General features: G+C 34.2%; 4 protein-coding genes and 3 long non-coding RNA genes across 76 annotated transcripts; 5 read left to right on the top strand and 2 right to left on the bottom strand.

Annotated features, from left to right (window-relative positions):
* The first annotated feature begins 65,587 nt into the window (after positions 1-65,587).
* LOC143242998 (dynein axonemal heavy chain 12-like) lies at positions 65,588-180,722 on the top strand. Of its 12 annotated transcripts, none has more exons than XR_013023586.1 (5): positions 65,588-66,005; positions 90,226-90,289; positions 98,483-98,624; positions 125,018-125,119; positions 126,742-126,879. XR_013023586.1 is itself a non-coding variant. In XM_076486610.1 (4 exons), exons 1-3 carry the CDS (start codon positions 116,369-116,371, stop codon positions 180,467-180,469), a joined length of 252 nt encoding a protein of 83 aa, XP_076342725.1. In that variant the 5' UTR covers positions 116,347-116,368; the 3' UTR covers positions 180,470-180,484; positions 180,670-180,722. The 12 variants fall into 12 exon arrangements, 4 of the variants coding, with proteins under 4 accessions (XP_076342726.1, XP_076342725.1, XP_076342727.1 ...); XR_013023585.1 differs by having other exon boundaries at positions 98,483-98,638; XR_013023588.1 differs by lacking the exon at positions 125,018-125,119 and having other exon boundaries at positions 126,742-126,825.
* On the bottom strand, positions 123,524-194,204 carry LOC143242999 (uncharacterized). 28 transcript variants are annotated; one of them, XR_013023608.1, is made up of 9 exons: positions 175,775-176,265; positions 170,606-170,679; positions 164,897-164,953; positions 160,999-161,157; positions 150,783-150,882; positions 149,728-149,814; positions 148,520-148,651; positions 124,416-127,095; positions 123,524-124,305 (listed from the first exon to the last, which is right to left on the bottom strand). It is a non-coding gene; the product is annotated as an uncharacterized LOC143242999 (long non-coding RNA). The 28 variants fall into 28 exon arrangements; XR_013023593.1 differs by lacking the exon at positions 123,524-124,305 and adding exons at positions 136,541-141,532; positions 166,305-166,370 and having other exon boundaries at positions 124,515-127,095; positions 148,520-149,814; positions 175,775-176,260; XR_013023594.1 differs by lacking the exon at positions 123,524-124,305 and adding exons at positions 136,541-136,634; positions 166,305-166,370 and having other exon boundaries at positions 124,515-127,095; positions 148,520-149,814; positions 175,775-176,260.
* LOC143243001 (uncharacterized) lies at positions 163,800-164,936 on the top strand. Its single transcript, XR_013023645.1, has 2 exons — positions 163,800-164,381; positions 164,687-164,936. It is a non-coding gene; the product is annotated as an uncharacterized LOC143243001 (long non-coding RNA).
* LOC143242996 (uncharacterized) lies at positions 181,826-185,742 on the top strand. Its single transcript, XM_076486604.1, has 3 exons — positions 181,826-181,898; positions 182,337-182,550; positions 185,157-185,742. The coding sequence occupies exons 1-3, from the start codon at positions 181,831-181,833 to the stop codon at positions 185,472-185,474; spliced, it is 600 nt and encodes a 199-aa protein (XP_076342719.1). The 5' UTR covers positions 181,826-181,830; the 3' UTR covers positions 185,475-185,742.
* Positions 194,205-217,144: 22,940 nt separating the features above from the next.
* LOC143242997 (uncharacterized) lies at positions 217,145-259,477 on the bottom strand. Of its 31 annotated transcripts, none has more exons than XR_013023555.1 (7): positions 258,980-259,249; positions 245,342-245,431; positions 238,178-238,296; positions 230,162-230,227; positions 229,038-229,115; positions 223,983-224,141; positions 217,145-221,179 (listed from the first exon to the last, which is right to left on the bottom strand). It is a non-coding gene; the product is annotated as an uncharacterized LOC143242997 (long non-coding RNA). The 31 variants fall into 31 exon arrangements; XR_013023556.1 differs by having other exon boundaries at positions 217,145-221,175; XR_013023569.1 differs by lacking the exons at positions 217,145-221,179; positions 230,162-230,227 and adding exons at positions 232,750-232,842; positions 240,720-240,819 and having other exon boundaries at positions 222,481-224,141; positions 258,105-259,477.
* Positions 259,478-261,825: 2,348 nt separating this feature from the next.
* Positions 261,826-272,065, top strand: LOC143242631 (uncharacterized). Of its 2 annotated transcripts, XR_013023025.1 has the most exons (3): positions 261,826-262,091; positions 265,177-265,829; positions 270,437-272,065. XR_013023025.1 is itself a non-coding variant. In XM_076486108.1 (2 exons), the coding sequence occupies exons 1-2, from the start codon at positions 269,585-269,587 to the stop codon at positions 270,581-270,583; spliced, it is 510 nt and encodes a 169-aa protein (XP_076342223.1). In that variant the 3' UTR covers positions 270,584-272,065. The 2 variants fall into 2 exon arrangements, 1 of the variants encoding a protein (XP_076342223.1); XM_076486108.1 differs by lacking the exons at positions 261,826-262,091; positions 265,177-265,829 and adding an exon at positions 269,585-269,947.
* Positions 272,066-280,561: 8,496 nt separating this feature from the next.
* Positions 280,562-282,955, top strand: LOC143242248 (uncharacterized). Its single transcript, XM_076485619.1, has 2 exons — positions 280,562-280,951; positions 282,552-282,955. The coding sequence occupies exons 1-2, from the start codon at positions 280,562-280,564 to the stop codon at positions 282,921-282,923; spliced, it is 762 nt and encodes a 253-aa protein (XP_076341734.1). The 3' UTR covers positions 282,924-282,955.
* The last annotated feature ends 5,403 nt before the right edge of the window (positions 282,956-288,358 follow it).

The following is a 288,358-nucleotide window of genomic DNA, read 5'->3' as shown; positions in this document are numbered from 1 at the left end:
AATCCTAACTTGAGAATTAAGTTATATATTATTTCTCTAAACGTACTTAACTGTTGCAAAAACGTGCTTATGTATCAGACTTAAATTAACAAAAACGATACATGAAATTCTCAATATAAACGGACTGTTTGAAATCCATTTTTAAAATTGAAAAAAAAATTGCGACCTATAAGAAAATACGAATATTATAACTGTGTATGTCACTTTGTCCAATAGATGTGGTTCGTTCTAGGGTTCACATATGTTCTGAGAGAAAGAAATCACAAATACACAGCGATTCTTAACAAACTTGCACATATTGTTCGAATTACCATTCTCCACTTTGCACATTTAATATAAAATTGTCATCATACGAAACGTCACACCAGTGCTTATACTGTTCACGAATCGTTTTTACGATATCGGCGAAACATCAAAACCTTCTAGTCTAATAATAATTAAGTACGGGCATTCTACATTAATTTGGTCTCCATGAGGAAAGGTACTATTGGTCCCAATGGACGTCTACTCATGAACAGATTGCTCTAATGCCTTTTTAGATTTCCCTTGCACTAAATTCGTCAGCGTATAAAATTGCTCTTTATCTCTAATATCAATACTTGTGACGTGTTCGAAACAGCAAGGAAGAAAAATATAACATTTTGGGGTAACTTTATTTTTTTCCAACTTCCTAGAATTTTTCCCTTTAGCTTTAGGAACGGATAAAGATATATTGAGAGGTTCCGACGTCAGTAGGTCGACTTGTTCGTGAAACTGGCTGGCAGCTGTTTTGTTTTCGAAACTGAAACCACCCATTTGGCTGTGATCGGTGGAAAGGAACATGGTGTGAAAAGTATTATCTTGGGCCTCGTAGTTCGTCAAATTGTCAATGACATCATGCCAAAGAATGAAACCTGTGCTTTTTTCGGCGAGGACCAGTTTCAGTTTTCGTTCAGTTCGTGCTCTCGTTTCTCCTTTACCAAACAGCAGGACAGGGATACCTGTCAGGGCTAACTGCCATTCTTCCTCTGGCTTTCTCAATACAGATTGGCCAGACACTGGCACACAAACACAAGTGTTTTGTGGCTACGAAAAAACGTTTCGACTTGGGCTATGTCCTGTTCGGTCAATTCGCTGCATAAGTTATTTAATTCATCTTCTAAATCCCGTCGAAAATCCGCATCGTTGAAAGAACCACAACTGATACCTTTGTCTGTGTCCTCTACATTAATTCGGCCCAAAGTACCATATTTTTCTGTCAGTTTTTGTCCGGCTACCTTTTCTTTGGAAGATGGTTCGTGTGAAGCTTCTGAGTAGATGATATTATCTGAATAGTTCGTATCTGGAATACTGAAAGTTCTATTTTCTGAACATGACTTCACAAAATCATCTTTTCACAAGAAGTATGTTGAATATTTGACATATGATCAGAAATTTCCATGTTTATGCCATTATTTGAAATCGTTTTTCCTTTATGAATATTTAATGATTTAATTCTTTCTGTTGGTCCAAACTATGAAGGTGGAGATCCTTCTATAAAACTCAAATATTTTACACAAAACCTTGAAAGACATTGAGTGTATACCTCAATATCTGTATAATACTTCGTGTGGTAGATTTCTTCAGGAACTTGTGACATTACCACCAAATAATACAAGATTGTTTTTCTCCCTGTAAATAATAAAAAACGCAACAGTTAATACATTTTATTTTTATTTTTACTAGATACACAAATTATTTATATACATTCGCATGAACGAGGTTTATGTGAACTTGTATGAAGCAACACTCTAGTAAAGTTAATTTTAAACCGAAATTTCTTTTGTACCAACAATCTGAACAATATTATAAAATTTATTTCATTTCTGAATTATTTCATGTTATATCTCTGAAATCATTATCGACATTAAAAACTACGGAATTTTAACACTAACTTTCCGAAAAATAGGCTACTCTAATGTCTGTAATAAAATGGAGTATTTACGATTGAAATTAATACAATGTTACAATACTTTACACAGATACCGAAACATATGTGAAATCTCTTTTTATGGCTAGTCCTGTTTTTAATAACTATTTATTGTCCGTGATAAGGAAAAATCCACTTGAAGTAAAAATGTATTATCAAGATGGCTGGTACGAGTATTGAAACTTTAAGTAAAGTAAAGTGAAGAACAACATTTCGACATTCTTATGTCATTTTCATGTCAACAAAGAGAAGTTGCAATGATTTTAATGTTGTATTCTTTTTATTGTAAATAAATATTTATACAAAAATGACGTTTTTTAGATTATTTAAAGGTGGGGTAATATTACAGGTATTATTATCGAACTGATAACTCATTTTCAAAGTTATAACTGCAATGAAAGACTGTTCTACAACTTACACTCAGAGTTATAACTGCAAACAAAGGCCTATTCTAAAATATTCTAATAATTAGCTCTCCAAAGTGGTATCTAATGGTCAGTGATACCGTGAAATATATTCTGAAGTTATTGTAGGTTTTTCTAGTTATGGCAAAAGATAAATATTATGAAGGCAAGAACCCTCTGTGATTCCCCCAGTAGCACAGTGGAATGTCGGCGGGCTTATACCACAAGAAACCAGGCTTTGATACCCATGGTGGGCAGAACACAGATAACCCTTTGTGAATTTTTGTTTAATTTGTTTAATTGTTTAATAACAAACAACAATGGCAACCCTTTGTAATAACCCAACATTTATTTTCGAATTGATGAACTGGAAATTCTAGGATAAGCAGGAATCCGTTTTCAGAAATACAGTATTAACCTAGTACGCTACTAATAACTTATTGCGTTATTGAACTGCTCCGAAAAATTAAAGGTTACTAAAATAAATTAAAACGAATCCTAAATATCCACAACACTTGGAACACTTTTAGGTAGGGATAATCTACTGGTCTATTTATTAGCTATATTTTTATGTATAGGCAATACCAAGCATACAACCAGATTCAACTTTATTACTCAGCACGTTATCTACTAGCCTACCCTCAAATAGATATTCTTTTAGACACGATTAGAGTAAATCCATCTATGAGACTTTGGACATGACCAAATACGTCAGTCGAAAGGGTTTGACCTTCTGAGTTCAAAACTGCAATTAAATCTCAAATACATCAAGAAATGACGAAGCTGTGAGCTAAACGTTTGTGCTCTTAAAAAACAACAACTCAGAGGTGTACTATGAACCGCTATGCCGCGGCTAAAAATAACAGTAAGAGCCAGTTAGTATTGACCCTACAATACTGATAAACAGTATGTTTTCAAGGCGATATCGGTACAAAGATATCAGAAAATAGTATTACGATTTTAAACAAAAGGTTAAAGAGCAAAGGAAAATAAATCTTAATTATCTGTATCCACATAATTATTCCTGTTATCGCTGATTAAACACGAAAAATAATTCACGTTAACTACTGGTCTTGGAGAAAAGTTTGGAACGAATATTCGAATCTTGCACGACAGCGATATACGTGTGAGACAGGTTTCAAACGTTCAACGAGTTTTTTTTAACGTTATTAGAGCCAAATCAACTTTAGGGTTAACACTTATCTTCCAGTTCACGTCGTATTACCTTATAAGACTGAAACAACTTTTCCAATCCAAGCATGTACTTCCAAATATTTGTTTAATGTTCTTGTTCAGTTACTTACTCGTCGTTTCGCCAGCCCTTCTTTTTTTCACAGGTACAACTTAAATACTGAAGGGCTATTCAATTTACAGCTCTCAGCCAAGTTTACAAAATTATCTCGAAGATATGTATTACATTACATGAATAGTTAGTTGCACGAGGTGAAGGCTTATATCAACATCAGTCTTCAAGTTCTTACACTGTCCACTAGAATGGGGTGCTCTCGCTAACACAGAAGTAATCTTACAGGCTCGTCAAGATAAAATCGGAGTTCGATAAGCGGTGGGCACAGTCAAATATAGTCCGTTATGTAGCTTTGCATTTAACAAGAGACAAGTGAGCACAACCGTTAGTCCAACTAATTTTATCATATTGAGCAATTATATATTTCTGTCTAAAACCTGAGAGTAAAATCAGTTACTTTTTTATGTTTATTATAGTGTCGTTAAAGAAACCGTTTGTACAACGATGAACTGACGAGCAAACGAAATTCACCTACGGCATTCATATAACCGCTATCGACCTGGAAATACCGGCTTTGAAGACCCACGGGGCTGCGGAAGTATTTTGGATTTCTTTTAAAGGGCCCTTCATGCAAAGCATCAAGTTTGATAGTGTAACAAGCTTTCTTTGGTTGCTTTGCCAGTTTCAGCCCTTAAAGATGCCATCTTTAAAACTTTACTGACAGGAGCTAAGTTACGATTTTTAACCCAAGATAACAAAAAGTAGTACCTGAAAAGTACAGTCAAGACATAATCGCTGCCCATGTTTACTTTGTACAACCTCTCGACTGGCCTGAACGAGACCGAAACACTTAGAGACCAAAGTACGACAAAATAAAAAGAAATTCAACGAATGAAGACATGCTTGATTGATTTTAATCCATAAATTTTAAACGATTATGTTATAACTTTTTTTACGGTTTGTTTTACGTAATCAATGCCAGGGTAAAATATTTCTTCCAATCTCAAAAATCCTGACTACTGTTAACACGCTACTAATAACCTACAATGTAAAATAAGACTTGTAACCATATAATAACAAAGTAATATTTGATTGGTGTTACATGTAAACAGCTATACTGGAGAAACTTGTTACTAAAGGAATTTGAACTTAAAACAAATAAAAAAGTCTCATAAAAGTAAAAACTATTATGAAATATATGTCGCCAGGAGACGGCAGTCAAACTGGTCTAGTTTTGTCTCAGTAATTTAGGTAATAGAAATATGTCGTGCACACTTGTACAAACAGACGCTATTGAAAACTATCTAAACAATTTGACACGTGAAGACTGCTTTTATGAAAGTTTTTTTTAAAATCCGACAAGTACAAGCGATTTTTCTCCCATCAAGACTTAACCCAAGGGCATAGGGGTCAGTGAAATCTCATAGTCAAAAGGCGACGGAGTCTCAGCTCAGTAAGGGTCAAAGCTGTGTAGGGAACAGCCACTAAGAGAAATAATTTTGTTTGTTTCGGATATTTACAAGGGCTATCTGGGTTAGTAGTCCCTAATTTTAAAGTGGCTACAACAGCGCTGACATCCAGCCCTTGAGCCACTCTAATAATGTCATTTCAATGTCGATCTTTTGACACAGAGCCAAAGTGCGAGGCGTCATTTTAAGGCAACGTGTAAGACCTCCGATTCACAGTCCAGAACGCTGACCACTGTCCAGTCAGTCACGTGATAAATTACTTTTGTTTTTTTTCACATATTACGTCTAAAGATTTAATTGCTTGCTTGTTTGGAATTAAACACAAAGCTACACAATGGGTATCGAAACCCGGTTTGTAGCAGTGCAAGTCCGCAAACATACCTGTGTGGCACTGGGAGGGACGTGTAAAGAGAAACAAAACTAAGACACTTAGAACGTTTTCAGCAAAAGCTCGTTTCTCAAACACAGCAAAAGTAACCAACTTAAGTAGAATTATCTTTTATTGATTTGAATGCTGCAAGTGATAACAATTCTGATAGCACATATAAGGTAAAATTCGAATTTTAAAACCTTCGACAGCATACAAATAGCCCTTCACGAAACATCGCGTTTAACAACAAACAAACAACTTACTCCATTCACTTTATAAAAGATCCACAGTGGGACAGAGATAAGTGAATCGACTTTCAACACGGTGGATACCCCGCTGAATATGCTCTACAATAAACATATAAATCATAATAAACAAACACTTCATAATATCAAGATATAAAACACTCGTTAATAAGTGGCCTTAACGTTCAGCTTTAACTTTTAGGTAGAAAAATGGAAAATTTCAACGAAATATTAGTTTTATTTTCTTTTTTCAATTTCGCGCACATTTACATGAGGGCTAACTGTACTAGTCGTCCCAAATTTACCAATGTAAGAATAGAATGAAGACAGCTTGTTATCACCACTGACCGCCAACTCTTGGGCTACTCTTTTACCAACGAATAGTGGGTTTGACCAGGACACTATAATGCCCCTACGGCTGAAAGGGCGAGCATGTTTGGCGAGACGGAAATTCGAACCCGCGACCCTCGCATTACGAGTCAAGCGCCTTAACCACCTGGCCATGCAGCGCCAGAAGAATAGTAAACTTCAATGAAATATTGGTTTTGTTTGGTTTTGAATTTCATGCACAGCTACACGAGGGCTATTTGTTCTAGCCGTCCCTAAATTAGCAGTGTAAAACTAAAAAAGACAGCCCTCCACCAACTCTTGGGACAGTCTCATTCACCCTAACAGATACGGAACTGATGCTGTGTTCGACAGAATCTTCTATTACTGTCTCGTGTTCTCAACATTTTACTCCTACAGAGAAAAACAATCTTCGAAAAACGACGACCACGAGACGTTTTCAGAATTATCATCGACCCTTTTTTAAAATAGTCCATGATTCATTATGTATACTAATAATTTGTAATGTGAGTACATGATTACCACATGCTATTTATAAAATTATTGTACCTTTTAAAAGTAATGGATTAATATGTTTCTAGTCTTATATTTTTGTGAGGTGATAAAACTGTATACTTTCCTTGTAAGTTTATTATACAGCAGTTAGAAAATTGTGCACAATTACTATTTAATTATATGAATTCTACTCTAAAATACTGATAAAAGTAAGTGGTGTATTATATTTACACAAGTAAGCACCATTTCTCCAAGTAATATGGGCCTGGCATGGCTTAGTGCGTTAAGGCGTGCGCTTCGTAATCTGAGGGTCGCGGGTTCTCACCCGAGTCGCGCCAAAACATACTCGCCCTCCCAACCGTGGGGGCGTTATAATGTTACGGTTAATCCCACTATTCGTTGGTAAAAAAGTAACCCAAGAGTTGGCGGTGGGTGGTGATGACTAGCTGCCTTCCCTCTAGTCTTACACTACTAAATTAGGGACGGCTAGCACAGATAACCGTCGAGTAGCTTTGTGCAAAATTCCAAAACAAACAAACAAATCCAAGTTATACTAATAACCGTTTTGGAAGTGTGGGTAGCTGTTATATTCACGATGTCCTCATGATATGATGTTAGTTATTTATATGTAATACAACAGTTCTGCTAAGATTATATACAGAAATTAATCCATTTTAGTAAATGTATGGTTTTAATCCTTACAATATTAATAACACTATGGATTATTTTGATCTATAATGTGATCACACTTTGAAAGTTCCTTGGAAATAATATATTTCTACACTGTTATTTTAACTCTTCATAATTTGTCGAATATCCCCTTTAAATCAAAATGTACAGTTATTCAGTTACACATTTTTAACACTGAGTTATGCAACTATTTTTGCTGGGACTGAAATAATTACAACTGAATACAAACCTTTATTGATGTTAGCTGTTTTTGGATGAATCAAATTACCAACTTGTAACACTACATTTTTCTTCTTTCCTTAGCAGGTCATAAAAGTATTAGATGTTTTTAATGTTCAAAATTACTAAATTTTATAATTTTAATCATATTTTCGATACTTCAGGAACACCATTCTAAACTGATTAACTTGCATATTTATTTTCAATCTGCATCACGTAATCTATAATATTATTGTGTTAGTTATAATTTTTTGTACTAAAGATGTACTTATAATGATTACTTATCTCCTTTTACACAGGCATAGAATAACCAGGCAGTTAAGACCCTCAACTCGTAATTTGAAAGTTGCTAGTTCCAATTCCCATCACACTAAACATGTTCACCCTTTGGCCGTAGGGGACTTCTAATGTTACGGTCAATCCCAACATTCATTGGTAGAGAAGTAGCCCAAGAGTTGGCAGTGAGTGGTGATGACTAGCTGTCTTCCCTCTTGTCTTACACTGCTAAATTAAGGATGGCTAGTGGAGATAGACCTTATGTAGCTTTCACGAAATTAAAAAATAAAAAAAACAATCCTTTTACATCAACAGATATTCTCATTCAATGCTGCCATCTTTTTGTAAATCTTGTTTTCAAGCATGTCATGAGTTTCTGCCTCCTCTTGATTGCAAATTATTCATTAAAATTATCATGTAACAACCCTTCATCAGTAATAAAGCAAGGTATTCTCATTATGCTTATGACTTCCTCTGTTCAATTCTACCAGATATCACTTTGAGTTCTCTTAAAATTTGGAAGCATCAGGTTTTAATGAAGAGGTAAGATGGGAAATGTGAAATGAGGTAAGAACCTTCCATAAATACATTTACAGTTTGGGAGAATTACAACTTCCAATACAGTGCATTAAGTCATATCAACAGATAACAAGAATCTTACACTGAATAGGTGGAAGAAACAGTTTGAGGGAAGGAAAGAAGCATCCTCCAAAGTCATCCAGAGGACACACCTGAAAATAAGAAAGTCAAATTTGGAGAACTGGTGTGAGAAACTGTACGAACCAGGTGTACATTTTACCCATATAAGGAAGGTGTGGTACTCATGGGAAAAATGGAATGTAATAAGGGCTATCAATCTTCAGTAGAAGAAAAGTGAGGGCATAAGACACAGTGGAGAGTCTGAAGGAACAACAACACATGAAACAGTGCAATGGATGACCACAAAGAACTATTTTCAAATGCAGACCATAATGATTCACTCAATACAAGGTATGGTAGGGATGATGAGTTATTCTATTCTACCTTAACCATATATGTTGTGGTTTAGAATAATGGCTACTTTAATAATACTTTTACAGTTGACTAGATGCCCCCATTAGTTCTGTCAAGGCAATATAAAATAAACTTTAAACAGATTTATCACAGATTCATAGTATGAAAAATAAACTTTGGAAGTACTGATGAGATTAGTTATTGTAGTTTACAAAAATAGAGGCATTCGTGTAATCCACACCCTGCATACTGACAGACTTGATGATTTATTGAGATGGAAGATTAGTGTGAGAAAATATTACATTATAAAGAACATGGACTTTACCAAACACAAGTTCTAACTTTTTGATAATCTATAATCAGTTCACATGCTTACCACTTTGCAAAATAAAATTGACAAATGGAATGAAAATTAAAACAGACTCAAAAGGAAAAATTATTATTAAAATATGCACTGCAGACTCAACAGATACCTAGATAAAAATGTTGCACTTTACAGGTCACAATTCTTTCAAAACAGAAACTAATTAATATGATTTATGTTCTCCTTGAAGCTGGCCAATCAACTTAGATGGCAATAATCCAGAAGAATATATTATTTTTGTGTCATTATTAATACAAATTCACACTCAAGTTGATACTGGGTGAACTATCCCATGAAGCAGCAGTTACCATCTGTGATGACTCATGTTAGGTACAGCAACACCTAGAAATCAACTAGCACAAGCCCTAGTAAGAAGTTCTGAGCTAGAATCATAAAAATAACTCAGAATTTTATGTTTCATATTTATCAAGCTGAGGTACCTGCCCTTTATTTGTGCATGAACTTAAACAAAATCTGGAGGTGGAAGATATGATAAATGAGAAAAATCCTGATTTTCATACAATTCATTTACTACACTGTATAATGGTCATTACGACCCTGTAGAAAAAGGTAGTATCAATTGTAATGTCAGTAGGGGTGCATTCTGTTACCTGCTTTCAACACCCAGCTCATAACATCTTTCTACAGTGTTTTACATGATTATTTAATAGAAAACCAATGGCTACAGAAGTGTCTTACAGACAGGTCAAAGTAAGAAATTACAACTCAAACAACAGCTTTCATACCAGCCTTATGGTGGCTGTTGAAATAGAAACTTCATCTCAGTTTATGCATTATTGTAACAAATTGGTCATTTTTATTCATTTAGTTCCTCCAAAGAGAGCCCAGCACAGTCTCTGAGATGTATATATTAAATGTTTGTCTGCACACTGTATGCATGCATATTAGAGAAAATTATAAACGTGTTTACTTTTTAGTTTAAGATCAAGACAACATCTTCAAATATAATTAATGTTAACTTTATTAAAGTGTTAAATAACAGCAATAATGGGGGTGGAGGAGTTACGAACCCTCCATTAACATGCCCCCTTTTCCAAATTATCTTCACATTTACTCTCATGAAGAAGGATAGTCATCTATTGAAAGCACTGCTGTTTTTGGTCTTCTTTAAAAAACATTTCACACAGTTTGGTTAAGATTGGTCCAGTGAAGATAATGTAACAAGAGAAAGACAGATATTTGTGTTTTATATATATATACACGATATAGCAATGAGGTTTATGGTATCAGTATACCAACTAATTCTACTTTCAACAAATCAAGACAAAATTTAGCTATTTTCCTTCTTTTTTCAGACATAAATACAAGTTTCATTTCCAGAACACTGAGAACAGTTGTTATTCTACTTTCCAGGTGGGTGTCAATAGTACTTCAAGTCCACTGCCATGTTTGTTGATTTATGAAAGAAAAGTAAAATTAAATATAATACAGCTTTATTATTGTCTGGTTACTCTGGTTGTTATCATCTATAATTTGATTAAACAACCTTTAATTACTTTTCATGAAGATAGGCAAAACAGCATGTATGCTAAAATACGTAAACAAAACTTTCCCAACAAGAGGCTCCTGAGTAAGTGAAGTTTCACTTTACTGAATCAGGAAAATAATTTTAAAAAATTCTTGCAAGGTTTTTTTAACAGATGCCTAGAAATATCCACTTATCAACACTTGTTTCCAGTTCAGCATGTGAATGCTTTACTTGTGCATCAAATGCATTGATAAATATGTTTGTCTTTAAAAGTATTAAAGCTTATAAAGCAGTTAAATGTTTCTATTTGCAATAAATTCATTTTAAAACATTTTATCAATCAGATTTGTTTTGGAAATAATAAACATAAACACGACTTTCTTCTTTTCAAACAGAATAAGAACATGTAATTATTAGATTCATTATGTTTGACAATCAAACACATTCATCACTACCAGATATGTGAAGAGAGAAAAGAATATTGTTTTTCACCTGCTCTGGATCCCTCAGACCCATGGGGTCTCACATGGTCACCACTTCACACATGCCAAAACAGCTATTGACCTGTGGTGAACTGGTGCTTTACTTCTACCACCTATTTTTCAGTATAATTAATTCTATTAATAAATAATTGAAAACATTACTATTTATTTTTTACCCATCTGTAAAACACAGTTAATTTTTTTGCCACATAGAAAAACTTTTAACACATTTTAAACAGTTTTGGTGATTATAAAATGCAGTTTTTCCAAATGGTGAAAATGTAAACACATTTTAAACAGTTTTGGTGACTATGAAATACATTTGGACACTGGTGTATTAGACCTAAAAGCACACCCACTCCCACAGCTTTTAAAGAACCACAATTATTCCAATGTTCTGATTTCATTCCAGTTAGAAACTTACTTTTAAATAGTATATATAATCATTTAAATTGGTGTGTTGGACTAAGGATTCTTTTACAATGGGTGTTTGCCACATTTTGGAGATAAATTCAAAATAAATGAACAGCATGCATTCCACTTATTTTAAAATATGTTCAAAACAAGTGAAACATGACAAATTCTTCACACTACATGTATCACAACTGGATCTAAATACTGTATGGTTCTCTTCTTCACAAAATTCATTTTAGCCAAATTCAATTGGTTTAAAATGCAGTTGACAAGCCAAACTATTTTCTCTATTTTAAATGATTCATTTCACATTTTCTAACTTCTCTCTGACTGAAACTCTCTTTTCCTTGGTTTTACTTTTGGCTCACTTCCTACTCTGTGGTCTTTTATATGGTTGTTGACACTTTTTATTTCTTGCATTGAGGCATTCTAGAAATCTCTGTAGCCTTAATATCAATTACACAACTTTCAATAACCTTCTGCTTTCAACTTTCTTACTGTGAAATAAAACAGTCATGAAATATTAACTCACAAAATAAATTACCACCACCTACATTAAACAGTGTATTCTATCTTATAACACTGAACTTATATTTTTAGTCACTACACTACTTGCCATTGATTGAAAACACTAAAAGTTTGTTGTAATGCAGTTTTGAAGAGGAGGAAAAGAGAAAGTGGACCAGTTTGAACAATTCTTGAATTTCAAAAGATAACTTAATTTTAGTGAAAATACTTGATCAAAAACTTTGAATTTTTTGTATACAAAATACTAGTAATATTTACAGAAAGCTAGTCAGATTTTGTGAAGATACACATATCATTTTAAAAGTTACAGTGTGGAAACTGATGATTATGAACAAAGTCACACAGAGTGAGTCTGTAATGAAAGGGCTCATTTCTTTTGTTCCTATCCCCTCTAACATGACATTTTAAGAAGAGAAATGTAGTTCCTCTATCCAGTAAGTATTTATTGCACTGGCTACTGAACCTTACCCTTACAAGAAGCCAACAGTTGTTAACATGGCCAAGCGCGTTAAAGCGTGCGACTCGTAATCTGAGGGTCGCGGGTTCGCATCCCCGTCGTACTAAACATGCTCGCCCTTTCAGCCGTGGGGGCTTTATAATGTTACGGTCAATCCCACTGTTCGTTGGTAACAGAGTAGCCCAAGAGTTGGCGGTGGGTGGTGATGACTTGCTGCCTTCACTCTAATCTTACACTGCTAAATTAGGGACGGCTAGCACAGATAACCCTCGAGTAACTTTGTGCGAAATTCAAAAACAACAACAACAACAATTGTTAGCCTACTGCACAACCCCCAACCGGGAGGACAATTTCTCGGCCCACTGAGTGGAATCGAATCCCTGATGTTAGCGATGTAAATCCGGAGACATACCGCTGGACTAGCGGGGAGGTGTCTATATATGTATATATACACATTAATTCCACCTGACAGGTGATATAATTAGTCTCATAACTTAATAATTTGTTATACCATTTAATGTGAAGTCAGGAGTTAATTCTTGCTTGATGTGTTCATGGAACTAAAAGAATTCTTCTTGACTACCAGAAACCTACTTGAAATAAAAAGTATTTCAGAACGGCCGGCAACGGTCAGTTGCAAACTCTCTATTTGTTAACCTGAAGATGACCAAGGAAGGTCGAAACGTTGTTTTTTGCTGTATTAATAATAAAGTGTTAACGCCCATACCAGTACGTTTTGAGAAACACAACTAAAAGAATGTTCAGTGGAAGCTGTACAGCTTCATTAAAATTTTAAATTTTGTAAATAGGAAATGTTGTTCGTAATCACTTATTGTAATTTTAAAGTGTTAGAAGGCAGTGACTAATGTCAGTCGATAGCACTTTCAAACACACTTTTCTGGTCGTTTCATACTATCCAACACTGCTCAGCAGTGATGACAGACACTGATACATCAAAACAATTTTAATTTCTGAAAACCTGCACCTTATTCAGGGATCTTTTATTTTTCCGTTGAGTGGTGCATCAGTGTTACAACTGTTCATACTAAAACAGGTTAATTAAAAAATACTCCCACGAATCACTTGATTTGTTTTGAATTTCGCGCAAAGCTACTCGAGGGCTACCTGTGCTAGCCGTCACTAATTTAGCAGTATAAGACTAGAGGGAAGGCAGCTAGTCATCATCACCCACCGCCAACTCTTGGGCTACCATTTTACCAACGAATAGTGGGATTAACCATAACATTATAACGCTTCCACGGCTCAAAGGGCGAGCATGTTTGGTGAGACTCACTTGTTCAGCTGTCACGTGAGGTTGTACTCATTATACATAAGGAGTGTTATACGTATAACGCTTGATCTGTGTTATGACTTCACTGCCATATCTCTGCTGTTACGATAATTTTAATGAAAGAAACATTGTACAGCCAGTGTGGTTTGTGAAAAATTGCGTAGTGAACAAATGATGACTGGAAATGTATGATACAAAATAATTATGTTTTGTGTAATTGTTATTTCTAACTGTCGTGTATCAAATAATATAGATCTTTTAAAAATGTTAAGACATGTTTTGATTGAGGTTTTGTAGAAATCTTATAGATTTTGTTAAGATTCAATTGAGCCTTTTCAATTCAATTTTGAGTTTATTTTGGTGAGTTTGTGCTTTTAATAATGACATTGATTTATCATTTATCTTACAGCGGTATGTCTGCGGACCTGAACGTTTAAAACCGGGTTTCGATACCCATGATTGGCACAGCATAGATAGTCTCTTGTGTAGCTTTGTGCTTAATTCTGAACAAATTAAATTAGCTTACAAGTGTTACGAATTATTATTTAAAAAGAGTTTCCAAATTACTTGAAACTTAAATTTAGTTGTTAATTAACTATTAATATGCATGAAATTTATATTTGCTAACAAGATTGATATTCACAATTTCCTCTTTTAACACAAATATATTTTATTATATAAACATAAAAATAATACAATTTATAATAACAGTTATTACTAATAATTATTACAAATGACGGCTAAAAAAGAACAGTTTTACAGACAGTATTGAGTCTTATATCCGGTCTGGAGCCGAATATTCTATCGACGATACCCGACGAGCAAATTAATTCTGAGTAAATATTGTCACACATCTTGCTTAAGTTAGCTAGTTTGGTTGGCGTCTATACTAATGACGCCTTTCTTAGATAGCTTCACAATCATACGAGTTAACTTCTTTCGGCGAGGGAGACATTTAATGTCCTCGTAAATAATAACGTCCGAAGTATCTCACTGAAGTTGAACGGTTGATAATTTTCGAAATCTATAATGTTTCTGGTCAAATTCTGTAGTTTTCCGATTAAATATAGACGTTAATCACAGTTATGGCTTCATACACCTATAGCACACTGACTGTAGCTGTCCAATAATAATATTTTCTCTTGACTCTTGGTTGGCTGCTTTTATACAAATCACGCGAGTTTTCCGAAAGTCTACTTGACAACAATGATCCACCTGTTAATTGTGATGAATATACGTCACACACAAAAGACTGGTTTGGTTTGTTTTGAATTTCGCGCAAAGCTACACGACGGGTATCTGGGCTAGCCGTCCCTAATTTAGCAGTGTAAAACAAGAGGGAAGGCAGCTAGTCATTACTACCCACCGCCAACTCTTGGGCTACCCTTTTCCAACAAATAGTGGGATTGACCGTCACATTATAATGCCCCCACGGCTGAAAGGGCGAGCATGTTTGATGTGACAAGAATTCGAACTCGCGACCCTCGGATTACGAGTCGAGTTCCTTTACCACCTGGCCATGCCGGGCCTATAAAAGAAAACGATACAGAAACATGCTTAGGCATTAAAATAAATGTACAATGCTAAAGCCGTTACATATCCCTTTCACATTCCTTTAAAGCAAACATTATTCCACTTAAAAATGCAAATTATTTTTCATTCCACAGAAGACGTGGCATTTGTATGTCAGGTTGCATATTGGAAAGTCCAACGTTCGAGAACACACAATGTTGTCATACATGATTTATACTTTCAGCAGTGAATATTTTACAAAAGCAGTAGTTCAGTGTCGGTACATTCCGTTAAAGGTATGCAGTGGGTGCTGCTGAATGATTCACTCTCCCACCCACATCTAACCACCAGTTGTAAATTAGGAACGATTGCTTCCGAACCTGGAGATTTCTAATATAGTCCTTTAACTAATGTATTGCTTGAAGTGTCGAACAGGTTAAAATATCAAACTTCAAATATTTTAAATATTTTTTTAGAAAAGAAAAGAGTTAATGAAAGCTGTTGGGACAAAATAATTAATATACATATCTTTATCTGATGCATTTATTGAAAGACACAAAATTGTATTAGCATGTGAAAGCGCGTATCAAAATACTTCAGAAGCAAATCTTACTTTAATAGTTCCGTTTTAAGTTTACTTATTGGTTAAGTATTATTTTATTACATGTAACTGGTTTTACGGTAACGAAGATTATTATTTAAAACAGATACAAAGTTTTGGTCATTAGTGTGATCACACTATATACACATCGGGTTCGGTCCAACATGGCCAGGTGGTTAAGACGCTTGACTCGTAATCTGAAAATCGCGGGTTTGAATCCCCGTCGCACCAAACATACTCGCCCTTTCAGCCGTGGGGGTGTTATACTACGACGGTCAATTCCACTATTCGTTGGTAAAAGAGAAGCCCAAGAGTTGGCGGTGGGTGATGATGACTAACTGATCTTCCTCCAGTCTTACACTGCTAAATTAAGGACGGCTAGCGCATACATCCCTTGTGTAGCTTTGCGCAAAATAAAAAAAAACCCACAAGAAAACAAACACATCGGGTATCGTAGAATTACCACCAGCAGGGCGTAGATCTGGGGAATAGGGGATACATCCCCCCTTCATTTTAGGTAGGGGACGGTGCATACAATCATCTCTCCCTACAGTTTGGTCAGTTGAATTGTTTTATTGCATCACAGGCTCACAAATTTGTGTTTGTTCTTGTGATTCTCGTGTTCTTGCCAATCGAATTACATAATTGGGCTTAGATGTAGGCTTTTTCAGTAACCTAAATGTACATCTTTAATATAGGCATGGCCGAGCGCGTTAAGGCATGCGACTCGTAATCTGAGGGTCGCGGGTTCGCGTCCGCGTCGCGCTAAACATGCTCGCCCTCCCAGCTGTGGGGTGTTATAATGTCACGATCAATCCCACTATTCGTTTGTAAAAAGTGTAGCCCAAGAGTTGGCGGTGGGTGGTGATGACTAACTGCCTTCCCTCTAGTCTTACACTCCTAAATTACGGACGGCTAGGTGCAATGGGCTAACAACCTACTCACTTAAAAACCTGTTACGGAAACCGCAGTGATTGCGGCCCTATGTTCCTTAAGGAATTGAGTGGCAGATGATGATGATGAATATAGGCATGTTTCTAAACTTTTCGATCTCAGCGATAGTTCGTAAGTATCAGTCAGTAAGCCCAAGTATACATGCAAGGCTTGCAAGCACTATCACAGAATCTACCTACGTCTTGTACGTGGTGTAAGATTAAGTAAACTTTTCATCACAACAGATTGAACAGAGCATGAAATTCGAAAATATCACTCCCAAGCATAAACTCCTGTTATTTAGATCTGGTAGGCAATTTGTAGCTTGTAGCTGCATCAATCTCATGTGTATATTGTGCGGTTTTCCTAAGCCATTTGTTCTTATGAATGTCCAGCCAGTTTTATTGTCGAACATCTTACTCTCCTTAGCTGCCGAAGTCGCTGACCATAGTGTACGTTTAGTGTACAGTTAACGACAGGTTCGGGCTGCTTGGATCCAGACGCGCCCTACATCACCTCCCCCCTACGCTCCCTTTAGTCTGAGCCTCGATTTTACAACAGGGCTCATTAGATCTGTGTTTGTGGCCCTCATTAATCCATGAAATTTCAGATTATCACTGCCCTCTAATAAAGTGCTTGTGCTTTACGATAATACGCTTTTATTTAATAGACGTGCTTATAGACATTATATCACAACGTGTTTGCCTTTAGATGAGCTTTTAACAGGAATATAATATATTTGTGATTGTTTAAGTATTTTCGAGAAACTTGCAATTACTTGTGTTGTAACTATCACACATTATTGTCCAGCGATGCCCAGGTGGTCAGTCGGCTCGGTAGCCCACCTAAGTGGTTGCAAAATCATCCTCCCCATCGGGTGTATAAAATCTACGCCCCAGTTACAAATAGACTTATTTTCTTCGCTGAGACTAATAATCTCCTGGCAAATATTCAGAAAGCCTCCCGACGTCAAACTGCTAATCACCTCGTTTGAGTTACTGAATCTCCATTTCAAACTTTTAACCGGAATCAGGTAGCCGTATTCCTTGATGTCAGGCAAGCTTTTGATTCGGTGTGGCATAACGCTCTCCTCTATAAGCTTTTCTCCATGAACAGTCCGTATACCTTTACCCGTTGGATAGGTAGCTTTCGCCAGAGTTAAAGTTAACAATGAACTCTCTCACTCGTTTCCCATATTAGCGGGAGTCCCAAGACTCCATGCTCAGCCCTTGCTATACATTCTCTGTGAATGGCATTCCTTTCCATGCCATTACTCACACTCATGATTCACAATACGCCGATAGCATAGCTGTTTGGAGTACGTCTACTAACCCGCTAATCGTGTACAGACTACCATCACGCAATGGTGCGACAACTGGCAGGAAGCACTTAATTCTCACAAATCTCAAGCCATTTTATTTTATAGATGCTTTAAAAGTAAAAGAAAAGAATGTCCAAGGTACAACTTAAAATCCATAATACTGTGATCCTCTTCTCAAAATCTGTTAAATTTCTAGGTGTCCATTTTAATTCTAAACTTACTGGCCAACCCATATTAACATAATTGCATCACGTTTCAGTCAACGCATCTCCTTCCTTTGAAGGATTAGCGGTATAAACAAAGGATGTACCCCTCAAACTATGATATTCTTATATATTAGACCCCTCGGTCGAGTACAGTTGCATGCTACTCTGTAACATGCCCGACTCTCTCACCAAAAAAATTACAAACATTACAATACACGGCTACTAGGACTGCCTTCCGTTTGCCATGCTACACTCCCCATTGTTACCTCGATAAAATACACAACATATCACCTATTAAAACACGTTTACTTCAACGAGTCACTAAATTTTACAACGAAGCAGTAAACCATAACTCGCTTACAACCCAGTTTACCGATCTATCAGCTACCCCTCCTCTTGGCAAACACACATTTCACCCAATAATACTCTCAACTTTATTTACTAATGTCTTTTATCTCAATTTAGTTATGATTATCTTGTCCAATTATCTTTTTTTCTTTACAGGTCAAGCACTAACCAGATATATTTTTCGGCAGAATCAAGAACTCCCAACTTTAGTTTAGACCTTCCCATCCACATATATTTTGGCATCTGGTTTGTGAAAGTGGGTTTCTCTCGTGGCACTCCGTTTTCCTTCCACAGCTAAATTATCAGGTATTAGAATTAACCGATCCCTGCCCTCGTATTTCTTTGTTTTTTTTCATGGAGTCAATGTTTAACCTCTCGCAAAACACCAATGGACCTTTGCCACCAGTTGACTGCATAATCTAGTTAACTTTAAATGTTGTAGGTATAGATATTAATCACCAGCCCAACTAAATCTAACTTCGCGTGAAGGTCGAAGAGGTCTCTTTTGAGCGCCCTCGATTGCTTTGCATCTCTTCTTGAGATGCAAAGTGTGAAATGAAATACCCGCCAAGAATTTTATTTTTCATTTTAATGTTTTTTGGTTGTTTTTTTTCAAAATTTACTGCTTCTAGGTTAAGTTCTCTCCGAGATATAGTTGATTAATAAGTAATGAATCAAAAACTTATGCGATATAACTTCTTTCATAATTGCTTATAAAATTTAATGCTTTTCGAGCATGTAACATTAATCGTATGATTTTTATTAGAAGACTGGTAAGAGATTTCGATGACTTAACATCAAAATATTGACATGAGCATTTAACTTTGACCTGTCGTTTGTACTAAATAACAAAAGGATGGGAGTACTTAAGGAAACTGAGATTACATCATGTCTCTGGAAGATAACTTAAGTAAAGGAGTTAAAATTGGTGTCCTCATTTGTCTTGAAAGTGCTCATGGTGTGTTTTGTGTGATTTTGTGGAAGATTCAAGTCAATTTATAAGGTATTTATCGACCTATAAAATGGGTCAGGATTACCATGAGCCATTATTTTCAGCTATCCGTGTCAAAGGTGGCTTCAATAACAACCCCACTGATCAACAATTCATAGCGACACAGAAAAGGCTATTTTCATATCACAGTAGAGTGGGAGACCTGGGCAATTATACCCTCAACAACAAAAACATTTGTACTGTGTTAATTGATGTTGATGTTGTAGCTGATGCTCCCACTGTCACTGCATGTTCAGATATTTCAGTCATCAAAAATATGACCTACTTTATTAAAGTCAGTCATAAATGGGCATGATTATGCTGAAGTACCAAATTTAATAAACTGTATTTTTACGAGGACACATCAATGTTCTATAATGGAGAGTATAAAGTTTGAATGGTTAACAAAAAAAAAAAAAAAAACAACAAGAAAGCTTGTGTTGTGGTGTACACATTGTCCAATAAAGGAAGAAAAGCTTTTGTACCTAAAAACGACAGAGAGGCTTGAAAAAGGTATCTTCAAGTGTTGTAAAAATATGTAAGGAAACTGAAGAATGTGTTCATCATTTATTAAAGTCTGCATGTGATAACCTTCCATAACCAAATTGTATTTTGTCTCTGATTTCTTCTGATGTACTCTCCAATCTTTCAAATGTGAATCTGTTTCTAACACTTAATGATTGCATGTTTGATACTGTTGTTATCAACAACCATTCACATCTCTGATAAAAGTTATTTCTCAATTCTTTGTTAAGATAATACTATACTATCCATGGAAACAGTTCAATGATAAACTAATAGGACGAAACATAATTTGAGAATTGTCAGAATTTATTCTTTTAAGCACCAGTAACAATACTTTTAATCCTGAGACACAAACTGTAAGAGTGTGCATAAATAAAAGTCATTTTTAGACCCACACTTTACAGTTGTAGTAATAAACTACCAGATGCAACACAGTGTGTGTGCTTCAATTTTGCAATTGAATAATCATCCGATAAAATCTGTTTAAACTTTCAAACTGCTGCCACATTGAGACAGATCATAAACTAAAAATACTCAGCAACAATTTGTAGTTTTACAGCCAGATAATGGAAAGTGTCTACGTTCCTTTTTCCTCTACCCACAGCTTCTAAGTCACTTTCATTACTTGACAGAGGGTCTGGTTACATTCTTCACGAAGAACTTTATATGCACGTGTCAGTAAAGGAAAAGTATTTGACCTAATTTTATGCCCTCTTGTTAATGTACATATACCCTTGTTCGACCCGTAAGACTCGCTGATTGTTATTAGATTTTCCAGGCTTCAGATACTCAGATGTCATTTTAATATTACGTCACTGTAAACCTTCTCTTTCCCCATATCATAACAGTTTACTTTACAACTCTTTCTATTAGAATTTGAGTCCGGGCTAGTAGATCTCTGGATTTTGGAGCTATCGAATCTACTTCGATTCCGCGCGATACTGTAAAATATTCCCTGCACTATAATATATTGGTGCGTTATAAGAGTGACAGTGCATCCCTTAGCGGGCTTTGCATCGCCTGGTGGTTAGTGCCCAAGACTCGCAATCTGCTGGTCACATGATCGAAACCCGTACTCGAACGTAGTCATCCTTTCAGCCTTCGAAGCGTTGTATGTGACGATCAATCTCGCTTTTTGTTGGTAAAGAGCAGCCCAAGAGTAGACGGTAGGTGGTGTTGAGTTAATTGTTACCTTCTAGACTATCACTTCAATATTAGGGACGGCTAGGCTTGGTGGTTTTCTTAAAATATAAATACTTTAACAGGAAACAGAACCGTTTACACGTTTTATTCATTTATTCCAAAATTAGAATCAAACGGTATTCTAACCCACGCCTCTGGAGAATCGGAGGTTCCAATCTTGACAGGTTCAGTTTTACATCTGGTTATTTCGGTTCTGAATAAACTAATGTTTAAAATAAGCAGTTAATCATAAATACAAACTTTAAGCGTGTTTTCAGTTTGTCTTTTATCGTCAATTAAACTTTTAAACGTCCATACGTTATGTTGTCTGTCAGAACCAAAAGGAAACAGCTGTTTCACTGTTGACTTAACAGTAATCCTCTCAACCTGTCTTTACTGTATTAAGATGTAATTAACTCTGTCACATATCTGTAAACCTAACCACATATTATTCTCTGTATGTGGTGTAAAACAAACCGAGGGAAGTATTCAGCCAGAAAACTTAAACAGAAAACAAAGTTCGAGCAGAGTCTGTCTTCACCCAACTGATTAATTTGTCGGTTACGACTATCAAAGGTTGTACGTCACAACCAGTTTATCAATGTTCAGAATCAGAAAACATCCAAGTGTGTCTTGCACGTTCATACAGCATGAAGTGTATGTGTGTGTTTCTGGTTCTATCCTTGGCTCATAATTCAATTAGTTTTAAGCCTAACGCAAACATACGGTGCCCAAGCCTTAAGTCGTTCATTATTTTTTGTAATTCAAAGATTTTATTGTTACGGGGTCGCTGTAACCAATTGACTTCTTTCAGATTTGTTCCAGCATGGCAAGGTGAGATAAGGCGTTCGATTCGTAATCCGAGGGTCGCGGGTTCGAATCCCGGTCGCACCAAACATCTTAATGCTCGCCCTTTCAGCAGTGGGGCGTCATAATGTGACGGCCAATCCCACTTTTCGTTTCGAACGTTGTTCCAATTCTAACACAGTTGTTCCTACTCATTGCACTTCTCCCTTCGTAACTCGAAAAGAAAAGAAAAACATTTATTTAAGGTGTTACACGGATACTGCCATAGCTTGTCTCTATAATATTAAATAGAACATAATACAACATTCACACTTTACTGTAACTTTACCTTCTGTGGATCGTTAAAATGTAACACAGAGAAGCCCAACACCAAGAGACTGAAATGGGCGAGTACACTTATAGATTATATTAACAGTACCTTGATGACAGGTGTATAATAACAGGAAAACTGTTGAATAAGCCAAGAAAACGCATTGATAAAAGAAGAAAGACTGGTATATAAAGACACAAAGACTAATAGGTAAAGACAGACAGGCGGATAGATAAAGACAGGAAAACAACCTAATAAAGATAGGAAGATGGAAAGGTAAAGACAGCTGAACTTTTAACACATTGAAGCACCTCTTATTGTTATTGTTGATCGGTTGTGACTAATGAACAATGATTTTATTTATTTTCGTCTTAAAATGAAAATATATAAAATAACTAAAAGGTTATGAATAAATCTGAGGAATGTGAAATATTAAAAACAGAGCACTTTGCAACAGATGAGATCAAAAACAAAATGTTAGAATACCAAAAGAAATGAATACAAAGTTAGAGACTTGGAACTGATTAAATATCCAACTAATAAATAAATTCACTAATGGAAGAAAGCATGAAAATATTGATGTTGAATGTGAAATTCCCTGTGGGAACACGAATCTTAATGACCAGGTGAGAAACGCCATAGAATGCAGCCGTCTTTATCTTTGGCTCACAAATCACGAGAAAGGAAAGACAAATAATCGTCAACACCCTCCGCAATAAAGATGTTGTTTAACATCATATCGAACAATCTAATCGACGATCATACTTATAAAGCACTCTCAGCTGTAAAAAAAAAGGAACGTCTTTAGTATCATGGTCGCTCGAACTTTCGACTTTTCAATTGCTTGACCCTCAAATATGGAGGAGAAAATCAAACTGAATGTTGTAGGCCAGGAGTCACCAAACTACGGCCCTCGAGGTAATTTTGACCGGCCCGCCAGCAGCTAGCCGCTTGAAAATAAAATGTCCGACTGTCATAACAAACTAAATCACACCGATGGTCGCTTCAAGCTGACAAACACAAGACGTTATCATAAAAGAAACAAGGCTGTCACGCGCATTTTTTAACCAATAGGAAAATTCTTCTTTCGTCATTGCTGCCCGTTTATTCATATCGGGGCACGTATCTATAAAAGCATTTGGTTTCGAAAACAAGTACAGACTTAACCCTCGTCCTATCGACTCGTCTTGTAAATTCAGCGGGCTTGGGTTACCGCTTCAGCAAGCTCATTTCTCTTAGTAGTCGGGTTATGAGCTTTTCGTAACTCGTTCTTAGGTAAGTGTCGTGGCAAACGTACGTTTCAATATATTTTGTTTGTGCGTTCTTGGACCAGTACAATGCTTTTCTCACAGCGTTCTGTGTTTTTCATTTTCAGATCCTGTTTTTAATCACCCATCGTTATGGCTGCTTTTAAAAGAAGAAAATTGGACTCTGAGTGTCGTGAAGAATGGGGAGAAAAGCACTTCTTTGTGGAAACAAGAAAACAGAAAGCTACTTGTGTGATATGCACAGAAAGTGTTGCCATTTTAAAAGAGTATAGTCTTCGGCGTCACTATGAAACAAAACATCGATCGACATATTTGAAATTTTCAGGAAAGTTCCGTTCTGAGAAATTTGAATCCATGATACGTGTTTTTGAATCTCAAAAGAATCTCTTCACGAGAAAGTTTGCTGAAAATGAATCTGTCACTCGTACAAGTTACAAAATAGTGCATAGGATGGCAGAGCCAGGAAAACCTTTTATTGACGGCAACTTCATCAAAGAGTGTGCGATGGAAGCAGCAAATGAACTGTGTCCTGAAAAAGACAATTTCTCTGAAAGTATCAGACTTTCAGCAACTTCAGTTGTACGGAGAGCAGAAGAACTTGGAGAAAACATCGCATTACAGATACGCCAAAAAAGCCAGAAACTCCCTATGGTATTCTCTGGCACTGGATGAATCAACTGATCTCTCGAGTACGTCACAACTTCTCGTGTTCATTCGTGGAGTTAATTTGGACTATCAGATCACGGAAGAGTTGGCATCAGTTTGCAGCATGCACGGAAGAACAACTGGAGAAGACATTTTCATGGAAGTGCATAAAACTTTGCAAGACTATAACCTTCAGTGGAATCAGGTTAGAGGTGTTACAGTTGATGGAGGAAGAAACATGGCTGGAGTAAAGACGGGTCTGATCAGCAAACAGTTGGAAGATCTTCAACTCTGAAGCGCTCTGTTCATACACTGCATCATACACGAGCAAGCACTCTGTAGAAAAGACTTAGATATTTCTTGCGTACTGAAACAAGTCATTTCTGCTGTGAATTTCATTCGGGGTCATGCACTTAATCATCGCCAGTTCAAGGTGTTTCTTGAAGAAATTGATTCGGATTTCTGTGACTTGCCTTATCACACGGCGGTGAGGTGGCTCAGCTGCGGTAACGTCTTGTCTCGTTTTATAAGCTGAGAAGAGAAATAGATATAATTTTTATCGAGAAATATAGAGCCGATCCACTTCTGTCGGATCCAACCTGGTTGTCAAAGTTGTCAATTTTGATTGACATCACATGAATGAATTGAACTTGAAACTTCAGGGGAGAATAACTTTGCCTGTGTTCTCTATAGAATCATTAAAGGATTTTGGAGAAAGCTGTCATTGTTTGAAGCACATTTGGAAGGAGGAACCTCTCTCATTTTTAGTGTTTCAATGAGTTTCATGCTGGAATCACAGAAGATGTCAACCTGGAGTTTCAGAAAAGATTATTGGTGATTTAAATAAGCATTTTAGAGATTTTTTGGATCTCGACAGAATCGAAAGTGACGTTCTCCTTTTCAAAATTCTTTTGATTGTGTCATTGATGACGTGCCAATGGAACTTCAGCTGGAGGTCATCGATTTGCAAGGAAATGACTTGTTGAAAGCAAAACACAGAGAGGAGCAACTTATTGCATTTTACAGCTGCATACCTGATGATGATTTTCAAAGCTGAAGCAGTACGAATCTGGTATGGCATGAATGTGCGGAACAACTTATGTCTGTGAATAAGCATTTTCAAAATGAAGTATGTGATGTCGGTACGTCGATCAAGGTTGACTGATGAACATTTGAAAGCAATTCTAATGATTGAATGCAGCAATTCAGAACCGAACATTGAAGATATTTTAAAAGCCAAACGCCAATTTCATAAATCTCACTAACTTTTGCAGCTTAGTGAAATTTAGATGTGTACTCACTATGTGCGATATGACAATTGCTTTTGCTAATGTCACCTTCTTTGATAACCTTTTGGTAAATAAAAATGTTGGTTGTATTTCTGTTTGTTTCTAGCTCAGGGTCACCAAACTTTTTTCACAGGGCAAGATTACTTAGGGAATTAGAAGCACGGGCCGCATGATCATTATATTCAATACTCACAAGCTAGAGCGAAAGCTCTCTGTAAAAAACTTAACACTAAGTTTATGATACCACATTAGCTACGTAGGAGTAGCAGGCAATACACACATATAATGAAAATCAAACAGAAATACAACCAACATTTTGACTCGAACAAAATAATTATGACACACCTACACTCCCGGCAACAGGCCTAGTTACAAGGCAATAAAATGTTAAACGAAAGAGGTCGGAGAAGGCGTAGCTACACATTAATCAAAATATGTTGTTTTAAAACGAAATATTACATTTTCTCTTCTCTTTTAATCTTCGGTAAAACGTTCCTGATTTCCTTATGTAAAAACAGAGTTATACGGCAGTGATTACAATTTTAAAATTTATTGTAGAAATATTTGTATACACAAACTGAGAGTACGCATACAATATTCACGTGCTTGAGTAAAACGTATATTTACAATAATACACATTACAACTTGTTTGCTCACGTTTGTTGTAAAAGTTTCTCATCAAAACGCCCTGTTAAAATCACCAGTAATTGTTCTGAAAGACACTACAATATGATTGTTTCTGCTATAACACAGGTTGAGCTCTGAAAGACACTCTTTTGTTGATATTATTTGTTGGAGTGTATTAAGAATAATTATACTGTTCTAGAGGTTAAACATTGTTGAGTGTTTGTTCATTTTGAATTTCGCGCAAAGCTACTCGAGGGCCCCTAATTTAGCAGTGTAAGACTAAAGGGAAGGCAGCTAGTCATCACCACCCACCGCCAACTCTTGAGCTACTCTTTTACCAACAAATACTGACCGTAACATTTTAAAGCCCCACGGCTGAAAGGGTGGGCATGTTTGGCGCGACGGGGATGCGAAACCGCGACCCTCAGATTACAAGTCGCACGCCTTAACACGCTTGTTGAGTGTTACTAGAGTTAATTCAAGGGAGTGACATTGGTTATAAACCTGTGGGGTGGAGATCATAATTATTGCTATAGTCTTCAACAAAGAACTTGTCCCAACCGAATGTTAGTCTGGGTTTTCTACACAATATCTTTTATGATCACGTTAAACTTTAACTTCTCATACAGAAATGAAACGGTGGCGCGAAGCGAAATCGTTGAGACAGTTTTAACTTTGACACAATCTCTAATAGGAAATCTTTACTGTGACGCCACCTTTCTCGAATGTCATGTTGACCTGAAATAGTTTTATCTTTGACCCAATCTCTAATAGGTAATCTGTATTACCTCACCATCTTTTTGGAATGTAGTGTTGACCTAAAACAGTTTGATCTTTGACCCAATTTCTGATAGAAAATCTTTATTGTGGCGCCACTTTCTTGAATGTAATGTTGTCCACATTAACTCCCTCATAGAAATAAAGTACTCTGATTCTTATATTAGATTTCGCGATCGTGCCAAATGGTCAAGACGCGGTTAGATTTTAAGATAGAAATGTTTCTCAAGTTCGTCAAAACAAACAAACAAACCAAAACGAATTATAGAAATAGCCGACTTTTCCCAGTGTTGTCAAAAAAACATACACCTAAATTTCTTTAAGCTTTCGTAATTTCATAAAATGTGAAATAAAATGCATGTCCGAGGTTGTGTCGTGCGTGTACAACCACTGTTATTGATATTAAAACTCTCTTCTGAGCTATCGTGGTTTCTCGGTAGACAATCAATGCACTTTTTCGGTTTCGATCATTTTCTTCTTGACGAATAACTTTCTCCTGTACGTAACTAAACATCCTTTCTTGTCCTTTAGGAGCAAGAACTGTGAATAACGTCATCCGTGACCGAAGCAATTTTCAATATAATTTCACATTCTAAATATTGCTCTTTTAAACAGTAGCGTGAGACGTGTGAAACACACATGTTGCATATAAACCATTAAAGATTTTATCAGTTTCCGGTGTCAAAACGTACTCTACCGTCTTGTATAAGAATACTGTGCCAGTGTATATGAGATTGGTGATTTAAGTTTTATCGTATAAATAACACAAATGACATCAGAACACAAAGTTTTGATATACATTGTTTATTTACAATATTTTAATGCAATATAAATGTAAACAAAACACACCGTATCTAAAGAAGAATTCTCTTCCAACATTTGTCTTTTACTCAAGTACATTTTTCCTCTTATGTGGCTCGCTCGTTCTCTCTGGGCAGGACGTGATTTAGCACTTAGCGTGTTGGATTGTGGATCCGTGGTTCGCATCCCATTGCAGAAACAAATGGCGCAAGCACTTTGTGGTTTTCAGTATACCGTAAGAGTGATGGTCAAATGATGTAATCATAATAGTCCAAGAGTTGGTAGTCATGTGATTTGATTATAATAGTCTAAAAGCTGACGGTCAAGTATCATCACCATCATTAGTCTCAGAGCTCATCATCATCATTTGATTATCATCATCATTAATATCATCATCATCATCATTATTGTCATCATTGTCATCATCATTAGTATCATCATTAATATCATCATTATCATTTGTATCATCATCATTATTAACTTTAGTATCATCATCATTATTGTCATTTATATCATCATTAGTATCATCATTAATATCATCATTATCATCATCATCATCATCATTATTAACTTTTGTATCATCATCATCATTATTGGTGTCATGATCATTATCATCAATAGTATCATCATCATTATTATCATCATGATCATCATCATCATTATCATCATCATTATCATCAGTTATCATCATCATCATCATCAATACTATCATCATCATCATCATTATTGGTATCATCATCATTATCATCAATGGTATCATCATATTATCATCAATAGTATCATCATTATCATCATTATCATCGTGGTATCATCATTATCATCATGGTATCATCATTATTGGTATAATCATCATCATCATTGGTATCGTTATCATCATTATCATCAATGGTATCATTATCATCAATAGTATCATCATCATTATCATTATTGGTATCGTCATCATCATTATCATCAATGGTATCATCATCATTCATCATCAATAGTATCATCACCATCATCATTATTGGTATCATCATCATTATCATCAGTGGTATCATCATATTATCATCAATAGTATCATCATTATCATCATTAGTATCGTTATCATCATTATCATCAGTGGTATCATCATCATCATCATCATCATCATCATCATTATTGGTATCATCATCATTATCATCAGTGGTATCATCATCATTATCATCAATAGTATCATCATTATCATCATTAGTATCGTTATCATCATTATCATCAGTGGTATCATCATCATCATAGTATCATCATCATCATTATCATCATCATAGTATCATCATCATCATCATCATTAGTATCATCATCATCATTATCATCATCATCATCATCATTAGTATCATCATGATCATCATCATTAGTATCATCATCATCATTATCATCATCATCATATCATCATTAGTATCATCATGATCATCATCATCATTATCATCATCATCATTATCATCATCATAAGTGTCATCATCATCATCATCATCAGTAGTATCATCATCATCATCATCATCATCATCAGTATCATCATTCATATCATAATCATCATCATCATTATCACCAGTGGTATCATCATCATTAGTGTCGTTATCATCATTATCATCAGTGGTATCATCATCATCATCATCAATAGTATCATCATCATTATCATCAGTGGTATCATCATCATCATCATCAATAGTATCATCATCATTATCATCAGTGGTATCATCATCATCATCATTGGTATCAATGTATCATTCTCATCAATAGTATCATCATCATTATCATCATTAGTATCGTCATCATCATCATCATCAGTGGTATCATCATCATCATCATCATTAGTATCATCATCATTATCATCATCATCATCATTAGTATCGTCATCATCATTAGTATCATCATCATCATCATTGGTATCATCATATTTATCATCATTAGTCTCATCATCATCATCATTAGTATCATCATCATTATCATCATTAGTTTCATCATTATCATCATCATCATTAGTCTTATCATCATCATCATTGGTATCATCATATTTATCATCATTAGTCTCATCATCATCATCATTAGTATCATCATATTTATCATCATTAGTCTCATCATCATCATCATCATTGGTATCATCATCATTAGTCTCATCATCATCATCATTAGTATCATCATATTTATCATCATTAGTCTCATCATCATCATCATCATTGGTATCATCATCATTATTCTCATCATCATCATCATTAGTATCATCATCATCATCACTGCTTATTCCCCGATGCTAGAGACATTTACAACAGTGCTTAACCACTCGTTGCTTGGAACATTTCCAACACTGCTTATACCTCGTTGCTGGGGTCCTTTCCAACACTTCTTACCCAAATGTTGCTAGGGAGATTTCCAATACTGCTTACCCCCCGTTTCAAGGGACATTTGCAAAATTGCTTACCCCGTTGCTAGGGACATTTCCGACACTGATTATCCCCCCCGTTGCTAGGGACATTTCCCCACTGCTTACCCCGTTGCTAGGGACATTTCCGACACTGCTTACCCCCTGTTGGTGGGATTTTTCCGACACTGCTTACCCCCCTTTGCTAGGAACATTTCCGACACTGATTACTCACCGTTGCTAGGGATATTTCCCCACTCCTTAACCCCGTTGCTAGGGACATTTCTAACACTGCTTACCCCTTGTTGCTTGGGACATTTCCCCACTGCTAAACCCACCGTTGCTAGGGACATTTCTCTTAGAGCTTAACCCCGTTGTTAGGGACATCCATTACTTACCCCCGTTTTCAGGGAATTTCCCTCACTGCTTACCTCACTGTTGCTTGGGACATTTATCCCGCTGATACCCGCCCGTTGCTTGGGCCATTTGACACACAGCTTACTCCCGAGACTAGAGACATTTCCACCACAACTTACCCCATTGCTAGGGGCATTTCCCCACTGCTTATCTACTTGTTGCTTGGGACATTTCCCCACTGCTTACCCCCGTTACTAGGGACTTTTCCGACACTGCTTACCACCCATTGCTATTTTATGGGTGTGTTAGAGAATAGATCACCATACCATATGATTTTATCCTACTGTCTAACTCTCTACCTATTAATGGGTATGTTAAAGTATAGATTACCATGCCATAATATTTTTATCCCAATGATTAAGATAAGATTGAGAGAAAAAAAGAATTTAAGTATTCCAAAAGAAAGTTTTACCACAATACCAGTGTTATTTTACCAAAAGCTCACCATCACTAGAAAAAATAGTGTAATAGGAGAGAAAGGAAAATCTCTTTTCTATATAAGGAAGTCATGAAATAACTGCGTAAAAGATGCTACACCTATGATAAAGCGTTTTTAGAAATTTTCCTATAGTGTACCATCTTCGTTACTATCTTTATTGACACAAGTTTTACTATCTGGTTTATCTTACGGCATTGAGATCTTTAACAGAATAATAACCATAAAGAGTTCAGGAATTTGACCATCCTACTAAAAGAGATCTATAGTGAAGGGATTTTAACGTTTTGTCAACATGACGAGGGGCGTAATTATCATTTTGATGTGAGACCTTCTCATCACATGGAACATTACACCGTATTATCATGCTGCTCTACCGTTTGTCAATATGTAATTGTGGATTATCGTTACAAATGTCCCGTATTACTCTCCACAGTTCAGCTAAGCCTTTTAATTAACTTTCTCAGTTTTTATATAAGCCTATTCAGCGTAAAACATGTTAATTGTGAAATCAAACCATTGTTGTAAATATTCCATTGATCCATTTTTCTCTATCCCATCAAACAAAATGTCTTTCATCCTTACCAGATAATTCGATATAGAATGCACCTGCTAAAAGTACACGTTTCTAGCTTTGGTCATCTCGTTGTGTGTGTTTCATTGTCCACTTAAAACCTTTCATCCTGTCACCTGTTGTCAGTGGTAGTTTTGTAGTGGCTATACACCCATTTCGATTACTTCGTACTAAATGTGTATCTTACTGTTGTCAATATTACCTTCATCCTTGTATTTCAGTGTGGATTAAACTGTCAACAGTTCCACGAAAAGCTTGCTATTTCTCTGTGCCAACCACATTGTAATTATCCTGTTAAAGACCGCCCTTCAGTTTCTGTTAAAGTTTGATCTCTACTCTCTACTGGTTCGTTATCAAGTGAAACTATCTTTCCTTCTATTTTATAACACACTACAATTGTAATTTGCTTTTTTTGTGAGATTATACAGGGTGTTCGGAAAGTCACTGTGTAGTTTTGAAAACAGCGATAACAGCATTCATTCAGTCTATTTCAAGCCAGCAACTGATAGCGGTGTTTAGAAACAAAATAAGAAGGATCCAAGCCTGTACTGATGCCAACGGGGTCAATTTCAACATTTTTTGCAATTATCATTCATATTTACCTCCTATTCGATATTGAAACATGTCTGTTAATAAATATATAAGTGCACAGTGACTTTCCGAACACCCTGTATTTCTAATAAATATTGTTTTGGGTGTTATCGTTCTTTCTGTTTTGTCTCAGATATTTCTATAAATCTCTAAATTTTATGTAAATTTGTAACTCCCGAGTAAGCCCAGCATGGCCAGGCGGTTAAGGCACTCGACTCGCAATCTGAAGATCGTGGGTTCGAATCCCCACCACACCAAACATGCTCGCCCTTTCAGTCGTGGGGACGTTATAATGTGACGAACAATCACACTATTCGTTAATAAAAGAGTAGCCCAAGAGTTGGCGGTGGTTAGTGGTGACTAGCTGCCTTCCCTCTATTTTTTGCACTGCTAAATTAGGGATGGCTAGTGCAGATTCGATTCCCCTCGATGGACTCAACAGATAGTCCGATGTAGCTTTGTTATGAGAAAACACTAACACAAAAGTGTTAAGACAAGAAAATATTTTGTCATTATTTCCATTTTGTGGGGCTAATTCTTCCATGTCACCACGTAAGAAAACTCAAATATTTTATACCTTAAACAACATGGTAATACTTTACTGTTGACAACCGATGAATCAGTATGAGAATACTTGTCATTCTTTAGAATTTCCATAAACTTGTACCAAGGACATATCATAAGGGTTTTGCTTGAATGAACATAGTGATTAAATTTAAAATCTGAAATAACTGTCATGGTGCCCGATGCAGTGTGTTAACTATATAGAAAGAAGCTAGTAAGGAACTAACATATGGTACCGGTGTATGTTAGAAATAAATTTCATAAAACTTCACACATAAACCTTCACACAGAGAGTGTTTAACACATTATATTAAGTTTTATTTTCATTGCCCAAAAAGCTAAGAGAATTGTCACTAGAGCAGAGAGTTCATACAAAAACTTTACGTTGTGCTGATTGGACTCTATAGCAAATTGCTTCAGAATTGAAATGTTCTCCTAGAACTGTCAAGTGCACCCTAGATCATGAGACTGAGACAGGTAAATTAGAAAATAGGAAAGGAAGAGGAACACCTAAACTCAGTTATACTGATGTTAAGTATCTTTGTTTATGCAGCTTTCAGGACAGAAAGAAGACTACACGAGATAAACAGCCATGAACCTAATGACAGAAAAGTGTCCTGATATACAGTGTCAAGAAGACTCAATGAGAATGAAATATTTGGTTGTGAAGCAGTTAGAAAACCTTTACTTATAACCTCAATCATCATGAAAAGACAGAAATCTGCTTAAAAATACAAAAGCTGGACGGCTAATGATTGGTAAATGGCTTTATGAGTGGATAAGTCCAATTTTGAAATATTTGGTTCAAAATGTAGGTCGTACGTCCGACGGAGGAAAGGTGAAAGATACTTACCTCAGTACATAGCACCAACCATGAAATATAGGTGGAGTCAGTATAATGGTATGGAGGTGTTTTTCTGTAAATGCTACAGGAGATATTTGCAAAATAAATGGAATAATGAACCAGTACAGATACCATCAGATACTGATCCGCCATGGTAAATCCAGTGGTTGGTGTATAATTGGTTAAGAATTCCACTATCTAGAAAATAACTACCCTCTTTCAAACATTAAGAAAGAAACTGCTAAAGTTATTTTAATGATACAATGGACCCCATAGAGCCCCGATCTCAACCAGCTTAAGTAGATCTGGAACATGATGGATCAAAAACTTGACATGTCAAAATTACTTCTAAAGAAACTTTATGGAAGTGATTTACAGACATTTCAAGTAAATTCCCAAAAAACACTTTTATTAGATGTGTTGCAACAATGGTTGAAAAACTGTCTGCAGTTATTAAACCAAAAGGGGGACACAAAATATAAGCTGTTTACTGAACTCAACACTTCCATTGAGTTTCTGTTGTACTATGTTTACTGAACTCAACACTTCCATTGAGTTTCTGTTAAACTATGTTTACTGAACTCAACACTTCCACTGAGTTTCTGTTAAACTATGTTTACTGAACTCAACACTTCCATTGAGTTTCTGTTGTATTATATTAACTAAACTCAACACTTCCACTGAGTTTCTGTTAAACTATGTTTACTGAACTCAACACTTCCACTGAGTTTCTGTTAAACTATGTTTACTGAACTCAACACTTCCACTGAGTTTCTGTTGTATTATGTTTACTGAACTCAACACTTCCACTGAGTTTCTGTTAAACTATGTTTACTGAACTCAACACTTCCACTGAGTTTCTCTTAAACTATGTTTACTGAACTCAACACTTCCACTGAGTTTCTGTTAAACTATGTTTACTGAACTCAACACTTCCACTGAGTTTCTGTTAAACTATGTTTACTGAACTCAACACTTCCACTGAGTTTCTGTTAAACTATGTTTACTGAACTCAACACTTCCACTGAGTTTCTGTTAAACTATGTTTACTGAACTCAACACTTCCACTGAGTTTCTGTTAAACTATGTTTACTGAACTCAACACTTCCACTGAGTTTCTCTTAAACTATGTTTACTGAACTCAACACTTCCACTGAGTTTCTGTTAAACTATGTTCACTGAACTCAACACTTCCACTGAGTTTCTATTGTACTATGTTTACTGAACTCAACACTTCCACTGAGTTTCTGTTAAACTATGTTTACTGAACTCAACACTTCCACTGAGTTTCTGTTAAACTATGTTTACTGAACTCAACACTTCCACTGAGTTTCTGTTAAACTATGTTTACTGAACTCAACACTTCCACTGAGTTTCTGTTAAACTATGTTTACTGAACTCAACACTTCCACTGAGTTTCTGTTGTACTATGTTTACTGAACTCAACACTTCCACTGAGTTTCTGTTGTATTATGTTTACTGAACTCAACACTTCCACTGAGTTTCTGTTAAACTATGTTTACTGAACTCAACACTTCCACTGAGTTTCTGTTAAACTATGTTTACTGAACTCAACACTTCCACTGAGTTTCTGTTAAACTATGTTTACTGAACTCAACACTTCCACTGAGTTTCTGTTAAACTATGTTTACTGAACTCAACACTTTCACTGAGTTTCTGTTATGTTCATTAAACTCAACACTTCCACTGAGTTTCTGTTAAACTATGTTCACTGAACTCAACACTTCTACTGAGTTTCTATTGTACTATGTTTACCGAACTCAACACCTCCACTGAGTTTCTGTTAAACTATGTTTACTGAACTCAACACTTCCACTGAGTTTCTGTTAAACTATGTTTACTGAACTCAACACTTCCACTGAGTTTCTGTTAAACTATGTTTACTGAACTCAACACTTCCACTGAGTTTCTGTTAAACTATGTTTACCGAACTCAACACTTCCACTGAGTTTCTGTTAAACTATGTTTACTGAACTCAACACTTCCACTGAGTTTCTGTTAAACTATGTTTACTGAACTCAACACTTCCACTGAGTTTCTGTTGTACTATGTTTACTGAACTCAACACTTCCACTGAGTTTCTGTTAAACTATGTTTACTGAACTCAACACTTCCACTGAGTTTCTGTTAAACTATGTTTACTGAACTCAACACTTCCACTGAGTTTCTGTTAAACTATGTTTACTGAACTCAACACTTCCACTGAGTTTCTGTTAAACTATGTTTACTGAACTCAACACTTCCACTGAGTTTCTGTTAAACTATGTTTACTGAACTCAACACTTCCACTGAGTTTCTGTTGTATTATGTTTACTGAACTCAACACTTCCACTGAGTTTCTGTTGTATTATGTTTACTGAACTCAACACTTCCACTGAGTTTCTGTTAAACTATGTTCACTGAACTCAACACTTCCACTGAGTTTCTGTTGTAACTATGTTTACCGAACTCAACACTTCCACTGAGTTTCTGTTAAACTTATGTTCATTGAACTCAACACTTCCACTGAGTTTCTGTTAAACTATGTTTACTGAACTCAACACTTCCACTGAGTTTCTGTTAAACTATGTTTACTGAACTCAACACTTCCACTGAGTTTCTGTTGTATTATGTTTACTGAGCTCAACACTTCCACTGAGTTTCTGTTAAACTATGTTTACTGAACTCAACACTTCCACTGAGTTTCTGTTAAAATATGTTCATTGAACTCAACACTTCCACTGAGTTTCTGTTGAACTATGTTCACTGAACTCAACACTTCCACTGAGTTTCTGTTAAACTATGTTTACTGAACTCAACACTTCCACTGAGTTTCTGTTAAACTATGTTTACTGAACTCAACACTTCCACTGAGTTTCTGTTAAACTATGTTTACTGAACTCAACACTTCCACTGAGTTTCTGTTAAACTATGTTTACTGAACTCAACACTTCCACTGAGTTTCTGTTGTATTATGTTTACTGAACTCAACACTTCCACTGAGTTTCTGTTAAACTATGTTTATTAAACTCAACACTTCCACTGAGTTTCTGTTAAACTATGTTCATTGAACTCAACACTTCCACTGAGTTTCTGTTAAACTATGTTTACTGAACTCAACACTTCCACTGAGTTTCTGTTGTATTATGTTTACTGAACTCAACACTTCCACTGAGTTTCTGTTAAACTATGTTTACTGAACTCAACACTTCCACTGAGTTTCTGTTAAAATATGTTCATTGAACTCAACACTTCCACTGAGTTTCTGTTAAACTATGTTCACTGAACTCAACACTTCCACTGAGTTTCTGTTAAACTATGTTTACTGAACTCAACACTTCCACTGAGTTTCTGTTAAACTATGTTTACTGAACTCAACACTTCCACTGAGTTTCTGTTAAACTATGTTTACTGAACTCAACACTTCCACTGAGTTTCTGTTAAACTATGTTTACCGAACTCAACACTTCCACTGAGTTTCTGTTGTATTATGTTTACTGAACTCAACACTTCCACTGAGTTTCTGTTAAACTATGTTTACTGAACTCAACACTTCCACTGAGTTTCTGTTAAACTATGTTCATTGAACTCAACACTTCCACTGAGTTTCTGTTAAACTATGTTTACTGAACTCAACACTTCCACTGAGTTTCTGTTGTATTATGTTTACTGAACTCAACACTTCCACTGAGTTTCTGTTGTATTATGTTTACTGAACTCAACACTTCCACTGAGTTTCTGTTGTATTATGTTTACTGAACTCAACACTTCCACTGAGTTTCTGTTGTATTATGTTTACTGAACTCAACACTTTCACTGAGTTTCTGTTATGTTCATTAAACTCAACACTTCCACTGAGTTTCTGTTAAACTATGTTCACTGAACTCAACACTTCTACTGAGTTTCTATTGTACTATGTTTATTGAACTCAACACTTCCACTGAATTTCTGTTAAACTATGTTTACTGAACTCAACACTTCCACTGAGTTTCTGTTAAACTATGTTTACTGAACTCAACACTTCCACTGAATTTCTGTTAAACTGTGTTTACTGAACTCAACACTTCCACTGAGTTTCTGTTAAACTATGTTTACTGAACTCAACACTTCCACTGAGTTTCTGTTAAACTATGTTTACTGAACTCAACACTTCCACTGAGTTTCCGTTAAACAATATTTACTGAACTCAACACTTCCACTGAGTTTCTGTTAAACTATGTTTACCGAACTCAACACTTCCACTGAGTTTCTATTAAACTATGTTTACTGAACTCAACACTTCCACTGAGTTTCTGTTAAACTATGTTTACTGATACAACACTTCCACTGAGTTTCTGTTAAACTATGTTTACTGAACTCAACACTTCCACTGAGTTTCTGTTAAACTATGTTTACTGAACTCAACACTTCCACTGAGTTTCTGTTAAACTATGTTTACTCAACACTTCCACTGAGTTTCTGTTGTACTCTCAACACTTCCACTCCACTGAGTTTCTGTTAAACTATGTTCATTATGTTTACTATGACTGAACTCAACACTTCCACTGAGTTTCTGTTGTATTATGTTTACTGAACTCAACACTTCCACTGAGTTTCTGTTAAACTATGTTCACTGAACTCAACACTTCTACTGAGTTTCTATTGTACTATGTTTACCGAACTCAACACTTCCACTGAGTTTCTGTTAAATTATGTTCACTGAACTCAACACTTCCACTGAGTTTCTGTTAAACTATGTTTACTGAACTCAACACTTCCACTGAGTTTCTGTTAAACTATGTTTACTGAACTCAACACTTCCACTGAGTTTCTGTTGTATTATGTTTACTGAACTCAACACTTCCGCTGAGTTTCTATTAAACTATGTTTACTGAACTCAACACTTCCACTGAGTTTCTGTTAAACTATGTTTACCGAACTCAACACTTCCACTGAGTTTCTGTTAAACTATGTTTACTGAACTCAACACTTCCACTGAGTTTCTGTTAAACTATGTTTACTGAACTCAACACTTCCACTGAGTTTCTGTTAAACTATGTTTACTGAACTCAACACTTCCACTGAGTTTCTGTTGTATTATGTTTACTGAGCTCAACACTGCCCCAAGTTGTGTCGGAACATCTGTGAGTTTCTGTTGTATTATGTTTACTGAGCTCAACACTTCCACTGAGTTTCTGTTAAACTATGTTCACTGAACTCAACACTTCTACTGAGTTTCTATTGTACTATGTTTACTGAGCTCAACACTGCCCCTGAGTTTCTGTTGTATTATGTTTACTGAGCTCAACACTTCCACTGAGTTTCTGTGTTGCAAGGGACATTTCCCACACTGCTTACCTTCGTTGCTAGAGACATTTCCCCACTACTAACCCCTCGTTGCAATGGACATTTCTCCTCCTGCTTATCACCCGTTGCTAGGGATATTTCCGAAACAATTTACACCCGTTGCTAGGGACATTTCACACTCTTCTTATCCTCCGTTGTTATGAGCATTTCCCACGCTGCTTACCCTCGTTGATTGGGAGATTTCCACTACTGCTTACAACCCCATTGCTAAAGACATTTCCCACACTGCATACCCACCGTTGCTAGGGACTTTTCCCCACTGCTTCCCCAAAATTACGACGGAATTTTCCCCACTGCTTAACCCCTGTTGTTAGGGACATTTCCACCACTGCTTACACCCCGTTGCTATGGAAATTTTCCCCACTGCTGATCCCCGTTGTTAGGGACGTTTCCCACACTGCTTACTCACTATTGCCATAGAAATTTCCCTCACTGCGTACCCACCATTACTAGGAAAATTTCCTTATTGAATACCCCCTTGCTGCGGAAATTTTCCCCACTGCTTACCCCCGTTACCAATGTCATTTCGGACACTCCTTTCTCGCCATTGCTAGGGACATTTCTTCCACTGCTTACCCCAGTTGCTAAAGACATTTCCCCACTGTTTAACTCCGTTTCTAGGGACATTTCTTACTGAATATACCCGGTTGCTAGGGAAATTGCCCCACTGCTTACTCCCGTTGCTTAGGACATTTCCTCATCTGTTTACCTTCGTTGCTAGGGACATTTCTCCACGGAATACACCTCTTTTGTAGGGACATTTCACCATTTGCTTACCCCCCGTTGCAAGGGACCTTTTCTCCACTGATTACCCCTGTTGCTAGGGGCATTTCCCCACTGCTTACCCCGTTGTTTGGGATATTTACCCTACTTTTAACACTGTTTCTAGAGACCTTTTCCCCACTGATTACCCCTATTGCTAAGGACATTTTCCCTACTGCTTACCCACGTTGCTACGGCTATTACTTTTGCTATGGCTATAAAGCTTAACCTGTTGACTGCCAAGTATTTCAGCTGCTACTAAGTAAGTGAAATTCATGTATGGTGCTGGCATCTAGTGTTAAAGTTAGGCATTATTGAGAAAGAATTAACTCGTCCGTGGCACCGTGTTACCGATCGGCTTGAACGAGTTATCTCGTCTACGGCACTGAACAGATTAAAGCTTGTTTTTCTCTCCTAGAAATACACATATGTTAATGTGAATCACTGTCTTTGTGGGCGCTACTTATGACAATACTGTAATTAGCTACCTTTGAATAAGATATTAACTTCAATGTTTTCGTCTTGCCACAAAAGCAACATTCTCTAAAAGAAATGTATATATATATATTAAAGTACTTATATTTCTGCTAAGTGACAGAACGTTATCTGTGGACTTACAACCGTGGTGAGCAGAGCACAAAAGCCTCATTGTGTAGCTTTCTGCTTAACTTGAAACAGCTTTAACTCCACTGAATTATATGTAAAAACGAACAAGTATGATAACAAATAGATAAATTTATTAAGCAGAAGGCTTAAGAGATGTTTAAGATCATAAAACGTATCCTAAGATTACTAGCAGTATAGAGAGCTTAAGTGTTCTGCTTGAAAGCTATATATATGTGTATAAATACTGCAGTAATACAATGGTGTACCTGTAGTGCTTAAAGTACAACCCTGCTTTATACCAAGTTGAAACTCTTAAGCGACTGGTTTTACCAAGTTATTTTTACTGAAGTGATTCGATCCTTGCACGAGTGATTTAGAGAGAGAGCACAGCGTGATACACATTTCTCACGCAAGTTTTAATATCGTGCACTGTTTTAAAATGATACACTTAAGGATATGAACATCAACCTAAAACATGTTTCAGAAAACTATAAGAGCCCCTCCAGTGGTTCAGCGGCATGTCTGTGACTTACAATGCGAAAAACCGGGTTTCGATACCCGTGGTGGGCAGACCACAGATAGCCCCTTGTGTAGCTTAGTGCTTAATTCAAAACAACAACAATCTAATATTCGGCCTGGCATGGCCAAGCGTATTAAGGCGTTTGACTGGTAACTCGCGGGTTCGAATCCCGGTCGCATCAAACAGGCGTGGAGGCGTTGTAATGATACGGTCGATCCCACTATTCGTTGGTAAAAGTGCAGCCCAAGAGTTGGCGGTGGGTGGTGATGACTAGCTGCCTTCCCTCTAGTCTTACACTGCTAAATTAGGGACGGCTAGCGCAGATAACCCTCGATTAGCTCTGCGCGAAATTAAAAAAAACAAACAAAACTATAAGACGTTCTGTAAAAATAAGATATATTTTTTTTTATAAACAGAAATCAATAGTTGTTTATTCCGTTTATAAAGAAATAAAAATAGATATATCCAAAACAACCGAAAGGTGGAAAATACTCTAACTTCAAATCAGTATCTTCAACTACCTTTGTTTTATCATTTAATGCCCCCCTCAGTAGCATAGCGATATGCCAGCGGACTAAAACTGAAAGAAACCAGATTTAGAAACTCGTGGTGAGCAGAGCAGAGATAGCCCTCTGTGTAGCCTGGTGATTAACAAGAAACAAACAGTTATTAAAGTCTGTAAAAAAGGTGTATTTGTTTCTGTGTTTTCCTACTTGGGGTTATTTGCTGTGTCTACCAAGGGGACTCGAACCCCTAATTTTAGTATTGTGATAAAAAAACTTACCACTTTCTTACCGAGAGACATGTTAGAAAGGTATGAAAGTGTGAATATTACAATATTCTATTATATTAGTTTAGTTATGTTCGAGGAAAACTACTTTTCTTCTTTAAAATAATAATGACATACAAGGTAAGAGAGTACCCATGCACAAAGTATATACTTATGTAATAACATCAGGATATTAATTCACTTAATCGTATCGTAAAGCCTGTCTAAGTTATTTTGATGAAGTGGAATTGACAAATGCTTCAGTCTTCAACTTCGTACTTTCAAACATTAAATTTTAGAAATCAGAGAAATAGAATGACTTGGTTCTAATCTAATATTAAACTAAACAGACCATAAAAAACACATGTGCTACACTTTTGAAAGGTACGTCAGGATAATACGAAAAGGAGCGCACCTAATTTTAAATTATAATTACAAAATAATCAACGTTATTGATGTAGTTTTAAGTACATCTCGAACTGTAAGATACAGGCATGGTTTTTCCTTGCCTTTCTATTTCAATTTCACCATAAAATGAAAGAGAATGTTGATGCGTGGTTCTATTTCTAGACAGTTTTCATAACGTTTAATCTTAACTCTTGTATAACGTGAGTCAGAAAACTGAATTTAAAAGTATCGAAAACTAGAGTGAAAATATTTATAAATAGGAAATCATCCCAATGAAGACTCGTTTTAGTTCATTTAACCAATTTACTAAATGTTATAACTACGTGTCTTACCCATATGTCTCAACTGTATGTCTTAACTACAGATCTTAACTACATGTCTCAACTATATGTCTCAAATACATGCCTCAACTATGTGTCTCAACTGCATGTCTTAACTATATGTCTTAACTACAGATCTTAACTACATGTTTCAAATACATGCCTCAACTATGTGTCTCAACTGCATGTCTTAACTAGATGTCTTAACTGCAGACCTTAACTATATGTCTTAACTACAGACCTTAACTACATGTCTCAACTAAATGTCTTAAATACATGCCTCAACTATATGTCTCAACTGCGTTTCCTAACTATGTTTTAACTACATTCCTTAACTATATGTCTCAACTACATGTCTAAACTATACGTTTCAACTATATGTCTTAAATACATATCTTAATTATGTCTTAAGTATATGTCTTAACTACCTGTCTTAACTATGTCTTAAGTATACGTCTTACCTACATATCTTAACTTATGTCTCAACCACATATCTTAAGTACATGTCTGAACCATATGTCTTAACTACATGTATTAACTATATCTTAAATATATGTCTTAAACACATATCTGAACATTTCTCAGCTACATGTCTTAACTACATGTTTTAGCAATGTGTCTTAACTACATGTCTTAACTATATATTTTGATTTTCAAACTTTATATCACAAAAAACTTAAAACATTACACATCTCGACTGAATCTACTTTTCCACAACAAATCGGTCCATGGACATCTATTTCTCGTGGTGTTCTTGCCTCCAGTTTAGAAATCCCTGCTACACAGAAAATATAAATTAATTCATTTAACGCATAACACCTAAACACGTTTCTGCCAGTTCCCACCTTGTCACAGTAAGTTTTTTTAATCGGGAAACAAACCCAAACTAATCATTCAACACAGAGTAACAATGTATTACATTATCAGGCGTCTAGACGTTAAGTTCTGCGGTATCGTGCGTCCAAATTCTATTGTTCTGCATTACCAGGGGTCCAAAAGGTAATATTCTCAATGCTATGTATCATTTTCATGTTTCATTTACAATTATATTCGTCTTGTATGAAGCCTTAATACATAATGGAATCACACTTCATAAAAAACATAGCATATGATTCATCATAACAATATTTCTACTTGTCTTCAAGTGTATATATCTACTCGAAACGTTCATTATTGTTTTCTAAGCTCTAACTATACACACGCAGAAATCATATTTTGGAAAGACGCGAAACAATAGAGTTGGAATAGCAACTGTAGAAAGTGCGTACATTTCAGCAATTTGGTTACTATAAAGAGATTGCAAATTCACATATGTATGTATACACATATATCAACTTTAAACCGAATAAAATCTGGTGTCTGCTACTTTTTTACACGAATACAATTCTTGTAATAAACGCACAAATTCAACCTTATTTCTGCAGGTTGAGGGCATAGCATTTCAAACCTATTTCGCTCAACAATCTGTATTTATCACATTTTCTACAAGTTTCTGAGTATTGTAGTTTTATAAGTTGCTGCAAACACTGTTCACTGCACTTTTCTACAAACTTTCGTTGTTATGCGATAAATGACTAATCTTAATTGTTAGATAATAAATTTATAAATCGATTAATTCTTCTGAAATAAAATTTGCCGAAAATAGTACCTAAAATCAGCGGTACAAAACAATTACGTTATGATGTATTATTTAATTCTAATACCAAATGTACTTGCCAGGTGTGTCCGAAAGTAATATATTTCAACAGTAAATAAAACCTTTATTAATAGTAACAGATATTTTCAATTTCCACTTTAAAAGTTCATATGTCTTACTCTATTGTAGCCTAAAGAGTGCATAATTCTTCTCGTGATTCATGGCATGCGCACGTTTTACTGACGCCACGACTGTACAAATTGCAACATTAAGCGACCCTCATGTGATGTCATTTCAGTATCTACTGGCTGACTGACAGATAACATACTACCGTATAATGGTACGAGTGGTTAACACAAGTGACCTCTCTAGTGGGCTTGAGAGTTGCCAGATACATAATAAGATGACAGATAAATCGCAGACAAACTGCAAGCAAAAATACTATTAAATATTAACAGCTCTTTACACTAAGCGCTATGCAGTAAAGCAAACATTCGAGCTGTTAAATTTTTATACAAAAGGAATGAAATTCTGGACTGTTATTATAAGAATATATTTTTGTGTCAGCTTTCATGTCTTTCTATTACACTAATATTTTACTAGAGAGAGAGCGGTAAACCTGCATTTTATTTTAAGATATTTAATATATTTAAACAACAATTAGAAATAGAAGAATTAAAATAATTGTATTGTTTTATTGTTGTTTTCAGTTAAAGCCTATTGTTTCAGTTAAAAATAATTCAAAACATAATGACAATATATGTTAATTACCAACAAATCAATTAAATCTCGTTTAGCGAACTTGTGGGATATGACAGCTCCTGTAATAGCTTGTTTGTTTGTTTTGAATTTCGCGCAAAGCTACTCGAGGGCTATCTGCGTTAGCCGTCCCTAATTTAGCAATGTAAGACTAGAGGGAAGACAGCTAGTCATCACCACCCACCACCAACTCTTGGGCTACTCTATTACCAACGAATAATGGGATTGACCGTCACATTATAACGCCCCCAAGGGTGAAAGGGCGAGCATGATTGATGCAACGGGGATTCGAACTCGCGACCCTCAGATTACGAGTCGAACGCCTTAACCCACCTGGTCATGCTTTTGACTCTAGAGATTGTTAAAATCGAACCTCGAAATAATTTATTATTGTATATTCGTAACGCTTCCTCACTCTTGTTTATCACAAATCACAAAAATATTCGAATCAGTATTGAATCCAACAATTCCGAATGTAATTTCTTATAGGTGGCGAAAATGAAATTATTTTACAATAATATTTACCCAGGAAGCCAACAATTCATTAAATTTAAATATCCTATTTAACAACAGGAGAACTACAAAGTAACATAAAATATAAAGTAATTAACCATGATATCATAAACATCACCAATTTCATCTGCTGGTATCGCTTTATCAAGTATACATATAATCCTTGAAGGCTTAATACATGGTTATTAGTTTTGTCAGTTTTAAGAACCTTTCACTGAAGTAAAATAAGAAAGTTCTACGCGATCAGTTTTAATCTCCTGAAAAACTAATTTCGTATCAGATTACAACAAAAAACGAAATATCTTATTTTTTTTTTCTGAAAAGCCGTCCAAGCTGTCTAAACTTGGTTTTCATTTTGAGAATGTTGAACTCAAAGAATGTTTTCATTTAGTAGATTCGTAAATTTTTTCTTGGTGTGTTTAACTGGCACGGCGTGGTGGATACAACGCCATCTGTCTGGGTTCGATAACTGTGTCACCGCCTCCTGGCGGTGAACGATGTTAAGTCACTGCTTTACCTCTATTTTATAACATAACAATTAGGGACAAATAATGTACAGGGACCTGAAAGTATCTTACTATTTATACTCTTTGAATAATTTATTAATAATGTATGTTAATTAAAACGTGTTACTACAAATAATTAATACCCAGAATCTATGTGATAATTTACAAATCACAGCCTTTACATTCTTTGTTTCAAAAAATGTTCACTGGGACACAACAGCAAAATTGGACAAACACTACAGATCTGTTAAAGCGTTACGTCCTAAGTTTTCAATCAGTACCACTGATGTCAGTAGGAAGTTCTTTATTGGGTTCGTAAAAAAGTGTCATTCTTAAAAAACATGCTACTTGAAGAATGTCATTACCGCTAATGTCTATTCAGCTTGAAAATAGGAACATAGTACAAATACCTGTTAATGTCATGTAGCAGCACCTTGTGGAAACAATAGTACAAATACCTATTAATGTCATGTAGCAGCTCCTTGAGGGAACAATAGTATAAATACCTATTAATGTGATGTTCCTTGTGGGAACAATAATACAAATACCTATTAATGTCATGTACCTTGTAGGAACATAGTACAAATACCTGTTAAAGTCATATAGCAGCACCTGTGGGAATATAGTACAAATACCTGTTAATGTCATATAGCAGCACCTGTGAGAATGTAGTACAAATACCTATTAATGTGATGTAGCAGCTCCTTGTGGGAAACGTAGTGCAAAAAATCATGTTAATGTCATGCACCTTGTGGGAACATAGTACAAATACCTATTAATGTCATGTAGCAGCACCTGTGGGAATGTAGTAAAAATACCTATTAATGTAATGTAGCAGCTCCTTGTGTGGAACAACAGTACAAATACCTGTTAATGTCATATAGCGGCACCTGTGGGAATATAGTACAAATACCTATTAATGTCATGTAGCAGTACCTTGTGGGAACAATAGTATAAATACCTATTAATGTAATGCAGCAGCACCTTGTGGGAACAATAGTACAAATACCTGTTAATGTCATATAGCAGCACCTGTGGGAATGTAGTACAAATATCTATTAATGTCATGTAGCAGCTCCTTGTGGAAACAATAGTACAAATACTGTTAATGTCATGCACCTTGTGGGAACGTAGTACAAATATCTGTTAATGTCATGCAGCAGCACCTTGTGGCAGCGGTTGTATCGATATTTGTTAAAGTCATGTTGTAGCCTCTTGCAGGAACAGTAGTAGAAATACTTGTTAATGTCATGTAGTAGCACCATCTAGGTGCAGAAGTACAAAGGGTTTGTAATTTCATCCCAAATACCAGGTAATACCTACAATCATCGATAGAAAACAAATTAAGCTATGATGTATTACTTAATTTTAACACAAAATGTACTTGCCCAGTGTATCCGAAAGTGTTCTATTTCAATAGTAAATAAAATCTTTATTAATAGTAACAGATATTTTAAATTCCCCCCTTGAGAAGTTCATATGTTCTACTATATTGTAACCTAAAGAGTACTTAATTCTTCTCGTGATTCATGGCATGCGCACGTTTTACTGACGCCACAACTGTACAAATTGCGACGTTAAGCGACCCTTAACTCATACATAGAATCATTCTGTTTTTCGTACATCTTGCTACTCAACCAGTTTGTGCTACCTACAACTATATTTTGTGGGTATCAGTTTGGAATAGCATTCTAGCGAGTGTATTATAATTTAGGGCAAGTGCCTACCATACAGCAAAAGTAAGATGCATTATTTTACCTATAATGCCTTTATTTTAGAAGGGGAAGATTTATATTATCTTATAATTTTAAAAACAATGTAATAATTGATACATATTTATTAACTTTAATTACGTGTTATCTTCTTAAACATTTTTCTGCAAAGTTGAACGATGTTTTAAGTATAAATGACGCCTACTATTGTTTTGATCTGTGTGGTATTCGTGGTAAGTATTCTCTGTTAGCTAAGGGTGAAATAGTTACAAAACAAGCTGTATATGTATCATTAAATTTAACAATCTATATGAGCCCATACGACAACAAATGAGAGATTCAATTGCGAATAAAAACGCAAAATGTCTGCGTTTCTGCATATTAAAATATATTAATTTGGAAAAAAACAACATATTCACTCGATGTTATCTTCCTTGCGTTCGATTGAACATACAGCGGGTTTACTAGAGTCAGTTGCGTAGTACACTGCGCAAAACTCAGATCTTACAGATGACAGAAGACAGGAATGACGTGAATACATAATCTCTTTGCCCTGTACTTTTAGGGTTAAGCTCATATAGACTTTCTATTAAATAGTATGTTAATTACATATCGTGTACGTGTAGCTGGTATTAGGGATATCATGTAGGAACAAAGAAAAGCATTGAAATTAAGTTTGCCACATACAAATATCTTTGTGTCCACAATGTTCTTTATATAGGGTACCATACGAAATCAAGTTATATAGTTTTTCCTACATACGATGTATTAAGGTACATTTTTCGAGGATGTTACCATTAAATTAAGGTATAGAGCACAAATGTTTACCATAATATTTGACTACCTGTTTATTGTAAAAAGTAGCCCAAAAGTTGGCGGTGGGTGGTGATGACTAGCTGCCTTCCCTCTGGTCTTACACTGCTAAATTAGGGACGGCTCGCGCAGATAGGCCTCGTGTAGCTTTGCGCGAAATTCCAAAACAAACAAACAGTTTACATTCATGAACTAATTCACTTAATAATTACACGAACCAATAACAGAAATAATAACAATATCGTGAATATGTATTAAAGAAAAATAATTAATTTAAAAGTAAATTATTATAATACTTAGAACAATTTTAGGACTAGGCATAAAATAGCAGACAAGATCTACAAAACTGTAATGAGATATATTTAATTGCTACTGCCATATTTAGTACTGTAGTTCTCCAGACTGTTATCCATAATGAAATTTAAACGTTCGAGTAATTACTGTTAATTGGAATTTAAAATACTAACCAATTATGTATAAATCAATTACAATAGAAAGCTCTGTTATTTGTAGCATGCGCTCGTAGGATATCAAAGTGTTTCTACAGTATTTGAATGATATAAGTTGCTGTAAATTCTTCTGTAATAAATCACTCAATTGTGTTTCGGCATCTAAGTGTTTTGGTATTTCAGGTCCGATTTGTATGATGGTAATTTTGTATTATCGCTCAAGCATTAATTCTCATATTGGTTTAATAATCCGTCTTTATTAACTGAAGCCTAAACTTGAGTGTGAATATATTTTCTCTTTCCGAAATGAACAGACTTCACATGGCCTGCGGTTAAAACGGTCGACTCACAATCTGCGAGTCGCGGGTTTCAATTCCCGTCCCACAAAACATGGTCGCCCTTTCAGCCGTTAGGGCGTTATAATCTCCTTTCAATCTCACTTTTAGTTTGTAAACAAGTATCCCAAGAGTAGGGGCCCGGCATGGCCAGGTGGTTAAGGCACTCGACTCGTAATCTCAAGGTCGCGGGTTCGAATCCCGTCACACCAAACATGCTCGCCCTTTCAGCCATGAGGACGTTATAGTGTGACGGTAAATCCCACTATTCGTGGATAAAGAGTGACCCAAGAGTTGGCGGTGGGTGGTGATAACTATCTCCATTCTCTGTAGTCTAATACTGCTAAATTGGGGACAGATAGCGCAGATAGCTCTCTTGTATCTTTGCGCCAAATCAAAGGCAAACAATCAAAACTAAAATTAGTTTACCGAGAACAGAACTACTTTGTTTAGCTAAACAACATGACGAACGATCTTACAAGTGAGACTCTATAAGGCGATAGAGGAATGTCTCTAACCCTAATTCTCAAGGCTTAGAATTCCAATCTCCTACTGGAAAAGCGACACCAAATTCTACGTGTAATATTTTATTTTTTGGATCTAATTATAAATAACATGCATCTCGGTGTCTACTTATTGTTGAAATACGTTCATATTACGAAAATATTCACCTCACACCTGTAGCAAACTAGGGTACGTTTAGCTCATCGTTTTCCATATTTCATATTAAATTATTGGATATGAACTAATTTCGTTTCGAATGTCAGCTGTTTAATAACTCGCTTTAATTACCAGATACCGAAATATTTGTTGTTGTTTTTTATAATGAAGTATGTTTAGTTAGAGCGTTATTACATAATAAACTGTTATTTTGCTTCGAAAGATAAACATTATTAATCACGATTTGTTTGTTTGTTTTGGAATTTCGCACAAAGCTACTCGAGGGCTATCTGTGCTAGCCGTCCCTAATTTAGCAGTGTAAGACCAGAGGGAAGGCAGCTAGTCATCACCACCCACCGCCAACTCTTGGGCTACTCTTTTACCAACGAAAAGTGGGATTGACCGTCACATTATAACGCCCCCACGGCTGGGAGGGCGAGCATGTTTGGCGCGACTCGGGCGCGAACCCGTGACCCTCAAATTACGAAGCGCACGCCTTAACGCGCTAGGCCATGCCAGGCCCTATTAATCACGAATTAATAACTTTTATTTAAGAATCTATTTTATCATTATTAAATAATAGAAATAAAGCGTCGTTGCTATGACGTAATAAAATATTAAATATAATATTATCAAACAAAAAATGGAATAAGTTAACTTCCTTCCGTCACTGACCACAACTAGAAGGTCAAACTGTGGTCACTGGATAGATGAAAATCTTCAGCACATGTTGTATAATTTTTCGTACAGAATTATTACAAATAAACAAATAGTTGTAAGTCTATCAGAATACACTGAAAAGCATAATTTTACGTTTGTATAATAACTGTAGAACATAAAATATTTTACTGTATTTATAAAAGAATAAACGATACGTTCGTGCATTGGAGTGAAAGTGTAATATCTTAATACAATAAACTAATACGCTATTAACACTCCTACGAAAAGTGGGGCCTAATAGGCCCCAGAGCAACTTGAAAGGTTATAAACATTAGGCTAATAATTTTGTATTTAAATGAAACTGCCATTAACTGACCCTATCCCTTTATATTTTAAGGAGCAATAATATTTTGACTTTTCAGACATTTGCGAAATAATATTTAAAAAAAAATTTAAAACATCCACTGAGGGTATTTTGGGGCCTATTAGGCCCCAGATCAAAAAAAACATAAAAATGACTTTATTTATTTCCTGAATAATTCTAGAACAGGCCTGGGCAACCGAAAAAGCAAATTATAGTAAAATATATTAATTTTACAACTTCTTTTCAAAGATCGAAATTTAGGATAATAACTCTACTCCAACAATTAGTTTAGACGGTCCTGATTATTGCCTAGTTTGCCCAAAGTTTAGAAACTTTACAGAAGTATTTAGAATAATCTAGAATATATTCTTGAAGCTTCTAGAATATTCTAGAAGAATCCACAAATCCTATATATATAGGAGCTGAAATCTTCAAACCGTGTCAAAAATGATATCTCTTGATGAAGCTGTACATTTACTGACAAAACCATCCGACGATGAAAGTGAACATGATAATGTCGAAGACTACTCTGAAAGTTGTGATGATGATCCTTCTGAAACCGAAAATGATGAACAAATCGCGCCGTACCCTTCTGAAAGTGAAGAAAGTAATCAAGAAGATCTTACTACGATGCCAGTGAACGAACTTTTGTCCAAAGATAAGTATTTTAGTTATTCAACAACACCTTCAAGGATCAACAGGAGAATCGCAGCTCTCAATATATTCAATGGGAACCCAGGCATTACAAGGCAAGCTGCTCCAAGAGTCTCTACACCATTCAAAACATTCAAAATTTTCATTTCTGATAATATGATGGAACAGATCATTCACTCAACAAACACCGTCATGAAAGAACCACTTTGTGAAGAAGACCTCTGGAAATGGATCGCAGCTAATCTTTTCCTTGGAATAAGCAAATCCAAAAATGCATCGATAGACGAAATGTTTTCAACCGAATTCAGTTTGCCATTTTTGCGAAAACTTATTACACAAGGCAAATTCAAAAAAATGTGCTCAAAAATCAGATTTGACATCCACTCTCAAAGAAATAGAGAAATCAAAGATGCCGCCATCTCTGGAGTCTGGAATTTTTTCATTGAAAATTGCAAAAACAGTTACAACCCAAGCGAATACCTGACAGTGGATGAACAACTATGTAACTTCAAAGGAAGAGTTGGCTTCAGAACATACATTCCGACAAAGCCAGGCAAATACGGAATAAAGATTTGGTGCCTAACAGACGCAAAGACAAGTTACCTCCTCAACGCTCAAATTTATACTGGAAAGGTTGGAAACACGACAGAAACAAATCAAGGAGAAAGAATAGTCAGAGAACTGAGTCAGCCATTTCTTGGAAAAGGAAGGACAATAACGACAGATAATTTCTTCACAACAATGACACTTGCCAAGTACCTACGAACAAAAACAACAGGACTTGTTGGAACCATACGGAAATCAAGAACCTTCCTGCCTCCTGAAATAAATACAAAATCTAGAGAGTTATCACCAAAGTTTTTCTACCATGACGACATCACTCTTCTCAGGCACTCAGACAAACCAGGAAAATATGTGCTACTACTGAGTTCTCAGCATCAGTCTGGTGAAATAGAAGAGAATGGAAAGCCCGAAATCGTCAATCTTTACAATGCAATGAACGCAGGTGTCGAAACTCTCGATCAACTGGTGAGATATTATACAACAAAGAGGCGATCAAAGCGCTGGTCAGTCTGCATATTCTATAACATTCTAGATCTTGCTGCGTACAATGCTTTCGTTCTATACTCGACAAAACATCCAGAATTTCTTCGTCAACATAAATCAAGAGCCAGAAGAGAATTTATACGGCAATTGGTGCTTGAAATCAAAGAAATTTACTGCAAAGATAATGACAAAACAACCTCATGTGAACCGCCTGCAAAGAGGGCAAAAAAAGGACGATGCCATTTGTGCGGCAGATCAAAAGATAGACAGTCGAAAATTGTTTGCTCAAATTGTAAAAAAAATATTTGTCAGAGCCATTCTAAAGTTGTTTGTAATGAATGTTGCTAAATCACTGTGTTTCTATTGAAAAATATATGTGGCCTAATAGGCCCCAAAATCACTTTAGTGGATGTAAATATTTTTTCGTAGGAGTATTAACCAGTAGAACGTAACTTATTGAAGGTAGCTTTGAGAGATGGTAAATAAACTTGTATAATTTTGTGTATACTGTTTCGCTTGTTAACTGAGTTTTCTTAGATTCACCGACACAAACGATTTCACTGTCACTTTCTTAACTGTACAATTAAAACTTACCCAAAGTAATATTTTGTATACATACGTATATATCTAAACACACAAAATACACCAAAGTATTAGTTTTAATATACATTTACTACACAATAACAATATTTATAACTCTTAACACATTTGTATGTGTAAATAACTGTATGTGTTATGTCTTTATGTTGACGTTTGTATAGAGTTTTTAATATATTTTATCTGACTTTTGAAATTATTAATATATTTTCCTTTCATGGTTGTATGTCAGTAACCTTACAAGAATGTTTTATTTTAAGTGGTTGTTCTGTTTCATGCTACGTTTTGTTCGTAGGAAGTTATTAACTTACGTCTTTGGGTTTGCCTTTTGATATTATGTGTTAGTGTAATTAGATTTTATGTATAATTTGTTTTAATTCTTTGAAAAAAAACGTGTGTGTTTTCACATGTATCTTCTAATTTACAATAATTACTTTAGTGTTATCAATGTTAGCATATAAATGTTAGTTAACGGTGAAGGCAAGTTATCCTGATTTCTACAACGACAGTTTAGATGTTGTAATTGGTTTCAAACTGATACAACAATGAATGATCATAAAGGCTTGAAATTAAAGGAGTGGAAAAACGTGTGGTATTCAATCATGTTACGTGTTTTCTACCACGTTACGTTAGATTTTTTAAAAGATGAAGAGATTATATTAAGTTTTATAAACAGAAACTTTGTACGATTTCACTCATCATTTAACACATTGTCTTGTACGGGTTTTGTTTGTATATGTGCTAGCGCAGATAGCCATCGAGTAGCTTTGTGCGAAATTCAAAATAAAAAAAATCAAGCTATTAAATAATTTTAAAAGAAGACAAATATGAGTTTCATGTATAAGATAGAATACTACAAATACTATATATTTATGTTAGTTTTAACCATTAAGAATATATTTTTAACAAAATTGGATAACACATTACTTGTAACTACAAACAGATCAGACTATGCTGATTATGTAACTAACATGCTTATAGAAAGACCGATTTTATTGATTCATTTCATAATAAAATATAAATGATGTGATAATAACATGAATATATTTGTCTGTTAATTTTTTTATTTGTGCATATTAATTAAAATGTTGTAGTTATAAGTTGACTATTCAATTTTGTATTTATTTTTCATAGTACCTTACACATTCATAACGGAACAGATTCTTTTAATATACAAATACGAAAACGCAAAATCCATCTACATGTTGAACATGTTTCTTTATTGGACAGTTAGCTATTTTGTAGAAAATGTAATATTTCAGATGGTTTGAAAACGAAAGAGAGGTACGAAATGATGAATCTTGCTCGATTAACAGAATCTCTGTAACTTTGCGTTTTCTTATAGCAAAGCCACATTTGGCCATCTGCTGAGCCCACTGAAGGGAATCGACTTCTTTGTTTGTTTTGAATTTCGCACAAAGCTACTCGAGGGCTATCTGTGCTAGCCGTCCCTAATTTAGCAGTGTAAGACTAGAGGAAACGCAGCTAGTCATCACCACCCACCGCCAACTCTTGGGCTACTCTTTTACCAACGAATAGTGGGATTGACCGTTACATTATAACGCCCCCACGGCTGAAAGGGCGAGCATGTTTGGCGCGACACGGATGCAAACCCGCGACCCTCAGACTACGAGTCGCACGCCTTACGCGCTTGGCCAAACCGGGCCGAGGGGAATCGAACCCTGATTTTAGCGTTGCAAATCCGTAGACGTACCGCTGTACTAGCGGGGCCGAATCTCTGTAACCAATCGTGTGCCAAACCTGGCAGAGTGTGTAGCTATGTTACTAAGTGTTTTGATTTTATTTTATAAATCTTGTTATGTTAAAAGAACAAATACATGTTTTAAAACGTTCAAGTGTCAGCCTGCTCTATATTTGAAATGTTTTTATTTCTGAAATTATTATCAATTTTTAATAAACAAATGAAAAAAAAAACGTCAGATACTTGTCACACTTTGAAACATTAATGTAAAATATTTGTCAAGGGAACCACTAAATTATCTTCCACCTACCTACCTACTGAACTGGTTCAGTCAAGTAGAATGGCACGTGTACTTTATTCTGGGAACGGTTCATGAACTTTATAAGCGTGTATTTTAGTAACAGATATTTGCTACTGATAGACAAGGTGATACCTCAATGATACAGCACCTCTTATTTAGTAATAAGAATGACTGTCGGCATGTGAGTAGTAACTGAATCCTGAGAAGAATATCATTGTTAATTTTCTTACACAATACTCTGTTTACCCAGTTGGAAGAAAAATAATTAACTGACTGGTTACAAAAACTGGTTAACCTCGGATACCCAGTAAAGAAAACACAAAATAAGCTTGTTTTTCCCTTTGATTGTGTAAATCATTATTTTATAAATTATATCCAATATTTCCTCATTTCAAAATCAGATAAATGTAAGAAAAATCATGATTACTAAGTAATACACTTTCCCTCGATACCTCCTGTTATTCTACGACTCTTACCTCATTATTCCTGCGAAACATTTTCACCTGGGGGTACCACATACTGTTGAACAACAGCAGCATAAATACAGGTATTATAATCAATATTTTAAGGAATATCGAAGTTCGTATTATTCCCGACAAGATAATGAAGCAAGAACTTTTGGTACCAGCTGCCACTAAATAAACACGTGTGGCGGAATACGCTCTTTTTTTCTAGTGGCAGACGACAACCAAAGTGAAACAGTAAGTTCTGAGGACAGTAAGGCCAACCACGAGAAACTAGTTGACTCTCATGATACATTTAACCACCACCTTATTAACATGTTGGCTGCCGAGTATTTCAGCTGCTACAATACAACTCTAATGCTTCTTCATTTTGTAACATTTTTCGTGACGCCATTTTGGATTGAAAGTGAAACAATTTGTAAGTAGGTCAAATGCATATATGGTGCTGACATCTACCGTTGAAGTTAGGTATTATTGAGAACTCTAATGGCTATATCATGCTTAAGAGCTAAGTGTGGCCATTGAATCAGTATGTATACGATAACCTTGCAGTTGATCATTCAGTGTTAAAAATAAAACAACAGAGATAAACGTTATGAAATAGAAGTTTTAGTTAATTAACTTTATAAACAAAAAATGCAAATTTTATTTCAATGCGATCCGAGTTCAACCTTAAACGTACAATAATTGCAATAATGATAACATTATAAGAAGGTTTTAAAGAACGCAAGAAGACATAAAATAACAGATTAAAAGCTTTAACAAAGGTAATTACTTTCAACTGTCTCGTAAAAAACACATTTATACTGGTACTGTTTATATATAAATAAAATTGTTTACTTGCTGAAGCAAAATGAAAACAGCAAGGTCACCTGAAGCCTAAAACAATTTCGTTCAATAATTTTCATTTGAAAGAAACTAAACTAAACATACAACACACACACATCGACATCTCAAGACTTAAAGTGTTTCGAACATAGTCTGTTAAATTGGTGTAACCTTCAGTGTTTTAGCCAACACTGCAGAGTATTTTTCATCCTTAGGTTATCTTAGACAAAGAAAACACTAGTTAAAATGGAACTCGGAATGTTTACAAAATTATAAAAAAGCCAATTAAAATCCCCAGAGACCCGGAAATGCTAGGCTTGAGTCCACTTTCATCAAACGTCCTGTCTTTACAGCCGTGAGGTTTTATAATGTGACAGGAAATCCCACTACCTAATGATGATGCATTTTGTATGTCCATGCAGAATATGGACGAACTTTCATCAGTCTGAGGGTTGCTAGTTCGAATCATCTTCCTACTAAACATGTTCGTACTTTTAACCGTGAGGGCGTTATTACATGACGATGAATCCCACTGTTCGTTGGTGGCCCAATAGTTAGCAGAGATTGTTGATGACTAGCTGGACGGTTAGAATGACTAATACCATTTCTACTGCTCTAAGTCCTGTTACAAATCATGACTTTCACAGAATCTGGTGTTACTGGTGGAATGTTGTAGCAACAATGGGATTAAATATCAGTAACAACAGTGCTTTAAGGTATTGTATAATTATACAAGTCTATTTGAAGGTATTCTGTGTAAAGTGACACACACAAGATTAAAAATACACAAATGCTATAACACAAATTATTGGACAGGCTTTGTTAGTGTATTTCAAAACCTGCTAACAGTGGAGGTTTTAAATGTTTTATCTTTTCTAGGCCAAAGAAGTTTCACTGAGCTGTTCTTCTCTCAAAATAAATTCTTAATCAAAGTCCACGAAGATTCATAAAAAACGTACTTTATTGTGATATGTTTACTTCAATAATCATATAGTATGATTTAGTATCTCTGTCACTTATATAAAATGATATTGTTAATCGTATTATATTGCTGATCGTATTATATTGTTCCATTAAATACTTCCATTTGGCTTCAACTTGACTGTCCTTCATTAACATATTTCCTTTAATACTTTGTTTTGTTGACTGCAGTAGTCAATACTTCCTGCTTTAAACCAAAATGTTCATGGCTACAGCTGTCAAACATTTATCACTGATCTAGAACCTCTTACGTCATTGTGACGTCTCCATAATCTTTGTCTTCCTAGGTAATATGATTTCAGCTAATAACGTCAATGGTCGAAATAAACGTTTTTCTACTAAGTGCAGCTCGTTCTAAATAAATGATTACTTATTTTATTTATTTACGTATTTTTCCAATGCAATGAAACTAAAAATAATATTCAACAAACATGGATCTGATCCATCAAAATACGATGTCGTTGTTTAACTCCCTTTAAGCCTAACAAAGTTTAGCCGGTGTCTTGTCGAATAAGTGTATGTCTGTATCATTCAAAGAGATGCGTTTTAAAACGAAACAGTAATATGGTTTCAAATACTTATATGACCCATGGGTCGGTTATGAGTCTTCTGAAGTTTTCAATTGTCCCCATTGTTCATTCTTTGCTAATCACTTTATAGAGAAACCCTGTCTTACAGCTGAATCCACTCCATTCACTTTAAATTAACATTAAAAGATTATAAAGTGCTGAAGTTTATAATACTATCTATAGCTACTTACTGATGGACTAATAACATGGAAAAACATTAGTTCATCAAAATTTATATTATGTTAAGAACCGTGGAAGAGAAATATGTACAGCCTGGAAACTATGGAAAGCTGTTGTGTGTACTAACAGTATAATTCAGACTGGCTGGACTATATATCACTTGATGACACCTCAGTTTATCCAAAATGAAGTTTGTCATATCCTAAAATGACCTCACAATGAGGACAATTGACTCTGTATAAGAAGCCCAAATAAAGAAAAACTAAATGGATTAACTGCTCAAAAGGCATTACTGAATATCCAACATATTATTATGACTAGATTAATAATTAAACTACTCAGAAAGGCATTCTTGAATATCCAACATATTATTCTAACAAGATTAATAATTAAACTACTCAGAAGGGCATTCTTGAATATTCAACATATTATTATCACTAGATTAAGTAATGTTAAGGAAGGGCGGGTACTGTCCTCATGTGATTAAAAAAATCAGGGAATGTTAACAGTCAGGATGTTTATAGGGTAAACATTGAGAATCACTCTGAGCAATTTTCTTGCATTCCACATCTTTCTTGTGACACTTGGTGACATTCCACATCTTTCTTGAGACACTTGGTGACATTTCACATGTTTCTAGAGACACTTGGTGGCATTTCACATGTTTCTTGAGACACTTGGTGACATTCTACATCTTTCTTGAGACACTTGGTGACATTTCACATGTTTCTTGAGACACTTGGTGGCATTTCACATGTTTCTTGAGACACTTGGTGGCATTTCACATGTTTCTTGAGACACTTGGTGACATTCTACATCTTTCTTGAGACACTTGGTGACATTTCACATGTTTCTTGAGACACTTGGTGGCATTTCACATGTTTCTTGAGACACTTGGTGACATTCTACATCTTTCTTGAGACACTTGGTGACATTCCACATATTTATTGAGACACTTAGTGACTTAAACCGAGGTGAAAATTCAAGAGAAGAGAAAAAAGCATAATTTCAACATTCACATGAAGAATGTTTGTTTGAAGTTGAGCTCAAAGCTTCACAATGGGCTATAAGTAATCTGCCCATGTCGGGTACCGAAACCTGGTTTCTACTTTTGTAAATCCGTTGTGTCACTGGGGACTATATAAACAGGCTACTTCTGCGAGAAAAACTTGTGAGCACAGCAGTTGGCAAAAAAAAATAAGTCAGCTCCAAGAAGCTCCACACAACTTAATACGTTTGGAGTATTAAATCCTCTGGTTGTAAATGGGTAGATGACAAAATATAAACTTTTATTGCAAAACCTCATCGTGGAATTGTATCAGTTTTTATGAAAGGTGCATATTTGTATTTTTTTGATAACATTTCTAAAATTGGCTGTCAAAGTATCTTATTTTGATCTACTGACCTGCAACCTGACCATACATGCTAAGCTGTGGGTTGTTACTCTTATAACGCACCCGAAGCTTCAAGAACGAGGAATATTTTGTGCTATCTCATCGAACTCGAATCGCCAACTCTAAAATCCAGGGTTCAAACCTCAAAGCTCTTACACATTGAAAAAAGTTTGTATTGTGTATGTCAATCGTATATAAATGTATCAGCTTTAAGTACGTTTCTTTGCTATGCGCAACAAATAGGCACGCCAAGATTCTATAGGTATATAAAATTATAGCATACCATGAAAAATATGGCGACATATTCCGAGCACGAATGTGAAACAATGGTTGTACATGTATGTATGATAATATTCGAATAACGTTTTACCCTTACAATATTCGTATGAAATGACAAGTTTACTTTATGTCCCAAGTTTAGTTTTAGCAATTGTTTTAAACCTCGGTTTTATTCGGTCTGTCTTTTACTTTTCAGAGATTTTTAAGTCTAAGATGTCCTTTTATATTAGTTTTTATTTGTAGAACTGATTCGTAAAGATATCTATTCACGTCTATCTTAATACTTCCTAAATAAATACCTAAACAAAAGAAATAATTTTTAACTTATTTGTTAAATAATAAATTGGCAAATTTCTAAGAGTGTTCAGAGAGGGTTAGTTTTATGTTTACTCGAAAGTTAAAAGTATATGTTTTTTTCAACGTCTATGTTTCCCGTTATTCAACGATTGTATTTGTCGTTTTGCTTTCGGCTGCTCGTCAAAAACGTTTATGCGAAGTTCACAGCATGTTTTTTAGCGAAGTTCACATAATGTTCTTTTGGTGGAGAAACTATTTCCAACGTCTTTTTCTTATGTGTTCTTGTCCTGTTCAGTAACGAATATAAATGTAATCCGTTAATTTGTTCAAGATCTTTACGTATTAGACAAAGCAAGTGTAAAGTCACGTGCGGTTCAAATATATTTGGACGTTTGAAATTTCTGGCTAACTGGTTAAAAGCTCATTATTTGCTAATCTCAGGTTGTCATGACTTTCTACAGTTCTCCTTCACGAGCCACGAATGGATTCGTCAAATACTGTACTAAGAAGTGCCTGGAATCGTTATCTGCCTTTTACAGTGTCTTAGTTAAATTACAACACAAGTTGTAACAATCACAATATTTATTCATAAACAGAGTTAAGCTAACACTTGAACAAGTGTATTGGGTTAGTCTAAAGGAATTCCGACAAACCTGGGAAAAAAAAATTATAGTACAGTAGTACCTCGGTTCTCGAACGACTCCTTTCTCGAACAATTCGGTTTTCGAACATACTGTTTTAGAAAAAATGTCTTAGTTGTCGAATATAAACTCGGTTCCCGAACCTAGCTGTCGTGGCCTGAACCCCCAAAATAATGACTGATGACCCGAACGACCTTTCAACCATTTTCGTCCTACACTAAGCTTGCCCAAAACATTTTACCCACACCAGTCACTCAGTCCACACCCCAATAAAATCTGCTGGTGAAGTCTACAGTCTGCACCATACTGAAAAATAAAGAGTTCATCAAAGGAGCTGATATTGCAAAAGTAGTGACAGTGCTTACGAAACAAAGATCACAAACAGTGGAAGAGGTAGAAAAACTGTTATTGATTTGGGTAAACGAAAAACAGTTATCTGGTGATAGCATTTCTGAGACCATCATTTGTGAGAAAGCAAAGCAGTTACATGCTGACCTCCTGAAAAACACCGCTGGAACGAGTACTGATACAAGCGATGCCTTTAAGGCTAGTGGGGATGGTTTGAAAAGTTAGGAAGAGAAGTGGCATACACAGTGTGGTGAGACATGGGGAGGGTGCCAGGCAGAAACAAACCTTATAAGACAAGTTTTAGTGAGAAATAGGTCCAGTGAGTCTCAAAGAAGGTTGTCGCGGTACAAAGCAACAGAAAAGAGAAATAACTCCAGAAGTATAGTTACCTGACGTTTTTACCTTCCAAACAATAATAACCCTCTTACTCTCCACGTTTCTCACCACCTTTCACTTACGCCATCATCTCTCCTCAGCACAGGTAAAGTGTAGTTTAATTTTCATTTATTGTTTTTTGTATTGTGTTTATACTTTTGTGGTTGACATGTATTATTATTCAGGTATAAATAGGCAATTTGGAGGTCTGTCACAGATTAATTTAATTTATAGTATTTCTTATGGGAAAAATTGATCTGTTTTCGAACAGCCTTCTGGAACGGATTAATTTCGAGAACCGAGGTACCACGATATATATAAATTTCTCCTTCCCCAGACTGTTGGTGAAGCTTTAATATAAAGAGAAAAATCAACTATTTGGTCATGCGGGCGTAATCAGAGTGTTGAGCATCCCGGTCGCGCCAAACATCCTCGCCCTTTCAACCGTGGAGGCGTTATAATGTCACGGTCAATCCCACTATTCGTTGGTAAAAGAGTAGCCCAAGAGTTGGCGGTGGGTGGTGATGACTAGCTGCCTTCCCTCTAGTCTTACACTGCTAAATTAGGGACGTCTAGCGCAGATAGTCCTCGAGTATCTTTGCGCGAAATTCAGAACAAATAAATTAAAGAATCTTGTGACCCAGAAGTTAACGAATGTCTTAGGATGATGATGTATTCATTTTCTTCTCGCATTTACAAATATTACAAGTCGCTAACTTCATGATGGTTCACGCGCATGCTTCAGACTGTCCTTTTATTTTTGAAATTTTAATAACATGTAAATTAGATATTATGGAGTATAGAATGAAAATGTATCACTGTCTAACCCACTGTTCGACTGAAAGAAAAAAAAACACTTCTTGGAATAACTGTTTCTTTTGTACGTAATAGTATTAGGCCTCTCTTTTAAGAGTTTTCTAGACTCCTAAAAGATTCCGATGCTGTTTGGTATGGACGTTTATATTTTCGTCTGTGGGAAAAATCCTAATAGAGTTGGGTATACTGGATGGCTATCCCTTGGTTTGGTCCGACAGGTGCTGACCCCTAGCGTGAAAACTGACTGCCTCATTGGAGGAACACGGCTACTTAACTCACCTAGCCACCTGTCAGTATAATGTTCTTATGCCTTTTCAAGGTACATAAATGGCATTTTGTCTTGCAATATTTTCTTTCCTTCTGAATGTCTCTGAAGGCCTTCCATGGTTACCAACTTCATTTCAGTATTTCATGACAGATCAACATCCTATTATGACTGTTGTATCAGATTAGACATATCACATTTTCAGCTTTCCTAGTTACGTTTACACTGACAAAATCTGTAACAGTGGCTTTACAACTAATTTCCTTTATCTTCTGCTATAAACCATCTGACTTTTACGCAGTCCTTGACGGATTAAGTCAGTAGTAGATATTATGTTGGTTGCACTGTCTATCTGTCGTTCATGGATTTCAGAAGTCCAGAGAAGAGCTAATTTTATGGCTTCTATGTCTTTCCTTTGGCTGCTGGTTCTACAGGCAACCAGCTTTCTCACTGGAACCACATGTAGTTGAGATAACAACTGTCGTAATTTTTACATATGTGCTGATCGGTTTTCTTCTGCTGCACTCGATCTCTTTGGTTTTTATTCTTTCAGCTGATGTCTACAGATCGTAATGATGTCAGGTGTTTATTTCACGTCCAGTCTCTCTGAGCTGATTTACACAGATCCTAATGACGTCAGAAGTTTATTCTGCATCCAGTCTTTTAGCTAACTTTTACAGATCCTAATGACACCTGATTTCTACTGATCCTAATGATGTCAGATGTTTATTATACATCCGGTCTCCTTCAGCTGATGTCCACAAATCCTAATGATGTTTATTCCACGTATGGATGACGTTTGAGATCTTTATTTGATCAGTAATCTCGGTGATTAGTTTAGATCTTGTGAAATCATGACGGTCTCCTCATGCGACCTTTGGGCAGCCTCCTTATTGGTTGATGTCTATGTAGCTTCTGTGACACCTGAATATCCAAACAGAAAAGAGTGGTCACTTAATAACAAAATGCACAGTACTTACAGTTGAAGGCCCGGATGTAGAATAATGTTTATAAGAAATGTTGATGTCAAGTTGAGGCTTCATAGAAGCGATAGGGTCTTAAAGGGTTTGGTTCTAAACAGATAACGAGTGAGTGTTGTTATTTAATAGGGTGAAGAAGGGTAATAGGGGGAGATTTTCTTTACCTGATGTCATAATCAACAAAACGTTAAGGTTAAGCAATGTCAAAGTAAAACACAAAAGACGCTTAAAGGTCACCCACTGACCCACAATCATTTCAAATAATCGAAATAACATATCGATATTTCTGGAGGCTAACAACACTATAAACTAAGTTTCGATACCCGTGATGGGTAGAGCACAGATAGCCCATTGTGTAGCTTTGTTTTTTACTTCCAAACAAACAATCAAATATATTATTATTAATCTATTATCATATTAATTTGAGAAGTTTCAAGCAACACTTTGGTTCATTAACTCTTCGTTTATAGATTTATTTATTAAGAAGAGAAAATTGAGCAAAATTCTATAGGGATGTCCTGACTCCATTTATTTGAATACCAAAGACGTTTTATTACCTCTATCTTTACGATTTAACTCTATCTCAGGGACTCAGAATCTTCTGTAAACGAATGTATATAAATCTAGCTAAGTACACATAAACGCTCTACGGTTGGTAGCAAATATATTTTAACATGCAAAGCTAGAAAATGTCGAGCGTAGCTCCTTCAAATATGGTTTTATATAGAGATAGTTATGAACCCCCTGATGAACAATTCTTATTTGGATACAAATTGTTGTAAATAGTTACGAAAATTTCATTAAATATCCTGTCTATATCTGCTCTCTCAATAAGCGATTAAAACGTGTTTAGTGCATTTCATGCGTTTAAGAGAACATCGAAGTCTTGTCAAAGCTGAGAAAAATGTAATTTATGGTTGATGTGCAATATACTAATATACAGTTATTCATAACCTTTATACACGGTAAGTAAAGTTTACTGGATAGTGTGTTTCGCGTAGCGTGCCACTGTTTCTTTGTCCAAACCTATTAAACAAAAGTGTATTTTCTGCAAACATAATTGGATGTTTTCGACCTCTAATCGATAAGCATCGGAAATGAGACAACTGTCTAACAAATTTGTGTTCCCTGTATCTCCTGTCACGTACAACTCAGATTTCCATTCTTATTTCAACGACATAATGTGACACTTTAAAATCGGGCCTTTCGTCAACAGACCATTTGACGTACTTTAGGGAACATCTATATACATTTCCTTGGCTATGACTTGTTTAATTTCAAATGGTTAAATTTCGATTTTAATTATACACATGGGATTAAAAAATGATTTCTTTCAATAGCAATCAAATTCTGAAACCTAATCAGACGTTTCGATATTATTGCTTGTTGCAATAATAGAACAGTTTATTTGCAACGCTACTGTCATCAATAAACAGTGGAGAAGTTGATGTAAAACCGTATTTCTTTTTAATAATTGACAGTATAGCCGCAGTAACACTTGATTTGAAGTTATAGATACGGGCCCAGCATGGCCAACCGTGTTAAGGCGTTCGACTCGTAAGCCGAGGATTTCGGGTTCGAATCCCCATCGCGCCAAAAATGCTAGCCCTTTCAGCCGTGGGGGTAGTTATAATGTTACGGTCAATCCCACTATTCGTTGGTAAAAAAGTAGCCCAAGAATTTGCGGTGGGTGGTGATGACTAGCTGCCTTTTCTCTTCTCTTACACTGTTAAATTAGAGACGGCTATCACAGATAGCCCTCGAGTAGCTTTGTGCGAAATTCAAAAACAAACAAAACAAAAAACAAACCACATGAAACGGTATGGTTGTGAACCAATTTGTAGTTGTCAGTTACAACTTTCAGCAGTGTTGATATGTTTTTGCGAAAGGTCCATACTTAACTGAACACAACTATCTATGTAGAATTATTACAAGAAATGATAACATATATAAAACAAAACACATAGGAAAATATCATAAGAAATTTGACGAGAACGTGGATTATGGATTTTCTCACTTATTTTATGCAATAATGTACAGTTTTTTTATAAAATTAGTTTTAGGCTTATTTTTAAAAGGTATTGATAACTTCTTCAACGGTATAAAACCTGACCCTACAGTTATGTGTTGTTCTGACTTTCAGTTCCCAGAACTGAGATCTACGCATTAGTCGGACATCCGGGAAAGTTACCTTGTAATATTACGCCGGAATCGGACACGGACGTGGTTTCGCTTATTCTTTGGTACAACAACAAATCGCCTTCTCCAATATATAGCCTAGACGCCAGAAGCGGGAGCGTACATTATGGTAGACATTGGAGGTGTGACGACTTAGTGTCGAGAGCGTATTTCGAGATGAACTTTGACCCGCCTATCTTAAACTGGATCCAGTGATAGAGGAAGACGAAGGGATATTTATGTGTCGTGTGGACTTCTACAAAGCAAGAACACGGAATCACGAAGTCGGAGTGAACTTAGTAGGTGGGTTTTAGATTTAAAAATATAATTATATAAATGAAAAATAAGTTTGACACATTTACGCATGAATAACAAAATAAATATCTGATGTCACATATTCTGGACAAAGGTAATTAAGACTCGCATACTTTGATATTAACAATTGATGCTACTGTTACAAAAGTACCAATGCAGTAATTTTAAATGTGAAAAGCGCTATGACTTTAGGGCCCCGGCATGGCCAGGTGGGTTAAGGCGTTCGACTCGTAATCCGAGGGTTGTGGGTTCAAATTCCGGTCGCATCAAACATGCTCGCCCTTTCTGCCGTGGGGGCGTTAAAATGTGACGGTTCATCTCACTATTCGTTAGTAAAAGAGTAGCCCAAGGGTTTGCAGTGGGTGGTGAATACTAGTTGCCTTCCCTCTATTCTTACACTGCTAAAGTAGAGACGGCTAGCACAGATAGCCCTCGAGTATCTTTGTGCGAAGTTCAAAATCAAAACATAACAAAGAGAGTGTGTCACATATTAACTGCGACACGTTAAGTCGTTGTTAAGGCCCACCGCTAGTACAGCGGTAAGTCTACGGATTTACAACGCTAAAATTAGGGTTTCGATTCCCCTCGGTGGGCTCAGCAGATATCACGGTGTGGCTTTGCTAGAAGAAAACACACACACACTCGTTGTTTAGTGCAAAGCTACATCACTGGCTGCCTGGACTGTACCCACCACAAGTATACAAATTTCTCCACTAGGAGGCGTATTAAACATTTTTCATTATTCTTAATGTTAATGTCATTATCAAAATATTTGAATTCCTTTTGTTTAGTTTGATTTTAATTAATAAATATATAAAAACACGAACATCCGTTTTTTTTTAATTTAAATTACATATATGCGTAATATTTTGACAAGTTATATTTCACAACGTTTCCCATAAAATTGGTGATTATACTGTATGTTTGCATCTTTTTTTCTTCTTTCCTGGCCCTGCATGGCCAAGTGTGTTAAGGCGTTCGACTCGTAATCCGAGGGTCACGGGTTCGAATCCCTGTCGCATCAAACACGCTTGCCGTTTCAGCCGTGGGGGCGTTATCATATGACCGTCAATCCCACTATTCGTTGGTAAAAGAGTAGCCCCAGGAGTTGGCGGTGGGTGGTGATGACTAATGATGTCTTACACTGCTAAATTAGGGACGGCTAGCGCAGATAGCCCTCGAGCAGCTTTGCGCGAAATTCAGAATAAACAAACAAACAAATCCTTCTTTTCTTTCTAATTCATAATAAACTTTGCAATGAAATTGTGATATAAAATTCATATATAAATTAGTTTCTATATTTAATATTCAGTAAGTCCAAAAATTTCAAAGTTATTTGCGCCGTGTTTACCACAGGGAAAAAAATCGTGATTTTAGCTTTATAAGACTCAAACTTAGCACTAAACCACTGGTAAGGGCATGAAATGGACATCATTAGTGTCACGTCAATAGACAATGCGTGACATTAATACATATTACCTATCGGGAAATATTCTTTGATGTTTTGCTTAAAAGTCTACCTGATCTCTCTTCGTGAAGAGGTCAAAGGTCGCAAACTTGATAACTTGTAATTTGCTGTATGAAGAAAGTTAACTGTTTTCGTTTTCTTGGCGACTGCGTAGGGTTTACGTGTCGTAAAACGTATCACTTTCTTAGAATCCAAAGACATGTCCAAGTGATATCTTGTTTTAGAAGATATGTATGGATCCCTGTTTATCGCAAATAAATATGTTTACCTTTTAAACTTTTGGGACAGTTATTGATGCTAGTGGTAACAAATTACAACTGGAATACACAATTTCATTATACCTCCATTTTCTGTTGGTTCAACTGTTACTACAACAAACTTATTTTAATGTGTAAAAAATATCAGTTATGAAATATGTCATAAAAGTTATAATAAATCTTCATTTATGTGATCCCCCAGTGGCACAGCGATATGTCTGCCCACTTCCACCACTAGAAATCGGGTTTCGATACCCTTGGTGGGCATAGCACAGATGGTCCATTGTGTAACTTTGTGCTTAATTCTAAAACAAACTGCTCGGCATAGCCAGGTGGTTAAGACACTCGACTCGCAATCCGATGGTCGCAGGCTCGAATCCCCGTCACACTAAACATGCTTGCATTTTCAGCTGTAGGGGCGTTATAATGTCTCACTCAATCCCACTATTCCTTGGTAAAAGAGTAGCCCAAGTGTTGGCGGTGGGTAGTGATGACTAACTGCATTCCCTCTAGTCTTACACTGCTAAATTAGGGACGGCTATCAGAGATAGCCCTCGAGTAGGTTTGTGCAAAATTAAAACAAAAAACAATAAATTACCAACATGGCAAATTCGTAGTAGTTACAATGTTGTACTCATTTTTATTTACAGTTTTGATGCGTTTCGAAATTATAACCCACGTCATTTACAATAAAATTTATTATTTCTTATATGGACTCCCAAACGTCTTCTTCCAGTTTGCGAAATGTTAGCTTGTGTTGGAAAGCCATAAAACGTTATATCAAATAAGTCGAGATTCATGATACCACTTGGGGCATCCATTAAAATGGACACAAGGTAGTGTATCAAGCTAAAATAATAAACAGAAAATCAAAGAACACATCTTTTTTTTTTCAGTATAAAAAGCAGTGAAATGGTCAGATGCAGAAAGAAATGTCAGCTCGGATTTGGGAGCTTATAAGAAAATAATATCCATATATGTCATATATATCAGGTTTTGGATATTTTATGTAAAACAATAAGTATGTTTTTAAATTTCACAAAGCTACTCGAGAGCCATCTGTGCTACATGTTTCTAATTTAGCAGTGTAAGACTAGAGGGAAGGCAGCTAGTCATCAGCACCCACCGCCAACTCTTGGGCTTCTCTTTACCAGCGAATAGTGGGATTGACCATCACATTATAACGCCCCCACGGCTAGGAGGGCGAGCATGTATGGCGCGACCGGGATGCGAACCCGCGACCCTCAGATTACGAGTCGCACACCAGTCGTTATTTAAACACAGTATATAGAATTAAACAGTTTTGTTACAAAGTAACGAAGACTCGTTTCAGCAGAAGAAGACAAAAGTCAGAAGAATTATAATATTACGCCTTATGCGGTATCCCACCATTCTTAGATTACTTATTGAAACATATTCCAAGGAAGATAAGTCTTGGGACTTTAAAGTTTTATACAAAACAACCAACATCACACGTGGGCTGGTTCCTCACGTGCAGAACTGTGAAACACAAGATTCAGGCACTTAACCCTCTGATTATGCTTGAAGATTTAGCTATAAGTGTGTCATGAAAGTCACAGTTAACCCTTCGCCTGATTCAAAACTGAATAAAACACTTGAGGTATTGGGTACTGCTGATTGTCTGACGTCACTGTAGTCAGTAGTTTAAAATAAGGAATGGCTAGGACTCAGACCTAGGTCTCTGTCCTAGTGTTTAGCTTAAGAGTTAGATAGGTTTCAGGTTAACAATTAAAAATATACTAAAAACGTTACGTACTTAAGTTTGTAACGTTCTGACATTTATAGCTTGAAACATACTGTTTTATATCGCACTTTAATATTCGTTTATGGAAACGCAGGGAACCGAGAAACTGGTAAGTAAAAAAGAACACTGGACGAGATGTCTGCCACTTAATTAAAGTTTTAGGTAATGTTTCGTTCCGATACAATTTATCAAAACAAAAAACAAAAAAACAATAGCTTTTTCCTAACACAGTAAATACACTTAAAAATTTAAATAAAACTCAATCGTAGAGTTTCTGCAACATCTCTCTGAAAAACCTCGAATTTTAACAAATACCAAACCAAAATAAACTGGAGTGTATTAGATTTAATTAAAAAATAACAACATTGTAATCGTAGATGCTTCATTACTAACAACGCCATTCTGGTTGAATGCGTACAATTTTGTTTGTTTGTGTGTTTTTTGAATTTCGCACAAAGCTACTCGAGGGCTATATGTGCTAGCCATCCCTAATTTAGCAGTGTAAGACTAGAGGGAAGGCAGCTAGTCATCACCACCCAGCGCCAACTCTTGGGCTAATCTTTTACCAACGAATAGTGGAATTGGCCGTCACATTATAACGCTCTCACCGCTGAAAGGGCAAGCTTGTTTGGTGCGACGGGGATTCGAACCCGCGACCCTCGGATTACGAGTCGGACGTCTTTACACACGCGGCCATGTTAGGCCTCGCGTACAATTTTAATTGATTGAAACATCATTTCAAACGTTTATTGTTTATCAACTTACCATCAAGGGGAAATAGTAATTATTTAAAAACTATTCTTTGCAACAGAACTCATTGTTGGTTTATTAAAGACCTCCAAAACTGTTTTAAACACGTAACATTAATACATAATTACACTAAAATGCATCAGCTCTTCACCAAATCATTTCACTTGTCGGTAACTAAGACGTTATACTTTCTGAGAATAAGTCTTTTGTTTTATCGAAATACTCCAGTAGTTTCAAACAGCGACACAACAGAAATGTTATACATACACTTTACAACGATTATCGCAAGTGTAATAGAATCATACATATAAATAAATTCATATGATTACTTCTGAGAAGGCATGGCCAAGCGTGTTAAGGCGTGCGACTCCTAATCTGAGGGTCGCGGGTTCGAATCCCGCTCGCATCAAAGAGGCTCGCCCTTTCAGCCGTGGGGGCGTTATAATACTACGGTCAATCCCACTATTCGTTGGAAAAAGAGTAGCCCAAGAGTTGGCTAAATTAGGGACAGCTAGCACAGATAGCCCTCGAGTAGTTTTGTGCGAAATTCAAAAAACAAACTTCTGAGAAAAAAAACAGTTGGGTTGTTATCAATGCATTGCTAAAATTCGGGTTTCGATACCCGTGTTGGGCAAAGCACAGATAGCCCATTGTGTAGCTTTGCGTTTAATTCCCAACAAACAAACAAAACAATCAATACATTGGCAAACAACAAATATCTGAAAAAGGATTAGCCGTTATTTATGACTAAGCTATCTCATCTGCACTTCAGACGCATAACCAAATAATATTATAAACTTAGCTAATGTTTGGAATTAAGTCTTGCAAAATCGAGATAACTCTATATTTAAGTTTAAATACCAGCTACGTAAGACGAGATTACGTAAATATAGATTAAAAACTACTAGTAAGAATGAATCCTTTTTGCAAATGTATGATGTAAATTCACCCCTTTGTTGTTCACGGTTTTATGTGGATTCAGAAGTTACATTAACAAATATTATTAGGAAACACTTCTCCCTTTGCTTACCCCCGTTGCTAGTGACATTTATCTTACTGTTTAACTCCATTGCTAGGGACATTTCCTACACTGAATATACCCCGTTACTAAGGACATTTCCCCACTGCTTACCCCAGTTGCCAAGGACATTAAATCCACTGCTTACGCGTTGCTAGGGACATTTCCCACACTGCTTACACCCGTTGCTTGGGACATTTCCCCCACTACTTAACCCCGTTGCTAAGAACATTTGTTGTTGTTTTTAATTAAGCACAAAGCTACACAATGGGCTATCTGTGCTCTCCCCACCACCGATATCGAAACCCGGATTTTAGCGTGTAAGTCCGCAGACATACCGCTGAGCCACTGGAGGGCGCTAAAGACATTTATCCTACTGTTTACCTCCTTTGCTAGGGTCATTTCCCCACTGAATACGCTCCGTTGCTAGGGTCATTTTACCTAATGTTTACCCCGTATCTAAAGATATTTACCCCACTTTTAACCCTGTTGCTAGGGTCCTTTTCCTTACTTATTAACTACGTCGCTAGGGACATTTCTCCTAATTCTTACCCACGTTGCTACGGATATTTTCCTACTGCTTTCCCCACGTTGCTTGGGACGTTTCCCTTACTGCTTACCACCTGTTGCTAAAATAATATTTCCCCACTGTTTAACGCCGTTGCTAGGGACATTTCGCACTGAATACACCCCATTACTAAAGACATTTCCCCCACTGCTCACCTTACCCCCGTTGCTAAGTACATTTCCCCCATTGCCTACCCACGCTGCTAGGGACATTTCGGACACTGCTTACCCCCGTTGCTAAAGACTTTTTCCTCACTGCTTAACTTTGTTGCAAGGGACATTTCCCCTACTGTTTACCTCCGTTGTTAAGGACATTTTCCCTACTGAATACACCTTGTTGCTCGGGACATTTCCCCCAATGCTTAACACCGTTGCAAGGGACATTTCCCTTAATGTTTATCTCCGTTGCTAGGGACATTCCCCAACTGAAAACACCCCGTTGTTATGGGCATTTCCCTCACTGCTTACCCCGTTGCTAGGGACATTTCCCCCACTGCTTACCCCTGTTGCTGGGGTCATTTCCCCACTGCTAAACACCACTGCTAGGGATATTTCGGACATTGCTTGACCCAGTTTCTAGGGACATTTTAGGCACTGCTTATCCCCCGTTATTATGCATATTTCCCTTACGCCTACTTTCGTGGCTAGAAACACTTTGCACACTGCTTACCCCTGTTGTTAGTAGTATTTCTGACACTGCTTACTTCGCGTTGAGAGAAACATTTCCCCCACTCTAACCACCCGTTGCGAGATAAACTTCCCCCTTTGCTTACGTTCGTTGCTAGGGACATTTACCTTACTGTTTACCTCCGTTGTTAGGGACATTTCCTCACTGAATACACCTCGTTGATAGGGACATTTCCCCCACTGCTTAACACCGTTGCAAGGGACATTTCCCCCACTCTAACCACCCATTTCAAGGTACACCTCCCCCTTTCTAACGTTTGTTGCTAGGGACAATAACCTTACTGTTTACCTCCGTTGTTAGGGACATTTTCTCACTGAATACACCTCGTTGATAGGGACATTTCCCCCACTGCTTAACACCGTTGCAAGGGACATTTCTTCTACTGTTTACCTCCGTTGTTAGGGACATTTCCTTCACTGAATACACTCCGTTGCTAGGAACATTTCCCCCACTGCTTATCCCACGTTGCTAAAGAAATTTACACCACTACTTACCACGTTGCTAGAAAAATTTTACACTGCTTACCCCGTTGCTAGGGACATTTACACCACTACTTACCACGTTGCTAGAAAAAAATTTACACTGCTTACCCCGTTGCTAGGGACATTTCCCCCACTGCTTACTCCTGTTGCTAGGGTCATTTCCCTACTGAATACACCACGTTGCAAGGGACATTTCCACTTTTGCTTAATCCAGTTTCTAGTTATATTTACCCCACTTTTTAACCCCGTTGCTAGGGACCTTTTCACCCACTTATTACCTCCGTTTTTCGGGACATTTCCCCCACTGTTTACCGCCGTTGCTAAGAACATTTTATCACTGATAAACACCGATGCTAAGATATTTCGGACACTGCTTACCTCCGTAGCCAGTGACACTTCCGACACTGCTTACCATTTGTTGCTAGGGGCATTCCCCCACTTCCTACTCCTGTTGTTAGGAGCATTTTGGACAATCCTTATCCCCTTTGCTAGGGACGTTTCCAATACTACTTTCCCCCGTTGGTAAGGACATTTCTCGACTGCTTTACCCCGTTGCTAAGGACATTTCCCAAATTGCTTACCCCCGCTGCCAAGGACACTTTCGACACTGCTTACCCCCGATGCTACGGACATTTTAACCATTGTTTATTTCTGGTTCTAGTTACATTTTCCCCAATGCGTTCCCCAGTTGCTAGGGGCATTTCACCCAATGCTTACCTCTGTTCCTAGGGACATTTCTTTTTCTAATTTCCCACATTGCGAGGGATATTATCACCACTGTTAACCCCTGTTGCTAAGGACATTTCCCCTCTGCTTACATCCGTTGCAAGGGACATTTCCTTACTGGTTACTACCCGTTGCTAGGGACATTTCCCCACTGTTTACCCCCGTTGCTAGAAACATTTCCCCCACTGTTTATCTCCGGTTCTAGGGTCATTTTCCCCACTTCATTTCCCCTGTTGCTTGGGACATTTCCATCACTTCTTAACCCACGTTGCTAGGGGCATTTTACTCAATGCTTACCCCTGTTCCTAGGGACATTTGCCCCTCTTCTTACACCCATTGCTAGGGACATTTCCTCTTCTACTCACTACCCGTTTCTATGGACACATCCCCCATGACTTACCCCAGTTGCTAGGGACATTTACATCACTGTTTACCTCCGTTGCTAGAGACATTTCTAACACGAAATACACCCCGTTGCTAAGGACATTTCCCTCACTTCTTACCTCAGTTGCCAAGGACATTAAACCTACTGCTTACCCCGTTGCTGGGGACATTTCGGACACTGCTTACACCCATTTTAGGGACATTTCTGACACTGCTTAAAACAGTTGCTAGGATCATTTAAGACACTGCTTCCCCCGCTGCTAGGGACATTTCCCCCACTGTTTATTCCCGGATCTAGGGACATTTCCCCCAATGCTTTCCCCAGTTGCTAGGGACATTCAACCAATGCTTACCCCTTCTCCTAGGGACATTTCTTCTATTGGTTTCCCCAGTTGCTAGGGACGTTTCCCCCACTGCTTATCTTCTTTGCTGGGGACATTCCCCTTCTGCTAACACCCTGTCTAGGACATTTCCCTCACTGCTAACCACCCGTTTCTAGGGACACTTTTCTACACTGATTACATCCCATTGCTAAGGACATTTCCCCACTGCTTCTTTTTTTGCCAAGGACATTAAACACACTGCTTACCCCGTTCCTAGGGACATTTCGAACACTGCTTACTCCCGTTGCTAGAGACATTTCAGACACTTCTTGCTCCCATTGCTAGGGACATTTCCCCCACTGCTTACTCCAAGTTGCTTGGGACATTTCACCCAAAGCTTATCCGTGTTGCTAGGGACATTTCCACCACTGTTTACCACCGTTGCCAAAACATTTTACCACTGATAAACACCGATGCTAAAGACATTTCGGACTCTGCTTACCCCGTCACTTGTGATATTTCCGACACTGCTTACCACCCGTTTCTCGAGACATTCCCTTACTGCCTACCCCTTTTGCTAGGGGCATTGCCGTTACTGCTAAGCCCAATTATTAGGGACATTTCCCATTACTGCTTAACCTTGTTGCTTGGGACATTTCGCACTGAATACACCCCGTTGCTAGGGAAATTTCCCCACTGCTTAACCCCGTGGCTTATGACATTTCACCCACTGCTTAACCCCTGTTCCTAGGGTTATTTCCCAACTGCTCACTCTGTTGCCAGGGTCATTTCCCACACTTTTTACCCTGTTGCTAACGACATTTAACCATTGATTATCACTGTTGCTAGGGACATTACAGACACTGCTTACCCCGTTGCTAGGAACATTTACCCCACTTCTTACTCCTTGTTGCTATGGTCACATCCACCATTACTTCCCCACGTTATTTGTGACATTTCCCCCACTGCTCACGACCCGTTGTTTGGGTACTTCCCCTACTGCTTACCCCCTTTTCAAGGAATATTTCCTCCACTGTTTAACACCGATTTTTGGGACTTTTCCTTTACTGTTTACCCCCTTTCTAAGGACATTTCTCCACTGCTTAACATCGTTGCTAGAAACATTTCAGACACTGCTTACTCCCGTTTCTAGGGACAATTCCCCATTGCTTATCCCAGTGACCAAGGACATTGAACCCACTGCTTACCACGTTGCTATGGACATTTCCGACACTTCTTACCACCGTTGGTAAAACAATTCACTTAGTGCTTACCACTGTTGCTACGGACATATCCCCAATTGTTTACCCCAATTGCTAGAGACATTTCTTACTAATTACTCCCTGTTTCTAGGGACATTTCCACCAGTGCTAACTCCTGTTGATAAAACATTTTGCACTGTTTACCAAACGTTGCTAGAAAATTTTTCCCTTACTGTTTACCCTCGTTGCTAAGAACATTTTTATCTGAAAACAACTCGTTGCTAGGAAATTTCCCCAACTACTTATCCGTTGCTAAGGATACTTCCTACAATTCTTAACCCCGTTGCTAGGGACATTTTCCCCTGTTTATCTAGGGTTCTAGGGACATTTCCCCATTGATTACCCCCGTTGCAAGGGTCATTTCCCCACTGCTTACCCCACGTTGCTAGGGGCATTTCTTCTAGTGGTTTTCCCCGTTGCTAGAGACATTTCCCTAATTCTTACCCCACGTTGCTAGGGTATTTCACCCAATGCTTACCCCTTTTCCTAGGGACATTTCCCTTTCTTCTTACACCCGTTGCTAGAGAGATTTCTCCTACTGCTAACCACCCGTTTCTAGGAACACTTCCCCCATTCCTTACCCCTGTTGCTAGGGACATTTCCCCACTATTAACCCCGCTGCTAGGGACATTTCCGACACTGCAAACCCCATTTCTAATGACATTTCCCCACTGTTTATTCCCGGATCTAGGGACATTTCCCCCAATGCTCTCCCTCAGTTGCTAGGGGCATTTACACCAATGCTTACCCCTTTTCCTAGAAACATTTCTTCATCTGGTTTCCCCAGTTGCTAGGGACATTTCCCCCACTGCTTACCTTCTTTGCTAGGGACATTTCCAACTTTGATTACATCCCATTGCTAAGGACATTTCCCCACTGCTTCCTTCTTTTACCAAGGACATCAAACCCATTGCAAGGGCCATTTTTGGCACTGCTTAACACAGTTGCTGAGAACATTTCGGACACTGCTTAACCCCGTTGACAGGGAAATTTTTAACACTGTTTACCCCGATGCTTGGAACATTCTTCCTATTGCTTACCCCCATTGCTAGGGACATTTCCCCCACTGAATACACCCCGTTGCTAAAGACATTTCCACCACTGCTTACCCCAGTTTCCAAGGACATTAAACTCACTTCTTACCCCTGTTGCTAGGAACATTGCCCCTACTTTTTGACCCCATTGCTGGGACATTTCCCCCACTTTATACTCCAAGTTGCTTGGGACATTTCCCCCACCGTTTACCGCCGTTCCTAAAAACTTTTCCCCACTGCCTTCTCCTGTTGCTAGGGGCATTTCGGATACTGCTTATTTTCGTTGCTAGAAACATTTCCGACACTGCTAACCCTTATTGCTGGGGCATTTCCTTACTGCTTAACCTTGTTGCTAGGGACATTTCTGCACTGAATACACCCGTTGCTAGGAAAATTGCCCCACTGCTTACCCTTGTTCCTAACTACATTTCGGACTCTGCTTACCCCCGATGCTAGTGATATTTCCGACACTGCTTATCACCCGTTGCTCGGGACATTCTCTCACTGCCTACTAATTTTGCTAGGGGCATTTCCTCATGTTTACCTTCGTTGCTAGGGACATTTCCCCATGGAATACACCTCTTTTCTTGGGACATTTCACCATCTGCTTACCCCGTTGCAAGAGACCTTTTCCCCACTGATTACCCCTGTTGTTAGTGGCATTTTCCCCACTGCTTACCCCCGTTGTTTGGGATATTTACCCCACTTTTAACACTGTTCTTAGTGACCTTTTCCCCACTGATTACCCCCATTGCTAAGGACATTTTCCCCACTGCTTGCCGACGTTGCTACGGATATTTCCCTTACTGCTTAACCCACGTAACTAAGTACCTTTCAATTACTGCTTACCACCTGTTTCCAGGGACATTTCCCAATTGTTTAACTCCGTTGCTAGGGACATTTAGCACCGAATACCCCCCATTGTTGGGGAAATTTCTCCCACTGCTTACCCCAGTTGCTAAGGACATTTTCCCCACTGCTTACCCTTTGTTCCTAGGGTCATTTCCCAACTGCTCACCCCTGTTGCTAGAGTCATTTCCCACACTGTTTGCTCTGTTGCTAACGATATTTAACCATTGATTATAACCGTTGCTAGGGACAATTCAGACACTGCTTACCCCTGTTGTTAGGGACATTTTCTTCACTACTTACTGCCCGTTGTCTGGGAAATTTTTCCCACTGAATGCTCACCGTTGCTTGGGAAATTTCCCCCACTTCTTACCCTCTTTTACAAGGGTATTTTCCCTCACTGCTTACCTTCCGTTACTAGAAACATTTCCTTTACTGCTCATCCCCTGTTGCTGGTGACATTTCCAACACCACTTATTCGCGTTGCTAGGGACATTTTCCTCTCTGCTTATTCCCCATTGCTAGGAACATTTCCCCCAAAAGGTACCATCGTTGCAAGGGACATATCCCCTACTCCTTACCCCCATTGTTAGGAACACTTCTCCCACTCCTTACCCCGGTTTCTAGGGACATTTTCCCCACTGCTAATCCCTTGTTGCTATAGACATTTCCCCCACTTCTTTCCCCTGTTGCTAGGGTCATTTCCTCCACTGTTTACCCCATTGCTAAGGACATTTTCCCATTGCTTATCACCGTTGCTTATGACATTTCAGACACTGCTTGCCCTATTGCTAGGAATATTTCCTTTACTCTTTAACCCCGTTTCTAGGGAAATTTCTCTCTCTGCTTACATCCGTTTCTAGAGACATTTCCTACTCTTCTAACCATTCGTTTCTTTAGACACTTCCCCCATTGCTTAACCCCGTTGCTAGGGATATTTCCCCCACTGCTTAACCCCGTTGCTAAGGATATTTCCCCCACTGCTTACCCCTGTTGCTAGGGTCATTTCCCCAACTGTTTAACCCGTACCTAAGGACATATCCCCATTGCTTATCCCCGTTGCTAGGGACATTTACTTTACTGCTTAACCCGTTACTAGGAATGTTTACCCAACTTTTTAACCCCATTGCTCGGGACCTTCTCCCCACTGATTACTTCCGTTGCTAGGGACATTTCCCCACAGTTAATCCACGTTGCTACGGATATCTTTTCTACTGCTTTTCCCACGTTGCTAGGGACATTTCCCTTACTGCTTACAACCATTTGCTAGGGACATTTTTCCACTTTATACCACACGATGCTAAGGCCCTTTCCACCACTGTTTACCCCGTTGCTAAGGACATTTCTATCTGAAATCAACTCATTGCCAGGGACCTTTTCCCCACTGCTTTCCCACATTTCTACGGATATTTCTTTTACTGCTTTCCCCACGTTTTTAGCGATCTTTCCCTTACTGATTACCACCCGTTGCTAGGGACATTTCGAACTGAATACACACCATTGCTAAGGAAATTTCCCCCACTCCTTACCCTCGGGTTCCAGGGTCATTTCCCCCACTGCTTACCCTCGTTGCTAGAGGCATTTACCCCACTTCTTATCCCCGTGCATAGGGTCATTTCCCCAATTGCTTACCCACGTTGCCAGTGACACTTACCCCACTACTTACCACCCGTTGTTTGGGATATTTTCCACACTTCTTTCTCCCCGTTTCAAGGGACATTTTTTCCACTGTTTTCTACCCTTGCTTGGGACATTTCCCCTACTGTTTACCCCCTTTGCTAAGGACATTTCTTCACTGCTTAACATCGTTGCTAGGAACGTTTCGGACACTGCTTACCACCGTTGCTAGGAACATTTTCCAACTGCTTACCCAAGTTGCCAAGGATATTGAACCCCCTGTTACCCCGTTGCTTGGGACATTTCCACTTTTGCTTAATCCAGTTTCTAGTTATATTTACCCCACTTTTTAACCCCGTTTATAGGGACCTTTTCACCCACTTATTACCTCCATTTCTCGTGACATTTCCCCCACTGTATACCGCCGTTGCTAAGGACATTTTATCACTGATAAACACCGATGCTAAAGATATTTCGGACACTGCTTACCACCCGTATTTAGGGACATTCCCCCACTTCCTACCCTTGTTGCTGTAGGAATTTCGGACACTGCTTACCCCTGTTTCTAGGGACATTTCCCCCACTGCTTACACCTGTTGTTTGTAACATTTCGGACACTGCTTACCCACCTTTTAAAGAGACATTTACGACACTGCTTACCCCCATTGCTAGGGACATTAACCCAATGCCTATATGTGTTGCTAGGGACATTTCGGACACTATTTACTCCTGTTGCTAGGGACATTTCCCCCTCTTCTTACACCCGTTGCTATGGACATTTCCCAATGCTTACTTTCCATTGCAAGGGACATTTTCCAGTTCATACTACCGTTGCTAGGGTCATTTCTCCCACTGTTTACTCCCCGTAGCTAGGGACATTTGCATTTGAAAACAACTCGTTGCTAAGGACATTTGCCCCACTTCTTACCCCGATCTAGGAACATTTCTCCCACTGTTTATCCCTGGTTCTAGGGACATTTTCCCCACTGCTTCGCCCCGTTGCTAGGGACATTTCCCTCACTGCTTACCCCACATTGCAAGTGGCATTTTACCCAATGTTTATCCCTTTTTCTAGGGATATTTCCCCTACTGGTTTCTCCATTGCTAGGAACATTTCCCCCTCTGCTTACACCCGTTGCTAGGGATATTTACCTCACTGCTAACCACCTGTTTCAGGGACACTTCCCCAATTGCTTTCCCACGTTGCTAGTGACACTTACCCCACTGTTTACCTTCGTTGTTTGGGACATTTCCTACACTGAATACACCCTGTTGCTAAGGACATTTCCCCCACTGCTTACCCCAGTTGCTAGTGACATTTCCGACACTGCTTACCATCCGTTTTTAGGGACATTCCCCCACTTCCTACCCTTGTTGCTACAGGACTTTCGGACACTGCTTACACCTGTTGTTTGTAACATTTCGAACACTGCTTACCCACCTTTTAAAGGGACATTTACGACACTGCTTAATCCCATTGCTAGGAACATTTCCCCTACTGCTTAACCCCGTTGCTAAGGACATTTCCCCTACTGTTTAACTCCGTTGCTAGGGACATTTCCCCACTGAATACAACCCGTTGCTGAGGACATTTCCACCACTTCTTAACCGCGTTGCTAAGGACATTTCCCATACTGGTTACCTCCGTTGATAGGGACAATTTCCCACTGAATACAACCCGTTGCTAGAGATATTTCCCCTACTGCTTACCCCGTTGCTCGAGACCTTTTCTTACTGATTTCTCCCGTTTCTAGGGACTTTTTTCCCACTGCTTTGCTACGTTGCTTCAGATATTTCCCCTACTGCTTTCCCCACGTTGCTGGGATCATTTCTTTTACTTCTTACTACCAGTTGCGAGGGACATTTCCCCCCTGCCTACCCCGCTGCTATGAACATTTCGAACACTGCTTACCCCCATTGGTAGGGACATTCTTTTTCTGCTCACCCTCTTTGCTAAAGACTTTTCCCCCACTGCTTAAACCTGTTGCTATGGTCATTTCCCCCACTGTTTACCCCATTGCTAAAAACATTTCCCCTTTGCTTTTCACCATTAGTAAGGACATTTCAGACACTGCTTACCCCGTTGCTAGGAATATTTCCCCCACTGCTTACACCCGTTGCTAGGGACATTTCCCCCACTGCTTATACCCGGTTCTAGGTACATTTTCTCCACTGCTTTCCCCCCGTTGCTAGGGACTTCCCTCACTGTTTACCGCACGTTTCAAGGGGCATTTAACCCAATGCCTACCCTTGTGTCTAGGGACATTTCTCCGATTGATTTCTCCCATTGCTTGAGACATTTCCCCGACTGAATATCCCCCGTTGCTAGGATTATTTCCACACTGCTAATGACATTAACCCACTGCTTAACACAGTTGCTAGGGATATTTCGGACACTGCTTACTAACGTTGCTAGGGACATTTCCCCACTGTTTACCCCAATGCTAGGGACATTTCGAACACTGCTTACTCCCGTTGCTACGGACATTTCCGACACTGCTTAACACCATTACTAGGAACATTTCTGACACTGCCTACCCCCATTACTAGGGACATTCTTCCCACTGCTTACCCCATTTCTAGAAACATTTTCCCCACTGAATACACCCCGTTCCTAAAAACATTTCCACAACTTCTTACCCCAGTTGCCAAGGGCATTAAACTCACTGTTTACCCCATTGCTAAGGACATTTCCCTATTGCTTATCACCCATTGCTAATGACATTTCAGACACTGCTTGCCCTGTTGTTAGAAATATTTCCTTTACTCTTTACCCCCGTTTTTAGGGACATTTCTCTCTCTGCTTACATCCGTTTCAAGAGACATTTCCCACTCTTCTAACCATTCGTTTCTTTAGACACTTCCTCCATTGCTTAACCCCGTTGCTAGGGATATTTCCCCCACTGCTTAACTCCGTTGCTAAGGATATTTCCCCCACTGCTTACCTTGTTGCTAGGGTTATTTCCCCAACTGTTTAACCCGTACCTAAGGACATATCCCCATTGCTTATCACCGTTGCTAGGGACATTTCCTTTAGTGCTTAACCCGTTACTAGGGTTTTACCCCACTTTTTAACCCGTAGCTCGGGACCTTCTCCGCACTGATTACTTCCGTTGCTAGGGACATTTCCCACAGCTTATCCACGTTGCTATGGATATTTTTCTACTGCTTTCCCCACGTTGCTAGGGACATTTCCTTTACTGCTTACAACCATTTGCTATCGACATTTTTCCACTTTATACCACACGATGCTAAGGACCTTTCCACCACTGTTTACCCCGTTGCTAAGGACATTTCTATCTGAAAACAACTCATTGCCAGGGACCTTTTCCCCACTGCTTTCCCACGTTGCTACGGATATTTCTTTTACTGCTTTCCCCACGTTTTTAGAGATCTTTCCCTTACTGATTACCCCCCGTTGCTAGAAACATTTCGAACTGAGTACACACTGTTGCTAAGGAAATTTCCCCCACTGCTTACCCCCTTTGCTAAGGATATTTCCCGCACTGCTTATCACCATTGCTATGGACATTTCGGACACTGCTTACCCTCGTTGCTAGGGACATTTACTCGACTTCTTATCCCCGTGCATAGGGTCATTTACCCAATTGCTTACCCACGCTGCTAGTGACACTTACCCCACTGTTTACCTCCGTTGCTTGGGACATTTCCTACACTGAATACACCCCGTTGCTAAGGACATTTCCCCCACTGCTTACCCCAGTTGCTAGTGACATTTCCGACACTGCTTACCACTCGTTTTTAGAGACATTCCCCACTTCCTACCCTTGTTGCTATGGGACTTTCGGGCACTGCTTACCCTGTTTCTATGGACATTTCCCCACTGCTTACACACGTTGTTTGTAACATTTCGGACACTGCTTACCCACCTTTTAAAAGACATTTACGACACTGCTTATCCCCATTGCTAGGGAAATTTCCCCACTGCTTAACCCCATTGCTAAGGACATTTTCCTACTGTTTACCTCCGTCGCTAGGGACATTTCCCCACTGAATACAACCCGTTGCTGGGACATTTCCACCACTTCTTAACCCGTTGCTCGGGACCTTTTCTTACTGATTTTTCCCGTTTCTAGGGTCCTTTTTCCCACTGCTTTCCTACGTTGCTTCAGATATTTCCCCTATTGCTTTCCCCACGTTGCTGGGATCATTTCCCTTACTTCTTACCACCCGTTGCTAGGGACATTTCCCCACTGTTTAACTCCGTTGCTAAAAACATTTCCCTTACTGCTTACCCCTGCTACTAGGGGCATTTCCCTCACTGTCTACCCCGCTGCTCTGAACATTTCGAACACTGCTAGACCCCGTTGGTAGGGACATTCTTTCTCTGCTCACCCTCTTTGCTAAAGACTTTTCCCCCACTGCTTAAACCTGAAACTATGGTCATTTCCCCCACTGTTTACCCCGTTACTAGACATTTCCCCATTGCTTTTCACAATTGGTAGGGACATTTCAGACACTGCTTACCCCATTGCTAGGAATATTTCCCCTACTGTTTACCCCCGTTGCTAGGGACATTTCTCCCTATGCTTACACCCGTTTCTAGAGACATTTCCCACTCTGCTAACCATTCGTTTCTATAGACACTTCCCCATTGCTTAACCCGGTTGTAAAGACATTTACCTCACTGTTTACCTCCGTTTCTAGGTATTTTTTCTCCTCCTTTTACGTCCGTTGTTAGAGACATTTCCCCCACTGAATACACCCCATTGCTAGAGACATTTCCCATACTGCTTAACCCGTTGCAAAGATAGTTCTTCTACGGTTTACCTCTGTTGTTAGAGACATTTCCACCACTGAATATACCCCTTTCATAGGGCATTTCCCTCACTGCTTATCCCCGTTGCTAGGGACATTTCCCCACTGCTTAACCCTTATTTTAGGGTCATTTCTCCACTGCTTACATTTGTTGCTAAGGACATTAACCCACTGCTTAAAACCGTTGCTCGGGACATTTCCCCCACTGTTTACCGCCGTTGCTAAGGGCATTTACCCACTGATAAAAACAGAATCTAAAGTCATTATGGACACTGCTTACCCCAGGGCCTAGTGACATTTCCGACACTGCTTACCACACGTTTCTAGGGACATTCTCCTACTGCCTACCCCTGTTCCTAGGGGCATTTCGGAAACTGCCTACCCCTGTTGGTAGGGACATTTCCCCATTGCTTATTCCCATTTCTAAGGATATTTTCCCCACTGCTTACCCCTTTCTGGGGACATTTCCCCATGTTGCTTGGGACATTTCACCCAATGCTTAATCCTTTTACTAGGGACGTTTCCCCCACTGTTTACCGCCATTGCTAAGGACATTTCCTCACTAATAAACACCGATGCTAATGACATTTCGGACATTGCTTAACCACGTTGCTAGTTATATTTTCGACACTGTCTACCACCCGTTGCAAGGGACATTTCTCATTTGTTATTCCCCATTGCTAACGACATTTCCCCTAATGCTTACTCCCGTTGCTAGCGACATTTTCCTCACTGTTTACCCCCGTTGCTAGGGACATTTCCTTTACTGTTTATTCCCGATTCTAGGGACATTTCTTTCACTACTTTCCTCCCGTTGCTAGGGACATTCCCCCACTGCCTATATGTGTTGCTAGGGGCATTTCGGACACTGTTTACCCCCGTTGCTAGGGACATTTCCTCCACTGCTTTATCCCGTTGCTAAGGACATTTACTCTACTGCTTACCACTGTTGCTAGGATCATTTCCCCATTGTTTATCACTGTTGCTAGGGAGATTTCGGACACTGCTCATCCCTATGCTGAAAACATTTCCCCTACTGTTTACCCCTATTGCTAGGGACATTCCACTACTACTCACTCCATTGCTAGGGATATTTACCCCACTTCTTGACCCCGTTGCTACGGATCTTTTCCCCACTCATTACTTCTATTGCTAGGGACTTTCCCCCACTACTTACCCACGTTGCCACGGATATCTCCCCTACTGCTTTCCCCACTTTGCTAGGGACATTTTCCTTACTGCTTACCATCCGTTGATAAAGACATTTTCTCACTGTTTCACTCCGTTGTTAGGGACATTTGCAATGAATATACTCCTTTGTTAGGGAAATCTTCCCCACTGCTTACCCCCGTTCCTTGGGACATTTCCTCCACTCTTTACCCTCTTTTACTACGAACATTAACATCTGAAAACAACTCGTTGCAAGGGAAATTTCTTCACTGCTTACCCCGTTGCTAGGGACATTTCCCCACGGATTCCCACGTTTCTAGAGGCATTTCACAAAATGCTCACTCTCGTTCCTAGGAACATTTATCCCACTGTTTACCTCCGTTGCTAGGGGCATTTCCTACACTGAATACACCACTTTGCAAAGAAAATTTCCCTAATAGCTTTTCCAGTTGCTAAGGTTATTAAACCCACTGTTTACCTCGTTGATAGGGACATTTCGGACACTGCTTACTCCCGATGCTATGGACATTTCCGACACCGTTGCAAAGAACAATTGGGACACTGATCACCCCGTTGCTAGGGACATTTTTCCCACAGCTTTCCCCTGTTGCTAGGGGCATTTTACCCAATTTTTACCCCTATTTCTAGGGATATTTTCCTACTGGTTTTCCACGTTGTTTGAGACATTTTTTCCACTGCTTACCCCCTTGCTAGTGACATTGCTTACTCTCATTGCTAGGGACATTTCCGATACTGCTAACCCCCTTTCTAGACACATTTCCAACACTGCTTTCCCTTGTTGCTAGGGACATTTTTCCAACTGCTTACCCTGTTGCTAGGAACATTTCCCCCACTGAATACACCCAGTTCCTAAAGACATTTCCACCACTTTTACCCCAGTTGCCAAGGACATTAAACACGTTGCTTACCCCATTGTTACGGACATTTCGGACACTGCTTGCTCCCGATGCTCGGAACATTTCCGACACAGATTACACCTGTTTCTAAAGATATTTCCCCCACTGATTTCCCCACGTTGCTAGGAACATTTCCCCACTGCTTACTCCTGTTGCTAGAGTCATTTCCCCCACTGTTTACCCCATTGCTAAGGACATTTCCTCATTGCTTATCACCATTGGTAGGGACATTTCAGACGCTGCTTACCCCGTTGCTAAGAATATTTCCCCTACATTTTACACCCGTTTATAGGGACATTTCCCCCAATGCTTACCCCTCGTTGCTATGGTCATTTCCCCCCTGAATACAACCCGTTGCTAGGGATAATTCCCCTACCGTTTATCTCCATTGCTAGGGATATTTACCCAACTTTTAACCCCATAGCTAGGAAACTTTTCCCACCGATTACCCCTGTTTCTAGGAACCTTTTTCCCACTGCTTACCCACGTTGCTACGTATATTTCCTCTACTGCTTTCCCCCGTTGCTGGGACATTTCCCTTACTGCTTACCACCCGTTGCTAGGGACATTTCCCCATTGTTTAATTCCATTGCTAAGGACATTTCGCTCTGAATACACCCCGTTGGTGAGAACATTTCTTCCACTGCTTATCCCAGGTTCTAGGGACATTTTTCCCATTGCTTTCCCACCGTTTCTAGGAACTTTCGCCACTGTTTACCCCACGTTTCTAGGAGCATTTCACCCAAAGCTTACCCTCGTTCATAGGGACATTTACCTCACTGCTTACCCCGTTGCTAAAGACATTTCAGACACTGCTTACTCTCGTTGCTAGGGGCATTTCCGACACTGCTTAACACCGTTGCTAGGAACATTCCCCCACTGTTTACCCCCATTGCTAGGGTCATTTTTCCCACTGCTTTCCCTTCGTTGCTACGGAAATTTCCCCCACTGCTTAACCCTGTTGCTAGGGTCATTTCCCCGCTGCTTACCCCTGTTGCTAAGGGCATTCACCCATTTCTTAACACCGTTTCTAAGGATATTTCGGACACTGCTTGCCCCTGATGCTTATGACATATCCGACACTCCTTACACCCCATTACTAGGGACATTTCCCCCTCTGCATACACCCGTTGCTAGGGACATTTTCCCAACTGCTAACCACCCTTTGCTAGGAACACTTCACCCTTTGCTTACTCCCGTTTCTAGGGACATTTACCTTCCTGTTTATCTCTCTTTCTAGGGACGTTTTCCCCACTGAATACACCCTCTTTCTAAGAACATTTCGCCCACTGCTTATCCCCGTTGCTAGGGACATTTACCTTACTGTTTAGCTTCATTGCTATGGACATTACCCCTTTTAATACACCCCATTGCTAAGGACATTTCCCCACTGCTTACCCAATGTCCAAGGACATTAAACCCACTGCTTACATTGTTGCTGGGGGCATTTCGGACACTGCTTATTCCCGTTGGTAGTGACATTTCCAAAACTGATTACCCCCCGTTGCTAGGGACATTTTTTTCACTGATTACCCCAGTTGCTAAGGGCATTTACCCCTCTTCTGTCCCCCGTTGCTAAGGTCATTTCCCCACTGCCTATAGGTGTTGTTGGTACATTTCGAACACTGCTTACTAACGTTGTTAGGGACATTTCCGACACTGCTTTAAACGTTCTAAGGAACATTTCGGACACTGCTTACCCTCTTTTCTAAAGACATTACCAACACTGCCTTACCACTGTTGCTAGGGTCATTTCCAACACTGCTTACCCCCGTTTCTAGGGATATTTCCCTTACTGTTTATTCACGATTCTAGGGACTTTTCCCCAACCGCTTAATCCGTTGCTAATGGCATTTCCCATACTGTTTACCCCTATTGCTAGGGACATTCCCCCACTGCTCACTCCGTTGCTAAAGATATTTACCCCACTTTTTGACCCCGATGCTAGGGACCTTTTCCCCACTCATTACTTCCATTGCTAAAGACATTTACTTTTTAGTTCTAAAAATGAATCATTAAAACACAATAGTTTGAAGATCACGATAATTTAACACGTTTAATGATTTACCATCAAGTTGGAATATACCTAAGCCTAAAGCAAGGTTGCTACTGCAGCCTGTGTTTTTCAACTCTTCTGCATAAACACATTTTCTGGGACTTTGAGAAAAATATTATTATTTTTAACCAGTGGAGGTATTTCGCTGTTATACATGATAACTTGTATAACTATCTCTCTTTATAGGGCATTCGCCTCTGGCAAAAAAGGTTCAGAGCAGAGCAGGTAAACGATACATTAAGCCTTATTTTCTGACTGTTAAGAAAGTTGGAAAGTCATTTCTGAGATAAAGTTATTATATTAAATTAGAACAAATTTTAAACGTTAATTGGAAGAGATGTTTTTAAACAATGAGATACGGTGCTTAAAAGTACAACCTACTTTACTCTCTTTCCAAATCTGAAGATATTGATAAATTTTCTGCGGAAATTCTCTGCCATGATTCTTTTCTAAATTTATTTAAATAAAACTTGTCCCTTAGCGACTAGTGAGTTCTACTTTTGACGAAATTACGTATAGGCGGTGTTTCTATTGGACACTGTTACAAACCAACGTTGTTTTAAATTAGGTAATGATTGTTTCTACTGCGATCTAAATTAATTTTGAAATACAAAAAAAAAAAGAAGTTTGATATAAAGATAATAAAATTTAGGAACCTTTATTGCCACCCAATGTTTCAAGCATAAACCCTTTCTTTAAAGTTATTTCTGTTAAATATACACGATTCGAATATCACTAAAATATAACAAGTAGAAGAATTTTTTTTTTAATATCGCGCAAAGCTACTCGACGGCGAAATGCGCTGGTCGTTGCTGTTTTCAAGTCTTCAACCTTCAGAAAAGTATGAAATGTAATTAATTTAAACTTCTACCGGGTGTTTTTTAATCATAAATAATATATTTTGTTGCTTGTATTTTAAAACAGCAGATAACGCTACTAAAGTTTTATTGTAACCACCTTTTTTTAATTTCGCACAAAGCTATACGAGGGCTATTTGTGCTAGCCGTCCCTAATTTAGCAGTGTAAGACAAGAGGGAAGGCAACTTGTCATCACCATACACCACCAACTCTTGGACTACTCTTTTACCAACGAATAGTAGGATTGACCGTCACATATAACGCCCCCAAAGCTGAAAGGGCGAGCATGTTTAGCGCGACGGGGATGCAAACCCACGACCCTAACATTACAAGTCGCACGTCTTAACACGCTTGGCCATGCCGGGCCAGATTTGAGAAGCAATTGTATTTTAGTATTTTCTTACAGCAAAGCCACATCGGGCTATCTTCCGAGCCCACCGAAAGGAATCGAGCCCCTGATTTTAGCTTTGTAAATCTGAAGACATACCACTGTACTATCGGGGGGCATTTGAAAAGCAAACTTATTCCTGACACGAGTAGTGATAAAGTACTTTACACTATACAAAATAAATAATTGTTGTTTTAATGTTTCTAAAAGTATGATACTAAACTGAAAACAGTTGTAACTGAATTATTGTTTCTTTAAGAAAATTCTCATTTTCTCATAAAATAAATATTTTCATGTAATGTGCCATAAGGAGTTGAGAAAATGAAAATGTTATTTATCTCTTTTCATGGAATAGTTTTTCATCTGCATAATCAGTTTTGTTTTCATTCTGAACTGACTAAATCGGTCAGTCACTAGGTGGCGCTTAAGTTAAAGAAGAAAAATATGAAAACAAGCATGGCGGTAGTAGGGAGGGAAGTGTAATATCCATTTGTTAACAAGATTGTATGTTAATACCAGGTAGAGCGATCGAATCGAATCGAATAAAGATCAGTCTAAGGAATGTGAGTTCCTGAATATTGATAAACTTTTTAGTTGATTAACTCTGTGTTGGTGTTCACATCTCAATACTGTGATAAATTAAGCCAGACGTTGTTAACGTGGCATGGAAGTGAACTGTAATCGGCAGGATCTCCTAATTGTTATGTTATAGTCAACAGTATACGTCTTACAATTACAACACGTTTGTTACTCTTGTCGCCAGTCCATAAAACGTAAACATCAACTTATCCGTTCTAATGAGAAATAATGATCTGTCTAGCTGAACAGAACTATGTCCATTGTTATGTAGGTTTACCGTGTTCTGTGAGAAATGGTCAACGCATAGGAGGTATCAGGAGTCGACCATCGTAGAAGTACGTATCTGATTAAAGAGTGATTACTCTAGAGAGATATAAGTGTACTATGATGTATCTTTTATTCACATACCACAATTAAGGTAATATTAAAAGATATTAGTGCTTTTTATAATCTGTTGTATGTATAAAATTGACATATGTGACATTAAAATGACAAAAAATGTAAAGTTCTCGACCTTTCTGGGAAAACGCATCACATGATGTTGTTTCAGAGGCATATTTATTAGTTTTGATGGTATAGCATCCATTAACTAAGGCAGTGCCCCTAGCTCGGACAGCAGTAAGTCTTCGTCTTTACAACACTAAAATCAGGGGTTTGATTCCTCTTAGTTGATACAACAGATAGCCTAATGTGGCTTTGCTTTAAGAAAACACATACACTTCACACACACTAAAGCAGTAGCAGAAGAAATAGAAAGAATGATTTGCTCTGTGTCTCCATTATATTATTTGCTGTCATGCATACCAATAAAAATTTTGTTCTTCTGCCATAAGAATTTGCATACAAAGGCTACAAGAAGCTGAAGTGACTTAAAGTAGCTTGTTCACAGCTGCAACCACTGGGCTAGTGTATATTTGCTGTCATGTGTACCAGTAAAAGTTTTATTCTTCTGCCATAATGATTTGCTCAGAAAGGTCACAAGAAGCTGAAGTGATTTACAGTAGCTTGTATTCTTTATATCATGAATGAAGCAGTTAGGGTATGTATTATTTACAGGGGAACAATTAATATGGTTTTGATAAACATTTCCAAAAGTGTAGGTGGAGGGAACAATTAATATGGTTTTGATAAACATTTCCAAAAGTGTAGGTGGAGGGAATAATTAATATGGTTTTGATAAACATTTCCAAAAGTGTAGGTGGAGGGAACAATAGCAGTTAGGGTGCAGTTGATTGTGTAATTATGCAAAATTAAGCATTTTAATGTATTTTTTTATTAATGAGGTTATAAGTAATTGCAACAACACATATAACATTTTAATCTGTGTGTATTGTATCTCTTCATTTGAAAAAGGGTGTGTGTGGAAGAAACCACATTTATCAAAGGGGAGATGTGGACAACAAGACTTCAGGAAGTGCTGGTCTAGATTTTTATTTCTTTGTTATGTCTACACATCTAAAGGTTAAATGAGAATCTCTTTCACAGAAGTGAAAGGAAAGTGAAATCACAATATAACTAGTTGTAATTTGCAAGAAAAAAGTAGTTTGAAGTTCCTGGATTGGGTCTTCAGTAACATAATTATGAAGTGTCTGTTTCTTTTGCCAAGAAAGTGATCAGTTTAAACACATTGCTGGAAGAAATTTGTTTCTATCTATATTTCAGCTGAGATAACTTGTTTTCTTACAAACAAACTGAATTAACATCCTTGTGCCTACAAACTGATAATTTTGCTTTTTAGTAACAAGTGAAATTTCAATAATAATATTTTTGTCTGTTCATTTGCAGGTTTTTTCTTTTAATAGTTGGTTAATCTTCCATTAAAAATTAATCATGGAAAGCAGTAAAGGCCTTTACACTGGATAATTTTAGTGTTGCAGTCTTCTCACACAATAAAACTTGTGTTTGAAGATTTATACATAAATTAGGTGGCCTATATATCAATCAGTCTGTAAAACTTACTAAATTCTGTAGCAATACTGAAAATGAAAGATAAACATAAAAAACTATTGATCCGTGTTTTAGAACTTGCTTTACACTTGACAAATTTATTTTTAGTTTCTTGCATTCATCAGTGGTATGATTCGAGATTATAATATTACTCTTTATCATGCTAATACTAACATTAACTTTCCATGTGAAACAAGACATTTTATTTTGATTCAACTTTAATTTTTTTCTTTTAAATATTTGCTGGAACATATCTTTATAAATAAAAGTTATGGGCAGTGGACCAGTCATTTTTGTAACTATCTATGGTAAACTTAATGATTAATGTTATGAAGTAGTTTCTTTAGTTAAAACTTGGATATTCTTCACAAGTATAAAATATAAAACATTGCCTGAGGAAGTATCTCCAGTCTTAATTAGTTACAGCATTCCTGTTTCACTATGACGTAATTTTTGTGTAACTTTGTTGATGTGATAAAGAGATCATCATATCAAAGTAGTGAAATATAAAATTATAGCAGTCTGATGAGCAACGTTACAGTAATTACTCAACCATGAGTTATAGTAAATGTTTACAGTCATAGTTTACAGTCTGTACAAAGTGACCTGTATTGGCTGTATTTGTGTAAACTAGTATTTTGTAAAATAGTCACAACTGAGTTATAAGTTATAAAAAGTTCTTAAATTTAATTTATCTTAAAATACAGAACCATAAATAAAGAAGTAGAGTTAACAATAATATTTTCTAGTTTTGAACTTTTTTACTCATTTGGGGCTTGACTCAGTAGTGAATATCAAGTCTCACAAAATTTTACAGTAAGATGTGAAACAAAATAATAATCTTTTAGATTTAACATGTGTACATTTCAGAATAACAAAAAGTCATAAATTACTATATCAGTACCTTAGAATTGCACTATAATTTATAAAACTCTAACTTAGCTCTGTTTGAGTCATATTCAAAAGTAAGTGTACATAAGCAAGTGCTTCCAAAAATGGGAAGAGGTAGGTAGGGGCACTGAGACTAATTCAGTAAATGCAGCAAGCAGAAAAGATGGGAGATTCAATTTTCCATATTATAACTTCTCAATATCAGTAATTTGAGCTCCTAACTCATAAGAAACTATAGTCTTGGTACTTGGACATCACAAACTCTAATTTGAGCACATCATAAAATGCATAAAAACTGATATTTAGAAATTGTTTTGTTTTTCTCAATATTCACTTTTAAATTAAAAATTTAAATAATGTATAATACTAAAATTTGAATTATAATTTCCAATTTAAAACCAAACTCATTTGTTTTGAATTTCCAGCAAAGCTTTACGAGGGCTATCTGTGCTAGACATCCCTAATTTAGTAATGTGAGACTTGAGGGAAGGCAGTTAGTCATCACCACCCACCACCAACTCTTGGGCTTCTCTTTTACCAGTGAATGGTGGAATTGGCCATCACATTTAACACCCCCACAGTTCAAAGGGCCAGCATGTTTGTTGTGACGAGGATTCAATCCCTTAACCCACGTGTTACGAGTTGAGTGCCTTAACCACCTGATTTGAAATTAGTGTTTTGAAGAAAATGTTTAATGAAAAATTTTGTTGTAAGTAAATTTTTCTTATCCAACTTTTGTCATTAAGTCATAGAAATTGAAATGAATGTTATGATATTATGCCATTCAGTAGACATGTGGTATCAGAATGTGTATTTTAACCACCTCAGTTTCAAACTTCCAAAAGGAGTATGCAAAGTATGTTTTTTTTATGTAACCATTGTTAAATAATACAAAATCATAAGTTATTTTATCCATACTATAAAATTCCATTGTATTAATCGATTTTATTAAGTAAACTGTATCTGGTCTAAAAACAAAATCTTTTGAACATCACCCTTTCTTCATAAACTATAACAACAAAAAGACAAGTTTACTTCTGAATACACTTTGCAAAGCCTGAGAAATTGTGCAGGAGGAACTGTGAACTTTTGACTGGTTATGCTGATTTCTCCAAGCCAGTTCCCTTGGCTGTGGTTTTGCGAGATAGTAGATACAGGGATAGTTGGAATCTCCTTAATCCATTCATGCACGTCACTAATAAGATGATGAGACATTTGGCTAATCATTGAAATTAAATTTCCAAGTAACCATGGTTTATTCTCTTCAGAAAGCACACTAGCTGAGCTAGCACTCAGTTTATTAAACTAAGCCTCAGATTGACCTTAATGTGTGGTATTCAAGTACAGTAATGCCTGTCACACAGTTATAAGTAGCTGCAAAATACAAATCCCTAAATGTTTTGCACAGAATTGTTTTAAACATGAACAATAAGAAATTCCACCTAATATCATTGTGCAATCACCAAAATAATCATTACTCAAACATTAAAACTAAGTCTCCATCCAACTACTGTCTTATAGGTTTCTTAGGACTACAACAGGCTAATGGAGAATTGAACAAGAAGATGTGTAGATAGAGATGAAATCAATAACTTTAATACATATTCCACACTGTTAATTCTAACTCTGAACCTTGTGCACTGTACTACAGTCCATTTCACAGTAAGGAAGTACTAATTATTGTAATGATGTAAAATAGTCTCACTTCAGGATGACATGACAATAAAAACACAACTACAAGTGTTACAGCACAATAGATACAGCATATAACGTTTGCCAAAAATAAAAGATCAGTATTCATATAAGACTTGCATCTGATTTACATAGATACTTTATTTAAAAAAGTATGTAACAACAGAAAATATAACATACTGAATAAAATAAGCAAAAAGATTAAACAATGTTTTGTGTTAAAACTATGAATCAAAACCAATTTATGAAAAACAATTAAAATTTATCATACAACTGGAATGGCTGCTGCAGACTTACTCCATGCAGTGAAATATTAAACAACTTATGTACGACCAAACTGCTCCAAAAATAATTTTCTGATCATGACTTCATCAGTAACTAAAACAGTAAAAACCACTATTCGTGTGAACCTCAACAGACACAATTACGATGCTAATCATAAACTGGATTTTTTTTATAAATCTTTAAATCATCATGATGTAGAAGCACACAGAAATGAACTGAAAACTGCTGAGAATGATATATATGATATTGATGAAATAACTTTGTTGAAGACCAGTATTTTGTAGAATACAATCATGTTTCAGTTGTAATGCAGTACATTTTATGTATATTTATACATATTATTATTATTATTAGTGTCTACAAGTAAATCTTGAAATATCAATTACTTATCATAGAGAACTGAACATTAAGTAAAGAAATACAGGAAAACAATGATGTTTCCTTCTCAATGAATGTGTACTTACTTTCCACAGTTTGCTAAGCCTTGTTACATTTTACAACTGAAGTATGTAAAATATTTTTCTTGTTTTATATACACATATTGATATAAAGAACATCATAGGTTATATTTAAGTACCACAGATTTCTAGTGTAATTAATAATTCTTATTAATTAAAATGTATTTATGTCTAAAAATATTTTTAAACATCATTCATCTCACCTTTCCTTGTGAGTCTACAACAACAAAAAAATGGATCTACTCATGAAGACACTTTTCAAACCTAAAATACCATGTGGGTAAAAATTCTGAGCTTTCAATTGGTTGTAAACATTTCATAGAACAAAGTAAGAATGTGTAAACAATCATTTCCAAAAACCAAAGAAATTGACAGAATTAACTTTTTTGATTTTCTAAATATAGTAATATTTCAGAAAATAGATAAGAAAGGAGGTTTTTTTATTTTATATTCTATCTTGTCAAAATTTATTAATTTATATTTCTATATGTGAAAAAGTATAAACTTTTCCTTTGGACATCAGAAATATAATTTAAATAAAGAAGCATGTAGTTTAGTACATGACAAACAAAATTTGATATTTAGGTATTTGTTTTAATATTTATTTTTAAATTAATTAATTGTTGTGTACTGTTACATTTGAATTACATGCTACTACATATATTCATAAAATAATGGTTCAATAAAATTTTGAATGTAAATCTACAAATGTGATAACATCCCATGACCCCTACACATAGTAATAGGGTTAAGAAGGTGTAGAATGAAACAAATACAATTACTAGTATAAAATGATAAATAACATTCAAGCCACCAGAAGCAATACTTAAAGATTATATATGCTGTTACACTGTTGTAACATGGATTGTGAAAGCACTGTCTTCATATACTGTATGGTTTATGGAAAACATGCATGAAAGAGTGTGCTTTGGACATGAAAGCTTTCTAATTGCATCTTTTGCAAGGGCAATAATGCTGCAGACATACAAAATTTGGTTTTGGTAAATACCAACAAAATCATGTCAATAATAAAGAAGGGTATGTAATAGCAGTAACTTGGTTGTTCAACATCATAATACTCTTGTATTAATGCACCACATATAGGTGTGTGAATTTCTACACATTGCATGTGGCATTTAGAGCATAATGAAAGCTGATCACTAAATTGTTACTGACTAGTCATAGCGTATCATTAGTTCAAATATATCATGCAGACTCTCCCTTCAGTGTTAAACAAAGAGGGATATCTAAGAATGGGTTAACATTCAAAGAATCACATCCATAGTTTCATGAAATAGTTGTATTGTACTTTATACTTCCTTCTATATATGAAACTTTATTGTTGTAAGATGTAGAAGATACTTCTCTGAATACTTGTAATCTGATTTGATGAGTGATCAACTGAAGAGAGGGAATGGATATGGTCAGATTTATATGATTGCTAGGCAGAGTTAGCAGCAGTGCTTGTGGAACTTGTACACGCTTAGAGCATGGTTTCATTGTATTTTTTTAAATTAAAGTTTGATGAAGGTAAGCTATATTGCCCACGTTAAGCAAGAATAAATTTGTGTCTAAGAGAAATAATCTCAGGTTAAATGAACAATGGAAAACATCCAAGAATCATTATAAATTTGTACTGGCACATCTGTCTTAAGTAATATAGTACTAATATTAAGAGTCATATATTAGTTATTTACCTTTTTTCTGAATTTGTCATGTAGAAAATTAAATTTGATAACAGTCTGTTAGCTAAGATGTTATCATTTTTATGGTATGCATAGTTTATAGTGTACATTCAGGTAGATTTGATTAGTGTGTAGCTTACCTAGTTGCAGCCAACAGTAAATAATATTCCACAGTTTTGAAACGTATATGGATGAGTGCAAAGTGAATTGCTTTAATTTGACTGTATACACAATGTGTAGTTATTCTAAATTTACTGTATACATAACAACCACGTATATACCTTTTCATAACTTGTAATGACTACATACACAACTGTGTACAGTATTTTGCTCGTGATTATGTAGTTCAGACTGCATAACTTTAAAAATAAAACTCCAAGACAGACATATATGTAGTTTAAAGTTTAAAATCAACTGTATTATGGTTATCTATTTATTTTCATTTACCTCTACACAAACAAATTGTGTGTAAAACGTTCATCAGATATTTACAACAATGTTATAACAATAACTTGACACACAAAAATGTACAGTTATAGTAATATTGTCTTACATGACATAATTTAAACTTGAAGTGACCAAAACAAATCATCTTATTTAAGTTATAATGAACATTAAAATTTTAACACATACATAAGCTCTTAACTTTAGGTTTAAGTTTTACTTCTGTTTAGCATTGTTTTGACCAGAATTGTATGTTTCTACTAAATAGGTTTGCCATACATTTTTATGTAGAATGAGCAGGCTTGATAAATGGTGACTTTCAAGTCATTTGTTAAAAATGGTATGGGGTATTATCCATATTAATATTTAGAACTCTGTTGTTTCTTGTGAGTGTGTTTAACTGTTGGTTGTTGTGGAGGACTGAATTTGAACTTGAGTACTAAAAACAAAACAGGTTATTGCAATATTCTAGATGTAAGAAATAATGTGTTATAAGGAACTTTACAAAATCATACTGTTTGCTATGATTGTGGGAGTTTTAATATTTTCTTACAAAATAGTAAGAATGCTACTATATTTTTGTTTGAAATGTTTCCAGGGTCTTTTGCGTATAATGCTGTACTGGTATCTCTCACTTTCTTAATATTTTCTTGAAATGTTGCCTGTGATAAAGTTTTTGTTTGCCATTCTTTCTATTACTTTTGTATTGTTTTAATAATTTCACATTGTGCTTTTGCTGTTTTTTTACCTCATGAATTGTTTGTACTGTCTTACTGTATGGGTATTGTAGTTAGTAATTTAGTCTACATATTGCTTGCTGCACATGAAGTGCCTACTTCAAGTTTTTCCATTTAAGAACTTTAAAGATTTATACTGAATACTATTCTGTTTTTTCTCCAAGTTTTTATAGTAACATTAAATGAATAGCAGTAAAACTTGTTAAACAGTTAACTTTCTTATAATTCTATATTAAACTGGAAAAGAAAAGCTATGCAAATTTTACATGACTTGAATCTTGATTGCCCAGGAATTAGTTAAAATGTTCAAAATAAATTGGGACAAAATTGAGATTTTGTGTTCAGAACAAGATTTAGTGTGAACAAAACTGTATCTTTCTTCTTTACAGAACTATAAGATTTTAAGCCTTTTTCACTGTGTGAATGGCCTTCAAGTTCAACTTTCCAGCTCCGTGTTGTCATGTCAGTGAGGCTGAACAAGATTAATGTGAAGAAGCCTGTGAAGGAAGAATCTGTCCATCAGAAGGAAAGGTACCAATAAACAGGTGAAACTATGAGGGTAGAGGTGTCAGTCACTCCACAGCAAGTACACGTTTGTCCATTTCCTTTTTTTTTCAAACATTAAATTTCTTGAAGTGAGCTAAACATACATAGTGAAGCTCCTACAGTAACATCTGGAGGACATTATAAAGGCAGGGGATCAACAAAATGGGGTCTTACTTTTTAAGCAATCTGTTGCAAAACCATTTATGAGGGGGTGGTTACAGAAGGCTGTGGATTTCCTCTACTCCATATGGGTTGATCGATGTAGATCTCTTATTCTTTTCAGTCAATCTTACAAACCCTTTTAAAATGTAAAATTGAACAGCAGTTTTCTTGTATATCAACATTTAATATGTGTATATGTGTCAATTATTTTTGAAGCTGACATTTGTACAAGCTCACAGCAGGCAAGGTCTAATTATGGACAGTGTTTAATAATGGGGAAAAAGAGCACTTTTGGAGCGTAAGAGGAGAAAGACAGGTACATTAGTTCACCCATCCACCTCCATTTTTTGTGTTATTGAGCTTCTATTAAAAACCAAACTATCAAATGTTTTGTGATGACTGAAATGTTGTTCTAGAAGGCTCTGTGCCTTATTGTGAGATAAGAAATAGAGTACTCTTAGTAATTATTTTAAGTATAAAATTAAAGAACACATTTGTTTAAACCTGTTATTGTGTTATGACAATTACATACAATTCAAAATGCTTTATATGATTGGGTGAATATCACCAAATTTTACATGTGGAGAGAAAATTGTAGTTACCAGTTCTTATGTTGCTAGGACCCTGATGAGATGTTTGTTAGCATTATAAGCATAACATCAAAGCTTAAAATGGAATGGGATGTTGTTGTTTTGTTTTTTTATAGGTACTATAAAACAACTCCTCTGTCTCAAAACTGTCTTCGGTCTACACCAAATATCTTACTCTCTTTCTTTTCCTTTTCATTCAAGTACAAATGGTAAGATACAACACAAAGTAACAGTGAAACAAAGTGCATTGAACAGATGCATACAGGTTTTCAGTAAAGAGTCTAATTAGTATATCCACTGCTGTGAATAGTAGTTAACAACTGTTGGCTTCTTGGAAGGGTAAGGTTCAATAGACAGTGCAATAAATACTTACTGGATAGAGGAACTACATTTCTCTTCTTAAAATGTCATGTAAGAGGGGGATAGGAACAAAAGAAATGAACACTTTCATTACAGACTCGCTGTGTGTGACTTTGTTCATAATCATCAGTTTCCACACTGTAACTTTTAAAATGATATGTGTATCTTCACAAAATCTGACAAGCTTTCTGTAAATATTACAAGTTTTTTGTATACAAAAAATTCAAAGTTTTTGATCAAGTATTTTCACTAAAATTAAGTTATCTTTTGAAATTCAAGAATTGTTCAAACTGGTCCACTTTCTCTTTTCCTCCTCTTCAAAAACTGCATTACAACAAACTTTAAGTGTTTTCAATCAATGGCAAGTAGTGTAGTGACTAAAATATATAAGTTCAGGGTTGTAAGATAAAATACACTGTTAAATGTAGGTAGTGGTAATTTATTTTGTGAGTTAATATTTCATGACTGTTTTGTTTCACAGTAAGAAAGTTGAAAGCAGAAGGTTATTGAAAGTTGTGTAATTGATATTAAGGCTACAGAGATTTCTAGAATGCCTCAATGCAAGAAATAAAAAGTGTCAACAACCATACAAAAGACCACAGAGTAGGAAGTGAGCCAAAAGTAAAACCAAGGAAAAGAGAGTTTCAGTCAGAGAGAAGTTAGAAAATGTGAAATGAATTATTTAAAATAGAGAAAAATAGTTTGGCTTGTCAACTGCATTTTAAACCAACTGAATTTGGCCAAAATGGATTTTTGTGAAGAAGAGAACCATACAGTGTTTAGATCCAGTTGTGATACATGTAGTGTGAAGAATTTGTCATGTTTCACTTGTTTTGAACATATTTTAAAATAAGTGGAATGCATGCTGTTCATTTATTTTTGAATTTATCTCCAAAAAGTGGCAAACATCCACTGTAAAAGAATCCTCAGTCCAACACACAAATTTAAATTATTATATGCACTATTTAAAAGTGAGTTTTTAACTGAAATGAAATCAGAACATTGGAATAATTGTGGTTCTTCAAAAAGCTGTAGGAGTGGGTGTGCTTTTAGGTCTAATGCACCAGTGACCAACTGTATTTTATGGTCACCAAAACTGTTTAAAATATGTTAACATTTTCACTTTGAGGCAAAAACATGGGGCTCTTATGGAACTATTGTATTATTTTGAATAACTCCAGTGGCTTATTTCTCAGCTAAGTAATTTCTGCATACGTTGGATGAGTGTTTGGGGTCATTATCCTCTTGGTAGTAGAACTGGGTCTGCCATGATGGATCATTATTTAGTGGTCCATTATTCCAACTATTTTGCAGAAATTTCCTGTCATCTCTACAGAAAAACACCTCAAACCATCACATTGCCTCTCCCATGCTTTATCACATGTTCTGTGCATTGAAATAAGAATCTTTCATCTTTCTTCTGCTGGATGTACAATGTACACTTTGAGTAAACTATTTCAAACTTTGACTTTTCCATCCATATTACTTCTTTTCAATTATCAGCAGTCCAGTTTCTTGTCAATACTTGGAGAACAAAGTAAAGGTTTTTTAACTGCTACATGATCAAATATTCTATCATCATTGACTTATCTTGATATTGTAGATCTGGACAAATTTCTTTCATTTGGTACATGGTCATTTATCACATGCTTGAAACCAGTTTTCTTTCTATCCAGAAGGTTGCATAAACAAAGGTACTTAATGCAAGTATCATTGAATCTAGGTGTTCTGTTTCTTCCCTTCTTATTTTCAAATTTATCTGTATTGTACTCATTATTTGTGGTGTAGTTGACAGTAGTTGGGGAAAATTTCAAGTCTACAGCAATTAGATGAAGAGTCCAACAAGCATCACATAAAGTTTTTATGCAAAGTCTCTGATCTACTGACAATTATTTCCTCATTTTGAGTTGTGGAATGATAACGTCATTTGTGTGTTATTACTGTTTTTATCAAGATTTATTTGTGGATTGCTATTAAATTTATTTCTTCTAACACATACTGGTTCAATATGCTAGCTTCTTTCTACATAGTTGAGGCATTGCATGTTGTACCATGACATTTATTTCATGCCCTAAATTTTACCAATATATTCATTCAAACAGAACCATTATGACATGTCCAAGGTACAAGCATAGGAAATTCTAAAAACTCAGTGTTCTCACCCTAGCTCGTTTAATTGTTAAAAAGTGATCAATGAATCACTATCATGGCATTGAAATTTACAATCAGTAATAACATGGAAGAATTAGCCCATAAAATGAAAAGAATGACAAAATATTCTTTTGCCCTTACACTTTCACACAGTATTGTATAAAGAGACTAATTAAACAAACTGTATGTGATGTATAATAAGCACTTTTGTTAAAAAGATGTTTTTTATTTTTCACCCAGCATCTGTTCATTGAAGTAGCTGACCAGTGAAAACAATACAGCCCACTACAGTGATAACTAGATTCACATTAATAGCTCAAAAAACAAATATCCCAATATACATGTTGAAATATATTGACCATGAAGACTGGCATCATTTTAGGACAAGAAAATTAACAGATTGTTTTTCTTAGATTTCTTCTAGAGCAGTAGTATATTGGGTGCCACGACTTCCTATTATTCAGCTTATTAGATTTTGAAAATAATATCCATTTCTCCTCCATGTAAAAATGTTGTTATGAAGTAGGAATAAATAAAACTCTTGCTTAGATCAAATTATTATTTTATTTGCCACAATGAACATTTTTTTATTATGTTTGTTGATAAAAATAAAAAAAATGAATAAACAAGAGGAAAGTTGATGTCAAACAGATATGCATTCAGATTCATCCTGATATTTTTGTGAAATCTATATCATTTAGTGTCAGAACTATGTATTATGATCTCACGTATTGCAAGTTGAACTTGCAGTCTGTGAGTTGTAGGTTGAATCCTTGTTCAAACAAACATGCTTGTTTTTTTCAGCCAAGTGGTCATTATAATCAACCCTACTTTTCTTTAATAAAAAGTTACCAAAAGTTGACAGTGGATGCTGATGATTAGCTGCATTTTCTTTTGTTTTTCGTAGCTAATTTTGGGATTGTTAACACAGATAGCTTTTGTGTGGCTTAATGAAAAAATTCAAATAAACAGACTTAGATATGTTCATTTTAAGTCAGTTTTCTCATCTGAGGCTAAACAAAATCCTTTTAAGTGTTGCTTCTGAAATTGCTGGGATTTCCTCATACATATACTTGAAACAGTCACCATCTTTGTTTTAGATCATTACAAACTGATCTATCAAGCCCAGTTTTATATGAAATGAAAGTAATAGGACATTCTTTGTGTCAACCATACTTTCACATTCAGTGTTTTCAATTCTGGTATCTGTCTGACTTTGTGTGGTCATTACTTCTTATCCAGCACTGATTTTGTGTCATTTGTCCCATTTCACACACAAAATGTGAAAACTTTGTCTGACTGGGTGTTTAATACAACAACATTCAAAGGACTTTCAAGTTTCCACAAAATAGCCAGCCATGTTCTTTGTATTAGACCTTATTAACAAGAATTTTGATAGTTTTGTATGTTACCTTCAAGTGAATTGATTGACTAATAGGAACGTACATATATGTTACTGTTTTGAAAAACAACACATTTTGGACCTGTATTGAAGGTATCAGTGAACTGTATCCACTCTTCATTCACAGGCTGCAACTCATAGTATTGGTATTAATACAACAATATTGTTTTAATAAAGCAGTGAACATTCTTGCTAAATGTATGGAATAAATTCTTTCTCTTGATTTCTAGAAGCTTTGGTTTAGAGTTATTTGGCATAATGGCTGTTTTCAGAAAGTAAAATAAGACAAGTTTTAAAAGACTTGTAGCAAAATTTTAATAATTATAACTCACCAGGTTGACTAATGAGTAGTTCAAACAGCAGCAGTTCTGGTTTTGAGCTATTTGATGTAACGTCTGTTTTCTAATTTCAAATAAAACTACATGGACTTTGATTTTTAAAGGATAATTATGTTAAAAAAGATGTAATGTGTAAATTAAAAAGTTAAATGGCATTAAAAAGATGAATGTCCTTTAAAAAACTTTAAAATTTTTGTGATGTTACTGATAAACCATAGGACAAAACATGTTTAAATTGGTGCTGTTGTTGAGAGTCATAAAATGTGGCTTGTTGTGACCTGAATGTTACAGAGACACCACAGTAGTGCAACAATGCCAGATAAAAGAAAACAATGAGTTAAAAAAACTGTGACAAATGCATAGTCTAGTTAAGAAAACTTCCTCTTTCTGATACTTGTGGAAGCAAGATGACCAAAGTTTAATAGAGGGTTTTATTTGGAAAAGCTTGTTTTCACGTTACTCACTCCAAGCCAACTGGCACAGAGCTGAGTCTTGAATACAGGACCTAGTATACAGATGGTTTAAAATCATTTTGTTACTTTAGTTTTACTTTTCCCCTTCTCTCTTTGTTCTGATTTATTTGTTTTTGGTATTTCCTTAGTTTGGTGTTCATATCCCTCCATCTTATATCTAGGTGCTATGTCTTGTCCATTTTTTTTTATAGTTCTTTTTTTTGGGATTGTTCTCAACCCTTTGGAATCCAGGGTTTAGACTTTAGAGGTTATTCTTCTTTGGAACCAGTCTCAGGCTTTGGTCCTGTCAGTGCCTTCCTCTCTCACTTCATCTCCCAGTTTTCTTTTTTCTCTAACAACCTGAAGCTTTGTATGTCCTATCTCATAATTTCAATCTTCTTTTTACATACTTTACCTTTCTTATTGTTCTATTTTCTATCCACGTCTCACTGATCATCTGTATCTTCATTATTAACAGAAGGAATTATAGAATCTATCTCTCACTCTACTCTGGATTTTTATTCTAGTCTTTTCGTTGTCCCCATAAAGTTGGGTGGTTCTTATCCTGTCATTTCTTTATCATCTCTGAATCTCTACATGTATCTTTTTCTGCTTTAACTGTTTAGGGTCACCATCTTGCATATTCTTCTTTGGGTGTGTCAGACCATAGACATTTTTGCATCTCCTGCCAGTTTCAACATAGCACAGCCTCTTTTCGTTGTTTGTCTTTGGCGATCTCACAGACTGGTATGTGAACTAAAAGTAACACATTTGTCTACCATAACTTATCTAATTATGCAGTTTCCTTTTTCTCTGGATTTTGCCTCCTACCAATTTTTATTCTCCAGTACACCCAGAAGATGGAGTGTGATGACTTTTGTTTGTTTTATTTTCCAGTCATTTTCATGTGGTTTATATACGTATTATGGTACCTTGATTAATGTACACATTTCAACACATTGAAAATTCCTCATTGATAAGAAAATGAATGTAAGAAGGTGATAGTCATCTGAAACAATGTTGCATGAAGAACAACATCTTACACTTCTCATTCCTGGTGCCATGTGAAACCACCAAGTTGCTGTCTTTACCTCACAGGTATTACTAAACAAAAATCTGAATTGAACACAAAAGAATGGAAAATATTAAACCCATCTCCTCCTTCTAAGTGGCCAGTGTTTAAATGAAAGTTTTCTGGGAATATAATTGACATAGCCAATTCTGAACTCTTATTAAAACAAAACAAATAAAATAGACAATTCTTTCCTGATCTTTCTTACTTCCAGTGAATTTTCTTTGCCTTGTCAAGAGAAATCTTGTGCTTATACAGAGATTGTGTGACTTTCCCATTGGTTGAGGGCTACAGCAGTGTGATTGTCATAAGCTGTTATAATGCACGTGGGAGCTTGTTCAAGGTTGATGGCATGTGGTAGTTGTATGTAAGTGAATAGCTCTTAATGGTGTAGAGGTAAGTAGCTATATGAAAAATATTTTTACATGAGGGAGATTTTAACTCTGTCTCTCGACTATTGAACTATCCCAGAATGAGTTAAAATATGATTACATTTCTTGTCATTGTAGTTTGTGCAAACTAAGTTTTACTCTGGACAAAAGTTTAAGGAAAATAAATTTTGAATGTGATTACCAAGTTACAGATAAATATATTTCACTTGTAAAGGGTTCAACAATTCTTGTTTTAGGAATTTGATTTGGTTTTGGGACTCACAGTATCAAGATAATTATACTCACTATAAGTATACAAGTATAAAAGTGGAAACTTTTATTTCAAGATGATTTGAATTGCTATTGGTTGTGGAACATCTGTTAATTAGAAGGTTTGTTTGAAGTTCCTTCAGCATGAACCTTATTTAAGTTTCTAAAAAGCAGAAATTTCATACCTTCTATACTTATGTTAAATTGTATTCCTGATGAAATATAGTGTGCATGTTGTTGTATATAAGATTTCTAAGACAAATGTTTTTTCCTTTTTCTTACTCTTTCAATAAGAGGGAATTGTTCAGTGATGGCATTAATCTTTACACTGAAAAGTGTGACACTCAAAACACAGCTCGGAGGGACTCCAAGTTCCTGTAGAAAAGAGCAGGAAAGTTTCTAACCCACAGGAACTTGGAATCTCCTGTCTATTAAAAAAGTTTTAATAAAAATGGGCAAATGATCACATCACCCACATATATGGAGGTCTCACAAAATGGATACGATCTCTCAATACTGTGAGAAAGATCAGAAAACGTAGGAAAAGCTAGTTCATTTATTACATAAGTGCTGAAAATGAGTCTAATCTGGAAAGTCCGTTCTTTCTACCACATGGTAGAGATGTAATGCTGTCTTTACAAGAGATAATGACCCCAAAAATATTTAATCATGCTGTAGATTATGATTTTCGTCTGCCACGGCTAGTCTTTGCCTGATTCTGGTCTCCTGGTGAGATCTGCGCCGCGGTTTCTCGCTCTGCTGTCGTTGATTTTTCAGGTGGTCTCCGCTTGTAGTATTGGTCTGTGTGGCCAATCGCACTTGTAACTAGATATACATTCTTCAACTGTGCTGGTTAGGGAAGCCTATCTATTCAAAGTTTTCCTTTTTCACATGCAAAGAATACATCTTACTTGTCTCATTCTTGCCAACAATCTCCTCCACGAAGTAATAACTAAGAGTTTGTTTATTTTGAATTTTGCACTAAGCTACTCGAGGTCTATGAGCTCATCACCCCTACTTTAGCAGTGTGAGACAAGAGAGAAGGCAACTCGTTATCACCACCCTCCGCCAACTCTTGGGCTCCTCTTTTACCAACAAATAGTGAGATTGATCGTCACCTTACAACTCCCCCACGGCTGAAAGGGCAAGCATGTTTGGTGCGACAGGGATTCGAAACCTCGACCCTCAGATTTCGAGTCAAACGCCTCAACCACCTGGCCATGCCAGTCATGAAGTTAGAGTGAGACTTAAGAGAATTTAAATTAATTTGGTTCAGAATATCAGTGGGAATGATACTATATTAACAATAATTATAAATAAATGAATAACATATATTGCCTACAATATTTACAGGGCCATTTTTCTATTGTTTTATAATTTTAATTTTGTCAGTTGAGTACTTGTAATTAAACCATGAATTATGATGTTCTTGCATAATGTTTAAGGTCCAACAAATAGCTTAATATTTAGAACTAAATATTTTTACTCACAGTATAATAATGTTTGATACTTAGAAATTTTTACAATGTTAATAAAGTGTTTATTTTCTTACTTATTTATAATATTGTGTGTGAGGTTTATGCAATTTTTAAAGGCATTCTCTGTTGATGTTAATCATTTTAATATTTTTGTATCATTCTGCATGAAACTTAATTATTGTATTAGTTGGAAGAAGAGTATGGTGAAAAGTATGCATTATTTGATTAGAAAAACCATAATAGTTTCTTTTAAGTTCATTTTGGGACATTGATATTTATATGTATCAAAAGCTAGTTTGTTTACTTCCAGGGGAACTGTATAGGCCTAAATGGAGAAACTTTGATAGTTATGCAAGTTATACCTTTTCTTACATTAATGATACATTTGTAAAGGCAGAAATGGAATATCAGTAATCATAGAATTCACATGTGTGTGTTAGTTTGTTATAACTCAAAAAAGAATTAAATAAAAAAAATGCTGCATTGACTGAAAATATCCCAGGGTACAAGCTACAGTGTGGGATCATACTATGTATGCTAGGGTTTTGAGGTGACCAAAGAAATAGGACCTACACTGCAGTGGAGATAAACTGTCTATCAGTCTTAACCTCCATTCACCAGTCTCATATAAGAATTAGAGTAGCAACACATACAGAATTAAAAATAGAAGTAAGGACAGTGAGACGTGGGTGCTCAAGCCCACAACTTCCTACATGGGAAAACAATGTGGGACATGTTTTTACACATGAAAACTACACACATGATTTATAAGATGCAATGCAACAACTGTCGTAACTTCCACATTGGGGAAAGAAGCAGAAAAATGGAAACTAGATTCAAAGAACACAAAAAACTATCGTTTTTCAATACGACAAATGTAATAAACACATTATCATAGGAGACTCCCAGATGCTAAGTAGGAAAACAAATGCAAAATCAAAGAAGCTCGACTTATAGATATAAAATTAGTCCATAACTTCTCATGGTTTTGAGTTATAACAAACTAGTATAATTTGTTAGAGGTTTAGGTTTGCTGTTTTAATGGAGTCATTCCTTCTGATTTTACACATTTCACTATTTAACTTCATTAAAATGTATTTATTTTCACTAATACATATTAACAATTGTGATAAAAATACTGACAGAAACAGGTTACAACTTTATTTTGCATAACAAAAGTTATAAGTGTAAAATGTTTTATAAATTCCAAAAAAATGAAAATCAAACAAATTCAAGTATTTGGAAAGACTTGAGACCTACTAGAGCGATAGCTCTGATGATAAAATGATGCTTTTGAGAAAGTCTTTAAAAGATTTAATGAATGAACATGAATTTGTAAAATGTTTTTCACTGATAAGATCAACAGTAGAGTTTTTTTATGGAGGATTAGACACTTGTTCTGCAAATATTAAGGCTAATTTGTGACACCTTTACTATTTTTCTTATAAGAGCAAAGAAGATTAGCTTATTAAAATATGTTCTATGATTTCAAAAATTTAAGAATTGGTTTTATGGTGAATCATACCATCTCAGTACATGCATCGTAAGTATGGTCTTTCACTGTCTTTTCATCCTTACTTTTAGACATGGAATTTGTCTCTGTTGATACAAAGTTTTGTAGTCAGTGAACAAATTTTCAACATCTTGTACACATGTGAACAACTCTTTCTGCCCTTATCATGAAGTTAGAAACAATTAAGGAATGTTATGAAGAAAAAAGTATTTAAATGTCATTGTTTGGAAAGTTTTGAAACATTCTGTTGTGTATTGGGGGGAAGGGAGTTTCTTCTGAAGTGGAATTTTATGTTTAAGAATAAAGAGGATTTCTTAAACTTTCAGTACACTACATCATACGTATGAAAAAATTGAATTATAAAGGTACTTGTCTCAGTTTATGATGACAGTATTGTTTGTTTATTTAATATAACCTTCCAGTGTATACAAATAATTTGTGGTCTAGGCAGAAATAACTTGAAGTTTCCCTCTTCATGTTATTGTAGCATGTATTGTAGTACCAATTACATGCTAAACAACTGAGAGAACTGTTTAGAACTAGAAAATTTAATTGGTTACCTTCAGGCAGTATTTACATTGATTAGTTTTGTGCAGTTTAATCAAAACTATGACTTAATCAATTGTCACAATAATAATAAACTAATTGCAAATAGAGATAACAATTTTCTCTATTTTTGGTAATTTTATTTATCCAAGTAATAAAAATGTTACTTTGTTTGCTTCTGAGCACAAAACTGCATACCTGACAAATTATATCATGAACATCAGTAGAGATGCCAACCATTATGATTTAAACGTAATCATTACGATTTTGCTCATACAGACAAATATTACAAATTGTTGCAACTCCCAAATTATTATATATTATTTTGGCCAATACAATAAAGTGATAAATTGTTCCCCAGGACTTGAAAGGGGTAAAAAGAAAATTTCTAGTAAAATACAAATAAATTTTGATAATAAATAAAAGACATAGTCCATATGGCTACTTGTAATAATCATGTTTGTGCTTGAAATAATAAAAAAATATTTGTATCTCCGACATCTACCAATAGTTTAAGTGCAGTGCTTCTCCTACTGGGTACGTGGGGGAATCCATAGTTATGTCATCAGTACTTGTCAGCCAATCAGCGCTCGTGTAGATGGGTATTTATCATTTTCTAAGCGGCAAAGAAACGCCAATACGATCGTTCACAAGTTGGAAAAAAGAGGCCTCGTTTACCAGATTGTCTTGTTTCTGGCAAATCTAAAAGGACTGAAACTGTGGAAGGGTTCTGTCTACAATCATTATATCAGTCATTTGAAATAGTTGGCATCTCTGTATCAGATAGTATAAAACTTTTAATTATAAATATGCTTTAATGTTTAGTTTATTAACATTCATGGATAATAAAGTTCATTAATCTTTTTAATGCCATTTAAGTGTTTTTTAATATATACATTACACATTTTTAATGTGGCTCCCTTTTGAAAATCACAGTATATGTAATTTGATTTGAAATTAGAAACTGGCTGTAAAATTAAATCACTTGAAACCAGGACTGGAAAGGCCAAATTCAGGTGCCTGATGCTGCTGTTTGAACTACACATTAGTTATCCTGTCTATAATTTTGCTACACTTCTTTTAAAACATTTTTGTTACTTTCCTTTTTGAAAATGGCCATAACATCAAATAATTTGGAACCAGGACTAGAAAGGCCAACTTCAGGTGACTTATGGTGGGTTTTGTACTTACCTCTTTGTCCTCCTGGTGAGTTACGATAATTACAGTTACACTACAGAAAGTCCTTTACAACTTGAATTACTGTAGTTTTTCTCTTAATGTTGTTGACTTGATGTAAACTTTGGTTTTATGCTCTTTATGTGTTGTTTTTTTAAACATTATTTTGTTTTACCTTAATTTCCTTTCATGAATTTTACTAAATTTACTTTTAACTTTTTACTGGATGTTTGACATAGATAGCCTAACTGCTTTGTGCTATAACACACTAAATCAACCAATCTCTCAGAAACACTGACAAAATTCCATTGCTGCTACTTCTGATAGATTGTCCACATCAACAAACTTATTACCACTGTGGATATTTTCTTGTGTAATATATTCTTTGGTACGGTACCTTTAAAAGTATACAAATGTCTAGATTTTCTCTTGGAAACACCTTCCATCATGGAATCGTGCTCAGATGTTAGCTTCAAAACTGGTACTTGCACTATAAGTATCAACAGCATTTTGTTACCGAGTGATTATCTTGTGCTGCTACTAATCTTATTTGTCTCTTTTCAGTTGTTTGTTTCTTGTGTATCTGTTGCCATGAAACTTCCTGGTTTCTGATTTGTGAGGACCATGCTTCATGTCCAAATTAAATATTCAGGAATTACAAGGGTAATATACATTTTTGTTGGACTACATGAATAAGTGAAAGTATTTTCTTTGTTTAACACATAGAGTTTAACATTTTTGATTGACTTATCAATAAAAGGTTATTGATACAGTCCATTGAAAGGAAGTAGTAACAAGAAAATCTGCATTTTGATAATAAGGAGGAATTACAGATAAACTGGGTAAAATTATTAACAAAAATGGATAAAAACAATTGTGGATCACACTGCCATGAAAATGGAATGTAAATAGGGCATTTAAATAGAAAATCGTTTAGCTTTCATACTTTTTAAGGGTTTACGGTGGTTCTCAGAGGTTTTGATAAGACATTAAAAATATAGGGCTAAGAATTCAAAATATGGAAAAGATTATTTCTAATATCTTTTGATATTTTAAGGGAACATGCTGTTGTAAAATTCAGAACAGAGAATCCTAGGTGGGATTGATCTGTTCATTTACTGATTCAGCCCCTGAGGTGCCTTTCCAGATGAAAATTTCAGTTAGAGTTATTCTGGTAGAAATTATTTTTACAATACTTTCTTTCTGAACTGTAGTTGATTATTAGAAAGTACCAAAATATTTAGAGTTGTATCACTTCACTTACATTTCTTATACAACCACAAAAAGCAAATATTTGGCTGTGAATATAGATAGTTTTTCTAAAATTTCTTTAAACACATTTTAAGGGTGTTGAGTGTTGATATAATTACTAGAACCTTCTTTATCATAAAAACTTTTGCTCTTGAGAATGATTGCATGAGAGATTGAAATGTTGTACTTGTTTTTAAAATATTCCTTCTTACTATAAAAGGTGTAACTTCCAATAATCTTACAACAGTGTTGGTATTATGAGTATTTATCACATTTTCAAACAATTTTCCCTTTTTATGTAATTGTTAAGAGCAGAAAGACTTTATAACACCCCTATGTCAAAAGTTTGAATGAGTTATTCATGTTTTTGCACTTGTTAACAGAGTTCTTAGAATTCTTGCATTATTACCAGCAGCACAGTGTGTGGACTTTTAATGCCAGAAAATTGGTTCTGTGTTCTGATACACATGGTGGGTAAGCAAAGACAGCCTATTGTGTATATTTGTGCTTAATTACAAACACATAAATACTTAGAACTCAACAAAACATTTTGTTTCTGAACAGAATTTTAAAAAATTATACAACAGACATAATTAAAACACAAATTAAATTTTTATTTTCTTATTCATAATTGTATGCAATGGACAGACATCTATATTCACAAATAATATTATCCTACTATTAAAATGTGTAAAAAATTGAAATATATGAAGTTGACATTTCAAGTCATAGTCTTAAACTGATGACATTTGAATTCATGTTTGGAAAATTCCTTGTAAACAAATTTTTCAATATTTGTGTACAGTAAGAGATATGATATCAGCTTGGTGAATAAGTATGACTTGTGTAGAGATTTCTAAAGCTAACCGTCATAGAAAATTGGCTCAGCTGAGTGCAAACCTAACTGACAGCTGTCTGTTGTTTTCAAGTAATGTTATAATAAGGTTGATAGTGTTGTTACATTTAATAAACAACAACAAAATAAAAATCAAACTTCTTTAAAGCCTCTGTTTGTATGTAATTTTCCTTTAAGTATTGTATAAGAAAGATTTAATACCAAACTTAAAATACTGAGTAACAATGTGTGGTTGTGAACAAATTTTGTACTGTGTCTTTTTGTGTAAGTATTAAAATTGATGTGTGGGTTAAAGATAAAAAAGTAGTTATATTTTGGTGTCTTTATTTTTCTTTCAAGTGAATAAAAAGTATTACATTTGTTCAGAAAGTGAGATAAAAAAATAACACTTTCATTTAATATATATTAATTAGAGCATAACCTACTATTTTGTAAATTTGATCTTCATCTACATGTTCAGAGTAAATGAATGGATCATTGTGATATAATTTTTGAGCAACAAAATCTTTGAAAATGCAGAATAACTTTTTTATAAACAAGTACTTGTGTTGAGCTGTACCTCATGTTTAAATGTTCTAATGCTGTGTTTTTATCACCCAGATAAATCATGATTCTATCCTATCTAAAAGTTTACATTGGATAAAATGTCATTAAAACAATTAAGTTATAAAGAGAACTACTTGCCCTGTTAAGTGCTCTTGAAGCTTTACTAGTTGCTTCACGTGTACAAGTGACAGTAAGAATAAAACCATAATAACCTGCAGGACTCACTCAACCACTAGAAATGCCTTTTTCTGATTACAATACAGCCACAATTCAAAGCACGTTTTTCACCATTGCCTTTAAAGTCTAAAAATTGTAAATTTACAATTTATGTAGTCCCTACTTATAAGTTATATACTAATAATTTCATTTTAAAATATTGTCCAAATCTACTTACATAATTCGCAGACACTACTTGTAATGAGAATGAACAATTATGTGGTTAACTAACTCGTTTTCGTATTAACCCTCACAGACTAGCATTAGGCTTAGCAGCTACGGTAAATTCAAGTTACAGTACATTTTTACAAGTACAAATATTGCACTGGTTAATATTTACAATGTCCTTGTACACGACAATAAAATTTAAATATGTTTCACTTTTTTTCTTGTAAATTTTCTTTCCTGATTCGTTTGGTTTTTCCTTGGGGGCATCACTTCACATAAATAAATCTATAAACATTTTATTGCATCATATCTTTTAACCCCAACGTATTGAATGCAATATTTTGCTTGCAAATTGTCAGTGACCTGCATAGTAAGCTACATGTGTTATCGAGCGACCTCTACAATTCCAAAAAAGTGCCAAGCGAATCTGCAAGAAAATTCTCGTCATATTAAGAATATTAAAAAGCGTACGTATGCTTATATTCTTGTCATTGTTAGTAGAATGGAATATTTTGTAATTCTAGCAGTATTATGAGGTTAAAAGGTGACAAATAGGACTTGGATGATATCACAATAGTTGTCTCCAGATCCTAAGGTAAGTAATTAATGTGATTTTAATCTGTAATGTTTAATATTGCATTAGTACTAAAACTGGCGCTCATGCCCACGAAATGTGTAAAGCTAAAATTCTACGTTGGATGTTGATCAAAGCTGGTAGTAGCGGTAGTTGTGAGTTTATTATTGCAATTACAAACTATAAATTAAAGTACTTCAAAGTGTATATGAGATTGGGATAAATGGCTCATTTATTATTTGAGTTCATAATGTTTTGTGATACAATAACTTGTAAGTTATTCAAAATTTCGAATAGAAAGACTTACATTTTCAAAGCAGTATAGTTTTGTAATAAACTTTTCAAATTCCGAGTGAAAATTCGTGGGACATCAGTTTGTTTGTTTGTTCAGAATTAAGCATAAAGCTGCACAATGGGCTATCTGTGCTCTGCCTACCATGGGCTTCGAAACCTGGGTTTTAGTGGTGTGAGCCTGCAAACAAACCGCTGTACCATTTGAGGCTTGGACATCAGTATGAGCACCTTTCTAAAATCTAAATTGTATTTCATTAGGTGTCAATTAAGTCCTAAAACGTAACCTTAAGAGTATTAGCAATAGAAATAATACATTTAGCAGATTAAGAATAAAATATTAGTTCTTAAAGCTATAGTTTTTGATTGACAATGTAGTACCAAAGAAACTGCTGTTGTGGCATATAACACAACTCATTAAGGATGTTCATTCGAAGCATTCAATTTCACACACACACACACACACACACACACATATATACATTCTTTTGGGATCACTGGCCATTAATAGGAAGCCAAAGGGTCTGATATTAATGAAGATGAAAAAAGTTCTTAAACTGTTCAGTTACTTATTTTGCTTATGCTTGTGACATTTTTGGATAAAATACATATAATTTTCACAATAAAGGTCATTACTTAAATCTCAAATATTTGCGTATTTTATACAAATTTAATATAAAAACATTTTCACCATTTCAGTGTTGATTTGATAAAAATACACATGTACTGATTATACTTTATATATGTATATATTTGTTTGTTTGTTTGTTTTGAATTTCGTGCAAAACTGCTCGAGGGCTATCTGCGCTAGACATTCCTAATTTAGCAGTTTAAGACTATAGGGAAGGCAGCTAGTCATCACCAGCCAGCGCTAACTTTTGGGCTAATATTTTACCAACGAATAATGGGATTGACCGTCACATTATAACCTTCCCACGGTTAAAAGGGCGAGCATGTTTAATGTGATGGGGACTCTCAAAGTAATTACAGGTATTAGAAAATATTTCTTCTGTCTGGTGATAAGGTGGAGTGAGAAACTTCGAATTCAGAAATAATCCACGAAGTACAAATGACTCAATAAAGGAAAATGAATACTGAATACTACATCTTGTGTTCGTTTCTTTGTATCAGAAACATTACGCGAAAAGTAACACAACAAAATATGTTTTGTTAGGTGGATAGACTTAAAAGTACATTATTTTGTTATTTTGCTTCTCTTGTACTCCTGGAAGTTTCTATATTTATGTTATTTCCTCTGAGACCTGAATATCCACCTAGGTGTTTGCCTTATATGGAGACTGCTACTCCTTTATCAACGAATAGTGTGATTGACTGTGACATTATAAAGCCCCCACGGCTGGGAGGGCGAGCGTGTTTGGTGTGACCGGGATTCGAATCCGTGACCCTCGGATTACGAGTCGAACACCTTAACACGCTTGGCCATGTCGAACCATATATGTATATATACAGTCATAAACTATAGCAGTTTGTAAAACAATTTTAAAAATATTTTTAGCATAATATTTTTACAATTTGAGTTATCTATAAGTATATAAGATAACTTGTACACTCTTGCATAATTTTAAAGGTAATTGTTTTATACATTTAATTATTTTCCTACTGTAAATTGTTGTTTTGTTTTTGAATTTCGCAAAGCTACTCGATGGCTACCTGCGCTAGTTGTCCCTAATTTAAGACAAGAGGGAAGGTTGCTAGTCATCACCACCCAATGCCAACTCTTGAGCTACTCTTTTACTAACGTATAGTTGGATAGACCATCACATTATAACTCCTCTACGGCTGAAAGGTCAAGCATGTTTGGTAAAGACTAACCTAGGGTTGGCAATAGGTAGTGTTAAGTCGTTGCTCTTCCGAGACCCTCAGATAACGAGTCGCATGCCTTAACCCACCTGGCCATCCCGGCCGACAACTGTAAATAATATGATATGATGGTGGATTTGTTCATGTATCATTGTATGTATTGGAGCCTTCTTAACCATGAAATATTGTTTTTACTGCAAAATACTTACAGGTAAATATCAGCCATTCTCTTTGAAATTAAACATCTGTTTTCAGTTTTCTAACTTTGAACTTTATACAACTTTTGAACCACTTAATCAAATGAGATTCTGGTTCTTATTCCATAGTATCAACTATTATTTGTATCTTGATAAAATTATTGCAAATATTAACAACAAAGGCACCATATATAAATGTGTTTTGAATCCCATTGGAAAATAATGGTGGTGTGAAGGTTTAAAATTATTTAAGTATGAATATTTACACACATTGGAAAACCTTCAGTAGTCTAATGTATTTGACTGTGGTGAAACAAGCTAAAAGAATTAGGAATCTTTTTTTTAGAGAAGTTTATAATTTGTAAATAAGAAGGCTATTTTAACCTTGATATAAGATCTTGATGTGGGCTACCATTGCATTTAACAGCTTATAAGGCTCTCTGGCATACAACAACTACAGTAGTGGTTGGAATACTATTGATGTCAGTAGTTTGTTATAACAACAGTTTTTATAATATGAAGTTTGTGAATGCTAACTTAGAAAAGGCATTCACTCCATAACAACTGTTATACAAGTGTTCATTGTCTGTTCCCTAGTAGGAGAGAGGTAAGTGTTTGAATTTACATTGCTAAAATCAGGGCTTTGATTCCCCTTGGTGGATACAGTAGATGGCCTGATGCTGCTTTGCTATAACAGAACAAACACATTCTGTCTAATGTGTACAGAATATTATCCACCATCCATTCACCATATTGTCTGGTTGAAATTATTTATGAATGAAATCATCAGATCATTAATGCATATAATAAACCTTTGAAGTCCAAAGTACATGTAGTTTTTTATATTAATTAATGCATTCAGAGGGATTTTATGTTTCTAGCTTGTTACATTACATTCTCAAAGTATATTTGCAATTTTTCTTCATTTTGTTTCACACAACTATTTAAAAGTTATTATATTTTATCAGAATATGTCACTTTTATGACTGAACCTTTTTATATTTATTATTCAGGTAAAATAATAACATTTGGTCAATCTACAATCTCTTAAAGGTGAAAAAAAAATATATCTGAGGTAGCTCATATCCTTATGTTTTCATTATCAGCTTTGAGGGTTATTTTTAGGAGTCACAAGACAATGGAAAAATTCCATACATATAAAAAATTTGCTAATGTGTTCATGGGTTATGTAGCAGCGGTAGTGGATTTATTAAGTGGAATCTGACGTATGCTCTCCATAGAGAGCCATTGTATGGGTTTTCTCTGCACAAAACCACAGCTGGCCACTGTACAATGTTTTATCTGATTAAACAGGACTTAGTGTACAAACAGTGCTGGTATGTATTTTTTTTTTCTGGTTATAATCAGCTACGTTTTTTGAGTAGTTGTGATACATGCTTTATTACATAGTGGGGTTTAACTACATTGCTTTAGTGATTATGTTGTGAATTTTATTTCCTGAAAAAAGGTAATTATAGCCTTTAGGTGTTGATGATCTTCCTTATCTGGTAAAACATAACTGGAGTAATCATGTTGTATATTTTGTTATTCAGTGAGGTATGAGTTTAGTGCATCATGTAGTCATAGAATTTGATTTTGGACCTTTTGAGATGTAAATGCAGTGTTTTGTTATCATGAAAATTGTAGTCAAAATAGTAATATCTAGATGTTTCAAACATTTGTTAATTTTTCATAAGTCTATACAATCACTGTCTTCAGAAATTTTACTCATGAAAAAATCTAAAGATTTAAAGTTTAAATCAAAGACTTTATTGTCAATATACACAGATAAATTTGGTATAAAAACATAGTTTGTGAACACAATTTTAATATTTGTTTAAAGTTCTTATTGTTAAAAATAAATAATTATAAAATCCTGAATTTTTCCTGGTATTAGAATTGTTACATTTGATCTCTAAGTTCTTCCTCTTCTCTAATTTATTGAACACCCCTCCAAGAAATAAGAAATGCCACATAGACTTCTAATTATAATATAGACAAAGTATACTTTTTTATATCTCCCATTGTTATTTTCCTACAAACCACAAACTAGATAATCAGACCCACCTATCGCATTCCATCTTTCACAAATACCAATAGTTCTCTTTAAGGTTTCATACAATATTATTGATACCCAATAGAAAGCTAAAGTTTTAATCTATCTAATGATGAAGCTTGTTGTTTTCTTTACACAGCACTATCTGTTTTGTCGTTTGAAATTGTAGAGCTTAGCTGAATTTCTTTGAGGATATTATTATACAGTTAGAAAGCCAGAAAATTATGATAATTATAGGACAGTGTTTTCTGTGTGTCATTATTCTGTGTTATTATTTGCATTAATTGTTGTATCAATGCCATTAATATGTAAAAAAATATAACATTTTATGACAGATAAAATAAAAAATGAAGAAAAGACCAAGGCATGTACTTTATTGCATGTTTTTAATGTTTTTTCTTTATTATTATAACAGTAAGTAAAATATAAAAATAGAAACTTATAAGATAAAGTAAAGAATGAAAGAAATTCTTAACAGAGTATGTTTGTGAGCAGCTCATGTATATATAACATATATTTATATAATTTGATATGTTAATGTTCATTGCATATCTGTTCAGGGATTTACAACTTGTGTGGTATAATTATTAGTTACACAACATTCAAGGTACAATAAACAATAAAATATAAGCATCTCTGTACTGTTACAAGCTATAAGGTATTTAAAATAAACAGTTCTAGTATCTTGTTATAACTTTATATCATTCTAGAATGAAAAAAGGGTAATTTATATTTATTTCATAATTTTATATGGTGGTAACAAGGTAAGTTTAAGTTCCCCAACCCAGTATATGTTATGGTAGATAAAACAAGAAAAACATTGCAAAGTTTTTCTGAAAAAAAAAAGTTACATATATTTAGAAAAATTTAGTGATTATGCAAATAAAGTTTTAAAAGTTTTAGGTAAAGAAAATTATTTTTATTTTGACATGAAAATCACTTTACATTTGCACCATTCACCCACCATCTTACTCCTTATATTTATGGACAAAGTTTTAATGAAATTTCTCAACTGAAAATTTTAATTGTGTTTGTTTGCAAAATACTTGCTTACTGTATACCAAGTTTTTGAAATCACATAAGGTACTATCATTGTTATGGTGCATATACATTCATAGTTACATGGTGGTTACAAGCTTATGGTAAATACACAAAACCAGTTATGGAAGTGTTAATTTCAGTGTCTGCTTTATAACTTTTGTATCATTATTCTTCTGCAAGCCTCTAAAATATGGCAACAAACTTTGATTATAAGAGATTTTATTTTAGTATTTCTACTTCTTATTAAACAGAAACAATACATTTAAAATTTCTGTTGTTGTGTCATGGCTTAAGGTGTATCTACCTTTGTAGTTTTAGCTGTTTTATTTATTTCTTATGAATTTCAATTGAGATTTCTAATTTTTCACAGAATTTTTTTTATTCATATACAGCTATCATCAGAATTACCATACCTTTGTGAATATTTAAAATAAATTTATTTCACAATTAAAGGAAGAGACCCAATAAGAATCCATTGTATTTATTAATGTCCACTAGGTGGCAGCTGTCTTGTTCCAGGTAAATCGAAAAAATTATGTCAAATACTTAGTGAGCTTCTTTTTAAGTTAAATCTGGAAAAAATGTTGTGTACATATAATGTTTAAGAGACACACAAAACTGGTGACAAAAGAAAATTAAAACTAATTCTGAGGGTAGTTTTAATGTAGTTATTTTATTCAGTAAAACTTTTAATTCACTGTTTAATAACATTTCCTCCATGCTTGTTTGTTTGTTTGTTTTGGAATTTCGCACAAAGCTACACGAGGGCTATCTGTGCTAGCCGTCCCTAATTTAGCAGTGTAAGACTAGAGGGAAGGCAGCTAGTCATCACCACCCACCGCCAACTCTTGGGCTACTCTTTTACCAACGAATAGTGGGATTGACCGTCACATTATACACCCCACGGCTGGGAGGCGAGCATGTTTAGCACGATGCGGGCACAAACCCGCGACAGAATGTGTCTCTGTATATATATGTAATCCATGACTAAACATTAAAACAAAAGTAAAATGATAAACTTTAAAACAGTAGGTCTTAATGAACTAAAAGTTTGTATTTCTGTTAAATCTGAAACTAGAAGTTATTATGAACCTGTTTACATTAGGTAATCTGACTTACCCTGTTAACACATTTATAGTTTTACATTTATTTCAAGAACAGCACTGCTACTGACAGTTTCAAAAATATGTATAATTTTCCAAAATACATTTGAAGGGTGACCTTTTGAAAGTGCTCGGGTTATAGGGTTTTTGTCACTTCATATAGCTTTAAGCATTTATATTACTGTTCTATATATTGATATATAGAAAATTGTATATTTTATAAATTGAAATATACGAAGTTACTGTGTAGAGGAATCTGGTCAGAGGGTAAGTGTATAAAACCCATGAGACTATGGGAGAAGTCCTACTGGTCAAGAAGCATCCAGTAAAGGAAAATCATGTGCATTTGACCAAAGGATTCCTGAAAGAGATAAAACCTCTCACACAGAGAGAGAGAAGGTAAAGCCTTCCTGACTTCCCATTCTACTGGAGGTAGTAAAGAACTTCTCCAACTTTATGAAAACCCCAACTCAAGCAGCTTCTTGAAGGAGTTTGTTTGTTTGCCTTGAAGTTAAGCAAAAAGCTACACAGTTGTCTACCTGTACTTTGCCCACCAGTTATTAAACCCAGTTTCTAGTGTTATAAGTCTGCAGACATACAGTTGTGGCACTGGGGGACTCTTGAAGAAATAAATGAATGTGGGTTGCTGACTTGGCCCAAAAGTCAGTAGTAGCAGCCAGTTGACCATGTAATTGTGAGTCTGAAGGCTAAGTTAGTGAAAATGGCATGCAAAAGATCATACTTCTTGGCAAAATATGAACTGAGCTGAAGAAAGACCAAATGGCAGTGCCCAGAACTGTAAGACAGTACTATTGTGGATGAACCAAAGAAAAGGATGTCACAATGAGGCAACTGAGATGTGAAGATAGGTGGCCAACAAACTGAACTTGGTCATTCAAAGTTCTGAGGAAAAAACTCACTAAAATGAAAGGTAGAATTCCATGGTGAAGTGAGGTTTCTCCAGATAGGTATATAGTCAAAACACATCTTTGATGAGTTTCCAATATTCCATATTTTTGGATAAAACAAATAAATGAGAGTAAAATCCTAGTTGAGTTGGCATAGAGGATTTGAACAAACTCAACAAAACAAATGGATGAGATACAATCCTGAGGAGGAAGGAAAGATATCTGGGAAGTCATGAAGGGTAGCCAAAAAGACACATAAGTAAACATACTAAGAGAAAGTATTCAATACTAACGAGTGAACCTAACATAGGAACTTTTAGTATTTACAAAGTAAATAAAAGTAATAAATCTAGAAATATACGAAATTTTAATGTAAAATATAAAACAAAAAATAAGGTGCAAAATCAATAAAGGAAAGCCAGAGATAAAAGACCCTTCAGTATGAAATATAGAAGTCCATCCAAATAACCTATAACTCAAAGGACATAAAATCAAATCAATTTCAAAACCATGGGAGAAAAAGGCACCCAGTTAATAATAAGTTTTCACTTAAATCTATTCCCAAATTAGATGTGACTAGTAGTGAAAAATAATAATTGATCTTTAAATGTAAATTTAAACACAAGTAACCTAGATGGTGTAACAGGTTTACCATTATACATTTATTTTAATAACTTGTGTTTATTATAGTACAGTGTTTTTTATGCATGTGAAATTATTCATTGTTCACTAAGATATTCTTGTTGTAGCAGTCATCAAGTCCTTTTTCACTCAACTTTTGTCAGTCATCTGTGTTGACAAATGCAGGCTAATTGAGTTCTTTAAATTGGGCTTCTATATTCAAGGATTCCAGCTCAGTCATGAATGCCTGTTCTTTTCCCATGTCTTTATTATTATTACATGCAATTTTCAGCTGTACTACACTGGTCTCGTGACTGTTTAAGAGCTTGTCAGTCATCAAAACACTTTGAAGTAGAGTTAAAACAGTACTTGAACACTGATTTTATGAGCCTCTATGGTTCTTTTGTGGTGATTGCCATTAAAATCTGAGTCACTGTCACACTACTTATAATTTTGTCACCCTGGCATTTCAATCAGACCTTGATATTAACACTTTTCTCTGTCTTTATTATATGTTATTATATAACAAGAGAGTTTGCAACTACATTAGAAATATTATTCTGTACTTTATTTTAACAAAAGTGTTAATACCTATACCAGCTGTCTTGAGAATACATTTTACTTCAAGTGGGTTTCTCATCATCATGAATTACTTGATATGACCCTTAGATTATCTGTTATAAGAAAGCCTAACGTTACTTGATCACTGAATCAATTTTTAAATAATTTAACAACAAATACTACATTCTGTAAGAATCATTTTACTATAGATAAAACTTTTATTGACATGGAAATAATGCGAGCAGCAAATCTTGTCAATGAAACCACAGTGTTCTCAGGGATGCATTAAACAGATGTCATATTTGACATGTCTGGTTAGTAAAGCTTAACAAATCAGTATTTCATTATGTGTGTAACAGGTTCTTATCCATAAATTGTGGTGACATATATGTCGATGTTAATTGTTATTTCTCATTTCCATGCAAGTGGTCTGAAATAGCTGCAAATGGTATCAACTTTGAATTTCAAAATGGATGCCCTGAACATTAATAGAAAATCTGGCAGTAATTATATTGTAAATCAGTGTGCCATTTGTATAATGTTTAGATATTGTTGCCAAAAATCTAGCCAGAAAAATATCAAACCTAGAATTTGCCACATCAGCAAGAAATTATAAAATTTTGTTTGATATAAAATGAGTTGTTTTCCAGTTAATGTTTCATTCCAATTTTTCAAAATTTACAGTAAAGTAGTTATGGATGTAATCAGTTTGGTTGTGCCTGAATGTGGATTAGGTTGTAGTGAACATTTATTCTATGATAAGTATTAGATAATGATTAGCCAAAATGTATTCAGTTTTATTCTCAGATGAATTTTATAAAAGTTTCATAAATAATACAGCCTTGTTTACAGAACTTGTAGACACCTTGAGCTCCTTTGTTTTCTGTTTTCAACCCTTATTTGCTTAACTTTGTTCTGCTGGCTTTTATTAGAGAACTGGAATCATCCTTTCAGGCATGTTATTTTCCTTTGATTAATGCAGTTTTTTTTCAAAATGTAAAGCTGGTTCAGACACACAAATAATTATTTCATAATGTTGAGAAAATCAGAAACTGTAATCGTGGACATTCTAAATTAAATATTTCAAACCAGTTTTGAAGTTAAAGTTAACAATAACCATTTCTTTGTTTAGAATTAAGCACAAAGCTACACATTGGGCTATTTTTGTTCTGCCCACCACGGGTATCAAAACCCAGTTTTAGCAGTGTGAGTTCACAGACATACTGCAGTGCCACTGAGGTGCATTAGCAATAGTAAATTGTATCTGAATTTAAATACACACACTTTAGGTTTTCAAGATAATAAAATTATTGCAATCCACATTTACAATGCCTGCATATAGAGTAACTTATCAACTATAGCCTCAACTGCTGGTTCAAACAAAGATATTGCCATTTCTTCTGAGCAGCCTGTGTCTTTTGCCAAGCTACCTGTGACAGGACAAGACTGTAATGCTTGGTCTGTGAATATATTGTGCATCAACAGTATAACAATAGATAAACCACATCCAGCATTTCTCCTGGTGTTAGAAATGGTTCTTATAATATAAACACCAAACCAGGCTATTATTTCCACCTGAAAAGATAATTACAGGAATTTTAAAAACAAAACACTCGTCTCAACTCGAGGCTTTCTTATGCAGATAAGTTTGTTTCAAAATGCATTTGAAAATGAAAAATAATTACCATAGTTTGGTGACAATTGGAAAAGCATATGCTCTGAATAAAAGGAAGGATATTCTGTTATCAGATGACACACACACAAGCTGATCTACAAATACATAGTTATATACAATATTTTATTGTTCACCCACAATATTAGTTTATAATAAGGTTAACAGAATTTTTGGAAGCAACTGGTGCATTATAATAGTTACAAAAAATAGCAGTATTATTTTTAAATTTTTCAGTTTAATTTATATAACTTTGGTGCACTTTGGATGTGGTCCAATATATTAATTCACTAAAATTGTATATATTAGTTCATTAATTTGACTTTACTACTACTACATTCCATTTACACATATGTATGTAATTAAGTTACAAAATGCATCACAATACAAATAAATGAATTAGTGGGAAATCTCACTTATTTTATACTATATTATTATGGGAAATCGAACATTGAACAGATAGCCCATTCTATGTCTTTGTGCTGAAAGAAACATTTATTATATATATAAAAAGTAACTTAAAGTATTTGTTATACCATCACCATGATTACATACACGATCTAAAACTCTGTCTGTAAGAATAATAATAAGCTTTGGAAATTAAAATTGTAACAGATAGAAGATATGGAAGCAGGCATAAATGTGACGAGAGAGTTGTATGATTAAATGGACTCATACAGTGTACCAGTTCCACCTGAGGATATTGCTGGATATTCAGTAAGGTTGATTATTATTTGTCTTATAAACCTCAATATGTACTTTTATAAAACGCTGTATTAGCACATTAGTTAAGTTGATGCATTTCTTTTAAGCTAAGTATGCAATTTGATAAGACTCCATACTGATACATTCAGTTAAATACTGATTAACCTTAACCTCAGTATTTATTTTTATGAAGTTTTGTGTCAGTATCTTAATGAAATTGTTACAATTTTCCACTGGGATGTGAATAAATTAATAAAAGACTGTTAGATCTATATCTAAAGAAAATCTGCACTTTGAAGTCTCATGTTTATGGAGGTGTTAGAATATTATCTTTCATTTATAACAGAAATACTTATGAAAAAAAATTGTGTGATATTGGTTTTGATTATCATCAAGCATTAACTGTGATCTAGTTTTTGAAAATAAAGTTTTAATTTATTTACATCTGACTTAAAGGATCTGTGTTGAACGAAGCAATTCCATCAGAGAAGTAGGAGCCTAATACATGAGTCTCTTACATTAATATGCATACCACCATTTCTGAATTCTGACAAAGCTTTGCTTGAGTATTCTTGACTGAAAAGAAAAGGATAACTTGTATAATTTACGTTTGCTTTGTCTTCAAACTGACTGTGATCTCTTGACATCTGAAATTGTACATAATAATTGAAACTGCATTTTCTAATATATGCCTTTAAGAAAAGGAGAAAATCTTATGTTGATAACCTTAAAACGTTTTTGTCCCAGTGAAGAGAGCATTCATGCGAGAATAGAAATAAGGTTAGAAAGAGCAATGCTGAGTATGTTAAACAAACAAACCAGCCAAAAGAAGTATGTCACTTGAGCCAGATGGAAGAAAAACTATATCAAAGATAACAGCAAAAGCTCGGAAATGTTGAGAGATAGTAATGAAAAAAGTTACAAGAAGGATAGGCCTAGAGCCCAGTCACTCTTGAGACTTAGTACAAAAAATGCTACAAGACAAATATAAAAAGTTTCAAATAAAAATATTAGGAGGTAGAAATGGGATCACCAATAAAGTAAGGGAACAAATTAGGAATGAATAATATTTCAGTACTTGGTGGTTCTTGACATGGTGCAACATAAAAAAGTTGGCATGGTCATTGTTCTGCTTATTCTTTGTGTTTTACTGTGAACTTTAATCCAACTATAGATATGAGTTGGGTTTTATTAGTAACTAATTCTATCTAAATAAATGTCAAAAAAATTCAAAGGAAAAAATTAGGAAGTAGGAATAGAGCACAAAAGTAAGGAAACAAGGCATCACTTTTAAAATAATTGCTTTTAACACTTTTCTTATGAAAATTAAATAATCATTAATTGTTAAATCACTAAGTTAGTTAAATAACAACTCTTAAACTAAACAATCTTGTATATCCAACGTATTTACTTGATTTTAATGCTGTGTCCTGTAACAGGAGACTGCCTCATTGGAGCAATAATTATTTTACAATGTAAGAATACTCAATCTGTATGGTAAGTAAAAGAAACAATCAAAAATAAAAGAAAGCATCATTGAAAACTATATGTTATCCTTTAGAGTAAGATTTGTTATTTCAGGACTGATGTGTGTTTGTAATCTAACTTAGGATGTTGTTCATGTTTTTTTATAGGCTTCAGGTGGTTTGCTCTGTCACTTGCAGAAAACTCTCAAACATGAATCATCAGAAAGACAGACATGTATAACAAATTTGAACTTGTTAAGGATATTGATGAACTTAAGCAAAAGGTGAAAGAGTTAAAAAGAGATGTTGAGATAAGAAGGGTCAGGCATTGTTACAAACTTGTGCATGCTCTACACAGTATGGCTAGTGGTGCACCATAAGCGACAGTCAATTCCTATTACTTTGGTGTAGCCCAAAGGTTAGAAATGAATGCTGTTGACTAGCTGCTTTCTCTCTGGTCTTTCAATTTAAACATTAGAGATAGTTAGTGCAGATCATCATTTTGTGGCTTTGCATGGATATCTGAAATAAAAAAAAAACAGGAGAAATAAATTTTTACAAATGTTTTTTACTTACTAAGACAAGTCAAAAAGTAAATATTATGTGTACAGAAAGTCTTTTCAATTCTCTTAGTATTATCTTGTGTGAAGGTAAACATCAAAAATATTCTCGAGGTTTGTCAGTTCTATTTGCTTGATAAACAGAAAGTACTAAAACAATATACATAGTTAAACAGATATCAAGCACAAACATTCATCTTTCCATCACAGTAAGGGCTGTTCTCCTCTTACATGTTATGTGACTGCTTTTATACTGTTATATGTCCTTAGTCTAATGAGCATGCTTTGGATGATACAAATGTTATTATTACAATGAACAAAAAATGTCACTTTTTAAAATTTTTTATTGATTAACCCAGAATATGGCATTCAAATTCACACATTCTTCATGTCATATGTTGTAGAACTCAAGATGATTTTAATGTAAAATGTCTGTTTTAATTATTAGGTTTTAAAATGAAATATTATGGCTATAATATCATCAAACACCTTCTTGGTGTTTCTTATGTTATATATCAATCATTTTCATAATATCTCTATCTGTGTCAAAGGGAAAGAGTGGAAGTGTGTGTGTTGGGTGCCTAAAGATAGATTTATGTTTGTATGTGTGATAGTTTTGGAAATGTAAGAGTTACTGACAAAATAAGTTCTTGAAGTATTATAATTTTTGTGGAATGTATGTATTTTAGGAGTCATTTCTTATGGACGTGAACTCTGATCCACAGAAAGTTACAGACTTACTTTCTTCCTTGGCTGTGAGGTTAGAACAGATAACAGGACAGGCGTCCCAATATAAACAATACCAAAGAGATCTTCAGGTTCCAAATTTTAGAGAAGAGAATGCTCACAATTATAGTAAAAATGGTAGTAATGAAAATGTTGCATTATAAAAACTTGAATAAAAGTGTCCACACATGAAATTTGAATGTTTTAGTTTCTAGAATCAGACACTTTGATATTTTAATTTCTCAGAGAAACATTAAGCATTACAACATAGCATAAGAAATATCAATCTTACAGTTGTTTGGTGTGTGTGTGAGTTGTGATAGTTCATGTGTGGTTAATCAGCTGCACAAGTATTGGTATTTCTGCTTAGTCCATTGTATCTTAGAATTGAAGCTTTATAGCCTGTATTCTCATATTTATTCATACAATACATTACTATTTTTACAGCATCATTTATCAAATTTGGGTAAACACTCAACAAACCAGCAAATATGATTTTCTTTCTTCTCATCTCCACCATGTTTACATTATTCTTTATTATTGGTGTGTTAATGTTAACTTATTCATAACAAAATGCATATCACCATGAAATCTAAAGTTGGGTATGGTTTACATAAATAGCACAACCACTATTCCATGCTTGTAATGTGTTTCATCATTATTAGCTTTTTATTTGTGCACTGATGTGGCTTAACAGCAATGGTTAGTGTGGAACAAGAGAGGTATAAGAAAATAACAAATAGCAAGAGGTGCAGCATATACCAGGTTATCTGATAAATAATGTCCAAAAATTTAATACAGAAAGTGCATAATCATTTCTGTCTTTGTAGAAGGCTTTAGTGACTAATTATGTAGTAGGACATGTGTAAAAATATTCAAACAAATAAAAGAAACTAACCCAACTCCACTTTTTCAGATCATTAATCAAATAAACACTTATGAAGATGGATGTGTCTGGGGACCACTTTAAATATGTAATGCTTTATGAGTTTGAAAAAGGCAGTAGTGAAGCAGAAACTACCCAAAACATTCAAGGTGTTTATAGGAGGTGTTAAAACTTGGAAAATGGGTCCATCATGATTTGACAGAAGCCAACCTTGGAGCAAGAGTGGCTATTTGTACTTTTCTGCACTCTTGTGAATGTAACTTACTTTTTTTGGGGGCAAAATAGTGACTGGAAACGAAAAATGGATATTTTATAAAAATGTTTAGTACTACAGACAATGGCTCAGTACAAATAAAATAGCTAAGGCACACCCCGAAATAGGAAAATCTTGTTAAACATTTGGTGGGATATTGTTGATGTGATTCACTTTGAGTTGCTGCCACTCAATGTAGCATTTACACCAGACTTCTATTGTTAACAGTTAGAGCACTTGAATGTTACACTGAAAGAAAAGAGGCCTGCTTTTATCATTTGTAAAGGTGTTGTATTATACCAGAATAATGTAAGGATCACATCTGAAAAGATTGAAGAGCTGGACTGGGAAAAACTTTCACATTCTCTTTATTCTCTAGACCTTGCCCCATCTGATTATAATTTATTTTGATGTTTGCAGAACTTTCTTAATGGAAAACAGCTTAGAACACATGAAGATGTCAAAACTATTCTCTATTACATTATTTTCCTTCAAATCCCAATGATTTTATAGAAGTGGAATTCAGAAGCTTGTGAATCATTGGCAGGAAATAATTAATAATAATGGAACATACATTGTTGATGAAATAACAGTAAAAGCATTTGAAATCCTTTCTCTTTTTTCTGAACCTAAAATTGGACATGACTTAAGGGATGACCTGATATGTACAGAAACCACATATTTACATCCTATTCAGATGGGCCTGACATTTTACAATCTTACATGAGTTGTACATATATTTGTTAGATACAGATTACAGTCTGCCCAGGAAAAGTTAAAAGTGTGAAAGATTTCTAAGAGCATATTGGACATTTTTTAACTGCAAGAATCACAATCATTTGTTTTAACTTATTCTAATTGCATTTTTCTTTTATTTATTTTTTGAAATGAAAACAAAAATGACATCTGAAATTATTTTTATCTCTACTGAAATAAAATAGAAAATATCAACATGTGACATGTCACACCCTTTTCTACAAATCTACTCTTAAATTCAAAAGAATAATGTTCAATGTTTTTATTTTATTTATAGAATTGTGTATGATATTTTCTCAGTTATTTGATCGTAATTTCATTGTGTGGCAACAAGACAAGTTGAATATAATGATTGGATTACATTTTATTAAGCTATTATATGATAAAAGTAACGGCTAAGAAATATTTTCAGTCATTTTAATACAGACAATAGAGATTGTCTGAAACTTCTATTAAACTTTTCAAAAAATTAAAATTGTTAGTTGTTTTAAACAATGCACATATGAATGTGTTATAAATAACAAAACATTTACATCAGTTCAGCATATAAAGCTCAAATACCATAACATCACTTGAGATTTGATACTTTTATATATTTTTGGTATTGATGGGATTGGTTTTAGTTTTCTCTGTGTATATTTTGCAATATACTTAGCTGTTAAGGTTCATATATGTGTAATATTTAAATGAAATAATTGTTATTCCAAAACATACTAACCATCAGCTGACAAAACAGCTATTCTTTGACATCAGCTCTGTCTATCTAATCATTGGTTTCATATATTGTTTTATAACCCATTTAAATGCCCTTAGCAATATCTAATTTGCAAATTTCTCCTCCCTCTTCTATGCATTTTCTATCCTGGTACTGTATACAAGTACCTGACTCAGATAATTTAATCACTTATTCTAATGACAACAATGTGTTGCTTATTTCCCCATTGTGGAATGTAATTTTCACACCATCTTGTGGATTTCAGTATAATTATAATTACAAAAAAAAGACATGATATTTGCAGGTATGAATTCCCATGTTACTGTTGCCAGCAAGGTAATTAATCCACCTTTCCATACTCCTCCTTTGTTATATAGCATCTCTTTTCTTTGGTATGCAGTTTTCCATTTTTTTATCCACTGAGAAATGGAGACTTTCATTTGTCCTGGGGTGTTTTATTTTAGGGCTTCTGAAGTTGTCTTTTTGTTGATCCTGGAGAGAATATGGATTCTGTTTTCTGACATTTTTCTTCACTATATTGACTTTTGAAGTCTGATTTGGATCCTAATCCTTTTTTTCTATTCCTCATTTAGGTATGTGATTTTGTGTGGGGCTTTTGCTTGTCTTCTTTTAGTCTACTCCCATCTTGTTGATGAAGGTATTTATTTTCTTCTCCTTCTTGATATTTCTGGTTCAGGCTGGAAGCTTTAATATTGTATTATGTAATGAGATAGATTAACCTTGTTTTCTCCTTTTCTGTTTGCTTGCCTTGGTTTTCCACTTATTGATGGAATTTCTCGTTTTTTGGCTGCTGACGTTTTGATGTCATAAATTGGAGTAATTGACATATATGTAAAACTTTCTCTTCTCCCCATAGGACTTTTCTTTCTAAGCCTGTGGCAAGTATGGAAAGGGGGTACATCTATCTCAGCAATTCTTTTACCATCTCTTTCTCACAACTCCAATTGATTGTAAACTGAAAATTTGTTTTGGTCTATCAAACCTGAAAGTGTTTTGTGATTCACTTTTTCTCCTTTTGTGGTAATCTTCTTGACTGTGTTTCCATTGGGATCCTTCAGTTTCTCTTGAATTTCCCAATTTCTTCAGAAGTGGATTCCCAAGTATCCATTTTGCATATTTTGGTCCATACAGTTGAGGTATCTTCTGAATTACATCTCAACAGATTCAGCACATGTTTTTTGCTGGCTCTTTCATTAATACAGTGGTGAACTTTTTACAGGCCAATATTCAGACTTCTTCCACTGCTTTTCTCTCATGTTCTTTACATGCTTGGGAGTTTTTCCTTACCCCATGACTGTTTTTAACATCTGCTGGATTATAAGGAGGAAGGGGGTATATTTGTACACTCTTGTATCTTTATTTTCCAGGGTCCCCTATATATTGATTTCACTGGTTTCTACTTTGTGAAGAGTGTTGCCAAGACAAGTGTGCTTCTCTCAGTCCATTTCAACACTAGCAGCTGATTTGGTAAATCTTACTACTGATTTTGACAGGATCTGTAGAAATGATGTGTTCAATAAGACCATCTAAGTGCTTTCTAGATGATATTACTATATTATCATGGACTGCTATTCATGAACTATCCTGAATAAAGCTAAAGGTGATTCTGCCAGTCATTGGATTGAATAAATCGGGGTTGGTTTTTCTTTAAAAATTTAGGGAAATTGGCCCACCTATTGCACAGTTCCTCAGGACTCCCATCTTGCATTTCCCTACCCTCAGATTTTACTAATGGAGCTAGGGAGTCATTACCATACACAGTGTCCCTGTGGTATTGGACAGAGGCTTTTCCTCCAGAGTGTTAGAGAAGAGAGCAAAGTTAGGGGCACTCGTACTTTGGTCCCTGGATGTTTTTCTCATATGTCATTTAGAGTAGGACCAATCTCTGTGAGAGCCTACTCATAATTTCAGTTCATAGTTGACATGAAGCTATCTGGTTGAGGGGGTGCATAGACCATTTTTTTTATCAATGTCAGTTTTTTTATTATCTATGGAAGGAAATCCACTTTCTCCTCGTAATTCCAAATGTGAAATACTCTGACCTTAGGTCCTTAATTGAGCACAGGTTCCACATTCTCTACATAATTCTTGGGGCAAGCCAAATACTCATTATCCATTTGGTTAGGGAGAGAGAATGAGTATTTGTAATTCCATACTGGATGATTTCACCTGGACTAGTTCAGGTGAAAGTTTGTTCACTTCAGTGTTGCTTACTTTTTTGTTGTAGTTTTGTTGGTGCAAAACACGTCATTCTACAGTTACAGGTTGGGATTAAATCAAAAGTATATATATCTATGACATTGCAGTCCTATAGCCATTAATGCCAACGTGGGATATAGGGACCAAGGCCCCTTAATTCCAACCCTGAGTTGTTGCAGCTTTGATTGTCTGGTTGAGATTGGCTTGTAATAATTACTCATGTACTATTCCACCTTTGATATAGGAACTAAGTTTTGGGTGAAGAGCATACCTGTTCTGTATGTAGTGTGGTTCTCCCATTTGTGTACCACTTTTATCTTCATACACCACTGTTCAGTGCAGACACTTTCTGTATGGATCATGCTCACACAGTTCCCTCTACTTTCTGAGGGTGGGATTCTTGCTATATTGTCAGCTAATGGTAAATATGTTTTGGAAGTTAACATTTTCCATTCAGGAAAATGTATTTTCAATAATACTCATCTTCACCGACTTCTACCCTGCTTCCCCACTGAGAGCCAGTGTCAGTCTTGATAAAGTGATTACACTATCTAAGTCAGATACTTATATATATAGTACCAGGATAGAGGACACATTGACAATGGTGGAGAAATTTGCAAATTAGATGTTACCAGGGGCATTTACCTGCATTACAAAAGACTGAAGCATGTGAGACTAGTGCTTAAAAGTGCTTGGACAAGCCGATGGCAAAGAATGACTAAATTGTCAGTGGCAGTAACTATTACTGAAAATACATTTTAGTTCACAAAAATGTTAAGTGACTATGAGAACAAAATATCAGTTCCCTAGTCTTATCTTTCTCACTTTTAAATATGAAAATGCACCAACAGTGTGAATTCATTTTACAATCTTAAATATGCTCAATAAGATCTTTGAACATCAGAGGTGCTATCCTAGTAACACTTTCCAATAATTCAATGTCCTTTATGAGGTAAGGAGCCCAAAATTGAATACTACTCCAAATGTGGCCAAACAAATGAACAATAAAATGACATTATAACTTTTTTGAAACTTTCACTCACTATTTTTGTAGATGCAGTCTGTAATCCTATTTGCCCTGCCACTGATTAGCAACAGCATATTGTGATGTTAAGTAATCGATTAGCCAGAACACAAAGAAAATAGAAGATTTTGTGAGAATGCAGACTAAAACAAATGCTTTTTTTAGCTAAAGGTGAACAAATGAATGATTAGGTGATGGTATACAGTCTGATGGTAGGACTATTGTGTTGTGATTTATTTGCTTGAATGAGTGTTGTTCCACTTGTTGTTGTTTTTCTAGGGTTTCAATGTTTTAGGCTGATTCCCTTCATTAGGCAGTAAAGAATATGTTGCAGTATAATATATATGAATAATATATATACATACCGTATTTTATATTGTGTCATATTAACCTATCAATAATTATTAACATATCACTTAACAGTTCGTGTGTAATCTAACCAGAAAACCTAATTATCATAGTTTTTCAGTGTGTGCTATTTAAGGTACTTTTAAAACAGTTCACAACTATTTACAGCTGTTCCAGTTTTGATGTATGTGTTGAAAGTTTTAACATCTAACTTCAAGTCTCTTCATCAAATACATTTAATGTTTTGTACTGCTGTTTTGTATAAGATGAAATATGGAATATAAAAAAAAACTGGAGAATAAAACATTGGAAAATATCCAGAATAATAAGTTTTCATTAATCAGTGATGAATCACCAACCAATAACGATAAAAATTGTTGGATGTTTTACTTGATTATCTTGCCCATAAAGCTAAATATTTAAGTGAAACAATGAACCATTGAGTGTGATAAAAGCTGATATTGAGTCCTTGTATAATGAAAGTGTTAAGCTATGGGAAAAGCAAAGATTTATGCACATGGTAGAACATAACATTATTTATAGGACTAAAGAATGTATTAAAGACAAGGTTATAAGGGGTGACCAAACTTCTTGACATAAATGGGGTTGTGAGCACATTAAAAGGTTGTGATAATCCAAGTTTTTTTTTGTATTTCTTTAGCTCAGAGTTGGGGCCCGGCATGACCAACTGTGTTAAGGCATTCGACTCTTAATCCGAGGGTCACGGGTTCGAATCCTGGTTGCACCAAACATGCTAATATTCATTGATATTCAATCCCACTATTCGTTGGTGAAAGAGTAGCCCAAGAATTGTCAGTGGGTGGTGATGACTGGCTGCCTTTTTTCATGTCTCACACTGTTAAATTAGGGACGGCTAGCAAATATAGTCCTTGAATAGCTTTGTGTGAAATTCAAAACAAACAAACAAAGCTCAGAGTTGGACTCAAGATCTCTCATGTGTTGGACAAGTGCTCTAATGTCAGGTTTTTATGTATGTAGGCCAGATTATTTACAGTAGGTAATAACTTTCAACAGTAAACAAACAGCACAGTCTACTTGTTTTAAAATAATGTATTAAAACAAGTCAAACATGTATACAAAGTTCAGTATACTCGTGTATTGCAGTTGTATTCAGTGCTTAAAATAATTGTCCCTTTTTTAATCATAACTCCACACAAGCTGGTTTATTTAATTTAGAACATAGTTTGACAAGATGCATTATTGTTGTCAGAAGTTTTCATAATTAATAGAATGACAGATTTTCAGCAGAAGACAATTTTATCCTAACTCCATGTACACATATTCATAAAAATCTTGAATCACACCTGTGGAAAATGTATTTTATTTGTCAATAACCTTGTGTGTATATAAAGCATTTTATAAATCTTTTATAAAGATTTGGTTGGTTAAAGTAGTGGTCTAACACAAGGTTTAAGGCATCATGAAAAATGTGATGAGATGTTTCCTTGAAATTTGTGTGTTGTTTGGAGTTAGTAATCAATAGGTAAATAATATTCAGGAGATAAAAATAAGGGATAATGAACATATCTTTATTGTTCCACCTTTTTCTGTAGTCTCACACCCACTCTTTAAAAACAGTTTTTTAAATTCCTGATCATTTAAGATAGTTTTGTAGGCTTTTTATACAAATTTGAACATTTTTCTAGTTGTCTTAAGCATATGTGAGAAACAAAAAAATATTATTGAAGCCTGCACATTGTTGTGTATTGATTTGTTCAAGCCATTAAAAAAATTAGTATTATGTGAATGATTTTTGTTAACATCAAATTATGTACCTTACTTTAAAATAAAATTGTTTCATGTTAATATTATTTATTTAAAACTAGTATATTAACATTGTATCACTGATGGTTGAATTGTTGAATGTGATATAGCTTTTTTTTATTCAGTTTTTTAACATACAAAATTGTAATATAGATTATGTAACAGAATTTAAGAAATGCCGTGACTAAATTAAATTCTTATTATTTTAGAAAACCTTTTACATTAGGAAATAAAATTACTGGAAACTATAATACTTTTAAATTTGCAATGCATGCTTGAAATAAATATAAAGAAAGAATAAAAACAATTAGCTGTGCAAACTTCATGGTATATTTTATGAGGTGTATTGAAAATTACCTTGTAATTTAAATAATTCAGTATGTATCATGTACAAAAAATTAAACACTGGTGTAGGAATCCAGATTTTAAAAGCCATTTCTTTTATCTTAGGATATGGATAATCCATCTAAAATGTTGCTTGTTCTGCCTTCCCAGCTTCTGTCCTTGGAAATTGTTTTGTAATTTAAATGATTCAGCAGGTATAACATGTGTAAAAAAAAAAAAAAAATAATATCCATATTTTTTTGAGGTCACCAGGAATGACAGTTTCGAGTGGTTGAAATAGTTGAGATACTACTTGGATGTGTATGCTGATAACTGTATTGTTAGGATTTCAATATATGAGTATAATTACAGCTATGAATATCTTGGTTCTTTTCCTTGTCTGGTGGAACACTCCACTCGCTGTGAGGATCTTGTTTAGCTTTTCTTCTCCTTTACTGTAAGTGCTAAATATAGATACTTATTTAATATACAGTACCCCTTTGCTAGATACTAGAGTGAAATGTACATCGTTAGGGTCTCATTCACTGTGATATATAATTTTGTTATAGAATCAGTAATAGATACGTTCCTCCAGATGCTTTCTTATTTATATTAAAGTCTGCCAAAACACTGTAGCATAATTAAAATCAAAAAATAAAAGTCCAGATTGTTTGTTCTTCTGTAATGACAGGCCTTTCTAACCAACATTTAAATGTGTATAATAGTCTTCTGTGTGTGTGTGTGTGTGTGTGTGTATGTTTTTGAATTAACTTGCCTTTCAACTTGTTGAAAATGCACCTTTAAATAATTTCAATCAAGTAATATGACACCAAATGTAAACTTGTAACCAGTCTGAACATGTCTTATCAAAAGTATGCAGATAAATGGTTTGCATTATGAGTGGCAGATATGTCATACAACTGACAAGATAACCAATTGATAAAACAGATATGACATTGAAATAAATTATTATTAATCCAAAATCTTTATTTTTTGTTACTAATATAATGCATTTTATTTTTCTTTGTTAGTTTGTAAATCAGAAGTATTATAATATATATGTGATTTTCTTAAGAGTTAACCTGTTAATTACACTGTAATAAGTTATAAAGAGTATTCAAAGTGATGTACCCACAATCCACTGAAAAGTGATACAAGATAACTAATGAAACCACATTTTACATTTTTGTCTCCGCAAAAGATCACTGCTACTTATATATGATGGGTGCTCTTGAATTAAACTTAGGGGAGCAGCTACTGGCCCTGCAGGGACTGGGAAAACAGAAACTATAAAAGATTTAGCCAAGTCATTTGCAGTTTGGTGTGTTGTGTTTAATTGCTCTGAAGGAACTAATTACAAAGTAAGTCAGTGAGCAATGCTCAAAACTTAATTTCTAAAATAAGATAATACCAGATCCCTTTTGAAGTGGGATATTTCAAATTTTGGAAGATAACAGTTTAAAGGTTACTAAAGGTACTATTTGTGGTAAGGCTGGAAGATAGGAATGTAATTGAATATGTAAGATTAATATCATTTTGTAATACGTTTGAGGCAATTTTGAAATTAATTATAATGTTTACATTTTAGTATTTGAAAAACAAATTCCAAAATATGTTTTATGATAAATCTGATAAAAATTAAACACAGCCAATGCTACAGTTACTCTCATGTTTTTCATCTCTTGATGTGGTTGTATGATGGATAATTATATTCTGGTATCATATTTACCTTCTTCTCACAAAACTAGCTGTTCTTGTTCAGTGGTACCCTCTATATTAAAACTTTTTCTTTATCCATTCCACAAGCCTTCCACTCCTCCTTCTCCATCTGTTGGAAGTGCAAGATTCCAACATGCATCTCTTGTAGGTCATCATGCATGAACTCTTCATTAGCAAGAGTATGATATAATCATGTGATGCATGTGACTTCCTCTGCAATCATCTACTGTATTATAATTCCTTGGTCAGCAGTATTTGAGCTCAGACATATTCTTTTGTTTGTTTATTGCTGTATGTTTGATTTTGTTTTTCTCATGAAGTAGTTATTCTTTGCTTTAATTTTATTTCTTCAACCTGATTCTTATGTTCATATTTATCCCATACCTTTTGTTTTCCCATACTGTAGAACTTTTACTTTCCCTATTCTTAACATTCTTATACTTTCTTTTTAGATGCATCACCCTTCCAGACATCTTACCCTTCCAGATTGGGACATTAATGTGGCTCAATTTTCCTTTACCCCCTGTTTAACCCATTTTTCTCATTTTCCGTCTTTAATTTTTCCCTTAAGTCATATTTCCTTTTTCTCTTATCCTGTGGATGCTAAAGATCAGATTTGTTTACCATTGAAGTTTCACTTATCCTTTGTCAACCTACCCACATTCTCCTTTATTCAGATTGTTTCTTTCACTCAAAATCTTTGGCAGCTTGGGAGGGATGTTCTTTCTTTTCTTCTATTCCCATCTTTGTTTTTGACCAAGATTCAAATGTGCTTCTGTGTCTAGTCAATGTTCTTCATTCTTATATAGCCTACACTACTAACTTGCAGGGAACAGTTTCCATTTCTTTATCCTCTGACAATCCTCCACCCTTCATATCTTTCACCCTCTACTCTTACCAGTTGAGTCCACCCTATGGTTTGGTTGGCCTATTCTTCCCTACCTTCTTCCTCCCAGACATTGTTATCTCAACAAATTTGACACCTCACTTTTTCCATTGGTTTTCATCTGCATTGTCCAGTGGAGGAGAATATGCAATCTGACATATGAACCATTACTTGTACAGGTTCATCTCTCACTATCTTTATCATATCATGGTTTCCTCTTCACTGGAGTCTTGTGTACCACTTGTGGCTGTTATTCAGTCTTTAGTGCAACTCTAGCTGGTAAGTGTTGATTCATACTTTATTTCTTTATTTACTTTTTATCACATGGATTCCACTCTGTGGTGAGTGATGCCTGACAAGATATTCTTGACTCTAAATCCACATTGTACAGCCATGTCAACTTGCACTTTATCTTCCATGCTTTGCATACTGACTGCAAAGATGTGGTGTTACACAAGATTGTTTAAACATGAATAACTTTGCAGAATTTTGCTTGGACTGGTACTACCCATGGACTGTGTGGGTAAAGCAGAAGGAGATTGTTGTTCATGCCTAGAGGGAATAACTCGTTAAGGTCTGTTTTTGAAAATAAGGTTTGGTGGTTACCCATCACAATGTTTCTTGTGATAACATTCCTGTGGACTACCTGATGTATTGTCACCCTCCTTTCTTCAAGTGGAGTATGGGATTCATTGCCACATTCCAGTTCCAAGTTCCTGGAATGGTTGTGCATGCTCACTGTGGAGATGAGGTGTTCCACATTATTGCTTGAAAGTGAATATCTTTGCAGTATTTTACTTCATAAACATGTCTGTCTCAGATTGTATCACCCATAGACTGCATGGGTAAAGCAGAAGAAGATTGCTATCCATGCCTAGAGTGAATAACTCATTATGGTCTGTTTTTGAAAGTAATGTTTAGTGGTCACTCATTGCAATACTTCTTGTGATAAATTCCTCTGGACTCTCCAATGCATTCTCACCCTTCTTTAATCATTTCAGTTCCAAGTTACTAGGGTGGTAGACCCTTGTGGCACCCTGCTGAACAAGCTTCACACAATAACCATTCAGTTTCAGAGTAGGTAGGTGGTACTTTGCAGGTGTTGATGATATAATAGCCACCAATTTTGCAATAATCCATACAGTTGAGTGAGAAGTCAAAATGTAGTTCACCTCTTTTAATTGGGAACCATCTTTTTATCCTAGTGTGGATGTCTGTACCCTATGAGCAGATTTTGGATTTAGAGTGAATTAGTCAACATAAGTTTTCACACAGGTTTCAGGTTGTTTATCTTCCTGACTTGATTTTTTCCATCTGTGTTGTGGGTCACAGCAAGGAAAAGTGGGATTGTTCCAAACTATCCTTGTCCTCTCTTTACAGGGATGTTATTGCCATTTGGATGGCCCCATTCTGTTTAACAGTTGGAGGAGTTGATTACATGAAACGGACATCCTTTTGATATCAGATGTCAAGTATTTGGACTGATAGCTCAGAGCTAATCCTAGTGTCGTACCCAAAAATCAGAGTGGTTTTCACTCTCCCAGTTTTTGGGTTTGAGATGAAGATGATATGATCCTCTCCTTACCCTTGCATAAATGTCTGTACCCCACAAGAAGGATTTGGAGGTAGTGGGCTTAATGAGAATGGTCCACTGTGCTATAACCACTTTTATCATTGTAGGATTAAGTTACAATATCTTCTGCTGGTTAGGATTACCTTCCTACAACGTTCTGTCTTACTTGGATGTGCTCTTCTTAATTTCCACCCTTATATCTTACACATTTCACACACGGGTAAAAGTATACGTGACTCAGAAATGGTGTGCTTCTCCTCTTTAAATCTCTCAGTTTCAGGGGTATACATCATATGCTTGCACTGATCCCGTTTTATTTTGTGAGAGGAGGTATGTAATGTATCAGAAGTTATAATTTTCCTACACTGAAAATGTGTTTCTGATGAGCAATTATAATTTCCTACCCTTCCTCTCCACTTTTCTCCAGTGCTGACATCTGCCAAGTTTCAAAGTGGTGGTTTGTTAGAGGACTGAAGAGAGAATCACATGTGTCATGTGAGCATATCATTCTCCTATTGGTGAAGAGGCTACACATGATGGCTTTCATGAGACACATGTTGGAATCATGCAACTTCAATATGGAAAGGAGGAGGGGCAAAAGGCTTGTCGCATGCATTATATGCAAATAAACAGCACTGAACGAGAATAGCTACTGTTGTGAGAGAAGTATAAGTATGTATCAGAAATACATTTTCAGTATTGGAAAATTATAACTTGTAACTATCATGTGTGTTGCCAAAAACAGATACAGCTTTTAAAAATATTTAATTTGAGTTTGATTATCAGTATCTAATAACAATAACTTTTCAGTCCACCTATTATTAAATGATCATAGTTTATGTTCTGTTTTTTCCTTACGTTTTAACAATTTAAAATATAGTGGCAGTGCTTTCATTTTCTAGTAAAGAGCTCTTCTTATTAGCTAACCATCTCTCCACTGACATTTTTTACTTTGCATGTCACAAGATGTTAGTAAATTACAATTAAATGTAATTAAACTACATTTTTCATGGTATAGCAATAAATATAGCTTAAAAATGTAGCTAATAATCCATATTTTAATAGTGTAATAATAATTTCAAATTTTTAATTTTATAAGGCAGTATTAAAAAAAAATTTCCATTTGTGATAATTGAGTCATTGTCTTTCTTGGCATTCTCTTATCTCTGACTTCTTCACCACCTCTGGAAAAATATGAAATTTAACTTAAATTACTTGGTATAACATTGTTGTCATTGAGGTAATGCATAATTTTTAAAGCTTTCAATCTGATTTGATTACAGACCACAAAATAAACAATCAGCCTCTTCTTTCAACACTCACCTATCACATCCTCTTCTTCAGATATTTCCAAGAGTTCTCTCTGGTGTTCAGTACTATATTTTCTTTAACCAGTAGAAATCCAAGGGTTTACTTTATCAAACAATGCATTATATTATCTTCTTTACTGTAAATTATCAATTTTGCTTTTGATTAAAGTTTTATTTTTAAGAGAAACATACTGACAAGCTTAAATGAATTTTTAGTGACTCTTGTCACACAGTTAGCAAGAAAAAAAATGTGATAGTTAAAATATATTGCCTGCTATTATTCTGTGTTATTTGGTGCATTATTTAGTGTATTACTACTGTTACTATAAAAAAGTAGGGTTAAGTATTATTGAATGTTGATAGCAAATAAAAAATGTCCTAGATAAGCACTTTATTAGTATTAAAAGTGGCATTAAAAGTCTTAGCATAAAGCTCTATTCATGTTGTCTTAAGAGACAAGAGAAGTCTACAGAAAACCTCAATTTATTCAATCAATATATTGCTTAAATCCACTTTAAAAATGTCTATATTCTTGAAAAATATTGTAAAATTCTTGAGTTGTTTATATATTTCTTAAAGTTTTGTCTGATTCTTTTACTGTGTTGGGAAACTGTTTATAAGAAGTAATTCTTGATGGAGAGAAACCCACTTGAAATAATAATGTATCTAAGAACAGCTGGTATGGGTATTAATACTTTTATTGATAAAGAGAGAACAGCATTTTGACCTTCCTGGGTCATCTTCAATTTAAGAAAGAGAAATTTGAATGTGACTGTTGGCAGACACATTTTAGGGACGAGAGTATAAATGGGTACAGGATTGTAGGGGGCGTTACAGGTGGATGTTAGGTTATTAATTAGTATAGGTATAAAGGTGTTCCTTTATATTGGTTTTAGTTGCTGTATAAGCAGGGCTTCTCTGAATTTGCATTTGTTTCCTAACTTAGTAAATGGGGGTTTTCTATGGTAATGCTGTGTTTATTTGATTTGCAGTGTTCAAAATGTTTGATTTGTTCTTTGGATCTAGTTTCCATTTTTCTGTTTGTTTCTCCAATATAGTATTGGGTATAGTATATTCATTGTATTTTATAAATTATGTTAGTGTTGTGTTTGCCAGTTTAGTTTTTACATTGTGTGGACTTTAGTTTTGAACTTAGTTTTTGAATAAATTTGGTGTTTACTAGAATGTTGTGTTTTTTACATGTTTTTACTCAAATGTTGGTTATTTTCTTTTGCTGATGTTGAAAACATATCATATGCAGCAGTATACGATTTTGTAGTCTGTTGTATTTTGGGATTTACTAATGTTTGTCTCTTGTTGATCTAGGTGTGCGAGTATAATTTTTAACAGTTCTTTGAGGAAATTTGTTGATGAAGTGCTGTTTTATTTTGTTGATTTCATCATTAATTTTATCAGGTGAACATAGCTTTGTGGCTGTGTTTATTTGGTTTCTTAATATGTTGAGTTTCTGTTTTGTTTCATGTGCTGAGTCCTAAATTACTAGAACTGATACACAATTAAAACAAATCACAGAAAAATCACCCATACTGGATTATACATTATACCATTCAAGGAGCAATAAACAATAACATTATGTATTAGTAGATGTATACTGTTACAAGCTATAAGGCATTGAAAATAAACAGTTCTAGTATTCCATTACAACTTTATATCATTCCAGAAAAAAATGTAATTGAGGTTTATTTCTTAACTTTATATGAAGGTAGGGAGGTCAGTTAAGTCCACCAACCCAGTATAGTGTCATGGTAGAGAAAATAAGAGAGGTAATACAAAATGTCTCTGAAAACAAATCATTTCACACTGATTTAGAAAATTTCAGAGATTATGCAAATAAAGTTTGGAAAGTTTCAGATGACAACAATATTTTTAACATGAAAATCACTTTGCATTTGGACCAGTTAATCATCTTACTCCATATACTTATGGAAAAATGTTAATAAAAATACATAATCGAAAATTCCAATTCTTTTGTCTGCAAAGGATATGCATACTGTATGCCAAGTCTTGTGAAGCTACATTAGGTACTATCACTGTTATGGTGCATAGATATATTCCTAGTTACATGATACACAAACCAGTTATGGAAGTGTTAATTTCAGTTTCTGTGTTATATCTTGTGTAACAGTACACTTCTGTAAAATCTGGTAAAGAGATTTTAATGTTGTATTTCTACTTCTTATAAAGCAGAAACAATATATTTGTAATTTGTGTTGTCCTACAGAGAAATTTTGAAAGAGGTAAATGTATAGGAGGAGTGGTTGTATCATGACTCAAGGTGTCTACTTTTGTTGTTTAAAGTTTGTATAGGAGGAGTGGTTGTATCATGACTTGAGGTGTCTACTTTTGTTGTTTAAAGTTTGTATAGGAGGAGTGGTTGTATCATGACTTGAGGTGTCTACTTTTGTTGTTTAAAGTTTGTATAGGAGGAGTGGTTGTATCATGACTTGAGGTGTCTACTTTTGTTGTTTAAAGTTTGTATAGGAGGAGTGGTTGTATTGACTGTTGTTGTTTAAAGTTTGTATAGGAGGAGTGGTTGTATCATGACTTGAGGTGTCTACTTTTGTTGTTTAAAGTTTGTATAGGAGGAGTGGTTGTATCATGACTCAAGGTGTCTACTTTTGTTGTTTAAAGTTTGTATAGGAGGAGTGGTTGTATCATGACTTGAGGTGTCTACTTTTGTTGTTTAAAGTTTGTATAGGAGGAGTGGTTGTATCATGACTTAAGGTGTCTACTTTTGTTGTTTAAAGTTTGTATAGGAGGAGTGGTTGTATCATGACTTAAGGTGTCTACTTTTGTTGTTTAAAGTTTGTATAGGAGGAGTGGTTGTATCATGACTTAAGGTGTCTACTTTTGTTGTTTAAAGTTTGTATAGGAGGAGTGGTTGTATCATGACTCAAGGTGTCTACTTTTGTTGTTTAAAGTTTGTATAGGAGGAGTGGTTGTATCATGACTCAAGGTGTCTACTTTTGTTGTTTAAAGTTTGTATAGGAGGAGTGGTTGTATCATGACTTAAGGTGTCTACTTTTGTTGTTTAAAGTTTGTATAGGAGGAGTGGTTGTATCATGACTTTTGTTGTTTAAGGTGTCTACTTTTGTTGTTTAAAGTTTGTATAGGAGGAGTGGTTGTATCATGACTCAAGGTGTCTACTTTTGTTGTTTAAAGTTTGTATAGGAGGAGTGGTTGTATCATGACTTAAGGTGTCTACTTTTGTTGTTTAAAGTTTGTATAGGAGGAGTGGTTGTATCATGACTTAAGGTGTCTACTTTTGTTGTTTAAAGTTTGTATAGGAGGAGTGGTTGTATCATGACTTAAGGTGTCTACTTTTGTTGTTTAAAGTTTGTTTTTTCTCGTGAATTTCAGTTGAGCTTTATTATTTTTCAGATTTTTTATTTGCCTACAGCTATAATCAGAATTACCATGTCACTGAATATTTAAGATACATTGATTTCAAAATTAAAAAAGACTGAATAAGAATCTCTTGTATTTATTAATGTACACCAGGTGACAGCTGTCTTGTTTCAGGTAAATGGATAAAATAATAATAATAATAAAGTGAGTTTGTTTTTAAGTTAAATATGGAAAGAAACGTTTTGTACAAGTAAGACATCAGTTGAAAACTAATTCTGAGGAAATTGTTAACAGAGTTATCTTATTGAGTAAAACTTTTGTTTCCCTAAATTATAATATTTCCCCAGGGCAAGAACATGTTTGTGTATGCATATAATTCATGACTAAACATTAAAATAACAAAAGTAATATGATAAACTTTAAAACAGTAGATCTTAGCAAACTAAAAGCCTGTATTTCTGTTAATTCTATAATTTGTAGTGAAAATGAACCTGTTTACATTAGGTAATCTGACTTTACCTGTTAACACAATTATAGTTTTATATTTATTTCAAGACTAGCACTGATATTTATGGTTTAAAAAATGTATAATTTTACTAAATGTAGGGTGACTGTTTTGTATTATTTCACGTACAGGAGGCATGACTTCTGACAGTTGAAAAATTTACAAAAGGATGAATAATTTTTAGTGTAATTTATGGTGGGCATCTTCAGAAAATATTGTTAATTCTTATGTTTTAGCATGGAGGCAGTTGTCTGTAATTTACTTGCTTTGATTAATCACAGGGAGACATTGCTATAAAAATTGTATTGGCTCTTTGGACCACCATTGTAAATGGTATTTAACATGATCCATCCCCATGTCTACTGTGTCCCAGTATTATATTGACCTCAGATTTTATTTTCTCCACTCAATAGAAAACGTGTACAAAGAAATTATGTGCTTCTTTTATTTGTTTTACCATTTATTTTACTGTATTCTGTGTAAAACATTTTTAATATTTAATATGTAGTAGAGCACAGTAGAATGTAAAATCATATCCAGTAGTTTGTTATATTATACTAATCATTGATGTTGATACTGGGCTTGGAGTCTGAAGCATGAAAACTCATTATTTTATTTTTTCACCAGTACAATCTAGTAACTTCACGACACATTTGGCTATCTCAAACAGCTTTAAGCCCTTAACAATATATGCATATTTATGCTTAAATTTTATTGCTTTTGAACTGTGTCTAACTGATGATATCACTACACAAGTTGTGAACCACTTTGTAAACATGTAGCTTAGGTTACCTGAAGAAATTATGTTATGCATTGGTTACTAATGAGCATATCACAGGAAATCGTTTTGTTTTTTTATTTATTTAACCTAATCTAAAACTTATATTTTATTTACCTTTATAATAATAAATAATACACATGAAAAACTGAAAATATAGTACTTACCTGGATCTTTTTTTTATCAACTCTTAATTAAAACTATTATTATAATGGTATTACTGCACTAAATGATTTTAGTTAATCAAAATGCAACAAACAATACAAAATAACATGCTTAAAGCACATATTGTCCTAGGACTAACAAAATTTTCTGGCTTTCTTACCATTCAGTAAGACCCAATAAAAATTTAGCTAAACTTGCCAATGCGTTTCTTGTGGGAATAAAATTTGCACTGGAAGCAAAATAAACAAACTCCTGAACAGAAAATTATGTAATATAATATTTGGATTTCTGTTGGTTAAAAGTAATATAATTTTAAATATCAAAGAGAACTAAATATTGGAAACTTGTGAAAGAGAAAACTTAATTGTGGGTGTGGCTAAAGGGACTTGATTTTCTAGTTTATAGCTCTGTAACCAAATAAGATTGAAGGCTATAAAAAATTATACTTTGTCTGAGTAATAACAATATTATAATGAGCGACTTATGTCAAATTTTGTAGTTCTTCAAGAAGTGGTCAATGAATAAGAGAAGAGAAAATACTTAAAATGCAAATATCACAATTCTGAAACAATGGAAAATTGAAGACATTTTAAATGTTGTCTAAAAACTAGGAAATTAAAACTATAATTTCCAAATTTATTTTACAAGCTAAGTTTTGTTGCCAAGTTTACTTACCATGATAATAAAAGTAACTTTATTAAATTTTGAATATAACTCGGTAAACTCTCATGACATGCCTCAAGCAATATGATCAATGTAAGTATGAAAGAACAAAAGCCCAAGCACTGACCCTCAGGTACTCCATAATTAACAAGCGTACAGTTTAATTGAGGCACTCAAGTGATCAATGTTGTTTGGAAAGTTTAAATAGTCTCAAACCAGGTACTCTACATGGAAACCATAAATATGTAAAAAGCCACTGATCATGCGAGTACTTAGTTAATACACTGAACTTTCAGAAAAACATGTCATTCATATACTGGTTGACTTGCCAAACCTTTATCTTTATTTATAATTACTTTCACTTTCATTTCTTTCGTAAATTATCCGATATTTCCAGCTGTTATTTCATTCAATTGATCCAAAATAACAGTTCTTTTCAAATAAATGATAAGACTGATACGATATGCATGTTCACGTAATGTTGGAATTTTACCTTTTTTTCTCAACACTTTACTTATGTTTATTCATTTTAAATTTTAAGTTTCTTTCACTTTGATCAATGTATACAACAAAGTTAAAACTATTGCTTGCCAAAATTCCATCAGTAACAGCCTTTTATTTACTAGTATTCTTCAGCTTTCCTCACTACCAAAGTTAGAATAAGTTGACTAAATTTCATTAAACAATGTTTATACCCCATTATGACAAGAGGGCACAATGTTAAAATTTAAAAAAACAAAGGCAAGGTACCACCAAGACTTATTTTTATATCAGTGTGATTGGTTTATGAAATTAGTTATTGTTTGCACTAGTGGAGGTCAGTACTTACAGAGAATCAAAGATATAACTATTCAATGTATTATGTTTATTTCCACATTCCATCACTTTTCTCTGTATTAAGTCATCTACATCTATTCTTTACACATGTTAAACTGAAGATGAAAAAAGTCAAAAACAATATTCACTTATTATAAAATGATAGGAGTATGAAAATGTATTGTAAATTAAAATATACATATAGAAAGACATTCTCAGTTCCTATTAAGCCTTATTCAAAACTTAGATAATTTAAATTTAAGCAAATTACTTAATTATTAATAAATACATCTTAAATTCCAAGACTCAATAAATAAGTCAGAGTGTGGTATGTGACTAACATGGAAATTTTGGTCTATTTATATATATATATAAATATCACTATTCACTTTGGTTAGTGTTGCTTTTTAATTACCTTAACATGCTAATAAATAAATGCTGGTTAAATTGCTGAATGGTACCAAAAATTTTTCAACAAACTGAATGACAAGTTACTTGAAATGTTTAAACTTATTAAAGTTACATGAAACTAAGCAGATACTAAATACTATAGAAATTAACTTACTTTCCACTTACAAGTGTGTCCTCACATACATTCAAAATCACAGAATCTTGGCAGATGGTTCAATTCACATAGACAATGCCCAGCTTGTTGAAGCTTGTTTCTGTTTGTGCAGATAGTCATGGGACAACACCACTGATATAATACAAAATTCTGCTTTACCACATGTAAGAAAGGAGTGTATTATCCAATGTAAACTTTTAGATAGGCTAGAATCATGATTTATCTGGGTGATAAAAACACAGCATTAGAACATTTAAACATGAGGTACAGCTCAACACAAGTACTTGTTTATAAAAAGTTATTCTGCATTTTCAAAGATTTTGTTGCTCAAAAATTATATCACAATGATCCATTGATTTACTCTGAATATGTAGATGAAGATCAAAGTTACAAAATAGTAGGTTATGCTCTAATTAATATATATTAAATGAAAGTGTTATTTTTCTATCTCACTTTCTGAACAAATGTAATACTTTTTATTCACCTGAAAGAAAAATAAAGACACTAAAATATAACTACTTTTTTATCTTTAACCCACACATCAATTTTAATACTTACACAAAAAGACACAGCATAGAATTTGTTCACAAGCACACATTGTTACTCAGTATTTTAAGTTTGATATTAAATCTTTCTTATACAATACTTAGAGGAAAATTACATACAAACAGAGGCTTTAAAGAAGTTTGATTTTTATTTTGTTGTTGTTTAATAAATGTAACAACACTATCAACCTTATAATAACATAACTTGAAAACAACAGACAGCTGTCAGTTAGGTTTGCACTCAGCTGAGCCAATTTTCTATCACAGTTAGCTTTAGAAATCTCTATAAAAGTCATACTTATTCACCAAGCTGATATCATATCTCTTACTGTACACAAATATTGAAAAATTTGTTTACAAGGAATTTTCCAAACATGAATTCAAATGTCATCAGTTTAAGACAATGACTTGAAATGTCAACTCTATATATTTCAATTTTTTACACATTTTACTAGTAGGATAATATTATTTGTGAATATAGATGTCTGTCCACTGCTTACAATTATGAATAAGAAAATAAAAATTTAATTTGTGTTTCAATTATGTCTGTTGTATAATTTTTTTAAATTCTGTTCAGAAACAAAATGTTTTGTTGAGTTCTAAGTATTTATGTGTTTGTAATTAAGCACAAATATACACAATAGGCTATCTTTGCTTACCCACCATGTGTATCAGAACACAGAACCAATTTTCTGGGATTAAAAGTCCACACACTGTGCTGCTGGTGATAGTGCAAGAATTCTAAAAACTCTGTTAACAAGTGCAAAAACATGAATAACTCATTCAAACTTTTGACATAGGGGTGTTATAAAGTCATTCTGCTCTTAACAAGTACATAAAAAGGGAAAATTGTTTGAAAATGTGATAAATACTCATAATACCAACACTGCTGTAAGATTATTGGAAGTTACACCTTTATAGTAAGAAGGAATATTTTAAAACAAGTGCAACATTTCAATCTCTCATGCAATCATTCTCAAGAACAAAAGTTTTTATAATAAAGAAGGTTCTAGTAATTATATCAACACTCAACACCCTTAAAATGTGTTTAAAGAACTTTTAGAAAAACTGTCTATATTCACAGCCAAATATTTGCTTTTTGTGGTTGTATAAGAAATGTAAGTGAAGTGATACAACTCTAAATATTTTGGTGCTTTCTAATGATCAACTACAGTTCAGAATGAAAGTATTGTAAAAATAATTTCTACCAGAATAACTCTAACTGAAATTTTCATCTTGAAAGGCACCTCAGGGCTAAATCAGTAAATGAACAGATCAATCACACCTAGAATTCCCTGTTATTAATTTTATGACAGCATGTTCCCTTAAAATATCAAAAAATATTACAAATAATCTTTTCCATATTTTGAATCCTTAGCCCCTATATTTTCAGTGTCTTATCAAAAACTCTGAGAACCACAGTAAACACTAAAAAAGTATAAAAGCTAAAAGATTTTCTATTTAAATGCCCTATTTACATTCCATTTTCATGGCAGTGTGATCCACAATTGTTTTTATCCTTTTTTGTTAATAATTTTACCCAGTTTGTCTGTAATTCCTCCTTATTATCAATATGTAGATTTTCTTATTACTACTTCCTTTCAATGGACTGTATCAATAACCTTTTATTGATGAGTCAATCAAAATGTTAAACTCTATGTGTTAAACAAAGAAAATACTTTTACTTATTCATGTAGTCTAACAAAAATGTTTATTACCCTTGTAATTCCTGAATATTTTAATTTGGACATGAAGCATGGTCCTCACAAATCAGAAACCAGGAAGTTTCATGGCAACAGATACACAAGAAACAAGCAACTGAAAAAAGACAAATAAGATTAGTAGCAGCACAAGATAATCACTCGGTAGCAAAATGCTGTTGATACTTATAGTGCAAGTACCAGTTTTGAAGCTAACATCTAAGCACGATTCCATGATGCAAGGTGCTTTTAAGAGAAAATCTAGACATTTGTATACTTTTGAAGGTATCGTAACAAAGAACATATCACACAAGAAAATATCCACAGTGGTAATATGTTTGTTGATAAGGACAATCTATCAGAAGTAGCAAGGGAGTTTTGTAAGTGTTTCTGAGAGGTTGGTTGATTTAAAGTTTTATAGCACAAAGCAGTTAGGCTATCTATGTAAAACATCCAGTAAAAAAAGTAAATTTAGTAAAATTCATAAAAGGAAATTAAGGTAAAACAAAATAATGTTTAAAAAACAACACATAAATAGCATAAAACCAAAGTTTACATCAAGTCTACAACATTAAGAGAAAAACTACAGTAATTCAAGTTGTAAAGGACTTTCTGTAGTGTAACTGTAATTATCGTAACTCACCAGGAGGACAAAGAGGTAAGTACAAAAACCACCATAAGTCACCTGAAGTTGGCCTTTCTAATCCTGGTTCCAAATTATTTGATGTTATGGCCATTTTCAAAAAGGAAAGTAACAAAAATGTTTTAAAAGAAGTGTAGCAAAATTATAGACAGGATAACTAATGTGTAGTTCAAACAGCAGCATTAGGCACCTGAAGTTGGCCTTTCCAGTCATGGTTTCAAGTGATTTTAATTTTACAGCCAGTTTCTAATTTCAAATCAAATTACATATACTGTGATTTTCAAAAAGGGAGCCACATTAAAAGTGTGTAATGTATATATTAAAAAACTTAAATGGCATTAAAAAGATTAATGAACTTTATTATCCATGAATGTTAATAAACTAGACATTAAAGCATATTTATAATTAAAAGTTTTATACTATCTGATACAGAGATGCCAACTATTTCAAATGACTGAGCATAATGATTGTAGACAGAACCCTTCCACAGTTTCAGTCCTTTTAGATTTGCCAGAAACAAGATAATCTGGTAAACGAGGCCTCTTTTTTTCCAACTTGTGAATGATCGCATTGGTGTTTCTATGCTGCTTAGAAAATGATAAATACCCATCGACACAAGCGCTGATTGGCTGACAAACACTGATGACATAACTATGGATTCCCCCCACGTACCCAGTAGGAGAAGCACTGTACTTAAACTATTGGTAGATGTTAGAGATACAAATATTTTTTATTATTTCAAGCACAAACATGATTATTGCAAGTAGCCATTTGGACTGTCTTTTATTTATTATCAAAATTTATTTGTATTTTACTAGAAATTTTCTTTTCACCCCTTTCAAGTCCTGGGGAACAATTTATCACTTTATTGTATTGGCCAAAATAATATATAATAATTTGGGAGTTGCAACAAGTTGTAATATTTGTCTATATGAGCATGTAGTTGTAATGTATGCACCAACATCGTAATGATTACGTTCAAATCATAATGGTTGGCATCTCTGCTGATGTTCATGATTTAATTTGTCAGGTATGAAGTTTTGTGCTCAGAAGCAAACAAAGTAACATTTTTATTACTTGGATAAATAAAATTACCAAAAATAGAGAAAATTGTTATCTCTATTTGCAATTAGTTTATTATTATTGTGACAATTGATTAAGTCATAGTTTTGATTAAACTGCACAAAACTAATCAATGTAAATACTGTCTGAACATAACCAATTAAATTTTCTAGTTCTAAACAGTTCTCTCAGTTGTTTAGCATGAGTGTGGCACTACAATACATGCTACAATAACGTGAAGAGGGAACTTCAAGCCATTTCTGCATAGACCACAAATTATTTGTGTACACTGGAAGGTTATGTTAAATAAACAAACAATACTGTCATCATAAACTGAGACAAGTACCTTTATAATGCAATTTTTTCATACGTATGATGTAGCGTAGGCTTATCCATACCTACTGAAAGTTTAAGAAATCCTCTTAATTCTTAAACATAAAATTCCACTTCCAGAAGAAACTCCCTTCCCCCCAATACACAACAGAATGTTTCAAAACTTTCCAAACAATCACATTTAAATACTTTTTTCTTCATAACATTCCTTAATTGTTTCTAACTTCATGATAAGGACAGAAATAGTTGTTCACATATGTACAAGATGTTGAAAATTTGTTCACTGACTACAAAACTTAGTACCAACAGAGACCAATTCCATGTCTAAAAGTAAGGATGAAAAGACAGTGAAAGACCATACTTACGATGCATGCACTGAGATGATCTGATTCACCATAAAACCCATTCTTAAATTTTTTAATCACAGAACATATTTTAATAAGCTAATTTTCTTTGCTCTTATAAGAAAAATGGTAAAGGTGTCACAAATTAACCTTAATATTTGCAGAACAAGTGTCTAATCCTCCATAAAACAACTCTACTGTTGATCTTATCAGTGAAAAACATTTTCCAAATTCATGTTCATTCATTAAATCTTTTAAAGACTTTCTCAAAAGCATCATTTTATCATCAGAGCTATCGTTCTAGTAGGTCTCAAGTCTTTCCAAATACTTGAATTTGTTTGATTTTCATTTTTTGGAATTTATAAAACATTTTACACTAATCACTTTTGTTATGCAACATGAAGTTGTAACCTGTTTCTGTCAGTATTTTTATCACAATTGTTAATATGTATTAGTGTTAATATGTATTTTGCATTTGTTTTCCTACTTAGCATCTGGGAGTCTCCTATGATAATGTGTTTATTACATTTGTCGTATTGAAAAACATGCAAAGATAGTTTTTTGTGTTCTTTGAATCTAGTTTCCATTTTTATGCTTCTTTCCCCAATGTAGAAGTCATGACAGTTGTTGCATTGTATTTTATAAATCATGTGTGTAGTTTTTATGTGTAAAAAGATGTCCCACATCATTTTCACATGTAGGAAGTTGTGGCTTGAGCACCCACGTCTCAATGTCCTAACTTCTATTTCTAATTCTGTATGTGTTGCTACTCTATTTCTTATATGAGACTGGTGAATGGAGGTTAAGACTGATAGACAGTGTATCCCCACTGCAGTGTGGTTCCTATTTCTTAAGTCATCTCAAAACCCTAGGGTACATATTATGATCCCACACTGTAGCTTGTACCCTGGGATATTTTCAGTCAATGCAGCATTTTTTTTATTTAATTCTTTTTTGAGTTATAACAAACTAACACACACATGTGAATACTATGATGACTGATATTCCATTTCTGCCTTTACAAATGTATCATTAATGTAAAAAAAAGGTATAACTTGCATAACTATCAAAGTTTCTCCATTTAGGCCTATACAGTTCCCCTAGAAGTATACAAACTAGCTTTTGATACATATAAATATTAAATGTCCCAAAATAAACTTAAAATAAATTATTATGGTTATTCTAATCAAATGATGTATACTTTTCACCATACTCATCTTCCAACTGATACAATAATTAAGTTTCATGCAGAATAATTCAAAAATATTAAACTGATTAACATCAACAGAGAATGCCTTTAAAAATTGCATAAACCCCACAAACAATATTATAAGTAAGAAAGAAAATAAACATTTTATTAACATTGTAAAAACTTCTAAGTATCAAACATTATTATTCTGTGAGTAGAAATATTTAGTACTAAATATTAAGCTATTTGTTGGACCTCAAACATTGTGCAAGAACATCATAATTCATGGTTTAATTACAAGTACTCAACTGACAAAATTAAAATTATAAAACAATAGAAAAATGGCCCTGTAAATATTGTAGGCAATATATGTTATTCATTTATTTATAATTATTTTTAATATTGTATCATTCCCACTGATATTCTGAACCAAACTAATTTAAATTCTCTTAAGTCTCACTCTAACTTCATGACTGGCATGGCCAGGTGGTTGAGGAGTTTGACTCGAAATCTGAGGGTCGCGGTTTTGAATCCCTGTCACACCAAACATGCTTGCCCTTTCAGCCATGGGGGAGTTATAATGTTACGATTAATCTCACAATTTGTTGGTAAAAAGAAGCCCAAGAGTTGGCGGAGGGTGGTGATGACTAGCTGCCTTCCTTCTAGTCTTACACTGCTAAATTAGGGACGGCTAGCACAGACAGCCCTCGAGTAGCTTTGTGCGAAATTCCAAAACAAACAAACAAAAAAAAAAGTTAATGTTCGTTGTTTTTCACATGTAAATAATATAAATAAGCTTTTAAAAATTATTATTTATAATAATTTCATAAAATTTTTAAAGTTTACAAAATATTTCCAAACAATATGTATGTTAAATATAGTAAAGTAGCAATTTCTAATAAAGAGAAAACTCAATGAAAATATTAGAAATGTGAATAGAATGACACTAGATGACAGCACTACAGGTTCAGGATGAGAAGTTAATTTTTTATTAATGGAAGCTCCTTGAAAAAAGGCACACAAAAGAGGTGATGAGTTAATAGTGTGAAACTGTCCTCGTTTTCTTGTAAGGAAATTTTTTTATTAGAAGTAAAAAAAATTATATATAATATCTTTACAGACTCATCTTGTGTTATCCCTATTATTAACAGTAAACCTTCTTGAATTTACAATTGAAGGCAAAGAGAGCTTTGAGAACATGGCTGTATCATGCTAAAAATATCCCTGGAAAAATGTTAATTTACTTTATTCAGTGAACTTTCTTCAAAGATAATAACAGCTGGGGCAAAATCTTGCAATTTGCCAATCAGCTATTTAAGGGGGAAGATATACATACAGACATGATCATCAAATGGGAATGATTAGGGTTGTAAAATTTGTACAAGGATTATAACATAGGATAGGAAATCAAAAGATGGAATCTCTAACACAAAAATGTAAAAATGTCTTAACTAAAGATAAATAGCAATGTATAAATAAACTTCTGTTTAATCCACATTGTTAAATCCTCATTCTTCATAATGAACATTATGAAATGATTCAAGCAAACTCAAAATATTCAAATATCCTGTATCATGTTAAAAATTCAATAAATTTTCTTTTTCCTTCACAATCACTGTATTCAATAACACATTAGGACATATGATTGCATGAACAAAAGAAAGAGAAACACTAAAAAATTTATCAGACAAGGATACATTGCTACAGCTGTACCAAACTATCCTTAAAACATCTCAAACTGAATGTTATGAAATAAAATATAATGCCACAATAATAATGTATGTTGAATAAAGTTGTGATGTTTACTTCCATAAAAATAATTTTACGTCATTATAAGCAGAAGTATTAAATGAGAGGAACATCTTGATAGTGTATCATAAAATTGTCTTCTTATTTTAGTTGTTAAAACAAACAGTAATAAAGGCTGTAGATTATATTCATCGTTTTTATGACCTACAAATGAAATGATGTCTGACAAAAGTACTTGAGGGAGAAGTATATGTATCTAGAGTTGCATAGTAAATGTTACTACAAAGAACTGTGACTATACAGCAATATCTGTAAGTCACACACAGCCTATAATAAAACAATCTACAAAACATTTTTTGGAAACTATGTACTAGTCATTCTGTTAACAACTGTATTATTATTTCTTAACTTAAAAAACAACAACCAACATCTCATTGAAGTATGCTTGTTTGTTATTGGATAAAACAATATAGTTTCATATAATATAGTACTGGTAAATACAAACAAATTACTTTTAAAACATTAAAAATAAACACCAGCTAACAAAACAACACTAAGTGTACAATTAACTTTTAATGTATTCTATCCATTCATCCATCCAATATTTTCAGAAACCAAAACAAATAATAAATATACTGTGTACATAAACATATAAATATTGCTCTACATACAACTCAAGCAAAAAAATGGTATTATTAAATAGGATAAATTTACCAAAGATTTATAAACTGATTTTATGGAAATTATTTGGTTTGCACACAAAACGAACTTGAAAACTATCTTCCAAAACTCAGCAGGTATGGACAGATAGTTACAATGAACTATTCCGTGGAAAACAAATGTACCCCACAAACAAAAAAAACATACAACGTACAATGCATATAAATATCTTTCTCAGTTACTAAACAAAAAAACATTCCACAATACTTGATTTCTTCAAACTGAAAAATATCAACATCTAACACAACCAGAAAAATAATTATTTTATACAGTTTCTTTGCAGCAGTTATAAGTTTATTATGATTAATAAAATATTTTCCCAACACACACACACACACAAATAGTTCTGACTTGTTTTATTTGAAATCTCCTGATAAATATTATATTTTAAAGTTAGTTTCTCTGATAAATTTTATTATTTACACAAAAGCAAAAGCATGACAATATTATCAAATTTTATAACCTTTTAACCAGTGTTAAAGTCCCAATTGAGTTAAATAGTTTTAGCTGTTTCCAGAAGTGTAAAACTAAACATAAAGAAGCACTTCATAGTTCAAAACATCAAAGCAATATACACATATTTACACTAATTATTCATGTCCACAGTAACATACTATTCTGAAAAAAAATTGCCTATGGTCAAAACAAAGTAATACAAAAGGCTGGGACAAGAAACAACTAAATGTTGAACATTCAAGAGTAAGCAGTTTGAATCATGATGTGACCATTGAAGTCCAACCTGACAAAATGGATTGTAAACAACTAAGAGTGTTTGTGAAAACATTTAAGAAACACAGAGGCTGATACCTTACAGAAGTTTCCACCCTTCATGATGGTTATTAGCTTACAAATATTTTGAACCCTTAAGACAACTGATGGTCACAGAAAATGTTAACCCTTATCACTAATCTCTGTTACTGTTGAAGGCCTGTGTAAGGGAACTTGCACTATCATTAACAAATTATTTTATATTAGTTAAAGGGCCACTCTGACATTTTTTCCCAACAAATTAGAAAAACAAAACATGAAAATTTTTTACTCACTATCTAAACATGGCTATCTTTTGTTAGAATTTTATATTGCTCTGTACCTTTTTCATTTGTCTGAATCTTTTGAGTGTCTAATATGATTCACAATAGGTATTCCATGAATTAAAAACAACAACATGATATAGTACTATACTTGTACTAACATAAATTAATATGTAAATCAGGAGTACTAAGTCTTCTGTTTACAATCAGTAACAGGAGTAATGTCACAAAAATTCTTCTTCATTAACATATGTTTACTAGTAGTTCTAGTGCTGTAAACATCTACAAGTTTGGGACCTTCAAAATTGGTATTTCATGTAACAAACCATCTACCAGATAGTGGGTTTTATTTAATGTAAAGTACAAAACTGTTGAAAATTATACCCCATAATAACCTGATGATGTATCATTCATTATGAGCCTAAAATGTACAGTACAACATAGCTAATAATTATTTTATCTAATTAGTCAATTACAATTCAACCAGTAGCATACTTATATGACAAGTAAAAGGCACAATTTTAAATGTTTCATAAAAGTTAATCACAACTAACTTCTTTCAGTGTCAAATTATTAGAGAAACATGTCAAACATAATTCCCATTTTAAAAATCTTTAAAAGTTCTTTTCCCATTTGTATACTATCCTACCAAACATTTCTTACAATCATGAGATGTGTGAGATTTATTTCAAAATAAACTGAACACTGGCTTTCAGATACGCAGCACGTAAATATGTTTAATATTGAGTAAAAACCAGCTGCCAGCTCTAAGTGTCTGATGTAAGTAGAGGATGAAAAGTCTGTTTATACAATGACAAACAAATTATACTACTGTGTAATATTACTACAGACATATTTGTTTTGTATATGTTACAAACAAATTGAATTATTCTATAGTAGTAACATCATATGCTCTTCTCCATTAGTTTGGTAAACAACTTTGTCAAATTATTTAGCACCACAAAACAGTCACCTCATTGCAATATCAAGGTACAGCACAGTGACAATCATTTAGCCACTTTTTCATGGTTGTAGTAATGTTTGTTTGTTTTTAGCATCTCCCACTATATTACAGTATACCATATTAGCAGGGTAACAATCACATTACCCTTGTTTTTCATTGTCATAGTACTGTGTTTTTCTAGTGTCTGCCATTAGGTTGCAGCAGTTGTGGTACAGTAACAATCATTTAGCCATTTTGGATTATTATAACACAATGTATTATTATGTAACAGCATACCAGTCAACTATACCTAAATTATTGTACATAATACTAACTGTTCTCTTCTGTATTGTCTGTTTACCATTTCACTTCACCACATACCAGGTTGGCAATTTTACTTTGTATCCACATGAAGATGTTTATTCCAGTAATAACTGGGACTACACTTGAAAAACTGTATTAAGTACCATTCTAAAAATCTCATAAAAGCCCTTGGTGTTTGTTTTGAAAACACATCTTAACAGATATTGTTTATACAGATGACTCTCTTAACACAACTATATCAGTGTGTTGAATCATAAAGAAGACAGTTTAGATCTATCATAGCTGCTACAAGGTTTGTTTATATTCTAATATCTGTATGTAATTTTACAATTAGTTATTAAGTTATATTCAGAAAACACAAGGAATTCAGTTGTGTCACATAACAGTTTATCAGATGATTCAAGTTCATTATCTACTATCTATATATTACCTTGAGACCAAACAGTTATGAGCTAGCTATTAAATAAAATGGAAAATTAGAAGAGAACTATAACACTGACCCGTGTTTTAATGTCTTTTTTTATATTATTTGTGTTATAATCACAATTTAATTATAATATCAAACTTCCCTCAGAATCACACTCTTTCCCTATTCTATAACACAATAAATGGGCTAAACAAAAGTGATTTAAAACTGAGAAATAAAGCAACACATGGGTCAAATAATTTTAATAATTTAGTGTCATAAACGTTTTTGTCTCTCACAAAATTTTAAAACTATATAGCCAAATAATCAAAAACTGGTCAATATATTTTGTTAGAAATAAGTAGAAAGTGCACTTCTTGGCCTAATTTCCCTTTATGGCAGACATTAATATGGTAAGCTCTGCTGCTAGAACTATCCATTTTTAACAAAACTGTGGTAATAATAAGAATCTTTATATTTTATTAATGTTAACTGAAAGCCTGGTACAGTCACTTCTCAGAATAATTGATATCAATGTTCTTGACATTGAACAGTCACATTTTACTAATTCATAAAACACACAAAAAACTGAATGGATACTTTCCATCAAGCCAGTAATTATAGGAAACCAAAATATGTAACAAAGGGAAGAATTAAGTACAATTATACTAATCACTGTTTGATGTTAACTGTCTGATATGTTTTAGGGCAGTTTCTACCAACTTCTTCTTGTCTGCTTCTCTCACCCTTAAGGGAGTAAAGAACATTAATTCACACTAAAAGTATGGATAGGTCAAATTAATATTTTAAAAAATTAGTAAATTATATTATTAAAATTGTACAAATCCTTTTCATTCACAAGACTGAACAAGACCTACCTAAGAAAAATAAGACCCTTTAAAAAAATGTTGCATTATTTGAAACTTGTATTTTTAAGCAATAATTTTATTTCTGAAACAACTTGAAAGGTAGTTATACATTTTTCATCAATAAATAAACATTGCAATTGGTACAAAAGCATGCATTATAAAATATAAAGTGTAAACACACCATTGTAAAGTAAAAAAAACAAACAAACTTTTTATCTTTATAACACAAATTTGCCCTAAACAATGTTCTAGGTAACACTGCATAACAAATCATTTGCTACATTAGAAAACTCAAGTGATTATTTGGTAATTAAATAGTTTTGGTTTCAGACACGTAATCAGAATTTGTCCATCACCTCCAGATTTTAAGATACTGTAGTATCTCACTACTTTATCAACAATATGTGTAATACCATACAATCAGCTCAGTTCAATAGGTTTATACTGTGAAATTAAGTTTACATAGAAAGTTTAATGAACAAAAGGAATAAATTTTTGATAACTTCAGACAGTAACTGTATTGTATTGGTGTAAAACTCCATATATATTGTTTATATGTGCTACTTGTTCTTGATAAAATTATAATGACTTGCACCAATTTTGCTTCATTCCCATGTTCACCTTTTCTGCCCAGGAACATTTGAGGAGTCCCTCAACTGAGCTTAAAATGGGCAGAGTGATACACCTCTCTCTCAACTGCTTTTCACTCACTCACTCAGTTGGTTACTTTTTCTGGCTCTGTGCACACTCAAAACAAAGTCCATCTTCCTCACATCATACCTGTGATATAATCAAATGAAATCAAAATTTTGTTTTAAAATATTTTAAACTAGTTCTCTAAACATAATTCTTTTATACTTTTAGAAAATTATTTCATGTACTGACTGCTTTCTCTTCAAGTAAAGTCCAAAAACCCCCGAAACAGTTTATGCTACATTTGTGTTGTTCAGTTTCCAAATCTGGCTTCACACAGTGGCTAAATAAAAGAAGAGCAATTGTGTCATTGACAATTTCAATGATACAGTGTGAGCCCAAAGATCATCTAACTTACTGTTATTTTTGCATTAATATTTCTGGATATTCAGACAAAACTAAACAATACACTAAATATCCAGAGATTGCATCTGTGATGAAACCAGTACCTCATGGGGATGATTTTCTCGTGTCACATCCAGCAGCAAAGTGGGAAATAGAAGTTATACTGCAAAAAAGACAATGAATCATCTTTACTTTCTTCATTTAGTAATTTTACCCTGTGGCATCTCAGCATAAACTGCCTCATCTGATCACACAAGATGAGCTAAATGATCAGATTTGTGACTTGTTTTATACTGAAACAGCATGAGGAACTTTCATTTATGGCAATGGAATTTATCATAAAGTCTTGCTCCTCACTACAGCATGCAAGATACTTTGTGTTTCTGTACAAATGTTGATGCACTTATTGAAGAATCAAGTACTGAATATACTCTCAAGAAAGAAAACATTTTACCAATTCATCTAAAGTTAGTGTGAAAACTGTGCTTTTACATAATGGGAACACTAAGCCATTGGTTCCTGTTGTTAATGCTGTGAACACAGTAGAACATGCAGCTTATTCCTGAAGCAATCAAATATCCACAACTGCTAAGTCTATAAAGTGAGTGTACCAAACACTGCAGCTTTTTGTCTGTCTGGGATAGCCGATATCATAAAATGCATTTCAAAAAAACGGAATGGCCAGTGAGAGAATTACGTTCCAGGAAAACAGAAAGTTGAGTTCCAACTTTCAGTGAATCATCAAGATATGTTTCTTCCCCCACTCCATCTGTCTTATAAGTTTCAAAAGTTAGTGAAGTAAAACTAAAAGGTCGTATTTTTGTTGGGCCACAGATTTGGGAAGTGCTGATGAATGGTGATTTTGAAACATTAATCAGTCAGAAAGAACTTACTGCGAGGAAATCACTCAAACTGGTTGTTAAAATTTTCTTAGGAATTTACAGAGATGAAAACTATGTTGTGACGATTAATGATATCCCTGAGAACAAGAGGAAAACTGGGTCCAAGATGTCACTAAAGTTACACTTCTCACACTTTTAATTAAGTTTCTTATCAAATGATCTTGGTGAAGTGAGCAATAATCTTGGTGAGCACTTCCCTTAAGTTATGTCTATAATAGAACAGTAACATCAAGAAAGACAGTGGAATCCTGTGATGACGGAAGATTACTGTTGATTCTTGTTTTATGAAACTAACAACATACATTAAAGATGCAACAAGTCAGTCAGGTATTTTGTGAAAAGAAATAAAAAATAATACCATGATGAAAGTTTTAAACATAGCTTAAGTGTATTTTCAGTTTTGAACATTCTTAAATGCAATTTTCAATAAATAAATAAAGTCATCAGAGAGTTATTTTCATAATATATAAGAATATTTAGAATAAACCTAATATAGCTCATAATCTAGAGGTGATCAGTAATATTCAACAATTTTAGAATCAGGATCAACAAACTACTCATGAACAGTTGTATTTTTATTGTAGTGGAGAAACTTTTGTGGACAGTGTAACTTCTAAACGTATATAATTACTGTGCAAAATTACTCAAACACTTATATGATTTACATATTTCTGAAAAATTACTTTGATTCAATGACTTTAGGATATTTCAACACATAAACAAAAAACATGAATTTTATCTCATAAGTACAACTCAAAGCTGATAGTTAAAACCATTTATAACTTCTATTATAAAGAAGCTTACACATAGAACAGCCTTAAATATAAAATTTTCAAAACTACTTACAGATCAACCTATACAAAGTATATACTTCATGATATTCCTACAAGTACCTATATTCTTAGTTATGCCAACTAACAAGACATGCTTTAACAGATATGAGGTGTTCTTTCATTATAAAAGCCCAGACACCTAGTTATCATAAAAAAACTATCATATTTATATGCAAGAAAGTATTAATTATTGTGCAAATTTGTGGTAAGCACTGTTAAATATATGAATAAACAAACATTCTGAATTTAAATGGTTTTCTATTAAATGAAACTAATTATGGCTAAATTAACTTGCACGTTCATGATCATTAACTTCAAAATGTAATATAGAATTTTAGTTATAAACATTATACCATAAATTTAAGATTTTATTTCTATCTATCTTAGAAAAATAATATATTAATAATATTTATCTACTTTGTATTCAATGTTTTATTACTCTCACATTACACGTGGAGATGAAAATCTGAGAATGTTTATTTAATTTGAAGCATTGGAACCTATCATCTTGTGAATATGTGCAAATTGTATGCATGTATGATTAACTGACTACACAACAGACATTCAACTATTATTAAACTCTGGACAATTAAAACTGATTCATTAATAATTATGGTATTAATACAGAGAATTCTCAGGTTATGTTTAATATATTACTATGATAAAAAAAATCTACAGAGAGAAACTTTTTGGTAATAAAATCTACAACTGTTTCCAACTTCTGATCAAAACAAAATACCTATATAGTTCAAATAAAAATTAAACAAGAAATGAATATTATGTACATCTAACATATCACCTTACTTATTATGATTAGAAGGTATTGATTCATCTGTCATGGTACCCTCAATGCAAGCAAAGTTTTTGCTATAATCCCAAACACAAGATTCAGCTAGTTTAGGAGGTTTAGTTTTGTTCTAAACACATATCTTAAGATAACAATGCAAAATAATCCTCATAAACAAATATATATCAAACAATTTAACCAATACTAAAAATAAACTAACATTAAAGAAAGAAAAAATAAAACATTACTTTATTCAGAGTCTACAACTATTTATCATCTTACCTTCATTCTTTCTAAATTTGTATTTACACCTGTTAAAGGCTAGTTGAGAAACTAAATAAGACTTAACTTTTAATTTAAAAAATGAAACTTGACATCTTGCAGGACACGTCTTGGAGTAAGACATCAATAGTATCAGGTATCTTAAGGGCAACATATGACTAGGTAACTAAACATACAACTTTCATCAATAGTATCAGGTATCTTAAGGGCAACATATGACTAGGTAACTAAACATACAACTTTCATCAATAGTATCAGGTATCTTAAGGGCAACATATGACTAGGTAACTAAACATACAACTTTCATCAATAGTATCAGGTATCTTAAGGGCAACATATGACTAGGTAACTAAACATACAACTTTCATCAATAGTATCAGGTTTCTTAAGGACAACATATGACTAGGTAACTAAACATACAACTTTCATCAATAGTATCAGGTATCTTAAGGGCAACATATGACTAGGTAACTAAACATACAACTTTTAAGGTGGCTATATGTTTTCATTTTCCTTTTTTAAAAATCAAAACATGCATAATAATTATTGGAAAGACTAACAATTTATAATAAAGCAGTATAATAGTGACATTTAAAATTAACTTTGATTACTTTTATGTTCCACTTACTTTTCAAGCAGAACTACAGCAACTTGTGGGTTTACCCTTCAATACTTACTATTTTCTTGTCCATAGTCATGAAAGTAGGTTGCCCAGTCCCATGTCATGAAAAGATCTAGAAGTTATAAGAAAATATAACTAGAAAAATTCTACAAGAAAAATTCCAGTGCACCAAAATAAAGTAAACTGTTATATGTAAATTAACTTACAAAAATTACAAGAAGAAGGAATTGTACACCGTAAGTCAGAAAGTAATAATAAGAAATCAGTTTTAGTGAAAGGAGACTGATGGACTCTGTGACTAAACTAAAATAATTGGAAGATGTGATATCGAAAAATATATGTAACTATTTTACATAGTGGAGTTTCCACAGTTAATACATCTTTAATTATATTTATTTGTTTGTTTTTGAATTTCATGCAATGCTACACGAGGGCTATCTGCATTAGCCATCCCTAATTTAGAAGTGTAAAACTAGACAGAAGTCAGCTAGCTATCCCTAATTTAACAGTGTAAGACTGGAGGGAAGTCAGCTAGCTATCCCTAATTTAACAGTGTAAGACTAGATGGAAGTCAGCTAGCTATCCCTAATTTAACAGTGTAAGACTAGACGGAAGTCAGCTAGCTATCCATAATTTAACAGTGTAAGACTGGAGGGAAGTCAGCTAGCTATCCATAATTTAACAGTGTAAGACTGGAGGGAAGTCAGCTAGCTATCCCTAATTTAACAGTGTAAGACTAGACGGAAGTCAGCTAGCTATCCATAATTTAACAGTGTAAGACTGGAGGGAAGTCAGCTAGCTATCCCTAATTTAACAGTGTAAGACTGGAGGGAATTACGTACTTTACATTCACACTTAGACACAACTAGCTATCATCTGATCTTAACATTAGTAACGGAAGGTGTATTTAATGGGCTAAATATAAGCATTGGGTGTAAAACATTATTGTAACAAAGGCTTAGTTGAAATGCTACTCCACTGAAACCCTTGGTAATTTTTATCTTACTTTTGTCTATACCTCAATGATAATAAATAACTGAAAAAAATATAAATAAAATGCTATCTAACTTATCATGGTGCAATAAGTAAGCCTAGGGTATTATTTGTTTTATAATTAAGCTTAAAAATGTACTGTGCAATAACTTACTCTAAGCTCAATAAAGACAAAATATCAATTCTAAATCTAAATAATTTCTGAATTAAATTGTTTTGTTCTATCACCAAAGTTAACAAGAATAAAAAACAAACCAATATGTATATTAAACATTCACAACATAAATACCATAGTTGACCTAACAATATCAATTGGTAGTTTTGTTACAAAACAATGATATAAATTGTAGACCATTACTATTAAAACAAAGAAGCATGACACAAACTGTTTATTATATATATTAACACCAGAGGGACATTTAGAGTGTTCCTTCTACCACACACATTATACTCTTTAACACTGTAAATACCTGACAGCCATAAAGCTTCTTATTTCCAAAGAATGCAACATGTAGATCTTCAATGATTTCAGTTTACTAAAATGTTTAGTTAAAATAAAGTTATTTCAATTTTTAAGTCCATCTCATGCTACGTTTATCATTTTTATAAAGTACTTAATAACTTTATGTTTGATGAAAAATTCAAAATCTTCCTATTAACAGTAAGCAGCGCCAATCTTTATACATATACTCAAAAGGTGATATACAAAACTAACTTTTATCTCTGTATTTCTATAGACTGATGGAACTTTTAGGTGAATAGGTCTATTCAGATACAAATAACTATTTTGAATCTATTCAATGTTACACAGCGTGGCTTTCAAATGCATTTCTAAACTTTTGTAAAAGAAATAGCAATAACTAACATACTGAGCAAGAGCAAGAATTTAAACTGAACAAAATACACTATTCGTTTCAAGCAGGCTAAACTAGCCTAACAATCTTTTGACTATTTATGTACATGTAAAACATGGGAAACTGAATGAGTGTTTAAATCTTTATCAGTACTACATATAACCCAATAAAGGTGACATAAAATATCTTAACTCAATTGACTATTCTTTTTTAGGATAATAAAGAGCAATGATTAGTAGGGCACATTACAAGTACAGATGTTGATGTCATTTATGTCAATAATAACAGAAGACATTCCTGTCATGTTTAGATGTACATAAAAAAATGTGTGCATTACATGAAAGATGGCAGTGACAACAGTTAAAAAGATGTTAAAACAGGTTTCACAGAATGGAAAAATACAAAAATAAAAAGGAATGGGAATTACAGAAAATGATAATGTAAAGAAATATATAGGAAACAATACTAATATATGGAAAATAGAAAAATGAATAAAAATACAGGTGATATTAGTATATAGGAAACAATTCTAATATATGGGAAATAGAAAAATGAATAAAAATATAGGTGATATTAATATATAGGAAACAATACTAATATACGGGAAATAGAAAAATGAATAAAAATACAGGTGATATTAATATATAGGAAACAATACTGATACATGGGAAAAAGAAAAATGAATAAAAATATAGGTGATATTAATATATAGGAAACAATACTAATATACAGGAAATAGAAAAATGAATTAAAATACAGGTGATATTAATAAAAAAATAAAAATAAATTACAAAGTTGTTTTGAAATTTTTTTAAGAGATGCACAAAGGTCATTAATTCTAGGACTAAGAATGATGTCATACTGTTATAGATTTTAACAGTGCTATCCAATAAACATCCTTTATTTCTTTCTAAAAGTGGAAAAGATTCACAAATAACAATGAGCAGTTATGTTGAAACTTGAGAAAATTAAATAACTTTAAACAATATCAAACCTAATGAAGGGCAGTTGCTTGAAACACTAGTTAAATAATGTAACTGTTTTTGTCCTTTTTGTAACTTTAGGTGTTTATAAAAACAATATTTCTTTTGTGAAGTAAGAGAGGATTCCATATACCAGCACAGTGCTTCCTTGTACCTAGAAAAGCATGAGACCTGTACAAGTAAAACTTTATACAACCTTCCCTAACAATGGCTAGTGACCAATAAAAGCCAGCCTATTAACCTGAGACACACACAAGATCATCCTCTAATACAAAGAAAAGCAATATGCAACAAAATTCACATAATACAAATTTGAAACTCCCTTGAGTTAAAAAAAGAGAAGCAGACCTCCATAATGGTCACTGAATATTAAAACTACTATATATATATCAACCAGTCTCTGCATCAAGAAGACTAATAATTGATTTTCAGCCATGACCACTAAATAAATAGTTTTTTGAAATTTCCAAGAATATGGAAGCAGATTATTAGTCAAAACACAGGATAAAAGTAATGAGTAACTAATATCTAGTAGTTAATAAAAAAAAAAGTTCTCAATTAACAATCAGACAGAAGTGACCATACAGGTTACTAACTATGACAGTTCATGGGCATCAGAACTATGGGATGAACTAGACATATACAAAAACTTGTTCACCATTTACCATTCAGATAACTAGACTAGACTGATGTTTCAGGCAAGACTAAGAAAAGAGGATTCTAAAGTATTCTAGAGATGTTTCTCAAGCAAATTAGAATGACCAAATACAAAGTTCACCAAAATAATTATAACAGAAGTAAACAATCTGATTAACAATTACTTTGAAATTCTTTTAAAGCCTGTAGAAAGGTCCAGTGATTTAGTCAACAGAAAAAATATAAAAAAGAGAATAAAAGCAAATAACTTCATGAAGAAATCACAATTCCAAGAATTACTTGACAAAATAAGTCACTCTCACTTACAGCTGTGATAAGACATGTAACTGGATTCCTCGAAGTTCAAGAGAGCGAAGTCAACAAAAAATGTATCAATTACAAACATGTGTGACATTTATAATCACAAGTACAAATGCCATAAATACATTGACGGATGTCACTGACAATGAATGTGAATCTCGTGTATATATTTGGTTCCCAGATATATAAAAAGTGTTCTTGACTGAAGCCAACAGGCAAAAAATTCCAGATTAAAATGCACACAGAAGTATTTAAATGACATGGTCTTAAGTATTCACATCAGAAACTCAATGATGAGTAGTGTTGATAAACAAAATAACACTGAAATTCATATCTGTTTATCTGATCAGAACAGCAGCATTTTAAAATTAATGTATATGCAAATTACTGAATTATGTACAAAAATTAAACATCTTTACAATCCATGCATGTGAATGAAATTAACATTATAGTATATAATTTAATGTTTATGTTATCCAAGTTTTAATTCTTTGTTACAACAGAAACATTTAAAATAAATAGTTTGCTCACATAGTTTGCTTGTCACATGATTCAAGTTATATAAAAAAAAATCTCCAATTTAACAGAAACTGACTAAACACATAAGCTCGCAATGCATACAACTGTCAAGATGCCAATGTGTTTTACATGTCCTTTTGAGACATACGATATATGCAGTCTTAGAACTGAATCCACTGAAAAACAGAAATAGATTTTACAGCCTTTTATGGGTGCTATGCCAATCTTCTATACATTGGAAACAAATTTATGATGTACAAGTAATTAGTTAATACAAATGTACAAAGCTGTTATAAAGAGCTCAGTGTACACTCCACTCCATCAACAGTTATTATGAAACTGGTGAACAGTTTTTGTTCTAAAGTAGAAGTAACAGCCTGCAGTACTATTGTCTACAGCACTTACAGTAGTTTGTTACCTCAAAATGCTATAGTTAGAGACAGTTGAACTATACTTAAATCTAATTTTTATATTTTAGTTGACTATGTATAATTTATGTTTTAAAAATCATATATGAGTGATTTAATGGTTTTTATAAGCTTAACTTGTTACATGGATTGTGAAAGCTTTATAAACAAGATGGTATCCATAACAGCCATCCTGTTTTTGCAACACATCTATGTCGGAAATTTGTCAAAATAACTTCTTCATAAAAGGCCTATTGGTATCAGTTAACATATCAGAATAAATAGTGACAAAGAATTTTAAAGGATAATTAAAAATAAACTATAAATGAAAAGATAAAGACGTTAAATTACGAATATGTGAAAAAGATGACTATACTAATAAATTTCTATAAAGATGTAAAAGGTATGTACACATTTTTATTTGTTAATTTGAAAAACATTTCCCTGCACTCTCTGTTGATGATGATAGAGTTAGTAATACAGTGCATAAAAGAGAAAATAAAGTTCAAATATTTACCTTAAAAACAGCAATTGATGTTCATTTATGAGGTTCTAGAGGTTATGCAAATGAAATGTAAAAACTGTAAGGTAAAAAGTATTCTTTACATAAAAATTACTTTGCATGTGAACTACTCAAGAGTCCAAGTGTAAATAACTACATTAAATAATGAATTTTTATTAGAAAAATCCAAAAAATATTTACAAAATAAAACTTTTGCTGAAACTACTTACTTTAATGAAAGTTTGTTATCAAGTTTTAAGGAAATAATTTCATTAACTAGTTTCATTTTTGAAAGGCATTTCATGAGAGTTGCATACTTTTCTTCCTATGAGCATATATCATTCTACAAGGTTTAATGTCTTCCATAATGTAACTGTTAATTACATATCTATATACATAATGTATGGCTATGTTACATACATATACAATATTAATGACTATTCTACAGCAACCACATAAAATGTATTTAGTCCAAAAGCAATGTTTACATTACTTGTAATATCTTTTAATATGAACTTAAATAGTAGAGTTTTGTAAAGGTTTACTAACCTGCCTAAGATCAGCAAAGCACATCTGGAGTGCACCTTCTTCAAACCCTCTAACAGGTTCTGAATTAGCAAACACTATTGAAGACAAAAAAAACTCAGTTTAGTTTATATCCATTAGTGAATAATTATTATCTGTATTTGTTTTGAAGGCCTTAACACAAAATATTTGGATTGCCAACACAATTCAGTTTTATTGAAGCATAAAATGCTGTTTTGTTTTTGTCTTTGATCTGCTTAAACATAGTCTAGAAAGTCAACATCCAAATGTAGTGCAGATTGTGTGATAAGTTTATCAAAATGTGTGGAATAAGATTGACCTCATTTTGTAGAAACTTACTACAATGAAAGAAGTATTTTCAATAATGCATTATTATGGCCATCAAAACTGAACATGATTTACAATGAAATAGTTCCAAGGGAAGCAGGAAACCTGAAAGTTGTTCTTAAAAGATAAATTAACCCTTAAACAAATAATACTGTGTAAAAGTATTAAGTATTCTGATTATTTACACAACTGAAAAATAAATAAGAACAAAACTACAATAAGAATTTCATTAATTAATCAACAACAAAAATAAATCTCTTCACAGAAAACTAAATCTCATTAAAAAAAATACAATTCCTAATTGACCTAAAACTTTAAGAAGTTAATTATTCTTGGGTATCTTTGAAATTAGATTTTGATAAAAATGGTTTTATGTTTCAGATGTGGTTTAAATAAACAGTTTCAATTTTAAGGTAATAACATTAAAGTGTGATGGTCCATAAGGTACAAATTTTCCAAACTCTTAAAATTTCTTGATTTGCATATATTGTGTTAACCTTATTTCCCCAGATGTTAAAAGCTTTAAAAAAACAACAAAAAAGCACTTTCAATTTTGTCCATAAATCATCTATAAAAAGATCATAGCATAATGTGTATGCTAAATGACCAATTTCCATCTTCAATCATTGTCTAATTCAGCAGAAATACCTTTGTTGTAATATATGGAAAATAGTCAAGTAAGGAAACTGTTATTGTATTAAAGTCTATCTTTATACTGTGCTGTTTGTGTCCCAGGAACCACAGAACTTACATTACACACATTTTGCACCTCACTACTATAACAACTGAATAACACAAGCAAAACCAGGTTAATATATGTGATTCATCCTCACTGTCAAGCTGAATTCAGAAAAAGTACACCTTACTTAAAAGATGGGACTAAATATTTGTCCACAGAAAACCATCCTTTCCTTTTCACTACTGGCTTACATTATACACTATATCTTATTAGTATGATAAAGCTGACTTAAAACTATAAAATGTTCAAAGTTGCATCACCTACTTCAATCTTTTTTCACATCATCTACCTTTGTATTAAACTCACTGACTCTTTAATATTTTGGGATCTTCTAGAAATTTTTCCCTCCATCCAGGATATTTTTGTGGCCTCCAAATTAACAAGTTTGGACTGAGAGATGCCTTGGGTCTCTTTTACAACTGGATGATATATCCATATCGAGGCTTACAATATAAAATTGGATATAAGTAGCCTTGTTAATTTGGAGGCCAAGAAAATATACTGGAGAGAGGGAAAATTTCTAGATGATCCCAATTTTCATGAAAATATAGGTGATTTTCAACAAAATAAGATATTAAGCAGGGCAACAGTGAAAGTTATGTTTCCTATACTGAAAATGTATTTCATATAACTAGTCTCATTTAGTGCTGCCCTTTATGTGACAAAAAAGGAAGAAAAACATGCCACAAGTATTTTTCCTCCCATCCTTTGGAAATCACTCATTTTAATGTCTCTCATGCAAATTATCATGGATAATCCTCCTCAAAGGAAAGTGCTATACACTCATTATACGTGCAACTTCCTCTATTCAGTTCTATCAAATTACTGTTTTGAGTTTTAGTGGAGAATTGAAGCACTCATTTTGAGTGGAGAGGAAGTACATTTTATGTATAGAAAAACTAACTTCTAATATGGTACATTAGCTGTGCTTATATAATCAGATAGAATCACACACTGAATTGGTGCAAGGGAAGAAAAGAAGCACCCTTTGAAAGAGTACAAAGGACACACCTTGAGTCTAAAGAATTAGATATGATGACATGATGTGGGAGACTACACTATTTCTAAACCAGCCATACTCTTCACCAATCTGGGAAATGTGTTATATATTCTGGTAGACAAAAACTGAGAAGTAAATCTAATTAGTATTGGAGAAAAATGGAAGTGTTTCCAGACACAAAGTGGCTAGGGCATGATAAACTGTACTTGACAAGTCAACTACATCCAAAATCTATGCTGCTGGAGACTGACACAGATAGAGAGGGTGGGTGTAGAATGAGGATCATACCATTTTCACTTAAAATTAATGAGACCAGAAGGGATATCAAACATCTGACTCCTGAAGAGAGCATATGTTAAGAACAGAAAATGGTATATCAACTTTGAAAACCTGATGTCCTGGATTGAAAAATGTATATGAAAGAGAAATTGACCAGAACCAACCTAAGACAAATAACATCCTCAGAATAAGCTACACAAAAGACAGTTGAAGGGAAAGAACCAGAACAATCCCAAGTTCCTCCACCATGCTGTATCAAGACGATTGTAGGACGAAGGCACCTACTGTTTGTAGGCCCTACCAGCCATATAAGTTAATCCAAAAATTAACTTTTAAGGAAAATTTTCATGGACCTATAGTTTTCATAGGCCCTAGGCACTGTGCCTAATAAATAATTCAGCCCTGCCTCCACAATACAGATAAAGTATAACTGAAGAAGGAAGTCAAACATCCATACTACAATGTGCAAAAACTTATGTATTTTGCTTTTACTCTATATCCAAAATCCAGCCAATGGATTTTCATCTGGGACCAGGATGATGAAACCCAACCAAACGAGTTAACTGCAATTTGAGGTCTCACTCCTTTGGTCTATATATATGATGTCATCTACACCAGCAGAAAACCACTTCCCTACTCTGCACTGAATTGTAGATATTTTATGCCATTAAACAATTCAGGACAATGCCCCACAGTGACTTGGAATTGAAAATTGATAAGGACACCCAGCTCCACTAGAAAAAAAGGGAGTGTGATATGTGGTGGAAAGTTTGGAAATATGTCAACACCTCAGATAGTGAAATAGGTGACCATGAAACTGTTTTTAAAGTAGCCCAAGCTGATTTATTCAATATAAGGCATGGCAGGATAGGCAGCTATCACATTCTGTTTTACTCCTGTAGTCCATGATTGGTACAGTCTGGGATGGGTGTATTTGTGAAGCACTTTTGTTGCAAAGTTAATCCTCAAGCAACCTTGTTGAATACCCCATCTCAACAGTGTGCACTGAATGGCCATGGAATATATTTAGGTGCGTATACATGGCAGAAAAGTGTGGATTTTAAGGTTAAAGAATACTTGATCAGGCAACATTTGCCATGAAGTGTGATCCAAACAGAGAATTACAATGAGAATGGAAATAAGACCTCTGAAAATGTAGAAAAGATGAAATATAACTTATCCAGGCTTGTTGTCACATGGAAGTCTAAAGAATAGTCACAGGTGGAAGACAACATCCTGAAGAGGAAGTAAAAAGCCTATGCAAATAATGAGAGAGAAACATATCACATGTAGTCCATATGCCTAAGAATTTCCTCTGACAGACAATGAAGATGCGATGCCAGAGAAAAGGTAAGATGCCTAATTTGATGAGAAGACACCTGGAGCAATGTATGGGAGGATAAAGAAACATAGGAATAAACCAACCAAATCAAAAGTTGAACCCATATGGTGGAAGGAGAAAAATCACAAACAGAAGATGGTTTCTAAGGGATAAATAGGTGGAAATGGAAATCATGAATACAACAATGAAGAGCACATACAGGACACAGAAGGCCAGGAAATGGAAGGAAGGGAAATTGGAGTAACCATATCTAGCAGCCAAGATTTTATGGAGGAAAGAATAATCTGGATAAATAAAATATGTTAAATGATAAAGAGTATATGAAACATTAACAGCAAATAAATCAGACTGCCAACATCCATAAGCTAATAGGAGAAAAACACCCACCAAGGGGAGAAACAATTTCATTATAAAACAAAAAAAGGAGACTGAGAAATTGACTGAAAGACTATGACAGATAGCCAGTCTTCAGTTTTAATAACAACAAACAGCTGGAATAGAAACTGTGAGAGAGATGATTTCTAGATTCAATGGTCTTGAACTACCTCCGACAGAAGCTGGCTGTTAATGGGATCCTGAGGAAGAAGAAAAGAAATGGATATCTGTGATAAAAGAGGAAGGTAAAGGAAGCATAGGACATGCCCAAATAATCCACCAATCTGTGGTGAAACATTGCCAAAGGGGAAGAAAGTCACACAACTGAGCTCCCATCCAGTTATCAACTGGTACTGTTGATATTATGATGATCTACACTGAAAAAAACACCTGGAAAGAGGAACAGGTAAAAGCTGGGAAGCACTAGGACGGGAAACAGGAATAGGGGCTTCTTCTTGATTCCAACTGTGGCAAATGAGCTACCAAAATGAAAGGGTAGAGTGTTGATGCAGGTGTTCCCAGCATGCATTTCCAAAGTGTCTGGAATACGTTTGAAAATATACTAAGAAACAGAGCTACACATGATTCCCTAAGTGGGCAGCAAATAAGTCTGACAGAAGGCTGCATTTTGACCCAGTATGTTTCAACAACAGAAAAATTATGTATGCAAGGTGAGGTAGAGAATGGAAAATGAGTCATCTTAGAAGTAACAAAGGAGAGGCTGTTTCTCAAAACCTCAGGATTTTGGTACACAGTATCTGAAAGTAAATCTATGATAGATAAATACCACAAAAGTAAGGATAAGACAGAGGCATGGGTTAAAAGCACTGGAAATCATGGAGTACTCCCAAATTGGTAAAATAGATTCCAACACCTGTGAGTCTTAAAACGGATAGGCTACTTGATGGTTCGTCAAACAAACTATCCACAGCACATAGGAAGCAAGACATGCTGGAACTCTCAACCAATTATGAAGTAAAATGCTTTGTATGAACCCTAATAACCAAAGAAAGTGGGAAACTGAATAAGGTAAAGAAGAACTAAGAACTATCATACAACAAAAAGGATGAGGATTGTAGGAAATCATAAAAAGGATAAAACATCACATACCTGAGGCATCATATCTAAATACGCAATATTAAACCGAGCTGACTCTGCAGGAGGTGTATAGGGAAACATGAGAAAATCCTGTGGTGGGAAAAGGCTATAAAATCTTTCTCGGAATGAACAGGTTCAGATTGTTCATGAGGTGAATAACTTCAAGAGAAAGTGGCTGACTCACAAAACGATCAGTCTCTCATTGAATAATTGCAGATTATTCCATTAACAGGGTTGCTTGCACCTCCAGGCAAAGTTACAAAACCGGCACTCTGTGCTCTATCTACCTCACGAGCTTCATAAGCACTCACGAATTTTTCAAAAACAAACATGTACAATATTATATCAACTATACTTTGCCTTACGGTGAAAACGTTTTCTAAACTGATAGAGTGTGATCACAATTAATTATACTTGTGAGAAGACATTGGTAGTAGGCCTGTGATGTTATTAACTCTACGATTTTTCTATTCAGCCCCCTAGGTATCTTCATGGGAGAAAATAAATAAATTTCTTTGTCTTGTAATTCTGTTCCAACCAGTATGTAAACAGTTTGTTTATGATGCTTTCATTTTTAATAATTTAACTCAAATTGGAGAAACTTAAGGGAAGAATAGAAACTTTTAAATTCCCTATAAAATCCGAGATCTTGAAACATGCATGGAAATAAACCATATTCGAGAGGTAAAATCATCAAATCTCATAATTTTGATGTTTTATAACTGTCATAACAATATCACTTTAGTAATAATCGGAAAGTACGCGTTGAATGATTTTATTCACTATAATTCAAGCCAATGTTTTGCTGTTGAACTGAATGACTGTCGTATATGGGACCTTGTATGATACACTTGTATCAGACGAAGGACTTTGATTATTGATGAGTGTTTTTGATACATTTATCCATGTTACACAAACATATTCTATGACTGTTTTTATGTTATATAGTGTGGTATCCAGTTTAATTTTAAATCAAAGTAACCCCTATGATTTTTTTTTATATTGTTTGTTTGTTTTGGAATTTCGCACATAGCTACTCGAGAGCTATCTCTGATAGCCGTCCCTAATCTAGCAGTGTAAGACTAGAGGGAAGGCAGCTAGTCATCACCACCCACCGCCAACTCTTGGGGTACTCTTTTACCAACGAAAAGTGGGATTGACCGCACTTTATAACGCCACCACGGCTGGGAGGGCGAGCATGTCTGGCGCGACTCGGGCGCGAAACCGCGATCCTCAGATTACGAAGCGCACACCTTACCGCGCTAGGCCATGCCAAGTCCTTTTGTATTGTTACTTGTAATAGAGTCACGTTTAGATATAACTGTAATATTAATATATTAATTTGTTTTCTTTTTGTACGATTTTGTAAATAATATGACTTGTATTTTGTGCGCATTTATTTTAATTCTCCACTTACTGCAGTTAAAATTCTATACTGTTTAGTAGTGGCCATTTCTTGCTGTTATATGTTTTTCGGCATTCTTCCAGACTGCAACATCACCTGTGAATTGCAAGATAAAAGTGTGGTTTGAGTCTTTCAGAGGCTTGTTTTTAAGTTATGTAATTTACCTGCCAGGCGAGTTGTTTGAACTATTTTCACAACAATAACTGTGATTATTTAGCAAGTATTATTGTGAAACAACAATACTTTATTTTGAAATAAAAATAACGTAAACATTAGGTTTTTTCACACATTTTTGAATTTGTATATTTTAAATTCAAATCAAAGCTGTTTAAAAATGGAATTGTGGTTTCTGTAGCCTCATCATAAATTTCACACCTTTTAGTTTCTGTATTTTGTCAGCTTTTAGTGTTTAATCCGTAACTTTTATCAGCTTTTAGTGTTTAATCCGCAACTCCGTAACTTTTATGATATATTGTTTGTGGTGTTTCTTTGTTGCCTCTAAGCATGTTGTGAAACAACAATATCTTATTTTGTAATAAAAATAACGTAAACATTAGATGTTTTTTTCACACATTTTTGAATTTGTATATTTTATATTCAAATCAAAGCTGTTTAAAAATGGAATTGTGGTTTCTGTAGCCTCATCATAAATTTCACACCTTTTAGTTTCTGTACTTTGTCAGTTTTTAGCGTTTAATTCGTAACTTTTATCAGCTTTTAGTGTTTAATCCGGAACTCCGTAACTTTTATGATATATTGTTTGTGGTGTTTCTTTGTTGCCTCTAAGCATGTTGTGAAACAACAATATCTTATTTTGTAATAAAAATAACGTAAACATTAGATGTTTTTTTCACATATTTTTGAATTTGTATATTTTAAATTCAAATCAAAGCTGTTTAAAAATGGAATTGTGGTTTCTGTAGCCTCATCATAAATTTTACAACTTTTAGTTTCTGTACTTTGTCAGCTTTTAGCGTTTATTCCGTAACTCCGTAACTTTTATCAGCTTTTAGTGGTTAATCGGTAACTCCGTAACTTATATGACATATTGTTTGTGGTTCTTACGTCATTACAATATTTATAATATAACAATGAAACAGTATCTTAGCAACACAGATAATTAGGAGACATTTTGTAAAACGTTTAACATACTACTGCAAGGATAAGATATAGAGATGGTGAAGTTCTTTTTCAAAACATTGCTTTTTATGGCATTATATGCTGTAATAACAGCAGTGCCTGGGCACATAAAACTTAAATCTGAAAATATTATACTTGGCGCCCCACAGGTTATTCCATGTGTCCCTGACAACTATAAGATCAAATGTTATACCTTTGATGTTTTCAGGTATTATTGGTTTGGCCCATACGGTGTAATAGAAACAGATGACGAGAAAATTCGGGTAAACAAAGCCACGGGTGATTTGATGATTGATAAATTTGATATTTCTGATGCCGGTGCTTATAAGTGCATTATTGAATACTCAAGAAACTGGGAGATAAAAGCACACAAACCAATTTCCATCACTCATTTCTTGGAAGGTAAATGCCTATAAGAATCGATTTTGGTAGTGTTTAGAAGTTAAAAAAAAAAACACTTTATATTATGAATCGGATTCCATCCATTTTTACTACAATTTATGTAAAGTGTTATAAGTTCGATATATATTTAATGATTGTACATTAATTTTCCAAAATCCATGAAATCACCTTTCCAACTACCCACATACAGCTCACCGCCATTGTTTCCGCGTTAAACCTGAGGTGTTAAAACGTTGAAAATCAAACTTGTCTGGATATAAATTTATCATTACGAAATAATTTTTGGTTTATTATTATTATATACAATAACTAAATACATATATATATATATGAATAAATGTAATCAATAGCATTACACAATTAATGAAATTAGACATTCCGTGAAGTCAGAAAACGAGATAACCTTATGTTAGAAATTAGAAAGGTTTTGTTGTTTTCTTTACAAGTCATAGAACAAATAAGTTTAAAAAATCAAAAGTGTTGAATGATTTCTTTAATCGTCTGTGAAAATATTGAAATTATAAAGTGCTACAGTGTTATAGCAGAAAAATGTTTCTTTTGTTACAAACACACAGCCAAGTTCTGGTATTCAGAGACATTGTTTAGCCACTTTTCACATCCAAGCGATGAAACAATACATTCTTATCATTTGAAATAAGAAAGTTTGAAGAGCTTATTTCATTAACTATATCTGTTACTGAGCATATCTTTAATTCTGATCTGGGTAGACATCTTCATTTGTTGGAAGTTAATATTAAACACGTCACATGTTAATGAAAAAAAATTCAACAATAAATACAGCACTGCGTGTTGTTTATTCGCTATTCCGTAAAGCAGAAAAAACACATGATTTCGTTAATAATTTTAATTTTTTTAGTTTATGTTCTTTCTCACGCTTCACTTTATTTTCCGTTCAGTCATGTTATATAAATTTTTAATTACGATTGTTTGTTTTTGAATTCCGCGCAAAACTTCACAAGGCTATCTGCGCTAGCCGTCCCTAAGTTAGCAGTGTAAGACGAGAGGGAAGGCAGCTAGTCATCACCACCCACCGCCAACTCTTGAGCTACTCTTTTACCAACGAATAGTAGGATTGACCGTCACGTTATAATGCCCCCATGGCTGAAAGGGCGAGCATGTTTGGTGTGATTGGGATTCGAACATGCGACCCTCAGATTACGAGTCGAATGCCTTTACACATCTGGCCATGCCGGGCCTTTAATTACCAAAATTTGCGTTTTTCATATAGCAAAGCTTCAAAGAGATATCCGCTGTACCTACCGAGGGGAAATCGAACCCTCAACTTTAGCATTGTAAATCCTTATTTATTATTAATTATGAAAATACATTGATTTGAAACTTCCTGTGACTTACGATACAGTAGATAAAGAACAAGATAAGCCATCAACTATATTTGTTAGATTTTGTTTATACCTTACAGGATTTCCAGTGTATGAGCTTTCAAGAAGAAAAGTAGTTAATAATTTGTTATGAGCCTAAAGTGTCATATCAGGTCAAAAATTCCCCTAGTGGCCCAGCAAAATGTCTGCGTGCTTCCAATGCTAGAAACCGGGTTTCGATATCCGTGATGGGCAGAGCATAGATAGCCCATGATGTAGTGTTACGCTAAATTCCAAACAAACAGTGCAAAATATTATTTCTTATGTCAACAATACTTGAACTACAAAAAATCGTATACTTTATTTTAGCATGCGTACAACCTAGTGAAAACCACCAATGTCCTGAAGGATTCACACTGAGAAATAACCTGTGTTGTAAGTTGTGCTTTCCTTTAAAGCGTTTATATGTGTGATCAGTATTTGTGAATTCTAATTTTTAAATAAATCGAAAAAGGAAAAACTGTTTTGAACAAACTAAGCAGTAAATTAGTTATTATATACTTCATCCATTATTTTATTTTTAATTGTTAACATTGTTTATATTTCAAACTTTTTCTTAGATCCAAGTCAAACAGAAACGGAGGAAGAAACATACGTTCCTTCTCAAGGAAAAGTGAGTTATGCTACATATAAAATTATGTAAAACGTACCTTTAACGTGAGACAATATGTGTGGAAAGGTTGGTGACAAAATGTCGTGATGTAAAAATATTACTGTGACGATGTTTGTGTTGACGCGTGTTGTTCTTTCTTCCCATTAAATTTCTTCATTCCCTCATTCATGAAGGTAAAAAATGTAGAAAGGTGTGAAGACCCGATCTCTTATAATATTCCAGTACATTGTGGACATTATTTTCTATTCTAAATAATAAATCTCTTACCATTTCACCACTCATAGTAACTTAGGTAAAACATGATTCACCAAACCACGTCTATCATTCCCACTAATTCACTGTTCACAGTTTGAGCTTTTCTGTTGTCTGAAGTAAGTTTTTGGACCAGTAATTGTATGTCATAAGTATTTTTTTCCTCCTAGTGTTGTTGTATTATTTAAACCTTGACTATTTTAGAAAAAACTGGTTGACTAGAGCAGAGTTTTAGATTTGTTTACAACAAAACGACCGTCCATGTACTTTAACTTTGAATTGTTACCGATAGTTTTCCAATATATTCTCTTTCGTTTGTAGTTCATTTACACACTAATTACAGATTTCTTTGAATAGAGAAACATATAAACAGTATTCAGTTTACAAATTGCTAGTAAGTCAGTGTCAACAATCATACATCCTTGGAAGTCTGAGAACTCGTCACTTTTGCATTGTTACGAATATATATATCTGCTGTAATGGTGGTCAGTCATGTGACGCATCAAATGATTATCCTGATTTGATATGAAAACACAGTCAGTGTATTTGGTTGTCATAAGATATGATAAGTTAATATCTTTACTTGGATTATCAAGGAAGAAAGTAAATCTAAAGTGATACTTTACACTTCTTTACCCTTAATGTTTTATCCATGTGCATTAAACTTATACGTGTTTGAATAAAGAGTGGAACTTCTTCGATTCCAGTAACTTAGAACGCTGTGGTTATCTTGTTATTTTCACTGTAAATATACTAAATGAAACGTAGCCTCCTCCAATACTATCATATAACAAAAAACAAATTGCACTAAACTAACTTTCTTTTTAACTTGTATTTTTCCATTTCAGCACCATCCATGTTAGAATATCCGATTCCATTGGTAACTGCTGCAGTAGGAGTACCACTATTGTTCATTTCTTTAAGGCAAGAACAAAACAGTATTTTTTTATGTTTTGTTGAATAGATCTTAATATAATTTCTATGTTATTAATAGTTGAACCATGTGTGTATATACTTAATAATGAATTTATAGGGGCTGAGAAATAAAAAAAATGTTAGTTACTTTATTTTAATTAGAATGATAAATAATCAAAAGGTTACAAACGCTTGCATTAATAAGAAATAAGTAAGGAGAAATTAGCATCATTAGTTTACAATAAAGTGTATTTTAAGTGTGGAGATTCACTTAAAGCTTAAATTGTGGATCACTTTTTAGGAGAGAACGTCTCTGTGGCTGTCGTTGTTAAATATTATTATTTCTAGATTATAATTATATTCCATTTTTAATTGACATAACACTAATGTACAAATAACAGTCAAATTAAATCATCTATGTTATTTATTCGCGCTTTTCTTTTGTAGTGTCATTATTTGGAAGTGCAATTCTTGTGGATGTGAAGCAGTAAAATCAGCTAACACAGAAGACCATACAAATAAAGATGACAGAACAAAAATTAAATATTCACTTGTACCACAAAAAGATGAAGATCAGACTGTTATTAGAAACGAGAAGAGAAAATGTAAAAGTGTAAAAGAGAAGCGGGCCAAAAAAGTCCAGAATTTTCATCTTCCTAAAGTAAGTATTGTGATAACGGGAAATGTCATCACATTTCATACCGAGTGTCTGGGACTTACAACGCTAGAAACCGGCTATCGATAGCTGTGGTGGGTAGAGCACAAATAGACGAACATAACAAGAATGTAATATACCTTCAGTCACATATATTTACTTACTTTCTATACATTTTATGTTGGTGTTCTGCGTGAAGTTTAGACACCGTTATAAATATAATGTATTAAGGTTATAAACTTTACACTCTAATCTTCCACCTCATAAGAAACGTTTCAATTTAATGGTGCGGTATCGATTTTTAGAAGGAAATTGTAGTCGGTTTAAATGGATACTTGATAACAGCTTCTAGAGACGTTGTGTGTAGATATATACATATAATACAGGTTTCTTCTTTATCATTGCAGCCATCTCAAAACATTTTTGAAATTGTTGTACTCTATTGACTCTGTTTATGAGTCATGTGTTTTCACAATTATTGCGCTATTGACACAGTTACGGATGAATCTTAACTTGGTATAGGAATACAACAACTTTATGCCATGTCGCTTAGCAACAAAAGTATAACCTGATATTCTTGTTCATCTATGTACTCAAAGTATAAAGTGAAATGTATGAACAACAAAATTGTAAAAATTACATATTTTCTACTGTATTAACATTTGGGAAGATGTATGAAAGATGCTTCTAATATGGCCATTTTAAAACGGCCATTTTAAAAGCTATTTCAAATTATAGTTCTAAGCCCGCTACGGGGAAAGGAAGGCGTTTTATCAGTATTTTATCTCATGGTTTTCATTGAATTGGTCATATATAAGGGAGACAATTCTTCATGTCGTTAGATGACTTTTCATTAATTATGAATTTACGTAAATTCCGTCCAGGGGACTAGTACTTGTGCTAGTTTTTAATAATATTTTCTTCATTACCATTCAAGCCGTCTCCAAACCTTTAATAAATGTTTATTCTATAGATTTGTACTGTATGACTCTGTTTATGAGTCATTACCTCGTAAAGTTGGGTTGTACTTATTCCATTTAGTAGTAGAGAGACATATATACGTATGATGTATAATGTGAGGACTTCCATCCTTCATATACTACAATTGCTAATTTAGTTGTGTAAGACTAGAGGGAAGGCAGTTAGTCATCACCACCCACCGCCAACTCTTGAGCTATTCTTTTGCCAACGAATAGTGGGATTGACCGTCACATTATAATGCTCCCAGAGGTGTGACGGAGATTCGAACCCACGACCTTCGGATTACGAGCCGAGCGTCTTAACCACCTGGACATGCCGGGACATTTATATTTGCTTATTTTCTTTTGCTGTTTAACAACCCGGCATTAGCCAAATTTTCTTTGCTTGGATAACTGTAGAACTTTGATGTTTCTTATCTGATGTTCAAACACCCCTTTCGTCATGCCAAAATTTTAAACAGCAGAAATTCTCTAACAAGTTGACATTTATGCTAGCTAGAAACTTTCTAATTAAAAACACTGGACTCATTTACGCACCACATAGAGTTTAAAAATGTATTTTATTTTACTTTTTATGAAGCATCATTATTATCGTGTTTGTATTGTTCTTGTGTTTTAGTTCAAATCGATATTGATGAATTTCGCAGCGCCATCTCGATGTTAAACTGCTTCCAAACAAATATTAAAATATTCGAATTTTAAATACAAAGGCACCTGTAGATTAAGGACATCTGGTGCAGCCCAGTAATACGACCGAATACTTATAACTCTAATATTCTGGTATTAATGCTCTTGGTGAGCAGACACAGATAGTTTTGTTTGTTTGTTTTGGAATTTCGCACAAAGCTACTCGAGGGCTATCTATGTTAGCCGTCCCTAATTTAGCAGTGTAAGACTAGAGGGAAGGCAGCTTGTCACCACCACCCACCTCCAACTCTTGGGCTACTCTTTTACCAACGAATAGTGGGATTGACCGTAACATTATACGCCCCACGGCTGGGAGGGCGAGCATGTTTAGCGCGACGCGGGCGCGAACTCGCGACCCTCGGATTACGAGTCGCACGCCTTACGCGCTTGGCCATGCCAGGCCCACAGATAGTCCGTTTTGAAGTTTTCTGATAAAAAAACCAACAAAAACAACGTAGAGTGAAATTCTCGATAATTGCAGCAACTAAATTAAAATATACATCACGCAATTTATCATTCTCAAAAGTATAGTTGTTAGTACCAACGTTTTTTTATTTCAATTTCTTTTTCAGTTTGATTATTTTTGAAATTCTCAAATTTCTAATAACGCTTGTTAGTAATTGTTTACATTTTATTCTGTTTAGTACTAGAAAAATATGATACTTCTACAGAGTTTTTCCCCAAAGTAAAGTGGAAAATATTTCGATATGCATAAGATAAACATTCCCTTCCCTTTTTACTTATTAGAAATCAATTTATAGAGTCAATTAGTTTGCTCAAAATTTGGATATTTCAATAAAAGTGTTGTTCGGAAACGTATTTTAATTGAGATCCACTAAATTGATATAGCCCAGTTATCGGTAGTTTCATTGTATTAATTTCCAAGAGGTAATTTCTATATAATGATAACTAACATCAACCTATCCTGATTCTTGTTATTTTTAGAGAGAAAGAAAGGCGAATGTTTTTACTAACAGGAAGGACATCCAAAATAGTAATGTCTCAAATGAAATAACAAACATTATCACGAGTCTTGAAGGATCACATACAAAATATTTTATACCAACACAGCCTCATAAATATCAACCAATAATTTCATATATATCAGAAACTCTGTTAACTGAAAGGAAGGAGGTACCTTCACATTGTAGACGTAACAAAAAATTTAAGAAATATAAATCAAAGAGACCTCTTTACTTCAAAGAACTGCGAGATTTGTTTCATGAAAGGAAATCATCGGATTCAGAGTGTTCCGACGACTAGAGTAGAAAGAAAAATTGAGAAAAGTAAGCCCCTGAAACATATTTAGATCTACAAGAATTTTTTGACAAGTGTTTAACTGAATTAGAAAGCCAGATGGAAGACAACAACAGAAGAACTTCTATGATCGGACGATTTTCTTCACTAATAAGAGACAGTGGAACTCGATTTATGTTTTCTTGTCCCGAATTTTCACAAACTTCACATCGATAAAAAAATTAAAATAAAATGTATGTAAATAGAAAATAAAAAGTTATAGAGTATTTAAAAATTGTCTGTTTTTTCGCGTTAAAAATACATGTTTGTTTCAAAGAAAATGATTATTTATTACAGAGGCTTTATAAATTATAACTTCACTGTAGACACACAAGTTGGGGAAAAAATGATTTCAAATTAGTAATTAATATTTTTTGGATATACAAAACTGTTTAGTTTAAGAGTTATTATTCAATTTATTTGGTGAGTTAATATTTATTGATTTAAAAAAGTGATTATTTAAGTTTGGTTACATAACGTGGCAAACAAACAAACATTCCACGTTATACAAACAAACTTAAATAATCACTTTCAACACTCTTGCTATGATTTTTTGATAGCCCTCGAGTAGCTTTGTGCTAGCCGTCCCTAATTTAGTAGTGTAAGACGAGAGGGAAGGCAGCTAGTCATCACCACCCACCGCCAATTTTAGGCTACTCTTTTACCAACGAATAGTGGGATTGACCGCACATTATAACGCCCCACGGCTGAAAGGGCGAGCATGTTTGGCGCGACGGGGATGCGAACCCGCGACCCTCAGATTACGAGTCGCACGCCTCAACACGCTTGGCCATCCGGGCCCAACGTTGTAAGAGTCATACATAGTGTGAGTCAATTATTGACGCCAAGTTACTCGATTCTACTGTATTTTCGATGTTTCCTCAAGTTTGTATTGTTACACTCAAACGTCATTGCGTAGTTTACACAAAGTTTGAGGCCTCAATGAACAATTTATAAATATATGGGCTACCAACCAACTGTGAGCTAGATTGAGAAAAATTGTTCTTTTCTCAGAAAATTAGTCAATGAGAGAAAACGTGAAGTTAGCTGGTGTGAGAACAATTAACCATATCGAGCGATATGATAAAGTTAGTTTCAAAGTTTAATAAATATAATAATTTGTATTGTAAAAGGAGGATCTATATTAATTGAACCATTCTCTGTGGGTTTTGATGAGAAGTAGACAATTTTTTAAAGTTATGATACAACTGTTGTAACCCATGTTGTAACTCAGTAAGTTACTGAGTGAATAATCTACTAATAGTACTGTGAGTAAAAGTAAGTACTGTGAGAAAAATAGTTTATATTGTCAATTATATTCTTAAGTAATTGAATCAGCCCAAATGGATATTTGAAAATAAACATTAATTATTTAGAGTTTTGGATACAACTGTGATATTTCATGGTGTAAATAATTTTTGTACATACGTTTGTCTTGTTTTGAAGAGATTATTATTTAAAACAAAACTGGTAGTTGACTAAAACAGGAGTTTACCAAAGGTTACATGGGGTGAACAGACAAATGGGTAAAGAAATGTTATATTTGTTATAAAATATGTAACGTTGCGAAAGAACGGAAGTCCATTACCAACAAGCAACAGCAGAAATCTCAGTATGAAGCTGCTATAGCAACTTCTATAGATGGTGTTGTTAAGAAACTAGAAAGTTTGACTGTCAGCATAGATGCTTGGATTTAGGTAATGTTTAAAAATATTTTCTCATAAAAATAACTATATAAATTTGCAATACAAGTAGAATAGTTAACGTCCATTGAAACTCCTATTATTGTTTAAATTGTTATTGAAAACATATAATTATTATAAATACCGAAACTTAATATATCTTTTATGATTTTGGAGTTAAAGTTTCTTTCTTCCGATACTGTGAAAGAATAACACAATTGTTCAATTAATGAATTTATAATGGAAATTGAACCTTTTAACAGAATTGTGGAGAACAATGTAGTAACGTCAATTGTTGGTCCATTCTTTACTTGTACAACATAACTTGACCATTCTAACCACTTACTGTTGTATATACTTACAAAAAAAAAATCACTTGACCCTTCCAACCCTTTCCGTTGTTTCAATTAACAATAACGTTTTCTACCTAGAAAATGAGAACCAAACGACAGAAAGATTAAAGGTAAACAAAACCATAACGCTATCTTCAAACCTATTTCTAATAATAGAACAATAATTTAAGTGGACAAAGTCAAATCCCCTAGTGACCCAGTGTCATGTCTGCTGAATTAAAACGATGGAATCCAGGTTTCAAAAGTCAAATAAAACTTAAATGAACGTCGTAGTTGTAATTGGCATAAAATAATGATACATTAAATATATTTTTATTCATAAATACTTTGAGTTAGTAATTGACCATTGTCGAGAAACTTTGTAGTTAAGCACAAAACTACACAACGTGTTCTGACCATTACATGTATCGAAACCTGATTTTTAGCGTTGTAATGCAGACATACCACTCTGCTGCTAGGGAATGTGTCGAAAAACATGTAACTTTTTTTATATGCACACAGTGAAACTATTAATCACTTTTCCTCATATTTGTTGATGTTTGAAGTATATGATTACTTTTCGATGCTAAATGTATACAATTATTGTAGTTTCAATGTTGATGATACAATAGAACTACAGTTCTTTTCAAATCAGACCGTTGATTCCTTGCACCATTCGTTACATTAATTAAACGAGTTAAACTGTATTAAGTTTGAGAGCTTGCAACAATCAAATCAATTAATGAATCGACGCATTGAGGCAGCAAGGTAGCTATAGAAGTAATCAAGATAAAGGAGACATTTGATTGGTGCGTTAAGGTCTTTGTGAATCATGACAGAATCTTAGAGTTCCACGGTGAGAGTGAATATTTTATACTAGTTATAAAAACACACAAAAATGAAATATTTGTTTTTGCTAGTCAAGGTCTTCGTATTATTTGCACCAATAGCAACACATTAATGACACTTAGTGAAAGGTTTAAATTGCTCACACTCGGTGATGAAGTGAGTAATTATCTGGTCTTGTGGAAACCAGTCTCTCACGTGAGGTTCTAAAAGTAGTAAATGCTTAGAACTGAATCATGTAATAATGCCAACTGGTTTTGTTGCACTTGGTTGCACAAGGTACAAGAATGACCTTTAAGAATAATGTGGCTGCTGCACGTAACACAATCATATTCCTGTTACACCCTTGTGCAAATTAATTGAAAGAAATGGTCATTTTACAATATTTTCAGCATGGCGGCCGGTGTTGGCTCGATGGACCCGCTGATTTCCTTTAATACTCATTTTTTCACACAGACGGCGTAATTAGCTATGTTTTGCAGTACGGTCGATCTATTTTGGGATATATGACGAAATTTTGAGGAATATTACGCCATTCGAAATTGCGTTAGACTTTCTTCAAAAATGAGGCTATTTGTTTTGCTGCTAATTAGTCGTTTTTAACCGTCATACACAATGGATGTGACTCCTAGAAAGCGTACAAAGATTGTGACACTGCACTAGTACACCGGCATGACTTACAAGGAAATCGTGGACGTTGTTGGTGTTAGCCTATCGACAGTCAGCGCTGTATTCCAGGCCAAGGTGTGTACCGGATCTATCAGTCCGAAACGTAAAGAAAGATGTGGCTGAAAAAGGAAAACAACGCCAAGAGACGACGCGTACGTGGTAAGGGAGTGTGTGAAAGATTAAGGGAAAATAAGTGACGCCATAAAAGAGATTTTGAGGTCAAAGGAATAAAAATCAGCTCTTCAACGGTTCGTCGTAAGCTTCTTGATGTCGGTCGAAGGGCACCAGTCAAAAAACAACTTCTTATCAACTCAATGACAAAACAACGGTATCAATGGGGTCTGAAATATAAGAACTACACGCAAGAAACGTGGAGGAAGGTGTTATTCAGTGACGAGACTCATTTCTTCGTACAGGGTCAAAGAAGTCTGCATGTTCGCAGATCTCCAGATGAGAAACTTCGAGAATCTCACATCAATCAGTTCGTAAAACATCCCTTCTACATATCGTAGAAGGTATAACGCGAGAACCACAGTACGTCGAAGTTTTGCAGAAAATAGTCGTTCCAGAATTGAAAGAGAGATTTCCTGATTGATTTGGCATTTTTCAGCAAGATCTGGCTCCGTGCCACACATCGAAACTTGTGAAGAATTTTATGACTACAACGCGAATAAAGGTGCTGGACTGGCCTGTAAACTCTACGGACTTAAATCCTATTGAAGATCTTTGGGCGATTTGTAACGAAAGACTTCGAGCAAAAGACTGTACTACGCAAGATAAGCTAATTGAGGCCATAACTGAGGTGTGGTACCGCGATCCAAAATTAGCAAAGATTGTAGTCAACTCGTGGACTCGATACCAAAGCGGATTAATGATCTGCTGAAACATAAAGGCGGTCAAATCATGTATTAATTTGTAATTTTTGGATTCTCAGAAATAAAACGCAAAAAAATTGAAAAAATCGTAATTTTCCGTCTTGTTTCAATTAATTTGCACAAGAGTGTACATACGTGCAATGTGCAGTCAAGTCCTGGCCTTCTAGTTGACCGAAAACCCATATAAAGGTAAGTCATTGTGACTGACGTCAATACAAACATACACGAATGTAATACAAGTATTTTCTTTCGGAGAATGAAATTGTCATGAATATTTGGTTATCTGCTGTCTCTACTGAGGGGAATTTATCCCCTGATTTTAGAAATTTAACCTAAAGATATACTGCTGTGTCATCGCAGGACATCATGAATATTAATACTAGAACCACAAGAGATTCGAGAACAGGAATAATTTTTGATACAGATCAAACAATCCTACCTAAAACAATAGCCCACAGTTATTACTATATATATTTAGGCTCGTACTGAAATATAGCATTAATATATAAACTTTTGTTAATTTGTGAACAACTTGAAATTTAATAACCGTTATATTTTACAATTTTACTGTAAATCAGGATCGGTAGTTAACTGATACGAAAATAAACTTTTGTTGTAAACTGTGAATGTTGCCTCATTTTAACACATTAATTACATATTTATCATCAACACATATTTCCGAAACTGTAATTATATATAGCAGCCTGTAGCCTATAGTAGCCTGCTTGTTTTATGAAAAATGTGATTATTTGGACAGAATCATGCATTAAAATATATTTACTGGTATATGATCTATAAAATATAAATGTAAATGTATCGTAAGGTTCCAATTCAAGCGTTGCCCCGTTAAACAATTAGATCTAGATTCTAGGCCTAATGGCTCGACATAACATCATAGTTAGAGCGTTCAATTCGTAATATGAGAGGAATGGATTCGAATCCCCGTCACATCAAACATGATCGTTGTTTGAGCCGTGGTGGCGTTATAATGTGACGATTAATCCCAATATTCTTTGGTAAAGACTAGCCTAAGAGTTGGCGATGGGTGGTAAAACCCAGCTGTCTTCTCTCTTGTCTTAAACTATTAAATTAGACGGCTAGCGTGAATAGCTCTCGTGTAGCTTTGGACGAAATTTCCCCAAACAAACAATAACACTAATATATCTGGTAAACGTTACAAAAAATTTAACAAATAAGTAGTTTTTCTTTCAGTATAGAACAATATCTATCCACATTAAATATTTCTAACCAAGTAAACGTGGTTATATAGAACTCGTGTGTTTAACAGTTTTTGTACCAGTTCTTTAACTTCGACTGGATTATGAAAACTAATGCGTCTGATTACGTGCACCCAGCCTGTTACAAGGCATCTAAACTTTGTGTGCTTTCAAAATTAAACACTGAAAATTAGGTAACTGAAAATATCTGGGTGTTATGTGTCGGGTATATCCATAACTGTTTTTATGTAAAAAAGACTGATGAAACAGCAGCTGAATCTGTGGACAGAGCTGGCATTTATCCTGTACTGACAGATCATTTAAATCCTCAGTCAAGGCAGTGAACAAAATGTTTTCCTGCACACAAAAAACGTTACAGAATTCCATTTGCTCCAAAAATAGAAAGTAACTTCCTGGGGTTTAAACCAATCATTGTATCTGCCATTGAAGATGATGAAGGTTATGTTTTCATCCCAGTGTGTTTATTTCTGTGTGTGTTTCTCAGCACGATTTATCATAAACAGCTGAATGGATATGGCCGAAATTTGATATACTTTGGGTCAAGATTACAGTTAACATAGGGATAGATTTTTATACTTCTTTGCTTTATAACTCAGTCCAAGGTAATCGAATTCTGATGAAACATAAAGGACATGTGTAGAATATTATTCCTCATTGTTTTGCCACACTGGTTTAAGTCTGTTGATAACCACGGACATACAAAGATATTTTCTTATTTTATGAGGGTGGAATTTGATCAATGTGGCAAAACATCTTTCCTAAACTCTCTACAGATGTCGCCACCTGTAACCGGCAAAATCAAGAACTATGAAGCTTTTAAAATACGAAAATCTGCTAAATCGACTACTGTTGGCTACTAGGGTTGAAAGGTGTACCTTAGTCATCGAAAACTATGTGAAAATCTAAAAGAGTTGACGCAGTTTTCGTTACCCCACTTACAAGACAAATTAAAAAGTTTGGATAACGAAGTGAAGAGGTTAGGGAGTAAGCACCTTTCAACTGATCACACACCCCCTGAAAAACATTCAAACACAATTACATTTAGAAAACCCTTGAAAAAACACGGCTATTCATTGAAACTTCGTAAAATTATCAAGCCATATGTAAGATAGAGTCCTGATTATATAATTTTATATCGCTATCAATTTACCTGTGTAACATTTGAGTTCATTTAACTACTTTAAAAGTAATTATTTAAGGCTGGTAATTTAAGCATGAGTAAACCATTATTAGTACGCATGCGTAAGCTATTGTGTATTTAACCACTACTAAACTGTATGGCGCTTTACGTATTTACTTTATAATTAACTCACATAACTCTTCTTAGCCTCCGTCATATACCAGTATTGTTCATAATAATATGGAATGTTTACTTTCCGGTACTCTTTCTTCAAATTTACAAAGAATGGCTAACTAACTTCATTTTAACTTTGTGTGTATTAGAAAATCCTATATGTTATGTAAAAATGCAAAATTCTTTACGATATGGGGCTCACACTGGTCTACTGTTTGTTCGGAATCGAATTGTAAAAATGCAGCAAATAACACACGACAACCTAGTCACAGAAAGACAAAAAAAGTCACAACGGTAACTTTGTATTTACAAAATGATTCAATTAGCTGATCAGTCGGTTGTTTAGCGTGCAACTGCACAATCGATATTGAAATTCAATTTTTAGCATTGTTAGTCTGCTAACTTCTTGTTGAGCCACTGGGGTAGAGGGGGTGACAAAATGATTCGAACACCACTTGTAATGATGGCCCGTTTGATGCTGATTTTAGATATTTTGTGGTGACAAACTCGCTAAATTAGCATTGGATCAAAGAACTCTAGCCTATCAATGGTCTAAATCTACAATTAACCATCAATCAAATAGTTAGACAGTCCACTTTCTCTATGAATCCAAGTTATAGGCCAGGAATATGTTTATAAATTGAAAACTTAGTAATAGTATATTTAGACTGGTTGTTGTTTTGAATTAAGCACAAAGCTACACCATGGACTATCTGTGCTCTGCCCAAAACGGGTATCGAAACCCGGGTTTTAGCGTTGTAAGTCTGCAGACAGAATCCAAACACATGTCATTACCTAGGCTGCAGAGGAGCCATTAAATCAGACAGGTAAATGTTGAACAATTATTTTTAGGATATGCAGGAAGGACTTGAGGGTGTATGAATAAACTAACAATAGTTGCTTGACAGAAATAGATAATATAATTAAAGCAAGAATCTTTGGGTTCACTGAGTACAACTGCTTTCCATAAGTAACGAGACCTGCTGATGCAGTGCTGGAAAACAATATTGTTATTGTGACTAAATGAGGTTAATTATGTGAGGACTACTGGAAGGTCACGAAGTGTTGCAAAAGCCGCGTTAGATCGTTATGTTTGTTAACTCGACCCGCTAGAGCTGTTAGAGATGTGCACCGTTGAAATCAATCAATCTTTGGCCCATGTTGCGTTGTTACGGTTGCGCGGCCTTTTATAATTAAATGTTTTAAATATTTCAGATTATGAAAGAACTACGTACTTGATGAAGAAAATTTCTTATTTTGTAACAGAATTCTCCTACCGCGTTTAGGATCTGCCACAGAACCAGTTTCAAACGCAAAACAAATCTAAGCAATCAAAGATCTTATAGCATACCCACAACACGCTATATGCTGTGTCCACTGATTTTTAGCATTATCAATGTGAAGACTTATCCTGTTTCACTGGGAGGCAGTCAATCCGAGAAAAATATATCTTATTAAAATGTTTCGTTTTATGAGGAAATTTTATGAAAGAAAAAAAAAAATAACAATGGAAAACGAGGACTTACTTTGTCGACCAAATATAAGTAACTGTTTAAAGATGTAATTTTTTTCATGTTGGTATTCTATTCATGCATTATTGTATTGTATCATGTCGAATAAAATCCCTTTGAAACTTCGTGTGGAAACGACAACTGTCAAAAAATGCTCACCTCGGTAGAGGTCTCTTCTTGCGCTCAGTAAAATGACAAGAAACAGTGGAATCCAGCTGGAAAATCTACACAACTACTCAGCGAACTTGGGCGCTCTATATTGTGCTGTATGCATCCATTGCTTAAAAAACAAAACATTTTTGCCAACTGCGCAACAGTTGAATTGTTTCAACGAGCACCTGCTTGTTATTATACAAACATCTGTTAGTTAAACATGAACATAATTTTAATATAATCGTAGTAAAGATGGTACTTGACCAACATTTAGCACCTTATGTAGAGGAAGACTTGTAGTAATAGAGGAGGAATTAGAACAAAATAACTTTAAAACCAACTAATTCAAAATATCACCAATAATTTAAAATATATACAGCAGTTATAACAAAGTTGAAAATCAAACTTGTTGACATCATCATCTCATCTATGTTACGTTCAGTAATGTAAGTTATATCCAAACTAAGTCGTGGCAACTTCTCTAGTCTCCTGTTAAAACAACAAAAAGTATTTATTTATGACAATTTATACAGAAAACATACCTAATTTTTACTAAAAGTCTCCTGCTAAAAGTTACATAAGGGATTGAAAATGCTAAATAATAATTACTTATGCAACATGTTATAAATGGTAGAAAATTACAACAAATTCTTACACTTGTAAAACACGATAAATAATTGTGAATGTGTATTCGGTCTTGATTAATGAACGTTTTTCATAATGAATCTTTCTGCCTGTGAAACATGACACTGATCTTTTGTTTAAGTAGATTCAACCTTGGTCATAAATTTGATAGTGCAATGTCGAATGTTTTTTACAGCAATCATTACAAGTAATATTTGTTGACCATATTTGCATGGCATGCTAATTGTTATATTATTATATTTTGTCAAAGAAAAAGAAAATAACAGATGAAAAAATTATGAAAAAGTTAAAAAGTATTGTTTCAATAGGCGATTCCTATAAAAATATTCCATGATAAAACAGATTGGCCAAGGGTGAGTTTAAATGTGATAGGTACACCACCAGGAGAGTTTTCTACATTTAAAACTTAAAGTGTGTTAAATTCTATATGGTAGACACTGTTTGAGATTCTGTATGTGAGTTGTTCATGTTAAATTCTATATGGTAGACACTGTTTGAGATTCTGTATGTGAGTTGTTCATGTTAAATTCTATATGGTAGACACTGTTTGAGATTCTGTATGTGAGTTGTTCATGTTAAATTCTATATGGTAGACACTGTTTGAGATTCTGTATGTGAGTTGTTCATGTTAAATTCTATATGGTAGACACTTTTTGAGATTCTGTATGTGAGTTGTTCATGTTAAATTCTATATGGTAGACACTGTTTGAGATTCTGTATGTGAGTTGTTCATGTTAAATTCTATATGGTAGACACTGTTTGAGATTCTGTATGTGAGTTGTTCATGTTAAATTCTATATGGTAGACACTCTTTGAGATTCTGTATGTGAGTTGTTCATGTTAAATTCTATATGGTAGACACTGTTTGAGATTCTGTATGTGAGTTGTTCATGTTAAATTCTATATGGTAGACTGTTTGAGATTTGAGATTCTGTATGTGAGTTGTTCATGTTAAATTCTATATGGTAGACACTGTTTGAGATTCTGTATGTGAGTTTCTTCATGTTAAATTCTATATGGTAGACACTGTTTGAGATTCTGTATGTGAGTTGTTCATGTTAAATTCTATATGGTAGTTGTTCATGTTACACTGTTCATGTTAAATTCTATATGGTAGACACTGTTTGAGATTCTGTATGTGAGTTGTTCATGTTAAATTCTATATGGTAGACACTGTATGTGAGTTGTTCATGTTAAATTCTATATGGTAGACACTGTTTGAGATTCTGAGATGTTAAATTCTATATGGTAGACACTGTTTGAGATTCTGTATGTGAGTTGTTCATGTTAAATTCTATATGGTAGACACTGTTTGAGATTCTGTTGTGAGATTCTGTATGTGAGTTGTTCATGTTAAATTCTATATGGTAGACACTGTTTGAGATTCTGTATGTGAGTTGTTCATGTTAAATTCTATATGGTAGACACTGTTTGAGATTCTGTATGTGAGTTGTTCATGTTAAATTCTATATGGTAGACACTGTTTGAGATTCTGTATGTGAGTTGTTCATGTTAAATTCTATATGTATGTGAGTTGTTCATGTTAAATTCTATATGGTAGACACTGTTTGAGATTCTGTATGTGAGTTGTTCATGTTAAATTCTATATGGTAGACACTGTTTGGTTTGAGATTCTGTATGTGAGTTGTTCATGTTAAATTCTATATGGTAGAGATTCACATGTTTTCTATATGAGACACTGTTTGAGATTCTGTATGTGAGTTGTTCATGTTAAATTCTATATGGTAGACACTGTTTGGTTTGAGATTCTGTATGTGAGTTGTTCATGTTAAATTCTATATGGTAGACACTGTTTGAGATTCTGTATGTGAGTTGTTCATGTTAAATTCTATATGGTAGACACTGTTTGAGATTCTCTATGTGAGTTGTTCATGTTAAATTCTATATGGTAGACACTGTTTGAGATTCTGTATGTGAGTTGTTCATGTTAAATTCTATATGGTAGACACTGTTTGAGATTCTGTATGTGAGTTGTTCATGTTAAATTCTATATGGTAGACACTGTTCTGAGAGTTGTTCATGTTAAATTCTATATGGTAGACACTGAGATTCTGTATGTGAGTTGTTCATGTTAAATTCTATATGGTAGACACGGTTTGAGATTCTGTATGTGAGTTGTTCAGAAGACAAAACCCAAAGAAAAGTTTTGTGAAAAGTTGTAAAAGAATGATTTTAAATATAAATTTGTACTAAGTAGTAAAATATTATAGATAAAAAGATCATTTCTGGAACAAAAAACTAATTAATAAGAAGGTATTATTTTAAGCATATTACTTCAATAACCAGTTAACTGTTTTTTTTTGCTGGTATTTTGTTTTACGTTCATTAGTTTTTAAAAACTTTACAACTTAAAATGTATATGACATTAAACTGATCACTTTGAGTGATATACTAAGTAAGTATATGACATTAAACTGATCACTTTGAGTGATATACTGAGTAAGTATATGACATTAAACTGATCACTTTGAGTGATATACTGAGTAAGTATATGACATTAAACTGATCACTTTGAGTGATATACTAAGTATATATGATATTAAACTGATCACTTTGAGTGATATACTAAGTATTTGAGATATAAATGATCACTTTGAGTGATATACTAAGTAAGTATATGATATTAAACTGATCACTTTGATATACTAAGTGATATGACTTAAACTGATCACTTTGAGTGATATATATATGACATTAAACTGATCACTTTGAGTATATGACTTAAACTGATCACTTTGAGTGATATACTAAGTATCACTTTGAGTGATATACTAAGTATATAATTAAACTGATCACTTTGAGTGATATACTAAGTAAGTATATGACACTTTGAGTGATATACTAAGTAAGTATATGACATTAAACTGATCACTTTGAGTGATATACTAAGTATATACTAAGTAAGTATATGATATTAAACTGATCACTTTGAGTGATATACTAAGTAAGTATATGATATTAAACTGATCACTTTGAGTGATATACTAAGTAAGTATATGACATTAAACTGATCACTTTGAGTGATATACTAAGTAAGTATATGATTAAACTGATCACTTTGAGTGATATACTAAGTAAGTATATGACATTAAACTGATCACTTTGAGTGATATACTAAGTAAGTATATGATATTAAACTGATCACTTTGAGTGATATACTAAGTAAGTATATGATTAAACTGATCACTTTGAGTGATATACTAAGTAAGTATATGATATTAAACTGATCACTTTGAGTGATATACTAAGTAAGTATATGATATTAAACTGATCACTTTGAGTGATATACTAAGTAAGTATATGACATTAAACTGATCACTTTGAGTGATATACTAAGTAAGTATATGATATTAAACTGATCACTTTGAGTGATATACTAAGTAATATGATATTAAACTGATCACTTTGATGATATAAACTGATCACTTTGAGTGATATACTAAGTAAGTATATGATATTAAACTGATCACTTTGAGTGATATACTAAGTAAGTATATGATATTAAACTGTCACTTTGAGTGATATACTAAGTAAGTATATGATATTAAACTGATCACTTTGAGTGATATACTAAGTAAGTATATGACATTAAACTGATCACTTTGAGTGATATACTAAGTAAGTATATGACATTAAACTGATCACTTTGAGTGATATACTAAGTAAGATATATGATAAGTATATGATATTAAACTGATCACTTTGAGTGATATACTAAGTAAGTATATGATATTAAACTGATCACTTTGAGTGATATACTAAGTAAGTATATGATATTAAACTGATCACTTTGAGTGATATACTAAGTAAGTATATGATATTAAACTGATCACTTTGAGTGATATACTAAGTAAGTATATGATATTAAACTGATCAATTTTGCATCCCAGTTTCTTTCCTTCGCTTTCAAATAATTTCATACAGAGAAAACCTAAGTTCTGGATTATTAACCTGCTGTATTTTCAAACAAGTTAAGTGACTCTCATACACTGGCTATTGAAATGTGGACCAAGATGTCTTTACACTTTCTGCATAATAATTCCAACTTTGATAGTACTTCACTTCCTCCTTGGGTAGAAGAAAAAATAGCAGAGTTGTAAACATGTTAGTAGAAATGAGAAATTTACAAGCTCAAACTGAAAACTACCAGCATATTTATTTTATTAGCATGATGCATCATTAGTACATATTGCAAATGTATACACATTTTATTCATTGCAATGAATTTTTTCCGAATATTATCTCCTTTCACTTAAATAGCTTTTGTTTGTGTTTGAACTTCGCGCAAAGCTACTCGAGAGCTACCTGCACTAGCCATCCTTAATTTTGCAGTGTAAGACTAGAGGGAAGGCAGCTAGTCATCACCACCCACCGCCATCTCTTGGGTTACTCTTTTACCAACGAATAGTGTGCCTGACTGCAACTTATAACGCCCCACGGCTGAAAGGGCGAGCACGTTCAGTGCGACCGGGATTCGATCCCGCGACCCTCGGATTACGAATCGAACGCCTTATCACACTTGGCCATGCCGGTCTCCTTAAATAGCTGTACTCATTCAGTGCTACCCTCCATAAGCAAAAAGGTTTTTACGCATACCACAAGTGTCCCACCGCCCCTCCATTGGAAATAATTCATTGCAATGAGTCTTTGATGCAAATTACCAGACAAAAAACCTCCACCAATTATTGTGCCACATTTTCTTGTCACACATACGAGTACCTCTATTCAACTGCACTGGACTATCATTTTATTTTTGGCAGAGTTCTTGTTTAGAGGATTGATTTTTCTTTGGTGTGCTTTCTAATTATAACTTAAATAGTTATACTGTTGAAATGGTATTTTTTATTTATCGCTTTTATTATTGTTAATCCACTGTCCAATTTTTATAGTTTTCCTGTTTGTTTTTCGCACGTTTATATTCATCTATAAAACAATTTGTTCGATTCACTATTTACCACGAATGTCGAGGTTAATGTTACCAATTTGAGTATCAAAACACTTTTTCATTCGTAACAGGTGGTGTCACCCGTCGTTGGATTTATCTACGATTATTTGCCAAGAGATAGGTACTGTATGGGCCAACTACCTCCACCTTCTCCTGAACTATACCTCGCTTCCCCAAGAAACTATTCGGTTTAACGAATATTTTGATTGTATTTTTCTAACGCTCAATTTTGCCGTACATTCTTATGACCCATCTATGGAATCAGCTAGCCGTTAATGACATATTAAGACATAATTTCTCAGGTTTGTGTTGTTTAATATGTTTCCTCGATTTCTTATTATCCCTGTCATCCTCACCATTTATTCTTTCATTCTTCTCTGGATACATGATATTTTTAGTAAAGCATTTTACTTCCCAATTGGTTGAGTGTGCCAGCATGTCTTTCATGGGTTACCAATCACATTGCTTTTCTCAATTTTGGTTTTCAATTTCACTGTCTGCTTAAACACTGCTGGTCTTCAGTTTCACTGTCATTTCTCACACTGTTGTTTATCAGTTTCCCTAACTGTTGCAACACTGTTGGTTTTCAATCTCACTGTCTGTTTCAATACTATTTGTGTTGACTTCCACTTACTGTTTTCACACTGTTGGTCTTCACTTTCATAGGCTGTTTCAACCCTGTTGTTCATCAAGTTTAATGTCTGTTTTAACACTGTTGGTTTTCACCTTCACTGACTGTTTGAACACTGTTGGTATTATATTTCACTGTCTGTTTTAATAGCACTGGTCTTCAGTTTGACTGTCTGTTTGTACGCTGTTGGTCTTCACTATCACTTCTGTTTCAACACTGTTGGTCTTCAATTTCACTGACTTTTAACACTTGTGGTCTTCAGTTTCACTGACTGTCTCAACACTGTTGGTCTTCAATTTCACTGACTTTTAACACTTGTGGTCTTCAGTTTCACTGACTGTCTCAACACTGTTGGTCTTCAGTTTCACTATTTTAACACTTGTGGTCTTCAGTTTCACTGACTGTCTAAACACTGTTGGTCTTCAATTTCACTGACTGTCTCAACACTTGTGGTCTTCAGTTTCACTGACTGTCTCAACATTTGTGGTCTTCATTTAACTTCTCTTTCAACACTTTCAACTTCACTGTTTTAACACCAATGGTCTTCAATTCCACTGTCTGTTTAAACCATGTTGGTATTCAATTTCGCTGACGTTTTAACACTAATGGACTTAAATTTCACCCTCCGTTTCAACAGTGCTGGTCTTCACTTTCACTCTTTATTTTCACACTACTGGTCTTTAATTTGACTGACTTTTGAACACTATTAGTCTGCAGTTTCACTGTCTGTTTTTACTTTAACTTACATTTCAAGACTATTGCTGTTAACTTGGCCCCTCGCTAGTACAGCGGTATGTCTCCGGATTTACAACGCTAAAATCAGGGGTTCGATTCCCCTCGGTGGGCTGAGCAGATAGCCATTTGTGGCTTTGCAATAAGAAAACCACACGTGCTGTTAACTTCCACTGAGTGTTTTCACAGTATTGGTCTTCACTTTCACTGACTGTTTCAACACGGTTCGTCTTCAACTTCACTGTTTCAACACTACAGGTCTGCAGTTTCAATGGCTCTTTCAACACTGTTGGTTTTTAATTAAACTATTTGTTTCATTACTATTGGTGTTCAGTTTCACTGGCTGTTTTCACACTGTACGTCTTCACTTTTTGGGTCTGTTTCACACAATATTGGTTTTCATTTTCACGGACTCTTCCAACACTGCTGGTGTTCAATTTCACTGTGTGTTTCGTAATACTGTTTTTGAGTTTTACAGTCTGCCTGTACTCTCTTGGTCTTACCTTTTACCTCTGTTTCAACATCATTGATATTCAGTTTCACTGACTGTATAAAGACTGTTGGTCTTCACTTTCACTCTCTGTTTCAACAATGTTGGTCTTCAATTTCAATGTCTGTTTTAACATTCGGTGTTCAATTTCACTGTCTATTTTCACACTGTTAGTCTTCACTTTCACTGTCTGCTCCAACACTTAGTTGCTTCAGTTTCACTGTCTGTTTTCACACTGTTAGTTCTCACTTCCACTTGTGTTTCAGCACAACTTTGTTTCAGTTTCACTGTTTTCACGCTGTTGGTCTTCACTTTCACTAACTGTTCAATACCGTTGCTCTTGAATTTCACTGTATGTTTCAGTACTATTGGTGTTCAGTTTTACGACTACACTTTTACTGTCTGTTTCAACAATATTGGTCTTCACTTTCACGGACTCTTCCAGCACTGTTGGTGTTTAATTTAAGTTTTTAATACTACTGGTTTTTAGTTTTACTGTCAGTCTGCACACTCTTGGTCTTCAATTTCACTCTGTCTTTGAATACTATTTGTCTTCAGTTTCACTGTCTGTTGTCACACCGTTGGTCTCTTCTCTTTTACTTTCAATTCAACACTGCTGGTCTTGACTTCCTTTGACAGTTGTAACACTGTTGGTCTTCAATTTAACTGTGTTTTAACACTGTTTTCTTCCATTTCACTATCTGTTTCAACCCTATTGTTGTTCAGTGTTACTGTCTGTTTCAACACTGATGGTATTCACATTAATTCTGTTTTCACACTATTCCTGTTCACTTCCACTAACTGTTTTCACATTGTTGATCTACACTGTCCCTGAGTGTGTCAGTATTGTTGGTCTTCAAATTCACTTTCTGTTTCAACTCAATTGGTCATCTGTTTCACACGGTGTTTCAACACTACTGGTATTCAATTTCACTGACAGTTTTAAAATTATTGGTCTGCAGTTTCAATGACTGTTTCAACAGTGTTGGTCTTCAATTTCTCCGTCTCCATCATCACTTTTAGTGTTTACTTTAACTGACTGTTTTCACACTGTTGATCTTCACTTTCACTAACTGTTTCGACACTAACGATCTTTAGTATTATTATCTCTTTTCACACTGTTGGTCTTCTCCTTCAGCACTACTGGTCCGCAGTTTCAATACTAAGTGTTTTCAATTTCATTCTCTGTTTCAACAGTGTTGATCTCCATTTTCACTATATTTTAACACTACTGGTGTTCAATTTCAATGATTGTTTAATGGCGTTGTTTTTCAGTTTCACTGTCTGTTTAAAGGCGTTGGTCTTTAATTTGACTGTCTTTTCAACAATATTTGTCTTCACTTTTACTCTACGTTGGTGTTCAGTTTCACTGTATTTTTCCCATCCAGACTAGCTAACCCCGCAATCTCTTCATCAATGTCAGGTTTCTTGATGAAAGCATCCAATGGTCGTTGAACAGTGCCATCAGTGTTAGGGTCAATACCATGCATCACACGTAGATGGTAAAACAAAGAAGAAGTTGACCCACCAATACATTTCAACTCTTTAGTACATATTTAGAACCTTTCCCCATTTTTGTGGTAAAAAAATATAGTTCAGTGGTAAACGCTATTTATTTAGTTTCGTCTGTTCAAAATTTGGTGACAATGCGCAATATCATAGAAGCTATCGATTAAACCCGAGCCGAATTACTTGCGCGAGAATATATCTACGTCATCTGATTCACACATTTTTACGACTTTTAGTGAAAATAATCCCCTTTGGAACCCCACTTCAAAGTCATTTTTACAATGCTTTCAGAAGGTGACAACCATTTTTATCAATTTAGAACATTCCTTGAGTATATTTAATAATATAATGCCATAATATTATAAAAGAAATAATTATGAAAGAAGTAATTATGACGTAAATAATACAATAATTAATCACGACGTAGCAACAGCGTAGTTTTCGAAGTTTTCCCCTATCAATAATATTTTATGATATAATTGGTATATTGCACACCAAATACTCCCAATGTAAACTAAAATGCCACATAAAATGCCTGAAAATACTTCGAAAAAGAAATATATAATTATGTACGTAACGCAGGGCAATAATTTTTTTTTTTACCGTCGAGTGACTCGATCTGCCATTATCGCTCATACAACTAGCTTAGCCGATTATTTGCGATTATCGAGATCGATTAACGGTTAAGCAGTAACAAGTCTTAACCGATTATTAATCGGTTATTTTTAACCGGGTGCAAGCCCTAGTGTGAAGGTGACTGATGTTCTTTGAATCTGGTTTCCATTTTTCGAAACGTTGTTCGCTCCTCTACGTAAAAAAATTTCTCAACCCAAACGAGCCATTTTTACATATATATTTATCTCTACAAGTTGGTTTTCTTGACATCATCGATTATGATTAGATTATTTTTAGCAGTATCTATTTGTATATTTTAAAGTTGAAAGGACACACAATTTACTATCCCTAATAAAAACAAATTGTAAGATTGTGTGGTACTCTAGAGCAGGGATGGGCAACTTATTTTTGATAGTGGCTACAACAACTGCGGCTAATGAAAACAACGTTTGCCACACTATTAAAAAATATAAAGATGTTAGTTTAATCAAAATAACTGTATTTCAACTAACCTTCAATGTGAAAATAGATGGGGTTTCATCAACAAGTTTCGTGAAATTTGACTTAATATCTATGCTCAATGAGCATTTTGGCTCTGCCTCTAAATTTATGTCAGTAAGCCGAGATCTGTATCTAGACTTGAGAAAATAGAGACCATCTTTAGCATCAGAGAAATCATAGCCCTTACTATCTTCTAGAAAACTATTCAAATTTGCAAAATGTGTCAAATCATTCTTTTGTAATAGTTCCGCAAGGATGTTTAGCTTTAATTGAAATTCATGAATAGATTGTGATTGCTCGCTTATTATTTTACCTCTTCCCTGAAGCTTCGTATTCAAATCATTCAAGTGAGCCATCATGACGCACAGAAAGTACAAATCACACTGGCATGACAAAGTTTCAATTTCAGAGAAATTTTCAATCTTACCTTTTTCAACAAGATACTCTTTTGTTTGAGGAAATGAGGAAGTAAATCGTTCAACTTTTCCTCTACGTAACCATCTTACATTTGCAAATTCAGTAAGATGATAAAAAGGTCCAGCATGACCAAGCGTGTTAAGGCGTGCGACTCGTAATCCGAGGTTCCCGGGTTCGAATCCTAGCCGCACCAAACATGCTCGTCTTTTCAGTCGTGGGGCGTCATAAAAGTGACGGTTAATCCCACTATTCGTTGGAAAAGAGTAGCCCAAGAGTTGGCAGTGGGTGGTGATGACTAGCTGCCTTCCCTCTAGTCTTACACTGCTAAATTAGGAACGGCTAGCACAGATAGCCCTCGAGTAGCTTTGTGCGAAATTCAAAAACAAACAAACAAGATGATAAAAATTACAGTCACTGCTTTTCTTCAGAGACTCAACAAACTGTCGATGGATGAAAGAGCTTCCACTTCTAATATAATTCGTGGTTTTTATAACAATGTACATCAGATTTCTCAATTAATCACTTTTAGACATCTGAGCACATAAATCTTTGATGCAAAATGCAATGGAAAGATGGCAGCGTGGACTTCACATTATTTTCAATTAAATACTGTTTAAAAAGAGAAATAAATTGTAATTTAGCTCCAGTCATGGCGAGAGCACCGTCTGTTGTGACAGAAACCAGTTTTTTTAAATCCAGATTGAATTTTTTTGACATTTCAAGAAATTTTTCAAGGATGTTTTTCCACATGTTAGATCACGTAATCCACAAAGGCCAAGTATTTCTTCCCTCACTTGAAGATCTGAAGTTACATATCGAAACCAAATATCAACTGTGCAGTGTCGCTAACATCTGTTGACTCATCTAGTGCTAAAGAAAAATACGGAAAATGTGAACACCATGAAATTAGCCTAAATACTACCTGGTCAAAATTTTAAGACCATACTGAAACGAAGTGTTATTCAGTAAACAGGTAACGAAATTTAGTCATTTGTGTTCAAGCATTAGCGTTGTCAACATCTCCCACTGACATCTCCTGTGCTAAATTGGGTAAAACATGTTAAAGGCTAAAACGTTGACTGAGTTTAAACTGGCAGAATGGTCAAGTTGCAAAAGCAAGATCTCTCTCAATGTACCATCACTGGTAAGATTGGGCGTAGTAAAACTGCTGTTGTAAATTTCTTAAAAGGCCCCGAGGGATACAGAACAAGAATTTCAAGTGATCGGCCCAAGAAATTTTCGCCGGCGTTGAGCTGGTGGTTTCGATGAGTTGTCCAGCAAGAAATCAGCCGATCGTCGAACCAGATTAAGGCCCTTACGGACGCAGAATGCAGCTCAAAATCAATAAGACGGCATCTACGAGAGAAAGGATTTAAAAACCGTGAACGTCTTCAAAGGCCATGCCTTCTTCCACACCATGAAACAGTTTGGTTAAACTTTGCTGAAAAGCACCAAACATGGGACATAGAGAAGTGGACGAAGATTTTGTTCTCTGATGAGAAAAAATTTAACCTGGATGGTCCAGATGGCTTCCAACGTTACTGGCACTATAAGGATATCCCACCAGAGACATTTTCTATATGATACAGGGGAGGAGGTTCCATCATGATCTGGGGTGGTTTCTCCTTCCATGTAACAACGGAACTTCAGGTTATACAGGGGCATCAAACAGCAGCTGGCTACATTGGCATGTTGGAGAGAGCATCCTTATTGACTGAAGGTCTCACTTGTGTGGAAATGACTGGATCTTTCAGCAGGACAAAGGACTTTTTACATGGCTAATAACGTGATTCTTTTGGGCCATCCAGCGTGTTTGCCCGAGTTGAACCCCATTGAAAATGTTTGGGGATGAATGGCAAGGGAAGTCTATAGTAACGGACGTCAATTCCAAACAGTGTATGATCTTCGTGAAGTCATCTTCACCACTTGGAATAAAATTCCAGCCAGCCTTCTGCAAACGTTTATATCGACCATGCCAAAGTGAATGTTTGAAGTTATTTGCAATGATGGCCGTGCAACTCACTAATAAGACCTCTTGTTGGGCATTTCCTACCCTGTTTAGGACTTTTTTTAGTATGGTTTTAAACTTTTGACCAGCTAGTATTTAGGCTAATTTCATAGTGTTCACATTTTCCCTATTAAATGCCAAAAAGGTTTTTTATTTTTATTTTCCCTTTTCTTATTTTCATCTTTCGAAGCTCTACTTAAATAAGTGGTTGGAGTCTAACAACACAAAATGCATATTTTTTTTCTTTATGTTCATTGGCCTTAAAATTTTGGCCAACAATGTACATGTAATTCAAAACATTCATTACAGAGGTTTACATATGTTACCATGGCTCTGCTGTTCATTGTCAGTTTTGTTTCCATGTTCTGATTGCTGGAAAAAACTATTTGTATGCAAGGTGAAAACAAAAGCACAACACACATCACAGTGTTAAGTCACAATGAAAGCTTCCTAATTACTTAAACCAACAAGTTCCATTATACATATTAAACAGAAATTATCAACTCATAATAACCCCTAATCTTGAGTATGTCTTGTATTACAGGTATTGAAGACACAAACAATCAAACTAGCCTGAATAAATTATTGTGTAATTAGTAAACTTTTCTAATCTAGCCTCTATTACTGAGTCACAGAAATTGAAATGAGTATCATGATATTTAGGTCACTCAGTAGATATGTGGTTTCTGAAAATGTAATTTCAACATCTTAGAGTTTGAGATTTCCTTTTTTAACTACTGTTTTAGTGAATAATATTTAAATCAACAAAAGTCATTGACAAACCTCATAATCTAGTTTAACTTATTATTACTGCCAATTTCCAACTAAGTTAAACATCCAAAGTATAATAACACAATTACAACAATTTTTAATACACAAATCAGTGAGTCACATGCAACCACAGCTGATATAAAATATTATAAAACTGGCCTTTGATAAGTGAAACTGTTTTTCCTTTGTTCTTGAGGACCAGTATTTTGTAGAATAGAATCACATTTCAGTTGTAATACATTACACAGGTATATATTATTATTATTTGCAAATATATCTTAAAATTTCAGCTACTTCTCTTAGAACAATAAACAGTAAAGAAATACAGAAAACAATGATCTCTCCTTCTTTTAAAATGTGTGCTCACTTGCCACAATTCCTTAAGCCTTGCCAAGTCTTACAAGTGGAGTATGTAAACAAAATTATTTAATATTTTATATACACATCTTGAAGTAAAGAATATTATAAGTTACTAAATCAGTACCACTGTAATTAACTGTTCTTATTAAACTATATTTGTATCTTAATAAAATATTTTTCAAACACCATTCATCTTACCTTTCTCTTAATGTTTAAAACAAAAAATGGGTTTACTCATGAAGACACTTTTCAAAAACCAAAAAATCATGTAGGAGAAATTCTGAGCTTTCAATTGGTTATAAACACATCACACAGTGAAGTAAGTAAATGTAAACAAGTAGAGAAATTCTGAGCTTTCAATTGGTTATAAACACATCATAGATAGAAGTAAGTAAATATAAACAAACATTTCCAAAGACTGAAGAGATGAACAGAACTATCTTGTTTGATTTTCCTGTACAGCTAATGTACTTATTATACATACTTACCTACTCTAACATAAAGACTTTTATAAATTATAATGTATAAAATTATAATAATAATTATTATTACCCTCTACATGCTCAAATGTTTCACTCACCACTAGTCTTAATACTCCCATCTACCCCTACAGGATAATCCGAGGGTCGCAGGTTCGAATCCCGGTCACACCAAACATACTCATCCTTTCAGCCGTGGGGGCGTTATAATGTGACGATTAATCTCACTATTCGTTGATAAAAGAGTAGCCCAAGAGTTGACGGTGGGTGGTGATGACTAGCTGCCTTCCCTCTAGTCTTACACTGCTAAATTAGGGACGGCTAGCGCAGATAGCTCTCGAGTAGGTTTGCGCAAAATTAAAATATACAAAAACAAAACAAGCAAACAAACTGAAAGAGGTCAGGACAATAGAGTGATTGCCACTCTTGATTAGAATTTTGGAAAACCTTTACTCTGAGCTACACATTTCCCACGTGATGGAGGCTTTGACAGAGGAAAAGAGTAAAGGTCTAAGAAGGAAAATGTAACAAATGTTTATTTGGTTAAAAACCGACAGATTGAACTGTTTTATCTCATGATGTAGAGAAGATGAATGTCATCCTGTACTATTAGTAACAACACTGTTAACTTTATATCGTTACACCAGGAACATATAACCGGTAGTATTATATACCAGATTGTTTTATATACCAGTTGATGTGATTGTTTACCATATTTCTTTTGAGAAGTTCTAGATCTGGCTAATAAATAATAAGTTTCTAAACATTTGAACACAGTGATAAATTAATCAAAATACATTACATTGTACTTGTTTCTCTAACTAATCAGTCAAATTGTATGGTTTGATTGTAATAAAGTGTAATATCTAATGTATTTATCCAAGTCGCTGTTTGTCTCCCTTTATTTATCAATCACATTTTAAGACATAAAATGCTCATCTGAACAGATTTCTTGTATTCGAAACTCCATGTTGTTTACTGGAAATGTTTAGTTGTGAGCGACACCTGACATGATCTAGTGATTAAGGTGCTTGTTTCGTAATCTAAAAATCACTGGATCGAAACCCATCTTCAAACATGTTTAAGGTACTCTACTTGAAATCTGAAGATATGAGGTCGAATCCCTGTCACAACAAGCATGCTCGCGTTTTCAGTCGGGGGGGGGTTATAAAATGAGTCAATCCAAGTACTCGTTGATGAAATAGTAGCCCAAGAGTTGGCGGTGGGTGATGATGACCAGCTGCCTTCCTCGTTTCTTAAACTACTCAATTAGGGACGGCTAGCTCAGATAGTCTTTGTGTAGCTTTGCGATAAATTTCAAAAACAAACAATATAGATATAACACTAATAGATGTGGTAAACGTTGTCGAACAACCTAACAAACAAGTTGACTCCCTTTAGGCAAAGAAAGATATCACCCATCCGCACACATAAAATACTGCTAAGTAAGTACAGGTGATTATATAGAACACATCTGGGTCCAGTTTAACAATTTTTGTACCAGTTCTTTACTTTCGACTACATTACCAAAACGAACGAGTCTGACACTGTACACCCAGCCTATTACAAGACATCTAAACTTTTTATACCTTCAATATGAAGCACTGAACCCTAGGTAACTGAAACTATCTAGGTTTTCTGTGTCTGGAATGTCCATAACTGTGTCTCTGTGAACAAGTGAACAAAACTAATGTATCGGCAGCTAAGTCTGTGGTTATTGTTGCAAGATTGGAATAGGAGTTCGTTGTAGACATTCCAAATTACTAACATTTTACCTCATGTAAATCATCCGTCAAAACTATAAACACAAAGTTTTCCTGTATGCAATAAACGTTACAGAAACAGTGGTAATGGATTATCTAGCCTCAACATGAAACTGGGAAGATGGTTTGATGAAGAGGATAAAATATTGGGTAGGCGTGAGTAAGGATTTGAACATTTTGTCAATTTATCCAAAACGGGTTTTCACCATCAAAAGAATGAAGATATGACTGGAGGACTCTCTCCATGAGTATGAAAACAGAAGGCTATCTTGCATGTAATAAGGAAGCCATAGACCAAGTCAACGAAGATGTAGAGCAAACGCTTTGACCACGTGACTGAAATTATAGGAGACAATGTAGTGCTTGAAACAATAAAATATAGTAACAATGGATAAAGAAAAGGAAGCATCTAGAGAACTCTGTAATGGGAATAGGATGAAAGGCATTTGTAATACAGACCTCAATATGGAGTAATGGTCCAATGAAGTGAACTTTTTCAAATAATAACGTTGGACAGTTTAATAGCTAAACCCCATCAGTGTCTTTTTAGGGACACCAAGTAAAACCTTGTAAGAGGGTTGGTAAATTTCTTCACACCTAAAGAGAACAGAATAGATTCTAAAGAGGATGAAACTGAACAGATTGAAAACTGATAGTAAGGGAGAAAAGAACTGGAGTGAAATCCCATGTGTAAGAATGATTGTAATCCATCCGTTATTTGACATGTGGGACCAGAGGAGTAAAAATTGTATAGAACAGCAGAAAATGTGATGGAACAAGAATCATTCCAAAGGAACCAGCATCTCTATGAAGTACTTCTGACATGAAATGAAGACGTAAAGTGCGAACAAAGAAGGTTCAGAAAAAGACAGGGTAATTGTGTACTGGATAGGTGAACTGAACTAAATGGATCAGCTTTCCAAAAATTCAAAATTTATTCCACAATATGTGAATCTAGATAGTGCATGTAAAAATACCTATTATTCTTAATGTAGGAATAGTAAGACTACGAGGATCAGACATATGGTCCTGGAAATATAGTTGTTCTACAAAAGAAATCAGTATATATGTAAGTAAATGATGAAAAACAAGTAATGCATCCGGATTAGAGTTATACAAACGGAATTGTGAAAGAGGGAAAAAGACCTGGAATGGAATATACATGAGAAATTAAGCCCACATAATGAGAGGAATACTGTCCTCAGTGGGAAGTTCACAAAGCCTTAGAAGTAGATGAACGTAAACAAACAAGCTGACCTCCTATTGAAATCGAAGGGATGAAAGAGAGTCAAATAGATGTGAATGAAGTTGCATACTACATAATGATGTTCAATTAAGAAATTAAGGATTAAGAAATAAAGCAACATACATCAGAACCACTAATAAACTTGTTTCTTTATCAACTTTTACACTGATATGCAGTTAATAATTATCACTTAATGTTTTACATTATAGACATTACTTTCAGTTATATTTATGTGTTATTTGACAATTTCAACAACTTTCGCTAACATTATATCGCTGGTCATTAACTCTATGTTAGTCCAGATGAGTAGGGCGCTTGACTACCAACCTGAAGGTGGTTGGTTCGAATTCTCGTACCACTAAAAATGCTGGATCTTTCAACTATGGAGTCATTATAAAGTGACAGTCAATCCCACTATCTGGTAGTAAAAGAGTAGATCAAGTGTTGGCGGTGGGTATTAACGATTAACTGTCTTTTCTCTAATTTTTTACTGCTGAATTAGGACCGCTAGCGCAGATAGCCCTCGCGTACCTTTGAGCTAAGTTCAAACAATACCAAACAAATTAACACTGTATCACTGGTGTGCTTTATCATGAAAATGGTTTACTTGATTTTCATTTCGATATAATTTCGTTGAAGTGAGTCTTTACTACAAAATAATGTAATAATACGAAACTAACACCAATAACAGCTTCTCTTCAGTTACACTGATACCTTTAGAGATGACGTGACTGAAAGCGGAACTAGTTTTACTGACATTTGTATATAAACATGACGAGTTTCTGAACGTTTATTGTGTATAGGAAACGGTTGTGTTTACAGTTTTGACTGAGGACTTAGATTAGCTGTTGGTACAAGTTAAAACGTTAGTAATTTGGAATCTCTATGACGAACCCCTATTCTATCCTTCCAACAATGACCGCTTCACAATAGTCTTGTTTAAAGGGAAACAGTTATGGAAATTACAGACAAGGAATAGCGTCTCACATTAAAGGCATATAAAATTTAGATATCTTGTAACCAACTGGGTGTAGTGTCAGACTCGTTAGTCTTGGTAAGCTACTCGAAAGTAAACAACTCGTATAAAAAACTGTTAAACTAGACCCAGATAAGTTCTATACAATCACCTTTATTTGTTAAGCAGTATTTCATGTATAGAGATGAGTCAAATGCCATGAACTTGACGAAGTCAGTTAAATAAAATGATTTTAACAGTAAAGTTATTATCATTAAATATAAATAACAATCTGTTTTGAAAAAAGCTGGTTTATAAGTGTGTGTTCCTATGTTGGATTCAATGGGACTGGTTGGTACACGTACTTTATGTAGTTTAGACAGACCATACACAATGCTACTATGTGATTCAACAGGCTTAATCTGGTTATATACTTGATCACAAATGTGTTCTCTGTGTTAAGTTTTAATAGGAGTCTTTAAAGTTTTTTTTTCTCTCTGTTGGGTGGGATCTTTAATTATATGAAACTTTAAATTTGCTGGAGTCATTTAAGATATCATAGACTTTGTCAAGGTGGTCTTGTTAGTTGACAAAGTCAACAACATTTATTTTTGCGTATTTGATAGTACTACATTATTTGAACGTTTCAGATTAGTCAAGGCAGTAGGTTCATCGTTGGAGAGGTTACTACTAGGTTTTTAAATTCATAGCCAAGAAATCTAGATAACGCTATTTTTGATATTTCTATGACTGCGTTATCAAGGGTGTACCTTTTTTCAGACCAACTTGGTAACTATTTAACACCAGTTTGCAATTTTTTTAAACGTTGCAAAGAAATCAGTATGTTTTATTTTCTCAAGTGTTTGTTCTGAATTTCGCACAACGCTACATGAGGGCTATCTGCGCTAGCCGTCCCTAATTTAGCAGTGTAAGACTAGAGGGAAGGCGGTTAGTCATCACTAACCACCGCCAACTCTTGGGCTACTCTTTTATGAACGAATAATGAGATTGACCGTCACGTTATAACGCCCCATAGTTGAAAGGGCGAACATGTTCGGTGGGACGGGGATTCGAACCCGCAACCCTCAAATTACGAGACGAACGCCTTAACCACCTGGTCATGTCAGGCCTCTCAGGAGTGATAGATTGCGAAATTTAAATCACGCGAGAAATGACGTTTTTTAGTGTTGGTTAAACCATGATCAGAAAGGTTATGTATTACTTCAGATTGGTTCTCACTAAACGTGCTTCTAATTTTGAGTTTCAATGGGTTGTTTCAAATATATGTAATTCAAATTACTAATATTTAACGTTAAGCGGTCGGAAACAAATTACTCAAGTAATTTGTTATTTAACTTGTTCGTTACCAGTAATTCTTTGTTTAAACACTTTTCCGTTTATTATGGTATTGTTTATTAAACACTAAATTGATGTTGGAAACTTTGAAATGCAAGAGTTTATGATAATTGATTTAGAAATAAAATGCGTAATACGTTGTTCTGAAATTTTATGTATGATTTTTTATATCTATATAATTTTAAAGTGTTGATAATATTAAATTTTACTGTGACAGAAGTGGTAGGTAGGTGTTTCAGAAATCAGAATGATCATAAACATAAAGTAGCAATGTATATTATAAAATCATTTAAGGACTAGCTTACTACATACATAAGTAAAATATATGCAGTTTCAGTGTAAATTGTATAAATATACAAATTAATCCACTTTCAACAACCTGATTGTAAAATTCAATATTTGATGTTTAATAAAACTATGAGAACGAGCAACATTCCATAAACTTTAATTGGTTTATTGGACCAGAATTTCAAGGTACAGTCAACACTGACAGTACTAGATGAAAAATATATTTTTATAGGTCAAAGTAAACGTAATATCTGAGGTGATTCTGATTTGATCTACTAATACATGTAGGTCAACATTACATATTGAGTGGCCGTATTTTGTTCTTCAAACAGCTGGTGATCAACATCACATCTTAAGTTACGGGTGTTTGTAAAAACGCCAACAAAAGAGTAAAATGTAATTTTATTCATATACAAACAGAAATCTGTGCTGACAGATTCAACAAAACGACTTTCTAGTGCTTGGTATTTGTATTTTTCGTTGAACTATCAAGTAATCGATGAAATAAAACTTTCCACATCACAGATATTTATTAGTGGTAAATACTAAATGTAAATAAATAACGTTTGAAAACTCGTATAATCTGATAAGGTTAACTTTATAGATGTCGCTATTAATTGACTGATATGTGTTTGCGCAATACAAAACAATCTCGATAATTGTATATATTTTGAGCTGTAACTAACCTATCGTGGATCACTAAGGTGTTTAGGTATTTACGTGTTTCTCGTATGCAAGTCAGAAGGATGTACACTGTGGTTTATAAATTTTCTATGTTTATTTTACTTTCAACACCCTAAGTTAAACCCATTGTAAATAAAGCTAGAATCTCCGATCGTCTTTGCGCAGCGCGCCGTATTGCCAGCTTTTACATTAATGTTCAAGGCATCCATTTTAAATCTCAAAATAGGACTATTCCTTCCAGTTAGATTTTATCCAGAGTGTAGGGCTCTTCCTTTCAGTTTCTTCTCATCCAGTGTGGAGGGTTCTTCCTTGTAGTTATTTCTCACTCAGAGTGTAGGGCACTTCCTTCCAGATTCTTCTCATGCATTGTGTAGGGCTCTTTATTCTAGGCATTTCTCACTCGGAGTTTAAAACAGTTCCTTCCAGTTTCTTCTCATCCAGTGTGTAGGGTTCTTTCTTGTAGTCATTTCGCTCTCAGAGTGTAGGACACTTCCAATTTCTTCTCATCCAGTGTGTAGGGTTCTTTCCTGCAGTCATTTATCACTCAGAGTGTACAACTCTTCCTTCCAGTTTCTTAATCATCCAGTATGTACGGTTCTTTCTTGTTGCCATTTCTAACTCAGAGTGTAGGGCACTTCCTATCAGTTTCTTCTCATCCAGTGTGTAGGGTTCTTTCTTCTAGTCATTTCTCACTCAGAGTGTATGTAGGACAGTTCCTTCATGTTTCTTCTCATCCAGTGTGTAGGGCTCTTTGTATTTCTCACTCGGAGTGTAGGACACTTCTTTACAGTTTCTTCTCCTTCAGTGTATAGGGCTCTTTATTCTAGGCATTTCTCACTCGGAGTGTAGGACAGTTCCTTCCGGTTTCTTCTCATCCAGTGTATAAGGCTCTTTATTCTAGACATTTGTCACTCAGAGTTTAGGACAGTTCCTTGCAGTTTCTTCTTATCCAGTGTGTAGGGTTCTATCCTGTAGTCATTTCTCACACAGAGTATAGGACACTTATTTCCTGTTTCTTCTCATCCGATATGTAGTGTTCTATCTTGTAGTCATTTCTCACTCGGAGTGTAGGACACTTCCTTCCAGTATCTTCTCACCCAGTGTTTAAAGTTCTTTCTTGTAGTCTTTTCTCACTCGGAGTGTAGAGCACTTCCTTCCAGTATCTTCTCACCCAGTGTTTAAAGTTCTTTCTTGTAGTCTTTTCTCACTCGGAGTGTAGAGCACTTCCTTCCCATTCAGTGTGTAGGGCTCTTTATTCTAGGCGTTTCTCACTCAGAGTGTAAAAAACGTCCTTCCAGTTTCTTCTCATCCAGTGTGTAGGGTTCTTCTTTGTAGTCATTTCTCACTTAGAAAATAGGGCACTTCCTTCCAGTTTCTTCTCATCCGGAGTGTAGGGCTCTTTATTCTAGGCATTTCTCACCCAGAGTGTAGGACAATTCCTTCAAGTTTCTTCTCATCCAGAGTGTAGGGCTCTTTATTCTTGGCATTTCTTAATCAGAGTTTTAGGCACTTCTCTTCCAGTTTCATCTCATCTAGTGTGTAGGGTTCATTCTTCTAGTCATTTCTCACTCAGAGTTTATGTAGGACAGTTCCTTCATGTTTCTTCTCCTCCAGTGTGTAGGGCTCTATATTCTAGGCATTACTCACTCAGAGTGTAGGGCACTTCCTTCCAGTTTCTTCTCATCTGGAGTGTAGGGCTACTTATTCTAGGCATTTCTCACTCAGAATGTAGGACAGTTCCTTCCACTTTCTTCTCATACAATGTGTAGTGCTCTTTCTTGTTGTCATTTCTCACTCCGAGCATAAAATATCCTTCCAGTTTCTTCTCATCCAGTGTGTAGGGTTCTCACTTATAGTAATTACTCACTCAGAGTGTAGGGCACTTCCTACCAGTTTTTTCTCATCCGGAGTGCAGGGCTCTTTCTTCTAATCATTTGTCACTCAGAGTGTTGGACACTTCGTTCCAGTTTCTTATCATCCAGTATGTAGTGCTCTTTCTTGCTCTCATTTCTCAATCAGAGAGTAAGGCAACTCCTTTCACTTTCTTCTCTTCCAGTGTATAAAGCTCTTTATACTAGGCGTTCCTCACCAGGAGTGTAGGAAACATCCTTCCAGTTTTCTCATACAGTGTGTAGGGCACTTTATTCTTGGCATTTCCCACTCAGAGTTTAGGACACTTCCAGTTTTTTCTCATCCTGTGTGTAGGGTTCTTCTTTGTAGTCATTTCTCACTCAGAGTGTAGGGCATTTCCTTCCAGTTTATTCTCACCCAGTGTGTAGGGTTCTCACTTGTAATAATTACTCACTCAGAGTGTAGGGCACTTCCTTCCAGTTTCTTCTCATCCGGAGTGAAGGGTTCTTTCTTCTAGGCATTTCTCACTCAGAGTGTATGTAGGACAGTTCCTTCATGTTTCTTCTCATCCACTGTGTAGGATTCTTTCTTGTAGTCATTTCTCTCTCAGACTGCAGGACACTTCCAGTTTCTTCTCATGCAGTGTGTAGGGTTCTTTCTTCCAGTAATTTCTAAATTAGAGTGTATGTCAGTTCCTTCCTGTTTCTTCTCATTCAGTGTGTAATGTTTCTTCTTGTAGTCATTTCTCACTCGAGTGCAAAGAAATTTCTTCCAGTTTCTTCTCATCCAGAGTGTAGAGCTCTTTATTCAAGGCATTTCTCACTCAAAGTGTAGAACTCTTCCAGTTTCTTATCATCCACTGAGTAGGGCTCTTTCTTGTAGTCCTTTCTCTCTCAGAGTGTTGAACAATTCCAGTTTCTTCTCATCCAGTGTGTCAAGCTCTTTATTCTTGACATTTCTTATTTAGAGTTTAGAGCACTTCTCTTACAGTTTCATCTCATCCGGTATGTAGGGTTCTTTCTTATAGTGATTTCTCACTCAGACTGTAGGACAGTTCCTTCCAATGTCTCCTCATCCAGTGTGTAGTGCTTTCTCGTGTATTCATTTCTCACTCAGAGTGAAGGGCATTTTCTTCCAGTTTCTTCTCTTCAAATGTTTAGGGCTCTTTATTCTAGGTATTTCTCACTCGGAGATAGGACAGTTCCTTCCAGTTTCTTCTCATCCAGTATGTAGGGTTCTTTCTTGTAGTCATTTCTCACTCAGCGTGTAGGGCACTTCCTTCCAGTTTCTTCTCTTCCAGTATGTAGAACTCTTTCTTCCAGGCGTTTCTCAGCCGGAGTGAAGGACAGTTCATTCCAGTTTCTTCTCATCCAATGTGTAGGATTCTTTCTTGTAGTCGTTTCTCACTCCGAGTTTAGAGCACTTCCTTCCAGTTTCTTCTCATCCAGAGTGTAGGGCTCTTTATTTTAGGGATTTGTCATTCAGAGTGTAGTAAACGTCTTTCCAGTTTCTCCTCATTCAGTGTGTTGGGTTTTATCTTGTAGACATTTCTCACTCAGAGTGTAGAACTGTTCCTTCCAGTTTCTTCTCATCCAGTGTGTAGGATTCTTTCATGTAGTCACTTCTCACTCCCAGTGTAGAGTACTTTTTCCCAGTTTCTTCTCATCCAGAGTGTAGGGCTCTTTATTCCATTCATTTCTCACTCAGAGTGTGGGAAACCAGTGTGCAGGGCACTTTATTCTAGGTATTTCTCACTCAGAGTGTAAAACACTTCCTTCCAATTTCTTCTCACCCAGTGTGTAGAATAACTTGCAGTTATTACTCACTCACAGTGTAGAGCATTTCCTTCCAGTTTCTTCTCATCAGGAGTATAGGGCTCTTTTTTCTGGGCATTTCTCACTCGAAGTTTAGGACAGTTCATTCCAGTTTCTTCTCATCCAGTGTGTAGGGTTCTTTCTTGTAGTCATTTCTCACTGAGAGTGAAGGGCACTTCCTTCCAGTTTCTTCTCATCTTGTGTGTAGGGTTCTTTCTTGTAGTCATTTCTCACTCCGAATGTAGAGCACTTCCTTCCAGTTTCTTCTAATCTAGAGTGTAGGGCTCTTTATTCCAGACATTTCTCATTCAGAGTGCAGGAAACGTCCTTCCAGTTTTTCTTATACATTGTGTAGAGAACTTTATTCTTGGCATTTCTCACTCAGAGTTTAGGACACTTCTCTTCCAGTTTCTTCTCATCCAGTGTGTAGGGTTCTTTCTTGTAGTCATTTCTCACTGAGAGTGTACGGCAATTCCTTCCAGTTTCTTCTCATCCAGTGTGTAGTGCTCATTCTTGTAGTCATTTTTCACTCAGAGAGTAGGGCACTTCATTCCAGTTTCTTCTCTTTCAGTGTGTAGGGCTCTTCATCCTAGGCATATAAGAGTATCACAGTACCTTCCAGTTTTTTCTCATCCAGTGTGTGGGGTTCTTTCTTGTAATTATTTGTCACTTAGTGTGTAGGAACGTTCCTTCTAGTTTATTCTCATCCAGTGTGTAGTGCTCTTTCTTCTAGTCATTTCTCACTCAGAGGGTAGGGCACATCATTCCAGTTTCTTCTCAACCAGTGTGTAGAGTTTTTTCGTGCAGTAATTTGTCACTCAGAGTGTAGGACTCTTCGCTTCAGTTTCTTATCATCCAGTATGTAGGTTTCTTTCTTGTAGTCATTTCTCACTCAGAGTGTAGGACAGTTCGTTCCAGTTTCTTCTTATTTAATGTATGGGGTTCATTATTGTGGTAATTTCTCACTCAGTGTAGGACACTTCCTTCCAATTTCTTCTCCCCTAGTGTGTAGGGTTCGTTCTTGTAGTTACTTCTCACTCAGAGTGTAGGGCACTTCCAGTTTCTTCTCATCCAGTGTGTAGTGCTCATTCTTATTGTCATTTTTCACTCAAAGTGTAAAGCACTCCCTTCCAGTTTCTTTCCACCCAGTGTGTACGGTTCTTTTTGTAGCTATTACTCACTCAGAGTGTATGTCACTTCCTTGCAGTTTCTTCTCATCCAGAGTGTAGGGCTCTTTATTCTAGGCGTTTCTCACCCGAAGTGAAGGACAGTTCCTTCCAGTTTCTCCTCATGCAGTGTATAGGGTTCTTTTTTGTAGTCATTTCTTACTCAGTGTATGGGTTACTTCCTTCCAGTTAATTCTCTTCCATTGTGTCGGACTCTTTATTCTAGGCGTTTCTCACCCGGAGTGTAGGACAGTTCCAGTTTCTTCTCATTTTGTGTCTAAGGTTCTTTCTTGTAGTCATTTCTCACTCGGAGTTTAGGACAGATCCTCCCAGTTTCTTCTCATTTTGTGTCTAAGGTTCTTTCTTGTAGTCATTTCTCACTCAGTGAGTAGGACAGTTCCATCCAGTTTCTTCTCGTCCACTGTGTAGTGCTTATTCTTGTTGTCATTTTCACTCAGAGAGTAGGGCACTTCCTTCCAGTTTCATCTCATCCAGTGTGTAGGGCTCTTTATTCTAGGTATTTCTCACTCAGAGTGTAGGACAGTTCCTTCCAGTTTCTTCTTATTTAGTGTATCGGATTCATTTTTGTAGTTATTTCTCACTCAGACAGTAGGGCACTTCCTTCCAGTTTCTTCTCTTCCAGTGTGTAGGGCTCTTTCTTCTAGACGTTTCTCACTCAGAGTGTAGGGCACTTCCATCCAGTTTCTTTTCATCCGGAGTGTAGGGCTTTTTATTTTAGGCATTTCTCACTGAGAGTGTAGGTCATGTTCTTCCAGGTTTTTTCTCATTCAGTGTATAGGGCTTTTTATTCTAGGCGTTTCTCACCCGAAGTGAAGGACAGTTCTTTCCATTTTCTTCTCATCCAGAGTGTAGAGATCTTTATTCAAGGTATTTCTCACTCAGAGTGTAGGAAACGTCCTTCCAGGATTTTCTCATCCAGCATGTAGGGCACTTTATTCTATGCATTTCACACTTATAGTGTAGGGCACTTCCTTCCAGTTTCTTCTCATCCAGAGTGTAGGGCTCTTTATTCTAGGCATTTCTCACTCAGAGTGTAGGTCACGTTCTTCCAGGTTTTTTCTCATTCAGTGTATAGGGCTTTTTATTCTAGGCGTTTCTCACCCGAAGTGAAGGACAGTTCCTTCTCATCCAGTGTGTATGGTTCTATCTTGTAGTAATTTCTCACTGAGAGTGTTGGACTGTTCATTTCAGTGTCTTCTCATCCAGTGTGTAGGGATCTTTCTTGTTGTCATTTCTCACTCCTCACTGAGTGTAGAGCACTTCCTTCCAGTTATTTCTCATCCAGTGTGTAGGGTTCTTTCTTGTAGTTATTTCTCACTTAGTGTGTGGGATAGTTCCTTCCAGTATCTTTTCATCCAGTGTGTAGGGTTCTTTCTTGTAGTTATTTCTCACTCAGAATGTAGGGCACTTCCAGTTTCTTCTCAGCCAGTGTGTAGTGCTCATTCTTGTTGTCATTTCTCACTCAGAGTGTAGGGCACTTCCTTCCAAATTCTTCTCATCCAGTGTGTAGGGCTCTTTATTTTAGGCGTTTCCCACCTGGAGTGTAGGACAGTTCCAGTTTTTTCTCATCCAGTTTCTCGGGTTCTTTCTTTTAGTAATTTCTCTCTCAGAGTGAAGGACACTTCCAGTTTCTTCTCATCCAGTGTGTAGGGTTTTCTCTTGCAGTCATTTGTCACTCAGAGTGTAGGACTCTTCCTTCCAGTTTCTTATCATCTAGTATAGGGTTCTTTTTTGTAGTCATTTCTCACTCAGAGTGCAAAGCACTTCCTACCAGTTTCTTCTCATCATGTGTGTAGGGTTCTTTCTAGGTCAAACATTATTCCCAATTACAATTCAACCAGTAGCATACTTATATGACAAGTAAAATGCACAACTTTAAATGTTTCATAAAAGCTTAGCACAACTAACTTCTTTCAGTGTCAAATTATTAGAGAAACATGTCAAACATTATTCCCATTTTAAGATTCTTTAAAGTCCTTTTCCCATTTGTAGACAATCCTACCAAACATTTCTTACAAGCATGAGATGTGCGAGATTTATTTCAAAATAAACTGAACACTGGCTTTCAGATACGCAGCACGTAAATGGGTTTAATATTAAGTAACAACCAGCTGCCAGCTATAACTGTCTGATGTAAGTAGAGGATGAAAAGTCTGTTTATACAATGATAAACAAATTATACTACTTTGTAATATTACTACAGAGCTGCCAGCTATAACTGTGTGATGTAAGTAGAGGATGAAAAGTCTGTTTATACAATGACAAACAAATTATACTACTTTGTAATATTACTACAGACATATTTGTTTTGTATATGTTACAAACAAACTGAATTATTCTATAGTAGTAACATCATATGCTCTTCTGCATTAGTTTGGTAAACAACTTTGTCAAATTATTTAGCACCACAAAACAGTCACCTTATAGCAACATCAAGGTACAGCACAGTGACAATCATTTAGCCACTTTTTCATGGTTGTTGTACTGTTTGTTTGTTTTTAGCATCTCCCACTATATTAGAGTATACCATATTAGCAGGGTAACAATCACATTACCCTTTTTTTTCATTGTCATAGTACTGTGTTTTTCTAGTGTCTGCCATTAGGTTGCAGCAGTTGTGGTATAGTAACAATCATTTAGCCATTTATGGATTATTATTACACAATGTATTCTTAGCACCCTTCATTATGTTACAGCATACCAGTCAACTATACCTAAATTATTGTACATTATACTAACTGTTCTCTCCTGTATTGTCTGCTTACCATTTTACTTCACCACATACCAGGTTGGCAATTTTACTTTGCATCCACATGAAAATGTTTCTTCCAGTAATAACTGGGACCACACTTGAGAAACTGTATTAAGTACCATTCTAAAAATCTCATAAAGGCCCTTGGTGTTTGTTTTGAAAACACATCTTTACAGATATTGTTTATACAGATGACTCTCTTAACACCACCATATCAGTGTGTTGAATCATAAAGAAGACAATTTAGATCTATCATAGCTGCTATTTATTAGACCACAAGGTTTGTTTATATTCTAATATCTGTATGTAACTTTACAATTAGTTGTTAAGTTATATTCAGAAAACACAAGGAATTCAGATGTGTCACAACAACAGTTTATTAGATGATTCAAGTTCATTTTCTACTATCTATATATTACCTTGAGACCAAACAGTTATGAGCTAGCTATTAAATCAAATGGAAAATTAGAAGAGAACTTTTACACTGACCCGTGTTTAATGTCTTTTTTTATTATTTGTGTTATGATCACAATTTAATTATAATATCAAACTTCCCTCAGAATCACACTCTTTCCCTATTCTATAACACAATAAATGGGCTAAACAAAAAGTAATTTAAAACTGAGAAATAAAGCAACATATGGGTCAAATAATTTTAATAATTTAGTGTTATAAACGTTTTTGTCTCTCACAAAATTTTAAAACTATATAGCCAAACAATTAAAAACTGGTCAATACATTTTGTTAGAAATAAGTAGAAAGTGCACTTCTTGGCCTAATTTCCCTTTATGGCAGACATTAATATGGTAAGCTCTGCTGCTAGAACTATCCATTTTTAACAAAACTGTGGTAATGATAAGAATCTTTATATTTTGTTAATGTTAACTGAAAGCCTGGTACAGTCACTTCTCAGAATAATTGATATCAATGTTCTTGACATTGAACAGTCACATTTTACTAATTCATAAAACACACAAAAAACTGAATGGATACTTTCCATCAAGCCAGTAATTATAGGAAACCAAAATATGTAACAAAGGAAAGAATTAAGTACAATTATACTAATCACTGTTTGATGTTAACTGTCTGAGCTGTTTTAGAGCAGTTTCTACCAACATCTTCTTGTCTGCTTCTCTCACCCTTAAGGGAGTAAAGAACATTAATTCACACTAAAAGTATGGATAGGTCAAATTAATATTTTAAAAAATTAGTAAATTATATTATTCTTTTCATTCACAAGCCTGAACAAGACCTACCTAAAAAAAATAAGACCCTTTAAAAATGTTGCATTATTTTAAACTTGTATTTTTTAGAAATAATTTTATTTCTAAAACAACTTGAAAGGTAGTAATACACTTTTCACAAATAAATAAACATTGCAATTGGTTTAAAAGCATGCATTATAAAATATAAAGTGTAAACACACCATTTTAAAGTAAAAAAAAAAATTATCTTTATGACACAAATTTGTCCGAAACAATGTTTTAGGTAACACTGCATAACAAATCATTTACTACTAGAGAAAACTCAAGTGATTCTTGGTAATTAAATAGTATTGGTTTCACATATGTAATCAGAATTTGTCCAACACCTCTAGATTTTAAGACACTGTAGTATCTCACTACTTTATCAACAATATGTGTAATACCATACAATCAGTTCAGTTCAATAGGTTTATACTGTGAAATTAAGTTTACATAGAAAGTTTAATGATAAAAAGGAATAAATTTTGATTACTTCAAACAGTAACTGTATTGTATTGGTGTAAAACTCCATATATATTGTTCATATGTGCTACTTGTTCTTGATGAAATTATAATGACTTGCACCAATTTTGCTTCATTCCCATGCTCACCTTTTCTGCTCAGGAATATTTGAGGAGTCCCTCAACTGAGCTTAAAATGGGCAGAGTGATACACCTCTCTCTCAACTGCTTTTCACTCACTCACTCAGTTGGTTACTTTGTCTGGCTCTGCACACACTCAAAACAAAGTCCATCTTCCTCACATCATACCTGTGATATAATCAAATAAAATCAAAATTTTGTTTTTAAAATATTTTAAACTAGTTCTGTAAACATAATTCTTTTATACTTTTTAGAAAATTATTTTATGTACTGACGGCTTTCACTTCACGTAAAGTCCAAAAACCACCTAAACAGTTTATGCTACATTTGTGTTGTTCAGTTTCCAAATCTGGCTTCACACAGTGGCTAAATAAAAAAAGAGCAATTGTGTCATTGACAATTTCAATGATACAGTGTGAGCTCAAAGATCATCTAACTTACTGTTATTTTTGCATTAATATTTCTGGATATTCAGACAAAACTAAACAATACACTAAATATTCAGAGATTGCATCTGTAATGACACCAGTATCTTATTGGGATGATTTTCTTGTGTCACATCCAGCAGCAAAGTGGGAAACAGAAGTTATACTGCAAAAAAGACAATGAATCATCTTTACTTCCTTCATTTAGTAATTTTACCCCTGTGGCATCTCAGCATAAACTGCCTCATCTGATCACACAAGATGAGCTGAATGATCAGATTTGTGACTTGTTTTATGCTGAAACAGCATGGGGAATTTTCATTTATGGCAATGGAATTTATCATAAAAGTCTTGCTTCTCACGACAGCACGCAAGATACTTTGTGTTTCTGTACAAATGTTGATGCACTAATTGAAGAATCAAGTACTGAATATACTCTCAAGAAAGAAAACATTTTACCAATTCATCTAAAGTTAGTGTGAAAACTGCTTTTGCATAATGGGAACACTAAGCCATTGGTTCCTGTTATTAATGCTGTGAACATAGTAGAACATGCAGCTTATACCTGAAGCAATCAAATATCCACTACTGCTAAGTCTATAAAGTGAGTATACCAAACACTGTAGCTTTTTGTCTGTCTGGGATAGCCAATATCATAAAATTCATTTCAAAAAGAAGGAATGGGCAGTGAGAGAGAATTACATTGTAGGAAAACAGAAAGTTGAGTTCCAACTTTCAGTGAATCATCAAGATATGTTTCTTCCCTCATTCCATCTATCTTATAAGTTTCAAAAAGTTAGTGAAGTAAAAACGAATAGAACAAATCCAGATAATTTCCGCCCCATCAGTCTGTTAAGCTGCCTTGGCAAACTGATGGAGAGAATTATCTCCAACCGTCTCCTCCATTTTTGCGAATCAAACAACATCCTTCCAGAATCTCAAAATGCCTCCAGAAAAAATAGACAAACAACAGATCACCTCACACGACTCACCGAATCAATCTTCAAAGCTTACAACAACAATCAAGTAACCATCGGGGTATTCCTAGATGTCAAAAAAGCATTCGACAGCGTTTGGCACAACGCCATCATATACAAACTAAATCACCTACAAATAAATCCCACGATAGTCAAATGGATTTCAAATTTCTTAACCAATAGAACAGCACAAGTAAAAGTCAATAAAACTATATCCAAATTATTTAATATAACGGCAGGAGTGCCCCAAGGATCAGTCTTCTCTCCGCTTCTATACATAATTTTCGTCAGTGACATACTTTTTCCAAATCTAACATACACACACAATTCACAATACGCAGATGACATCGCGATCTGGAGCACCTCCAGAAACCCAGTAATGGCCATGTCTCGCGTACAAGAATCACTAAACAACGTCTCAACATGGAGCAACAAGTGGAGGGTCGTGTTAAATCCAACAAAAACACAAGCAATCACCTTCTATAGAAAACTAAAGAAGCAAAGAAAAAATCTAGAAAAAATAAAACTATCACTTGGAAACACAACCATTAACATGAGCAAAAACATCACATTCCTTGGCATCACTTTCGACACAAAACTAACATGGAAAAAACACACAAACAATATACACTCATCAATCAGAAAAAGGATTTCATATCAATAGACTATAACTAGTAAACAATCAAAATGCGCACCGAACACCATTATACAAATATACAAGGCTTACATCCGTCCACTAATAGAGTACGGATGTCAAGTAACATACAATATGTCAAACAACACACTCCAGAAAATCCAAGTGCAACAAAACAGAATATTAAAATCCGCATTCAGCCTACCATCATTTACGCCAACAAATTATCTACACCAAATTAGTAATTTACCAACCATAAGAGATAGAATAACAGAACTTTCTCTCAAATATTATCTAAAAGCAGAAAATAGAAACAAACTAACGGCATCACTACACAAATTATCAAGTGCACCAACAAAATACATATCACCTTACAACATATTTCAAGAATCACAATCCACTCAACAAAGAATCTAAATAAATAAAATCCATGTTATTAACATGAATTCCTTTTTTTCAGGTACAGGGCACACGACAGGCAAAACTTTCGGCGCCTGTCGTGTGAAAGTGGGTTTTCTCGGGGCACTCCCGTTTCCCCCCACATCAAAATCTTTCGGCATTGGATTTCTAGATCCCAGCCCAGGCAACTCTTTTGCCAGACCCTGAATCATGCCGTTTGATTTGATCTGGATTTGAATGAATTATATTCATGCTCACATCTGCCCAACTTCTTCCTTTCGGGACAGGTCCCGGCCTTTCTTTCCACTGCTGCCTTTGCCTCCACCCAAAACAACATTTAAAGAGACATCCTCCACCCAAAAAGTCAAGAATAATAACAATAATTAATTTATTAAATAAAATAATAATAAAAAATAAAATAAAAAAACTACCACCTAATATTAATAACAATCCACGAAAGGGGACGAAGAGGAACCACAACGTTCCTGAACACCCCAATTGGAGAGAGAACTCTTCTGATTTCTTTCTCTCTAAACTGAACCCCTGCTACGTTAGTTCAGTTTAGTTTAGTTTAAGTAAAAAACTAAAAGGTGGCATCTTTGTTGGGCCACACATTTGGGAAGTGCTGATGAATGGTGATTTTGAAACACTACTCAGTCAGAAAGAACTTACTGTGAGGAAATCACTCAAGCTGGTTGTTAAAATTTTCTTAGGAATTTACAGAGATGAAAACTATGTTGTGACGATTTATGATATCCCTGAGAACTAGAGGAAAACTGGCTCCAAGATGTCACTAAAGTTACACTTCTCACATTTTTAATTAAGCTTCTTATCAAGTGATCTAGGTGCAGTGAGCAATAATCTTGGTGAGCACTTCCCTTAAGTTATGTCTATAATAGAACAGTAACATCAAGAAAGACAGTGGAATCCTGTGATGACAGAAGATTACTGTTGATTCTAAAAGCATGAAACTAACAACATACATAAAAGATACAACAAGTCAGTCAGGTATTTTGTAAAAAGAAATAAAAAATAATACCATGATGAAAGTTTTAAATATAGCTTAAGTGTATTTTCAGTATATAATTACATGTTGTTTTTGAACATTCTTAAATGCAATTTTCAATAAATAAATAAAGTTATCACAGAGTGCTATTTTCACAATATATAAGAATATTTAGAATAAACCTAACATAGCTCAAAAACTAGAGGTGATCAGTAATATTCAACAATTTTTTAGAATTAGGATCAACAAACTACTCATGAACAGTTGTATTTTTATTGTGGTAGAGAAGCTTCTTTTGTGTACAGTGTAACTTCTAAACATATAATTACTGTGCAAAATTACTCAAACACTTATATGCTTTACATATTTCTAAAAAATTACTTTGATTCAATGACTTAAGGATATTTCAACACACGAACAAAAAACATGAATTTTATCTCATAAGTACAACTCAAAACTGATAGTTAAAACCATATATAACTTCTATTATAAAGAAGCTTACACATAGAACAACCTTAAATATAAAATTTTCAAAATTACTTACAGATCAACCTATACAAAATATATACTTCATGATATTCCTACAAGTATCTATATTCTTAGTTATGCCAACTAACAAGACATGCTTTAACAGATATGAGGTGTTCTTTCATTACAAAAAGCCTAGACACCTAGTTATCATAAAAAAAAGGTTAAGGAAAACTATCGTATTTATATGCAAGAAAGTATCAATTAATTGTGCAAATTTGTGGTAAGCACTGTTAAATATATGAATAAACAAACATTCTGAATTTAAGTGGTTTTCTACTAAATGAAACTAATTATGGCTAAATTAACTAACACATTCATGATTATTAACTTCAAAATGTAAAATAGAATTTTAATTATAAACATTATACCATAAATTTAAGATTTTATTTCTATCTACCTTAGAAAAATAATATATTGATAATATTTATCTACTTTGTATTCAATGTTTTATTACTCTCACATTACACGTGGAGATGAAAATTTGAGAATGTTTATTTAATTTGAAGCATTGGAACCTATCATCTTGTGAATATGTGCAAATTGTATGCATGTATGATTAACTGACTACACAACAGACATTCAACTATTATTAAACTCTAGACAGTTAAAACTGATTCATTAATTATTATGGTATTAATACAGAGAATTCTCAGGTTATGTTTAATATATTACAATGATAAAAAACATCTACGGAGAGAAACTTTTTGGTAATAAAATCTACAACTGTTTCCAACTTCTGATCAAAACAAAATACCTATATAGTTCAAATAAAAATTAAACGAGTATTGAATATTATATACGTCTAACATACCACCATACTTATGATGATTGGAAGGTATTGATCCATCTGTCATGGTACCTCTATACAAGCAAAATTTTTGCTATAATCCCAAACACAAGATTCAGCTAGCTTAGAAGGTTTAGTTTTGTTCTGAACACATATCTTAAGATAACAATGCAAAATAATCCTCATAAACAAATATATATATATATATCAAACAATTTAACCAATACTAAAAATAAACTAACATTAAAGAAAGAAAAAAATAAAACATTACTTTATTCACAGTCTACAACTATTTATCATCTTACCTTTAAATACTTGCTATTTTCTTGTCCATAGTCATAAAAGTAGGTTGACCAGTCCCATGTCATGAAAAGATCTAGAAGCTATTAGAAAATATAACTACAAAAATTCTGCAAGATAAATTCCAGTGCACCAAAATAAAGTAAACTGTTATATGTAAATTAACTAACAAAAATTACAAGAAAAAGGAATTGTACACCATAAGTCAGAAAGTAATAATAAAAAACCAGTTTTAGTGAAAGGAGACTGATGGACTCTGTGACTAAACTAAAATAACTGGAAGATGTGATATCGAAAAATATATGTAACTATTTTACTTAGTAGAGTTTCCACAGTTAATACATCTTTAATTATGTTTGTTTGTTTGTTTTTTGAATTTCATGCAATGCTACACGAGGGCTATCTGCACTAGCCATCCCTAATTTAGAAGTCTAAAACAAGACGGAACTCAGCTAGTTATCCCTAATTTAACAGTGTAAGACTAGAGGGAATTACGTACTTTAAATACTACACATTCACACTCAGACACAACTAGCTATCATCTGATCTTAACATTAGTAACAGAAGGTGTATTTAATGGCCTAAATATAAGCATTGGGTGTAAAACATTATTGTAACAAAGGCTTAGTTGAAACGCTACTCCATTGAAACCCTTGGTAACTTTTATCTTACTTTTATCTATACCTCAATGTTAATAAACAACTGAAAAAAATAGAAATAAAATGCTATTTAACTTATCGTGGTGCAATAAGTGAGCCTAGGGTATTATTTGTTTTATAATTAAGCTTAAAAATGTACTATGCAATAACTTACTCTAAGCTCAATAAAGACAAAATATCAATTCTAAATCTAAATAATTTTTGAATTAAATTGTTTTGTTCTATCACCAAAATTAACAAGAATAAAAAACAAACCAATATGTATATTAAACATTCACAACATAAATACCATAGTTGACCTAACAATATCAATTGGTAGTTTTGTTACAAAACAATGATATAAATTGTAGACCATTACTATTAAAACAAAGAAGCATGACACAAACTGTTTATTATACATATTAACACCAGAGGGACATTTAGAGTGTTCCTTCTACCACACACATTATACTCTTTAACACTGCAAATACCTGACAGCCATAAAGCTTCTTATTTCCAAAGAATGCAACATGTAGATCTTCAATGTTTTCAGTTTACTAAAATGTTTAGTTAAAATAAAGTTATTTCAATTTTTAAGTCTATCTCATGCTACGTTTATCATTTTTATAAAGTACTTCATAACTTAATGTTTCATGAAAAATTCAAAATCTTCCTATTAACAGTAAGCAGAGCCAATCTTTATACATATACTCAAAAGGTGATATACAAAACTAACTTTTATCTCTGTATTTCTATAGACTGATGGAACTTTTAGGTCAATAGGTCTATTCAGATACCAATAACTATTTTGAATCTATTCAATGTTACACAGCGTGGCTTTCAAATGCATCACTAAACTTTTGGAAAAGAAATATCAATAACTAACATACTGAGCAAGAGCAAGAATTTAAACTGAACAAAATACACTATTCATTTCAAGCAGGCCAAACTAGCCTAACAATCCTTTGACTGTTTATGTCCATGTGAAACTGAATGAGTGTTTAAATCTTTATCAGTACAACATATAACCCAATAAAGGTGACATAAAATATCTTAACTCGATTGACTATTCTTTTTTTAGGATAATAAAGAGCAATGATTAGTAGGGCACATTACAAGTACAGATGTTGATGTCATTTATGTAAATAATAACAGAAGGCATTCCTGTCATGTTTAGATGTACATAAAAGAATGTGTGCATTATATGAAAGATGGCAGTGACAACAGTTAAAAAATGTTAAAACAGGTTTCACAAAATAGAAAAATAAAAAGAAATGGGAATTACAGAAAATGATGATGTAAAGAAATATATAGGAAACAATACTAATATGTGGAAAATAGAAAAATTAATAAAAATAAAGGTGATATTAATATACAGGTAACAAAAACTAATATACGAGAAATAAAAAATGAATAGAAATATTGGTGATATTAGTATATAGGAAACAATCCTTATGTACGGGAAATAGAAGCTGAGCCTTGAATACAGTACTGCAGTCCATATATAGAACAAGCTAAGCAGTGACAGCACCAGAACAGACCAACTTAATGTCAGCAAACTTGTTCCTGTGAATACCAACATGACCAGTTATCCAGAAAAACTGGATGTGAATAGAAGATAGAAGAAAAATAGGCCAGCCAGTGTTGAATATTGTGAAAATAAGGTGAGAATTAACACAAAGCGATTCTCTGACCAGTAGAGAGTGAAAAGAGTTGGTATAAATAGAACAGTGAGTGTACCGTGTAGCTTCGATATCATTCAGAACAAAAGAAATGCCATATAACTTGACAGTGAACACAGAAACTGTAGAGAGGATATTGTACAAAACCACCTAGCTGCAACAAACCATGGCAGATCCAATAGACTTAACTGATTTTAAACCATCTGTATAACTGGGAATGAAAGAATGGTTCAAAAGATGTTTGGCAATGAAAACAGTACAACCAAATGGAGTATCAACCTTCCTCAGATGACTCAGAGAAAGGCAAGAGGCAGAGGTGGTAATAAAACATAGTGTGGTGGGCTGATTGATGGAAAAAGCAACATCAATCTGTGACATACTGAACTCAGTCAGCTTCACCAAAATATGAAGACCAAAGGGAAGAATGGCAGACTGTATATTCCCAAAAAGTATAACCAGTGGAACCCAGTGTACAGACTCTGAACTGGAGACATATGGAAAGACCCTGTTCAAGGCTGAAGTCTCAGATGGTGAATAGGGTACAGCATCTTCAAGGCCAAGGTCCTGGCAGAAACTTAAATAAGAGACAAATAGTTCAGTTTTGAACAAAAAATCAATCTGCTCCACAAGAGGTGAAAGAAGGGATCTGGATGTTGAAGATGTTCAGTTGTACACTTTGTATTTCAGTCGGTTGGTTAAGTTTTACTACTGTATATATTTGACAATTACATCATTATATTGGGTCAGAAAGGCATTGTAAAGTAATAAAATCAAAAGCAGCCAATCAGGAAATGTTTAGAAAACTGAGACTGTGCGAAAATAAAAATTGTTATTGCATTTTCACAATCTGCAATTATTTTGTATGTCCAACATTTGTTTCACTACTTTCATTACAGTTGGTGTTATGGTGGTGAAGATGAGAGAGCAAGTTTAGAGTTCTATGAAAAATAAATAAAATGATATTCATTAAGATGGTATTATAAGTAAGGTTAATTAAACATAAAAACCATGAAATGAGCACAATTAATTTTATTCTTAGCATGAAAAATCACACTTTACACATAATTACTTGACAGAGAATTCACAAATTAATGGATGAATGTTTTATGAAAGCAATTTACTTGAAATATAATTTCAGTTAATAAATGACTTGTAACTTTTACATAAACATTTGGCAAAACTCATGATGATACACTTTGTATATTTAGAACATTTCAGTAGTTTATGTAGTTTCATGGTTACATGGAGATTACAGAACTGGTCAGAATGACCAAGCACACATACAGGTTCAATAGAATATAATTTAATTGATAAAGGAATGTGTATGTGGATCACAATCAGTAGCCTGAATGTTTTTGTTTGAAGTGCATTTTTTTAAATTCTTCAGATACACTTGCCATTTTGGAAACTTCAAGTAAGCCTAATTTTCTTTTCACTTTTGATAAAACACCACCAGTGACTTCATCAGGAAAACTGCTCTTGATTGGATGCTGTAAAAATTACTTTTCATAAATGTACTTGCTACAGTTAATTTTAAACATGAGTGAGGAATAAAATCAGGAGAATGTTTATAATACATAATATAAAGTTTGTTTTTCAATGGCCCATAATTAATCTTTTTGTTAAAATACAGTTTACTTCTAATTATTTGGTATTGGAAACTTTTGTATTAAGGTGGTTAATTACCTCAGACACATTTCAGTTACATTCTTAACCATAATGTTGGCAAGTCTTTCTGCAATTTTATATCAAATCTTATTTCTTTATTGAAGACATTATAATAAAATAAATAGATTTTATAATCTTATAATCCATTTCTATGGGAAATGATTAAGTATAGAAAATCTTAGTGATTTACATAAAAAACATAATTAAAGAAAAAGTTATTAATTCAAATTCTGTTAAACATTCATGAAACAAAAAGTAACTTCTGAATTACAAGGTGACGAGTGCCTGCAGGATCAAACTACTTCATAAGAAAGATAATCAATATATCTTGCTCTGATCCACCAAATACTTATGAAGTGGTGTACAACTTTGGTCTTCATGCACAAGAAGGAATGGTGATGTATGAAGGACTGTTCAGAGTGATGCAACTTAAACTGATTATCAAGTAAAAACGAGGAAGTTATCTTTCTATTCAAGCCACTAGCTGGTCCTCGATAGTCTTCACTTGAAATATTGTGTGAGCTTTGTCTGAGTAATGACACTGATTTGTTGTAAATTGTTCACACCACAGCTACTAAAGTTACTCCAGGGATGGAAAGGTTATATTAAGATCTCTTTATAAAAAATCAACAGACAAGGTTTTCAGTATGTTTAAGTGGGTGATACTAATGAATCAGGGAGATAATCCTGTCAGTGTACTATGTAGTGCTGGATTGTGACTTTACACCATATTTTATGCACAATATCTTAAGGAAGATCCAGAGGCATGCTCTCCCAGAAATATTTAAAATCAGAAACACCATTCTCTCTATTTTCTGGTCTCTTTTAAAATAAGGGTATAAAAAGTGATTAAATTTGCAATGAACATGTGATTTTGTGTTTCCTTCATTAGGTGTAAAACAACTTTTTACAAATGTTATATCTTTTCTCCTTTTGTAATGTGAAGATGCCTTTGAAGTAGGCAAAACTCTTTGGTAAATATAATTTTTGTGGGGGAGTGGGTGGGGTGGTTTGATTTACTGACTGAATACGAAACAACATGACTACATTTAATTTTGTATGATTGAGTAGAGAATGCCCATTAAGTACATACTACTGACCATACAATCTACATTACATTTTTCTCTCTCACAATAAAGTATTTAAAATGACTTTAAAACATATTCCTATAATTAAGAACATGAAAAGTTCAGTTAAAATAATGTTGATGACTGAAATTTTACAAAATAAAAAAGCTTGTTGACAAGAAATGTACAAAACCAAAGAAACTAGATAGAATTAGGTAGATTCTCTGTTTTCAACTGAAATACGTGATTGACTTACCTGGCAACTTATGAAAAGCATGTTAAGAGCATTAAAAAAAAGAAGAGAGAGAGAATAGACTTTATTGAAATATATAAAATATTCAGGAAGGATGAATGTGTTGTGATTTCTTGTGATATATCTAAAAACCAAAGGATAAGAATAAACAAGTTTGGGATTTTAAAAAGACACACTAGATTTCAGGTAAGACCAATTTTATCCTCTTAACAAGGTGTCATGCATAAACAATAAATTATCACTAGCATTAGTGTACAGCAACACCTTGCAAGATAGGAATAGACTCCAAGAGTGCATCCAGTGGCAAAGACAGGGTGGGCACATGCTATTAAACCAACAATGCCACCCCTACATGCGCTCATCCATCACACAGCGTGTCATTTCTGTACAAAAAAAAAAATACTGAAAGGTAACTGTATTGGCACGTTACTGGTATATTTCCTGTAAGGAAAGACATGCAGAATGGTAGGAAGCAATCTGTGTTTTGATGTCATCCAGATTACAACGTAAACCTTGACAGTTCCATTGTATCAAGTTGGACATTATTACTTATGTGCAGGTAAGTTGGGTGGAGAACCCTTCTGTTTTTGTCCATGTCTTTTGTTCTTTACTGTCTTTATTTGAGGGAGGTCTGTCAACCTCCATGAATCCTGTCCTGGGTCGATTGGGTAGGTCCATGCTGTTTAAAGAGAATTCCAGTGACTGGGGACAAGAACAAATGATCCTTTTGCATCTTGTGGTGGGAGAAGGTGATGCACCCAAAGAAATGCCTGTACCCAGAACCAGAGGAAGTGGATCTTGGCATTTGTTGGAATGTATGTTAGGGACAGAGATGGATGTTAAGCTAATTCATCAACTTTTTTAACAATGGAGGTCAAAATCCTTTCCATTTGGTTTGAGAATGATTCTTTTGGAGACACAGAGATATCTGTCTGCACTCCCACTGTAGTTGTGGGATGACATGCAGCAGCCATACATCTGAGATGAAGTGCTGGACAGCAATTTTCAAGCCTCAGGATAAGTAATGTTATGAATCGTTTTCAAATGCTGCATCTCTTTTTCTTCTAACCATTCTGGGCAAGAATGAGCACAGTTCAATGAACCACAACATGACGTCTTTGAGCGACCGAAACACTGACACTGGAAATATCTAAGAGGGTTTGTAATGTATGGCTATACCCTGCAATTAAGATAACCTGCCTTGATTGTGGCAGGTTGATGTGGTGATATAAATATCAGAAAAAGGATGTGTTACACTCATACTGGTGGAGAGTTGTTGAATGCTAATTTACACATGTGGCATACATGTGTAATTAGATAGTAATTCACAGCTAGTAGTGAGTGACAATCTGTGCACGAGAAGGAAATCATATGAAAAATAGCTATAACTGTGAAAAGGGTGGGTAATTGCACTGGAATTTCAATGTGTGTTTTTTCAGTAAAACTTTATGTGTTATGTTATTTTCCTCATTCTAACTCTACACCTCATACACCATGAAAAGAAAACATATTGTCCTTTGTATTTTCAAAAATGACTTCACGACACATTTGACTATCTTAAATAGCTTTAAGCCCTTTACAATATATGTATATTTATGCTTAAATTTTATTGCTCTTTGAACTGTGTCTAACTAATGATATCACCACACAAGTTGTGAACCACTTTGTAAACATGCAGCTTACGTTACCTGAAGAAATTATGTAATGCATTGGTTACTAATGAGCATATCACAGGAAAACGTTTTTTTTTTTTTATTTAACCTAATCTAAAACTTATATTTTATTTACCTTTATAATAATAAATAATACACATGAAAACTAGAAATATAGTACTTACCTGGGTCTTTTTTTTATCAACTCTCAATTAAAACTATTATTATAATGGTATTACTGCACTAAATGATTTTTAGTTAATCAAAATTGCAACAAAGAATACAAAATAACATGCTAAAAGCACATATTGTCCTAGGACTATCAAAATTTTCTGGCTTTCTTACCATTCAGTAAGACTCAATAAAAATTTGGCTAAACTTGCCAATGTGTTTCCTGTGGAAATAAAATTTGCACTGGAAGCAAAATAAACAAACTCCTGTACAGAAAATTATGTAATATAATATTTGGATTTCTGTTGGTTAAAAGTAATATAGTTTTAAATATCAAAGAGAACTAAATATTGGAAACTTGTGAAAGAGAAAACTTAATTATGGGTATGGCTAAAGGGACTTGATTTTCTAGTTTATAGCTCTGTAACCAAATAAGATTGAAGGCTATAAAAAAAATTATACTTTGAGTAATAACAATATTATAATGAGCAACTTATGTCAAATTTTGTACTTCTTGGACAAGTAGTCAATAAATAAGAGAAGAGGAAATACTTAAAATGCAAATATCACAATTCGAAAACAATGGAAAATTTAAGACATTTTTAAATGTTGTCCTATAAAACTATATAATTTCCAAATTTGTATTACAAGCTAAGTTTTGTTGCCAAGTTTACTTACCATGATAATAAAAGTAACTTTATTAAATTTTAAATATAACTCAGTAAACTCTCATGACATGCCTCTAGCAATATGATTAATGTAAATATGAAAGAACAAAAGCCCAAGCACTGACCCTCAGGTACTCCATAAATAACAAGGGTACAGTTTAATTGAGGCACTCAAGTGATCATTGTTGTTTGGAAAGTTTAAATAGTCTCAAACCAGGTACTCTACATGGAAACCATAAATATGTAAAAAGCCACTGATCATGCGAGTACTTAGTTAATACACTGAACTTTCAGAAAAACATGTCATTCATATACTGGTTGACTTGCCAAACCTTTATCTTTATTTATAATTACTTTCACTTTCATTTCTTTCGTAAATTATCCGATATTTCCAGCTGTTATTTCATTCAATTGATCCAAAATAACAGTTCTTTTCCAACAAATGATAAGACTGATACGATATGCATGTTCACGTAATGTAGGAATTTTACCTTTTTTTCTCAACACTTTACTTATGTTTATTCATTTTAAATTTTAAGTTTCTTTCACTTTGATCAATGTATACAACAAAATTAAAACTATAGCTTGCCAAAATTCCATCAGTAACAGCCTTTTATTTACTAGTATTCTTCAGCTTTCCTCACTACCAAATTTTCAATAAGTTGACTAAATTTCATTAAACAATGTTTATACCCCATTATGACAAGAGGGCACAATGTTAAAATTTAAAAAACAATGGCAAGGTACCAGCAAGACTTATTTTTATATCAGTGTGATTGGTTTATGAAATTAGTTATTGTTTGCACTAGTGGAGGTCATTACTGACAGAGAATCAACTATATAACTATTCAATGTATTATGTTTATTTCTACATTCCATCACTTTTCTCTGTATTAAGTCATCTACATCTATTCTTTACACATGTTAAACTGAAGATGAAAAAAGTCAAAAACAATATTCACTTATTATAAAATGATAGGAATATGAAAATGTATTATAAGTTAAAATATACATATAGAAAGACATTCTCAGTTCCTATTAAGCCTTATTCAAAACTTAGATAATTTAAACTTAAGCAAATTACTTAATTATTAATAAAGACATCTTAAATTCCAAGACTCAATAAATAACCGAGTGTGGTATGTAACTAACATTGAAATTTTGGTTAGTGTTGCTTTTTAATTACCTTAACATGCTAATAAATAAATGCTGGTTAAATTGCTGAATGGTCCCAAAATTTTTTCAACAAACTGAATGACAAGTTACTTGAAATGTTTAAACTTTTAAAGTTACATGAAACTAAGCAGATACTAAATACTATAGAAATTAACTTACTTTCCACTTACAAGAGTGTCCTCACACATTCAAAATCACAGAATCTTGGCAGATGGTTCAATTCACAGAGACAATGCCCAGCTTGTTGAAGCTTGTTTCTGTTTGTGCAGATAGTCATGGGACAACACCACTGATATAATACAAAATTCTGCTTTACCACATGTAAGAAAGGAGTGTATTATCCAATGTAAACTTTTAGATAGGCTAGAATCATGATTTATCTGGGTGATAAAAACACAGCATTAGAACATTTAAACATGAAGTACAGCTCAACACAAGTACTTGTTTATAAAAAGTTATTCTGCATTTTGAAAGATTTTGTTGCTCAAAAATTATATCACAATGATCCATTGATTTACTCTGAATATGTAGATGAAGATCAAAGTTACAAAATAGTAGGTTATGCTCTAATTAATATATATTAAATGAAAGTGTTATTTTTCTATCTCACTTTCTGAACAAATGTAATACTTTTTATTCACCTGAAAGAAAAATAAAGACACTAAAATATAACTACTTTTTTATCTTTAACCCACACATCAATTTTAATACTTACACAAAAAGACATAACATAGAATTTGTTCACAAGCACACATCGTTACTCAGTATTTTAAGTTTGGTATTAAATCTTTCTTATACAATACTTAAAGGAAAATTACATACAAACAGAGGCTTTAAAGAAGTTTGATTTTTATTTTGTTGTTGTTTATTAAATGTAACAACACTATCAACCTTATAATAACATTACTTGAAAATAACAGACAGCTGTCAGTTAGGTTTGCATTGAGCTGAGCCAATTTTCTATGACAGTTAGCTTTAGAAATCTCTATACAAGTCATACTTATTCACCAAACTGATATATCTCTTACTGTACACAAATATTGAAACATTTGTTTATAAGGAATTTTCCAAACATGAATTCAAATGTCATCAGTTTAAGACTATGACTTGAAATGTCAACTATATATATTTCAATTTTTTACACATTTTACTAGAAGGATAATATTATTTGTGAATATAGATGTCTGTCCACTGCATACAATTATGAATAAGAAAATAAAAATTTAATTTGTGTTTCCACAATGTCTGTTGTATAATTTTTTTAAATTCTGTTCAGAAACAAAATGTTTTGTTGAGTTCTAAGTATTTATGTGTTTGTAATTAAGCACAAATATACACAATAGTCTATCTTTGCTTTACCCACCATGTGTATCAGAACACAGAACCAATTTTCTAGCATTAAAGTCCACACACTGTGCTGCTGGTAATTGTGCAAGAATTCTAAGAACTCTGTTAACAAGTGCAAAAACATGAATAACTCATTCAAACTTTTGACAAAGGGGTGTTTGTTTGTTTGTTTGTTTTGGAATTTCGCACAAAGCTACTTGAGGGCTATCTGTGCTAGCCGTCCCTAATTTAGCAGTGTAAGACTAGAGGGAAGGCAGCTAGTCATCACCACCCACCGCCAACTCTTGGGCTACTCTTTTACCAACGAATAGTGGGATTGACCGTCACATTATACACCCCCACGGCTGGGAGGGCGAGCATATTTAGCGCGACGGGCGCGAACCCGCGACCCTCGGATTACGAGTCGCACGCCTTACGCGCTAGGCCATGCCGGGCCGACAAAGGGGTGTTATAAAGTCATTCTGCTCTTAACAGGTACATAAAAAGGAAAAACTGTTTGAAAATGTGATAAGTACTCATAATACCAACACTGCTGTAAGATTATTGGAAGTTACACCTTTTATAGTAAGAAGGAATATTTTAAAACAAGTACAATATTTCAATCTCTCATGCAATCATTCTCAAGAACAAAAGTTTTTATGATAAAGAATGTTCCAGTAATTATATCAACACTCAACACCCTTAAAATGTGTTTAAAGAACTTTTAGAAAAACTATCTATATTCGCAGCCAAATATTTGCTTTTTGTGGTTGTATAAGAAATGTAAGTGAAGTATTACAACTCTAAATACTTTGGTACTTTCTAATAATCAACTACAGTTCGGAAAGATTAAGTACAGTAAAAATAATTTCTACCAGAATAACTCTAACTGAAATTTTCATCTTGAAAGGCACCTAAGGGGCTGAATCAGTAAATAAACAGATCAATCACACCTGGGATTCCCTGTTCTTAATTTTACAGTAGCATGTTCCCTTAAAATATCAAAAAATATCACAATTAATGTTTTGCATATTTTGAATTCTTAGCCCTATATTTTCAATGTCTTATCAAAACCTCTGAGAACCACTGTAAACCCTTAAAAAGTATGAAAGCTAAAAGATTTTCTATTTAAATGCCCTATTTACATTCCATTTTCATGGCAGTGTGATCCACAATTGTTTTTATCCATTTTTGTTAATAATTTTACCAAGTTTGACTGTAATTCCTCCTCATTATCAAAATGCAGATTTTCTTATTACTACTTCCTTTCAATGGACTGTACCAATAACCTTTTATTGATGAGTCAATCAAAAATGTTAAACTCTATGTGTTAAACAAAGAAAATACTTTTACTTATTCATGTAGTCTAACAAAAATGTTTATTACCCTTGTAATTCCTGAATATTTTAATTTGGACATGAAGCATGGTCCTCACAAATCAGAAACCAGGAAGTTTCAGGGCAACAGATACACAAGAAACAAGCAACTGAAAAAAGAGAAGACGAATAAGATTAGTAGCAGCACAAGAGAATCACTTGGTAGAAAAATGCTGTTGATACTCATAGCACAAGTACCAGTTTTGAAGCTAACATCTAAGCACGATTCCATGATGCAAGGTGCTTCTAAGAAAAAATCTAGACATTTGTATACTTTTAAAGGTATCGTAACAAAGAACATATCACACAAGAAAATATCCACAGTGGTAATATGTTTGTTGATATGGACAATCTTTCAGAAGTAGCAAGGGAGTTTTGTCAGTGTTTGTGAGAGATTGGTTGGTTGATTTAGAGTTTTATAGCACAAAGCAGTTAGGCTATCTATGTCAAACATCCAGTAAAAAAAGTAAATTTAGTAAAATTCATAAAAAGAAATTATGATAAAAAAAACAATGTTTAAAAACACAACATACAAATAGCATAAAACCAAAGTTTACATCAAGTCAACAACATTAAGAGAAAAACTACAGTAATTCAAGTTGTAAAGGACTTTCTGTAGGGTAACTGTAATTATCGTAACTCACCAGGAGGACAAAGAGGTAAGTACAAAAACCACCATAAGTCACCTGAAGTTGGCCTTTCTAGTCCTGGTTCCAGATTATTTGACGTTATGGCCATTTTCAAAAAGGAAAGTAACAAAAATGTTTTAAAAGAAGTGTTGCAAAATTATAGACAGGAAAACTAATGGGTAGTTCAAACAGCAGCATTAGTCACCTGAAGTTGGACTTTACAGTCATGTTTTCAAGTGATTTAATTTTACAGCCAGTTTCTAATTTCAAATCAAATTACATATACTGTGATTTTCAAAAAGGGAGCCACATTAAAAATGTGTAATGTATATATTAAAAAAAACTTAAATGGCATTAAAACGATTAATGAACTTCATTATCCATGCATGTTAATAAACTAGACATTAAAGCATATTTATAATTAAAAGTTTTATACTATCTGATACAGAGATGCCAACTATTTCAAATGACTGAGCGTAATTATTGTAGACAGAACCCTTCCACAGTTTCAGTCCTTTTAGATTTGCCAGAAACAAGACAATCTGGTAAACAAGGCCTCTTTTTTCCATCTTGTGAACGATCGCATTGGTGTTTCCATGCTGCTTAGAAAATGATAAATACCCATCGACACGAGCACTGATTGGCTGACAAGCACTGATGACATAACTATGGATTCCCCCCACATACCCAGTAGGAGAAGCACTGCACTTAAACTATTGGTAGATGTTGGAGATACAAATATTTTTTTATTATTTGAAGCACAAACATGATTATTGCAAGTAGCCATTTGGACTATGTCTTTTATTTATTATCAAAATTTATTTGCATTTTACTAGAAATTTTCTTTTCACCCCTTTCAAGTCCTGGGGAACAATTTATCACTTTATTGTATTGGCCAAAATAATATATAATAATTTGGGAGTTGCAACAAGTTGTAATATTTGTCTGTATGAGCATGTAATTGTAATGTATACACCAAACTCGTAATGATTACGTTCAAATCATAATGGTTGGCATCTCTGCTGATGTTCATGATTTGTCAGGTATGCAGTTTTGTGCTCAGAAGCAAACAAAGTAACATTTTTATTACTTGGATAAATAAAATTACCAAAAATAGAGAAAATTGTTATCTCTATTTGCAATTAGTTTATTATTATTGTGACAATTGATTAAGTCATAATTTTGATTAAACTGCACAAAACTAATCAATGTAAATACTGCCTGAAGGTAACCAATTAAATTTTCCAGTTCTAAACAGTTCTCTCAGTTGTTTAGCATGCAATTGGTACTACAATACATGCTACAATAACAAGAAGAGGGAAACTTCAAGTCATTTCTGCATAAACCACAAATTATTTGTATACACTGGAAGGTTATATTAAATAAACAAACAATACTGTCACATTAACTGAGACAAGTACCTTTATAATGCAATTTTTTCATACGTATGATGTAGCGTAGATTTATCCATACCAAATGAATGTTTAAGAAATCCTCTTGATTCTTAAACATAAAATTCCACTTCCAGAAGAAACTCCCTTCCCCCCAACACACAACAGAATGTTTCAAAACTTTCCAAACAATCACATTTAAATACTTTTTTCTTCATAACATTCCTTAACTGTTTCTAATTTCATGATAAGGACAGAAATAGTTGTTCACATATGTACAAGATATTGAAAATTTGTTCACTGACTACAAAACTTAGTACCAACAGAGACCAATTCCATGTCTAAAAGTAAGGATGAAAAGACAGTGAAAGACCATACTTACGATGCATGCACTGAGATGGTATGATTCGCCATAAAACCAATTCTTAAATTTTTTAAATCACAGAACATATTTTGATAAGCTAATTTTCTTTGCTCTTATAAGAAAAATAGCAAAGGTGTCACAAATTAGCCTTAATATTTGCAGAACAAGTGTCTAATCCTCCATAAAACAACTCTACTGTTGATCTTATCAGTGAAAAACATTTTCCAAATTTGTGTTCATTCATTAAACCTTTTAAATACTTTCTCAAAAGCATTATTTTATCATCAGAGCTATTGCTCTAGTAGGTCTCAAGTCTTTCCAAATACTTGAATTAGTTTCATTTTCATTTTTTTGGAATTTATTAAACATTTTACACTTTTGTTATGCAACATGAAGTTGTAACCTATTTCTGTCAGTATTTTTATCACAATTGTTTATATGTATTAGTGAAAATAAATACATTTTAATGAAGTTAAATAGTAAATGTTTACATCCCAGAGAAGGTAACCAGACAAAACAGAACCTTACCTGGGAGGTCCCCTCACCACGTACAGGAATCCACACTAAGGGAACAGTATAAAAAACCAACTTTATGGGGACAACAAAAAGACTAGAATAAAAATCCATAGTAGAGTGGGAGACAGATTCTATAATTCCTTCTGTTAATAATGAAGATACAGAAGATCAGTGAGAAGTGGATAGAAAATAGAACAATAAGAAAGGTAAAGTATGAAAAAAGAAGATTGATGAAATTATGAGATAGGACATTCAAAGCCCCAGGTTGTTGGAGAAGAAAGTAAACTGGGAGATGAAGTGAGAGAGGAAGGCACTGACAGGACCAAGACTGGGACTGGTTCCAAAGAAGAATAACCTTTGAAGTCTAAACCCTGGATTCCAAAGGGTTAGGAGCAATCTCAAAAGACAGAACTATAAAAAACAATAGACAAGACAAAGTACCTAGATATAAGATGAAGGGATATGAACACCAAACTAAGGAAATACCAAAAAACAAATAAATCAGAACAAAGAGAGAAGGGGAAAAGTAAAACTAAAGTAACAAACTGATTTTAAACCAACTGCATACAAGGGAATAGAAGTATGGTTCAAAATATGTTTGGCAATGAAAATAATACAACCAATTGGAAGTATCAACCTTCCTCAGATGACTCAGAGAAAGGTAACAGGCAGAGGTGGTAATAAAACATCGTATGGTGGGCTGATCAGTGGAAACAGCAACGTCAATCTATGACATACTGAACTCAGTCAGCTACACCTAAATATGAAGACCAAAAACATGAATGGCAGACTATATTCCCAAAAAGTAGAGCCAGTGGAACCCAGTGTACAGACTCTGAACTGGAGAAGTGTGGAAAGACCCTGTTCAGGGCTGAAGTATCAAATGTTGAACAGCATACAGCATATTCAAGGCCAAGGTCCTGAGAGAAACTTAGATAAAGAGACAAACAGTCCAGTTTTGAACAAAAAATCAATCTGCCTCATAATAGCTCCAAAATGTTCAGTGCCCTTGTTCACTTCGTATTTCAGTCGGTTAGATCACTTTTACTACTGTGTATATTTCACAGTTATGTCATTAGACAGGGTCAGAAAGACATTGTAAAGTAAAAGCAGCCAAATTGGAAATGTTTAGAAAACTGAGGCTGTGCAAAAATAAAAAATTGTTATTGCATTTTCACAATCTGCAATTATTATGTACTTCCAACATTTGTTTCACTACTTTCATTACTGTTGGTGTTATGGTAGAGAAGATAAGAGAGCAAGTTTAAAGTTCTATGAAAAATAAAAAAAATGATATTCATTTCGAAGGCATAATGAGTAATGTAAATTAAACATAAAAACCATTAGGTGAACACAAGTAATTTTATTCTTAGCATAACAAATCACACTTTACACAGAATTACTTGAGAGAGAATTCATAAATTAATGGATAAATGTTTTATGAAAGCAATTTACTTGAACTATAATTTCAGTTTGCAAGAGGAATGTAACATTTAGATAAACATTTGCCAAAACTCATGATGATACACTTTGTATATTTAGAATATTTCAGTGGTTTATGTAATTTCATGTTTACATGGAGATTACAAAACTGGTCAGAATGACCAAGCACACATACAGGTTTAATAGAAGATAATTAAATTGATAATGGAATATGTATGTGGATCACAATCAGTTGCCTGAATGTTTTAGTTTGAAGTACATTTTTTTAAAATTCTTTAGATACACTTACCATTTTGGAAACTTCTAGTAAGCCTAATTTTCTTTTCACATTTGATAAAACACCACCAGTGACATCAGGAAAACTGCTCTTGATTGGATGCTGTAAAAAATTACTTTTCATAAATGTACTTGCTACAGTTAATTTTAAACATGAGTGAGGAATAAAATCATGGACAATGTTTATAATACATAATATAAAGTTTGTTTTTCAATGGCCAATAATTAATCTTTTTGTTAAAATACAGTTTACTACTAATTATTTGGTATTGGAAACTTTTGTATTAAGGTGGTTAATTACCTCAGACTCATTTCAGTTACATTCTTAACCATAATGTTGGCAAGTCATTCTGCAATTTTATATCAAATCTTATTTCTTTATTGAAGAAATTATATTGAAATAAATAAATTTTATAATCTTAAAATCCCTTTCTATGGCAAAAGATTAAGTATAGAAAATCTTAGTGATTTACATAAAAAACATAATTAAAGAAAAAGTTATTAATTCAAATTCTGTTAAACATTTATGAAACAAAAAGTAACTTCTGAATTACAAGGTGACAAGTGCCTGCAGGATCAAACTACTTCATGAAAAAGACAATCAATACATCTTGCTCTGATCCACCAAATACTTATAAAGTAGTGTACAACTTTGGTCTTCATACACAAGAAGGAATGGTGATGTATAAAGGACTGTTCAGAGTGATGCAACCTAAACTGATTATCAAGTAAAAACGAGGAAGTTATCTTTCTATTCAAGTCACTAGTTGGCCCTCGATAGTCTTCACTTGAAATATTATCTGAGCTTTGTCTGAGTCATGACACTGATTTGTTGTAAATTGTTCACACCACAGCTACTAAAATTACTCCAGGGATGGAAAGGTTATATTAAGATCTCTTTATAAAAAATCAACAGACAAGGTTTTTAGTATGTTTAAGTGGGTGATACTGATGAATCAGGGAGATAATCCTGTCAGTGTACTATGTAGTGCTGGCTTGTGACTCTTCACCATATTTTATGCACAATATCTCAAGGAAGATCCAGAGGCATGCTCCCCAAGAAATATTTAAAATCAGAAACACCATTCTCTCTATTTTCTGGTCTATTTTAAAATAAGGGTATGAAAAATTATTAAATTTGCAATGAACATGTGATTTAGTAAGGTGTAAAACATCTTTTCATGAATGTTATTACTCTTCTTCCTTCAGTAATATGAAGATGACTTTGAAGTAGGTAAAACTTTTTGGTAAATATAATTTTTTTGGAGGAGTGAGTGGTGAAAAGACTGATCACAATAGGCCAGGTGGTTAAGGCACTTGACTCGTAAGCGGAGGGTAGCAGGCTTGAATCTCGATCACACCCAATATGCTCGCTATTTCAGCCATAGGAACTTCATAATGTAGCGCTTAATTGCACTATTTGTTGGTAAAAGAGTCGTCCAATAGTTGACGGTGAATGATGTTGACTAGCTACCTTCCCATTTGCCTTCAACTACCAAATTAGGGACGGCTAACGCAGATTGCCCTCGTGTAGCTTTGCATGAAATTCAAAATAACACTGAACACAATATTCCAAATGTTTGCTCTTAAGTTATATACCTGCCAGGCGAGTTCTTTAAAGAATTTTCATAACAATAATTGTGATTATCTAACAAGTATTATTATCAAACAATATTTTGCAATAAAAATCGCGTAATCTTTAGCCCTTGGTGAGCTCAGCAGATAGCCCAATGTGCCTTTGCTATAAGAAAACACACACACAAACACGTAATCTTAATATTTTTTTCTATCTCATTTTAACTTTGAATATTTTGAATTAAAATCAAAGCTGTTTCCAAATTGAATTGTGGTTCTGTGGCATTACCACAAATTTTTCACCTTCTAGTTTCTGTACATTGTCAGCTTTAGGCATTTAATCAAAACTTCTACAATACATTATTTGTCTGACATCTTTGTTGCTTCTAAGCATTGTAAAATCACGTGCTTATATTAAAAATATCAACAATCAATTAGTTTCTTAGCAACACAGAAATTAGGAAACTTTTATAACCTTAGTTACATAAAACATTTAAATTTTAGTGCAAATAGATATAAAGTTATAGTGGAGATGAAATTACATTTACAAACATTTATTTTATCACACTCGGTGCTTTAATAACCGCAATGCCCACACAAACAACAGTTAAACGTGAAGGTATTGAACTCAACGCCTTGAACAGCTTATTGTATTAAGTAGCTGATATCTATCACTGACTATATCTTTCACTTTCGGACGAATAATTTAGGGATGGCTTGCGCAGCCACTCTCATGTAGCTTTGTGCGAAATTCAAAGAAACAAATCTTTAATTTTGATCTAGGAAGATATCTTTATCTGTCGGATCAACGTGTCAATGAGAAAGCAAAATTTGAGAATAAATACAGCACTTCGTATTGTTCTATCTCTTGGGTTTTGGGTATCATATGTACTCTGGAGGGTCAGGTGCTCTTTGACCTCTTCCGCTGTTCTTTATTAAAATGATCATGCAGTGTTGGTTGGTGTTAGTTCCTGCTTTAGAGTCAGAGTGGGCTGAATTTACTCCGACCCTTTTAAGATCAATGTCCATGTACTGGTATACATATACAGATATTATTTTGCCTTGTCAGTAAGAAGTCTAGATTGATGGTGGCCCTTTTTCAATATATATTATGATTTAATCTTTTTTCTTCATTCATTTTTTTGTGTTTAAAATATGTGTTGATCGGGTAGAAGTGTTTAGGACTACCTTCATCATGTACGAGGTACCTCTCTGGTTCGCTTAATAATTCATTTTTCATCCAATCTTTATCAAAATACTTTTTTGTACGACGTAACAGTCTATTTGGTATGGTTGGTATGTTTAAATATTTGTGTATGAATTTGAATGTTGCTTCTCTGGGAACTCTATATGCTGTTGTGAGGAGTGTGTTTTGAATTGTTTGCAACTTCATTTTAATTGTTTTGTCACTTACAATGTTGGAGCTGCAGTCATTTACTGGTCTGATGCATGTTTTGTATATTTTTCGTGTATTGTCTGTTGATGCTCCACTATTCATGCAAATAAGACTCAAGCATAGTTGGTTCTTCGCCAGACTTTAGTTTCATTTACATGGTTAGTTTTTTCAGTGTCATAGGCAAGACTTAGAAATCTTGCCAATGTGGTAGGCAGAAGCAGTGTTCCATTCACATATTCTTCAGGCTGAAGTATTTTTTTGTATCTTGTCAACTATGTAAAGACGACAAGTTGTGTTTCTGCTGTATTTATTTTTATTTTGTATTTTCGACAATAATCGTTTATTCTGTTTAGTTGTTGTTGTATGTTTATGGCTGCTGTTGTTGGTGCTGTGGCACTTTTCGATACTGCCACATCATCAGCAAACTATGAAGAGAATCCATGCTTAGGATCCTTCAATGGCAAATTGTTAACATACATGATGAAGAGTATAGAGCTGACCACCCCTCCCTGAGGTACACCAGCTTCTGGAGTAAAGTACTCAGAAGAGGTTCCCTCTACATTTACTCCACATTTTCTATTTTTCAAAAAAGGTAGATAACCAGCAAATAATTCCACGCAGTAGTCACATTTCCTTCACACGTAACTGTAGACCATTGTGCCATACAGTATCATATGCTTTCTCAATGTCAAGAAAGCAGGAGACAGTGCATTGGTTTTGTTAAAGCTGTCGACTATCTCTTCAGTGAGTCTCACTAAGTGGTCAGTTGTTGTCTAAATTTTCTGAATACTTTTTGTTCTTCTGGTAACTTTCATGTTATTTCCAAGAATGTGGAGAGCCTATTACTGACTATTCTCTCAAGAATTTTGCCTACACAGCTGATCAAGCTGATTGGTCGGTAGCCATTAGGTTTATCTGCTGGCTTTCATACCTTATGGAACATTAGAATATTAACATGCATCCAAGAAATTGGTATGTGTTCTAAGGATAGTGATAAGTTAAAAAGTGTTCTTTGGTGATCAAACAATTTTGGAGTGCCCTTTTTTGGGAAGATGGCTTGTATCTCATCTTCACCCGAAGATTTGTTTCTGTGTTTTTTTATTGCTTCAAGAAGTTCATGTATGAATATTTCTTTCATTAGGATCGTGTCTTCATAGTTTATGATGTGTCTTGTATTTTCCTCAGATACACTTGTTAAGAAAAATTGGTTCAAATTGTTCTTTGTTGTTTAGAATATAATTTGTGACTTTGTTGTAAAAATAAGCATTTATATCCAGATCTGTATGCATTTTAAATGTATTCTGTGGTTGGTTCACTTAATTGAGTTTGTTTTAAATTTCGCACAAAGCAACACGTAGACCTGCTGCGCCAACCGTCTTTAATTTAGCAGTGTAAGACCAGAGGAATGGCAGCTAGTCATCACCATCCACCACCAACTCTTGGGGTACGCTTTTACCAACGAATGTGGGATTGACCGTCGCATCATAACAAACCTGCGACTGAAAGGTCGAGCGTGTTTGGTGTGATGAGGAATCAAACTCGTGATCCTCAGATTACGAGTCGAGTGCCTTAAACACCTGGCTATGCTGGGCTATTTACAAAAAAAAGAATACTGAACAAAATTTGTGTAGATATTATAATGTACATCAATTAATTTATAAGGAAGTGACTGAAAACAGAAAGGAAAAGAAAACCTCCAGAAAATTGTTAAACCTTCTCAAGTGTGAAAACATTTAAAACTTTGCTAAACTAGTTTAAACACCTGGCCATGCCGGTATCTGTTTACTCTCTCTTCTGTAAAAGATGATAAACTCAAGATTTCGTAAATAATTTTAATATTTTTGGAATATCTTCTTTCAAACATTTCCAGTCACTTTATGTTTTTCTCTTATTGTGAAAATGTGTTGTTCTTACAGCAAAGCAACAACAGGAAATCCTCTCTGTCTACCAATGGGAAATCAAATGCTCGATTTTAGGATTGTAAATCCTAACTTATCATTAATTATGAATGTATTTTGAGTTTTTTGAGTAAAAAGCTTTTACTTTGATATTCAAATATTTGCAAGAGACTTAAATTTACTGAAAAATACAAAAAATGGACTGCTTATAATTGGAAAGAGCTGTTATAGATGGATGAATCCAAGTTTGAAGTATTTCGGTCAAAGTGTTGGTAGTATGTCTGGCTGAAGGTAGTAGAAAGATACTTATCTCAATGCATGGCACCTGCCATAAATCATGGCAGAAGCAGTGTGATGATCTGGAGACATTTCTCCGCTGAGGTAATAGAAAATATCTACAAAATAAATGGAATAATAGACCAGCACAAATACAATGCAGTACTGATCGAGTATGGTATACCCGGTGGTTTGCATATTATTGGTAAAGGACTCTACTGCCAAGATTATAATAACCTCAGATACTCATACAACCAATGTAGAAAAATTTACTTAGCTATGAAAGCTGTTGCTAAAATCATTCAAATGATGTAATTGCCTCCCAAAGAGTTGCAGTCTCAACCTAATTGAGCAGATCTGGGATTTGATAGATTGAAAACTTGACAAATCAAAAGTTACTTCCAAAAAAGCTTCATATGAGTGTATCAGAGACACTTGGAGTAAAATCTCAAAGGACACTCTTATTAATTATCTTGCAGCAATACCTAAAAAACCATCCATAGTAATTAAAACAAGAGAGAGACAACAAAATGCTAACTGTTTCCTTAATCAATCACTCTAACTACATTTCAGTTGTACTGAGTTTAGTATGGGATTCACCTTCTATTGTTCTTTTGAGACAACCTGAAATCTATTTTTGACTTTGTCCTAACACATTTCCACACTTCTGTATTACAAGTTTAACATATGTTACAGGGAAGAGCATTATAAAGACAGGCTGATAAATAAAGAGTATATAACATTAAACTACAACTTTTTACCAACACAATTTGTATAAACAATGACAAAGTAAGTGTACTGTAAATTTGACTTGCATTGTGAAAGAATCTATAGGGATTCATACTTAACCATTCCTCTGTAAGAAAATGTTTTCAAGCTTGAAATTTCTACTGACAAAAATGTTACATATGCTTTATCATAAAAAGCATCAAAAAATAACATTACAAAAAATTAACTCTCAACTCATTAACAGTCTTACAAGAGTCTTACTGTAATTTATTGAATAATTCCCAATTTTATTAGCAATACAAGATATTACAGAATGTTCTTTACTTTGGAGTTAAACTTGAAGAACAAAAAAAAATATTTTCTTCTTGTTTCTCAAACAATTAGTGAAATTCTCCATTAATTATTGTAAACAATTTAAACTTTTCCATCACCATTTTTAAAATATTTGTTTTATATTACAAGTTACCAGTACTGATAATGGTATCACTTACATTTAAAAGTACATGTTTTTTTAGTTGATTTGTTCATTTTTCTCTCACTCAACAAATATTATAAAAGGTGGAATGATATCTTTAAATTTCTATAAATATCCATAAATGGTCTTTATGAAAATTTACTTAACATCCAACTTTCATCATTATTTTCATAATGCATGACATTGTAGGTGTGTCATTTTCCTGAACTTTCAAAACTGTATCATATGACATGAAGTATTAATTAGAAAGGTTCTAGTGTAACTTCCTCCTCAAGACATTATGTAGTAAATTACATTCACAGCAACACAAATTGGTAAGCTTGATATGAAAGATGTGCAACTCACAGTAATTCACTTATTTTATATATATCAGATATTTGAGAATAAAATACATGATAGAAATATTTGCTTCTGAAAAAATGCATAGAAAAGGAGCAAGTAGATAGTGATTTCTACTACCATAAACAAACAGTAACATGTATATATATATATATGTGTGTGTGTGTGTGTGTGTGTTAATTATTAATCCCATAAGTAATGTCGTTTTTTGGGATAGGATAAGTTTAAATGCATATTTCTTGGCTAAATGAAGTTATTCTCAAAGTCACACAAGTTATGTGGGATGAAATGATAACATTCAGAGTAAACCAATTTGTTTCTTCACTAATTTTGTTGTATTTATTTTAGAAGCCCCAATTATCATGGAGGTATCAGAAGAGCACATAAAGAATATAATGTTTTACAACTTCAGAAAATGAAAGAGTGCTACTGAAGAAGCATTCAAAATGTATACAACAATGACATTCTGAATGTAGGGAAGTGTCAAAGATGGTTCCATAAGTTTAAAACTGGTGACTACAGTTTGACGGATGCAGCTCGCACTGAGTGCCCTGCTGAGTTTGACAATGACCTGCTTCTAGCAATACATGAGAAAGATTGTGCTGTAACTGTTGTCCATCCTTCCATTGTCCATCAACATTTGCAACTTGGTAGAGTTTTAAAGTTTGGAAAATGGGTACCACATGAGTTGTCAGCTTATAATCTGAGAGAATGAGTAGACATCTGCACATCTCTTCACTCTCATGAACTTCAAGCTTCATTTTTGAGCCACCTAGTTAGTGACTGGAGATAAGAAATGGATACTCTATCAAAATGTCCTGCACTGCCAACAGTGGGTTAATGCAGTAGAACCAGCAACACCACAGTCAAAAGTGAACCTGTACTTCAGATGGTGTAACACTGTTTGAGTTGTTACAAACAAATCACACAATAACTGCTGAGAGATGGTGGCAGTAATTGGATTAATTGAAAGCTGCACTAAAAAATAAATAAAAAGAGACCTGCTTTGGTAAATCAGAAAGGAGTTGTTTTCCACCATAACAATGTACATCCTAACATTGCTAGGGTCACTTTTAAAAAAATTGAACAGCTCAGCTGGAAGAAACTTCCCTATCCTCCTTATTCTCCTGATCTTGCTCCTTCAGATTATAATTTTTTCAAAAACTTGACACATCATCTGAATGGAAAACAGTTTACTTCTATGATTTGTTAAAAAGTAACTCTTGTACCTTTTATATCTCAAAACAACTTGATTTTTATAAGTGTGATATTGAAAATATTTTGATACATTTCCAGACTGTTATTGAGAAGAGATTAAGAATATGTAATTGATGAAAGTTGTTATTTGAGTTATTTTTCTTCTTTTAAATCTTAGTGTTAAAAATGATATTACTTATGGGATGACCTCACAGTTTTCATATATATAGTGTAATCTACACAGGAAACCTAAACAGTAAAAAAAGGAAATAACTGCATCACTGACAGTGTTTCTGTTTAAAGCTTTATGTGATTTTGTAGTCAACAAATTCAAGATACAAAAATTGCTTAAAAATGGTATTTATAAAACAGAGAGTAATCTATCAATTATTTTAGGATTAACTTGATAAGTTCATTTATTCCACAACCTTCAACAGAAAAACATGTCTTTGAAATAGCATCTCAATATTACTTGCCAGAAAACAAACTACCAGAGCAGTTCCTAAAATTAAAGATATAAGTATCTATCAATTAATATACATACAAACATGTACACACTTGTTTAGGCACACTTTCCCAGTTTGAATGATTTAATATTTCTTAACTCTTTTCTGTCTTCAATCTTATAAAACCTTATTTCTTGATCTTCTAACCACACTACAACATTGAAAACTCATTCTCATCTGTGAAATATGTATTTGAAAATACATTTGAAAACACACTAGTTAATTCCATCCAGAACACAAACAAAATCAATTTAACTTGAGAAATGCCAACTGAAATATTATTCAAAACATTGCCAAAAGCAATTTACTACTGTCTTACTAATATTAAAATATATAACTTTACAACTGCATGAAAGTGTAATTCAGAGAATAAAACAAATTATCAGTCACTTTCAACTATAAAAACCTGAGTTTGAATACAATATCAAAATTCTTATGATATATTTAAACTGCTATAAGTTGCACTAACATTACAGTTAAAAAAAACACTTTATCACTGATATAAATTTCTAAATGTTAAAATGAGACACATCTTAATACAACAAATAGAAATGCAGTTAGCCACATTGCACAGATGTTTAACTTGCATTTCTTTCCATATAAAACAAATATTCTAACAAAATGTATTATATAACATTAAATTATCTCTCATTATAATACTGTTCTGAAACTTTATGTGCACTTCATTTTAAAAGATATAAACAAAAGGCAGGTGTAAATATACTTCAGTCAACATTTTGAAGTAACACATATTAAAAGCTCATCAAAGTTTTAAAAAGATCTAACATTAATAAGTCATACAATAACATGGTAAGTCTATTTATTGTTTTGAGTATGGTAAAGTTCAGCCCTAACTAAATTAAACCAAAAAATATACATAAATTACAGTGTTAATTTATTTCTTTATTGCAGAAAGGATGTATGCAAAATAAATGATTAACAAATGTCAGGCCTAAGACAAGTGGACTTAGATTTTTGGTGTATGTGATAAGAGTTCTTTTGTATTACTCTAGTATTTAAAGAAGTACTGTTACAATAAATATATTAATTTTATTGCAAATGTTTTGTGGGTCTCTTTAAGCTAAAATTATTAAACACCAATTAACCAGTCATATTTCCAAAGTAACATTCTCTTATATTTTTGTTCTCAGAAGAATAACAAACCTGATTATTTTTTCTGATTATAAACATGTTTCAATATGTTTCTTGTTGAAAATTGTGAAGCTGTTTGATATATTTCTGCTCATAAAGGACAATGTAACTCAATATGGGTTTTAGATAAATTTCTAAATTTACTATGTAATGGTACTGTTGCTTCATTATTGGTCTGTATTACATATGTATCTTAAACATTTCTTGGGAAAGTAGTTTTTCTAACCTAATCTGGTACAGATTTAATAAAATTCCATTGCTCTAACTCAAGTAGAATATAGTAATAACACTGAGGTACAATACAAAGTGTACAGCATGCCAACACTAAAATAACTTTGAATGAAATACCTGTATTATTTGAACTTTCTGGGTGAATTATTTTAACATATTTAATTCGTTTTATTATCATAATGTACCATTAAAAAATCTATAACAATACTCATTTTAAAACTGGTTGATATTTAAAAATGAATTTAACAGTTTGATAGAAATATGGAGAATAACTTGTTACAGAGTATTTTAAATTAGTTCAGCTTGTGAAATGGATTCTAAAATAATTTAATCAGCCTAAGTGGACTTTTAACATGAAGAGAACTGTCACATTTAAAATACAACTGTAGTCATCATAGTCTAAAGAATTCTTGAAGGTACATTTAACTTGTTTTAAATATCTAATTTTAAAATAAGTGGACTGCTTGCTGCATGTTATTTTCAAATTTATCACTAACAAATCACAGACATCTACTATAGAAGAATCCTAAAATTTTGACGTATGTAGTTTCGGAGTATGAGTTGAATGTAAAAATGTGCACAAGTTTGCAGAGGAGTTAAAGTGTTGATAGAAGCCACATATTTATTTCCTCTTTGGTTACTGTGTTTCAAAAACTGGAAAGTCTCACCTAAATACTAAAATTCATTAAGTTCATACTTATTGTAACTAGGGACACACACAACATGACTAGATAGTGGTGAGGTCCACGATAAACTAATGAAAAATAAATAAGAGGTAGAGAAAAGTTCAGTTGAGGAAATTAGTATAGAAGTAAATATAAGGGTAGACTTATTTCTTACTATCATAATAACAGAAGTAAAAGATATAAAATAGATAACTTCAGAGCATTAGTAAGAATGAAAGATTTTAATATAATGGGAATAACTGAAATACGGTTAAACAAAGATGATGTGTGACAAACATTTCCTTCAAATATAGTGTTTATGTCTTTTAATAATTAGAGTACAAAAGGGAGAAGTGGATTTACATGTACAATGTAAGTTACATCCTGTTTTAGTTAAAGATATCAAAGATAACAACAATGAGATTATATCCAGTGAAGTTTCTATTAGTGTATATGAAGGGAAATGACATTTAATGGGAATTTGTTACAAACAACCAAAGAATATTCACATAACTCAAACAGTCACAATGAGATTAAGTTTTCAGCTGTTTGTGAAGCCACAATTATGAGTGATTTTAATTTGAAGCATACAAAACGGGAAATGCTACAGTCAACCTGTGAGAGAGAAAGGTTTTTGTCAACTGTTCATAATGGCTTTTTTTACCAATTGGTCAAGGAATCTACTAGAAAATGCTCTGTCAGATTTGTTGTAACTTTGAAAATACAGGAAGAAAACTGGGGAACACATGGGTACAAGTGATCACTGCTGTATTAGGTTTGATGTTTTTTTCCTGCATATTGAAATGACAAATAACAATATTTTGATTTCAAATTTTAAAGGGAAACAACAAGAATTATCTGTTAACTGGGCAGCTGTGTTATGCTGAGACACTGAGCCAATGTGGAAAATCTTCAAAGAAAAAACTGTCAATGTTCAAGGTAAATATTTTCCTTATAGAAAGAATAGGAAAGCAGCAAGTAAAAGTAATGTTGGCTCACAAAGAGTTATAGAAATAAAATTAATGAGAAGCATAATAAATTGGAAATTAGGGGTGATGAAAATTGTCCCAATACTTAAAGACCTATTAGTCTTACATCAGTTGTGGAACACATTTTGGAGAATCTGATTAAAAAAAAAACTCCAAAAATTTATTTAACCAAGCTAAGAATTTTATTAGATAACTAACATGATTTCACTGATGGAAAACCTTGCCTCAGAAATCTGTTGACATTTTTTCAAAAGGTTACTACTTGTGTAAATGAGAGTAAGAGAAGATCTGGAAGAAAGGATTGTCACAAATGCAGTTCAACCAAACCAGATTAATGTCACAAATGAGGTACCTCAGGGTTCAAGTCTTAGAACCTTTGCTCTTTTTTGATTTGCATCCATGACACAGATGAAAGAATGGTCAATAAATTACTTAAATGTCCAGATTACATTAAGACATAGAGTGTTACTACCTGTGAATAGGATGCCACTGATTTACAGAAGGATTTATATCATTCAGTGAATTGGGCAAATAAATGGCAGATGGGATTTAATTATAATAAATGCAAAATAGTGCTGGTGAGTTATCATGATTTGAATAACAATTTGGATGGGAATAATATAAACAGTGTCATGAAAAATAAGAATCTTGATGTAATAGCTGATCAGTCTCATAAGCTATCCAAGCATTGTGTTATTGCTGGTGGTAGGACAAATAAATATTATGTTATATCTAAAGAGATTTTCAATACGAGTCTAAAGCAGTTATAATTTTATTGTATGGTTCATATGTTGTGTCATATTTGGAGTATTGTGTTCAGTCTTGGTATCCTTACCTTAGGAAGGGCTTTGAATTGTTTGAAGGGTTCAAAGTTGGGTTACTAGAATGGTGCTTAGGATGGAGGAGTTGTCATATGAGGAGTGGCTGAAATCTCTTGTACTGCTTTCTCTTGGAAAAAAAAAGAATTAGAGGAGGGGTGTGATATGATTGAGGTGTTAAATATTGTAAAGGGAATTGATGATATTGATGCATCATAATTGTGCATAATTAACAGTGAGAATAGTAGGGCTAGAGGACTCTAGTATAAACACTGGCAGGTTGGTTGGTTGATTTAATGTTTTATGGCACAAAGCAGCTAAGTTATCTGTACCAAACATCCAGAAAAAAGGTAAAAGTAAATTTAGTAAAATTCATAAAAGGAAATCAAGGTAAAACAAAACAAAGTTTAAAAAACAACAACATAAATAGCATAAGACCAATGTTTACATCTAGTCTACAACGTCAACAATACAGTAATTCAAAGTTGTAAAGGACTTTCTGTAGCATGACTGTAATAATCATAACTCACCAGAAAGACTAACAGATAAGTTCAAAAAACACCATCAGTAAACTGAAGTTGGCCTTTCCAGTCCTGGTTTCAAGTTACTTAATGGACACTGGCAGAGTAGAAGTCACCTTCAGCTATGATAACTTTATTTTTCTTACAAGATAGTTAGCCTTTGAAATGAGTTTTCTTTGGATGTTATGGAGCAGAAAATTTAAACAAGTTTAACAGAAAGCTTGATAAGTATATGAATAAGTGTTGGCTTTAAGACTTCTAAAAATTAATTCATTAACATTTATAGTTTGAATTAGAGGATGTAAGAGCCAGGATGGACCAAGAGATCCCATACTGTTCCAAAACGTTATATATTATGTCCAGTGCTTCAGACTGCAGTCTAATTCCAGAAGATTTAATATGTTTCTAATGCAACAATAAAACTTTTGTCGATAATGTAGCTTCGAACTCAGCTTTGTTGTTAGTATTACATGGTTCACTATGGTACTGAAAGAGTAAGACCATACAACGTAGGAGAATATAGTATTGGGTAAACTGAATTCTGAAAAAAGTTCTATTCTAACATCTAACTTCGTTTTTGTTTCGTTGGTCCCCTCATGATTCTATTTCGGATCAACTGTCCATTTGATTACAAACGTACCTTTATGCTAATATTTATGCTTTAATGGTTGAGGTTATGTTTATTTCTGCATGCATCATACTTGGGCCAACAAAGTATAGCAAAAATATAAATTCTCTTTCTGAGAGTATGAATAACCTGGTTCTGAATTACATTGTTGAGTTGGCTAGGTCACTCGGCATATTACATTTTGTCTTTTGCAAAAAAGAACATCCTAAACAACCAAGAATGTTTGGCAACCAGAAAATAAAACATTTAAACTCACCATTTACACTAAAGTTATCTAAACTGTGATAACCGAAAGCTGTAAATTTCCTATTGAAAATCCTTATTTTTCGGTATCAAACAATGAACTATAGTCTACAAAAGACCTCTGCGCTACATAGTGGTTAGATTTTGTATAACGTTATATTTACATATTTTTTCAATTATAAATAAGCATTAATTATAGATTATGAAAAATAAAATAACTCTTCTTTGTTTGGTTGGTTGGTAATGGTAAGTACAAAACAACACAACAGGCTATCTGCGTTCTGCCTACCACAAGTATCAAAATCCGATTTTGAAAGTTATAAGCCCCCAGACTTTCCGCTTAGCCACCGGGAAAATAACATTTGAACATCGATTGTGTATTGATATCGAGCAATGTACAGTAAATACACTCTTTTGGTAAGAAATGAGTCTTAATGAAGGTTTCTGAAATAAATTAGAGCCATGTTTGTGATTTCAGAAAAATACTAACAAGCAAATAAATAAATTGAAATTTGATATCTTTTGACAAAAACTGTTTTAAATAACCACGAAACAGATTAAAAGGGAAGTTAGTTTTCAAAAGCTGTAATTTTATTTATGTACAGTTTCATAAATTATTATGGAAAAGTGAGCGAAACACTAATAATCAGAAACTTAGGGACTGGTAGCCCAACTACTTCCAGAACTCCTGTATTCTATACACACGACACACCCGTGCTTTACTTATGAAAACCACTTCACACGAAATTTAACAGTTGCAGCACAAATTACAAGGTTCAGCCACGCGAGTGGCCATGCCTAACCTTATTACGCTTACATCAAGCATTTTGAAGCTTAAATCTGTCATCCTTCTCATGAAAAAAAAAAATTAATAAAATATCTAATAAAATTCTTTGTTTTTCACAAATATTTCAATTTGTATGACTGAAAATATACCAATCACAAGAAGTAAAACATTGAACTACACGTGTTTATATTTGCTATGATTTCATCTACATTGACAATTTTATCCACTCATTAATTTTCAATTGATTAAGATAAGATATTCTTGCATTATTCTTTTGAAAAACATTAGGTACAAACTGGATTAGAAACACCATATGAAACAGCGCTCTTAAAGATGTAAAACTGTATTCTCACTCTCTTGCCAGTGGCGTGAGTCTCTTTGTTACTATGGTTTCTTCCATGAAAAAATTGCCACTTGTAATTCTCAACGCAAGGGTTTTGGATTCTCTTTTGTTCGTTATGTATTTTATTTTACCCTACTTCTTTAGACCTGTAGATGGATTGGTTAACTGATGAGTCCAAGCTTGTTGTGTCTGAAGCTAAAGTGTTGCTGAGTTAAACAATATGTAATGTTTGAAATTTTCAAATGTTGGTGGTTAAATTCTATAGTTTTTTCGATTAATCGGCATTAATCACAATTATAGTTTCCTAGGCCTGTAGCACATGGACTGTAGATGCCCAACAACAATATTAATCTTCTCTCTTGGTGCGCTGCTTTTATATAAAGCATGCGAAACTAGATTATACACCGAAGGTCGCTTGGCAAACGTATTGTCAATCAGTAGCATTACATACACACCTAGTACTTTGTTGATTCTTACGATCGAGAATCTTCTATTAATTTCGAGAACAGGCAGGACTTGTGAATTACACAGCCCACAGTAAACGTCATAAGAAAAATAAAATTACACTGAAAGAAGCGAAGGTACTACACTAAATGTACAATAGTAAATCTGTTACAAAATAAAAACCGATAACTCAAGTGAGACTGAATTACCTTTTGACGAGGAACGCCCGGCATGACCAAGCGTGTTAAGGCGTGCGACTCGTAATCTGAGGGTCGCGGGTTCGCGTCCCCGTCGCGCCAAACATGTTCACCGTTTCAGCCGTAGAGGCGTTATAATGTGACGGTCAATGTGATGGTAAAAGAGTAGTCCAAGAGTTGGTGGTAGGTGGTGATGACTAGCTGCCTTCCCTCTAGTCTTACACTGCTAAATTAGGGACGGCTAGCACAGATAGCCCTCGAATAGCTTTGTGCGAAATTCAAAACGAAAACAAAAATTGAGGAGGAACGGGTAAATAAAGAGAAACCTCAGAGTCAGAGCATGTTAGTGTTGTGTTAGTTGATGAAGTAATAATGATAAGGGACATCTCAGTTAAAAACACTAGAAGTGAAGATAAGGACCCCAGTAACAAATAATATGTCAAATACTTTCCCAATGATATATGAGTAGAACCTTATATCATGCAGATGCTCAAGTAGTTGCATACAAACCCAAGAATGATGTGAATGAAAGTAGGTAATATTGCCTCTAATAACATAACAAACACTGGATAATATGATACTCTATTTATGAAGTTGTAATTACGTTAAGTAGGTCTGTTTCTTTATTTTGAATATTGCACAAAGCCATACGAAAACGATCTACGCCAGCTGTCCCTGATTTAGCAGAGTAAGACAAGAGGAAAAGCAACTCCTGGGGTACTCTTTCAAACGAATAATGGGATTGACCATAATAACGCCCTAAGAATGAAAGGGCGAACATGTTTAGTTAAATTTGGATTCGCACCCGTGACTCTCAGATTACGAGTCGAGTGCCCTTACCACCTGGTAATGCCGGGGCACGTAACGTAGGATAAGTCATATATGTATATAATTACATAAGATTATATGTTTATCAAATAAATTGTACAATATATTTTAAGAATAAATACTTAATAATTGTTTAGCTTTATTTGTAACATGAGAGTCACAATCAATTAATTTAAAGTAAACATTATGACAAATTTAATTACGAAACTCGATAGGAGTCGTACGCATTGTTTGTAACTCATTGATGCAGAGATTATCGAGTGTCGCGTGTAGAGTACAGAAGACAGACGATTAGGTGTAATAAAGATAAATAGTTTGGTTTGATGTTTCATAGCACAAAGCAACTAGACTATCTGCGCTAAAGATAAATAAATAGTGTGATTGGAATAGTAGAAGTAGAAAAACAGACAAAAATTAGCAGACGAGATGTTACGAAACGGAAGTAGGCCAAAGAAAAGTAAAAAGGGAAGTTAATCGTCGTGGAAGGCCTTACGATTAATATAGGCCTAATAATTGATATATTATTGTGAGTATTGTAAAAATAACGAAAATAATTTATTTCGCCAAAGAGAGAACTGAGCATATATTTATATTAAATCTTTTAAAATCAAAATTACAGTTTAACTTCAGTTTGACGTATTTTAAAAAACAAAAGGCCAGCTAAGCCTAAAGTTACCACTAACCAACGTAAGCCTTATCGAAAGAATCTGTTTCTGTTATGGCGAAATAGAAAATAAGAAATGTATTTCATTACAAAAAAAATATGATGAAATTCAAAAATACGAAGCGAAATTTAACGTTTACAAAACTTGCAGATTAAAATAATTGACACCAACCTTCCTAAAATTAAAGTATACCTCCAGACCAAAATCTCCCCAGTGGCTCAGCAGTATGTGTGCGGAATTGCAACACTAAAAACTGGGTGTCGATACCCGTGATGGGCAGAGCACAGATAGCCCATTGTGTAGCTTTGTGCTTAATACAAAACAACAACCAGACCAAAGAATCAAATATATCACAGAAGAACTTCAAATTAAAAGTTTAAAACAAAGTATAAAGGAAATTTTCTGCAAAAATGAACTGAATCCCCGCAACAAACTTGCAAGTTTAACTTCCTCTGAATATTACTATTATCACCATTCATACGTAAAATCACATACTATAAAGGCTTAACAATCAACTAAAGCAGCCCTGGATTAACCATTAAGCAAAATACGCACGTGATTAGGGCACCAATGGAAGGGAGAACCACAGAGATTTCCCCTTAGTTATAATGCCCTTACCTCTTTCACTTCCACACTTAACTTTGGTTGATTTTTTTTTTTTTTTTTTGTAATTGCTCTTACCTACCGTGCTTGACTTTACTCTGCATTGTTAAAAAAGTTTTCTTTGGCTCGGTTAGTGACTAAAGTTTCGAGAATCTACTAAACTATATATCTGAAGTAAGAAGTAATTGATTTGCGAAAGATTACTGTAAAGAGTGGTTCAAAATGTTGATACAACTTCAGGTAAAAGATGATCATATGTTATGATGTCTAACCTTGCAGATGAAATATTTTTCTCAATCATTCCTTCTGCTGTGGCTATATATAAGAACTTTTCGGCAGTGGAACTGTTTTGTTTTATCATTTACTGCTTTATTCAGTCACATCTACAGAAACAAAAGAGAATAATACCACAGAAATATAAGTCAAACGAAATGGTAACATGTGTACAGAGACGTGGCTAGTTTAATGTTTTTTTCGGCTTTGTTTTCGTGCCTTATATTTGGGTTATTGTCTTGTTTGTTTTAGTTTTATTTGCGTTAGTATTGGTTTATTTGTGTGTTTTGTAATATTTTTATAAGTGTGTTTTTCACTGAAGTTTTCTGAGCCGTTACGTTTTTTGGCTTCAAATAGCTTGCTGTTAAAAAACCTTTGTTTGTGAGTACATTGTTTGCAATTTATCATACCAAGAAAAATTTTAGAAAGGAATGCTACTGTAGCAATGCCACCGTTCATATATTACATGTAACCTATAAGAGCATTTGGGCATGTATGCATACCCTTCTAATTATGTAATAATATAAGCAGATCTGAAGCTGAGATTTACTAAGGAGATACGTACAAGGGTGCCTTCTGGTGATATTTTTTTTATGAGACGAACGAACAATCCGAGACAGAAACACAAATACAACGAAGAGAAACTTTCAGGTGTAATTCAACTATTTTGTGACTATAAATTCAGTTCACTATGTGTTGTATTACATTTCTGAAAAGCTGGGAAAACAATTGAATGATCGGAGCAGTCTGAAGGCGATAATTCGACCTTTTAGGTCAAATTACGTAAGACTTCGACATGTTCGATAACAAGGTTCTTAACATTGCTATGTTTATACCATACGACTAGTAGTAGTACAGTACTGTGGCGCCGTGGTCATACGAAGATAATGTAAACTGAAAAATCAAGAAAATCAATTTAGGATTGAAAAAGTGCATAAACTAAATAACTTCATGTGAGCAAGGTTAGTACTAAGTACTAGGCTTAACGTTAGTGGCCTCAGTTGCAATGTACAGGGTGGCCCATAAGTCCCTACCCATCCATATATCTTATGTATCCAGTGTATCTCGCTGCATAATATGCGACGCCATGTTCTGTGAGATATTTTCAAGTATAAATGGGTTACATCGGCCATATTTCTGTGAAAAAAAGAAACGAATATATAATACATGCGTAACTGAATATAACATAATAACATATGGATGGGTAGGGACTTACGGGCCACCCTGTATTAGCATTAGGCCTGACGTTAATGTCATCTGAGAACTGAGTGACAATAACGTTAAGCCTAAATACTGTAACAAGTTTAGTGTAAGTACACTGGAAACGCTACTGTAGCCTGGAATAATGAAGTGGACTATTCCCAGTGTAAGGCTGTCGTTTTGAATTTGCCTTCGCATCCAGGCATGTAAGTAAAGTTTCAGACATATGCCTATTTCGTTGATGTATGGTTTGTTGGCTCATCTAAAGTCCCAGGTCAAATCTGAGGTCAAAAGAAAAGTTGAGGTTACAACTCATTCTTCAGATATTAGGATTAAGGTACTCTAGCCCAGGCCTAACCCAGTATTTAATAATTCAATGTGCAATACAGTTTACAACTGATTATATGTTATATATGTGTATTATTACAGAATGATTACTGTGTATATAGGCTACTACAGAATGTGTTGTGGATCACAAATTGTTTTGGAATACTTTTGGCTCACAATGGATTTACATATTACCATTGTCATTGCTTCTTGCAATCAGCTACCATAACAACAACCTTAATGAAACTTTTGCAATGACTGAAAATTAATTTTTCTAAAATGGATTGAGGCCAGTCATGAATGGTTTTCAATGGTTATCAGAATACAGTAAGTCAATAAAAGTATTTATGAATTCATGTTTATGTGCTGATGGATCTGGACCCGAGGATAACTTTCTGACAGTCTTTGTCTAAATGTAGACCTAGAGTTTAGTATGTTTGACTGTCTTACGAATGTTTTTTTTCATAAATGTCAGTGTTTTTCTTATCATTATAACTATATATGATCCGTATTATTTTGTGTTTTTTTCTCTGTATATTTCAGACTGCAAGATGAAACAAGTTCATTTAAGTGGTGCACAAAAGAAAAAACTGGCAGAAAAGAACCAACAAAAGGCTTTGGATTTAGTGGCCAAGTCTAGATAGCAGACTAATTTGTTCACTGAACTTACACAACAAGATCTTCCAAATCAAAACCCATCTCTGCCATGAGAAGTCACTTGTACTGTATCTGACTCTGACATGATTAAAGTTGAACCAAGCTCCACATCTACAAGTACCACTTTGTCCACTTGAAGGTCAGAACATTATGATGACGTTGAGGTGTCACAGGCTTGCTCAACTGCAACAACTTTCACAACTGATCTTACTTTGCTTGTAAATTCTCCAGATAAATCTAGTGTTAATGTTGATGCAAGTTTCTCCACAAGACAGTTTGAAGTTGAAATAATTTCTGAAAATGAAAATTGCTGAACTATGGTAAAATGCTTCAGTCTAAAAAAGATGAAGAAACTAAAGCAAAAGATCCAGGGTTGTGGCTCGATTTCTCTGCTGCTGATGTGGCTTATTCGATTGCTTGTGGACCCACTGACTGTTAACACCACAATGGGTCATTTGTTAAATCTTGCTGGACTTTCAATAGTAGCAAACTAATGAAATACTGTTTGCAAAAACTTTTCTTTGGGGTAAAAGCCAATGGTGAGTAATACAAGAGAGAATGGTTGTTGTATTCACTGTCGACTCTTTGTCCCTAAATTTGCCTCGTGTTTTGTTGAAAGAGAAGGGTTCAGTGACTGGCGAAATACTATTGTAATTGATCATCATTAAAGAAGCACTACTCACCGAAACTCTATGTTAACATACTTAACTTACAGACAAGGTTTAGGCTTGCAACAAGAGTTGGAAAAAGAAATTAAAAGAAGAGTGCGATTACTGGGAACATGTCTTGGAGCATGCAATAGTTGTTATTTGTACGTTAGCTGAACGTAGCCTGGCTTTTCACAGAACAGATGAAATTTGGTTCACTGCAGAATGGGAATTTTTTAGGGCTACATTAGCTCATAAGTCAGTTTGATCCAGTTTAGCAGGGCATATTTATAAATATGGAAATTTTGGAAAAGGAAATCCTTCATACTTGTCCAAAACCGCCAATGAAGAACTCATTGAACCAATGGTTCAGAAGGTCTACACATTTGTTGTTGATGAAGTAAATTCTTCTTGTTATTTTAGCTTGTCAGTTGACTCGACGCCAGATCTATCACATATAGATCAGATAAGAGTTGAACTCGATACTTAAAAAATGAGCAGCCTATTGAATGCTTTTTAACCTTTTTGGAACCAAAAAGTCAAATGACTGATGAAATGGCAAACCAGGTATTGCAGTACTTACGTGAACTTTGCAAACTTAATTTTACAAAATATAGGGGTCAGTCTTATCACAATGCTGCTAACATGTCTGGGCGTTGTAAGGATATGCAGCAAAAGATTTTAGAAGAAAATAAGTTTGCCATATATGTGCCTTGTGCAGCCCATTCATTAAATCTGGTAGACCGAAGTTCTTTCTACTGCTGTCAAGTGGCAATTAACTTTTCTCTACAATGTATTTGCTCTATACATATTTTTCAGCCTCAACCAGCCAGTGGAAAATTTTTAAAGCTTGTACAATCAGGCAGAACGTGCTTCCATATTGCTCTCATGTTACTCTCGCTTCGTTGATATTCTCGATAGCACTTCTGATGATGTAATTTTTCCAGAATTTAGTCGAAGATAGTGCAGCTTCTGTAATTGTAGTCTTTATTGCTTGAGAGAAAGTTCGCTTCAAATAATAAGCTTCAAACGTTACAATGACACCGTGATTCATTAATTGCAGTAGAGATGTTGTATTGGGTGGAAAAGATGAATTTTGACATTTCCATTAAAGTCACAAAGTCCTGTTGGATGACTTTAAAGTCCAAGTTGTTTTCTTTTGCAGTAATGTTCAACTGCAGGACAAAAATAGCTTTTTTAACCAGTCTTCAAACAAAGGTTTTGGGACCCATGCTTTTTTTATTTGATCGCCAAACAACTGGAAGAGTCTTCTTTGCACAACTGATAAGTGTTCGGGGTGTTTCCGCACGATACACAAGCACAGGTTTTAATTTAAAATCGCCAGATCCATTTCCGCAAAACAAGTGTCAAACGATCTTTTACCCCTTCTAACGTGGCCGAGTTTTTTTCATTTTCTGATAGAAAAGTTCTTGAAGGCACTTTTTTTCCCAAAATAAACCCCTTTTATCAACATTAATATTTGGTTATCTTCGTAACGAACTTTTTATTAATTTGAACTTTCGCCTGCAATACGAACATTATGAAAACCAGAGTGTTTTTTAAAACGAAAGAACCAATCACGGCTTGCCAAAAATATTTCTTTAGTTCCCCATTCACCAACGGTTTCTTTAAAGGCGGCCCGGCATGGCCAAGCGTGTTAAGGCGTGCGACTCGTAATCTGAGGGTCGCGGGTTCGCATCCCGGTCGCGCCAAACATGCTCGCCCTCCCAGCCGTGGGGTCGTTATAATGTGACGGCCAATCCCACTATTCGTTGGTAAAAGAGTAGCCCAAGAGTTGGCGGTGGGTGGTGATGACTAGTTGTTTTCCCTCTAGTCTTACACTGATAAATTAGGGACGGCTAGCACAGATAGCCCTCGAGTAGCTTTGTGCGAAATTCCAAAACAAACCAATCTTTAAAGGCGTTTAAAAAACTCGAAGCTTTCGTTTGAATTTCCATTTGACTTAAAGGAATTCGCTTCTGATTACAATCATCTATCCATATTGATAGCAGACATTCCATATTCACCATTAGAGAGCTCCTTTTCTTGACGATTGTTTTCGAGGCAAAACAGTTGGTAGCCATTCAGTACTGTTTTTACTGGTTCTTTTATTTAACAGTCTTACAGATGATTCATTTATTCCTTCGTCTCGTGCGAGTTAGGTTTCTTTGGCTCAGTATCATCACACATTTTTTTCTCACGCATAATAAAATGATCTCTGTAAAAGGTATACACCCGTCCTTAACATGAAAAAACTGAACTGCCGCTGACAGCAACTGATGCTCAGATTTATACTGTGCAGTATATAATGTGCATGCGCATTGTATAGGCTTGTAGAAAGACCTAGAATAAGCGAATGACACAAATTCGTAGACATCTTTTCAGAAATATATGTATTAAAATGTCAGCCATAATAAAAAAGGGCCCAAAGGCTTATTCGTATATAAATAAAGCCCCATTACAGTGAACCCCATACTGTTAAGCTTCACTGCGGACCTCCTTTAATATCCAAGAACACACTTCAAAGACGAAGAGAAATACGTAACAAGATATTTATGAAACTGAAGATTTATAAAAACATAAATCTACGTTTCAAAAACCGAAGTGTCACAGTAACAAAAATTACATTTAACAAAGGATTTCATTCATGTACCATCGTGTGATTGATTTATACGTTAGTTTTGCATGCTATTCTTCTCAGTTTTCAGTTGTTTAACTGAGAAATGAACAACTTAAAAATCTAGAAGCAAATGTATCTTAACGTCAAATTAATAGATAGGTTTGTTTTTAATCTCGCGTAAAACAAGACGAGCCGTCCCTAATTTAGCAATGTAAAACTAAAGTGAAGGCAGCTATTCATCACCACCTATCGCCAACTCTTGGGTTACTCTTTCACCAACGAATAGTGGGATTGACCGTCACATTATAACGGGGATTTGAACTCGCGACTTTCGGATTATGAATCGAGTGCCTTAACCACCTGGCCATGCTGGGCCTGAGGGGAAAGTAGCATTTGCAATTTCTATAATATTTATTATAAATCTTGCCTCCCGCTAGTACAGCGGTATGGGGTTCGATTCCCCTCGGTGGGCTGAGCAGATAGCCCGATGTGGCTTTGCTATAAGAAAAACACACACATAATAAATCTTAGGCTTATTTGATTCAGGGAATTATCTTTATTGCAACAGCACAACAAAACTGTGACAGTATTTTACCTGGCAACCATGAACAGCGTAATGAACATATTACTGTTTTCAGGACGGAAGATCTATTGAAATCTTGGCCTGGTATGGCCAAGTGTGATAAGGTGTTCGACTCGTAATCCGAGGGTCGCGGGTTCGAATCCCGGTCGCAATAAACATACTCGCCTCCCAGCCGTGGGGCGTTATAATGTGATGGTCAATCGCACTATTCGTTGGTAAAAGAGTAGCCCAAGAGTTGGCGGTGGGTGGTGATGACTAGCTGCCTTCCCTCTAGTCTTACACTGCTAAATTAGGGACGACTAGCACAAATAGAGGTTTTGCGTGAACCTATTAGTGTCACGTGACCACAACGAGGTTTGTAAACATATCGCCATATTGGGTGGCAAGTATCCCGCATGACTGAACGAGTTAACAACTGCTGTATTCAGTACTATTCACATGTAAATGGCTGCTGCTGGCTTTTCATCACTTGTAGCACACCTGACAGGTGCTGATAAGGCCAGGTATGAGGAAAACGTGAAGGAACTGGGTGTAGGAGACCCGTATATGCTCCCGCCACGTGTATTTACGCCAGTAATATCCAGCCAAGACAACGTTGTTCAGAGTCAGACTGTTTCCGGAGTAGATCTGCCATATATTACATATGGTGACATTTATATATATTTGATAAACAGGACTTCCACCTATACAAATGAAAGTCTAAAAGGTTACAAAAGCCTTGATGCGTACAAGTACTTTGTGGTAGGATTTGTACAGAATGTGCAGATAACCAGGGCAACGTCGGATAAAGTCATCATTACAGCAAAAGTTTGTACATCATGTTGTATTACATACATGTATCATGTACTCTGTATGATAGATTTAACTACATTTTAGACGAAGACTAGATACTTAAGTAAAGTAGAGCCCCCATTTTAATAAATGGTTCAATATTATTGTACTACATGTGTACTGACTGTTGTCAAAGCTCTAGCCTAGGAGCACTTCTATACATGTTTGTATAATGATATTAAGATACCTTATTGTCTAGGCTGTTTCAAAACTTAATTTTTGATTTATGATTAATTTTTGGTAAGGAATCAATATATAGATAATAAATAGTACAAGTAGACATAGACCGTTAAAGCTGGTCAATAGCCATGTTAGGTTTCTGTAAAAATAATTTAATATTTAGCTGTTCTGTTATTTTTTTATATTATTTTATTATTTGAGTGACACATGTATCCCAACCTGATACCCAGTTGTCTTTAAAAGCTTATATATACACAACTTAATATTTTCTTTGTTATTTTACAGGTGTGCCACTCTCAGCGGCTAAATGAACCACCACTAAAGCTATGGGTTGCTAGTTGCAGGAATGGAGAGATAATATCTTCCCACTGCACCTGCAAGGCTGGACTAGGTGAAGTCTGCTCCCACGTTGCCATTCAGATTCAAGTCTAACTAAGTCTATGAATGATATTTCCGTCTGCATACATGTCTCAGTTGTATATTGTGATGTACACAAGTCAAAATTATCACATGTAGCTTCAAGTTCATCAGCAGAATCAGTACAGCTGCTATCAGTGGCAGCAGTGCCAGCAGATTCTATGAAAGCAAGTTCAAGCAGCCCAGCAGTAGCTTCATGTCTCTTTTGTTGTTCTTTTCTCCTTTTGGTCACTTCTTTCCTGTTTTCATATTTACACAATTCAGCAGCTTTCCTTCTCTTCAGGGAGAACGTGTAAAATGAAATATGGAAGGTACATAGTCAGGTGATAGGGGATCATCACTCGTCGTCCCTGAAACAGAGTACAATAATTTTGTTAAGATATAGACCTACAAGCATGATCAGATAATATTTATATATATAACACATACACTGTACACTTTTAACTAAATATATATATATATATAACTGAATATGCTGAACATTGTTTAACAACTGAATGTACAGCGAACAAATTAATTATTTGCACACTATTTAATTTTGTGCCAGTTGTAGTTTTCTGATGAATCACTTAAATTGGTCCTTTAAGAGATATTAACATTTTGTCTTAATGTACAAATGGCTATATAACCTATTCATCATGAATAATATTGTTCCTTCAGTAAATTTACTATTCAGTAATTTAAAAGTAAAAGAAAAGTGTGCAAAAACATTTCTTTGACTGGTGCTGCAGTGTGCTCTGCTGTACATATATCATGCGTGTAAGTTTCAATTTATTCAGCCTGGCTATAGATGAATTATAGATACCTGACACAAAATGTTTACTACAAAGTCTGGTGTGCTCTGTGGGTGTCCAGTTTTTCCTATTGACAGCTGCAATCCATCGTCTTCTTCGGTCGGGATCTATAGGAAATCTGTAGAATGACACATTTTCCGCCTGTCCACGTCGATTTGAACAGTTAAATGCACAACACGAGTGTACCATCACACACTTTTGACAATGAATCACGCTTGTGTTGGAATATAAACACGGTCAGCAGTAACTAGGTCAAGAGTGACGTCACACGCAAACCTCGATAGCCTTCGAATAGCTTTGTGCGACATTCGAAAAACAAACTATTGAAATCATATTAGTTTTGAAGAACAAAATATTTGATACAGCTAATTGTAGTCATTAATCCCTATATAACACCGTGGAATGCAGTATTTGTCACACAAGTTATATATGTGAATATTCTTTAACTGATTTTTCAATTTAAATATTGTTACAGTGTTTATACATTTATAACTACTCAATTATAATTTACATGTATCATGAGACATCTGTTAGCAGTCTTATTATGGTTGATATCATAAATACCGACTAAGACTTGTATTGTCAGAAGAAATTGCAAAGCAAAACTTCGTATACATTTTATTTGCTTTTACCTAAATTTCAAGTTGAAATCTCAGGCAAGTGTTGTTATTGTTTATTAAATCTAAATTATGCAAAACATAAACATGATTATAATTTCTCAGTTTAAGGTCTTTCACACGACAGAAAGCAATAAACTTTGCAATCATTATTGTTAGTAAAACGTTTTTCCACCGAACAATGTTACTTCAGTTCATGACGTCATTCAAACAAGAATACTTTGTGCGCATAGTAACACTGATATTTCACTTAGAAACAATACAGAAAGTGATTTACAAAGCGTACAGTGCAGAGAGAATTCAATGGCTAATTACACTCAATTATTTTATATTTTCGCTAATTTCCTGCTTGTTTCAGGTTTTAGATTCGTCTACGAAACTGAACGTGGTTCTACTCTCACATTAATTTGTTCAAACCGAGCTTATAAAAGAGCGAGAGAAGAATCAGTAATTTGGTTCTCAAATCTCAATGAACAAGTTATTAATAGTGAGAAAACGCAAATAAAATACGGTGGCAAATTAGTGCTAACCGACATCCAATTTGAAGACGCGGGAATTTACACATGCAAAAATCGTGAAGGTGATTACAAACATGATGTTAGAGGTAAATTAAAGGTTTTTTTAAAGACCGTATTTTCATTTATTAAACGACACTAATTTAACAGAAATAACACCTAAATCGAAATCGTCCATCTTGATTTTAAATTTATTTCAGCCATAACCTTTTCGTTTGATATTTCACTCACCATGTGTATTGATTAAAATAATAATTGTCTGTATATACGTAAGATTACACTGTGTAAGAAAATTTTTACCTTTTCTTGTTTCTGGGCACAAAATGTTATTTTCTAATTGCTTATGCCAAAAGTAAATGGAAAAGGCCTATTCTCTTCAAACTTTACTTTTGTGACTTGGGAGCGTGTATAACGAAAACATGATGGGAGAATATATTTGAGGGCTGATACGTGAAAGGGATTTATATTTCAGTCGCAAATCTCGAAAAGTACTTACTTCTAAATATTTGTGTATAACTTTAGTATAAATACATGTAAATCTTGATTCATACGCTGTTAGGGCTCGGCATGGCCAAGTGTGTTAAGGCGTGCGACTCGTAATCTGAGGGTGGCGGGTTCGCATCCCTGTCGCGCCAAACATGCTCACACTTTCAGCCGTGGGGGCATTATAATGTGACGGCCAATCCCACTTTTCGTTGATAAAAGAATAGCCCAAGAGTTGGCGGTGGGTGGTGATGACCAGCTGCCTTCCCTCTAGTCTTACACTGCTAAATTAGGGACGGCTAGCACAAACAGCCCTTGAGTAGCTTTGTGCGAAATTCACAAACAATCATATATTGTTTTATTCAGACATTATGTAAATTTGCCCGTTTTTACATGTGTATTGACTACAAAATTATTTATATTTCCCATGTATACGAAAGATTATGTTGACAATAGTATCACTTTTAACTTAATTATTTCACAATAAAAATTTCATGTTATGTTTTACGTTTTTGTAAACAACCAAGCCGGGTGCTCATACAAAGAAAAAAGAAAGTTAATTCTGTCATTAATTATCGTTTGCAAAGCATTTGTATTCATTGGTTAGAGCTATGGAATTCCTGATTTTTCTCTTACAGAGCTTGCTAGTTAACGAGGCTAAAAGTAAACAAGATACTCTCTGACAAATCAACCTTAGGTATTCAAAGATTTGGTTAAAAATTTGAAACTCTTACTGATACACAACACTTAAAATCAATTTAAAGTTTCTATACAGTAGTTTCAAACTGTTTATACCACTGCCGTTCGATTCTTTTTTTCTTTTCTTTTTTTGCGAGCTTAGCTCTGCCCCTTACTAGTACAGAGGTAAGTCTACGGATTTACAACGCTACAATAAGAGGTTCGAATCCCATCGGTGAGCTCAGATAGATAGCCTGACGTGGCTTAGCTGAAAGAAAACACACAAACATAAACAACTCAGCTCTACATTTATTTTTATATATACAAATTACATATTTTCGTTCTCACCATAAATGGATGTTTCTTTAATAGTATAAGGTTTTGATGGGGAGTGCAGAGGTTAGTGAAGCCTAATAATTTTGTTTAACGTCACATTTGCTCGCAAATATTTCTGCCTCATTTTTATCAATTTGCTCATTACCGATTTTAAGTCTGTGGTGTGCGAAAATCTCGTTTTAGGAGATTTCTTTAATGCTAGAACCCGTTAGTAGGTCTCATTTATAGCGATCAAAAATATATTTTTTTTTATTCGTTGTAAAATATGTACAGGATGGGTAGAAAATGTTTAAGTTGGCGAAGCAATGATATTACACTCCCGATGATTTAATGTTTAAACTGGAATAAATGCGACTGAATAATTTCTTTGGTTAAAAGGAATTTTGATTAAAACTTCATTTGTTAAAACTGGTGTTTTCTTTTAAATTGATCCTCTTATTCTTGTGATTCAGTATTTTCAAATGACTTGCAAATACGTTGTTTTTTCACATTCTTTATGAATAGATTTAAATCCAAGTCGTATAAGTATGTGTTTAGTTTAAGTGGAGTGCAAATTTACAGAGAAATATGGAAACAAAAACTCGCAGATTAAAAACGTGTAATATAATCTATTGTACCATTTAATCATTCATTAAAAAACGTTACGATTATAGTCTTATAATCGAACTGATAAGCAACCAGTTTTGGACTGCAAACAGATAAAATTAGTTAACACTTAACTTTAAATAACTATGTTCGTGGAGTTATTGTTTTAATGAAATAGTCTTCCGATGGGACAGCGGTAAGTCAATGGATTTACAACGCTAAGATTAGGAGTTCGATTGCCCTCGGTGGACACAGTAAATAGCCCGATGTGGTTTGGCTATAAGAATAACTATGTGTGCTTGATCATTCGAAAAGCTTTTCATTCTCTACAGTTAATTAGAAAGTTAAGTTCTTGCTTTCTACTCCAAGTAAGCTATCAAATATATTGGACAAAAAGCGAAAGATTACACCACACTTACAGTTGAAGGTCCCTACATATAGTTGTCAGATTTTCATGAATTACACGTGGACTGATATTAATACAGCTACAATATACAGCTGCATTTCTTTTCAATTTGTTTAAACATTTTCAAGGTACCTCTAATTGTAGCTGTAGTAATGTCAGTCCGCGTGTAATAAATGAAAATCTGATAACTGTGTAGGGACCACAAACTGTAAGTGTGAAGTAATCTTTGCTTTTGTTTAATAGATTTGGTAGCTTACTCAGAGTAGAAAGCAAGAACTTAACTTTCTATTTGCGGTCACATACAGTGCTTGTATTAACTTAGCTAACTCCGATCTACTGTTTTCCACTGTAAAAGCCAACTACCGTTAATTATTCTGAATTTTGTCATTGAAAACTAACATCTCAGCTCTTGTTTTATATATTTTATTTTGTTTTTCTCTGATATGTATTGATATATTAGTGATACTTACCAATAATCTGGATACTTTTCTAATCATAGTTTTCAGTTGGTTGAGTCAAATAATTCATATTATTCGTTTGTTCACCTACAAAATAAATAATTTCTTTATGTAGTTGTCTCTGCTGATCAAACTGTTGTTACTGCACCAGATAGGAATTTTAAAATACTCAAATCTTCGTTAAGTAAACTGTGTTTTTATCAATTTCGTTCATAAACGACACGTTATCTTGTATATCATTTAATTGTAATGAAAATTGAACTGTCTTATCTTCCAATGATAGTTTTTAACAACCTTCGTGTAATTTCCCATTAATACTATCTGCATTACTCTTAGTATTTTCAGAATATTTTGTAAATTATAAAATATTGTAAATTAAAAGTATCATCTTCAAACTATAATACATCGAACAAGATTTATTAAGTTTTATTAATACAGATATCAAAGTGTGTTTTTATATTGGTTTAATGTGTGTTTGCTCTTGTATTACAAGGAATTATTTGGTTTATTGTCTGGTGAAGTTGGATTCTCTGTTTAGTATTTAAATGTTACCTGAAGAACATTTATTTGAGTTGCAGTGTTAAATTTAAAACGTGACATTCTATTTTTTTTGTGTTACATGAATGTTGTCTTGAGTTTCGGGCTTGTTTCTCTGACGTAAAATACGTGGAAGTTGCCATAAAGTATTTTATAAATGACATTAGTATTGTATTTGCTTTATTTTTCACAAGAATTTAAGTATTTTGTTTATTGCATTTGGGGTTATTGACTGGGTGAGTATCGTGCTGTTGACTGAGGTTTCTCTATATCACCGTATCTCAAATTTCCTTCCTGATCGCTTTATAACCTAAAACGTCGAATTATATATGAGTTCTGTGATAAAAGTTTTAAATTACCCATTGTAGAATGTCTGCAAAATTTATTAGCTTCAAGTGGGTTCCTCAGAAATATAAATGCATGAAATAGATTATGACAACAATGTTAAAACTACTCACAATGAATTATTACATTAGAGATAACATGAAATCAGTTTTTCTTACTTTTCATGAGAGGAAGTGTCGATGTTGAAGTGTGGTATAAATAAGTATTGGTAAACATATCGACATATAATTACTATAAATGTTATCATCAATACTACACATTCTAAAGATAAACCTCACGACCCTTTGTTCGTACATATACTGTTCCATCTAATCAGGACTCCAGTAATGGGTGACATTGCCCAACTCCAAGGTGCAGATGTTGATATTGACAGCTATAATATACTCTTGGAAGATGCATCACATTCCATTAGTTGATGCTGAAGATGCCCTGAAATAACTTTTCAGGGCAGTGATGAAGACGAACTCGTAATATTATCGGTACTCCTGTAATAAACATACAGTATTAGTCAGAGGCTGTCACTGATGTTCATAGCAATAATACTTTATAGGGATTAGTAAGCCATACCAAAACAGTTTAGAATATGCAACCTGGCATATAATGTGACTTAATCTGATATAAAGTTACGGCAGAACAGAATTTATCAGAACAACTTCATGACATAGCTTAACATTTCGTAAATGGTGTAATGTAACCGAAAATTGGTTGCTTTTGGGAAAGGTATGTAACAGACCTTTTCAATGTAAATTTTTATATGCCCAAATCATGAAAATATATTCAAATGAGAATTTAAAATATTGGAAACAAAGATATTTATTGTACTTAAGAGCATCGAAAAATAATTTTGGTTTGCCAGAACAATTCGGAAAAAGACCTGCAACAAGTCGTACGAACACAAATGTCAGAGATAAAAACCGCTGAAGTGTCCCAGGCGACGGTACGTAAAAAAATGTCCCAGTTTTCTAACCGCTGAGTAATTAGATAGATATGCACACACAGATGTACCAGTCACGTGACTGATGTAGTAATTATAGATTTCTATGTGATCAGAGACTAGATGGATTATGGAAAACCTGTAGAGAGAAGTAATGAGGCTCCAAAGTTATTTTGATATAATGAACTCAACTTATGAATGTTGAATCAAAATCTTATGAACTGTAAAGATACAAACCATATCTACGAAGTTTTTAAGAACGTATTTTGAATAAACAATACTTTAAATTTACAGTGAAAGGTGTTATATCGCAATATTATTTATCTTGATAAATCCACAAAATATTAAGTATTTGCTTTTATTTTAACTTCATATGAAAAATTTTCCCGGAATGCATATCACGCATTTTCTGCATTACACGGATATTATTTGATATTTTGTTGTTTGCAAGACACAATCATATACTGATACATTTTACCAACGTGATATTCCCAAAAGAACCTGTATTTTCATACCTGATATTAACATAAACAGTGACAACGGTTTCACGTTTAACTGTGACAAATAAGAATTTTGCAAGGGAAACACCAACGGAAATCTAATGTATCAATAAAAAAAAGATCGTGTGTAATTTCATAAATTTCCAAGTTTGTGTGATTGGTTTCATAAGTGAACTCCATCAGGAAGTACATAAAGAAACAAAAGTCTACTGTTAAGAAACTGTTTTGAAGCACGACACGTTTTATTTTTCTCACGAAAAGTAACATTTATGTTGTTATTTTACAGAGCGAGTTATAATTAATATTATAACTAGTGCGTCGTGCTCATTGTGAGAAACCTTAAAATTCCAACGGTGACACAAAAGGTGCTTACAAAAATATTAACTCTCTGTTGTTTTCCCCAGTGTATGTTCCAGCCGAGAATCTCAACTGTACTCGAGGATACCAAAGAGATGTTTACAGGTGTTGTAAGTATATATGATACTCAATTACTTTAACCTGTTCACATTAAACACAAATAGATGAAAGACTTTTAAAAATATGGAATTTTGGTTAAACAAATACGTTTTTTGATACTAAAGACGTTGTTAGAACGATAAAAATTAACACTGGGTAAATAAATGTTTAACTATGTACTTTTAACGGTTTCAGATCCATGTCCTCCTGGTCACTATGACAATGGATTCCAAACTCACTGCCTGCCGTGTCCAGGAGGGACTTACATGACATCATTTGCTGCTGACGCCTGTATACCTTGCCCTGGAGATAAAATTACTGATGAAGAAGGAGCTGATAATAAAGATCTTTGTAGAAGTAATGAAACAAAAGGGTTTTAAAGTTTTCTTTTATTGTTTCCTTAACATTTTAAAGATGTTTATTTTGTTCAGGCAGATTGTTATAATACGATACTTCTTCATAACTTTCATGGTTTTTAATGCATTAAAAAGATTTGGTTTTACTGAGAAATCATACTACTCTTTTTAAAGATGAGCTCAAACATTTACGACAAATAGTATTGAATAGCTGTCTTACCTCCAGTATATCATTTCAAAATTAGGAACGGCTAGCGCTGAAAGCCCTCGTTCAGCTATCCGCGAAATTGAAAAACAAACAAATATAACGGTGTCTCAATAGCACATCTGTGTGTGTCACATTATTACTAAAAAGACGTAAAGATATTTAACTAAAACAGTGTATGTCCCAAAACATAATTTATATCTATGTTTAATATGTTTATTTTGTGTACATGATGTCGTTTTGTGATAAAAGAAAGTAAGTTGTCCAAATACAAAACAAATGTCTTAATATAAGATTATAATAACATTGGATTATCAAAACGTTAGCACCGTCTCGTAAGTTCTGAACAAAACTATTAGAAAGAATTGTTACAAAGTAAGCGAAAAAACTTCATGAGCATTGACGTACGACGTTCAGTGTTTGTGGTCAAAATGGTATCGTTCTTTATCTGGGAAATTTAGAGTAAAGAGAAATTTGTAAAATTACTGTTTTTAATAGTGTTATAAAAACGCAGAAACTACCATTCAGTAGATACGATTCGATAGCAAAATATAATTGTGTACCATAATAAGTGAAGAAGCTAATTATAAAACTTAATTCAGTAAATGAATAGCGATTAAACAAACTGGCTTTATTAACTAGTCAATGGAAAGACGGTTTGTTTAATTTGTGTTATATATTCTTACAAGTTAAGTAAATCGAAGTTGATTTTACTCACTGTGTTATACTGAGTTGAATAATATGTACATTATCGTAAAGAAAATGTCGAGATTTTTCTTATATCGTCTGATCACGTGTGTTTGGAATGGAAAGTCAGAAGGTTTCGTGATATATCGTCTCACAAAGTAAATATGTTGGAAAACCTGACTGATTTCCCGTTATATAACTATATAGTTGTTGTTATTACATAACTGTACTATTTGTCTACTAGTAAGGAGCTCAAATAATATAACAGGCGTCATTTTTCTTTGCTAATTATCGTTTAAAGTGTAAAGAAAAAATCTATTTTTACAGTTGTCAACTTGTAAAGGTTGTTATCAATGTTTAATATGAAAATATATAAGAAATATCATATTTATTTAATTGTAATTTTTAATATGTTAAATCAAGTTTATTTTTAGTTTAAAGAATTATACACTTTGTTATTAAGTTACATTTGAAGTTTTCTTTCTGTTTTATGTAATCGATACAATGTGTAAAACAACTCTCTCTTAAGATCCAACTGAAGTGGTTCTCAAGCTTACTTTCCCCTGGGCCTCCAAACCAACAGTTGTAAGATATCCTTGGTGGATGGAAGAGCTGACACTAATTTCGATTTGTCTTATTGCTCTGTGGTAAGTTACAAGTTATCTTCCAGTTCTTGCTAATTAAAGTATGTGGAACAGGGGTGAGAGAGCATCTGACCTCAATACCCAATTATCTTTTAATTGAATAGTAGGGTTGGATATTTGAAAATGTCAAGTGTGTTCAGTGCCCCTTTGGTAGTTAATTTGTGAAAACACAAATGTGAACCTTGTAAAGCTGAATATGTTTAATTAACCTTACAAATGAGGTCAAAATAACTTTTCAATTGTAGTTAACATTTCTACATGGTGGTTTATCAAGTGTTTTTGTAGATCTGTTTGCTAACGATAAAACCAACAAAAAAGACAACTATTTAGAGTTAATCTTTAATAGTATTGTTTATATAGAAAACTGAAAGAAAAAAATCGCGTTTTTATTTCTCATTTATTTTTTATTTAGTGTTCTTTGTTGCTTCTGCAATGTGAATGAAAAAGCCCGGGGCAAATGGAAAGCTCTAAAAAACCGCATCCTCGGGTCTTGTGGTGTTTTTGCCTACACGAAGCTAGAGAAGACCAGGAGCTTGTAACTAAAAAGATCACCCCCAGTGAATTAGACATTTTGGAAGCTGTTTCAATGATCCCTGAGTGTGAGAAGGTCCCAACAAATAAGTTCAATAAAAGAGAAACTAATGTGGTATTAAAGGAAAATCAAACAGAACCAACCATATTGCAGACAATAAATGAAAATCACTCAGTAGAAAAGAAACCAGAAAGAGCAGAAAACGTGAGCAAGCCTGCTTCAAGTCCTGATAAAACTGAATTAAAGATACGCGTTGAGACAATCGTGAATGATGAGAAACCTGAAGGGACATTAAAATCTGATTCACTGACAACGGTTCGTATACGTTTAAAATTCTTTTACTTTATAGTACTCAGTATTATACAGCACAAGTATATAACCATTAATAAATAGGATGCGCTCTTAATATTAAACTTTCACTTCGTACAAGTTAATTTATACCTACACACATATATATATTGCAAGAAGCAACTGAAATATAATGGAATTAATAGCACATTATTAATGTTAATGCAAAATTACTGTTATAAAATAATTACAACCATTCTGATACTTAATTTATGTGAATATCTGTATCTGGTTCAAAATTGAATTAATTTCTCATTCATATTACGTTTATGATTTATATTTGGTAGAGTTAAAAACATTTCACTTTAATGTAATGTATACTGTGTCAAACTGTGTGATCAATATGATATGCTTGCTTACAATGAGTGTTGTTAAGACATCCACAACTACAGAAAAACATGCGTTCAGAGTCATTTGAATACATGTAATTCTTCTTCCAAAAGAGACCTATACATGTTCGATACTATTGAGGTTTGATAAGTCTGTACCCTAGTTAAACTGGTCAATTACCTCTTCTTCAATATTATTACATGTGGCAAGACAATTATCATCCATTTAGCTAAAGCCAGAACCAAACATTACAATATATGATAATGTAAGAGGTACTTCCATTGCTATTATGACATCTGGAAAACATAAAGGTCTGATTGTCGGTTCATGATTTTTCATTACCACACATACTTCCACTACTGATATTAAAGTGAGTTATTTTGTGTCTTACTATAACTAAAATTTACCTTTCGTTGTTAATATTACCAAACTTTATGAGTTTTAACCGTACATACACAGAAATGACGTTCTGTTGAAGCTGCGAACATCTGATTCTGTTTTTAACAGTTATCACATAATTGCTGCGAATCGTTAGATCACGGTAACTTACTTAAAATGTGGATTTTATCATTCTTAGTTTAGTACCAGTGTATTTGTACCATTTTGTAACAAGTGATTCCACCATATCTTGTTAATAACACCTTGATACATTTTACAACAGTTTGTTTTTTATCGTCAGCCAAATTTCACTGGTCTGACAGACATTTAGTGAAATATCCAATTGTCTTCTTTTGGACTAAGATTATTGAATATTTTAAAGTACTATAAACTGCGTGATTTACTTCAGTGTTACAACTATGATAAGACAGTTTGAAAACTCTTTCTCTTAATAGTCATTAGTAGTTCAGATTACATAACTTTTCATGTTTAATTTATATAACAATGAAATGAGGAGAACAACAAACATTTATTTATAACAGTAGTTTTATCTTGTTTTAACAAGTTAGTATTTGTGAACTTACAAAACATAAATGTTAAACATTATTTAAAGCTCTTGTTTGCTCTATATTACCTTCCTCACTATTTGGGACAATGCTTGAGATATATTTCGAGTTTCGAGAAAACGTTTATCAGATATCTTGATCCAATTTCATAACATACAATTTTCATATAAACACTTATTTGGTTTTATTCATATTATAGTAAAATGTTTATTACCTGATTATTGTTATTAAAACAGTTTTTTTTTTTTCCGATTGATGAGTGTTCCCTCACTAATTATGATTTACATCTTCAGGCAGAAACACCAGCTTCAAAAGAAATAAGAGACGTTGATTGGATCCAGAGGGAGGTGTCAAGCAACATCAGGCCTCCCTCAACTAGACTTTTCCATAATGTTGATGAAATTATTACTGTAAGACTTGGCAGTAAGCCAGAACATCATCAGAGAAACGTTTTTATTGTTATTGGAAATAGTGAAAACCGAAACAAATTTGTTATTGGTAGAACTCCAAAATCAACACCTACGTGTCAATTGAAACGTTGCAAAAGCGAACATAAACTTATTGTACAGAAACCTAAAAAGAATAATCAAATTAAACACGTTGACAGCCCTCACAAGATTGTTTTCACAAGAGATCCGAAACTGGAACCAAAATCCAAAAATTAAATAACCCATGAGTTGCATACAAGCATACCATATTAAAAAAGAATTACTTTACCTTAAAAAAAAAACTTAGCGAGAATCTGTTATAGACCATTAAATGATACTTGAGAAATTAGTGAGAAACTTTCATTGAAATTAAGATTTCAACTGCGAACTCTACAACATGGTTTTGTTAAAATATACATATTTATATATAAATATATTAAATATTCGGAAATTCTCTTGAAAATAAGTAGCTAATTAAATATTGATATGTATCAAATTTATGATATTTGCTAACAAGATTGATAAAAACATTTTTCTGTCCCAACACCAATATATTTTGTTTGTTTATTTGTTTTGAATTAAGCCCAAAGCTACACAATGAACTATCTGTGCTCTGCTAACTAGAGGTATCAAAACCCGGTTTTTAGCGTTGTAATTCCGCAGACATACCGCTGAGCCACTGGAGAGCGTAATTATAAGAATTGTGATACTTTTATATAATTTGTTTCCTCACGTAAAGTATTAACCATCTTTGATCTGTAACTACAGGAAAGGCAGTTATTTAACAGTACTCATCGCCAACTCTTTAGCTACTCTAATCGAATAGAAATATTTGGTAACTTTTATAACGCATACAGGACACGTTTTTGTAATAAATGAGAGCTAACATAAAAGAATGTGGTTTGTGTAATCAGTTCGATGTTTCACAAACATCAATGAAAGCAGGTCAGGTGGACCCGCAAGAACAAAGATTAGGAAATTATTACACGGATTTCGTCATATAAATTAATTAGAAGTGTGCAGTTTGTAGTAGTGATGTATATTAGATAATGTACATTTCCTATCCCTCCGGGACCTGGCATGGCCTAGCGCGTTAACACGTGCGATTCGTAATCTGAGGGTCGCGGGTTTGCGCCCGAGTCGCGCCAAAACACGCTCGCCCTCCCAGCCGTGGGGGCGTTATAATGTGACGGTCAATCCCACTATTCGTTGGTAAAAGAGTAGCCCAAGAGTTGGCGGTGGGTGGTGATGACTAGCTGCCTTCCCTCTAGTCTTACACTGCTAAATTAGGGACGGCTAGCACAGATAGTCCTCGTACAGTTTATCTCGAAATTCAAGACAAACCAAACCAATAGTTCTAAATTGGGGATGATGGCAGAAAGCATTTGTACCTTTGTTAAAAATATATACCCTAATGCATTGTTACGCGAAAATTCTGAAATGGGTGAACAATGTTAATGAAAGTAAGTAAATAAAAATAGTAAATTATGTATTCTATCTTATTAATGTTAAGAATAAATAACAAATCTCTTCAGCTGTATAAGAATCTATATAAATTCGCTGGATCTAAAATTAACTTTCCTCTTAAACCTCTTTCTTACTGTATCTTGCAGTTGTTAGCTCCACTGAAAAGTATTGCTATTTTACAAACACTTATTCACTTGATGTGAGTTCTCCTTTAGGGCTCTACGGCTAGTGAGTACATAATATAAATATAGAAATTCTAATTTATAATTTTCGTCTAATTGAAGTGGATTTTATGGAATTATACGATTAATCGCTGTAAAGTGGGCTGTAGTTATCTTTCGGGATGGGAGAGAGCGTCGTTGGTCGTTTCGTCACATATAAAATTGTAGACTGACAATTTATGATCCGAATAGGTGGATTAAGGCGTGCGATTCGTAATCTGAGGGACGCGGGCTGGTATCCCCGTCGCGCCAAACATGCTCGCCCCTTTTAGCCGTGGGGCGTTATAATGTGACGGTCAATCCCACTATTCATTGATAAAAGAGTAGCCCAAGAGATGGCGATGAGTGATGCTAACTAGCTGTCTTCCCTCTGGTCTTACACTGCTAAATTAGGGACGGCTAGCGCAGATATCCCTCGAAAAGCTTTACGCGAAATTCAAAACAAACATCCAAATATTATTGTTTCAGTCTGTTGGTAATACATAATTACATTAATTTGAAAGGTTAATTGCTAAACAGAAATGGTCTGGGGGCGAATTTTCTAATTTGAAATTTAGAAAAAAAAAATCACTGGTTATTTCCTAATGTTGAAACATGGCGATTGTTGGAGCATTAATATTAGCTCTTCTTTTCTTGAATGACGAAATAATATATTTCTGAGACGTTTTTAGGTTTTATTGTGTAACTTCTAGTTCACGATTTAGTTTTCACATATTTTATTCTTCGCACGCAGTTTTCTGTAATTTAATGTATTCACAGTTGCTACGGAATTTTGCTCAATTTCAGAATGTGCAAGTTTTTTTCATGATTAACTGGAGTGTCACTACATTAGTTAACTGGACTACTTTCTATCTATGGCATTTTGGTAAGGTAACTGTTATTTGTTTTAATAAACAAAAAAATAACAAAGCTGCTGACAATTTGACAACTGGGAGGTTAGACATCATCACAGTATAGCAGAATCATCAAAAATTGTTTGTTCTCAAAGATGGTAAAAGAAATCTCACTCATGAAAGGGAATATTGAACTAACGGTAATGAACTCTCTTGGATACCGATTTTGCAATGTAAAACGGTGTTCTGTACATCGCTGGAGGCGGTTCGACGAGAAGAAATAAAACACTTCTTTTAAATGCGCCTCCGGTGGGTCAGCGGCATGACTGCAGACTTACAACGCTAAAACACGAGTTTCGATACCCGTGGTGGGCAGAGCACAGATTTCCTATTGTGTAGCTTTGTGCTTATTACAAAACAAAATCTTTTAAATGCGACTGATATTGAGGAAAGTGGTAGATGCTCTTCGAGCGATAGAAAACCTTGAGTGTTCTAGAATATTGTCAAATTCAAGATGTACCAAACTGTCTGTTCAAAAATAACTAAAAAGACACCTAATGTCCAGTATATGACAATAGAATCTAAAGAAAATATACTATGCTGAAGCTTGGTGCTGATTTTGTGACACAAAGCGCGATATGATGACGTTCAAAGGGTATCAAGGAGAAGAGCAACTCCTGGTGAACGGTGGGGCAGGTGAAAGCTGTCTCTCAAGTGGTTTGATGACTTTTTTGTCACTGTTTTACACGTACTGGACGTGGTAAACATGAATCCAGAACAAGTTGAATTTTTCTACGTGGTATTCTTGAAATTATTACACTTCTTTCACGGACGTGATCCTCTCAATGTATGAAGAACTCTGGGTTTCAGGATATTTTTCAACATTCGTCAGCGATTAAAAAAATGTGTAGCGGTTTCCTCAGTGTTCTTCACTCGTGTGAATAAATCGAAATTATTCACTAAAATTATTTGAAATAAGAGTCGGATTTAAAAGTAATACAAAATCTTAACACTCCGTTATACAAAACATCAAACTGACATAATATCTCGCGCCCGAGTCGCGCCAAACATGCTCGCTCTCCCAGCCGTGGGGGCGTTATAATGTTATGGTCAATCCCACTTTTCGTTGGTGAAAAAGTAGCCCAAGAGTTGGCGGTGGGTGGTGATGACAAGTTGCCTTCCCTCTAGTCTTACACTGCTAAATTAGAGACGGCTAGCACAGATAGCCCTCGAGTAGCTTTGTGCGAAATTCCAAAAACAAACAAACAAACTGACATAATATCACGTTACGTTTCACCAAGTTAACTTATAAAGATGTTGTGACAATTTTACTCAGCATATCTGATAATAAGGAATTCTTTTAAAAAAACAACCCTTATGTTGCACAAATTATTTGTAATTATGCCAAACAAAATCAAATTATATAAAGATTAATAATATTTCATAAATAGTGAGAAATAAGAAACAAGATATTTATTAATAACAAAATATTTAATTTCTCGCAGAACTTACTCGCTTCGCTTCTTCTTTGTGGGTATTTGGATATGTTTAATTTTTAAATACCCAGGATGGTCAGGTGCACAGGACCTCTTCCTCCATTCCTAGTTTTCATGTCGGCTACTTGTAGGAATTTGTTGTTGTTGTAGATTTTGGGCCAGAGTATTTCACAATACTCCAACCTTTTTCAGGGCAATGTCCATGTCTTGTGTTGCCCTTTTTTCATCCTTTATCCACTTTTTTTACTTCTATTCCATTTTTATTTATATTTCTACTCGTTTTTTTCACACATATATATATATTTTCCCTTTTTTCATATATATTTAAAGGAAAAATTAAAATAATAAAGAAAAAGAAGAAAGGAAAGAAGAGAAAAAAATAATAAATAAAAAGCATAAAAAATAAAACTAGTTTTAAGCGTCTAGTGTATGGAAGCCAGCTTGATTTATATTTCTTAAATATATATTTATAGGAGAGAGGTACTTAGGACTATGTTCATCATGTACGTAGTATCTGTCGAGATCACACATTAAAACATTTTTATGCCAATTTTTATTAAAATAGCTTAGTGCATGATGCAAGAGTCTTTCACATATTGGCTCAACGTTTGCATACTTGTGCATGGTACTTTATAGGCTGAACTTGAGATTGAATTTTGTATTTTTTGTACTTTCTGTAATTGTTTTTGTTATGATTATCCAGGCAGGAGATGTGTATTCTATTATAGGTCTAATGTATGTTTTGTAAATGTTTATTATATTATCAGGTAATGTACCTTGATTTTTACCTGAAAGACTTTCATAATTTGCTCTTTTCCAGATTCTGATCAGGATATTGTTTGTGTGCTGTATCCACGTTAATTTGGTATCATAAGTTAATCCTAAAAATTTAGCAGAAGTAGCAGTCTAAGTGATCCATTCATGTATAACTTTGGTGGATCTTTTTGGTGGCTGAAAGGGCGAGCATGTTTGGTGTGATAGGGATTCGAACCGGCGACCTTCAGATTGCAAGTCGATCACCTGAACCTCCTGGCCATACCAGAGGGAGGGTGACTTAACAACGTCACTCACCCTCAACTCTGGAAATATTCTTTTATCAACATTGACCGAATATAAACTAAGAGTTAACATGAGTCTATGATGACAATCCAATAAGTAAGGTTTATATATATGTGTGATGTCGGTGTGCAATAGTTTTCGAGATGTGTTATTTGTGCCAGTGTACATGAAGTTGAGCCTGAAATTAAATGTAGCCTGTAACGACAGTTTTCATTTGATAAAGAAATGAATTAATTTGATATCGTTCCATTGCTGGGACATAGTTTGGACATTTAAAGAAACATAACAGATGAAATACTTCTGAAGATTAAAACATGAATTTAAAAAAAGAAACATAACAGATGAAATACTTCTGAAGATTAAATTTAAAAAAACGCAAAAGTCTTTAATAATAATATATTCAGAATTTTCATTTTATCTTTGTTACACGAACTGGGAACTTCTTATTCAAACTAAAAAAAATATGTTTAAAGGCGAGATGTTAGTTAGTAATTTTGTAAATGAAATATGTGAAACAAACCTACGACACTTATAAGTTCTGCTCTAGAACATGTTACATCAGGTAATAATACTAAATACTTTAGTAAATAAGGTTT

The sequence above is a fragment of the Tachypleus tridentatus genome, unplaced genomic scaffold (genome assembly GCF_004210375.1).
Source record: "Tachypleus tridentatus isolate NWPU-2018 unplaced genomic scaffold, ASM421037v1 Hic_cluster_2, whole genome shotgun sequence".
Lineage (NCBI taxonomy): Eukaryota > Metazoa > Arthropoda > Merostomata > Xiphosura > Limulidae > Tachypleus > Tachypleus tridentatus.
This window is presented reverse-complemented; position numbering and strand designations above follow the sequence as displayed.

What these genes read in the sequence shown, in the direction of transcription:
- LOC143242996 (XM_076486604.1), top strand. Translation starts at nt 181,831, where the DNA reads ATGTTAGAATATCCGATTCCATTGGTAACTGCTGCAGTAGGAGTACCA. An exon ending in CTATTGTTCATTTCTTTAAG is followed by an intron (nt 181,899 to 182,336) that starts GCAAGAACAAAA and finishes TTTCTTTTGTAG; the next exon opens with TGTCATTATTTGGAAGTGCA. An exon ending in AGAATTTTCATCTTCCTAAA is followed by an intron (nt 182,551 to 185,156) that starts GTAAGTATTGTG and finishes TGTTATTTTTAG; the next exon opens with AGAGAAAGAAAGGCGAATGT.
- LOC143242248 (XM_076485619.1), top strand. Translation starts at nt 280,562, where the DNA reads ATGGAAAGCTCTAAAAAACCGCATCCTCGGGTCTTGTGGTGTTTTTGC. An exon ending in AATCTGATTCACTGACAACG is followed by an intron (nt 280,952 to 282,551) that starts GTTCGTATACGT and finishes TTACATCTTCAG; the next exon opens with GCAGAAACACCAGCTTCAAA.
- LOC143242998 (XM_076486610.1), top strand. Translation starts at nt 116,369, where the DNA reads ATGATGGTGGATTTGTTCATGTATCATTGTATGTATTGGAGCCTTCTT. An exon ending in TTACTGCAAAATACTTACAG is followed by an intron (nt 116,455 to 137,416) that starts GTAAATATCAGC and finishes AATTAAACTTAG; the next exon opens with GGGAGCAGCTACTGGCCCTG. An exon ending in CTGAAGGAACTAATTACAAA is followed by an intron (nt 137,532 to 180,418) that starts GTAAGTCAGTGA and finishes ACTTTATTTTAG; the next exon opens with CATGCGTACAACCTAGTGAA.
- LOC143242631 (XM_076486108.1), top strand. Translation starts at nt 269,585, where the DNA reads ATGGCTGCTGCTGGCTTTTCATCACTTGTAGCACACCTGACAGGTGCT. An exon ending in AAGTCATCATTACAGCAAAA is followed by an intron (nt 269,948 to 270,436) that starts GTTTGTACATCA and finishes GTTATTTTACAG; the next exon opens with GTGTGCCACTCTCAGCGGCT.